Raw genomic sequence first — 243,124 nt, forward strand, 5'->3', positions numbered from 1 at the left:
TCAAATCAGATCACTTTTTGTTTTTCCCTGCAGTGCAAATATTTTGGGAGTAGGGGGGGATTGGGTTTCGCCTTTTTTTTTTTTTTTTTACTCGCTCCAAATTGTCATATTGGAAAAGTTCCTCGACGTGGAGCCAGGAAAGTTTTCCCCTGAGCGGCAGGGTCTGTTTTTATGGTGCAGAGAGGCTAATTGGCTTTGCAGACGGCCTTTGCTTACAGTGACCCACGACGCTAACGGCCTCCGCAGCTCCACTACGGCCTATAGGAAAATGTGCGGGGTCATAATACCCTAAAGCCTCATACAGTAGCCTACTGTGTGTGTGTGTGTGTGTGTGTGTGTGTGTGTGTGTGTGTGTGTGTGTGTGTGTGTGTGTGTGTGTGTGTGTGTGTGTGTGTGTGTGTGTGTGTGTGTGTGTGTGTGTGTGTGTGTGTGTGTGTGTGTGTGTGTGTGTGTGTGTGTGTGTGTGTGTGTGTGTGTGTGTGCAGGGTAACTTAAAAAATGAGATCAGTTACAATTACTAGTTGCCCGAGACGCCTCAATTGGACTCCTTTGTTTCCTTCCGGAACCTAATGGCATCACTTCGTAACACTCTCGCTTCTATTGGCTCGCTCCAACACATTGAAGGTGATATAGGCTAAGGGGCGGGACATCTCAAGCGGTCTTTAAGACATTTGGAGTAGTGCAATAGTTGGATAACATAATCTGGACATGCAGAAAAGCCTTTTTTATTCAACCCTCTCCAAGCTTGATAGGTGAGGAGTCTCCACAGTGACCTCAGCAGCTTCTGGAAAACTCACATATCCACCTGAGGCGTTCACAATCTAAAAAACTGTGTGGGATAAGAGTGATGTTTTGTTAAACCCTTAATGTATTCCACTTGTCACTTCTGCCTGTCTTTGGCTTTCCGCACTGATAGAAACGGATTATCGTGTTATAAGTCTCTGACGGATTTTAAAAAGCCGGTTCATTTCCAAACCTCCTACGTGAAACTGAATCACTCCTCAGGAGAGACATTTAGAGTCGGGGAAGGAGGAAGATTTGTTCCTATTTCATTTGTTTTACCCGCCAGACTCCCACTGAAATGGCAGAGAACTGACACGGTGGCATTGAGTAATCCTCTGTGGGAGGCAAACTTGGGACAAATAATATTGAGCAGCATTTTTAAACTAACCACTTATATGATGAAACCACCAACTTAACAGAAGGTGTCATGCTCCTGTGACTCAGAAAACACAGAGGCCGTTTCTCAATGTCGAGTAAACCTGCCGCAGAGCCACTATTTCAAGTATACCACGTCATCGAGTGGCGCCGAAGGACTGTTTGAATGCATGTTAAATGCCCAGCATTCAGCGCCACTCGATGACGTAGTATACTTGAAATAGTGGCTCTGCAGCATGTGTACTCGACATTGAGAAACGGTCAGGGAGGGAGTGGGAAACAAAGATGGCCGTCGCAAATTAGCTGTGACCTGAGTCCATGGAGAGCAAGAAGTCCTGTGAGGCGAAGTGGACCAAAAGAGGGCAGGGGAAGGGAATAAGAGACCATGTAGGGTCTTGTGTTTAGCTTTGATGGTGTAAAAGGTTTACTGCGTTTCCTTTAGTTTGTCTAAAGAGTTTGGGTTTCTGTGGGGGCTTTTATAGGGCTGAGTACATAAACAAAACATGCACGTGCACACACTGAAACACTGCAGAGTTTTAGTGTTTACTTCCTGTCTGTCTTCTTCTGTTGTTCCCTTTAGTGTTTACTTCCTGTCTGTCTTCTTCTGTTGTTCCCTTTAGTGTTTACTTCCTGTCTGTCTTCTTCTGCTGTTCCTTGCAGTGTGTTCTTCCCGTCTGTCGTCTTCTGCTCATTTCTCTGACGTACGTTTCCTTGTGTTTGAAAGTAAACAGATTTCCCGCATTATTACCTTCTTGCATTGCCTTCTAAGACAAACCAATCGCAAACATCACGATTGTTTATTCTACCAACAGATGTGTTCCCTCAACCTCGCCTCTTCCCTCTAATTGAGATGTCAAATGTCCTCTTGCTTACATGATTCAAGAGGAGAAACTGATTCCTTCCGTGCCTAATAAAAGCGTCACGTATCATCAAGGGCACGTCAAATTGAGCGTGTGCTAAACAACACCTTGCACCATCTTGATCTAGATTTAATTAGCTTGCTGGACATTCTGTTCAAATCGGCCTCAGCTGTGTCTGTATGTGAGACCGAGGAGAGAAATTATGATGCGGCGAGAGTGTGTTCGCCAAGGCCTCGTAGCTCCAGCATGTTTATGAGCTCTGACCACAGTATCCATATTTACACAACGACATGCACACACGCATTTGGATAAAAGTCTGCATGAAAATCCCCTGAATTTATCTCATTAATGTTGCCATACCAACAGCGAGCTACACAGTGTCCGATAACCAGGAGCAGACAGCAGAGCAGCGCTGACTCTGCAGATATGGTCATCGACACTGGTTTCAAAGCAGCCAAAATGACAAGCTCTGCTCTGAATTATCAAACGACATAAGTCATTTAAATCAGTGGTATTTTTATGCTTTTATATAATTGATGATTCTTGCCTTGTTGCAGAATTGACTGGAGCTTTGTGTCAGTGAAATCATCCAGTCTCTATTTTCTGGTCCATTACTAATAAGGATTTTTTGACTTTTTATATGGTATGACTGATTCTGGTGAAAATTTGTGGACGTTTTTAACCCAATTTCAATATAAATTATGAGTCATTCTGAACCAAATGCGTTAAATAACGGAATAATCTTGCTCCAAAACCTTAATTCTATTGTGTCCAATCAAACAAAGCACCTAATCGGATTGGTTTTCTATGTGTAAAACTCAAACAATGCTTATGTTATTAATTTCGACCCCTCATTGCAACTTGAGCTCAACAAATGAGGGCATGTTCACTTTACTGATTACTGAGCATTTTTCTAAAATGATCTTGCCAATGAGCACGCTTACTGTGTCATTTGAGCAGTTTAAGAAGCTCATAAGTCAATCATATTTAACTTTTAAACCCAAAACAATGAAAGCGCTTAGTGTGTCTTAATTAGTGTGTGTTCATACTATAGTTTGGCCTCACATGTGCATGATTTGGACGCTTGAGAGTATTGTTTGTGCAGACGTGGCTCTGACCACCTCTGTACAGCTGCTTCACACTGATGCACATCTGGGACGAGTCTGGTAGCGGTTAGCATGTGCACTCACACACACTCACACTGTAAATCCCGTTACACATCCATACATGCAGGAGACATTTCCACTACGAGGAAAAAGGCCTACCTCAGCGGTGTGCGATTGTTTTTCTACCGCAAACCCTTTTTCATTTCTGTGAACAGGTTTCGAGGAACAACAAACCGCCTTTCCTCCTCTCTCCTCTTCCCCTCCTTTTTAAAAAATCCATTCTGCTCCATCAGTGTTGATCTGCTACAGTCAGACTGACCCACTTGGAAGAGGATCAGACACACACACACACACACACACACACACACACACACACACACACACACACACACACACACACACACACACACACACACACACACACACACATACACACACACACACACACACACACACACACACAAATCCCCCGTATTCCTCCTGATTTATGAGAAATGTTCACATTTATCACTATCTTTCCGTGTTTTTCCACCTGGGCGCTCAAAGTCTGACATTCAGAAGTAAACAAAGTAATCCAATGGATGCATGAATACTTAAATAAAAGGTCTTAAATTGTAGATATTTGGAAATTGTCTCAGTTTTGTATGTTGCAATTGATTGATGCTGTGAAAAACCACAGTGCAGACAGGCTGACACAAACACACTCATTTACACCCCAACACACACACACACACACACACACACACACCCCAACAGACACACACCTTTTAGCCTCGTCTAGACCAGTCTAGCCTAGACACACAGAGAAATGCTTGGCTGCATGGTCCACTCATTCGTCAAATGCAAATTACATTACATTACATTGCATTTAGCTGACGCTTTTATCCAAAGCGACTTACAATAAGTGCGTTCATCCAATAAAATACAACTTGAAGAAAACAGAATCATATAAGTACATCAGGTTTCATAGAGCCAAACATTTCAAGTGCTACTCAACTGGCTTTAGAAAAGCCAGTCCTTTATTAGTATACAAGTGCTTTGTTAATAGTTCTATCGCTTGAAGTGGAGTCGAAAGAGATGAGTTTTCAGTTTGCGCCGGAAGATGTGCAAGCTATCTGCCGTCCTGATGTCAATGGGGAGCTCATTCCACCATCCTGGAGCCAGGACAGCAAACCCACGTGTTTTCGCCGTTGGGAACTTGGGTCCCCCTCGCAGCGAGGGCGCAGCGAGTCGTTTGGCTGATGCAGAGCGTAGTGCACGCGCTGGGGTGTACGGTTTAACCATGTCCTGGATGTACGAAGGGCCAGATCCATTCGCAGCATGGTAAGCAAGTACCAGTGTCTTGAAGTGGATTCTAGCAGTTACCGGAAGCCAGTGAAGCGAGCGTAGGAGCGGAGTGGTGTGGGAAAATTTAGGAAGGTTGAAGACCAGACGAGCCGCTGCATTCTGGGTGAGCTGCAGAGGTCGGATGGCACATGCAGGTAGACCAGCCAGGAGGGAGTTGCAGTAGTCTAGGCGTGAGATGACGAGAGCCTGGACCAGAACCTGAGTCGCTTTCTGTGTCAGCTGGGGACGTATCTTCCTGATGTTGTAAAGCGTGTATCTGCAGCAACGGGTTGTAGCAGCGATGTTTGCAGTGAAGGACAGGTTGTTATCTAGGGTCACACCCAGATTCCTTGCAGTCTGAGTCGGGGAAACAACTGAGGTGCCGATGTTGATTGTTAGGTCAAGAGTGGGACAATCTTTCCCGGAAGGAAGAGCAGCTCAGTCTTGTCAAGGTTGAGTTTGAGGTGATGAGCAGACATCCACTGAGAGATGTCAGCTAGACAAGCAGAGATGCGTGCGACGACCTGGGTCTCTGAGCGGGGAAAGGACAGAATTAATTGGGTGTCATCAGCGTAGCAGTGGTAAGAAAAACCATGCGGGCTAATGACTGATCCGAGCGAGTTTGTGTACAGGGAGAAGAGGAGGGGACCAAGAACAGAGCCCTGAGGGACCCCTGTAGTTAATTGACAAGGGTCGGACTCAGACCCTCTCCAAGTCACCCTGTAGGTACGGTCTTTCAGGTATGAGGTGAGGAGGGAAAGTGCAGAGCCTGAAACTCCAAGTTTTTGGAGAGTGCGAAGGAGGATCTGATGATTCACCGTGTCGAATGCAGCAGACAGGTCCAACAGGATGATGACAGAGGAGAGGGATGCAGTTTTGGCAGTGTGCAGTTCCTCCGTGACAGCAATGAGAGCAGTTTCTGTGGAGTGACCTGCCTTGAAACCAGACTGGTGCGGATCCAGAAGGTTGTTCTGATGGAGATAACAGGAGAGTTGTTTAAAGACAGCGCGTTCAAGTGATTTAGACAGGAACGGGAGGAGAGAGACAGGCCTGTAGTTTATAACATCTGACGGGTTGAGAGTGGGTTTCTTTAGGAGAGGGTTTACTCTTGCCTCCTTGAGACTGTTTGGAAAGTGACCAGAAGTTAGAGAAGTGTTGATGAAATGGGTGAGAAACGGTAGAATATCAGGAGCGATAGTCTGAAGGAGGTTTGAAGGGATAGGGTCCAGAGGACAGGTGGTAGGGCGTGTAGAGGAAACTTCTGTGTAGCATGCAGTGGAGTCACCGACTCAGGAAGGAGACACGGGAAGAGTCGGAGCTTTGATGTCAAACCACTGTGATTTATTTGGAGTTGGTACCAGAGTATTCACATCACAAATCCAAGAGTCAGAGGTTCTGACTCCACGGTAGAGTTGCCACGTCAATTCTGGAGAGCCTCTCTCTTGCCAGCCCATCTAACTGGTTTCGCAGAGAGTAAACAACATATTTGAGGAGATAGCCTAAACAGTGTGGGAACACAGAGCTACTTGCCTCGGACACTTATGACCTCGAAGATTTTACCTTGGAGTCCACAAATACAGAGAAGGAAGTGTCCCAGTGTACCCACAACACAGACCATCTGTATCCCAGTATTGACCGGTCACAGAATGGGAACAATAACATTATTGGCTAAGCCGCCTGTGTCCTTAAAGAAGGTAAACAGACATCGAGGTTTGTCCTGTATGTTACTAATTGGCGTCTTATGATAATTATTTCCATAACAGGGCGGGCAGAGGTAATGAGGGTAAGAACCTCACTTGGAGAGAGAGGGGAAAAGGAGGTAAGTGTGTTGGTGGAAGGAGGGTCTGGTGACCCAGCGGTGAGTAAAGGTGAGTCAGAAAAAGAAGAGCGAATATCATCAACCTTTTTTTCAAAGTGGGTAACAAAGTCGCTTGACAGAAGTGAGGAGGGGGGAGGAGCTTTTGGAGGGTCCAAGAGGGTGGAGAAGATGGAAAATAGTTTTTTAGGATTGGAATAGGAAATAATCCAGAACTCTGCTGCTGCCCGGATCATCACCCGCACCAACTCATCCGACCACATCACCCCCATTCTCACTCAGCTACACTGGCTTCCTGTACGCTACCGTATTGACTACAAAAACCTTCTACTCATATATAAAGCTCTCCATAACCTTGCCCCCATCTACATCACCGACCTCCTTCAGGAGTACACCCCCTCCCGCTCTTCGTCTGTAGGACTTCTCACCGTCCCAAGCTCTCGCCTCAAAACCATGGGTGCTCGAGCTTTCAGCTGCTCGGCTCCCAGACTCTGGAACTCCCTGCCACTACACATTCGACAGTCTGATTCCATAACAACATTCAAAACCCAACTCAAAAACCACCTGTTCAAACTGGCATTTTCTTTATAAACTGTACCCTGTGTCCTTTTGTGTCCTTCTATAGTCCATTTCCTGTTGTTTGTCCTGTCTTGTCTTACCCTGGCTGATACTTCACTAAATCCACTGTTTTAATTGTTCCCTATATTGCCCCTATGCCCTGTAAGGTGTCCTTGGGTGTTATGAAAGGCGCCCCCCAAATAAATGTATTATTATTATGGTCAGGCATTGACATGCGCTGCTAACTAGATACTTGAACTAATACATGAACGCAGTCGTGCACACACACACCATGTGTTGCCCTCTCATCTGAAGCACAGGGCAGCCTGTCAGTGTGTGAAATGAGCTGGAAAAGAGCAGAAACAAGGAGAGGAGAAGCGGTGGAGAGAAAATCATGGAGTTCTCCCAACAATCGCTGCCTGACAAAACTGTCTCTGCACCGCCGAGCCTCGCAGAAATGCAAATATGTCTGAAAAGCATCAATGTGGGCACTCTGGGCTGTCTTTTTGCAGGCTGCGCGAGCGGGATGCTGGCCTAATTGCGGTGACTTGCCATATGCTGGAGAGAGGAGAACTATACATCATCATTGGACATGTGCATACAAACAGTCATATTCACATGCATTTGCCGAGGCCTGAGCTGGGCCAGAGGAGGAGCTTCTAGGGAAAGTTGTTTGGCCTGTCACAGAAAAATAATATATATATTGTGCACAAAAATGTAAATCCTCAAGTAGTTTGTGTGCAAGAGGGGGGAACTATCAAAACACAATGGGAGCCAGATACGCTTCAACAAACACCTTCTTCACCTTAGGAAACTTTTGCTTGAAGCACCAAGAAAGTAAAGCATGCTGGAGGTGGGGTGTGTGCTGTGTGATTGTGTGTGTGTTGTGTGTGTGTTGTGTGTGTGTGTGTGTGTGTGTGTGTGTGTGTGTGTGTGTGTGTGTGTGTGTGTGTGTGTGTGTGTGTGTGTTGTGTGTGTGTGTGTGTGTGTGTGTGTGTGTGTGTGTGTGTGTGTGTGTGTGTGTGTGTGTGTGTGTGTGTGTGTGTGTGTGTGAATAACTGAATGAAGCCATTATGCTTATGATGCTCTATTCTGGGCACGGTGCGGCCACACAGCATCGTCCCTGCTTCAGTTACACTCACACAGCGGGCCTTGTTGACTTTGGTCCACTGACGTTGTCGCACAGCGGGAGCGTAGCGCCTAGCTAGCGCTCATTTCAGGGTGGAAAGTCACCAATGGCTTCCTCTCCAGAGAGGAGCCGGACAGAAATAGGTGATCCGGAAACCTTTGACTGAGGACACCGCTGTTCCTCTGGAAGTCAGGGAGAGCGTTTGAATCACTGTTGTCATATCGGAAACTTTTTAAAACAATCCTATATCACGAAGACAGAATACTGACTGCAGCTAACCAATCAGAGCAGACTGGGCTCTGGTTTCAGACAGAGGGTGAAAAGAGGTTCTGCAGCACAGATAGTATGAGAACAATAGAGCTTTTTGAACATTAAAGCATGTGAACATGTCACAGAAGATGAACAAAATACAAATATTAACCTGAAAATGAGTATGTCACCTCTAAACTTTTTCACACCTGTAATCTTCAATAGTACGTCCTTTATGAAAGTCACACATTTCCATCTCTTTCAATACATGTGTTACTTTCACACACATTTGTAGGTCAGTTATGTGCAGGAAAGAGCAAAGAAACACGAGGCGTCAGCTGCCAAACTTGTAGTCAAATCCTGACTGGAAATTCCCAACGTGAACTTTCCGTGGTGGGATTAAAGCTACTACTGCTGTGAATCATTCTTGTTGCTAACAATATTGGACACAACGTCAGCTAAAAGTGCAACATGAAGCATTATGTATCATTGTCAAATTCTCTGTAATCCTTTGTGAAGTTTCCATAAACAGAGTAGGTTTCTAGGCTTCTTTATGCCAGGGATATTGTGAGTATTAGAGTTTCTTCAAAGTTCGACAGGTTTTCCTATAAACCTTTAACTTGTGTGACACTTGGGTTTTGTGCTAGAATAGTCTTTTCTTAACACCAATTAAACTGCCAGAGCTGATCTGTAACTGTAGGCTGAGAGGGGTCAACTTCATCTCGTTACGCATCGTGAGTTCATTCAAGGGATGCAGAGAAATGAGCAGAACAAGTCGATCTGACCCGTTGTTAGATAACAGAACATCACATTCTGACTGTTTCTGACCTCAAAGCAAACATTTGTTGGACCTCTCCTCCCTAAAAACACCCCTCATGCAGACTAAGCGATCTTTGGACAAAAAAACAAATCTCCTTGCATGCTTCATCTTCTCATTATCTGACCGCGAAAACAAATAATAGAATTCAAAAACAAATGTAACCAGACATATGTTCAGATTGAGTTTACACATTAAAGCGTATCCCCACCCTGTCTTGTTAAGTTATATCTGTTCCTGTAAAAGTGGGAATGAGCATTGCATGAAATTAGCCACATACTCCAGCAATTAGACGCAGCCGAAACACGTAAAATGTACCTTTTATGGACGTTTAGTGTATTCCGCGGAGAAGATTCATCGGGAATGCAGCGGGGACCGAGGTGATAATAGGACCAAAGAGGTGAAGTGTGTTATTGTGTGTGTGTGTGTGTGTGTGTGTGTGTGTGTGTGTGTGTGTGTGTGTGTGTGTGTGTGTGTGTGTGTGTGTGTGTGTGTACACCACTGGGGCACTATGAGGAAGTAGCTATGGTTTTTATTGTTGCTGTGCTGAACTTAGGCCAAGTACCAGGGTTTATGAGACCCTGCCAACTCTCACACACACGGCATCATAACGACCCCTCGTCTCCCCCACTCTCTCCTCCCATGGCTCTGCTATAACACAAGGCTGACACTAACAACCTACAGCTGTGTGAAGCCCAAAACAGAGATGGGCTCACATGACCCTCCTTGATAGAACACACACACATTTACAAGTGTTACTGCACGGAAATGTACTGTCAAAACACACACAAGGCATTTTCATGAGCTTTATAGCCAGCAAAGAAGTAAGCAAGTCAGGTTATAATGGCAGCTGCATGAACATGAATATCAGAAAGTAGCCAAGCTGCCTTTTGAGTAACATTGAATAAGCAGGTGCTAATATGCTAATACAATTGTGAATTTGGTGCTTAAAGTGCACCTATCATGCTATTTTTAGGCAATAGCATAGGTCTCAGATCTATACAAATATATTAAAAACATGTAAAGATGGAAAATGGCTACAACGAGACTGAGAAGAAAACAACTAATAACAAGACAGAGAAGAAGAATGAGTGCTAAGGATGTATTCATATTCATATAGAAAGGCCCTGCTTCATCGTATAGGGGTCATCATGAGTAGCAGCTGCTGTGTCATTCAAAGACACTGAAAATGACCACAAGGAATCTTTACAAAAAATGAGTACAGATGCAAAACAGCTGCAAGGGGTGAAACATGGCTGCAAAGAGACGCCTAGTAACAACTGTAAAAGATGAAAAACCTCCACAAAGAGACACAAAACACTCATAACAAAGAGACACGTAGCAACGACAATGAAAGAAGGGCAAAACAACCACAAAAAGACACAGAATACATGCAAAATGACTGCAACAAAGGTCAACCACAGACAAATAAACAACTACAGAATGAGCAAAGGAAAAACACCACAACAAAAAGACGATAAAGTCTGTCTCTTCCAGCAGACGGAACAATGCTCCTCCCGTCATGCATGTTATGACGTTTTTGTCATTCAAATATATTTGATTGCGCATGGATTCTGAAATGTTTTTGGGTGTTGCCACGAAGGAAGTCTTGGAAAGTTATGATACTCAGTCAAATATGCAACCTCATTTAACAACAACTGTCTTAATGCGTTACAAAAACCCAACCCTCAGAATATTAACACAAACACGGAGAGTTTGACTTTCTCCCCCCGGCCCGTCGGGGAGCGACCACACGGCCCAGTGGTGGTGTCAGTCTGTGGGCAGTCAGAGTCCTGGGACAGTCCAATAAGCCTCCAATAAAAGCCTCCGCTCAAAAGCAAGCGACCGCAGCACTGCTGTAGGCCTCCGACCTCAACTCCACGGCTGCAACCCACAGTCATAAAGTCAAGCATCTCGTATAATGTGACAGACTCAATGTCAACAAAACAAAGAAGAGTTTTCTTCAAAAGTCTGCCTTTGTGGCGATGAGAAAAACTGCACACAATGAATGAGATTTGCAAGGTTATCCAAAACGTTCTTAGGCTGGTTCCGACATGGTTTACTTTTAAAGGGAAAATAACAAGTCACTAGTTTCACTTGTGTTCTCCTTTTTTAAGGATTGTTATTTAGGTATTTCATGTATTACAGCTTTAACTGTATATCCCTGTAACCATATCATAATAAAAAATCAAAGAAACCAAGATAGAAGTCAATACAACCTCCCAGTCCAGAACATCCCGTCTCTTGCAGAAACACTGCAGTGAAATGAAATGAACCGTACCAAGACACGGATTAGCTTTCTTTTCGCAGTGATAAAGATCCGCTGCTGACGTGCCAGTTGCTTTTTGTCCTGATAATAATCAGTCATAAAGTTGCCACTGTAAAATCTGATACAGGCAATTAAAGCAGGGGATGAGGAACTAAGCATCCCAGTACGTTCACTCTCCATTAGCATCATGAGAAAGTCTCAGCAGTGGAGCTTTTTGTAAAAACCCTCCTGGCTCGGGACCCTGTGTGCCTGGTGTGAATTAAAATCCCTCGGGTGCATCTTGTGGAAACAATTGGAAAATGCACTGACATTTAAACTGAGTGTGGCCCATAAAAACAGATTAGGACGGAGCATCTTCACTACTGCACCTGACTGGAGAGGAATCATAAGCAAAGTAATGGCAATGTGAGAGTGGTTTATTACAGTGTTTGTGTTTTTATCCTGGTTTCTATTTGGGGGGTATCTGCAGGGATTTTGTTCCAGAAAGTAGCCAATCATTATCAGTGTGTGTGTGTGTGTGTGTGGTGTGTGTGTGTGTGTGTGTGTGTGTGGTGTGTGTGTGTGTGTGTGTGTGTGTGTGTGTGTGTGAGCAGGAGCTTAATATGATTTAAAAAGGAGATATTCATGAAAGATTGACAGAAGTGGGATGCATGAGGTTTTAAAGATGTACACTGCCCTCCAGTGGCAGTGCATTAAAGTCCCTTTATCACAGAAATACATGATATATTTATACATAGTTATACTGGCTGAAAAGGGACTATTTATTCTGTAAGATACAGTACAGCAAAAAAGGTTCCAATGCAAACTATGAACAGTGAGACTTGTGAATTATACAGAGTCAAATTATTTTTTTTTCTTTTTGATTGTATTGGTAATTCACTTCAGAAATACTTTTTGTTATATTCCATGGAATGCTCTTAACATCCTGATAGCAATGAATACATTAAATGCTTTGACAATAAATATATACAAATATTTCATCTGTGGAAGCCGTGGTACTGTAAAAAGCACGACCAATCATCTGAGCCGGCTAAAGTAACTGGATGGCCTACCTGCCTGTCAGCTTTCCATCTATGCACAAACTTATCTCGTGCCCTCATTGGTCATGTGCGCGTTCGTGTGTGTTGGAGGAGGGGCTCTGTAAGGAAGTCTGAAGGAAGGGGCAGATTTTTGGTTGGTTACTTTCAAATTCTAGCGCACTCGAGCTGGTTTCTCCATTCTTACCTATCCTACCTTTAAGTAAACATTTTATTTAATACGTTTTATTACCTTATTTAATTGTATTCATTTATTTATCTTTGTATTAAACTGGCTAACGAGGTGGATGGAGGACAGCTGTGCAGGAGCGTGAACAGGTGAACCACATTAAAGTCATCTCATATGCAAATATTACATAACCTATACACAGTGATAAAAAACATATTTATTTTCTATACTGTGCTCTCCATTTTCTATATATAAAATAAAATCAATGTACTCTTTTGACCCTAGAGGGAGGCAGACCTTTTTAATATGCAACTGTATTCCCACCTCTAGTTTTAAATAACACATATTTGTCAGTCTATAAAACCTATATCCTATTCTTTTTTCAAGTATTAGCATTAATTATACTTCTTGGAGCTGTATTTAAAACAACATGTTTTATCTGCCTTTATTGTCTTTTATGAATTTATTTGTGTGTATAAATCCTTATGTAAAGCATTATAGTGTGCTATAAAAATAAACGAATAATTTTTTTATTTTCTTAGTTCTTTATTTATTCATTGCTTTTTTTATTTGATTTAAGTAGTGCCTTTTATTTGAATATCTGAACATGTATTTATTAATTGTTTGCTCATATTGTTTGCTTCCAGTCTCAGTGCTGCACAGCAACAGCCTTGGCATTACACCAACAGGCTGCTGTAATAACGCTCTCTCTCCACTAGGGGGCAGAAGAGAACAGAGGAAAAATCCCTGATCTCTATTGGGATTGGTTTGCAGTGTTTCCATGCACACACACTTTACATGCACACTCCTAATGCCACACCATCACATGCAACATGTGACAGCAAGGAACACGTTGAAAATAATCAATCAAATCTTCCTTCTCTTAAACCTGATTTATCGATCGATATCACAGGTGAAAATCTTATTTATGTAACCCTCCTTCAAAGCCTTTATCCTTCAGTGTTTCACTTGTATTGACTTGCTGTGTTTGTTCTGTTTGGCACTCACAGCTCTTCCTTTTCTGGTGTTTGTGTTGCTCTTCCCAGAGATCACTTGTCAATCAAACAGCGTGGGTGGCAGTGGAGGAAGAAGATATTCTACTGAAGTACAAGTAGTAATACAACAGAATAGAAATACTCTGTTATAGGTGGAAGTACTGCATTAAAAAAATATAGAAAAAAGTACAAAAATGTGAGTATATTCATCATGCAAGATGGCCAATGTTATATTGGATTATAGTTTTAAATGCATGAATGTGTTCAATGTTACTTCAATCTTGTAGCTTTAAAGGTGCATTATTCATTAGTATTATATTTAGTTATTTTATTTGTATCATTTCCTTTTGTTAATCCACTGAAAAGTATTTTATTTCTCTCTTTACATGTGTATATTTTACTTATATCTGCATTTACTTGGACATTGAATACTTGCAAAACTGTTATTTCTATTCCTGTGTCCTCTTGCACTATGTTTATTATTGTTTAATGTCTGATTTGTGTTGCATTGTTTGCAAAGCCTGGAGATTGTCATTGCTAAACTACACTGTAGCTATTGTGCATATGACAATACAGCCATTGATTCTTTGAGAAGCTAAACAGCAGAGTGTACATGAGTGAGGCAAAGTGTTGAAACAGTGAGCAGAGGATGATTACATGCAGTCGATGCAATCAGAGCCCATTGTGCGGCCCACCAGCAGGACTCAGCTGTTAGTCAGAGGCAACGCGGGGTTACTGACTAATGTTGCATTTAAAGTGACTGAAAACACACTTTCCCTAACAGACAGATTATTACATGTTTGACAGGTTTGAATAGAGGTGGGAAGAAAAACAAATCACTGCACCACCCACAAGTGGTGCAAAGTACTTTTACTTAAGTATTTTCGTATCATTTTCAGCTATTTTATACTTATATACCAAGACATCAACACATACATGGGCATATATTGTACTCTCTTTAATACATCTTTACTTACTTTGCCGATTAAGATTATTTATCCCACCACCACCACAATACCCAGAAGTATGTAGAGTTAGCAAACCTCCTTTACCAGCTGCAAGATTAAAGAAATAGTGAACACATTTATGCATCTTTAAAAAAGTTCATCATGCATACTTTTATTTTGGTTCTTTTACTTTGTGCTCCTTTTTCCTTCTCATCCTTTTTCTTATTTAAAAAGTATTTATTTGTTGTTTTTTCCCCCATAAATACTACTATGTGAGCTGTTTCACACAATTCCAATGTTTCGAGAGAGGTGATTTTTTATTTAGGACGACTGAGTGAGTTAAAGGGAGCTGACCTGGGGTCTGCATGGCTCTGCTGTTATCTTATGATAAGCTGTGTGTTTCCTCTCCTCAGCCTGAGTGGAGGTGTGGGGGGCGTTAAACCCCTCTATATTTGCTTTCCCCTCAAAGGGACTATGTGAGGAATGCTGGGAATTTGACTGATCCCCGAGTGTCCCGGTGCGGCTCCCGGCGCTCCCCACAGCTCACGTTCTGGGAAAAAGCGAGGCCACCTGAAAACGGACACCACGGGTCGACCACCTCGCAGAAACACAATATTGAGGCTGGAAAAGCACAATAAGTCTTCCTCAGTATTACACGCCACTTCTTTAATCCATCTGCGGACCATCAACAAGCAAAAAAACTAAACTAGCTTGGGGAGTGAAAAACAACAGAAAGAGGCTCGGTCCAAGAGAAACCCTAGGGCCGCACTGTTTAAAAGTGATGAATTCCTCTTTAACTCACTGCATAAAAAAGAGTTAAAAGACATCATTACATTGATCAATGCATCTATACAGGGATTTAGATGTTGGTTATAATAAGATCATTTCCATTGCCAAATGCCTGAAACGCCTCCATTGGGATCCTTTGTTAACTTCCTGAGGCGGGACATCTCTAAGCCGCTAACCAATCACAACATGAACAAATCAAATAAATGAAATGGAATTGAAGTACCCTAACATGGAAATACTCAAGTAAAACACCTCACTTAAAAACAACGAGTATACGTACTTAGTTACTTTCCATTACTTCTTATACATTGAAATGCAAAACTACAATATTTCCACCCAACAAAAATAAATCATCACACACACACACACCTCTTTGACCTCCTCATCGGGTCACATTCAGAGAGGGAGAAAGATAGAGAAGGGGGGGTGCAACAATGCAGCAAAGGATTGTGGGTAGCCGTGGAGAGGCCAATGAGAGCCCTCCAGACGGATCGCTGCCGGGCATCGCCACCCACCTATGACTGCTCTCTACATCCGTTGCCTTGGCAACAGCAGCGTTTGATTGGAGAAAGATCCCACTTTGCTACAAACGAGGAGTGTGTGTGTGAGTGTGTGTTTATTTAAATCTTGAAAGCACTCACTGTTGACCTTCACACCCGATGAGGGGGAGATGGCGTGACCCCTCATAGGGTGTGAAGGTTAGAATAAAGTTGGAGGTAGAAAAAAGGAAAATCGATACTGGCAGGAACAATGGATTGATTTATTTTGTAGCTTTGGCGTATATTTTTAAATAATGTTGGAAACAGGAATAAACTGTGTTTGCATGTAGGAAAAGTGTGTGTGTGTGTGTGTGTGTGTGTGTGTGTGTGTGTGTGTGTGTGTGTGTGTGTGTGTGTGTGTGTGTGTGTGTGTGTGTGTGTGTGTGTGTGTGTGTGTGTGTGTGTGTGTGTGTGTGAGAGCAGGATTGGAGAGTAACGGATTACATGTAACGGTAGGATCAATGATGACATGTATAGCCTCATGTCAGCGCTGGTTGTCTTGGTGGTGCCCAGCAAACAATGTGGGCTTCGTAAATAATTGGACAGCCTTCTGGGGAAAACCTGGTCTGATAAAGAGAGACGGCATTCATCCTACTTTGGAAGGTGCAGATCTCATTTCTGCAAACATTTCAGGGCTTTGTGGACTTAATCCATGACAAACTGGAGTTGAGACCAGGAGGCGGAGTCGCAGTCTTACACGCTTCTCTGCGCTCTCTCCTAGGCAGTCATCCATAGGAATCCCGAACCCAATAAAATACCCAATATTAGCGGTGTGTGTGTCCGCCCAAGGACAAGTTAAGGTAAAACCTAATAGAGGTGTCATACATAATAACCTAATAGAAGTAAATGTAACAACTACTACAGTGCAACAAAACAGGAAGATTAAATGTGGTCTCTTAAACATAAGATCTCTAGCATCTAAAGCAATATTGGTAAATGATTTAATATCAGATTATAATATGCTGTCTCACTGAAACTTGGTTGAGACATGAAGAATATGTCAGCGTAAATGAGGCCACTCCACCCAGCCATATCAATACTCATATTGCCCGAGGCACGGGCCGAGGAAGTGGAGTTGCAGCAATCTTTGACTCAAGTTTACTTATCAATACTAAACCAAAATTAAATTATACCTCCTTTGAAAGCCTCGTTTTTAGTCTTACGCATCCGACCTGGAAAACTTTACAGCCAATCTTATTTGTTACAGTGTACCGTGCACCAGGTCCTTATTCAGAATTCTCTGAGTTTTTATCAACTTTGGTACTTAAAACAGATAAAGTAATTATCGTAGGTGACTTTAATATTCATGTTGACAACGATAAAAATAGCCTTACTGTTGCATTTAACTCTATATTAGATTCTGTTGGTTTCTGTCAGAGTGTAAATAAACCAACCCACTGCTATAATCACACTCTCGACCTTGTTCTGACTTATGGTATTGAAATTGAGCAACTATTAGTCGAACCGCATAATCCTGCTTTATCCGACCATTTCTTAGTAACTTTTGAAGTACTGTTACGAGACTACAAAGCATTAGTCAAAAGCTCCTGCAGCAGAAACCTATCTGTTAGTGCTATAGCCAAATTGAAGGAAGAGATTCCACCAATACTTAACTCGATAGCATGTCTGCATGTAAGGGAGGAAACTTATACAAAATGTACACCACCCCAAATTGATCATGTTGTTGATAGTGCTACAGATGCCCTGCGAATAAAATTAGACTCTGTTGCTCCTTTTGAAAAAGAAGAAAATAAAACAACAGACTTGCCGAAATTAACTTGAAAGGATATGGCGTTCCATTAAACTTGAAGAATCTCGTTTAATTTGGCATATTACTCTAAATGAATATAAGAAAGCACTGCGTAAAGCGAGAGCAGCCTACTACTCTTCATTAATAGATGAGAATAAGAATAATGCAAGATTTAGAGTCTCTAAAAGTACAATGGGAGCCAGAGCCTTTTCTTATCAAGCTCCACTTTTGTGGAATCAGCTTCCAGTTTGTGTTCGGGCGGCAGACAGCCTATCCGTTTTTAAGAGTGCGCTTAAGACCTTCCTTTTTGATAAAGCTTATAGTTGATCAAATAATCTAATAAGAGTGCATTGACGTAGACACGTTGTGCCTCTTCACCTATACATCTTAGTTCTTACTCTTTTCCCTCACTGATGGTATAGATGTAATCTGGTTGTGTGTGTAGACGGTGGAAGCAGGGAGAGGCATATACAGTGGGGCAATTACTGATGGTAGCCTTTGTTACTTTGGTCCCAGCTCTCTGCAGGTCATTGACTCGGTCCCCCCGTGTGGTTCTGGGATTTTTGCTCACCGTTCTTGTGATCATTTTGACCCCACGGGGTGAGATCTTGCGTGGAGCCCCAGATCGAGGGAGATTATCAGTGGTCTTGTATGTCTTCCATTTTCTAATAATTGCTCCCACAGTTGATTTCTTCACACCAAGCTGCTTACCTATTGCAGATTCAGTCTTCCCAGCCTGGTGCAGGTCTACAATTTTGTTTCTGGTGTCCTTTGACAGCTCTTTGGTCTTGGCCATAGTGGAGTTTGGAGTGTGACTCTTTGAGGTTGTGGACAGTTGTCTTTTATACTGATAACGAGTTCAAACAGGTGCCATTAATACAGTTAACAAGTGGAGGACAGAGGAGGCTCTTAAAGAAGAAGTTACAGGTCTGTGAGAGCCAGAAATCTTGTTTGTTTGTAGGTGACCAAATACTTATTTTACCGAGGAATTTACCAATGAATTCATTAAAAATCCTACAATGTGATTTCCTGGATTCTTTCCCCCCATTCTGTCTCTCATAGTTGAGGTGTACCTAGGATGAAAATTACAGGCCTCTCTCATCTTTTTAAGTGGGAGAACTTGCACAATTTGTGGCTGACTAAATACTTTTTTGCCCCACTGTACGTGCCTTGATCCCTGCCGAGTCCACGCACAACTGGTGATTGGTGTCAGTGCCAGAAACACTTTTTAGGAGCAATGCGCTCATGGTATAGATGTGGCGCATACATCTTAGTTCCTACCCCTTTCCCTCAACCTATGGGAGTCCATGTACGTAGACACGTTAGTTTTGCTGCTATAGGCTTAGACTGTCGGGGGACACCTTACTTCTTCCTTCTGTCTGTCTGTACCTGTGTACTCTCATGTTCCGAATAACCCAGCTTCCCCCAAATGTCTTTTTGGTGTCTATCTACGCCGGGATCCTGAGTCGTGGCTGATCCTGTTCTGGGTCCTGTGTCCTGGATCCTGAGTCATGTGTCCTGGATCCTGCATCCTGAGTCCTGGATCCTGAGTCCTGGATCCTCTACCCTGAGTCCTGGATTTGAGTCCTGGACTTCGAGTCGTGGCTGAACCTGTCACTGTGGTCCTGCCTGACTCTCATCATACTACTTCCCACAGGATTGTTGACATCCTCGTGGATTCATCTTCTTATTACAGACACATGCATTTCCTAACATTTGGTCTACCTATGCTGTAAAGTGTATTATCTCTTCGATTTACACACGGCATCTATTGCACGTCAGTCCGTCCTGGGAGAGGGATCCCTCCTCTGTTGCTCTCCCTGAGGTTTCCCCTTTAAACTGTGGGTTTTCTCTGGAAGTTTTTCCTTGTACGATGTGAGGTTCTAAGGACAGAGGGTCTAAGGACAGAGGGTGTCGTATTGTCATACTGATATTCTGTACAAACTGTGAAGACCACTGAGATATTGGGCTATATAAATAAACATTGATTGATTGATTGAACGGTAATCAGGATACAGAAAGGTGACTGTATCCTTACGTGATAAATAAATCTTATTACTGTCACATTTCTAAAAACTGGGGTGGTTAAAGGATTTTATTTATTCTCAGTAAGATGTACTGTTCTGTACGCTAATACTTTAAGTGTGAATCTATACGCCTACTGCCGGAATCTGCTTTATGGTTTTCACTTTCTTTGCTTCATTTGTTCTTTTTTTAATTCAGTAGGTGAACCTAAAATAGTCAGTGTAAGATTAAGTATTTCTTTCTGCTTTTAAAACTGTAGTATGTGGTTCATTGTTGGTGTTTAGGCTACATCCTTTCCTCACTGTCTCCATCTTCATCACCTTCCTCATCCTCACATCCTTTTTATTTCTATAAGTCACAGTAAATTATCCTCCTCGTCTTTCTGAACACTGACTCTGCTGTTCTCACACACATACAGGTGTGGGACGCTAAATAGGAGGGGGGTTAACAGAGCACACACACACACACACACACACACACACACACACACACACACACACACACACACACACACACACACACACACACACACACACACACACACACACACACACACACACACACACACACACACACACACACACACACACACACACACACACACACACGAGTCGTGACTAGTGTTTGCAAGACATCCTTCATACGAAAAATACATTTTAATTAGAGGTGATTAGAGGTGACATAATAAGCATCCTCTCTAATAGTGATGTTCTGAACAAAAAAAAGGGCAGATTTGAAGGTTTTCAAGAGTTTTTCTTCTAGAAAAATAAAAGATCTTTAGTTTTTACATAATATTTTTTGTTGAAATGTTGCTAAACACAACATTAATACATTAATGCAGGAATGAATCCTAAAACCCGGAAATGACTTCCTGGAAGTCAATGTTTTTTTGGATGTGTTTTTTGTTGTTAGCCTGAAATAAGGTGTGTCACACAAGGTGAAGAGATTCTTATTCTATGACATCAAATCCGTCAGTAAATACCCCCAAAAAGTGTCTAAATGAGGCGACTAAACGTCATCAACATTAGCCACCTTTAGCTTAGCGGTGACTGTGCTGTTGTTCCTCTAAAGCCTAACGTAAGCTTTTTACTTCACAAATCATACGGTGGTGTTAATATGTGGAGATCATCCCGCTGAACAAAACCTGTAAGTATCATAAAAGTGTGTTTGCTGAGCTTATTTTCTGCAATATTCCAAAATCGAATGGAAATATCCTATTGCTTCTTGTCAAGGGAACCAGGGCCATGCTAACTTCCAGGTTGGCTTACCAATACACGCCATCACTGTACAACTCTAGTAAATAAACTAAAAGGTATATTTCTACCTACATGCATTTATACGAAGCACTTTACACAAGGGCATTTATTTTGGAATGTCCTCAGCTTTCCAACATTTTGCTAACTTTCAGAGCTATTCATCTGCGATCATTTACATGATAAAGTCAACCATTCATTCTGTGACTCTCTATTTGTTAGATAATGCGCCACAGACCATCAAGACCTGATCTGAAAACAGCCGAGCAGCCTTCATCACCTGCCTCCTCCGCCTCCTCCTACACTTCCACCCACGCTCAGCTTTTGTTGACACTTGGCCCTAAGTGAGTGTGTACTTGTGTGTGCCATTTTCACCATATTCCCCCCAGATTTTCACATCGTCTTTCACACGTTCTGCAGGATCTGGGTGCTGCCCAGGTACAGAGAGGGGTTTATGCTGCCAAGTTACATGCTTTTTGCGGGAAAGGAACCAATGAATATGTTAATTATCATCCTTAAAGACGCAGGAAATAGCTGCTTGGGTTCAGTAGCGTTCTAAATATATGTGATTTAAATGCAAATGTACACTAGGAGTGGGCGTATCTCTCCTCACAGTGTTAAAAACAAAGGAGATATGGGCAAATTGTGATCCATAACATGTTGCCGATTAAAACGGGATAGAAAATGTGATCTCTTGGTTACTTCTCAGCAGATTTCTCATCATATCACACTACAGATTTCGGCTCTCAACTAGAATTCTCCGTGCACGCAATTTAATTTCTCTTCCTTTATTGCTTTGGCAGCTTTTTCCTGAGCAATCGAAGCAGGAATTAATCAACCAATTTCCCGTAAAGCACAAACACACGCTCCTCTCATCAGCGGGATTCACACTTGACTGTTGCCATGGCTCTGCAAATCTGCCGATGTCTATCCGTCAAGGCCGGTGTTTGACAAAGATATTGTCTGGAACGATGATTCACTTTGCACTCAAAAGCTGGGATGTGTGTGTGGGAAGAGCAGACTCGAACACTTTGTCCACTCCGCCAAGGGAACCAGGCATATGAAAGTTCAACACAATGTCTTCCTCTGCAATAAAAGAGGATTATTCAAGGGTTTGGCCTCCGATCTCTGTGATTGCTACTGTTTCCACAAGGTTACAACTCAACGCACATAATCCGGGTGCAAACACAATACAGGTCTTCAGCTGTACCGTCACTCTGTGAAGTGTTTTAAAGTTAAAAGGTGACATTCTTGGTTGCCCGCTGAGAATCTCACTGGCAGATATGAAATGTCTTTGTTGTAAAAAAAAAAGGAGGCTGTTGTTTGCCAGAAGACGCCCACGCGCCCCATGTGTTCCTTTTTCGCTTCTGTTGCACACAAGATGCGCACAGAAAACGCTTCGACAGAAATCCACCCTCTGCATGGAGAGGAATCTGTCCTGATATTCTTGTCTTTTACACATTTGCCTGACCATATCATTCGTATTAGAACTTCTGTATCATGAAAAATATGTAAGAATTGACTTTTTATCCGTTTAAAAAAAAAGAAAATGCATGAAAAAGTCCCTACTAGACACACGTACATACAAATAATACGCTCTGCACATAAGTCATGATATTTTATCCAGTTTTCAAGTAAACTACTCACTTTCGCTGCTTTGACTAATATGTATTAATGTCCTATGCACTCTACGATATTTTATTTGACTTAAATCCAATTAAAAGCTGAATTATCCTACCTGCATCTCAGGATTATTTGCTGTAACTATGTAGAGGAGAAATCCAATATATTTGTGCAGTCTCAGGGAGCTACTCTATTTTTGGTTACTGATATATCTTTGCACTGGCACAAGGTCATATATTTAATCCTGCTTTATGAAACTGTGATTTGGTATTCTTCATCTGTCACTCAGCTGCATTTTCTCCAGGTTCTTTCTAGTGTCATGGGAAACGCCTTCATTAGACTCCTTTGTTTATTCCTGTAACATAGTGACATCACATCGGAACACCCGCGCTTCTATTGGCTAGCGCTCCAACACATTAATCTAAAAATAAATATTGTGGTTGAATAGGAAAATACCAACATTTGGAAACCTGTGATCTGGGATTGATTTTTAGTTTAATCTAGAATCGGTTGAAGACATTTCTAAAGCCATTTGGCAGAATTAAAAACACATTGTGCGCAGCGGATCAAAAACTATTGATTTATTTTTGTAATATTTATATACTCGAGCGCACATGTTTTAAAACCGCTTCCTCCGAGGTCAGCGATCATCTTTTCAGCGTGACTCATTTGCCTAGAGCACAAATTCCTTGAAAGTATGAAAGTCATGTTAAAATGAAAGCTCTCACACTTGCACCCCCACACACACACACCTGCTGCAAGTCGGTTTGCCCACACACACACACACCTACACACACACCTACACAAACATGGAAGCGAATGCTGTTCATGCATGTAAGGCAGAGTTGAGAATGTGGAGGGGACCTTTGATCTCTGAAGCAGCCGAGCAGCTTCTCCACTGTTTGCCTTCAGTCTCCGGGGTCTGCTGGCTCCTTGGCCCCTCACCAGCTTCAGACGCAGGTTACAGAGGTAGCCAGAGGGACATTCCCACACATTCCTCCTGTGAGAGTGTGTGTTTAAGGCTGTGTGTGCATGCAGGAGCCTGCGTCGATGTAGCCATGCTTTGGGTGTATGTATTCGGCTAGTATCAAAAGTGATGTCGCCTGATTACTCTCCGTTACTTCTGGATTACCTCGATATCAAATGCAATGCAAATGAATAAAGATGGAATATCAATACCTGGGCCAGAAGCACATCAAAGTGCAGCAGCCTGACAGAGAGGGGGAGAAAGAGAGAGAGAGGGAGGCCTCTGCAGGAGGTCACTGAGTTTCTGGATCTCCGCTCCTTTTGTCCCTCAGCACATTCCATGGCAACAATCTGACCAGTGAGCCAGGCAGCCGCGAAACATCCACAGAAATATAAAATAAACAATATAAAACACATGCAGGGGAGATATTCTGCTGTTGGTTCGAGCATCTATACCCAAAGGTCACAAAACGGATTATTCTGAATTTTGTTAGCCTCGCTTCATTGGATTTTAAATTTCCAATGCTTTGTTACTCTCAATGCCTTGAAATAATTAAAGATGATCTGATGTTTACTGCAAGATACCTACTCTTCAAGAGGCTTTTCCCTTTTCCCGTAGTGTGTTATATAGGTTCCTGTGCATGTCAATACGTGATAGGCTAAGGGGCGGGACATCTGGATACTTCCTCCACCACTTGTAAAAGTCATGCATATGCGGCTTAATGTTGATAAAAAGATGCACATGCTGTAAACCGCATCCTTAACGTAACCTCTTCAGCGATATGATCCTGTTCCCTGCGTAAAAGCACTCATTTAGTCCCGGCGTAGGAGAGGTGTCTGGTTCATTTACATATGTAATGGCAGGGGTGGTGCTCAAAAATGTGCGGGGGTGAAAAAAGATACAATCCTCCAGCAGCATACAAAAACAGCCAGAGATTGAGAGGCAGGTAGAGGGGGGGGGGTGTAGGTGTCAGGCTCCTGAAACACTCTAAAATTATGGGTAATTACATTTGAAATTACCAAAGGGAACAAGAGCGAACTCCCTGACTTTGGTCCACGAGGGAAATGCATTAAGAGCGCTGAAATCAGTGAGCAATCTGGGGTTTTACTAGGATTCTCGCGCTGTTTTGCACATCTGAAAATATCAGCTTAAAGACAAAGCACATTTGTTTAAAGCGGCATCCGGCAAAATGTAGCCAATAGAAGCATGAGTGTTCCACAGTGATGTCACTATGTTACAGAAGTAAGTCCAATCGAGGCGTTTCAGGCAATGGTGGGAGAGAAACAAAAGCCTATATAACACACTACAAAAAGCCTATGATGGCCATTTAAAGAGCCACTGGGCCCCCTCTTAGAACCACCCATTAACCAAATCATTTGTGTGCCTTTCTCTCATTTGCGGTGGTTGCGTTCATCACACAGACACCTGGCGACACACCAGCACAAGAGCGTGGCCGTTAGAAATTGTTTTGAGCTTGCGAAGCCACCCACGCGCCGCCAGAATACTTACAGGCTTTTCAAAAACGTCCTTGCTTTTATTTACACTTGTTTACATTCAAGCCGCCTGCAGCGCAGAGAGGAGCAGGTGATGAAACGCTCTCCGTCACTCTCTCTGTGTCTTTGTCTGTCTCATGGTCAAACACAAGCACCGCAGGACATACAGTATGTTCTCCTATGAAACTCATAGGGGGAGTAATGGATTACATGCAACGGGATAACACGATAAAAGAAAGGGGAGTGTATTCCCTTACAGTTACATAAAAGAAATCAGATTACTATCAGAATTACAATGCATTTTGAAATAAAGGTCAATATATTATAGGTAGATTTACTGCCTCCATTTTTTTTTTTTAATAAACCTTTATTTACCCAGGTGTATCCCATTGAGATCATTGATCTATTTTTCAAGGGAGACCTGCTCAAGTAGGTTCCACATGAAACATAAAAACATAAACAGAACAACAAAAAGGACATTTTACAGCATCATTACAGGGATTACAATTTACAATAACTATCCACATGAGCAGGTACCAACAGCTTCCGATTGAGTAGCATCCAACCGAGCTTTAAAAACATTTATTCAATGTATTCATTTATTTTAAAAGAGGCCCTAATATGATTTTTATTGTGTATCTAGAGGTCTTTGTGCATGTAAATGGTCTTCATAGACATGATCTATTACAGGTAACTAGTCATTGTCCAACATATGCTGATAACCTGCCATCCATTTCAATTAAGTAAGCTTCTGTTGCCGAGTAAAAATCAGTATTCAGCCGTCCTGATTACCCCACGAATGTGCAAGTATATAAACAACACCAGTACAGCTGAAAGCTAAAGTAGCATCCTCAAATATCATACTTTGTTTTTATCGTTTTCTTTTGAACTTGCCGTGTGTACATATGCAGCTTATCGAAGAGCAGCTTGCTGTGTTTACTTCATGATGGCTGCAGTCGTACATATAGAAGCACCAAGGGGAAAATGAATACAATGCCATAAAAGCACATTTATTTTATTTTGCATAACCGCAATTGTATTCAAAGCTGATTCTTTCAATGCTACCGCTGTATTTTTGGCCTTGCACATGTCACCTGTCATCCAGCCTGTTCAGCCATGCTGCCAATCACTGCTCACGCTGTTCCTCCAGACTTCTGTCCAATCACAACGCTCCAAAATGCTTTTTCTCTTAGCTTTCTGACACCCGCTGGACGTGTGGCACTCTGGGGCGTTAGAAGCGGTAATTTCTCTGCCGTTTTAGATCCCCCCCCTTGTGGTGCCACTTTTGAATCTCCTGCGTTTTTGTATTCCCATCTGATGGCTTCTCACGCCTCACACAGCGGGAGGATCAGTATTTATAACCCTGCTGCAGTGCAGGAGGCGCACACTCTCGTCGTTTAAAATTAGCTAGAGCTGAGCGACTCAAACCGTAACATAAATAGCTGTTTGTCATTACATTTGTCCAAAGCGACTTACAATCAGTGCAAAAAAACATGAAGATGCAGAACAACAAGCCAAACCATTAAGAGTTTGGTTGCGCTGGTTTCAAACAGGCTAAACTCTTTAAGAGGGGAATTTAGTGGCAAAAGGTACAAGCGAAAAGTTTTAGCAAACGCTGCGAAACGCTTGCAATTGTTCTGCGACGTTGTAGCCCGTTTGCACCGTAAAAAAGCAACTCGCGAGCCTGTGAAGTGTCTCCGTTTCATGCAACAACAAAAAAAGCCTAAAAAGGGAGTAATTCTACCGTGTTCTGCTACCCTGATGGCATCACAACAAGAAAGCATTTTCATGAAAGTTGCCGCATGGCCTCAAGCGAGCTATTCGAGCGCTAAGCCATCTGCATGTATCTATACAAGCTAGAGAGGCTACATGAGTCACAGGTGTTCATCGCTCTCAGCCGGGGATGCTTTCTGCTCTTCTTCAGAAATAAATAAATATTTTAAAAAATCAGGGGACAGTGAAATGTGAGCTTTAACCGAGAGTGTGTGTGGGTGTGCACACACATGTAGGGAATTGATGCGTAGGGGTGTGGAGTGGTCAACTGATGAGGCACTGTGGAGGCTGAGAGCTCTGGAGAGTGGTGTGTGGGTTGGAAGCCTCCTCTCCTCACTGCCAAACACACACACAGACACACACACACACACATATATATATATGAAGCTGGGGGAGGTGGAGGCAGCAGCGCTCGCTTCTCCGGCTGTCCATTGATCAGTGGAGAGGTTGGTATAGACTTAAAAGATCAGTGGAGAGACTGGTGGAGAGCAGAGAGAGAGGGATGGAGAGGATGGAGGAGGATACTGGGGATGCAGCAAGAAAAGAGTGTGTGGAGAGACAGAATCCGAGAGGCAGATCACGGCGTCTGTCCTGGGGTTTAACAGCCTGGATGAAGCCCGCTGGTAAGCACTTCATGTTTTATTTGTCTGTGTGTCTCGTATAGTGCCCATGTTTCGGTGTTGTGCCACTGCAGAGAGAGAGGGGGATGCCAGGTGTTTGTCTCCTCAGTGCAGCACGCAGCAGGAGTACAAATCTTCCAGGCGTCCTTTTTTTCCACTGCAGACAAACCCATTCAGTCTGTTATCTGTTCAATTAAAAGCAGCGGCAGAGGCGCTCCGGGCTGCTTCTGCCGCCGCCGCTGCTGCTGCAGGATCCATTCAGTCTGTGTGTTATAGGGTGTGTGTGTGTGTGTGTGTGTGTGTGTGTGTGTGTGTGTGTGTGTGTGTGTGTGTGTGTGTGTGTGTGTGTGTGTGTGTGTGTGTGTGTGTGTGTGTGTGTGTGTGTGTGTGTGTGTGTGTGTGTGTGTGTGTGTGTGTGTGTAAGGGTGGGGAACATCACACACACTTCGGTGCATTTTCAAGTTGAGGGAAAAGAGGAGTGATTTTCCCCAGGTGCATGGATTCAGTGATGTGACAGGCTTTACATTGCGTCCTCAATAAGTCACCATACAGGACAGTAAACATATTGCAGGTAATGTGGGAAATCTGCAGTGATTTCATCTCAAATTCATGCAAGAGAAATGCACTTTTGGGTCATTCTTGTCTCTCATGTGATAATATTTCTATTTTGTACACTAGGTAATTGAATTGTGGTTATAATAAAGAGATAGCTGCAGTGGAGCGTGATGCAGTGAGTCCTATAATGACCCGTATAACCACCATTCAGAACCAGATCGTGCTTTAATTTATATTTGAATTGATATCATTTAATATAGAATGTGTTTGATTGCGTAAGGTGTGTTAAAATAGCCAACAAATGCACATATGCAACTATTTTATTTACTACAATACAGATTTTTTTATTTTCAGAGAATATATCGCGTAGAAAACGTCAAATTTAAATATGTTTTATGTCAAAAACAACAACTTTACTATCCTAACTGATTACAAATCTTGCCAATTAACTCCCTTATTTGAACTTGTGGAATTGAATGGGATTCAGCCTCAACAGCCCATTAGATGCAGGGATTGGATCGTCTTTCTTTAATGAACTGATTTGATGCAACATTGCCTCTGAGCTCCTCTTCATCACACGTTGTGTATATTGAGGCCCATACCCTCCTCATCCGCCCCCTCGGAGGTCCCCGGACCCCAGCTTGTGCACCCCTGAGCCAGGCGGCAGCTGAAGAATCCCCCTTATGATATGGAGGCAACGCGCGTTGACGTGTCGCGCTGCGCTTCCGACCACTAGTGTCGGTATGCTCTCCTGCGCACACTCTCACAACACACTCTCACACGGGGACATGCGGCCAGCAGACGCAGCCACGGTAAGTGGATACACTTTTCATTCGGCGCTTTATCTCCCCGTGGGGGTGAATTCACTTTCCCCAGCCTCGGTGTGTGCTTGTTGTTGGAGAAACGGGAAGTTTAAACCACTTTTCTCTCGTTTCGTCGCCACCGTTCCGCCGAGCCTCTCCATGCAGATTGCGCAACGCGGCGTTTGATCGGAGTGAAAAACGTGAAAACAAATCGGGATTGTTGTTTTCATGCAACACTAGTGTCGACACTAACAACTCACTTTGACCGAAGTACACCTCATCATCTTGGGTATGCTTTGCTTTGCCATGCGGGGAGCACATTCCTCTCTCTGCACTTGGATCAAAACGCGTTTTAACGCACCAAACGTTCGTCGTCGTTATTTGTTTAATTTACATAAATCCACTCACTAGTGCTTTTCTTTCCCCCAACTTTATGTTTTTGAGGGCAAAGTGTTGCTGGGTCCCGTGTGTGTGTGTGTGTGTGGGAGTTGGGGGGGTCAATGCGCAAAGTGTGTGGTCTCCAAGCTCTCCACCCCCGCAGATACGCACGGTTTTGCGCGCATACACACACACAGCCACACACACGCGCGCGCACACACACAGGCTCAGTCTGTCACGGTGTCTCCGGGTCTCAGGAATGCGCCCGGCGTTTTTCTCTGTATTTTTCACATTAAGAGCAGTTTGGGAAGCCGCTCTGAAAGCCGCTCTCTGAACCGCTGCCAAGGTAGCTGCGTTAAATCATATACTTCCGGGTACGCATTTCAAAATAAGAGTCACTTACACTACAGATGTTAAAAAGGGAAATACATGTACCTTTTCAATGAGAATCTTGTGTGTTATAATGAAATACTTTGACATGTTTTTACTAATTATTTGCATAATATGTTACTACTTGCCAAGAAAAATCTTGTGTTTACCGAAAAATATCCAACAATCTAACAATTGTCTTACCAATATTTCACCTCCAACAGCCTTCATGCTATAAATAGTGGAACTAAAGCTATATAAACTGTTTTATTAACACATTTCCACAATATTCTTTTGATCTGTTAGCAATGAAAGGCTGTAATATTGCAGGTATGAGACTAGTTTTTAGTTTCTTAAAAATGCAATTTATTCAAGTATGACACAAAAATAGATGCTTTTAATTTGTTAAAAAGTGTTTGAAGTGTATAAATGAAATATGTTGGCACTAAATACTGTTCAAACGTATTCCTATAGGTAATTCTTTAAATACATGTTTTTCACAATATGTTACCATTTGTCTCGTTTTAAAATATGACTCTAGAAATAGATGCTTTTAATTTAAAGGAAAACTGTCCCCTGGTTTCCGGTTAGTTTTCTGCTAGCTTGAAAGCTGTACAGAGGAAGGGGGGTAGCCCCTCTCTGGGGAGGAGAGAGGGGGAAATTCTTGTGTTTTTGGTATGCGATTACCCAGCGGAGAACCCATGACTGAAGGGGGGGGGGGGGGGGGGAGGAGGAGGAGGAGGAGGAGGAGGAGGAGGAGGAGGAGGAGGAGGAGGAGGAGGAGGAGGAGGAGGAGGAGGGGACATGGATTGAGTTTAGGATACATTCCTCGCCTTCCTCTTTAAGTTAACAACATTATTGGAGCTGCTGACATGTTGCCTCCTCACAGGACACCCATAAGCTCCCAGCTGATGCACTACAAACTGGACAGTGGTCAGAAAAGTCCAAATGGGGATACCATAGAAGAAGAAAAACACTCATTATTGAGACTACATTACGCTTATAAATCAACCTGCGGTGAAATATAAATCTGGGGCTTGAAAAAAAACCCTGCTTTCCAAAAAATAGATGAATAATTCTGCCATTTTGTACCCTAACTTCCATAAAACATTTCCATTGATTTATATCAAATCATTAGTCCCTGCCACAGGTGGTCACACACACACACACACACACACACACACACACACACACACACACACACACACACACACACACACACACACACACACACACACACACACACACACACACACACACACACACACACGCTCGGCTTTGACTTCAGAAACACAGTGTTATTACATCTGACATATTAAATTGGGCTTAGCCACGTTTGCATAAAACCAGCGGCGCTCTGCCTGTTCTTCAGCATCTCTGTCGAAGCCTGTAATCGCCCACTCGCTAATGACAATTACTATAATGGACTGATTGTTGGATTATACCACCAAAGTGGTTTTAGCGCACATCTGCATAATTGTTCTTAGCATATACGTGTGCCTGTGGGCTGCTGGCTGCCATTAGCTGCTGCAGAGTGATGGAGGCTCTGACGGCTGGAGAACAGCGGCACATTGTGAGCCAACTGTGTGGGAGTTTGGAGTGTGGAAACGCACCGAGCATTGTCTAATGAAACAATGCTTATAGATTACATTTGTGCTTGATTGATGCACGGGGGCTGAGCAGCTGTACGAGAGGGAGGAAGTTTACTTTAGGGGCCCTTGAGCCAGGCAGCAAAAAAAATGCTACTTGTGAATAATGCAAAGGGCCAATCACTCCCAGGGTGCATCATGTCTAGCCATCTTTATCAAAAAAATCATATTAAATCAAATGAAATGCATTACAAAGTTGATAGATCAGCATTTGAAAGACTTTATATGTGGAAACAAACTCTTAAGTGTATTTTAAAGTCCCATCTCTCAAATGTAAAAAGCAAAGCACAGCCTTTGTGCAAAAGCTGGACCACAATGATATAAAAGTGACTTTTTTTACATTTACGCCTCATCAATCAATCAATACCCTTTAAAAGCTTTGATATCAGGAAAAGCAACTCTTAAGTGAATACTCATCGTGCAAAAGCTGAAACACAATGTTGGGATGCGTCCTGTGACAGCCTTTCAGAAGAGTGAAGCTAGCGTCACATGACCAACAGATGGACGGATACATCCGTAGTACATGGGGGGCTGTAGCAGCGTGGGCCAGATCAACAGCTGAACCCAGCTTTCCACTAACAGTCTCTGTTTAGACATGCAGCGAGGGGAGGGGGGAGGGGGGGGGGGGCAAATCTGTGCACCACTTTTCCTCCAGCAAAATGTCTTAATCAAATTCTAAACAAAAGACGAAGTTACTGCCAGTGGATACCTGCACGACTGTTGCTTCATCTGTTGAAAGCAGGCCACACACACACACACACACACACACACACACACACACACACACACACACACACACACACACACACACACACACACACACACACACACACACACACACACACACACACACACACACACACACACACACACACACACACACACACACACCTCTCCTCTTTTTTATCTGAACAACACTCTGTGCTAATTACTCTCCGTTTCCATCGCAACGGGTAGCACCTCTTTTTTTTGTTATCTTGGTTAGGCTAATCGCAAACATGCCTCACACATCTTCATCGAGGCGACAGCTTGTATTGTCGAGTGGATGGCTTTCGAGGAGAAAATGATAATTATCCTTCAAAATATATCAGGAGTTTCTGATTCTTAAAAAGGAGGAAAGATGTAGCTTTATTTGATATAATCAATATGAGGTTGCACATGCAGTACAAGAACTTTGTTTTGCATGTATATGTGCTTTAAGTCAGGTATTTTATTATACCAGATTTGCATTCCTAGCGCTGCCAGAACAGATGGAACAGCAATTATTACAATAAATTATTCATATTTTATCGAGCAGAGATAGAAATGGTTGATTCGGTGAGGACAAGTTATTATAAAAGGATGTATTCATCTGCCCCTCTCAGCCGCATGTGCTCCGGGTGTTACACATTAGACTCACTTTGACACAGTCACACGTTTCCTTATAGTAACTCGAGGGGTCTGAGAACCAGCAGTGGTAATTACATGGGGGGAAACGACACTGGATTGGATTCAAGGAGTTGCGTCTTTAAGTCAAAACTGAGGGACGGAGGTGCAGAAACGAGAGAGGGTTAGCCTGAGAAAACAAAAAAAGGGGAAATGATCGGGGCCTCAGGGGCCCTCGGCTCATTACTCATTAAACACACAGGAATGTTGTGCGTCTGCGGAGCGAAGTGAGGCTTTAAACATTCAATGCAAAGGATTGACTCTCTTTAAACTCCATTCATTATATAAAAAATGCACAAATAGGAATTTCCTTTTTTCAATACTACAGATTCAGCTCACATTACACCACAAATGTGCATTAACATCACAAAAAAAGGTGTTTTGTTCTCTTAAGTCCATATTACCGTGACATCAATCCACATTAAATATGACGTTTTTACAAAAAAAATTGTAAAAATTAGGATCCGATAAACCCTTCCTTTTTGCACATGCCTTAATGCTACATTACCCTCAATGACCCGGGGTTTTGTGAATGGGCAGCAGGATGCTCTGCCATTGGCTGAGAGTGACAGCCAATAAGGGAGGATCACTTGCAACAGAGTGCATGAATGAAAGACATTTTTAGAGGTCAGGGCCCGGTGTGTGTGCGTCTGCAGGTGTGTGAGTCTCACACACTGACCTACTTGGTTTATTGCAGGCATCTGTACATAGCTGTGGGGAACGCAGGCAGACAATCGTCCCGGTTTAAAATTAGCAGTCATGGCCACCTGTCTGTTTCTCACAAAGGCGGAAACAGCAGAGCAGGCAGGGCAGCGATGGAGGGAACAGGAAGGAAGGAGAGGCATTGATCACACTGCTAGTTGAACTCCTCCGTCGGTCTTTCTCTCCTGTTTTCCCCCACTGCGACACAGGGAGACATTGTTAGGAGGTCTGGATTTAAAGAGGAGGGGGGGGGTTGCTGGTGGTCTGGGCCAAGCAGAGTTCACATACCTCTCTGCTGGATCACTGCCAGACTTCACAGAGCATATAGGTGGAAGATATATGGGGAGACTTAAAGGACTAGAGAAATGTTTTGGGACTGAACCTCTTGAGTTTTGTATGCACTGAAACATCACGTTATCAAACTATAATTGTCAATGCACATTCTTTCTGCCACCTGCATCCCCTACCCCATTTCTCCCCCTCTATCACTGTATCATAAAACTCTAGTTTCCTGCCTTTGTCGCTTCAGGCAGCCAACAGGAAGTGGTCATCTTCTTAACTGATGAAGACTTCCTGCTCTGAAACTGGCATCTTGTTTCCTAGAATCACGAATTTCCAGCCCACACTTGGGTTTGATCATGTGTGTGCCTCCGCCAAAGTAAAAGAGTGTGTGTATAGAGAGTCATACAGTATTGCAAGAGCTTCATATCAGCTATGCTTTATGGCCACCAAAGATTTAAGCTTTTATTACTGCTGTTGGATTCTTAATTTCCCGACTGAGCCGTCTTGTGTGCAGTCAGATTTCTCTTATGATCATAAAGTGGTTCTGATCACCAACCTGTTTTTCTTCCAGGACTCCTGACAGACTTCAAACAGCAGATGGACACTCCAGGAAAGGCGTCGGAAAGTCCTCCATCGTCCATCTGTGACAGTCACAATGGTTGCGCAAAGGACGGCCATCTTGGTTTCAGCGCAGGAGCAGAGGGAGTGTACGAAGCTTAAAGGCAATAAGGAAGATTGGAAGAAAAAAGGCAGTTTAGCTTCTTTGCCACATGCACCTAAACCTTTAAATGCTCTTTTTTAATCTGTAAATATTAATTAATCCGATGCTTTAATACTACATCTTGCAAGCAATATGTTTAGCTCTGTGAGGCTGTACTTACATCCTGCAGTGCTATGAGCGAAATGCTAACCACAATACTGACATGCTTAGCAATAATTAAAGATAAGATAAAAATAAATTAGTCCCTGTGGGGAAATGTAGGTTTATCTTTTTAGTTCAACTCATCAGCAAGCTAACAATTGCTTATAAGCACCTAAACATAAACTGTAGCTGAGAACAACACAAGCTGTAGGTAAGATCAATGCATCAGCATGCTAATGTTTACTAATAGCACCAAATAGTATTTTTAGCAGTTTAACTGAAGCCATGAAGAGCTTATCGACTGCAAAATACTTTTAAATTGTTTTAACGACCATCATTTACAGCTGTGTTTTCCAACATATTTGGCTGGTGAGCACTTATAATAAAGTAATCTACTGGACAGTGTCACATATTTGGCAAAACATGTATGGGTCAAAGTGCAAGTGGGAAAGGGGCTTGTCAACTGGGTAGCTAGCAATCTTCCTCTTCTTATGTCAAAGACTGTTTATGGTTAAATAAACACCTATTTGACGTTTTTTGTATCTAAACTATATATTAAAATCCACATCCTCACCTGCATCAATAGCCAACACTGCTGACACCTGGGGGACCAGCTTGCTTGTCATATTCCAGGAAGAGGAACTGTTTAATTTCGGACCAATTGCTGTTATGATTTGACTTTCCCCCCACGATATCATCACTTTTAAACTCGGGTATGTGTGTTGGATGTAATGTTTAGCGGTCACTTAATAGTAACCACATGTGTGTCAAGTGTCGTTCTAAAACAACGAGGATGGAGGGAGAGCGAGGGGTAGCGGGTTATGAAGCCCGCCAACAGCGAGTCTCCATCGGTCCTGAATTCACCTGCTGCTGCCCTACCTGACCGGACTCAACGCTGTGTGTGTCCGTCAGGAAACACGCTGTTTACAAATAGTTCCGTGTAAACATTTACTGATAAACCGCACAACAAGATAGACATTTAATATCGACATTGTAGTGCCGAGAGACGGGAGTCGGAGTGAATTATGTCAATCAGTGATCACTTCAACATACAGATGTAATTTAAATAACTTCAATGTTACCTCGTATTTTTTAACTTCATATACCCGTGTTTTATCTAGATAACGATAAATGTGTGCAATTTATTATAACGTTTTGTATGGTTACAGGGACTGTTGCAAATCTAAGCAGCTAATTAACATCATATTATTATTATTTTTAAAGAAACGCCATTAAATATGTTTTTCACTCACGGAGGGGGAATGGGTAGGGTGTGGTTTGGAATTGGCCCGAAGTGTTTCTCTTCTAAACTTGCTGTCTTGAATGATATGTACCTGCCAGGTGGCCATTTTGGCTCCGTGTGGTCACAGGGTGCCCAGCAGTTGCTCAGTAGTCAGTGTAGATCCTGCGGGGCTGGCAGCAGCTACATCTGGCTACTGGGTCTCTGCTGGCATCCATCACATCCACTGTTTATTAATGCATTCTGTAAAGACATGAGTGTTTTTCATGTATTTCAGACACTTCGGCTTTTGATTTCCACAGAAATGTGTTGCATGTGAAGACTGCATATGAAGAAATGTTATTATGAATATATATTAAAATGACATTTTGAGACACTGGGTGAGGTTTGAACCTGGCATACAGTGTAGGATGCTGTGTGTGTCAGTCTACAGCTACATTGTCTGCTGGGTTTCATACCTTTACTCATAAACATCGATGTTTTACAAGTGTTTGTATTGCTTATGTACTGTAAATGATACCAAATGATCATGTTAAAGTATTGTGTTGTGTTTGAGGAACCAAAAAACACGGATAATTTGACAACTTTGTGTTTATTGACTCATCATAAAACATTCTTCAAACAATAAAACAATTTTAAATGTCCGTTTCTGTACAATGCTTGCTAAGCAATTTTATTTATATATAGAAAATGTACGAGGAGTTGTGTTAAAATGACAAAACTCCTTCAAATTTTAATGGCAGGTACTCTGGAAAAAATAACAGCATTCCATCAACAAATATTTTCAAGCAATAAATATGTATTTATAAATAGTGTAAATTTACATCAAGATTAGAAACATAACGAAACAAAAATCACAAATTATTCCATAACGCTATGTGCAACCCATTCTCTTTGTGACTTGGCTAGTACGTATTTTTTTTAACTCAATTTTTCCTTTTTTAACCTAAGAAACAAAACAAGACAAAGATAAAACATAAAAGCCGTAAAAAGAAAAAAAGAAAGAAAATCACCTTCACATTACACATTTTTTTGGGGGAGATTTTGCTGTCCAAAGAGTCTTAAAATGACTATCTACCATAGAAAAAGACCAAGTTAGGCTAGTGCTCCTTAGAAGGGGTAAAGATTTTGGGGGGAAATTCAGTAAATCAAACATTTTATCCAGAATAAAAGAACGAAAAAGAAGGAAGAGAGAGAAAGCTTGTCAAGTCAGTAGTCTTTTACGGGGTGGTGTTGCCAGTCGTGACAGTTAACAAGTATCTACAAAACATTTTCATTAAGAACCCCCCTGTTCCCAACCGTTTTTGATTAAGTCCTCCATTAAAACAGGGCTGAACCATTGTCAGTAGAGGGGGCTGGGAGGTGGGGGGGAGAAGAGAGTCCTGTGAGCTAGCTCGGTGGCGCCCCCCTCTGGAAGGGCCCCCAGCACTTTCAAACAGGTTGCATAGACAGACACACTCCGTCCGGCCGTCGCGATGGAGACCAGCCATTATGGCGGGGGTGGGGTTGGGGGGTGAGGGTGTGAGGATGGGGGAGACGGCCTTGGCTTTCCTGAATATCAGAAATGGTCCGTAGATGTTTTTGTTTGTTCGTTTTAAACAAAACAATATCTTATTACAAGTTCCTGTAAATGGGCTTCACATGGCTCCACAGCAGAAGAAGAAGGAGGCGTCACCTAATGTCAAGATGAAGATGAGTGAAGAGGAGGGGCCTGGGGAGGAAGAGGACAAGATCATTAGTCGTTGAAGTCATAAGGAATTAAATACCAGACAAGTATTTCACTTTTATAGCAAGTTGTTCTGCAGGGTTTTTTAAAATACACATTTGTCTCAGGGGGTGATACCCTCTGTCCTTAGAAGTTTGCAGGAAAACCCAAGAAACTCCACAATTAACGGGGAAAAATGTAATAAATGCAATAGATGTTGTGCGTATGGATTCTAAATGACATTACATATTAGAAGCTTTTATCCAAAGCGATCCCAACAGGATCCCCACAGGAGCAATTTGGGGTGAAGTGTCTTGCAGGGACACAACGACATGCTGACTGCAGTGGGGTTTGAACCTGCGCTCCCCTGACCCTAACACTAACGCACTAGTCCACTGCGCTACACGCCTCTAATAGTATACATTTGATTGAAAAAGATCATTTGAATATATATATAAACCAGATTCCTTCTTCATTAGCATTTTGTAGTGGCTTACAAACTGTATTATGACAATTAGTGGCAATAAACATCTAGCTTTCAGTTGTGATGTTGTTGGACTGCATCTTTAAAGAGGTAATAATAATCCTTAAGTGCAAACTAAAGTAAAATTCTGACATAGGCATGTCTACGGTTGTAGGAACGGTGAATGTCACTAAGTGGAGATTTTGGTAGTAGTCTTTGTTTATAATATTATTATTTCAAATGTTGTGATTAATTATGTATGGATAAATAGTGAATATAATCATCTGTGTTAAATAAAAGTGTCTGCTAAATACTATGTAATGTAATGATAAAATAACATTCCACAGAAACCATTATTTATGAAGTTTATTCATGATTCTACTTTATTTTGAGAGAGGTAGCAAGCGCCCCTCAGAGTTGAGACTTACTAATGTGAACTGGTCGTAGACCTGCATCATGTCGTCCATGCGGTGCTGCTCCAGCACCACGAAGTTATCCAGCGTGGCGCTGCCTTTCCGGGCGCAGTCCTGGCAGTGCACCACGTACTGCTTCTTGGACAGGAGCTCGCGGCGCACAAACAGCAGGTTGAACACCTCCACCTGCACAGTATACAAACACACAGGCATATTAGAAAGAGCTCCGATTGAATGGCTTTAATGCCGTTCTATTAAATGGCGGCGCTCAGCTTTGATTTGTGAGTTTGAATGGAGCAGAGGCTGCAGTGGTAATGTCATCCAGGGACAGATCCTGGAGCTATAGACGGTGCATAATACACTCCTTTCCAGGACACAATGGCAGCAGACGTTTAATTGAAAATGGACACATTTCTGCTAAATAGCTGAAAGCCATGCATTCAATAAAATCCATTTAGCATGCCCGTTAATTAGCGCTAACAAGGCAGCCTTTTAATACACTGTTCATGGACCAACTGAAAAGGTAAAGTGCAGCGTTGTGGCATTCATGTGTGAACTAAGTGAATTTTAATTCTATACACGCATCTACTGAAACAGTTCAGCTCTACTCCCACATAATGTTTTAGACATCTTGTATACAGTGGGGCAAAAAAGTATTTAGTCAGCCACCAATTGTGCAAGTTCTCCCACTTAAAAAGATGAGAGAGGCCTGTAATTTTCATCCTAGGTATACCTCAACTATGAGAGACAGAATGAGAAAAAAAAAAATCCAGAAAATCACATTGTCTGATCTTTAAAGAATTTATTTGCAAATGATGGTGGAAAATAAGTATTTGGTCAAAAACAAAAGTTCATCTCAATACTTTGTTATATACCCTTTGTTGGCAATGACAGAGGTCAAACGTTCTCTGTAAGTCTTCACAAGGTTTTCACACACTGTTGCTGGTATTTTGGCCCATTCCTCCATGCAGATCTCCTCTAGAGCAGTGGTGTTTTGGGGCTGTCGCTGGGCAACACAGACTTTCAACTCCCTCCAAAGATTTTCTATGGGGTTGAGATCTGGAGACTGGCTAGGCCACTCCAGGACCTTGAAATGCTTCTTACGAAGCCACTCCTCCGTAGCCCGGGCGGTGTGTTTGGGATCATTGTCATGCTGAAAGACCCAGCCACGTTTCATCTTCAATGCCCTTGCTGATGGAAGGAGGTTGTCACTCAAAATCTCACGATACATGGCCCCATTCATTCTTTCCTTTACACGGATCAGTCGTCCTGGTCCCTTTGCAGAAAAACAGCCCCAAAGCATGATGTTTCCACCCCCATGTTTCACAGTAGGTGTTCTTTGGATGCAACTCAGCATTCTTTCTCCTCCAAACACGTCTAGTTGAGTTTTTACCAAAAAGTTCTATTTTGGTTTCATCTGACCATATGACATTCTCCCAATCCTCTTCTGGATCATCTAAATGCTCTCTAGCAAACTTCAGACGGGCCTGGACATGTACTGGCTTAAGCAGGGGGACACGTCTGGCACTGCAGGATTTGAGTCCCTGGCGGCGTAGTGTGTTACTGATGGTAGCCTTTGTTACTTTGGTCCCAGCTCTCTGCAGGTCATTGACTCGGTCCCCCCGTGTGGTTCTGGGATTTTTGCTCACCGTTCTCGTGATCATTTTGACCCCGCGGGGTGAGATCTTGCGTGGAGCCCCAGATCGAGGGAGATTATCAGTGGTCTTGTATGTCTTCCATTTTCTAATAATTGCTCCCACAGTTGATTTCTTCACACCAAGCTGCTTACCTATTGCAGATTCAGTCTTCCCAGCCTGGTGCAGGTCTACCATTTTGTTTCTGGTGTCCTTTTGTCAAAGGACACCAGAAACAAAATCGCTTTGTTCTTGGCCATAGTGGAGTTTGGAGTGTGGCTGTTTGAGGTTGTGGACAGGTGTCTTTTATACTGATAACGAGTTCAAACAAGTGCCATTAATACAGTTAACGAGTGGAGGACAGAGGAGGCTCTTAAAGAAGAAGTTACAGGTCTGTGAGAGCCAGAAATCTTGTTTGTTTGTAGGTGACCAAATACTTATTTTACCGAGGAATTTAGCAATTAATTCATTAAAAATCCTACAATGTGATTTCCTGGATTCTTTCCTCCCATTCTGTCTCTCATAGTTGAAGTGTACCTAGGATGAAAATTACAGGCCTCTCATCTTTTTAAGTGGGAGAACTTGCACAATTGGTGGCTGACTAAATACTTTTTTGCCCCACTGTACATCTATGCTGAAAGGCGGCCGGTGCGTTCACTGACCTCACAGATGGTGCAGTAGTGGGCCGGCTCGTCCCGGGTCCTCGGCCTCAGCACCGTCTCCTTGCCTGCTGTCGCCAGAGCTTCCTTCACCCACTGGCACTGCTTCAACGTCCGCAACAAGCAGTACCTGAGACCAAAACACGTTTAAAATAAATCCAGCCTGTGCAAACTTTAAATATAAACCACCCAGCTGCTGATTCTGTGACTCACTTGATCATCTCGAACAGCTTGTGGTCGGACACTTTGATGTTGCGCGCCATGTTCCAGGAGAGGTGCACCATGGGAACCATTGACTTGACACTCTGGAGCTTGTTCCACTCGTAGCGCTCCACGGCAAGCTTGTACTGGTGGGCTGAAAGAGCATGAAGGAAACAGGATGTCATCGCGAAGGAAGACGCATTAAAAATATGTTAAGAGCATCCCCTTCACGATTTAGAACCATTATCCCATATCCCATAATTCCATGCGTACCGGTGAGAGGTCCAACGTTCCAGGCGATGTTGTTGCACCACCCGATGGCCTGAACCCAGTGCACGGTGCCGGTGTTCAGCCACACCAGGTCTCCGGGCCTCTGGATGAAGCGGTACACGGGCACGTCCGCCTCGTACAGGTCCTCCAGGTTGGGCCACCACGAGCCCATCAGGAAGTTGATGTTGTTCCTGCAGGGGGGGAGAAGTAGAGACAAAATAGATGTATGAACCTGAAAATGAGCACACTAGGGCCCCTTTAAGGACAGAGGGTGTTATGTGTGTTTAGAGCTCGTCTTACTTTTCACAGAAGTTGCTCATCACTCCCCAGTAGGGCTCCGGTACGGCAAACCATTCGCAGTCTCCTGGGCCGATGTTGATGTTGACCGCACAGAAGTTGTTGTGTTCCTGGTGACCTGGAGACAAACAGAAACATGTTTAAATGTAATAATCCACACAATAAAACGTAACCTTCAACTGCAGTAATCACAGAAAAGAGGTGTTTAGTGTGTATTGACCTGCTATCCTGCTCCCGGGGACCTTCATGTAGAGCTGCACTGTGTTCATGCCCAGTATGGTGTGGCCCACGTGGCTCAGCAGGTTGCCGGCGGAGACGACTCGAGCGAAGGCCGGGAGCTTACTGAGCTCCTGGAGCTGCTGTTTCCACCTGCAGGAGAGAGGAGAGGTCATTATAAAGAGTGTAATCAAGTTGAAATGCTTTGCTGATTGTTTTAAAGCTTCTTAACAATCCGAACAATCCAGATGAGTACTCACTTCCTCTCGTCCGACACGTCGATGTTGGTTCCAAACTTGATGTGCTTTAAGGGTCCCCTTCTTTTGCGTGCAACACTGAAAACACAAAAACTATTTACAATAGCAATATGGAGCTTTTAAATGTGGATAAATAATACTAATAAAAGGTTATTCAATATAAAAAACATGGTGTACCTCTCTGCTGACGCTGGCTCTGTGTCCGAGGGCTCCTTTAGTGCCTTCTTCTCATTCTCCTCCTGAAAACAAACGCATTAAAACAGCAGCACTTCAATTACTTTGTTTCATTCAATGTCCAATTTTCTTTTCCTAAGTGGGACACGTATAGCATCACTGACCCGCAGGGACTCCTGGAAGGACGCCGCCTGGTACTGGGCGTATTTGGCAATGGTGGTGTGGGCTCGGGCGCTCTCGCAGCGCCACATTTTCTTGGTGCCGGCTGGGTCCCAGTTCTCATCGGCGGGCTGCGAGAGCTGCGTCCAGACCTCCACCAGGTGCTCCGGGTTGGCCTCCACCAACGTCTTCGTGGAGAAAAGACCCAAGTCTGCAGAGAGACGGGAAAACATGATTAAAACGCTGATGTGTTTGTGATTCAAGGGAAGGGAATATGTAAACTAAGCATTTACCCAGTTTGAGTGCTCCAGCCAGTCCTCTGATGACGGTGACGGGGTTGGAGGGGTTTGTGCAGAACTGGTGCAGGGGGGGGAAGAAAGCGTCCCTCTTGTTCTCCAGCTGCTCATCAGACAGGAAACAGGAAGATAAAGGAAAAAGAAAATGACCCCCTGCTTTAATGAACAAGACTCATCAGGTAAAAAGAGTTTCTCGCACTTCCTCAGCCTGACATTTATCGTAAACTGTTAGGGTAATACTCACATAGATGCTCGGTGTGGGGGGGTTGAGCTTGTCTTTGGGCAGGGCTGGTGAGGGTGGAGGGGGCAGCCGGGGCGGGGGGCACTTATCGAGGAGGATACTGCTGTTGGAGAGACCATTCCTCCCCAGGTTCCTGCACAACATGTTATAAGTTAAACACCAGCAGACACACCCTTCCTCTGATCTCACTCTTCCAACATTTGTATATTAGCTACATGCAAGGGGCAGCCACATTTGACCAATTACATGTCAAATAGGGGATAATTCACTTCCATTTGATAGACTGACTGCAGCCAAATGGAGGAATCTGTTCACCCGAGTGATCTGCGCTGAGTAATATCTGCATGGCAACAAGACTGCCCAGTAGCCTTCAGTGTTAACAGTTACATAATGATCTGCCTTCGGTTGTGCAGTTACTCTGAAACGCCACCGGGAGGAGACATCTCCAAAACAATCCTGCTCTCATCATCAGATCAACAGCTAAACACACCCCCTTTCCCTCCCCCCCTCCCTCCTCCCCTCCTCCCCCCCTCCCTCCCCTCCCTCCCCCCCCCCCCCCCCATTTACCTTAATGAGGGCACAAATGTACAGTACGCAACATTTCATACATACCTTTCAGACGTTGCATGCATCTTATCGCATTCAGGCTAACCCATTTCCATTCATCTACACCATTTTTGTTTGTACCTTGCACAGTTCAAACCCAGCCCTGTCTGTGCTTAAAATGCATCAACGCAGCCTAGATTTTAAAACATTGCTTCTTAGGATGTTAGAAAAAGGAGAAATTGCCAAACGCTGTAACTCCAGTGCAGACTCCTTTAGTCAACACCATCCTTTCCCCTGCCCAGAGGCTGGAAGGATCTGATGCACCTGCAGGACACCATCATGTGAATAAAACAGTCTCACCTGCAGGCCTTCAGCACGTCTGTGGAGCTGGGGTAGATGGATATCGAAGATGAGGAAGAGGACGAGGAGGAGCTGTGTGCGTGAGGAGGCGTAGCTTTGAGACTGGTGACGGCGGGGGGCTCGGCCTTCAGCGGGCTCTGAGAGTCCTCGGAGATTCCTCCTTTACCGTTACCGTTCACGGCGGGCGCGGTGGACGTAGCGGGGGGGGGCGGCGTTGGCGGGGCTGTGTGCGCCCGCCTGTGTGTGTTCTGAAGATTTGGGGGAGGGCGTGGCGGTGGATATGGCAGAGATGGGCGAGGAGGCGGCCGAGCTGCCCTGCGCGTGGGGGGTGGAGGGCAGGGCGGCCGGGTGGATGTTGTTGACTTTCTTGTCTGAGGTGGTGGACGAAGTCCCTTGCGACGGCCCCTCCCCCCCCTCAGGGCCCTTCCCCCCCGCCAGCAGGGCAGATAGTCTAGGATTGTCTGCGCTAAGGCTCGGCTTCTCGCCGCCTTCCGCCCCCTTGCCGTCCTCCGAGTGAACGTGATTGGTTAGTCCGTCCTCCTGCGTCGTTTTGCCATCAGCTGACGGCGGCGTTTTGCCCTCGGGGCCCCCGTTGCCGAGGGAAGCTGCTGCCGTGGCGATGGCGGCTGCGGTGTTGCTATCTTTGGTAGCACCAGGTGCTGCTCCACCTGAGGTAGAGGAGAAGGGGAGGGAGGGGGGGGACGGGAGGTGGTTGTGAGGCTGCGGTCGTGGCGATGGGGCGTTAGTGGAATGTCCAACCTGATTGTTGGGGGTCTGGGAGTGAGACGGGAGCCCCTCACTACTGGAGCCCGATGCATGGGGAACACACCCCTTCTGAAGCCCCTGCAGGGAGGAGAGAGCAACTGTTACACATTGGTAGCGCTCCAATACATAGTACATGCTAGACTAAGGAGCGGGACATCTCTAAGCAGTGTATCAATCACAACAAGATGGCCAGCTAACCAATCAGAGCAGACTGGGCTCTGGTTTCAGACAGAGGGTGAAAAGAGGTGCTGCAGCACAGGCAGTATGAGAACAAAAAGAGCTTTTTGAACATTAAAGCATGGAGACATGTAAATAGAAGAATAAAATAATAGTTTTGACTCTTTCTATTATTACATGTGCTACTTACATACCGTAGCTCTGTAAAAGACATTGGGGTTGTGCATTAGAATAGCTTTACAGCCTTCATTACATCTCTTCTTAGTGTTGCTTTCAACAATAGGTCAGTAGGATACATTAGAATCATCTTATCCACTTGTTGGAGAACAGGCAGTGATTAGAGGGTGGAGTCTGACCTGAGAGGAGTTTAGGTGCAGGGCCGGGCGCAGCGTGGCGTCCTGTGTTTGCGCGCTTGTGCAGGTGTGAGGTAGCAGTGCTGCGTCGCCGCTGCCGGCAGGCTGCAGGTAAGGCACGTCTCCGTTGGGTCCTGTGGCCGCGGGCCCCGACTGATTATTACTTCTGTTACTACTGTCGACCGCGGGGAGGGGGTCTGAGTGTCCGTGTGGACCAAGGCCCACGGGCCCGTTGGCCAGAGGCGGGCACAGGGGCCGTTGGGGGCCCAGGTGGGGCCGGAGGCTGGGGTTGGGGGAGGGGAGGGAGTTGGTGGTGGGGCCGTTGGGGAGAGAGGGGCGCACCTGACTTCCTGAGGCATTCTGTCTCATCTGGAAATGAAAGGATCACATCAAATGAAGTTGATGCAGTGTGTGTGTGTGTGTGTGTGTGTGTGTGTGTGTGTGTGTGTGTGTGTGTGTGTGTGTGTGTGTGTGTGTGTGTGTGTGTGTGTGTGTGTGTGTGTGTGTGTGTGTGTGTGTGTGTGTGTGTGTGTGTGTGTGGTGTGTGTGTGTGTGTGTGTGTGTGTGTGTGTGTGTGTGTGTGTGTGTGTGGTGTGTGTGCGCGAGGCAGCAGTATATTTACCTGGTGCTGGTGCTGCTGCATCATGGTGAGCTGAGCCTCCAGCTGTCCCAACATCTGCAGCTGGGGGGGCTTCAGGGTCGCTCGGTTACTCCGCAACTGTTCCAGCACCTGCGGAAGCACAGCAACAATGATATTAAAATATTATAAATAGAGAGGTGCATGATGAAGTATTTTTGTAAGCTAAGTCGTAGAATTTAGCAGATTTTTACTTCTAACATGGTGCATAAAAACGCATTTTGATTTTGATTGGAAATCAAGTGAAAAGTGTGTTACTAACCTGTAATTTCTGCGGGGAGAGGTACCAGTTGGGGACTGGCTGCTGTGGGGGGTTACTGACCCATGAATCTCCCTGAAAAAAAAACACATGAGTAAAGAGTGAAGATCTGATACGGACACGGTACAGATGACCCCCCCGCCTGCTGTGAGAGGAAGCAGCTTCCTGTGGTTTACCTTGCCCGGGCTGGAGGCTCTCCTCCTCTTGGCGGGGCAGGACGGGTCCTCTGCTTGGCCCAGCGGACCCACGTGGGGGGGCAGAGAAGGGCCCCCGCCCTCTGCACTGTGATTGGGCTTACAAGCCTGGAGGGGAAAGGGGAAGGGGGGGTTGGCGGGAACGCAGGCAGCAAAAGAAAACGTAAGGAGGAAAGAAAAAAAACGTAAATGGGAGGACGTAACAAAAAGGTCATGGGGGACAAGAAGAGGTTGGAGAAAAAAGCAATCAAGCGTGTTTATTTAAGAAAAGAGAGGAGACAAAGCAAAGCGAGGGATGGAGAGTAGGAAAAAAGAGAGAGAAGGAAGAGCAATTCTGTGATTGGGTGTTGGCGCTTCAACAGACAAGCAGAGCAAAAACACTGGTGTGGATCGGAAGCTGTGACCTCATAGGGCAGCGCCAGCCCCGAGGAGATCTGTCACTAACGCTGGGTATCACACCTGCAGCCTCCTCAGGACTCCTGATGTTCTCCTTATTGCAATTAAAAGACAATATGAAGCAGCTTTCCAGAGTACACTTAGCACGTGTGACCTGACACTGGCCTTAGCTCTGAGGGAGATATATGAGCCATGAAAGCCCAAGAATTAAAAGAAACAAGAATAAAATGGCGTTGTAAACCACTGCTACTTATTGTTTTCCATTTGTTTTTGCGTATTTGTTTATATTTGTTCAGAATGTGTGCTTGCCTTTTTCATTTAATATATACAATTTATCTAAACATCAATATAATAAGAGCCATGAATCGTCTACTACACTTATAACTAGGGTTGGGAACCGAAACTCGGTTCCAGATGAGAACCGATAAGAAAATGCCGGGTACCGGGTACCCATACAAAATACACAATTTCGGTTCTGCTTAACGGTTCCTAAACGCGGTAGACCCTGTATTCCAGCGGGTCCGTCTGCACCGCGGTGCTGCGGTGACCCGGTGGAATACAGGGCGGACCTGGAGAATCACAGAACGGCCGGTCGTCAGCGGGCCGTTGCCCGCCGGCTCGGTACGCTGACGGCCGGCACCGCCCTTCATTTTTTTAAACGGCATCATATAAATTGCGCTGACAGGCGACAGAGGTCCACAGTTGCCCCGCAGCGATGCTCCCCCGCCCTCCCGTAGACATTTCACGAGCTCAGTCACTTCATAACACCAAAGATAGGTCGCGGTAAACACTCTGAAGTGAGGCTCCACTACACTAAAAAAGAAAAAGAAAAGGCAAAGTGTAATGCCTGTTAATAGCTTGCCACAGGCAAAGCTCAGTTAAAATAAAGCACAGCTATTGTGCAATACATTTGTATTGCATGTATATTTTTTAGTAACAATTTCAGTTAAAGCTTTTAAGAATAAATATATTTTTGTTATCTAAACGTTTGACCTCTTTATTTTACAATTTTGGAATCGAAACGGGGAATCGATAAGAACCGGAATCGATAAGCAGAACCGGAATCGAAATCGGAATCGATACATTTCAAACGATACCCATCCCTACTTATAACACTGCTAGGTTTGAGAGAGGAAAATCTAAACCAAAATAAATGTTTTTTTATCCATCATGTACGTCCTGGTTCCCGCTGGAAGAGGCCTCAGAGTGAATTGACTCTCACCAAAGTCAACACACACACACACACACACACACACACACACACACACACACACACACACACACACACACACACACACACACACACACACACACACACACACACACACACACACACACACACACACACACACACACACACACACACACACACACACACACACACACACACACACACACCACACACACACACACACACACACACACACACACACACACACACACACACACACACACACACACACACACACACACACAGTTAGACAACAGTGATCACACACACAAACATGGAGCTACTCGCTTCTACTGTGTGATGGCCGTGAAATGAGTGAAGTGCTGATGAGACACTAGGGGGCGTCGCTGAGCAGCTGCAGGACATCTAAGGTCAACTACTGAGAGGGAGGGGGAGGAGGGAGGGAGGAGGGGGTGGACAGAGCCAATGGGAAGCCGGGGTTCGGGCAGCACGACCTCACCGATCACACAGGGGCATCAAACGCCAATGAGTGTGAGAATGATCACAAACACAGCCTTCCAATTAGAGCACTATATATCAGATTAAGAGCAGTGTGGTGCAGGTAAGCAATTACAAACTGATTTTTTAATCAACTGCAGGGGCAAGGGAGGAGGAGGGGGGGTAATCCTGACATTGGATTACAACCAGGATTAATAGCAGGAGAAATTGAATGGGAAAGAATTAACAAAAGTGCTTTTTCTGTTTTTAGCGTGATGGGTGAAGCCGACGGCGCTGTGGAGAAGACAGGAAGTGCAGGGCTGGGTAACACTTGGCTGGACCCCTACTCACTTTAAAACAGATGCCATAAAGCAGCCATGACCTGGACTCTTTACATAGAGAGTGTTTAAAAAGGCGATTTCTGTCAATTAAATCCAAATCAAAGGGAAATAGAAAAAGGAAAAAAATCCTTTTGTTGTTGTTTGTTTTTATCATTGTGTTTGGGTTACATGAAATAAATAAAAATAAAGATTATAACTGGTAATTGGATGAATAGTAATGTATAGTAATCTGTACTTGTATAAATGTATGTTTGACCTTTTCTTGCTTTTAGCCGTGGAAATTGGTATATGTATATATATGCAATTTTGTTTATTTATGTGTGTATTTATATACATTCATAAATACATCTAGCTCCTAAGTTTCAGCTCAAATGCAGAAATATTTGGGTCCCTGACCAAAATTGTTGAAATTGGATGATAACGGGAGGGACCTTTATGCTTTCTACCCTCCCGCTGCGCTAATATTGAATTAGTAGCATTAAAAAAAAATGTATATTATATATTTGGCGGCTTCTTTAGACATCTGATTGTGGCGTGCAGCTCAACTGTTACCCATCAGTGTGGACGACAGTGCATGCGCGTGTGCTGACCTGCAGGTCTGTGTTCGCTCACTGTAAAGGGAGGGAGGAGGAGGAGGAGGAGGAGGAGGAGGAGGAGGAGGGGTGGGGGGTGTAAGTTGCTCTATCTGGTCTCTCACCTGCTGTGGTGCACTGCTCAGGCCTCCCTGCCTGGAGGTTAGCTCAGCGGGGATTGGTAGACTCCATGCCTCCTCAATAAGAGGGAGCATTTTACTTTTACCCTGTAGGCTACTGAGCTGGGGGTTACTCAACTGAGCCTAGGGGAATGGAAAACGACGTGAAAAATAAAATAAATAATAAAACACTTTTTGGTAGGAAATTTAAAAAAAAACGATGACCTCAAAACAATGATCAGCAATGGTAAAGAGGTTAGAGACACAAAGCTAGGTTGTGTCTCTGTTGGCTGGTCACCTGCGCCGTGTACAGCATCAACCACACATGAATGACATTCAGTAACAGTAATCGCACAGGCCCATTAACACAAGCCTCGTCAGGAGCTTGTCTTAATGCCATGGACGTATGCTAAATGTAACATTCCTTCATGCATATGTAGAGGGAAATGACATTGGCTTGGACAAAAATATAGATGAATAAATCAACACATGAGATATGGGGATTATCAGAGCCCCGGTTGTAGCATGTAGCATTAGCTTCCCCAATCAATCTGCTTGATACGGTTATGTTTTATTCAAAGTAAGAGACCTTCATATATTTTGGACGCTGGGTTTCCTATGCGTTCAAAAGCTTCCTATGATCTTATCCCATCTCAGTGGAATAGTATCTAAAATTATTCAACACAGTTGTTGCACTGGGAAACCTTTAGTAGGGTTAAGAAGAAAAAGAGGGGTCCTCTCCCAAAGATCTCCATTACATTCCCAGCATGCATAGGGAGTTCCACCATTAGAGAAAATGTCAGTTAGTGTTTAGTTGTCATTGTGTGGCACTACCTGCATGTCCATATTCCACGTGTGATGCTACACACAGCTGTGGATTCACCCCACAGCCAGCAGCATCAATAAGGGATGTCCCAAGCTCATAAATGGATCTGTATCTGCTGTATAAATCTTTGTTTGTCTGCCAGCTGGCGAAATAAATCACGCCCAATTGAGCTCTTTGGAAACACTGGAAGTCAACAGTGAGCGAGTGACCCCGCGGAGCGTGCAAATTAAATGAACCGCAGCCAGCCGTTTCAATTAAAGCCGTGACAGCGTGGCAGTAAGTGCTTCATGGGGACATCCCTACTTCTCAAACAATAGATTATCAAATCGAATCCGCTGTATGGGCACCTCCTGCTCTCCACCCACCTGCAGGCATTTGATGCGGTGTGTCAGCGCCGTGGTGTTGGTGCAGCCCTTGCTGCGCGTGGCGTTGATGTAGCACTTGATGGCGTCGTGCGGCTGGTTGCAGGACTCGTACAGCGTGCCCAGGTCCATCCAGGCGGCCGAGTGGCTGTGGTCCAGCTGCACGGCGCAGATGTAGGCCTGCAGGGCGTCCATGGGCTGGTTCTGCTGCTGGTACAACACCCTGAGGGGGAGGTGTTGATGATGGTGACAACAGTGTTCAATTTGACTACATAAACATTTCACTGCACAGTATTTATTTGATGTTCTTTGGATGTGTTTCCTCCACACACTTGATGATGTCTCAGCAGCTCTTACCCTATAGAGCACCAGGTATCTGCGCTGGCCTCTGATTTGTCGATGGATTGCCGATAGGAGATGAAGGCGTCCTGGACTTTCCCGATACTGGAGTAGCACCTGCAGGAGACACGGGCTTTGAGAGGTGTGCTACAAACACAGAGCTTCTTTATACACAGACCTACATTGAAACATTAACAATGTCTCTGTTCTTGTTTTTCATTTGTTTCGTCAACTGTGCTGCTGACTATCTTAGCCAGGACTCTCTTGGGTTGTCATTTCAAGTGATCAAGGTTGTTTTTCTTCTTCAACCCCTTAATCTCATCAACAACATTGAACATTAGATACTGACCTTATGTCCAGCTTAAATGTAATGTAATGAAAGAAGGCCAGAGAACTCCAAGAGAAATATAATCATTTACCACAAGCTCCCTGCAAATCTTACATGACATCCTCTTCTGATGTGTGTGTGTGTGTGTGTGTGTGTGTGTGTGTGTGTGTGTGTGTGTGTGTGTGTGTGTGTGTGTGTGTGCGTGTGCGTGTGACGTACCTGCCCAGGAAGTACCAGGACTGTCCGGAGTTGGGGTCGGCCTCTAGAGATTTCTGCAGACACTGGATGGCATAGCTGTCCCTGCTGGCTCTGTCCCCGAGCTGCTCCACTGTGTGATGCATCCAGCCTGGAGGACAAAACCAAATCCTTTCAGCTCTGATTTTATGGAGGTAAATGACACGTGGCGCCGATAATATGTTTGGGTTTCTCACCTAGCTGCTGCAGGGTAGTGGCCTTCACCTGTGCAGGAAGATCCTCCGCCTGCAGGAGGCTCTCGTAGGCCTCCTTGGCAGCCCGGTATCTCTTCTGGAGGAGAACAAAATAAACACAATTTACAAAAGTGTAAGGACTGGGTATATGCAGGAATCCTGAAGTCAAATGTAATACCTTTTAAGACCCTTTCCATACATTTTAAGACCTCATCGCCACTTGGAGTTTTAACCGGTTACATTGACGACACACTTTACCTCACATCGACTATATACAGTATTGATTGTCCTTCCTCCTTATCTTCCAACCATTTGGACGGAGACTTGCATTTCCTCATAACGATGTTGTTTAACAACCGGCGTAAACGGACCTTCGCGCGCCATCAAGCAGTGAGCGTGCGATGTCCTGTTCAGATGACGTCAAATCCAACGGGATGCCATAAATAAACTACACAGAATCACACTACACACCTACGCCATGATTACATTCAGGCACACTGTAGAATACAACCTCTTTGGACACTTTATATACTTATTGAAAACAAGCTGCAAAATGTAATACCTTGGAAAATGCCGTTTAATACTTTTTAATAGCCTTCATTTTCGCTAAATTGATCAACTTTTTAAGACCCCGCGGATACCCTGAAGGATAGCAGGGGAGGAAAGCACATGATGTAATCATTCCTCTGCAGCATTGTTTTCTGACACAGCACTATGAAATGAAGCGGCCCGCATTAGTGCTGCTACTGTACTCCTGCCACTAAAGGAGAGGGAGACCACCAGCATACAAAGGAGGGGGGCAGACTTTCTTGTTTCCGTAGCAACCCCGTCTCGATCGGCTGCGAGTAATGCCTTACACCCTCCCACCCACACTCTCGACTCAATTTTGTCAGCACCTGGTTGGAAATACATCATAAACCAGGGGTTTCCCTCACATTCACACACCCTGGGACTTGAGGCTCAGACACTCAATCTCAATTACACGTGTCAATAATGAAATAACAGAAAGAAAGCTCTTACCTGAATCTCATACAAATGAGCGATGTGGAACTGAACTGCAGAAAGGAAGAAAGAGGACACATGTTAGAGTGCAGTTACTAAAGGAAAGTCCCCCACCCTGTCCGTCCTCTTGGTAAGTCTTTGCAAAGTCAGGACATGAGGTGTGAGGAAGACGAGCTGTGGAGAGGAAGCTGTGCTCCTGGCGGCACCTTCCTTTGTCTGGAGCGCTGCAGTGTCTGATCTAAGCTGCCTGAGTGACTCTCAGCAGATGGAGGAGGGAGGGCGGGAGGGAGGGAGAGAGAGAGAAAGGGAGGAGGGAGAAAGGGAAGAAAGACGGGGGCTGCCCTCGCTACATCTGTGTGAGAGCAGGAATGAGCGGGGGGACACAATGAGGAGACGATGGGCAAAAAAAATGGATATTGCCATCCTGTCGTCAAGGTAACAGGTACCGAGGCGGGGGAGATGAGATGGCAGCGGCATATCAAATAATAGTGAACATAATCTAACACTCAGCACAGTGGGGGGGGGGGGGGGGGGGGGGGGGGGTGAGGCAGGCTGAGAGGAGGCACATACTGTAATGCATGTAAAGAAAATCAATCAAAATAACCTTTAAATACCACTTATAACATTTAAGAGCTATTGTTCTACTATCTGCACGTGATGAGGAACCATTTGGTAAGACATCATTCATTTTTATCACAATTAACTAACTGAACGCATTTAATATAAGATATGGGAACCCTGGTATCTACAATTTCTATCCTTTATAAAAAAATATAATAATAAGTAAATAAATACTTAAACATGTTATATGAGAAAGAGAGATGCTTACTTTCAGCTTTGGACAAAGTGCAGGGGTTGGAGTCAATCAAAGCCAGCTGAAAATGCTGTGAGAAAAAACATTGAATATGAGTTAAAGCACACAGAGAGTAAATGCATATTAAAGTGGTCCACCTCTAATATGAAGCCACATGGGGAAACTGCAATGCTAGCTAGGCTCCACATGTCCTATTTGTACGAGAAGTCTTCCATCTTAAGGGTGGGTCTTTGTGCAGGATCTCTAAATGACCCACCTTTAGGCTTGACTCGTAGTCTGTGTTGACCTTGAACATGAGACCCAGGCGCAGGTGGATCTCTTTGGCCCGGGAGAAGCCCGGGTCGATGTACAGCACCTCCTGGAATGCTTTGATCGCCCTGAGGGAGCGAGGGAGAACATGATGAAGAGACGGAGGAAGGTCAATATAGTATATATATATAAAGTGTGCAAGTTCGGTTTGGTGTAAAGTGACTTCCTGGATGCTCCTTAATGCATTATTATGGAAAAAGTAACACTTTTCTGCAATTTAAATACACCTTTTATGCAAATGAGATAAAGGAAGTTGGTACTCACCACTGAAAGGCATTATAGTGGAAGTAGACCATTCCCAGGCCGTACAGAAAGGCAGCATTCTAAAATAAAATAAAGAATAATACGATTTTAGACACTGCAATAAGTCTCTGAACGTGTGTACACAAAAGCCATACATGTTTACATGGCCTTGCAGCAGCTACGTGGTTCAGTAGGAAAAACAAACTAGCTGTCAATCTCACCACAATGTGTCAACGTACCAGAAAAGGCAGAGAAACATGACATGAAACCTGAAACCGCATTTTACACCTGCACGTAACCAAACCTACACCATACAAACTTCCTGTGAGTGAGCCAGGGAGCGTGTGGGTGAGTGAGCATCAGTGTGTGTCATTTCCAGGGTGTGAGCATCACAAAGTGAAAGAGAAAGTGAGCATGGCAGCACGTGGTGTATGTTTGTGTGTCTTACCTTCCAGTAGTCTGACTGTAAACTGTAGTACCTCTGGTATGCCGATAATGCTGTAATGAAAAGGAGAGAGAGGATTCATCAGTGTCACCACAACACCGCTGAGGAGAAGTGGCCAGTCAGCATTTATTCACGTGGAGCTGGAGCGGCGCCAACCTCTCGTCTTCAGATGAAGAACACGCGGAGAGGAGACGGCGACTCCACAAACGTGAGCGGAGGAGAAGAGGAGGGATCGCTCACCTTTTGGGTAATCCTCCAGGAGGAGGTTGAAGTGGCCGAGCTGGCAGAATAACTCCGGCTCCACTTTGCCCTCGGCCTTAAGGATGAGCGAGTCGTAGCAGCGAACAGCCTGGGGAGAACACAATGACATCATGGTGTGTAACAAATACATACTACAGAGGAGGGATGGGAACGATTCATCGAATATTGGAAATGATTCAGGTATTCCAATATGAGAATATGAGTTATGAATATTTTTATTGTAATTTTATTTTTTGGGAGGGGTGCCTAAGTTGATTACATATTATCAAATGGAATAATTCAATGTATACGACAGTGCCATAGCTAAGTGTGTTAGGTCTAAAGGTGTGTTTTGCTCCGGTCACAGCGGGCAGAGCTGCAGCTGATCGATATCGATCTCTCTCTCTCTCTCTCTCTGATCTAGCTAGTTCTAGCTAATGACATGGCTGCTGCCCCTCCCTACACGCAGATCACGCAAACCTCATCTTATGCCCAAATGCGGCCCAAATGCGCTCCGCAGTTACCCCGTTGCGAGGTTCCGGCGCTAACAGTTCACGAGCGGGCTCACGCCCCCGTCAACGCTCGCGACACATGAGTGGGCAGCCTAAACAACAATAAGTTATGCATGAAAGCAGGCCTATAGCCGTCCTCTGTTCAAACTGTGATCACCAGTTCAATACATTTGACAAATTCGACTTGGTTTTCCATACTTATTTGAACATGTATTTATTTATTTTGAAAAATTAAAATTGTAAACATTTTTCCCGACATTTTTTTTATAGGATATGTACATTTCGGTTAACCGTTTTTTTTGGGGGTCGAATATTCGAATATACATTTGCTTTCAAATTCCCACCCCTACTCGGAGGAGAACTCATTGAGAACTTCTGAAAGTCAAGGCGCAGCTGACGTCAGCTCCTTAGCTCACATTCTTCTCTGCAGATAGAATCAGCCCTGGACTAAGTGGAATGAGGTTTGCTGGAGATAAGGACGTGTGCTTAAGGCTTTCCATTATAGATCGTCCAGCCCTGATAAAGACGGATACAATAGCAGCGGCTGCCTGAGAGCTGCAGGATCCTCAAGGGCCATACCTATGATGTTTTAAGTGGAGTGTTGTCACAATATATAAAAAAAAAAGTGACATAAAAAAAATAAAAAAAGTGACATTTTGAAAAAAAAGGCAAATTCTGAGAAAATAAGCATATTTTGAAGGGAAATTGTGGGACATGTAGTTCATGGGCAGCGTGCTTCTGTAAAGCGGCACGTCACCGTATAATAAACATATTATATTCTTTGCAAGCTCTTGTGGGGCCGCAAAAGCTGAAGTCACGGGCCGGATTTGGCCCCCGGGCCTTGAGTTTGACACCCCTGACGTAAATAGAATATGATATACGAGAACAGAATGTACAATTAAATATTATACAGTAATATTACAGTGAAAACTATTTAGATAAATAAATTGTAAGATGACAACAGATGAATGCTTATGGAGGCACTTTACTGAGCTCAGGTAAAAAAGGGTCTGCAAAGGAGAAAATCCCGACCAATCACAATAGAGCCAGCTAACCAATCAGAGCAGACTGGGCTCTGGTTTCAGACAGAGGGTGAAAAGAGGTGCTGCAGCACAGACAGCATGAGAAAAATAAAGAGCTTTTTGAACATTAAAGCATGGAGACATGTCCCAGTAGAGACACTACATACTGATATACACCTGAACGTGAGCAGAGTATGTCCCCTTTGAATCCGTTAGCCTCTGTAAAGCAACAATTTTGTTATTCTTATGCAAAGAAATGAAATGCTCAAGTTCTTTTGGTCCCATACCCAACAGGACTCCTCTAAATATTCAGTATCTGTCGAAACAGCGTCAGAAACAACACGCATTTTTACAATAACCTTGATTCAATATCTATCTTTCACATTGAGATAACATCTTCCAAAGAAAGGTTGATCACTCTGTTGGAGTTGTGAGGACTACAGAAGTTGTTCCAGGATGTCAAAGAGGAATGCTTCTTTTACCTTTATATGTATTCTAATACCCAATCTATCAGAATCAGCAATAATTAGGACAGATGATGCGTGGGACGTCCACAAATCTGAACTTGAACAGCATCTGCCCTGATGAAGAGAGGAGCCAATGACAAATGGAGCCTAGTTGAGTGGCACTCATTGGCCAGGTGTCTCCCCACACTAATGGCGCGTTTCCACTGCAGGCCTCGCTCGGTTTGGTTAGGCCTTATTAGGCCCGGCTCACTTTAATGTTGCGCCTCCATTACAGTTTAGGAACTGGGGCAGTTACTATAGTAACGCAGTGTAGGCGGAGCCGTGACGTCATCTTCAATGAGAGCCCCAGAAAAACAACACAGCCGTTAGCTGTTAGCACTCAGAGCTCACAGCTCCTCATATCTGTTCAGAAACTAGACAAAAGTTAAAGTACAAACCACAGACTGTCTGTGTCATGGCGAATACAGTCGCTGGTTTATTTATGTCTGTATAGGCCGTTGCTGTGAGTGTGGACGGTCGGAGCACACATGGCGTTAGCTTAGCCAAGCTCCATTTAGAAAACACGCATTTTAAAAGGGTTTTTCGCCTGCCGTCTGTCTACAGACTTGTCAAAGCATTAATTCATGGTTTTTACTAACTGGTATCAGTATGTTGTTACTTCAGCATCATTTTGAAACGTGTATTACAATTAAATCACGGTCAAATATGTTCATCTTGTTGTAGTTGTGCCCCCTTGCCAGCGATTCTCTCTCTAGTTTAGCATACTCAGCCCGACTCAGCCTGGTTGTTCCTGGCCCTAGAACCACGATTTAGTCGGGCCAGAAAAAAGGTGAAAAAGTAGCCCCGGGCCAAAACTAGGCCAAGTGGAAACGCAACCAAAAACGGGCCCCGCACGGCTCGGCACGCTTAAGCGAGCTACCCGCTGCAGTGGAAACGCGCCATAAGATTCACAAACATGAGGACTACTCTGAAGAATCACTGAGGACGGGCTCAGCTGCTCCCCAATGCTGAGTGCTCTTCAAAGCCAACAAGAAGCAGCTGCACGAGCAAGAAACTGCATTTGGAAATACAATTATGAACCTGAAAATGATCTTAATATGGCCCCTTGAATAGGCTAGTTAGGCAGCATTACATAAAAACATCGTACCCATAGAGCTTCATTCCACCCTGCAAAGCTGGGTAATATGCAACACATACTGTGCGATAATACAGAGAAGTGTTTACATGTGTTGCACAAAGAGATTGCCAACAAGTGGCTGAAAGAGATTACAGATGTTTTCCAGGACATTAAACGTAGTGTTGCACTCTTGCAGGCTAATCCAACTCAAACTTTCCAGCTTTTAAATTGATCAAATGAATGGTATTTTCCAATTTTAATATAGTTTGATTGTCAGGAAATCAAATTACAAGTAGGATCTTAGTGGTGTTGGGAAGTCATGCAACCATGGTGTAGTTTGTTTATATCCTAATGTTCCCTTCACATGTCTCGTGGTTGCATTTACACTTCAAATATTTGAAAGATAGCATGCACAGGCCCTTAAATAAATTACTGTGTATCTTATTTTTGGTGATTGGTTGACTGTCACTAATTATTTATTGTTTATCAAACTCCTAAATCCTCAAGATCTACTTTCAACATAGACAAATAATGCAGGAAAACGCCAGCGCCACTTCTCATACGACAGTGTCTTTGCCATGGTTGAACTTTTGACCTGCAGACATCATTAAGACAACTGCCAGAAGATGCATGCATTCAATCCTGGACCTCCTTTCTGTAGGGTGAATAACACGGAGCCTCCATAAAACACAAGGTTTTCTGTTTCATGCTACATCTGCAGGATTATTACAGGAACAAAATATACTTCTTTTTTTTTGTAGCACTAGCTTGCTGTTAAATTTCCTAAGAGCACTAAAGCAGGGCTCGACATTATAAATGGCCCGCTGGCCCGGAAGCACTATTTAGACACCCCGGGCCAGCAGAACGTACTTTCCACTTGCCCGCTCAGGCCACTAAAAATATTGCTTTAAAAAAATTGTCCTGTGGTATCAGTATTTTGACTAGCAATTTAGTTAAATTGTTTCGTTTATTAACGCTACTACAACATAGCGTTTCGTGAGTCGGTTGTCGTTGTTGGGTGAAAAGCAAACAGCTGTTTGCTGCGGAGCGAAGCGGAGCAGGCTCCTAGTGGTGCAGTGACGCGTCCTAAAACCCTTTTATAATCTATCGATTAGATTTATGATTTACGGACCTTATTTCCAGCTATTTTCCAAAACCCTGTTAAGAAATCCCATTGCTTTTTGTGGAGGGAACCAACAGCTTACTTCCTGGTTTTAGGATGCGTCACTGCGCCTCTCAATATGATGCCAAAATAAACAAGGTCTTCTGTCGGCTCTGTACATCAATGCCGACCTATGCTGACAAGTAAGTGAAGAGTAGACAATATAAAGGTATTGGCTATAGGGAAATGTCCCAGCAGTTTAGGAGAATGAAGGATCTAATCTAATCTATTACATAGCCATTACATTTCTAACTCCTGATGACAGGAAGGCAGAAAGCGCATTATACAAATAATAATACTCATAATAATAGCAGACATTTTTTAACAATGACCACAATATCATTATTATAATAAACCAAATAGGAACAATTGAGGAAAATGAGAAAGAACTGATTATTCAAATGTTGTAGTACAAGTAGTAATGTTGTTAGTGCATACATTACTATTGCAACAAGTGTGTTAATTTTCTTCATTATTAGTCGATTTTTTTGGACGAATGCCCCGGAGGGCCAGTGGCATTTTACCCTTAATGTCTACCTCTGACTAAAGGCATCTTGTGACTATGGTTAAATTGCTTTTTAAATGAAGTAATATTTTAATAATCCCCCGTGGGAGGAATTGCCCCTATCCATCTTAACTATTAAACAGAGGTCAGCGACAGTGCTTCAGTCAAAGAATGAACAGCCCTAATACTTAAGAAAAACTAACCTGAAAGAAACGACGCAAACACAGGAATATATGCAAACTTCACACTTCTTTCTGCAAAAAGTAATGCAAAAAGCACCGATAGATAATCACCCATGTAGAAAATAAGCACTCAAAGCGTATCTCCTGTCTAGTTATTCCAAGCTTGCTTCATTGACACCTAGTTACTGGTGATACAGTGACCTAGATCTGTCAGAGATGTTGAACCACAGCTATCTGCATGTAGAGAGCAACAGTGCAGAGACGCAGCTAAGGCGACAGACAGGGTAGTCTCTCAAAACTAATACGCTTAGACCAGACATGTTAAAAGCAGACTCAAATACAAAATGTTTGTGAGTCCACATTCTGGTCCATTACCCATGTTGTTTTTATGAGCCTTTTATTCTCATTGGCGAGCCCAAGAATATTTTCAATTATTCAATGTGAGTATGGATGATGGTCAATTCTTAGACTAATAGACTAACAAATGGTCTCTTTGCCTTCACAAATGGATACGCTAATAGCAGACCTACGCTATCGAGCTAGCAATCAGCAGCTTGCCAAATGTGTTGTACTGTGCTCTGCATCATTGGTTGGTCTAATATCAGCATTATTGTTATGCTGTGGGCCACTTTAAAAATCCACTGGTTATTAGCATATTCATTACTAGCCCCCTCTGTGGACAGCCTTGAGCTGCAAAAAAAATTCCTTGCACCGTTACAATATCGTAAAACAAAATTACCCAACATAACAGTATTCAGTGCCATGTTAGCTACATGATATATCTGACTCGTGTCGCCATCAGACTGCAATAACCTGCACATGCAGACATCTGAGGCTGGACCGGCCCATGGCTGTGTGCATATTTAACCAGGAGTAGTACTCCTACAAGAGTAGGACAGTAACAGGAACATTTGGCAACAGACGCTCACTATGTAGCAAGATCGGGTTTTTGAGGGTGTCGACCGTTACTGCCACCATAACAACCGAAAAATAAATGAATTGCGTAATGCACAAAATAACTTGTGCCATGCAAATTATCCTTTTAGCATGGCCCATAATAAATCTCACTGGTTTTTTGACAAATAGGACTTTTTTTATGTAAAGACTGGGCTGTTTTAAGCTGGGGTTTTTTAAGGCCAGAATGCCAACCAAAGCACACAAAACACCTGGTAATTAAATTAACAAATTGTGTACAAAACCATTGCATTAGTTTAAAAATCTGTTAGGAAGAAACACACTAGTTCATGAGCTTGTTCTGCTTTGAAAATAGGAAGTGCACACTCACAGTTTAATGCAAGCCTCATACACTGTCCCTGTTCTCTAGCAAGTATGGCAGATAAGACCTTGCTGCTGTTCCTGTGCAGCTAATGCTAATTAAATATCCACACTTCCTAGGTATCCCACACCACCTAGCGAGCAGATCCACGGATGCCCCTTCACACCACGAGCTGTCAACAGCACCATCTCCTCCACATCACCCGTTTTTCAAGATAATATCACAAAAAAAGGACTAGCCTCAATGTTAGCCCTATCATGTGTTGTGCACAGGTATCATGAATGTGTTTAACATGTAGCTTTCCAATAACAGAGCACATGCAGAGCCAAACAGGGCCATTACAAACTGTAAACAAAGGACCTAGACACCGCCTATGTCAGCAAGAGGAACACATATATACAAAGTGCAAAGACCCGAGAGGATAATGAAGATGCACAAAAGCAACACAAAAGATTACGAGCAATACATTCATATCAGATGGGTTATAGCTATCGGTGTCACTCCGCCATGTCCCGCCATCTTGGACAGGCAGCCAGCCATTAACGTTACTTGTAACGTTATCAACTCCTTCACAAATGAGCAAAATAGGTGCTTTGGTGCATTCATTCAGCAGTGCAATGTCCCCCAAAACAACCTGACTGACTGTTAAGGAGACACCATATCAATGCAAATGCTACGGGTAGAAGCTAGCCCATAATAACGTAGAGGGGTACAGCTGTATTTGGTGCACACTGAACAGGGCTACAGCGTTACTTCCACAAACAGTCACATAACGACATGTATATGTTTAAAGTCAGATGTGAGAGTATAATGCTTGCAACGTTATAATAGCAATGCACTTTCCTATTTTTCCAGTCAAAAATGTGCTAGTACACCAAACCATGACGACGTTGTGTTGCTGGTTGCAAGTGCATAAGGATACACAGGATAAAGTTAGCTATGAAGCTAACAGGGAAGGGCGGCTGCCTAACAGACGTTAACATATGTTTATAGCAATGTAGTAGCATGAAAAGGGGGATAGCAACTCGGCTAGCCGCAGGTGCAGCAGGATCGCTGTTCATCGGATGCTAACTAGCATGCTAGCTGACAGGCTAATAGAGGGGCTGCGGCTATAGCTGGCCTTTCCTTAGCGAGTGGGCCTGGGCTTGCTACTATGAGAGCAAATACACTGCCGTGCATAATAGTTGAGAAGTGGGTCCCAGGGATTGGGGTGTTGCTTTATTGTGTAAAAATACATCCAGTTTAGATATGCTACCTTCATCAACAGGGCCTTCGTTCTGGCGCCATCTTCATGAAGCTTCTGAAATCCAAACAGTGAGCTGCAAGCGAGAAGACAACACACTCAGAGCGGATCAGAAACATGATCGGCATGCAAGGAAAGAAAACAATCAATTTAAATAAAGTGTGTGATTATGTGACTGCACGGGGTGTACTGTTCCGACCTGTCGATCCCGGCCAAACTGTCCCTCTCCTGGGCTGTCAGTGTCGGAAAGTCCTCCTCTGTTTCACTCGCTTTTCCCGCCGCCATTTTCTTTCCCTCATCACCACTAGAAGAAGAAGCCGAGCCGAGACTCCGAGCAGCAGCGCAGGCAGCGACGGCGACAGACACACCGCACGATTGCATGGAAAAAATCGCGACGCGGGGACAAACGCTTTGCTCCGCCGAATCAAAGAAGAAAAACTGAAAGAAAAAACAGACGATCAAAAACTTTTTCCCAGGATGAAAAGATGCGATTCGATATAGTAAATCCTTTCGGGGGGACACAAGCGCTCTCCGGGTAGCTCCTCAAACGTCACATTTTTCATCACAAAGTGATAATGTGCCGCTATTTGAATGCGCATAAACTGGTTATAGTATCCAATATGTGAGTATTTCACAATAAAATGCGTTTCGGCCGAGAACATAAAGTTGTTATAATTGTGTCACCCAAGCGAACCCACGCGCCGCTCTAGCCACGCCCTCTCCCCCCTCATCAGCCAATGGGAGTGCCCGAATCCCACCATATGACTTCCCTGCTTTATCGTTCTTTAATCTTAAATATTCATTTTTCTCCCTGCAAACCACTCATTTTTCATTCCACGATTATTTAAGAAGCATATTCCAAAGTATTTATTCTATGGGGGTGTCTGTCACTCATGTGCATAAAAGGGAAATATCTTAGTTAAAAAAAAACATGATAACATGTAATTTCCTATTCAGTAATATGAATGAACACTTGGGTGTCAGTGCAACATTTTCCCTTTCAGACTGGTTAATAAATGACTGCAATGCATAATTTGTTTCTGCCTTTCAAACCATGATGTGTATGCACTTTCAAAGTACCATTATAATTCATTTGACATCTTTCTCATCCATAGAAAAAGTTGCAGCATTTTAATAATAACGCTGCTAAATTGCTGAGCATAATCAAGCCAGATCAGAGCATTTGAACTGACGTGGCAGAGCGTCATCGTGTGGGCGTTGCTTAGCATTGTCAACATCCTGATGACGTAACCAGTCTCTCCAAAATGGCGACAGTGGACCAGAGAGAGGGTAGGTGATGTTGTTTGGGAGAAATAATGCGGTATTACCATAAAACATATTGAAATGTGAACTTGTTACAACAATAAGAATAACATAAGGATGAACTTTTCATTTGAAGAAATAAGAATGTGAAAATTAAATAAAAATTATAGCTTGTCTTTACGATATTGGGTTGGTAGCCATTTAGTGCTAGCTAGCTATTGTTAGCTTCCCAAGTCATTTACATAGAATAAACAGGAAGCATTCTCAGCCTGTGCTAGCCGAACTGCTATTAAAGTTGGTGTTATATATTTGAAGGGTCTTGTTTACTTGTTGGGGTTGAACATCCACTCTAAGGGTGCTGTCAGTGCTAAACCAGTACCATCATGTAAGAGCTCATCAGCAGTGCTGGACAGTAACTAAGTACATCTACTCAAGTATTGTACTTTACTTGAGTATTTCCATTTAGTGCTCCTACTATACTACATTGCAGATGCAAATGTTGCACTTTTTACTGCTAGTAACATTGTACATATAAAAACACATGATATTCTGATATGGTAACATACTACTAATCTACACAGTATTTCAAGCATCAATGAATGATAATACAATACCCATAAAATATAATACTGTGAAGTTAGTCTTGTGACACTATATCTAAATTACTACTTGGCTGCTCTTATTGTAGCAGGTCAGGAGGACCCAGAGAGTGAAGACGAGCTGTATGAGGTGGTGGACCTGACAGAATATGCCCGGCGGCACCAGTGGTGGTGCAGGGTGTTCGGCAGCAACTCCGGCCCGATTGCTGAGAAGTATTCTGTGGCCACCCAGATCGCGATGGGAGGGGTGACTGGATGGTAAGGGACAAGGATCTATCTGCTCATGGCTGACATCTTTAACAACAAAGACTAAAGTAATGCCCACAAACCTGATTCATTATTGCTTGAGGAACTAGAACATTACTATGTAAAGATCTTTCAGCCAAGGATGCATGATCTACATCTCTTCCTCTCACTCATCCAGGTGTGCTGGTTACCTCTTCCAGAGAGTCGGGAAGATAGCTGCCACTGCTGTTGGAGGAGGGTTCCTTCTCTTACAGGTTAGAGCCCGAGTAGTTACATCTCATAGAAAGTGCATCATTTTGCAACATTCACATGTCTCCATTGTAAACTGAAGATGCCAGCTCTACGGCATGACGCTCAGCTGGTCTCCTCTCGGCAGCAGAAAGACTAGCATTGTGTGTTAGCTGGCTGGAGATGCACGCAGGCCATCTGGGCGCCTATCGGGTGTGCAAATAAAACTGTCTTTTTACCGTTTTACAAATAGACTGAGCTTTTACTTTATTCTTAGAGCTCTTTTATTTTCAGTCTGATATGATCATTTATTTTAGTCAATTCTACAAATGAATTATTGTTCCCATAAAAATGCATTTATGTATTTAAAATATAAATACAGATCGCCAATCACAGTGGCTACGTGCAGGTGGACTGGAAGAAGGTGGAGAAGGATGTGAACAAAGCGAAGAAGCGCCTGAAGAAGAAGGCGAACAAAGCAGCGCCTGAAATAAACACTTTCATTGAGGAGGTAAAGGTACCTGTGACAAAGCTTGCTCTTTGTTTCCTGCTTTCTGCACATCTTTAAATGACTGACACTACTGTATGCCTCCATTTTAATAGAAAGAGCACCGAGCCACACACCAGAAATAACCTTATTTAGAGCTCAATGCATGTTTTGGTCCTGATTTTTGGTGGAGAGGCTCATTTCTTTATCTGCAAATCAGCACTGCCCTCTAGTGGTTTGTCAGCTATATTACACCCAGTAGCTGTGACACAGCAGACTGAAGAGAGATGGTCGATCAAACATTTTGTATGTCTCCATTCTCGGTTTGTATTAAGGCTGTTCCAAATGTAAGTTTTAAGCTTCACTTTACATTAATACTCTTATTCTAAATCCTGTTAACTCATGTTGTCTTTTCTCCTGCACAGGCCTCAGATTTTATAAAAAGGAACATCGTTTTGTCCAGCGGGTTCGTCGGGGGCTTCTTTCTGGGTTTGGCCTCCTAAAGCTAAACAGCCTCCACTTCCTGTGAATCATCTCTACATAGGTCAATATACTCTCCATTGTTTACCTCAGCTTTGTGTGCATTGATTCACCTTTTAACAAACTGAACAGGGGGGGTTAAGTTGAACATTAAAGCATGATCTGTTGTATTAATTGTGTTACATTGTTCTCCTCCCCCTGAATCAATCATAGCTAATTATTTCTGGACTGTGAGCACAGTTTGAGGTGCGTTAAGTTGGAATTGGAGTGGATTATACTGTGAACACTTTTTTCTTTAAGGAATATTTGCCCAACGATGCTTTTTCAACACTAATCTGGATTGTCCGTCCCCTCATGGACGCTGATTTCATATTGTTATAAATTAGCATGCATGGGCGCCACTGTAAATACATAACCAATGGTGAATATTATATAAACAACATGGGAAGACAGCAGAGTGGGAAGTTAACACCATCCCCCAGTCTGGTGCATTCTTATGTCGCTGCGAAATGTATGTGCCATATGGCTGTGGGAGTTTAAAAAAGAAATAAAAGTTTCCACTCAGAGAAAGAGTTATGAATATACAACACATATCATGAGGGTAAATCCAATGTCTGTGAATGTTCCTACACTGACAATCTTTTGTTCCCATAATCCTCTGCTCCACAATGCCCCATAATGACAGGATGAGCATCTGCTGCACCCTAATTACACACCAAACAGTCCTGTCATTAAGGAGTGGCGATTTCTGACTCCCGCGAACGGCCCCTCGCTTTTGTCAATGTGCATTTATTAGTGTCAGTGTCGCAGTTACAGAAAGAGACGGTGCAGTCGTGCGTGTTCACATTATCTAGATAGGACGTCCACATAGGAGTCCAATAGGTTGATCACGAGTTGCTTATTTTATATTTTTCAGCCTTTTACTTCCAGTGCAATATACAGATGTGTTTTTTTTTGTCTAACTGGCATTTTTATTGCTCATACTCCCTCATTGTTTCTATTTCATGTTTGTTATGAGCTGTATGCGTGTTTCTTTTAAATAAAGTTGCCTGATATTGTTTTGAATTTTTTTTAAAAGTGTGTTACTTACGGGAAACTGCCGCAAGCTATTTATATCTTTGCTACGTTACGTATTTATATCCCTATAAAGGAGGAGAGGGCTTTTGCAGCATCTGGCAATTAAACAGTGACTGAGTTCAATAACCACCGTGTCCAATTTGATGGTGTGTAAAGAGTACATTTAATAAATGTTAGTACATTGCTTTAATCAGTAGATGTAGATTGACTGAAAATTAACCTTAAGTTCACAGATCCTAAAAATAAATATTAAAAAAAGGTATTAATGAGTCTAATAACCAGGTATCAATTTGTACTAAAATGTCTTATCAAGATTTCACACAGATTATTGGAACCCTGAATATCAACTGTACAAGTAAAACACTGTTAGCCAGTAATAATACACAAATAAAAACATTCTCTACAGCCACATAGATGTAACAAATATCATGCACCAGTCAAACCTGCTTTTTAACTTTTATTTACACCTAGAAAATGACACATTTATATATACACAATGGGACAAGAATATATACGGTTTGGCATTTACAAAAAGGAGAAGAACCTACATGTTTGCAGCAGAGTAGACAACATGGTAAACAAGGAACACGTTACCTCAATACTCAAATCATAATTATGAAAACGAGATTTCCTCAATTGAAGAATTTCCTATTTGGAAAATAGTTGTTTTACTATGAAAAAAGATGGTTGGCGATCTGTATTTAAAAAAGGTGCACATTTAAGCAGTTTTCTGGGAGGAAGAATGTGTTCTGTGACATGCTGCTATTGCGTGTCCTAATGGGGTCACGTCTTTACCGTGTCACTCAGATGGGCATTTTGAGGAGAGCGCACTCTGTCAGAAGCATCAGCGTGGTGATCATGTATTTGCTGTTGGAGAACTGTAACAGAAAGGAACAAATATTAGTATGATTACATTTACTGTGTTACTGAAAAACAGCTGTTTCTGTCCGATGGTACCTTGATCCTTCCGCTGTGCTTGGCTGATCCCAGAGCTGTGGAGACCTCGTCCAGCCTGCCCGCAGACAGATCCAGTCTGAAGTGCCTGAAGAAGTGTCCCTTTAGCCCCTGCATGAAGCTCGTCACCTCCTCAATGTCGATACTGTTCTCCTCCCCCGCCGCCGCTGTATTCTCCTTCCTCACACTGCTCCACAGCTGCCAGGCGTCTTCAGCGTTCACCGTGTACGTGACCTGCAGCTGAGGCTCTACTGGAAGAGTCCAGATCATTTTGAGCTGCCGGATGCTGGACTCTGGGTGGCAGTTAGTCCATAAAGCCATCAGCCACTGGAGGCTCGTGTGGCTGATTTCCAGAGGGCCAAAGCAGCAGTCGAAGGATTGCTGGAACCAGGATTTGACCACAGAGGTGAGACCCCCGGCCTCGCTGCTGCAGAAGAGCGGCAGGCAGATGAAGTCCTTAGGGAGGGAGCGCAGGTACTCCAGGTTTCCGTTGATGCAGGTCAGCCAGCCGCTCCAGACTGGCCTCTGTGGCTCGTCCTGCCTGACAATCAAGGGCTTTGAGTGGATCTGTGGGGGGACAATGATCCGTTAGAAACAGCACAAAGCATCCTCAAGATACAACATAAATGTGGGTCCATTAAAAAATGAAATAGACCCTATTTTGCTCCTTTTCAGGTTCATATTAGTGTTTTGTGCCACTACTACATGTGATTATTAAATGAATGATGTGGAATATACTGCCCCATGTGTAATTTGTATGCGAAGGTGCATTTCTATACCTGAATGAAGACGGTCACAGCATCATCAACTGACTCTGTCATCTCCTGCACCAGAGAGAAGGAGACTCTGAAGCGGTTCTGTGTTCCCTCCACATCCACCGCCAAACCTTGCTGCTTCTCTGCAGCAATAAACGCAGACAGCTGCCTGGAGTAGCTCTTCAGCTGGGTGTGCCTGAACTGATAGAGAGGAGTAACGTAGGACAGCTTCCACTCAGTCTTGACCAGTAAGGCCAGCTGCTCCTTCGTCACCTTTTCCTTGACAGGGAAATGAAAAAGAAGGTGAGCATCCTGTGTCACATTGTAATTAATTGCATGTTTGATGGATTGAAAACATGGAGAACAATAGCCTGGTCTGACTCACAGTGATATTGTTAGACTTTGGAGCCTTTCTGCTGGTGTTGAGCCTCCGTGCTGTCAATCCTGGAGTGAAGCCGAGGCGAGAAGCGGCCCCTATGCCGCTGCGGTACGACAACCGGTAGCTCTTGGTTTTACTCCTCCTCTGAACTGCTACACTGTTGAGGGGAGTCCTCGTCTCACTGGAAATCACAGACAGATCATCACATCAGCTTCACCTGGTGTTATTGTGCCTGCTAGTTATACAGATAGTGTTTTTAAAAGAATCAAAGTTGTGCTACAAGAATCCCTTTCTATGTGTAAAGTTGTACTAGTGAGCATGCCATGTTCTCTTATGTTCTGTAAACCTATATCATGAAATAACACCCTTGTATAGCCACGTGTCAATCCCACAATGAGTATATGATAGTCAAAAGATTGTGGGTAGATATTACCACTAAAGTAGCAACAGACAACAAAGGTCATATAAATACCCCAGTGGCTTTAGTACTGGGTCTTTAAGCTGACGACCATAGTGAGTAAGAGATTTAGGACAGTATGTTTGGGCATATTATACATGCCGAATTGAAAAGTGGAAGCAAAGGAATTAGAAAATATCTTGTATATAGTTTGAACAAATTGGTATCTTATTTAAAAGGCAAGACAACATTAAATTGGTGGATGATTGTATGTAATTCGGTGTTACACGCTCTTCATACGGAAGTGGACGGCAGCTATCCGTGCTAAGAGTCGTTATTTGCGGCGGATTAAAGTACGATGTATTTGATGTTTCAAAAGAATACATAATAAAAAGAAAACGTGTTTCTAGCAAGAAATGCAATAGAGTTGTACCTGTTATGATGTTGCTCCATGTCTGGCGTTTCGACAGCAGCAGACAGAAACCGGAAACGAATTTAAATGTCGCGCTTTCCCAGCCGCGGTTAGAATCAGCCAATCAGAGCAACCCAAACAGGAAGTGGGTTTTTTGTTGTTTTCCAAACGAGCATTTTCAAAGTAAAACTAATATAAGACATGACATAAACGGGAAGGTTTGTGTTCAGAGCTGACTGCTGAAATTAAGTTGAAGAAAAAGCATGATTGGAACCCAAAGATGTGATCAGCTAAGCGCCTCCTGAATCCTCACATCCGTCCTACAGAGGGGAACACACATCTGACCCTGGCTGACAGTCACAGCATCAGTGCGATTTGTGGTCTCCTTTTCAGACACAATTGACATTTCGTGGGTTTTGTTCTCGCAGGGCTGTTTATACGATTACATATCACTCTGTGCTCTTACAGCTGCAATAGCTGAATTATGAGATATTAATATGAAACCAGTTTCCCCATCTCAGTGAGGTGTTAAGGAAATTGTGCAATGAAATGTGTTAACATTGCTAACCTTAGTTTTTCTGATTAGGTCATCTCTCTGGGAGTGAATTTTAAATGTATGTGTGGTCAACAGACGTGTTTAGGGGGTGCGGTTTTGCATACTGTGTCTGAGGGGTATCAGCTGGCCTCCCAGAATGTTGTTGTAATGTAAATCTGCTTTGATGTCCTCTTATAAAGATAGCCTGTTTTACTCAGAACAGGACGTTCTCCGTTGGAGGGGAGTATAAAAGTATAACGCTGATTTTAAAGCTGCTATGACAGAGGAATCACACTGGTTTCAAGTTGCTCTGTGTGGTTGCGCAAGTGATTTTATTGCAATATAAATGTATACTGTGACTTTTTGCCACTGAATCCAGATGTTTTGTATAGTATGTCTAAAAAAAAAACAGTTGACAGTTGGCAACAAAGCTGCCAGCAACATAGGTACATGAGAATCTCCACTCTTGTATATTTAACCCCTTCATTTGGGGCCTAAAAATCACTGCCCCTCACAAGAATCCACCTCTCAACCTCCTGCCTTCTAGATCATCACGTATTTCTCTAAACTATATAATCTGAGATGCTATGAGTTTGTTTTATCGAGCTTTTTAATTGTTTATTTGTTTGACTAAAAAAAACACTGCACCTTGTATAGAAGTGGGTCTGTTGGTTTCTTCCAATGTGGGCTGTCACCCCTTATCTAAAAAATTAGTACCGGACATAAGGGGGGACCCGCATCTAAAAAGTAAGTAGGCTAACAATAAAATAGTGCCAAGATGATGTTGATGTGAGAACATATTTGTATTCCAATTTCCATCAAATAATAACTACATTACTGTAAAGCTAAAATATGATGTAACATCTACACAAATACACATAGACACTGACAGTAATGCCTCTGAGATCATATTACAGCAAAACAAGCGCCTCATTAGCAGAAGGTTTATAATGTTTACCTGTATAAACTGTATCTTAACACCTCCAAACCACTAGACACAAGTCCAATCTGAGGTGTTCAAAAACAAACGGTAATGATGAAAACAGGTAAACAAGTCACAAAGAAACTTTGCGTACTTAAATAAGTTTTTTCATGCATTGTTGCTTTCTGCCTTAATGCCATAGAAGAAGAGTTTATGTATTGTTGCTTGAACATTAAGCTGCTAACAATAAGCTTACTGTAGATATGAGTATTTACAATATATATACAACTCCACGTCCAAACATCCAAACGTTCCCTTTAAAATAAGTCTTCGGCCTTTTTTAACAATCATTTGAGTAAATTGTCTTTACACATACATTACAGGGCGACCAATTTATTCTCTAACTATGCTGTGTTAGGCTGGCTACAAACGTATTGGCTTATAAGATGATACAAACATCGTTTTGAGAAATGGTCCTTGGTTCTGCAATTATTAATCAAAATCAATGGAGACATTGACAGATCCCAGATTTAAAAAATCCCCCTACTATTAAGCATACAGGAAATAATGAAATGAACATTCATCATATGAAAGTGAATTAGGATTTGGTAGTTCTCATCAAAAAGGGTACACGTTTTTCCTCTGATTCTAATGAGTAAGACACCCAAGACCCTTTATGAATAACCAGAGGTGGAAGAAGTACTTAGATATTGTATTTAAGTAAAAGTACCAGAGTGTAGGAATACTCTTTTACAAGTAAAATTCCAGCAATCAAAATGTTATTCAAATAAAGTACAGTCAAGTATTAGCATCAAAATACACTTAAAGTACGGGAAGTACTTATTATGCAGATTGGCTCATTTTCTAATGATTTATGATGTGTTTTCTAATGATTGATCATGAAAGTGTTCTCAAAGCTGGTATCGGTGCAGCTAGTTGGACTTTGTATACTGCAGGGTAGCTTGTGAGTTTACTCCAGGTGGAACTAAAGTCTGATTTAAGAGTTGATTATATTTCACATTATTAATCCAAATCTGCAAAGTATTAAATAAATGTAGTGGAGTAAAAGTTCTCTATTTACCTCTGAATTGTATCACAGTAGAATTACAAAGTACCAAAACATTGTACTTAAGTACAGTACTTGACTAAATGTACTGTAATGTACTGTGATGCATCGAAACCAATGTTAACACATCAGAAATATACCTAGAATTTAGCAAAAAGAAAATCATTCAATGTTCATTTATAATTTGACTGCAGTATTGGACATGGACCTTTGTCTTGTAAATCACATATGTCTTACTTAAAAGTGGGATGTATCTTTATTTCAAAGCTTCGTGGTGTAGTATATTGTTTTTTTTGTACTTATTTAACTTCACATTTGTCATTTTACCATGTATTAAATGAATGTACCTGTGTAAGATATTCTAGTTATGATTTTATGTATGTCCTCTTTCATTTTGGAATGGGTTGTATCTCCTTGGTGGTCTTCTGCCCTATTGTCTTTATCATTTTTTGGTTAAGGATGAGAAAATAAAAAAAGGGAGGGTGATAAAGATGAAGAATATTTTGAGGTTCAGAAGTTACATCATCTCTTAGCAAAATGGGAGGGTGAAGTTGAAGAAGGATAAATGAACTGTCCTGTAGAGAGTTTTACCATTTCCTCCCTCTCTCCTCCCTGATGGACAGCAGCGAGGTTTCTCCGCTCTGCTTCCCCAACCTCAACTCCTCCTGCAGGCGCCTGCCTCCCCCCCACTCTGAGTCCGCTCTGCTCTACACCCTGCTGGCCTTCGTCTCTCTGCTCACAGTGACCCTCAACCTGCTCGTCATCTTCTCCATCTCCCACTTCCGGCAGCTGCACACCCCCACCAACAGCCTGCTGCTGTCCCTGGCCGTGTCCGACTTGGTGGTGGGGGCGCTGGTGATGCCCATCGAAGGCCTGCGCTACATGGAGACGTGCTGGCTGCTGGGCCAGCTCATGTGCGCTCTGACTCCGTACGTGTCCTACTGCCTGCTCTCTGCCTCTGTGGGCAACATGGTGCTCATCTCCATCGACCGCTACCTGTCTATCTGTGAGCCGCTGCTCTACTCCTCTAAGATCACCCTGCCCAGAGCTAAAACCTCAGTGTGTCTGTGCTGGGCCTGCTCCGTCCTCTATAACGGCTGCATTCTGATGGGACACTTAGGGCAGCCGGACAGGTTCCGATCCTGCCACGGAGAGTGTGTGGTGGTCATCAGCCACATTGCAGGAATTGTTGACCTGTTTGTCTCGTTTGTTGGGCCCTGTACTGTCATGGTGGTTCTGTATATGAGGGTGTTTGTGGTTGCCATCTCTCAGGTGCGTGTGATCCGCTTGCAGACTGTCCCTGCAGCTCCCATCGCTAAGATATCAGAGATGAAGGCAGCTAGGACTCTGGGGATTGTGATAGCTGTGTTTCTGATGTGCTTCTGCCCGTATTACTACCCCTCTCTAGCAGGCGAGGCCACGTCCACCAGCTTGTCTTATTACGCCGTGTTGTCTTGGATCATGCTGACTAACTCCTGTGTGAACCCTCTCATTTACGCTCTGTTCTACCCCTGGTTTAGAAAAGCTATCAAACTCATCTTCACCCTCAGAATACTGCAGCCTGACTCCCAGGATGAAAAAGTATTGTAGAAAGCACTCAAATCATCTGTTTATTGTCGTTTTCCAGTGTTCTGCTAACTTGTTTAACTATATCTGCCGCAGAACCACAGATACCTTAAACAAGGCCCCAGACAGAGCCCCTCCTTTTGTCCCACGTTAACAGCTTTTCTCATGAATACAAACCTAATCACTGACTGAAAAGCCTTTATGGCGTATGTGACCTCTCTCTTTAGATACATGTCTATTGGCCTTGAATGAGACATTGTTTGTTTTTACATATTACAGCTGTATGGCCTCTGAAACACTTTGTCACTTATACCTTCACCCAATTGTTATAAGCATCAAGAAAGCATAAAAAGGTGAATTTAAAAACTAGCACTAACAAGATTGTACAAAATTACACTTATGAATAACCATGTTCTTATTTAGTAGACTAGTCAGTGGGCTTCTTTGATTTAGTTTATAGTGTTTAGTGTTGAGCTGCTTATATAAAAATAACCTGATAAAAGTGGTGATTTATGTCTGCCACGGTTCATTTTAATGCTGTCTATATTCCCCTTTTGTTATGCTGTATTCTGCTGGCTTATTCTTACACAAATATGTAACAAACTGCATGTTTTGTCCCAACAGAAAATGAAAGCGTCACACTTAATGTATAAACACTTCACGGCATCCGTGTGAATCAGGCCTGTGAGTCACAAAGGTTAGAGAACATTTGCTTCAGTCTAAAAGCACACAGAGACACTAAAAAGGCAATTCAAATGTTACTTCTTACATAGATCATTTTGAGAGTTTGAGCTGTTTTGCTTGAATAGGTCAAGTGTAGGATGTGTCTGTAGATTTCTCCTAAATTCACCCAAAGCTATCATGAGATAAAGCTTCAATTGGATGTTTTAAAATAAATATAAAGAAAACGTGTATCAAAGAATTGTCCTAGTGTAAGTAAAACACTTTTTCTCTTACCATATGCACCTGTGAAGTCTTGCAATATATATCATTGTATAATTTGAATAGGGACAATACACATTAGTGAAGTCTTGCAATATATATCATTGTATAATGCATGTATTTAAAGGACCTTTACTAAAATAATATGTTTTTTCTAATACTTTGCTCCAGAAATATTCTCTTTAGTAACACTTACATACACAACACTTATTTTAGTTGTATTGCTATCTATACACTAAAGCTGTTCGCAGAGGGCTTGACTCATGTATCATTCATAGACTCATTTTTAGATGTTTTAATCATAAAGCATGGCAGGGATTTATTTTTTTAAGACTGTTCGCAGTGTTTTCTGATTTATAAAAAGATATCAAGAGACGTGTAATGCTAAACCCTTTCCATCTGTCGCGTCTCCCTACCTCTTCTCCAGATAGAACCATTTGAAATGATTAAGTAGCACAATATAAATCCTTCTTTCTTTTGTATTCCTTTATGTCTTATTTCTGTATTTATTTAAAGATATTAATTCAAAATGGAAAACTCTGAATAAGAAAATAATAAAACAAACATGTACTCTCCCTTAGCGAGAAAATGAACTGAAATTGATACGAATAAAGGTCAGGCATATGTCAGCACCAAGCTTGTGCCTTTTCACTCATAGTGTATAATAAATTATATATTGTTTAAACTTATTAAATGATGTGTAATGCCTGACTACATTTTCTATTATCACTAGCTATGTGCTGAAACTACCCAACTCAATACCCACTTAAAGCCCAACACAAGTAAATATGAAGTCCATATAATAACTTAAAAGTAAATCATAATAAAAACATCTAATTGTAAGAAGGAGGAGGGAGAAATTGCATCATTCATCAGGTGTTTGTAAAAGCTGGGAGGGGGGGTTTGAGGAGGATAAATGGACCCTTTGATAGGGTGTAGCATCTCTTCTCTCCTCCCTGATGGACAGCAGCGAGGTTTCTCCGCTCTGCTTCCCCAACCTCAACTCCTCCTGCAGGCGCCTGCCTCCCCCCCACTCTGAGTCCGCTCTGCTCTACACCCTGCTGGCCTTCGTCTCTCTGCTCACAGTGACCCTCAACCTGCTCGTCATCATCTCCATCTCTCACTTCCGGCAGCTGCACACCCCCACCAACAGCCTGCTGCTGTCCCTGGCCGTGTCCGACCTGGTGGTGGGGGTGCTGGTGATGCCCATCGAAGGCCTGCGCTACATGGAGACGTGCTGGCTGCTGGGCTGGCTCATGTGCGCTCTGACTCCGTACGTGTCCTACTGCCTGCTCTCTGCCTCTGTGGGCAACATGGTGCTCATCTCCATCGACCGCTACCTGTCTATCTGTCAGCCGCTGCTCTACTCCTCTAAGATCACCCTGCCCAGAGCTAAAGCCTCAGTGTGTCTGTGCTGGGCCTGCTCCGTCCTCTATAACGGCTGCATTCTGATGGGACACTTAGGGCAGCCGGACAGGTTCCAATCCTGCCACGGAGAGTGTGTGGTGGTCATCAGCCACATTGCAGGAATTGTTGACCTGTTTGTCACATTTGTTGGGCCCTCTACTGTTATGGTGGTTCTGTATATGAGGGTGTTTGTGGTTGCCATCTCTCAGGTGCGTGTGATCCGCTTGCAGACTGTCCGTGCAGCTCCCATCGCTAAGATATCAGAGATGAAGGCAGCTAGGACTCTGGGGATTGTGATAGCTGTGTTTCTGATGTGCTTCTGCCCGTATTACTACCCCTCTATAGCAGGCGAGGCCACGTCAAACCTCCTGTCGTACTTTGCTGTGTTGTCTTGGATCATGTTGGTGAACTCCTGTCTGAACCCTCTCATTTACACTCTGTTCTACCCCTGGTTTAGAAAAGCTATCAAACTCATCTTCACCCTCAGAATACTGCAGCCTGACTCCCGGGACTTTAAAGTCTCTGTGTTTGGTCTTGTTACAGTTATGATTAGACATGCTGTTTGTATAACCCGTTTGTGTGTGTGAGTTCTCTAGCCATGCTCACTGTGTAGTCCTCCATGAAGGCGTCAGTCATTAGCACCCTGCAGAAAAAACACAATAACACTTGAAAATGAATGAAGAATATAAAACAGACATGTCATGATTTAATTATGTTTAATCTCTGTGGTTTGCATCGTATACATGTGTTGCTTGTGTCTTTACCAGCTCTCATTAACACTAAGAAACCAGAACAAATAATGCATATTGTGATGAAGCTAAACATTTTAATGCTTTGCCAAAACATATGTGTATGTGAGTGGTACATTATACGATAAATATATGTATTGACTATTAAATTACTATTTAAGTAGACTTATTACAAATGTATCTTAGTTCCTTAGTGGGTTTTATTTTGTCAAAATGTCTTCTTAAAGATGTAAAGTCAGTAAGTTATTGTCTTAAAAGACTATATAAAAATGCTATCACTGTGATTAAAATAGCTTTTATGTTTTGCTTTCTCTTAACTGTTGCTAAAAACATGATTGAGCTGTTTTAAATTCTGACATAATGTATTTTCTGCAGCTTTAATATGCTTTCAAATGAAAAACAAATATAATCATGTCATTTTCATTGTCTGTCTTGCTACAATTCGGTTCACTCCTGCGAAAAAACATAAAAATAAAAGACAAATGCATTATTATTATTATTATTATGCACTTTACTTTGGTGTATTATTCGTAAACTTACCTGTAAGGGAGGCTTTCTCATGTGTCTTTATGAAGCATGCCTGCAAAATATAATAGATGAGAATATAGTTGTTAAATTGCATTTGATTCTGCAACATATAAATAAAAGATCAACAATTATATATTTGACCTGTACCTGTTTACTAAGAAAGCAGTGCTTTAAGAGTTTATTGTAGTTATTCAGGTTTATCTGACCATTAGCAAATAATGGGAGCTAAAATAAAAGTAATCTTATAGCCTGTCCTTGAGGAGGCACATATTGATAGTACACCTACTATCTTTTTCTCCTTTATTATTGATTTGAAAAACATCTTGAATTTTCAAGGGCGTTTACAAGCAAAGTGTTTTTCTATTTCTTTCCAGGAGACAAAATAACACAATCTATTTAAAAGAAGACAAAACCCTCATTGATATTAATAAAAACACATAATGTTTGCCAGCATTTGTTTTACTTTAGTAAAAACTGTTATTATGTCATAATAATTCAAGTAGTTAGTTTATTTGGCTGCAGTGCTGTCATCCGAACCAACAGGGGGCGAGGCTGCCTTTTAACATCTGTTGAAAGCAATGGAGACGACCAGCATATTTTGGATATAACATGACTTTGAAGGCTACAATTTCTATCTAACTTTATACAGGACTTAATCGGTTTCATTTAAAACATGTTAGGGACATTATGTCGGACCGGCGGCGCTGTTTTTAAGGTAAACAAATTGTTTATAAAAGCCTTAAAGTCTCTCTGCGCAGACGAGTTGGCTAGATAGCTTAGCTAGCTGCTTGCTAACATTAGCCCTACTCTTACAATGTATTGGTTATGTCAACTGGTATCACCTGACATATAAGCTTCCTATATGTGCACTTGTATCATTAAACACAGTTCTTTATCCAGAACTAAACCAGAAAAAGTTTACCTGCGGAAATTTGGTAAAATTAGCTGTGTCTGCATGCTTTTGTCCAGCTTGTAATGAGCGCAGGTGTGAACAGGTGTTACGCAGATATTATTGTTTTGATATGAATAAATGGTGTATCTAAACCATAGACTGTATATATGATCTAAACGTATCTCTTTTGTTGTGGTACTGCACTACTATGTGATATGTCCGCTTAATGGATTAACTAAATACATGTTAAGCTCCAGTATGAAGCATGAATGCTTCAAGAGAAAATAGAGCCACGCTTTTACGTGCAATACGTAATGACGTAATTATGAATAGGTATAGATGGATAGATAGATACCCTGACCGTTTTCCCACAAACTAAGACACTGTTTGTCTGTGAAATAAGGACATATGAACTGATTTATACATCACTACGTGTCTCCTATCCCTGCAGAACTCCCAGCAGTCTCTCCCCAGGCTGTGGGTGACTCTTTCCCAGCAAAGATGTGCTTCCCGATTACCCATGAACACCGTGGTGCTGTTTGTGCCGCAGCAGGAGGCCTGGGTGGTGCAGAGGATGGGCCGCTTTCACCGGGTCTTAGAGCCGGTAATTATCGGCCTGTACACGAGGAGGCTATTATCACAAGGCACAATTTATCTATGTAAAGGTATACAAAAATATAAGACTTATCATTTCCTGTCCTCTCTTCATAGGGACTCAACTTCCTCATTCCCGTTCTTGACAAAGTTCGTTACGTGCAAAGCCTGAAAGAGATTGTCATTGACATCCCTGAACAGTCAGCTGTATCTCTAGGTTAGTTTTTCCTCCAAATTACAAAAACAATTGTGCTTATTAGTGGTTCAAATAAGCTATATACTGTGTGTTCTCTTTCTTTCGACAGATAATGTGACTCTACAAATTGACGGGGTCCTTTATCTGAGAATCTTGGATCCTTTGAAGGTATGCTTGTCATAATAAGCTATAAACAAAAGAGCCTGGCAAAGGTGGGTGCTACCTGTGGGTTTTAGCTATAAGGGGTAATTTAGGTTTAAATAATGGCATATAATAAGATAACAATTCTGAGAAAGAGTTAAAAAAATACATTTGCATTTCACAGTGTTCGACAATTCATTTGGGACTAAAGGTCTTTTCAAATGTGAACACTGGTGTCATAATGAAATAGCTCTGTTAAGCCAGCAGGTGGTGCCAGTAAATTGGATCATGTGTGAAAGTATCCACACTGAGGCCTTTTTCTCTCTGCAGGCTAGTTATGGTGTGGAGGATCCAGAGTACGCTGTGACTCAGCTCGCACAAACCACAATGCGCTCAGAACTGGGCAAACTCACGCTGGATAAAGTGTTCAGGGTAAGAAACATCTGCACATCTTACTGCGTAGCAACAAAATAATGATGCACGTATTTACCTTGAACCTGCTTCTTCTCCAGGAAAGGGAGTCCCTGAATTCCAACATTGTGCGCTCCATCAACCAGGCGTCAGACGATTGGGGAATCCGCTGCCTGCGATATGAAATCAAAGATATACAAGTCCCACCTCGTATTAAAGACTCTATGCAGATGCAGGTAACACACACACACACACACACACACACACACACACACACACACAACACACACACACACACACACACATACACACACACACACACTTAAAACAAGACTGACATCAGCCATACTTTGCAGGATCCTGCTTTCAGGCATCCCTTAAAAGTAATATATAAACTTCAATGTATAAATATTGAGACAATTGAAGACTGTTTCTCAAGAGAGGTCCTTCAGGTTATGAGAATTAAACCAATTTTGTTTCTCAAATATTTGACTTCCTTCTCTGCGCATTGTTTCCTGTCCAGGTGGAAGCTGAGCGTAAGAAGAGAGCCACAGTGCTGGAGTCTGAGGGGATGCGGGAGTCGGGAATAAACGTCGCTGAGGGCCGCAAGCAAGCTCAGATCCTGGCATCAGAGGGGGAGAAGGCGGAGCAGATCAACAAGGCAGCCGGTGGGTGCATTTTACATTTGACTGAACAACTGTTTAACTGGGATTTTCCATTGACCCGTGCACAAATCATGCCATCACAAATGTAATTGAAGGTCTTGTTAGCGTACGACTTAGAGGCCGTCATTACGGTAAATCCAGAAAGCATTTAATTGCATGCCTGTAGAATGTGTTGCACAAGGATATGGTGACTCAGACTTTAAACAAATCAAACATGCGAGCACGTTTGGGAAGAAATGAGCCAGAGGAATGTTGTAAAATTAGGTTTAAAGCGCACTTAAAAATACAAAATGTACTTTTCTGTGTCTCTAGGTGAAGCCCAGGCTGTGTTAGCCAAAGCAGAAGCTAAATCCAAGGCCATCCGTCTGCTGTCAGACGCTCTGGCTGAACAGGTACATTTTACGGCTCTATCCTGCATTATTTGGAGAATGATATTCCCGGTATGTTCCAGTAACTTCATTTTGGTTTCGCCTGCTAACAGAACGGGAATGCCGCGGCCTCTCTGAGTGTGGCCGAGCAGTACGTCGCTGCTTTCTCCAACCTCGCCAAAAAATCCAACACTTTGCTGCTGCCCTCCAACGCAGGGAACATCAGTGGCATGGTCACGCAGGTATGAGGAATCTTACCACAACGAATATACTAAATGTGTCATTTGTGCTACATAATTCATATTTGAATGATTAAATGATTGATTCCTGAGTCCTAACTATTGTGTTTTTGCTACCGTTAGGCCATGACCATTTACAGCAAGCTGGCCAAACAGAGTCCACCAGCTGAGAGCATGAAGACAGACGAGCCTCCAGTTCAGTCACCACCAGCCCAATAGCTATGGACACAAAAAAGACTTCCACAGTTCTGCACTGAAGCGTCCCTGCTGTGAGGACTCGCTCAGTGTCTGGTGCTCTATCTCCTGCAGGGCACAGAATGTCGCAGCGGAGAATAAACAACACATGTGGAGCAAGGACGACTGGGAGAAGAGAAACTGATCCACAAATTAAATGACATGTGTTGGCGTTAAAGGGACAGTTCACACATAATTCACCTCTTACCTGTATCATTAATCTAGATTATTATGGTGTACAATGAATGAGATTAGATTGATAAATAGCACCTAAGATAAGAGATATTTGTTTGTGGTGAACTGTTCCTTTAAATGGACATTTGCAGGCTGTTATATTATTTATAACTGAATAAATATTTCAGGGCATTTGGCACCTAGTCTTGTTTGTTGGAATATAATTGAATATGCTTTTGTTTTTGTGTTTTCTTTTTACTTTCTTTGATGTTTGCAACCCTTAAGAAATAAAGTACCTACACCTTAAGAACCTGTTGTTTTTTAATATACAGAATAAAATAATAAAATTACAAGTGAAATCATTATTTGGGTGTTTGACTGGATGAAGAGGAATGTGACTAAAACAAATACTGTATCTTATCTGTAGAAGTGAATAATGAAAATAGATTGCAACAGTATGGTTTCTCAAGTTTTCATATTATACGACATTTCAGATATAAATGGTTTTATTATGATAATTTGGGTATGTATTGTTAATGAGCACGTATCATATTAATAACTATGTAATTCTACTTAAATTCTGTTTAAACCATGCTTTACGTCACAGAAATCTGTTTTGTTCAATTGAATTTCCTTTATTTCCTTGCTATTAAGTATTTTTACAGTGTAGTGTTAGTACTCTGACTTTAGTAAAGGACCTGAGTACTTCTTCCACCTCTTTATCATGCTCTGTGCTCTCATGATGAAATGGAGACAGCAATGAGAGGAATGTGGAATTTGGTTGTGCGGATTTCAACCCATAAAGCAAGCAGACACTTGCCGCTGCCGTGCGTGTGTGTGTTTGTGTGTGTGAGTCTTTAATCCCTGAAAAGGCTGGCAGTGACTGGCCCAAAAATCGGATGTTTTCTCACCCGAGCGTTTCCCAGACATACCTCTTCCTCCTTCCGCCTGGTCGTCCTCCTGTCTGTCCGTCTGTCTGCCCCATCATTTATTTCACAGTTGTCGGTAACTGCTTCACCCTGAGAAAAGAAAAAAACTAGATATTATAATTTAAAAATAAAGCTTCCTCACCTTGTTCTCCTCTTCATCCTGTAGGACTAGAGGTGGAATAAGACTTGAGTTAAAGGAGCAATACAAAACCGTACAAAATATACTTAACTAGCTAAAGAAAAAGGACACGTAATGGCGTACTACTGTCCATGACACACATGCCAGCAGCCTGAGGGCGGTACAGTTAAGCAGGTATGTAAAGTTTGCCATTTTAAGCACCTTGAAACGGTAAAACCAGAAAAGAGGTGAAAAGGGGGAAGGAGGAAGATAACGATGCAGCTTGATGAAGTGTAAAGGAGGAAGAGGTGTTTGCAGCTGCAGGTGTGAGGGCAATTTCAAGGTTTTATGTCTGTCCTGCCGTTGAAAAAGAAAAGCAGCCGACATAAAGCAGTGAGGGAGAGAGAGAGAGACAGCAAAGGTATTATCAGCTCATAAAAAGGCACTTAGAGCAACACACACATTCATCACGGCTGCTACTGCGCACACACACACATACACACACACACACACACACACACACACACACACACACTTTTAGAGGCAGCTGCTCATGTTATGAGGAATAACTAAAATGGAAGGACAAAGAGATAACAGAGTGATTTCACAACTGAAACTCTCTCCAGTGAATTTAAAGAGGACATATGATGCTAATGTTCAGGTTCATATCAGTATTTAGTGTCTCTACTGTGACATGTCTCCATGATGTTCAAAAAGCTCTTTATTTTTCTCATACTGCCTGTGCTGCAGCACCTCTTTTCACCCTCTGTCTGAAACCAGAGCCCTATCACGTATGGGTTGGAGTGTTACATAGTGATGTCCTTATGTTCATAAAGTAATGAAAGGGGTCCAACGGAGGCGTTTCAGGCAGGTGGGGTGGACTTTTTTTATTTTTTCCTTTTGTGACTCTCCCTTTGCTGCAAAATAGCTAAATCCCCCCGCTGTGGGACGAATAAAGGACTTTTGATTATAATACAAAATGAGAATGATGGCATGCTTTGATAGGAAGTTTCTGCAGACACTAATAAAAATGTTTAGGGGGTGGGGGGAATAATGGGCAAATATAATAAGCTATTACGCACGAATCATCTCCATGAAATCCTTCACTCCTCCCACCAGATACAATCCTTCCAATCGTGCATTATTCCTCATTCACTCCACCAGGACGTCTGAGGGCAGGACGCACATTCCCTCTGTTTGATTAAACACCAGAAGCAGTTTTTCTTAAAACCTCCGTTTGGAAACAGGATTTGGAATAAGCTCTTCCCTCTTTGATGTTTCACAAAGGATCAGGAAAAGTTGATTTAGAAAGAAAAGAAGGAGACAGACAGAGCTTTGCCCCGGAGGTTCACGCGGAAGAAACAGGAGACAGATAAAGAGGGAAGGGATAATCTGCGAGAGGGAGGGAGGGAGGGAAGAGCACAGCTGTTGTGTGAGGAGAAAATAAAGATAAAGAAAGCCAGGAGGTGCACAAGTGTGAAGGGCGAAGGAGAAGAGATTGACGCAGAAGTTGAAGGTCAGAGAAACTGAGGAGATTAACGGACACCTGACATCACAGTAACAATGGAGACGCAGCAGGAAAAGAGGACTTACTTCCTTTGAAGTGGAAAAGAAAAGGAGCGGTGTTTGAGGGAAGAAGGGGACACCGTTTCCTCACCATGTTTCATTCAGCTGGCTTCCCAAATTCTAACAACCTGCGCCGGAAGAGCAACTTCGTCCCGGGATAAAATGACGAGAGGAGCCAAGAGATACCTGCCGACTCTGTGATACCCTCCTCCTTTTCCTCCTCTCCTCTCCTCCTTCCTTCCTCCCTTTCTTTCACTTTAAATACACTCACTTCCTCCTCCTCTGCCCTGATATCTCCTCTCCTCTCCATCTCCTCACTATGTGGATACCAGCTTTGCTCATATGGATTCTTAACAGCAGCTATCTGTGCGCAGCGCAAGACTACCCGGACTATTCTACAATAGGAGACATGGGCACCGAGGTGAGACATTTTATTAATCATCATCTTTAAAAAGTCCTTTTAGTAACTTCTACAGCCTGGAAATAAATGTAAACTGGTGGGGAAAGTAACTATCAAGCAACAAAACATCACAACAAGACCATTCAGACACACAGTGATCCACCTGGGGTTTATGGGTAGTGGCAAGCAGCAGCATGACCAACAGGATATCTCTCTAATCCACCACATTGTATTTGTTCTATTTTGTAAAGAACCAAAATACATTTGGGTTTCAGAGTTTCAAAGCAAACAAGTGTTTATAATGCTGTAATGTATCTATGAGATATACAAGAGTATAGAAGGGATATCAATAAGCTGTTGTGAAATGCAAATATTTAGTTTTTTGGAGCTTAGTGCTCGATCTTAATTGATAAAAGAGGTGGGGATGCGGTAAATAATATCAGACTGTGATTATGGTGTATAAGATGGTACATGGCAATGATGATTAAATAAGTATAAAAGAAAGGAAGTAATCATTGTGACATCACCTAACCAGTTAAACCCCACGGCCCCGCGGGCGGGGGCAAAACGCAACATCTTGCAAGAAACAGCGTCTGAGGGCATCTTAACATTTAACAAACTATGGATGTGTCATACCCACTTAACGGGAAGAAACTCTGCTTTCAGACAAAATTAACCATTTTTAGCAAAACGAAACATATGGGTAATAAGAAAGGCTCTGAATTAGCCCTGAGCGAAAATATGCTAACGCACTTAGCACAGAACTCACGGAAAAAATACCCTTATCACTTATCGGATCTGCACAAACAAGATATCGATTAGCAAGCTGAGATTCCACAGATATCATCACTGAGCGATCAGAACTCGCGACAGGGGAAGCAAACCCAGACATCACACCACGTAGCATTATGGAGCAAACACGGGAGAAATGTCTTACCTTTTGCTGTTTCTGATCAAAAGTTGTGTTCAATGGCATCAAAACGATCAAAACGCTGCAGAAGGTTAATCCAATGTGTCTGAAATGATTACTGATAATCCATCTTCATATTTATGTCAATAACGGAGTTTTCATATTAGCTGCTACGAGAGTGTATGACAGCTTCCGGTTTTGGGCATTCTGGCTACGCATCACTAATTCACCAATGGGTAATGTTTAGATGGATTTTAGGAACTTCCCTTCGATTCTATTGGCTCTAACGGATAACAAGAGGTGTCAATCATCAAAATCCAGAGGGGGGCCAGAGATATGGAAAATGCACCCAAATGACCCCAGAAGTGTTTTATTTTTATAAATCTCTCTAAAAAGGTCAAATGTCACTTGTTTTGCATCAATCTATAGTTTGGATTCCTAAAGCTTTTAGTCTACTATCCCATCATTCAAGGGTGGTTTTCACTATAAGTAATGTTTTCTTTCTGGACAGACACTATAATTTTAATTTTTTTTACTATGTTCAATCTCAATTTACTTTAAAATAAACAAATTCTATATTGATTCTGACTCTTCTACATCCAACTCACAGGTTTATAATTTCTTTGAGAAAAAAGATTATTAATTTTCCCCTTTTAGAAGTGAAGGTATAGTCATTTGTTCTGGGAATGTCATTTTCGATTTTCGACATTTTTTCGTCAGGCTCGGGGCTTAACTGATTTCAAGGACTATAGAAATATATGGAACTAGAAAAAAGACAATACAATAGAGCAAAGTACAGCTAAGACATTTTCAGGCGACCGAAATGCAAAAATGAAATCTCATGAAATGAAAACCCACTCTGAAGGTGTAAGCCAAAAACACAGAGCACTGTGGAAGCGACCTGTCAATCACAAAGTTCCCTCCAGAGGGAGTTTTTCTCCCACACACTCCCCCCTCCATTGGACTCCTTTGTTTACTCTCGGAACATAGTGACATCATGATGTAACTCTTGCACTTCTATTGGCTAGCCCTCCAACACATTGTACATGACAGGCTAAGGGGAGGGACATATCTAAGCAGTTGACCAATCAGAACAGAGCCGGCCAGCTAACCAATCAGAGCAGACTGGGCTCTGGTTTCAGACAGAGGGGGAAAAGAGCTGCTGCCGCACAGGCAGTATGAGAACAATAAAGAGCTTTTTGAACATTAGAGCATGGAGACATGTCCCAGTAGAGAAACTACATACTGATATGAACCTGAACATTTGCACAATAGGGCCCCTTTAAATATATTATACATCATTATTACAATTACCTCAATTAAATAGCAAAACACTCCTGGTAGTGGTAATCATCCAAAGGGTTTAATGCACTTATTTAAGAAATAAAAGGCAGCCAAGGTTCTCTTTCTACTCCTGTTTCTGCAGTGAATTTCTCAGTAATATACAGCGTAAGATTTGGTTTCAGATAACTACTTTACTGTAAATGCCGTGCATGAGCCAGCAGGAATATGTGTTGTTCTTCCCTGGAAGTCTCTCTGGGGATGAGGTAAAAGCTTTCCCTCTCTAAAAGCTATGCGTCATGATATCCTCTGACATTTATTAATATTAAAATACAAGGGATTGTGTTCAAATCCACTGGAAATCCAATCATCTTGGAACTGAATTAAAGGAATCCTAGTGACCTAATAAGATGGGAGTATAAACAGAAATTAAAATGGTGTTGTTGTTGCTTGTAAATGTTGGCAGAAAGAGTGTGTGACGATTGCATTGGGTGTGTGCATGTGCGTGTGTGAAGTATCTAATGCTGCAGAGCACTGGTAATTTATACATCATGACCTCATCGTCCAACAGCGATGACCTCATGTCATGTGATCACTTAACAAGACGAAGGAGAGGGAGAATAAATGATATAACTTTTTCAACTATAAAGCGTTGGACTCAACTTACTTTGATTTCATGCCATAATTCATTTCCACCCTTACATACAGAAGCCAGAATCTTACATGAAATCAGAATAGTTTTTTAAGGTTACACATTATGATGAGTCATATCGGATGGCTAGAAACAAACAGAAAGGGGGGAGGAGGAAAAGAGAGAAAGAGATATATCCACTGATAGCGTCAGAGATCTGGTTTCTGTTAAGGTGATGCCAGCTGTACCAGTCTGCTTCTCCTCCGCCTGGGAAACTAAACAACTACGCTCACTCCCCGGGGGAAGAATTAATACGTGACACACAAACATTCAACTGACAGCAGCCAGTCTGTTACACCATTAACCTTTTATCTTGTGTGTAGTGTGTCTCTACGGAGTGGAACAAAGTCAGAGAAACCATTACAGGATGACTCACAGGAGGAACGGAGCTACTGTAAACCGAGATCTTCCCTAATAGTACAATAAGTGCAGTTTCCAGACCTGGAAGTTACATGAAAAGTGAACTTGTGGTTTTTGAAATAAGACACTTGACTGTGTCTAATGCTGCATTTAAGGACTGCTCCGAAGCTCGCACATAGAAGACTTAAAGCTTATCTTGTAATGGAGGGCACATCGAGGAAGTGTGCCAGGAAATATATCAGAAGGGCCTAGAAACATTTCAGATCACAGCATCTTGCTCAGGGGCACTGCAGCAGCAGCAGCAGCAGGTATTTTCTGATTGTATCACACTGCCCGAGGTGACATGTTTTACAGTCGTCTGAATGCTATAAAAAGAAACCACCAAAAAAGCAATGCTAAGGCATAATGAAAGAAATGCAGACTTTGCAGATTCCTCATATGCAACAATGTGTGAGTGAGTGTGTGTGTGTGTGTGTGTGTGTGTGTGTGTGTGTGTGTGTGTGTGTGTGTGTGTGTGTGTGTGTGTGTGTGTGTGTGTGTGTGTGTGTGTGTTGTGTGTGTGTGTGTGTGTGTGTGTGTGTGTGTGTGTGTGTGTGTGTGTGTGTGCGCGCGGAGAGGACACATATCTATAATAACTGACAGTAGCCACCACGTTGTTAGCTATCAGAGGAGATACGAAAGAAAATCACATGCTTGTTTTTCCCCTTCTTGTCGATTTCATCCACCACGATTCCTGTCTACAGAAAAGGGTTTTTCCCAAAGAATTATTGGTTAATTCACATTTCTCTGCATATTTACTTCCTGTCTGCAGGCTCCAGAACTGTCAGATGTCCAGCCCAGTTTGGAGTCAGTGACGAGCGTGGATCAGCTGTTACAGCTTCTGTACCCAGAATTCAACCGGCTTCAGCACTGCCTGAGGAAGAAGTCATGGCCCTCCTCCTCCTCTCCCTCCTCCTCAGCGAGCCCTCTGGTCCACTCTGACCTGGAGGATCTGTGGGGTCAGCCCCGCGAGGAGGCGCTTTTTAAAGTAGACGGGACTTTGTCAAGTAAATGTTTTATAACTCCTATAAAGACCAAAAATCTTACTATAAATCCTCTTTAATGCTTTTTGAGCTCATTCTTGAAACACTACAGTGAGCTGCCAGAGAGTTTCCCCACACTTAATCACATGTGTTTTCATTTGCCAGTCATCTTAGAGGAGATCCAGCGGACCTCCTGCCAGCCCAGAGAAGTGTGTGTTGAGGTGGCTAAAGAATACCCAGAATCCACCAGTCAGTTCTTCTTGCCTCGCTGCGTGGCGCTGCACCGCTGCGGCGGCTGCTGCAACAACGAGGCGTTCTACTGCACCAACACCAGCCACACACTGGTCAGCAAGACGGTAAGAGGAGGGAGAGGAGGTACTCTGATTTCTATACTGAAGTACAAGTATCTGAAATTGTACTGTATTGAAATGATGTTCAATGGGCCCAGCTTTGTTCTACTTCTCAGATTAACTCAACACTCAGATGACAGCATGGTGTTGGTATGTGTGTGTATGCATCACAACCCGCCCTACTGCAGAGGGACCCTTTAAACTGCACATCACTACAACACACAGTCACGCACACTTACACAACCTCACAGTCATTACATCAACCTCCACATGGCTGAAATCACTTCAGTCATTACCAGTCTTTAATTATTCTAGAAGATCTTAAAAAACGGAATAACTTGGCCAACATGAAAGCAGAAAAGAAAAAGAAAAATCATGCACAATTTATAGCGTTGTGTACTCACACACCTTGGTCTCTTCCTCCTCCCAGTTGATGGAGCTGTCCCCGCCCAGGATGGAGCGCTCCATCGTCATGGTAACATTTGTCAACCACACTTCCTGCGATTGCATCACGAAGCGGCCTCTGCACTCCATCATCAGACGAGCCGCGACAGATCACCTGTGAGTCAGAGAGAGGAGTGACGCGTGTGTGAAAGAACATTTCTGACTCATTTTTACATGCAATACTAATAATGTGTGTGTGTGTGTGTGTGTGTGTGTGTGTGTGTGTGTGTGTGTGTGTGTGTGTGTGTGTGCAGGTGTTCCCCACCCGAAGTCCCCTGTGCCTCGGGGTCATTATGGGATCCAGTGAACTGTTTGTGTGTCTCTAGAGACGCCGTTAACTACTCTGAGAGAGAGACAGGTACATGATTTATTAGGATAAAGTATACAACTTTGATTTCATTTGTATGCTCCAAATCCATTACAGTTCATCAAAACCCAAAGATTTTCACTTTTTATGAACTAAATCTGGGAAAATCTCCATATTAAAGAGGCCCTATAATGCTTGTTGGGGTTTTCCAAGAGAAACTCTTGCAATTGAATTCCCTGGAGGGAGAGATAATTCAGCTGTAACAAAAGACTTGTACATTTCTTTGCTTGCAGGACCTAAATACCTTATGTTTGTCTCCACGTGGCTCTCAGAGGCGCTGGACTCGGGGCTGCTGGCTCTCTGCGGGCCGAACCGGGTTCTGCACGAATCGTCCTGCGAGTGTGTGTGTCGCAACGGACTCACAGAGGACAGCTGCGACCCGGGCTGGAAACTGGCCCACAACACCTGTAAGCAGGCTTTCAAGCTATCCACATATCTTGAATTATATATAGTAGATATTCAAGACTTTCTTTTAAAGGACACCCATATTAAATTACTTATACATACACTTATTATACATATTAGATAAAAGGCTCCTTTTTTGTGAGAAAATGGTTAAAGAAACACACATTTTTCTGTAGTTACCTCCTGGTTCAAGAGGTCGATTTACTGTAAATAAACCACATTGTTAAGAAAAGGGGGCCGGCATCCTGAAAGCAGCCGGGCCAGATCGAGCCAGGATGATAAACACAGGGAAGTTTTAGGAAGCAAAATATCTAACAAGTCAGAACCTGAGCTCCAAATATTTAGCAACAACAGCGACAGAGGAGCGCCACCAGCCGATATCTGATGAAGCTCTCTCCCCGCAGGTGAATGTCAGTGTGAAGGTCAAGGCGAGGGGAAGTTGTGCCCTGCCGGCCAGCGCTGGGAAGAGGAGCTGTGCGGGTGTGTGTGTGCTGCAGAGTGTCCCAGGAACCAGCCGTTGAACCCCGACACCTGCCTGTGTCAGTGCAGGGAGAGTTTGCCGTCCTGTCTGCAGCAGGGCAAGAAGTTCAACGCTAACTCCTGCAGGTAGGCTCACAACAGAACGAGCAATCTGTCCCGTGCTTTCTCAGCTCTGCAGACTTTCTCCTGTGGAAAAAGGAAAGGAAACACAGTCTCCTTTGGGGGATGAAATTATTCCAAGGATCCACACTTTCTGCCAACTGCAATTTGAACCCCTTCTGCCCTTAGCCTGAAAAGCCACTAAGCAAACATTTCTATCTTGCTTTAATATTCAACTAAAGGGACCATTACATTCTCTTTCTGTGAAGTGCAGGCAGAGCTTACATGAGCCAAATGTAACAAAAGTGTCATTCTAGAGAGAGAAAAGGGGACCTGTGGACTAAAAGCAAAGTTTCAATAACAAAATATGCTTTGTTTTTATAACTTTTTTAGGCAAATTAGATCAGAATAAGCAAATAGCTTAGAAATATGAGAAAAGTGAGCCATCTTACATGGTGACAGGGCGATTAAACTAGTACATTATTAACATAATAAAGGCGGCAAGTCGTTTTAGGGGCTTCCATGTGAAAATAAATACACTTATTTTGTTCTTTAATGCTCTACAGTAAGACAGTGTTTGGGGAATGCATAATGGCGAGAGAGTTCTTGGGTGGCAGAAACTTCAGTCGTAACTTCAGTCAGTTCATCATAAGTTACCTCAACCAGTGGTTTGTACTGGGGGAACTGGTCCAGTCTGTTGATCGGCCCTTAGGGTGCCATCACAAAGCTTTCTGTGGGAGAAAAAGGGGTGAGGAAAGAGTGAGAACCAGAGCTTGGAGAGGGGGAGAAAGCAAGCAAACTCTCAATGGACATGTCATACATTCCGAACTCGAGAAAATATTTCGCTCACATGTTTCCATACGACCTTTTATGGACACAGGTCCAAGTGGTGTTCATGTAATGCATGCGTGTCGCGGTTTCCCACAGCCAGCATGCAAGAGATCAACCTCCCCCTGACCCCAGAGGCCTGCAGAGAGACAGGCGGGCAGGCTGGAGCAGCGTGATGACAGTGAGCAGAGACCGAGAAAGGGACAAGGAAAAACATATATGAGTGATTTCCTATCATGTGGGAAAGTTCACCAACATACGAGCAAGTAATGGAAGGAACTCTCTGAGCTCGAGAGATCTTTACAATTGAGCAAATCACTGTTTTAACACTAGAATGTAAGAATAAAGCATGCACATTCATATCACATTGATTTCCTTTGATAATATAATTCAACATCTGGTAACAGGAGGTGGTGCACGGAAGACAATGCACCTACTGTGATTTTGAGGATGAGTTCCCAGAATTTAGCCATTTCTCCCTCTCCGGAGACATGCTCCGTCTTTTTCTCACGCACAGAACCGTTTGATGCAAAATAAAACTTGGATCAGGGGTTTTATCCGAACGAGATCTGAATGATTGAGCATGCCAAGAGAGAATCCCCTGTGTGTTATTTTTTATTGATTCTCCACGCCTCTCATCCGCCCGTTTGCATCATTTGGTCTACTTTTTCCGCCTCCAAATTCTTTGTACTCTCCTCTCTTTTTTTCTACCTCTTGATCGTGTTTTTTCTGGCTTTCTCCTCTGTCTAGTTGTAACAAGTTGCCGTGCAGAAAGCCCCAACCTGTGTGCCAGGCGGGTAACTACTACAGCTACAGCGTCTGCCAGTGCATCCCCAACTTCTTGAGGCCGTCCGATTGGAATTAACACACAGACAGAGGAGCAAAAACCGCATGTACTTCCCTTCAACATGAGGCTACATTTAGGGGGGGAAAGGCGGAAATGCCTCTTTACAGGAAGGTGGAAGGACACATTTACATACTACTGGATTATAACAGCAGCCTGGAGGAGTTTTATTAATGCTCACTGTTCTGAGGATACTTTCAAGTGGCACAGAAAAGGCAGGGAAACTCATAAAAGTGGAGAAAATGAGGATGTGTTTGACTCTTTGAGACCTCTGACTGGAAGCAGGTAATCACACCTGCTTAAAAGCTCCACAGCGAGGGGGGGAATCAGACTCCTTGGCAGCGCTTACCCCTGCTGCAACGTGTTCGAGCAAGACCTTCAACCACTCATGACTGTGTGAAATGGAAAGTGGAATAAAATAATGACAGACTAGACTCCATGCTCCTCTTTTTTTTTTAGATGAAATATGCTGCAGGCCCTTTGGCAGTGGTGGGATATTTGAGAGGTTGAAGGATTTATTTTGCATGTAATGTGATGTTGCCGGGCTCTCGACGTGGAACTGGTGACAGTATGTTTTGGTGATGGACCAGAGGCTGTTTCCAACACAAGAACAACAAAAGAGATGGAGTAAAGCTTTTTCTTTTTACCTACAGTAAACGTCTTAATTTTCCTTCAGCCTTTTTGCTAGAGAAAGAGGCAGAACTTGTTTAATCAAACGCTAATTTAAACACTCCCAACACTCCCAAACACCTCCTCCAGTTTCTACTTGCCTGTCGAGCTGCAAGTGTCTGATCACAATCAATGGGAACTCTTCAAGTAATTTAACTTTACACTCTTGAGTAATATTATTTGTAAATATTTAAACGTTGTCATATTTAATACTGATATTTTAAATATGGAATCATATGTATTTAAGTCTCTACCCTAACTAAATGTTGTTTTGCGATTTTTGTATTTTGCAGTTTTTAATAACTATGAAAAATTGTGTTTTTAATTGTCCGCACTGCAAGATTCATATGAAAGCTTTTAAAAAACAATGACATGTTGGGATGAAGATTTATGTAGAGATGATTGTAGCGTGTGCTATATGGATGTAAAGAAAAACGTCTTTTATCATGCTACTATTGAATATTTAAAGTATTAAAAGCCTTCTCTGACTGATATATACTGTGTCCCTGTTTGTAAAAGCATTCTGGCAGAGACAACAGGTGAGGAATATGCTCTGTTTTAATATTTTAGAAAACAATTGGCATTTAAAGTGCAACGTTTGGGTAGTTATGAGATAAAGCTAAATGCTAACCTTTTGCTACATCAACTAATCTCAGCATGTTACACTAGCTAACATTAGCCACCGTGTGCTACAGCCATACCATGCTAACTAAAAGGGCCTTTTATTTCCTGTCATATTTTCACTTTTGTTGTGAATACTTTTGACATATAATTCGAATATTATGCTGTTTAAAAGGTCATTTTATCCGGAACAAGGTCAATCTTTATGAGCTTGTGCGTCATGGATGATAAAGAACAGTAAAACATCTTAATTATTGAAATTAAGAAACAAGTGTTTTACTGCCCAGGAAGTCAACAATAATTCGTGAGAGCAAGAGTTTGCTACATTTCACCTCAAAAGTTGCTTTAACTGTTATTTCTATGGTCTTATATATAATGTTTAGCTTAGACAAAACACACACACACACTGCTGTGGGTGAGAACTTGACTCTACCTGCGGTTTCCTGTGTCTTCCTCTTCGCATTCTCTCTCTTCCTGTCTGCGTCTACCACAACAAACATTGAGTCACATGGTAAACTAAGAGATCTCCTTTCTGTCTGCTTCGTTACATAATTACTCGGCTAGTTGAAACACATTCAATCTGTGGAATCAAGATGTTATATCACTGACCGACCATGACAAAGGGGGATTTATTTCCTTTGAAATTACCATGAAGTGTCCATGATAGAGATGTTAAGATTCACCGATTCGCATCGGTGCACCGGCATAAACGTTCAAGATGCGAGTGCACCGGTTGAAAGAGTGCACATCGGCTACAGTTTGGGTTGAACCGGGTTGAACTCGCGATGCATCGATTGCGTAGCGTCTTTGCATCGGTAAAAAACCGATTCATTCATATAAAATCCCCTCATCTTGTCAACGCTCAGCAGAGACGATCTTTGATATCTTCGCCACTACGGAGGCCGAGAGTCTCAGTTATCAACACACACGGAAGTCGAGGAGAAAGAGAAACACAGCGCACCGAAAAATACCTACAAATCAAACGTTTGGTAACACTTCGGATTGTTCAAGAAAGACGGTGTAATAGTCCTTTATGCTAGGCTATATAGTTGACCGCAGGTCATGGAGAGTAATAAGGTATCCGTAGACCTTTATATGAGGTATCTTTATTACTTAACAGGTCTACAGCCATGATACATAGATCCGTCCTAGATGCGGGCTTGCATACACACAGTATCACTCCGCAGCCGAAACCCCATCAGTAACGTCCTGATGGTATATGTGCGCGGCACAGACGGTCAACTTGAAAAATCGCTCGCAAATTGTTAACGATGCCGAGCCGATTTAAAGTACACAAGTAGTACGAGGAACTTAGCGACGCACATAAAGAGTCGACATGGGGTCTGCGGCTGAAAAGAGAAACCTCAAAGTTAGACATATGAGTTAAATCACTCAGTGAGGTGTTCTGTCAGAGAGAGTGGTGTTTAGTTTACAGCAGCCTGTGACGGCCAATAATAATTTAAATGTATTCCTCACTGTAAGCAGTTATGAAATACCTGTTCGTGAAAGGTTATTTGTATTCTTTATTGTTCATATAGAACCCACCGCTTTCTGCTCACTGGTGAGTTAGCCTATGAATGAGTGTTAAGCACATCAGGCAGCAGCTGTATGGGCATTGCTCTATGGTAGCTGTTATTTGCACATTGTTAATCATGAGCAATGCATCCTTACATTGTTTAACTGTGAGGTGTTATAACATTGTACTCTGGAGAGCTTTTAAAGGTAAAAAATAAACGGCATGATGGGATGTGCAGTACCAAATATGTAAAGCACTTTTTTGTTAATGTATGATTTGCTGCATATAAGGAATAAAACAAAAATCCTCTGTCGTACCAAATTGAAGTATCATTATTTTTGCATCGTGTTGAATCGCATCGTATCGCACCGAATCGCATAATGTTGAATCAAATCGTATCGAACTGTATCGCAACAGGGGTGAATCGTATCGCATCGCCTGGTGTTTCAAATGTATCGTTAATGTATCGTATCGTGGCAACGTATCGAGATGCGCATCGCATCGGCCTCAGTGATGGAGATGCACATCCCTAGTCCATGAAGCTCCTCTGGTAGGGTCAGCTCCTTTTAAATAAGGAAAATGTAATTACAATTTAAATATTTGGTTATTAGTTATGTCCTCCAGCAAACCTTTTAGTGCGGAGTTGTGCACACTTTTTGAAGTAATTCATCAAAATATTAAAGCCAAAGGTTTTCAATGTTGAGGCATTGTCTTTTGAGTGACACTTAATATTTTCTTTCTCAACAGCACACTGTCAAATACCGCTGTCTTATCTGTCAACAGGGCATCGAAACCTTTTATTTCAAGATGTTGGCGCAAACTGCTCATTCCTCAGATGGAGACACACGGTGTGAAAGCCAGCCGAATAGTTGCAATTTGAAATCAGTTTTATTTTTTACCTGAAGAACAAAATATAAACCCAGATCCAATACCCCCTTATATAATAAGCCATTGAAACTCTTCAAATATTTACAAAAGATAGAAAATAAAACATAAATAAATATAACTTCCTGCTGCTGCTGATATTGAAAAACGGTAAACTGTGGTTTGCACAAACATTCCCCTTAAAAGAGAAAAAGTGTTTATAGACAGTAAAGATAACATCTATGGCTAGGTGAGGACATATAATATTTGTTAGCTGCTCCACTCACAGTGAATAAAACACAGAACATTTTCAGATGAGAGAGAGAGAGAGAGACACTGGCACATTGTTATTGCTAAAAAAATATAGCTTGATGACAGGAAGTCCGTCCAGTGAAATACCGTGGAGCAGCTTGGTATAAAATCCTATGGTAAAATCCTTCAATTGCAAATAATAATATGTTGCGTTTTGCAGAGATTGGTGCACACTCCCCCCTACTGGTGAAGACTAGCTTAGACTTAACCCCATAGGGATGTGTGAAGTATTTAAACAATAAGTATACATTTTCCATACAGCAATTTTACAAATGTTCAAAGATTAGGAAAAATATAGGGTGTTAAAATAAGATTTGTTGAGGGTTTAAGCAGAAAGAATATTATGAGAACAGTGCAAAAAGCAAACATTATATGGCTTGTGAAAAATATGAATGGTGATGATAGCAGGAGCAGTCTCAACATCAGTTTTTGTTTCACAGCTTTCAGAAGTCTTTTTAAGCCACATTAATCTCCAGGAAGCAGCTGGAACCAGCACGGCGGATCCAGAGCAGGCACTTCGCTGTACTGCTAACGGTCTGACTGGCTTTCAGTCCAGTTGTCTTTTATCGAGCGGTTTTCCCACGGCCGCTCCCGGGCCTTGTGTTACAGGCATATGCTGCAGGGAACGTCAGGACAACCCTTCAGGTCTTCCAGATGCACGAGTCCTTGCCAACATCGGGGAGTAGGTCATCCGGAGAGGTCCGTGCGGGTCTTTGTTATCCCTCCAAAAGTCACTCTGACTTCTTTAAAAAAAGACGTTAAAAAATGTGGCCTGAAACGGGAAAAAAAGAGAATTATGACACAGCTACCCAATAATGTGGTACTTTATTACCATGACACAAATATCATCTGTTAAGAGTCACTATACAGTCCTCATTAAGGGTGTCGTAATTCACGATATAATCATAATATCTATGGCAGACAAAAAGGGAGTAATGCCATTATTTAAACGTGTATTGTCTTCATCCATTTGCACGGCGAATATGTCTGCTGTAACGCCAGAGATGTTATTTCCGATTTATTTTTTAATATCTATTTCACGACTCACCCTCGTCGTCGGAGTCGAATCCAAAGAGGTTGGAGCACTTCTTCAGCTTGAGGTGACCCTGCAGATCCTCGGCGCTGTTGAAGGTCACGAAGCAGTTGGCGCAGCGTTGTCTCTGCGGAGACGCTGCAGCGCAGGTCTGCAGAGGGGGGGGGCTCTTCTGAGGCGACTGAGAGAACAGCTCCTTCCTCCGCTTCGGCATGGTGATGTACTTCTCATCCAGGTATGCAGTCGGTGGGGGACGCACATACGGCCTCCTACCGTACCCTGGAAGAACTTCCTGTTTCACTTCCTTTGCTGCTTGTCCGTTCTTCAGTAGAGTGTAACCAGGGCTGCTGGGTAGAGAGCTCTGTGTTTCCTCTTCCTTTAGAGCCCTCTCCTCTGCTTTCACCTCCTTCTCCTCAGTGTTCACAGGCTCCTCAGACGCTGATGCACCACTCTGATCTTGGCACGTTTTCTTGACAATCTCTGCGTCACCTTCCTCTTGTACATTCTTGCGCTTCTTATTTGCTGTGTTGGGGTGAATGGAGTTTTCCTCCGTTGTTCCCTTCTGTGTTTCTGTATCTCCCACACCAGTAGCGCTCTCTGCTAATGTGCTAGCCTGTTTCTCTGCAGGTTTGGACTTCTTTAGCAGAGATGCTTTGCTCACATCTTTGCATCCCTTGGGCATTTTCTTATCAACTTTTTTACGAATTTGGTCCTGCTTTTCCTCTTTTCTCTTTTGTGGTTTCCTTGACTTTCCTACCGTCTGTGTTTTCTCTCCTGAGGTGTTGGGTGGTGCGGTGATGAGATTCAAACCGTTAGCAGGCACAGAGTTAGAGGAGATCGACGTTGGTTCTTTGACAGGAGTCTTCTTCCTGACAATCTTTGCATTGGCTTTTTTTTCCGTAACCTTAAGCTTCTTTGAGTCCGAAGGAGCAGTTAGGCCACCGCTTCCTGTGGCAGCGCCGCGTTTCTTTACTTTATTCCGCACTTTGTCTGCAGAGGTGGTGCTGATTTCTTGATTCAAGCCGTTAACTGCCACAATAGCTGTAGAGATGTTGTTTTGTTTAACATGATTCTTCTTCATCTGCTTGTTTATCTTAGACTTTGATTCGTTGATTGACGTTTCTGTAATTTGTGCAACATCCTGGACGTGCAAACTCTTTTCTTCTTCTTTTGACTCGATCTTCTCTGCTTTAGTCGTTTCCACCACAGTTTGACTGTTTGGAGCATCAGTCGTGTTCTCATCATGCACAGCCACCTTTGCCTTCGGAGGACGCCCTCTTCTTTTCGGACCTTTTGTGTCGACTTTGACCTCCTTCTTCTTGAACTTGTGCCTCACTTTGATATTGTGTTTTAACGCAGATGAGATGACTCTGTGACTTCTGGTTGTGTTTTTTACTTTTCTCAACATGTGCCTTAATCTGAGATTAGGGCCAGCGGGCTGTGTGCAAGTGTCCTTGTTAGAGAGATTCTTTAATACGTGTGAGTCCTTGGTCTCCTTTTTCTCTTTCAACTCATCTTTCTGAACAGACTCAGCTGGTTTTTCTGTTGACGAATTATGTGTGGCGTCTCCTCTTAATTTACGAGCAGATCTGACACTCACAGATTTATTTGCAGCAGTTTTTGGCTTATGATTTGGCTGTTTCTTCCCGTGCAGAGTGTTATTGTGTTTGTCTCCCGTTTGCTCATTGGTGTTCTTGTCTGCTTTAGTGGATTTGGAAGCGTAGTGCTCTCTCTCATGAAGATTCAGTGCCCAGAGACAGATAAAGAGTTGCGAGCAGCCAGGGAGGCAGCACACTGCCTGCAGCGGACTGTGCTTCCTGGTGTGGCGTCGCATTTCTATCCCCGTTTTGAACCTGGCCGCGCATCCCTGATGGAGGCAAGGATGCCGAGGAGCGAGCCGGTGTCTTTCCACGTGGTGCTGAAAATGTTCAAAACTCCACATGACCCTCATGCAGCTGCTACATTTGCCGTCTCCTACACGGAAGGCCAGGTGTAAAACGTTCTCCTCGCCGTTGTGATCTTCGAGAGCGTGGTAAAGGAGCGCAACACGTTTTTTTGACTGGTCTGTAAACCAAGCGCACCCCTTCACCGGACAGCATAGTCTCTCTTTTTCCTCCACATTTTTCTCAACGATTTTCCTACTTTCTTTTGTGGAGTCTTGGTTTTCTTGTAACCTGGGACTCTCGGCTTTATCATTTGTTCTTCCTGGAGAAGTCTCCTGCTTTGTTGGCTTAGCTCCCGCGTCCTTCCTCGGTCTACCAAGCTCTTCCTTTTTGAATATAATATGCCCATTTACCTTCTGAACAGGGCTTTTACTGTTAAGGTGCTTTGAAGAGTTTTCTTTCTTTTCATGTAAAGATCCACCGTCCACTGACTTGGATCTCAACTCTCTGGATCTGGACGGGGGTGAATCTGGAAGGCTTATTGATTGAGAAGAGTCTGTGGATCTCCTTTGTCTCTCACTACTGCGGCGCCGTGAAGACATGCGCGGGGTCTTGGCTTTGGAAGAGGTCTTAATTGTGGAGACGTTTTTGGTTTTAGAGACGGAGTTTACTTGAGCGGCCGACTCTTTGCTCCTCTTCAGCTTCTCTATGTGGTCGGACAGGTGCATCATGGCCAGAAGGTCGTCTTTGAACATCGTCCCGCAGAACATGCACTCGTCCCTGCGATAGTGGAACATGGCGTGTGCTATGACAACACTCCCCTTAAAGGTCTTGTTGCAGAAGGTACAACAGAACTCCAGCTTTGATTCCTCGGTTTCTGGTAGTTCGCTTTCATCAAGTGTTTCCAGATCAATAAAGGGAAATCCCTCTTCCTTCACGTCAGAGAGCCCAGAGCTGCTGGAGGTCTTGAGGAACTTGCGAGGAACTCTAGATTTCCTTTTCACCACCAACTTCGTAGAGGAGCCGTCCTGTGGAGCTGGCTGTTTGTGATTCTCCAGGTCTCGAGCCAGGGCCTCGGGTGCAAGTTCACTCACCACTTCTGTTACTAACGTCAGAGCAGATATGTCCTTTAAACTGTCTTTATCAGCAGGTGTGACCATTGATCCTCCATGTGTATCATTTTCACCAGGCACCGGTGCTTTTGAGAGGGAAACATCTGCAATATCCACGACGCAAATGCTGTTGTCGACAGTGGGGAGCATCTCTGTGGTGTCAGCTTGGGCCACGGGAGTTTTGCTCGTTTCCGCCTGAGGAGAGAGTAACTTCAGCTCTGGTTTCACTTCCAGGGACTCTGAGGGCGTTCGATCAGCAGCTCCAATGATTGAAACCGTGGCTGTATTTGAGACTGGAGGGATTTTATCAGTAACTAGCGTCTGCGAGACCTCAGGTGGAGTTGTTTTGGAAGCGTCTTTTATCTTTTCAGCCTTACAGCCTTTTCCCAAACCTAAAGGTTGAGTCACTTCAGACGCCGTTGATGCTATCGTGACTTTCATCTCGACTGCAGACTCTTCACAGAGCTCTTTCTCTGAAGATATCGTGTGAGCTTGCAGGACCTTATCCAACATTGGGACTTCGGTAACTTCAGTTTTCGCTGGTGTAGAAACATTGTTAACTTTCATCTCAACAGCAGACTTTTTGGAGAGTTCTCTTCCCGAGAATATCTTTCGTGGGACTGCTTTTGAAGTTGGAGCTTGAGGGACTTTTTCCGAAACCGGGGATTTCGCAACTTTTGCCGGTGTCAGCGAGGTGTTTCCAGGTTTAACGTCAGCGGCAGGCTTCTCACTGAGCTCTCTCTGCGGGTCTTTCGGGGGACTTCCCTGCACAGAAGAGCGTGTGATGGTGGACACCGAGCCTTGAATATTCACAGCGCTGCCTCTACCTTTCCTCCGCCGAGCATAACAGTGCAGCTGCTGTAGAAACATGGCTGAATCCCGTGCTCTGAGAACCACCTCTTTGCCGTGTACAGGCTTCACAGGTTGCGACGAGGCAGGAACCTTCATTGTAGGTCTGTAAAAAAGCATTTGAGGGAAACCTCTTTGTCTGTTGAACGAGTCCTCAGTAAATGTTCCCATCAGCTCGTTGTCTGGTAGCGAAAGCTCAAGAACTACTTGTGGAGCAGCGGATGGTTTAACTGAGTCCAACGGAAACCCTTTCTTCTGCTTGCCGTTGTTTTTCTTGTCCTTTAAATGAGAGAGTTTGTGTTTGGAATTGTTCTTGAGGTCACCAGATTCAGACCTCCTAACGACGGAGTGCTTTTGATGTTTCAACCCATGCTTTTTAATCCTAGGAACATTATTTCCTCCGTGAGTTCCCGAGTCTTCCAGAAGCCACTTGGGTTTTCTAATCTTCCGTTTCGCTGGGTTTTTCTCTGAGAGCCGTGTAGCCCGTCTAAGTTCCCCATACTCTGCGGCTACATTGTCCTGCAGTCTGTCTAGCTGCCAAAATGACCGCCTCAAAGGCTCCGATGATGGCGACCCTTGGTTCCCCTTCTTCTTTACAGTGTGGTCATTTAGCCGTGTTTTGCCCGTGCCCTTTATTCTCTTAGATGCCGTGTCGGTATCCTCTTTGTGGTGCCGCTTTTTGGCTCCTGCCCCCTTACTTCCTTTCTGACACACTGATTTTCTCGATCGAGAAGCAGGATCTTTGGTGCGATAGCTCAGGATCCATTTGTCCTCCATGATCTCCTCGAGAGCACTGCTATCCACCTTGTCGCTCAGCAGCTTCAAACAGTTGGACCGCAGAGCAATGAGGTTCCAAAACTCTGGGTCAAAACACAGGTCCTTCTTCAAGACCTGCGGAGAGATGGAAAAGAAAATGTTAGACCGTCAGCTGAACAGAAACTCTGCCTTTTCTCTGAGGACTTGTTTTAAAAGTGTTCTACCTGCAGGGTTTCAAAGCGAATGTGGTTTCTGATGGGGCTGTGCTCCACGTGGTAGTCCTGATCAGGATGCATGTAAAGAAGGTACACCATCTTGTAGGTGTCAACGGTGCGTTCGAGGAAGAAGACAAGAAGAGCACAGGCCCGGGAAACCTCTAGGTCATTGGGTAGCAGGCCGGCGATGGTTTTGTAGATGAGGGACTTTGTTTTGACATCGCAGGGACGGCAAGAACCCAGCGCGTTAGCACAGAGCTCCACGCAGAACTGGAGACCATCTTCACCCAGCTAGTGACAGACAAACAGAGGTTTAACATCAATATGGAAATGGTATCTAATTAAAGAATATACACAGCGGATTAATGTCTGTCACCTCTTGCAGTACGGCTCTGATGAACGGGAAGATTGAGTTGACATTGCTGGCAGACGACAGCAGCTGATGACTCTCCTCAAGTAGAACTTGCTTGGATGTATTCAATCGATTATGAAGTTTACTCCACACGAAGACGAGATCACTGCGAGGATCAGAGATAGAAAGTGTTAACGCTGGTTTGAATAGGGGCCCTCAATTGGCGACACGCGATCAGATTTAGATTTGCTTACCACAAGTAGTACATGTATCCTCTGCGTAGCTGCTGGGAAAGAAAGACTCTGCTGAGAGCGAGGAGCACCTCATCCTTTTCCTCACACTCCAAACGGCAGATGATGTGAATTGCATCTTTACCGTTAAAGTCAGCCAGCTAAAAGAATTGATGAAAATGTGAGCATTAGTTAAAGCCTAAGACTCTCATACACATTTCAAACTTCAAAGAAACAAATGTCCGCATTACAGTCGCTCCACCCACCTCTTTATGTAGGCGGTCATGCTGCGAGGTTTTGAAAAGCCACGTGAGGTAGACCTGGAGGAAGAACAGGTGTTGTCCTGCGGTGGGATGCCGAGAACAACACTTAGCCAGCGCCAACGCTTCGCTGACGCGCTCACAGGACAAGAGGTAGCGCACCCGCAGCTCGAAGAACACCGGCAGCTCAGAGCTGACGCACACATCCACTGAGGAGCAGTCAAGAGACGGGTAAGGATTTAGTTTACTTTGATATGGCTTGAGAAAATAGCAAGACAAACACAAGGAACAACTATTGAGAACATCGGCAATGAACAAAAACCTATATAACAGGGGAGGGGGAACCTACCTTCACTCTGAGGTAAGCTGGACTCACTGAGGATTGCCTGTAAAGCTGGGCCGGCCCAAGGCCCGCCGCTCCGAACCGATCGCTCCACCTGAAGTAAGTGTACATTCTGATGCCTCGCAAGGGACAAGTGACATTCCTGAAAGAGCATGAGCACCATTTTTATTTTGGGAGCATTTTAACCATGGATATATAGTTCTGAACCGTTTTGAGACGCGAAGAATAAACAGAGATCTGCACTCCATGCTCACCTGGAACGTAACAGTGAAGTGTTTCAGTGGCTCCTGATGGAAGTCCTTCTGGTCAAAGAACAGCAGCAACTCAAAAACACTCCTGTGGGGAAATCAAAAATGATGTGGCTTCCTTTTACCAACCCTGATTTAAACAGACATTCTAATCTTTACGTTGCTGTAAAAACACTGGCTGATAGAAAGGCAGAGGAATGCAGTTAATTATGAAGCTTATAGAAACCCTGAAGGATAGAGTGAAGTCAACAGCTGGCAGCACGCCGGGTATTTTTCCTGGCTTGCAAATGAGTTGCTTGAGCCAATGAACACAATCAACATTCAATGTCTTTACTAAATGTTTTATATATGAACCGCTTTGTTTATTTACTGCTGTTGATGTTGCCAATACCTGTGCACAAATATATAAGGCTTTAAATGTGGTTGACAAATATATAAAAACAAAGGTTTTACTTGTTGTATCGTTAAAAAAGTTCTCATTGTTCTCTGTATGCAATTGATTTGAAATGTTTTCTCTCTGTCTGTGAATTTGAAAGGATTCTAAGGTGTTTATACAGAATCACAGAATGTTTGTGATTGAGGGAAATCCTCAACATGGCGATGGCTGAGCTGGCTGCACAAACTGTACAACCAACAGCAACAGGGCTCCACGCTAAGGAACAGCACCATCAATGATGAATGATAACAGTGCAGAGCAGAGGCCATTAGCTAGCCAGTATGACATACACACAAGCATGTACTACCATGTATGCCCAGCTGTACCGTCTACACGAACAAAGCGCAGATAGGCTTGGATAACAACACACACAGCGAGAATGACTTTGTTCTCTGATCAGGTGCACATTACCCCCTTTTATCTCAACATAACAAATAGATGTTTATAGGGTTGTTAACTTGTGTATGGTTAAGAGATAATGCCTTGTTTTCTTAATGTCTAGTGTTTTTTCAGGGTGCGTGATGTTTAATGTTTGCTTTTCCAAGGACACATTGTGCAAGGCTAACTCAGTGAGGGGTATTAAAGGGTTTCATTCATTCACAATTTGACATCAGTTAAATTGTGAGCCAAGCAAAACTGAACAAACCAGGAACCAGAACACAACACAAACAAACTCTTTCTTTTTAAAGGGAATCTCAAAGGGTCTTGGATATGTTGTTGTCCAGGCAGCAATGTAACAATGCCATTGTCAACACAGTGAATTTGCAAAGCTAACATTAGTGATGAGCAAGAAAGATAGATTTCAAATAAAAAATAACCTTTCAAAGCAGTATGTAAAATCTGTGTCAAGTCTTTAGAGCAGGGTCTGTGTACTTACAAAGCCAGACTGCTGAGTGTGTGAAGAACATGATCACAGTTTGACGTGAAGAAGGTGGAGGCTCGGGCGAAGTAGCGGAGAGCTTTCTCAAGGATCCTGAGCTGAGGCAGCGGCACCTGCCAGCCAGAGGCATGCTGCTCCACCAGCTGCACGGAGAAGAGACAAAACAGAGACAAGAACACAAGGACAGTTAACAGCATGTACAGTTTATCATGTATAGTCTGCGATGTTAGATGTTTAACAGCAGTTGGTGGTACATTGGTGATGCAACCAGATCAAGACCAGAGGCACGTATGTACTGTCAATGTCATCCAATGCTGTCAATGTCATCCAATGCTGTCTTCCTCCTTTAAATATTGAAACACCCTGATTTTCTCCATTCCATAACATGGTCAATCAATTCTGTTTGTGAATAACACTGTGGGTAAACCAAAATAAGATATTTTAAGGCTGTGCAGCCCTACAACCAATACCTTGGTTTGGTACATTACATAGAAACACAGGAGAAAATAGACCCCGACATCCACTAATGTATGGTAATGAATCTGTATGGATGAGCCACATATTTTAATATAAACCTCAAATGAAAACACATTTGGTACGGCATGTTGACTAACAGCTATTTCAGCAGCTTTCCTTTATAACACATTTATACTAAAGTGTGCAACCAAAAAGGAACATTTTAGTGCACCTTACATAATACTAACAATCAAACTGTCCAATCCTTATAATACAATGTGCTTATATTGCCCTCTAACGGTGGAGATCTAGGTCATCAGACTTGCGCACCACTTGAATGCTGTGAACTGTCACTATGCTGTCCTCAGGCCTTTCTCCAATCTATACAATATAAAACTGTAGCACAAGCTTTGGTTTGGCTTGATGGACTCAGTTCAAATCGCTGTTAGACCTTGAATGTAAAGTTTAAGTGGCATGCTAATGGCTAATAGCAAAATATTATCTCGGATTTGACCACATTATGAAAATGTCAAGGTATGAGGACATCTTGTGATTACAGGAATTATGTCATGTAATAATGCAAACTTTTACATGTGTTTTTGCTTATTAAGATAGCTAATAAAGCCATAATTAAAGTTGGTCTTGGAGGCAAATGCATCATAACTAAGGCTGCTAATTGCATAACAACATTAAGATAGAGGTTGGTTTACTCAGAGAAATTCCTCACTAGCTAACTGATAACCAAACGTGTTGTATACAGCTTCATAAGTTGTGTTTTCATACAGAGAATTTAAAGTTGAAATGGCATGCCAATAGCTCAGAAGCAACATCTTTTCTGGATTAGTCCTCAGGAAAACAAAACACCCCTTTTCACTCTTGGTGGTAATGCTAATACCCCGTTTAAGACTCTTTAGTGAATATTTACCAGCAATACCAGACATTTAAATGCACTAAATGTACTTACTGTATCTATGCATTTAGATTAATGCATAACAAACATGTCAACGTAAGAGGACATGTTGCGATTACAGGAATTATGTCATTTAAAACGGCAAAGGTACATTTACACCCCATGTTGGTTAAGACGGATAATTAAGCCTAGTCAAAGTTGGTCTTCCAGGCAAATGCATGACAACTAAGGGTTGCTAATTGCAAAACAACATTAAGTTATAGGAGTGTACGTCCACTAAATTACTCCCTGGCTAATTAATAACTAAACTTGTTGTAAACGTGCAAAAAAGTTGTCCACTCGGCAGTTTGGTAAACATTCAGCAGACTAACTAATCTAACTTTTGGCAAATTGTGGGCTAACTGGCTAAAGCGATTAGCCGTGTTAGCTAGCTAACTGTACTGTAAACACGCGTCAATATTTGATTGATTTGGTGACTCAGAAGATTCGATGATGTCTTTAAATCTGAGGCTGGGATGTCAGTGATAATGTTTACGATATGTTAATGTAATATATTTGTTTTTGAAGCCAATACGACTCGTTTGTTAGATGCTAACAACCCTAGCTGCTAATGGTAGCTGTGTAGCGGCCAGTTCTGGGGGAGGGGAGTCGGCTAACATATATGCCATTATCTCTGTCAACAAGCCTGTCAACAACTTCAGCCACGGCTCCTTACCTCGCAAAAGTCGGAGCAGAAAGGCTTACTGTCGGCCTGCAATTCTTCACTTGAGTAGCGGCCCAACAAACTCTCTAATTGTTTTTCTAGCCCCTCTAACTCGCACCCACTGCCCTCCTCCGCCATACTGCCTGTGTAGTCTTGCTCGTAGCAGCAGCTTCAACACAACACATACATCGCCACGGACAGCGCTGATTGGATACTGCCAACGTAAAGGGGTTCGCACCTTTACTAATCCAGCGTGCACCGGAGAAGAGCTTGTCAGGGCGGGGATTTACCTCTGCAATTAAACACAGGTAGCATCGAATGGAGCCCCGCCTGTACGGTAGTAAGTGTTCACTATAACATGCGCCACAAACCACATGGCAGACACAAACACAGCGCGTTAATGAGTGTTAATATTTGCGTTTACGTCTTGTTGTATAAATTAGGAACATTTCATTACGAAGATATTAGTCATTCCAGGTTGCGTTCAGGTACTTTTTGTAAACTTGTATATCACCTGAGTCACCTTAACTAGAGCATATTTTTTTAGTGACCTGTTAAAATAAAGCAACTTCAACATTCATTTTATTGTTTGATTTTGAGGATATTATTGGGTCTGAAGTTATGAAAAACGGGAAATTATTAAAAGAAACTCAAATTAAATAAGTTTAATGTTGATTTGTTTCTAAATAACATAGCAATTTTAGCGAAAACTCTAGAAATGATTTTCAAACAGTCAGATAATACCGTAAAAGCTTTATTTAATCATACACATTCATTAAGGAAAAATAAAATGAAATAAAAAACATTTCTCTCAGACATAGCAAAGATTAAATACTTTAACCTTACAGTTACATCACAGGCGCTGTGTTGAAAAAAGAAAGCACACCAAATCACCAATAGATTTAACTCTGCATGAACTTCTTTTTTGGGCACATAAAAAGAGCAGCACTGGGAAGATAATATGCTTATATACAGCAGCTATCTACTTCTTTATCTGATCAATTAGATTTGATACATGTCTATGTCTTGTATCTGATGTTTGATTGATGCAGACTACAGTGAAACATGTTGACAAATAAAAATAAAAGTGGAACGCAGATGTCTTTTTTTAAGACCCTGATACAAAACTAAAGATTCGCTTTGAGCACTAAAAGTAAATATAATAATCGAGCGTTTAAAATCATAAGTAACCCTATACATACATGCGCAACATGTTTTGTTTATTATTCCTTAAGACTCATTTTCAGAAATACAAAAAAAAACGGATTTTGTTTTGAGAACTAACCTCAATCAAATAATTTCACAAGATTATTATTATATCTTCTTTGTTGGTGTTAAAAAAGCTAGAGCATTTTGGTTCAGTTCAGCTCGTCGGTGGACTCCGACATGGATCTCTCCCTCCTTTCCCGCCCTGTCACGAAGGCTAGCAGGTCGACGGCGGTCACCACTCCGAAAACCATCTGCTTCAGGCTGGGAGAGCCGTCCGTCAAGTCTGAGGGAGAAAAGGATGGAAGAGAGAGCCGTGATGAGTAGGATAGAGATAACAAAATGATCAATTAACCATTCACTTACTCTTTTAAAAAGGGGTCCTATTATGCTCATTCTAAGGTTCATATTTGAATTGTGTGCCTCTACTGTGACTTGCTTACATGCTTTAATGTTCGAAAAGTTCTTTATTTTTCTCAAACATATGGAGGGATTTTTCAACTTGTGTTTTTGGATACTGCCACCAGAGGGAGCCAAAGTTACACAAACACATGTTATCGGCTTTTTTGATGAAGAAAAATGCACCTGCAGGTTCGGTTAATGAGAGTATACAGCAGGGGTGCCCAACCTTTTTTGAACCAAGAGCTACTTTTAAAGTTGCCAGTCTGCCGAGATCTACCAGTCCAAATAGAGAGGCATAGCCATTACTGACAGCCTCCTACCAGGTAAACACACACTTCTACTTGTATAAAACTGACCTTTGTACGATGAATACTTCATAAAATACTGCAGATCCTTTATCTTACCTCTTTCTAATCTACACAAGTATTTAACTGAAGTTACGCAACAGTGTTGTTGATACAGAGTTGGAGTTTATTCACACGTCACTACAGTGGGTAATGTTTTCAAGAAGCATTGAACAGTGCCACATATGACTCAGGGAAAAAGAAAAGACTCTGAACCCTTTCTTTGCCATTATATAAAAATAGTGTTGCTACAAAAGTATAAATGAGGCTTACTAATAAAACAACACAGATCTGAAGCTACACAGGAATCTGCTGCAAAAGTGCAATAAAAAAGAAACAATTAATAGAATCAAACCATTTTTTTGTTGCATTTTAGTAGATTATAAAAATAAATGCCTTTAAAATAGGATGCAAGCAACACTAGTTTCTTAACCTGAACTGATAATAGACTATAATCTATTTAAGTTTGCATTCTTATACCATTTTGTACAATAATTATAATGAATAAGTTCAAACAAACTAAAACTTACAGCTGATTAATAACGGTATCTAACTTGAGTTTTTATCAAAAACCTGTTGAAATGCTTCTGTTATTTTTACTGTCCCCAAAAGCGCGTGGGCAGCCTCCAGGAAAGCTTCTTTCACAACTTCGCCGTCTTTGAAAGACTTCATGTGTTTCGCAAGAACGTGACTGACACGATAAGATGCTATGGTAGCAGCCTTGCTCTTGTTGTTGGGCCTGGTGAAAATGGACTGCTGTGCATTTAGCTGTCCTTTCAGGCCCCTCCCCTTTTGGAGCGTAGGGCAGAATTAGGAGGGAATTCCGTCTCGTAGCGTTTGTGCACTGTTTTGAAATGCCGCTCCTAAATTACCCTTCTTCGATAAAGCCACGCTCGCATTGCAGATGAGACAGATGGACTTTGAATTGGAATAGATACTAAAATAATCATCCTCCCACTCGGAGTGAAAATTATATATTTTGGGCTTTTTTGCTTCTGCCATAATTGCGGTCTTGTGTGTGTGCGGACTGTCACTCCTGTTGACACGGACAAGTTGGACAACGTCAGCGAAATAGTGCCCTGCTCACTGCCGACCAGCCACGCCCCGACACATGGGGTCTAGCCGGCCAATCACAAAGCTTTGATGCGTTCAAGTGCATTATTCTGGCACGGGAAGATTATGTTATAGGACATTAACGATAAAACAGAATATTGTTGTTCTATTTTTAGACACATCTCGCGATCGACTGGGAATCTCCCGGTCGATCGCGATCGACTGGTTGGGCACCCCTGGTATACAGTATGAATGAAAGAAGTGTCTGTGTGTGTGTGTGTGTGTGTGTGTGTGTGTGTGTGTGTGTGTGTGTGTGTGTGTGTGTGTGTGTGTGTGTGTGTGTGTGTGTGTGTGTATTATACTTACATTGGATCTGTTCATGTACCACCAGGGCAAAGTGGTCAGTCTCCAGAATGCGGGATAACTTCCCCAAATTATCATGCAAACGGATCTAAAATAAAACAAATAATAAATAACATACATTTTAAGATAATCAATCAATTAAGCAAATTATGCACAATGGCGTACAATGTATTTGATCAGTGATACATTTGAGAAAATGACATTCAAATCTGGTTATTTCACTGATTTAAGTCCCAGTTAATATTTACTCACCCAAATATAAACTATAATCAGGGGTGCACATAACTTTTTTGCCCTGGTTCTCAAAGGAGCACCTGGAGATGTTGCTTGGTGCTCATCCATAAAATGAAATAAATCGTAACTTTTGAGGGGGTCTTGACTTTATTTGCCAGACACACGGCACTGAACACACATGCAGAGGTGAACACAAGACAACATTAGCACGACCAGTAATACAAGCTGTCATCACTGTTCTCCTCACTGTCTTCCTCTCTGTCAGACATGGTAGCTGATGATGTAGGCCTACTTCTTTCTCTCTGGTTGAGTCTGCGATTAGCTGCTTGCATCCACAAGTCAACAGCTGGTTTTGGGTCGAAAGTCTCTGTTGTCATTTTAGACAAGTGGATGTAATCAAATAAGTATGTGAACATAACCAATAACCTACCATAGCCAATAACAAATTAATGTAACTTATTTTATTTGTGTTGTTCATTCATATCTTATTTTACCTTAACATTTATTTATTTATGCATTTTTTTTTATCTTTCCAGTTTTAAAGGATATTTTTGGTTACTGTCCTATAGTATACATTGGAATGATTTAAAACCTGTTTATCCCAATAATTACAAAGGAGTGCCTTGGAAATATGTGTTTACATAAATTGTGACCAAACCGTTTGAACTTAGACTAAAGTGAACTATCTAAACACTCAGAGTCCTTTACCTCACTGAGCTGTAGTATCAGCCTCTCAGTCTGACTGGAGAGGACTCTCCCTCCACATTATTGTAGAAACATCTTCTTCTTATATCCGTTAGAGCAGCTAGCACGGCACCAGATTCTAATAACAACAGCGCCGGTACCGGTGCACCCTCCCTCTCTCCCTCTCTCCCTCTCTCCCTCGCTCACTCGCACTTTGGCTGTGAGCTGCGGGCGCCAGATAAGCAAACATCCCCCATTTTAATCATTTACAGCGCCCATCGTACAGGGCAAATGAAACGTGTAACCGGGGTGAAAAGGGTGTTACATTTACTTAATTATGAATATTGTTACATCAAGGCCGAAAATTAGGATGAGCCCCAACGGTCAAAAAAATGTTTTTCCCTCCCAGAACTGCAGCGCCTCCCCAGATCTGGCGCCCTAGGCGAACATCTATAACGCCAGTGCCACGGGCCGGCCCTGAGTTCATATGCAACTCGCAAATATCTTTCTCTCTTTCTCTCTTCTCTCTCCTCTCTTCTCTATTTCCCTTCTCTCTCTCCTCTCTCTCTCTCAATGTTGGTGCGCAAATGCGCCTTTTATCAAATGACCCGGTGCTCTTTTTTTGGCGGAGGTGCGCATGCGCACCAGTTATGTGCAGCCCTGACTATAATGATAGTTATACAGATTTTTGTTTCTATCTTTTTCTGTTTTTATTTTTTGTTGAAGAAATGTAAATTAAAAAGCTCACCTGTTTGAACTGCTTGTAGAGCACTTTGCTGACGGGGTCCGACACCTTGATCTTCCCCGCCAGGATACAGGCCAACATGTTCCCTAGTGTCACCATGCCCAGGATTAACCTACACACACACACACACACACACACACACACACACACACACACACACACACACACACACACACACACACACACACACACACACACGACACACACATCACACACACACACACACACACACACACACACACACAACACACCCACACACCACACACACACACACACACACACACACAGCACACACAGCACACACACACAACCACACACACACACAACAACACAACACACACAACCACCAACACACACACACACACACACCACACACACACACACACCACACACACACACACACACACACACACACACACACACACACACACACACACACACCACACACACACACACACCACACACACACCACACACACACACAACAAAAAGGCACACAAAAAAACGCCAGTATTCGGATTAAACACAATGTACCAAAAGGGGATGCAGGCATACGGTATGTCAGTGCGACCGGTATCTACTTTCTCTTTCAGGACACTCACCCAGCCTCGTCCACCACGGGCGCCTGGTCGAAGCCCTTCTCCTTCAGGATTTTGATGGTCCTCTGACAGGTGACGGTGGGCAGCACGGTGAGCGGGGCGGACAGATTCAAACCCTGCAGCCTCAGGTTCCACCACCTGAGGAGCACATATGTAGCCTAACTTTAGACTTTTACTTCAAAAATCATAGTGGTGTTACTACGTGGAGACTATCCTGCTGAACAAAACGTGTAAGTATCAGAAGTGTGTGTTACACATACCAGGGTTTTTTCACCATGAGGGCCTCCTCACTCAGGAAGCCCTTCTGCACCATCCACTTGTCACTCAGGAACTTGGACCTTGAAGGAGGAAAAACTCACTTTTATATGCGATAGCTAACCTAAAGAAAAAACCCAAAATGGTATGTATTGTGGGATCATCATCTAACATCAACATTATTATTATAATGTTTTTCTGAGAAGCTCTCTTATATAATTTATTATAAAAGCTGATCAAGTATTTGTTAGAGGAAAAAACTATCTGTAGCTGCTTTAACTACGTAAAAATGTTTTCCTTACATGTAGTTGCGGACGGAGTCTGGCAGGATGACCACACAGCGCTGGCCCTCCTTCAGATCTTTGGCCATATTCACAGCCGCAGCCATGGCCGTCCCAGAGCTGCCACCTGATACAGAAAACAGCTAAATGTGAGTCGACCTCTTCACCTCACCCACAAGCCTGGAATCTAAGTCAGCAGGAAACCTGAGCTCACCGCACAGCAGGCCCTCCTCTCTCATCAGCATGCGGGACATGTTGAAGGACTCCTCGTCGTCCGACTTGTACCACGTATCAATGACCTGAAGTCACAGAGATCATGTTAAGTGTTGGTGAAAGTCAGGCACACATTAGAAAAAAGGAGGTGATAATAAAGGGGAACTCACTGATCTGTCGAGCACGGTGGGGATGAAGTCGTACCCGATGCCCTCCACCTCGTACTGGGTCTTATCGGTTTTGTTGAGCTGCTCGGGCTCGGCCAGGATGGAGCCTTCTGGATCAACGCCAACAATCTGCAGAGACAAATATTGTTTTCTTTCAAGCCCAAAAAGAGACTTGTTCCTGCCACATTTATGTCTGTGGGGATATTGTTTATATGAGATTGATTAAAGAGGCCCTATTCTGCTTTATGCTGTTTCCCTTTCCTGTAGTGTGTTCTACAGGAATACAGTAAATGGTCTGCAAAGGTTCAAGTCCCTGTGTTCACTCCCACACAGAACTAGTGAGTGTAATGAGACTCACCTTGATGTTGGGGCATCTTTCTTTCAGTTTGCGGGCGATGCCAGTGATCGTCCCCCCCGTGCCGGCGCCTGCCACCAGCATGTCCAGTTTACCTGTGAGGAGCGGGGTTAGGTCAAAATCAGTTATGAAATACAAATAAAAGGCTTTTTTTGTCATTAATGACATTTGCAATAATTATTAAATTGATATTATGGTTTGTATATTGATAAGATATGGGTAAGATATGCTCGTACCGCCGCACTGCTCCAGGATCTCCTCGGCCGTGGTGTCGTAGTGAGCCAGAGGGTTGCTCGCGTTGCGGTACTGGTCCAGGATGTGAGAGTCGGGGATCTCGTTTTTAAGACGCCAGGCGACGCCCACGTGAGACTCCGGCGAGTCGAAGCGAGCGCTGGTGGGCGTGCGGACGATCTCCGCTCCGAGAGCTCTCAAGACATCAACCTATCAAAGAGGAGAAAAGTAAAAATGTGCAAAAAACATACAAATTCCCCTGAGGTTCGCAGCCTGGGCGTCACTCTGGACTCCAGCCTCACCTTCAACTCCCACATCAGATCTACTGTCAAAACTGCTTTCTTTCACCTACGAAACATCTCCAGACTCCGGCCCTCTCTCCCCGACCCCGTTGCAGAAACATTAATTCATACCTTCATCTCTTCTCGTCTGGACTACTGCAATGGAGTTCTGTTCGGGGTCACCAGCAAAGCCCTGGACAGGCTCCAGTACGTCCAGAACTCTGCAGCCAGGCTCCTCACCCACACTAAGCCCTGGCAACACATCACCCCTACCCTCATCCACCTTCACTGGCTCCCGGTCAAGTCACGCATCCAGTACAAACTCCTCCTGCTAACTTACAAATCTCTCCACTCCCTAGCCCCTCCATACATCTCTGACCTCCTTCAGCCCTACACCCCCTCTCGTCACCTGTGGTCCTCTGACAAAGGGCTGCTCTCCATCCAGCGCTCCAAGCTGAAAACATTTGGCAACAGAGCCTTCAGTGTCGCAGCCCCCACCCTCTGGAATTCTCTCCCCTCTGCAATCAGGAATGCAGACACTCTGGACACCTTCAAAAAACACCTCAAACACCATCTGTTCACTCAGGCCTTTGGCCTCAACTAATATACAGTACTCAGCAACCTGTTCCTGTTTTTGTTTTTCTTCAGCCTATGTATCTTTATTATTACTTTTTGTTTTGTTACTTCCCATTGTAAAGCGTCCTTGGGTTTCGTGAAAGGCGCTATATAAATTGAAATTATTATTATTATTAAATATTTATAAAAAACAGAAGGTAAAGTGAAAATGAAGCAAAACTGGGCAGTTTGAATCGACAGGGCTCACCTTCTCCATGCTCATTTTCTCCGGCATGACGATGATGCAGCGGTATCCTTTCACAGCTGCAGCCAGGGCCAACCCAATACCTTAAAGAAAGAGAAAAAACACCCATAAACCTAAAGTTTTACAACACTGCAACATTCCACAGAGTCCTGTGAACGTAACCCCCCATAGCAACACATGCAGTTAATCACCAGTGTTTCCAGAGGTGGGCTCGATGATGGTGTCTCCAGGTTTGAGGAGCCCCGCCCTCTCCGCGTCCTCCACCATCCGCAGGCTGATCCGGTCCTTCACACTCCCCCCCCGCATTGAAGTACTCACACTTGGCCACTGCAGAAAATACACAACAGAAAAATCATGTAATGTAGCATACTGCATTCTGTTAAATACAATACAAATGTATAGAAAAAATAGCCATTATTTTTATTATTATAATATCTCAAAATAAGAAGAAATGCTTTATGCAAGATGTTTGCTTATAGTTATTTTCCATCTGCTGTCCCCTCGCACTAGGAATTATAAAACAAACCAAATACAGTTGTTCAAAGTACAATACAAATATAATGTTAGTAATAATAAGGCGGTGCAGTTGATGCAGAAAAACCAGAAGAGATTCAACCGACCTTAACTGCCCGGACCCGTTATATTTAAAAATACTCCTGAACTACAGTAACCTGTCTCACGGCAGCACCCGCCTGTTTACAATGTGTCATAAAGTGCTAACAGTCACACCTTGTGTCTGAAGCTTGAACGTGACTTACATAATTCACATTTGAGTCCAAAGGCTTTGGGGATCTTGTTGATGCGCACCAGGGGGGTGTCGCCGATCCGGTGCAGGATGTTCGGGAGAATGGCAGGAGCCACGGATCTGAGGAAGAAACAGTGTTTTTACAATAATATGCACAGAGACACCGCTGAAATCTAACTCCACTTGTTGTTTTATTATTTACTGCTGCAGGAGAGAACAACACTTTGTGCGGTGTGTTATTTGCCAAGGGCACGCCTCATGAGTTTGGTAAAACTGGTCATAAAAGTAAAATCCATCGGTACGAAGACATATATTTAAAAATGTGTAAATCCCAATATATGCACTGGTGAATAAGAACATATAAAGATATAAGAACACAGTTAAGAGTGTTTTAGCTGCAGATGGGGAAGTCCAGTAAAGTGGTTACAGGAACATTTGAATTTGGAATTTGTTTCACCACACGTCACCGACCTGGGAACCTGTGCATGAGGGGACTCGTCTCTCGAGGCCCCCAGGGTCCACGTGCAGCGGCTGGGGAGATCAGGCCGGATCCACTTCCTCTCCACCACCGCATTCTTCGTGTTGATGTGCTCTGTGTTGATGTGCTCCGTGTCGACGCTCTTCAGCGGGATGGAGCCCTCCCGGAGTTTCCCTTCTCCGTTGGTGTGGCTGAGCAGCTTGGCGGCGTGGGGGCACACCACCGGGCCCTTCATGGGGGCCTCCTTGGTTGAAGGAACTGATGGCATGGCTTAGTCTGGGTAGAAGAGAGGAAATAAGGACGTGCGATGATAAATCTGTGGCGTTTTTAAATCCTCAGGGGCAGTGCGAGTGACTGTAGAGTGAGGAAGTACTCTGATCCTTTCCTTAAGTAAAATAACTACGGCTTCAAAGTACTCCTTCACAAGTCCTGAAAAATGTCATTTAAAGGGGCCCTATTATGCTAAATTGTATTCAAAGTTGTGTTTGCTGAAAGAGGGTGTGTACACAAAGCCTTGAGGAATATTTGAGTCACTTAGCGGATTCTTTAAACTAAATCCCGATTTACTTGTTTGTCGGCAAAAACTAGAATAAGAAGCTCCCATTAAGCCTACTTCTCATGGCTCATGAAAGCAAACACAGAACCACTCCTTTCTTTCTTCCTTCCCTTAAACGCTGAGTCATTCCAGCGTTGCCAAAAATAAAAGCTCCATCATGCTTAACTATCATACTTGTACTTGTGCCAGTCATCAAGGATAAAGCTGGGAAGATTAATGGCATTGATAATTACAGACCCATTGCTTTAGCTAGCATTCTCTCCAAAGTGTTGGAGAAAATTCTGTTGGATAGGCTGGAAAGGTATATTACCACAGCTGACAACCAGTTCGGTTTTAAAAGAAAACACGGCACAGATATGTGTATTACATTATAGCAAAAATATATAAGCCATAATTCCACCACGTTTCTGTGTTTTATTGATGCTTCCAAGGCATTTGATAGACTGAATCATTACAAATTATTTGACAAAATGTGCCAGAGAGGGGAACCCAAGTACATAATAAGGATCTTAGCCTTTTGGTATGCACATCAGACTATGCAGGTGAAGTGGGGCAATACTGTGTCTGAACATTTTTATGTTGGTAATGGGGTCAAGCAAGGTGGGATTTGATCTCCTTTGTTGTTTAATCTGTACATGGATGATCTGTCGAGGAAACTGAACTTGTGTAAAACTGGCTGTGTCATCGGTGCTACTGTTGTCAACCACTTTATGTACGCAGATGATTTAATCATCTTTTCCCCGTGCAGTGCTGGCTTACAACAGCTCCTGAGGACTTGTTCCCAGTATGGCATTGATTTTAATATTAAGTATAACGCCAAGAAGAGTAACATCATGTTTGTACGAAGTAAAGAGGATAAAAAGGCTGTATTTCCTCATTTTATTCTCAGTAGCAACATTCTACTTGTGTGCAGTGAGATCAAGTACCTTGGTCATTATATTTCTGATGATCTCACAGATGACAAAGACATCCATAGACAGCGCTGCAAACGGTATGCCCAGGCAAACATATGAATGCGTAAGTTTCACAAGTGCTCTGTAGATGTCAAGGTATCATTTTGTAAAGCTTTCTGTTGTACACGGCTCACCTGTGGAGTAACTACAAGACCAGAAGCATGCAAAAACTAAAAGTTGCATACAATGATGTTACGGTTGCTGCTGAGGGTACCACGATGGCACAGTGCCAGCCAGCTGTTTGTTAACTTGGGGGTACCTACCTGTCAAGCCCTTTTAAGAAAGTTAATGTACAAATTCATGTGTCACCTAGTAGACTCGGACAATTATGTTATTTCAATTTTAATTAACCCTGTGAAGAGTTCTACCCGGTTCTCTTCCATGATTTGAGACATTGGTGCAATAGCCTATACAGACAGTGAGCATGTGTGGCTCGCTGTGATTGGACTGATTTTATGTTTTTATCTGTTTGTTTTTATCTGTTTTGTGTTTAGCTTTTTATCTTATTTATTGATGTGTGTTTTGTCTTTTTGTGCGATATGGACCTTGAGTCTGGAATAAAGATTGGAATTATCATCCTCTTCCCTTTTTGTCCTCCTTTGCCTTTCGACACAACTTAAAATTTTTTTCGATAATAAACAAATGAGTCGGACCAGTTTAGCTTTCATTATAGCTTCGTCAGTAAAGGGAAGAAAAGGCTTCCGGCTACGGGCTGAACAAACTTTTGTTAATATTACATCAGTCATATGAACCCGGTGAATGAGCAGAATATGTCTTCTTTTGGTAATGTTGTATTTTAAGACCATAACATTTCTGCTTTTACTTAAGTAAACGAACCAAGTTCTTCTTCCACCTCTGTACGCCCCTATACAGTTTGACATATCTGTTATCTTAATGAATACATCCATCAGGTTTCTCCACGTCGGAAAGGCAACAGATGAACCTTCACTAACACACAGTGCAAACACCGAGGCCAGCTGTTAAATAGTTCAGATGACGTCCGCCACACAGTGAAACAACATCTGCTAAAGCAAACAACTCTGCATGCCAGAGAAAACAGCCCCGATATATATTGCTTTAGAGTTAGTGACGCTCTAGTAAAGCCCATGTTAAGTAAACTATGGAAAAAACTAATAGTGCACAAGGGAAGCAGTAACCCACCTAATTAATGATAGCAATACTAGATTGTAAAGCACCCTTTTCCCAAGCGAACTACAATGTAGTAACTACTAAATTATATTTGGTGACTTTCCAGCATTGCTATCTATCCACAAAAGGACAGAGAGAAATCTAAGGTCTTCCTTTCCTGTGTATGTGTTACTTCCATTCTTGATATCAGATCTCTGCAGCCACACTGCTGTGGTTCTACCATCCACAGTATCAGTGGTTAATGTTGGAAAGAGTAGGTGGTCTCTGGTGGTTTTGCGGGGTTCAACGGGGGCAACGTGATCCTCCGTTGCTGAGCCCAGGCTGCACAACGGAATAAAGATTTACCAAGAGGATTTACAGAGCAGCAACTTCATTTTTTGTTAATAAGCCACACTTAAGCCAATAATCAAATACCTACCAGGCTGAAGGAAAACCAGTGCAAAAATCACCTGATCTTAACCTGGCAGCTTTAAACCCGAAAAAAAAACATTGTATCAGACTTGGTTAATATGCTTTAATTGTGGCATTTCTAATCTCCCTCGGTATGTGCTGTGCTCTCAAAGCTGTACGGCAGCCCCTTTATGATGTAGGGCTATTTAAAAAGTCACATAACTGCCCTGCCAGCCACGTTGTATCAGCTGGTCAATAGAAGAGCACACTATAGATATTCATTCAGCCATAAAACATTGTGGGCCAGCAGGAATGCATGGGGTAAAGAAACAATGTAAAACAGCAGGCATGTAAACCTGAACTCACATGGTCAGTATAATGTCACTGTGATTCAATGAGTCAGGAAACGAGTGTAATGGCCATTGCAACTAATTGAGTCGAAAGCAATACAGTCACACCAATTCATCTTAACGAAATTGTGTATTTTAAATCAAAATGCACGGATTTGACTAGTTCCACTTGCTAAAATGTTAATAATTAGGCTCTTTGTCGGATAAAAAAAAAAGATATACTTGGTTTGTGAACTGTTAAGGACAAATAAAGGAATTTGAATTCGTTATTGTTGTAAACAAAGAAAATAATCGGTTAATCGATCAAATCAGGTGCAAATCAATTGCTGGTCGTAACTTAGGAGTTTTTAAATCAAAATGCCATAATTTTAGTAGTTTTACCTGCTCAAATGTGGGTATTTCCTGCTCTTTTTTTACTATATAAAACAAATATATTAAGGCAAAACAAGGAAATAGAATTAGTAGCTGCTTAGTCGATCAAATAAGGTACACATGAATGCATTTAACACTATTAGCCGCTGCATCTGATGGAAATGTGAATATAGTACATAATAAACTGCAGCTAATACAAAATATAAATGATTGAGGACATTAAAGAAGCTACAAGATTCAGAACTGCCTGGATGGATAGCAGAAAATGAAAAACGTAGACGTAACCGTAAAATATAATATCTAACAATATATATATCGAGTATAGTGTAGTGCAGGGAAACGTAATTATAAATCAGATTAGCTGTAAAACAGGGCCGAGGCTATATACAGGACGGTCCTGTACACAACGCCAAATGGCTATGTACAGGACCGTCCTGTACACAGCTCTCTGAAATGGCTATATACAGGACGGTCCTGCACAGAAGCCCTGAAATGGCTATATACAGGACGGTCCTGTATATAAGGTCTCTGAAATGGCTATATACAGGACGGTCCTGTATATAAGGTCTCTGAAATGGCTATATACAGGACGGTCCTGTATATAAGGTCTCTGAAATGGCTATATACAGGACGGTCCTGTATATAAGGTCTCTGAAATGGCTATATACAGGACCAGCCATTTCAGAGACCTTATATACAGGACGGTCCTGTATATAGCCATTTCAGAGGGTTGTGTACAGGACGGTCCTGTATATAGTCATTTCAGAGACCTTATATACAGGACCGTCCTGTATATAGCCATTTCAGAGGGTTGTGTACAGGACGGTCCTGTATATAGTCATTTGGCGTTGTGTACAGGACGGTCCTGTATATAGCCACTCCCGTAAAACAGTGCAATACCATGATACTGTTACGTAGTTCGCTGTTGCATCAGAACCGGCTTTCTCAGTCAATGACCATAAAGTCAGACAGCCATGTGTTTAAATACCTCGTTTTTTACACTTCTCTGATATTTGTATTACGCGTTAATTCCCACTCACCTTGTGCTTCAAATGTGCCCTAAAAGCTTGAAAAGAAACAAAAATTCACAAAGGGACCCCGGCGTAGACGAGCACCAAGGACAACAATGAGGAGTGAGCAACTTCCGATGGAGACAGCCGTATTGACGAACCACGTGGACCAAACGGGGAGGAGGTAGGCAAAGTTGAACTGTGCTCTCTGATTGGCTGCAGCGAGGGCGTCTGTTTAGCCTGCTCAGCCAATCAAAGCAGAGACTTCCAATGTGGGTTTGGGAAAACGCTGTGTTAAAGTTACCAGCACCATCTGTTTACCTTTCATTGACCAAACACACACTGCATGTACTCTGGACGCATGTGACATCTTGAGCTCTTCTCATGTAATGACTGTCACCCCAAAGCAATACACTATCTGTATTTATAAATATAACTATTGAGAAGATTTCCAATTTATATTAGGGTTGAAGTCATTACATTACATTAAGCTGACACTTTTATCCAAATTAACTTACAGTAAGTGCAAACAAAAAATAACAGGTGTTTTATTACCACAATACTTTCATTAAATGCATTTTTAATGGCCCAACTTCTTCTTTTATACTACTACTAAGCATGCATATGTTTAGTAAAAGAAAAAGGAAGGGAACTAGTAGTAGGTAAAAGACTCAAACGAGAGGCTGCTCAAGTTTTAGGTAATATTGCGTCATTCACAGTGTAATAAAAACAGTTAGCATAAAAGTAAGCAATGTTTAGAATATGGAAACACATTGAGATGACTTGAAAACCCTATTTTAACTCATATCTTGGCAACATTTCCTATACACTCTCTCAAAAAAAGGTAAGCCGATGTTCATATAAGCAAGTGGTGCAAGTGCAGAATTACAAATCTGTTTTATTGAGAAAGTGACATGAACTTGTCTTAAAAAAGGGAATAAAAGAAAACAGAGAAAGAAAACACTTCCAACAATTCACCAATAAAGAAAAAATAACTTTGTCATCACTGCTGCGGATGAGAGAGGGGGGATGGGGATTTGGGAGGACATGGGGTCGGTCTCGGCTTCTTTCAGAATCGTCCGGAGCGCTCTCGGTCCCTCGACCTTCTCGGCCTCTCGCGGTCCCGCCGCCGGTCCTTGGATCGGGAGCGCCGTTCCCTGGGGCGCGCGCCAGGGTCAGGCCTGGTGGCAGGAAAGACAAATTAATCCACAAATCCTTTTCTGACCCCTAAGTATGAATGTAAAAATGTCTTTACCCTTTCCTGCGGCGGCCGTACAACTCCCGCCGAAGTTCCCGCGATATGGGTTTCAGGTGCATGAAGTTGCAGAAGCCTCCTCTGGTACACTCCCTGCAGGAAACCCAGCACAGGAAGGGTTAAAGCTCACCCCACTGGTATTTAATGGAGCCGGGCCATGAAGGAAAAGTGTGTTACACAATCTGAGCAGCATGCGAGCCCACCAGAGGAAAATCTGATCCTTATCACCCCCCCCACACACACACGTTCGTGCTATCGCTGGCGGAGCAAACAACCCCCGCTCCAATGGAAAAACACTGACTCCTAAACAAGGAGAGGAGCGCTCGCTTCCTCGCACTGCAAATAACGTTTATCTTTGCATTTAAAATGATAAATCACACAGAGAATATATTTAAAAGGAGCAGGGCAGATGATATTGTTGTTTGTTTGTGTGCGGTTTTGATCTGAATCTGCAGGCACTCTTCAGTGTCTCACCCCATCTCGTACTGGCGGCAGCAGGCTTCCCTGAAGTCGGTGACGGGGGAGAGCTCTGAGTGGACGGCCTGGGCGTTGAACCAACGATTGTTCAGGTCCATGACAGCTTTCTCTGCGTCCTCCTCTCTGCGAAACTACACACAGGGAGTACAAATACTTAGGATATCTGAGGAAGCAGCAAGTTGCTGCAGCAAATGTGAAACAAATGAACACAATGACACTGTATTTACATAAAAAGCAAGTTTAATCTAACATGGCCTTCAGTTTTTCTCCTCCCATTGCACTTCTTTTATCATCTGGTACGCATATTTGATGAAAATGAACTATAGGAAAAGGTTTTCTGCCACAAGAAGGTTTCACGTTGGAGATGTTCCTTCTCTACAGACTTTAGAAGTGATTGTTTCCTGCTGAATGAAAGTAAGAAATCCTTAAAGGTGGGAGAGCTTCAGTCTGCCATCAGGGGTTATACAAATCATTTGAAATAAAGTTGTGTAACATATTCTGTTCTGCAAGGTCTCACTAAATTCAGCCACATCCTTATGGGATTTTTAATTCAGTGTTTTTGCATTCGCTCCCTCTCTCGTGAATACATTAAGATCCGTTACCAACCTTAACGTAGACATTTCCGACGAGGTGGTCGCCCAAGTTGTCGCACACGTTCATCTCCTCCACCTCTCCGTACTTCTCCTCCATCTCTGCGAACACCTCCTGTATTGGAAATGAGAGCAAAGAAATAACAATTAACATGTGAAACGGGATATTGATGAGGTTTTATTAATACTTATGTGATACCGTTATGTATTATGATACAGTTTACATTTGGATTTATATCCACAGATTACCTCGAATGACCTTATCCACATATCCAGGATTGATAAACAAGGTCACAATTAGGCAAATAAAACATTTGTAAATATGAACGACTCTTATGTTGACGCCACGTCAAATGGTCACTCACCTCGAAGAACTCGTCATAGTGCTCCTGCATTTCCACATCGCTGACAGCACCTGCAACATGTCAACAAGGGACGGTCAGGGCAACACCACAGTGTTCACATGGGCCGTGTGACTTTAAACAAACACGTCTAACTGACGCCTGATAAGTCTTGCTATCAGGGCTCGAGCTTAAGGACGTCCCGTCGTCGAAAAAAATAGTGTCGGGGAGGATAAAAAATCATTTTGGGACGAATTTGGGACGAGAGTTAAAATAAAAATACCCTGCTAACTCTACTACAAATGGCGATGAAAATGAAACCGACTGCACGTTTTGTGTAGCACACAGTTATTAAACCTCCTTGTCAACATAAACACACACGCACAAAACATTTAGAAACCCGCGAAATACACACACATGTAGCTACAGCTGGGCCCGCGAATTTGCGGGTCTAGCTATGTACTGAGTGTGTGTATTTCGCGGGTTGAGTGATGTACAATGGCATCCCGTGGAGGAATTCTGAAATGTTTTACCGTTACATCACAAAAACGCACAGCAGAACCAGACCCTGGAGCGCCGGCCTCTTTATTTACTTACTCCTCTTCATCCCCTATGGGTAATAAGGCTGAGGTGAGAACTCTCCATCGTATTTAGTCCTCTCCCCATGTAGGGATGGGTACCGAGCCCCGGGCCGGAATTATTAAAGACAGTGGTACCGTGAAGCTCCGACGTTATCTGACTTTTTGTCGGTACTGGGGACATTTAAAAAATATATGTCATATGTATTATTGCTACATACACATTATATCGCAGTTTTAGTTTCGCCAACTCCGTTTCTAATATGCAATAAGACTACAACATGCGTCTATGATGTATTTTCGAGCTTTCCAATCCAGACGAGATCTCTCTCTCCCGTCTGTGTGCGAGGGGGCGGGGCCGTTTGTAAAGGCCTCCTGACTGACAGACTGTCATCCTGGTTAGTGGTTACTCTGGGTTCTGTCTTCAGGACGGTGTTAGATTGTTTTTGTTAATCGGATGGGACTTGATTGGATTCAATATTAGAGTAACTTTCTCGTTTGTGTGTTTGTTTAAATATATTTGGCCTTTGTTTATGTGATTGAATGATTTACTCAAATAAAAGGTTGATGAATTATCATCTAATGATTTGTATGATGTTTTATTTATGTTAAAGGTCACTTTAAATGATTTTAACTAATGATAATGTAGAAAAACTAACATTTTAAATTCGGGACGGTCCACATTAATTTCGGGACGGCTTACCGATTGTATTTCGGGACGGTTCCGGGAGGATGGGGAAAAAAGTTAGTCGAGAGCCCTGCTTGCTATAATAGTTACACCCTGTACACATAGATCCAGAAAAGTGTGTGTGTTAGTTGTTGCCAGAAGCTACTCTATTTCACAGAAGCAAGGAAACTAGAGCTGATCCCTCTTCGTCTTCTCCACAGTAGCGTTTACTTTGAAATGAGTTGATTTTGAATGATCGTTTTGCACATTGCTGTACGACATGGACTCCGGTAAACATGCAGTACAGCATGTGTCCTGTTACTCTATCTCCTGGAAAAGATGTGATGCGTTCACTGGAGGACCAGTTTCTACGCTGAGCCAGATTGATGTGGGGAGGTGTGACACAGTAAGTTAAGTGCAGTCACTGCTGGAGGTTCCTGCGGGATGAAGGGAGAACTTACAGTGTGAACCATCAGCAGACTGGGCAGAGTTTTGAAGGTTATGAAGGTAAATGTTCAAGGGGGTAATGGTCTGAAATACAAAACGTAAACTTCTGTGACAGAAATCAACCAAAATAAAAGAGCTGAGGAGGAAAAAACGTGATTAGAAATGTTTCTGTCAGTAAATGACGGTCTTAAGATGTCGTAATTTACGCTTTACTAACTACTTGATGGATAAAGCTTCATTCAAAATTGCAGAAATGGCCACTCTGTTATTCTTTTTCGAGCCGAAGATAATTGTCTGTACTCCTTACGAGATATTCTCTCCTTGTCCACTACTTTAAGGGCTTGATTTCCTTCATTTATTTTGTATTATTATAGGATATTGGCTGAAAATGGGCTTAAATGTTAGGCTTTTTTATTAAATTCCCATTTAGTGTTGGATTAGTTAAGCATGAACAAGCTGTGATTTCAAAAAGAGTTTTAGTTTCACTTTGGAGTTAGAAAACAAGAAAAACACATGACATACAGTTTATGTAATACGCCCATTTTTGTCTGTCTCTTATCGTGTTTCTCAATGAATGCATTCTAAGGAACAGTAAACTTTATCACCCTCACTTTACTGCTCCGATGAAACCTTGCCAAACAACGTTGGCTGCTCATTCACAATAATGAACCATGTTTCCTGGCTGGTGAAGGAGTGTTCAGATTTGAGTTGTTTGTCTAGGTCATTAGCAAAATTCATGGAGGTGAATGACCTAAAGCGCTATCCAAAAACTTGGTAATTGTATACGACCGCATTGTGTTCCAAGTTTGAAAAAAACCTCTTATTGATCTTTAAATGTTCCCAGGTTCGCGTTTTATTTTAAAATCTATCCTTACAAAGAGATAATTTCCAATCTAGTCTCTTATCTGAATATAAGGGTGGTGATAAGGGACATTTGCCAAAGTATCTCTTGGCCCAGTGATTGCAATGCTTTTAAAGGCCCTATTGTGCTTTATTATGACCTTTCCTTACATTTACTTGAAGCACAATTTCAATACGGGGCTTCAAGGAAAAATACACACCTCAATTCTAATGCACTCCCCCCTTAACACACTTACCTGTGAGAGAGGCACTGCTTCAGCTCTAAGAGTCTGGGCTCAACATAGTTACAACACACACGCTAGTTAGTATTCTCTCATTAACAGCACACTGTAATAGTGCTTGTGTTTTGGCAGGAAGGCTTAACTGCACAAGGTTGAAAAGCAGATAGCGGAAGTATCAGAAGCGGGGGCTTTTATTGGTATTATTCACAGTGAAATGGCGAAATATTAGTTTTTTGGATACTTGGGCAACAATGGGAGCTGAAGCAGTGCCTCACATGTGGAGTGATATGTGAGCACCACTGTAAAGGTAACACAAAGGGAGGCTGCTGACAAATGTTTTACTTACAGCGAGAAGAGTCGGCCGTCTGTGCGCTGTTCTGAGGATTACGGTAGATGTTCTGGATCAAGATGGTCTGCGGGAAAAGTATTTGGTCAGACAGCAATATTGACATATAAATAATAATAATAATAACTTGAATTTATATAGCGCCTTTCATAACCTCAAGGTCACTTTACAAAGAAACATACAAGGACAAGACATAAAAAAAACATAAACATAAAACAGGGGGCAGAAATGGAAGTGTAACTGGGGGGGGGGGGGGGGGGGGGGAGTGAGTTATTGTTGGAAGGCGGTGTTGAACAAATGAGTTTTAAGGGTTGATTTGAAAATGTTGAGAGAAGGGGCGTTGCGGATTTCTGCAGGGAGGGAGTTCCAGAGGGTGGGGGCAGCGACACTGTAGGCACGGTCCCCGAAGGTGCGGAGGCGTGAATGGGGAATGGAGAGCAGGCCAGAGTCTGAGGATCGAAGGGTGCGGGACGGGATGTATGGGTGGAGGAGATCTGTGAGGTACTGAGGGGAGAGGGCATGGAGGGATTTGTAGGTGAGGAGGAGGAGTTTGTAGGTGATGCGGGACTTGACCGGGAGCCAGTGGAGGTTGAATAGAGTGGGGGTGATGTGCCTCCAGGGCTTGGTGCGTGTGAGAACCCTGGCAGCTGAGTTCTGTATGTACTGGAGCCTGTTCAGGGTTTTGCTGGGAACCCCGGACAGGAGTCCGTTACAATAAAGCCACTATATTGGGAGAACAACTTTACGGGCATCCTCACCTGGCTGAAGGTTGGTTTGTTGTGCAATCTCGAGCAGCGGTCTCCATGTCTGCAAGCGCCAATTTTAAAATAGAAGGAGCAGTTGACCCTGGCAAAGAAGAAAAAGTGGCATCATTTCGTACGTCAGTAAAACAGGAGTAAATAGTGTATGTAGTGTGAGCTACTGAGTATTTATGGTACAAGGGTAACGGTGTGATGTGTTTGTAACGACTTTTTGACCAGCATGGAGTTCAACAGAGATAATAAACTCCATCAGGTTTTAGATAAACATGCAACAGTGGTTTCCACATGGTTTACAATGTGAACAATCACCAGACTTATCCTTTAAATATTCTATTAAAGTAAAAGACCTATTACATTTCAACAAAATATTATTTGTGAGTAAGGCTAAGTGACATGAATATATAATTATCTTAAACATCACATAAGGGATACTTTTTGCTAATGCTATTTTATTTCTATTGAGATGTTTACATTTTGGAATGTTTATTTCTAGTCTTTTAATTTGTATTGGACAATGCCATGTCTGTTTATGCTGCTGCAAAGCAAACATTTCCCAAATTGGGATAAATAAAAGGACTTCTTATCTTATTTGATATATTTCTTTGCACCTCCACTAATGTGAATGAGTTAAATAATGCTTTTCGTTTAGAAATGTCAGACACACTACCCCTTGAACGAACGGCACCAATACTCACAACAATTGTCACATTATTGCTTTAAATGCATCGTAAACATATCATGATATTAACGTCTGTAAATTGCAATAGGTTAATTGTTTTTGCTGCACTCCACCGGTGAAACGAAACAGAACAATCCGCCTGAGCAAAGAGAGCAGCTACTCTGCTAGCAAGTTCAATAATTAACTAAGCGACACGTTACCTGGCTAATAAATAAAGCAACAAAAATGCTTCCATAATATTAAATCGTATATCAACAAACTCACTAACAAACTCACTAACAACACATTGCAAAATGACACATTTGATACAAAACGTAATCGAACAGCTGCAGGTTATCCGAGGTTCTTCCTGAGTTTCATTCAGCGTTAGCTTCCTGTTGCTAAAGTTAGCTTCACTGAGACATTCAGCAGCCGTGAGTTCACAAACTGAGCCCTGCTGACGACGAAGAAGAGCCACTGCAAAAATACTCTTGTAATAATCATAGTTTAGGGAATTCCTACAGTAAATATTGAATAAAACTTACTTGTCTTTCTCTGTGCCGAAAATGGATGCTAGATACTCCGCCATTTTCGGCTCGTCCAAGACGTAGTGACGTAATCTACGTCATTACGTAAAGGGAAGGCGTAGACGCAGCTACTCGAGAATCCGTGCTGACCCTGAACGCCACATGTCGCCGCTGTTGTACTAGAACAAATATATTTAATTCCCAACAACGATGATTTTCTTTTCATCTGAAATAAATATGTTTGTTCCTTTACTCCAATCAATTCACTTCATTATTATATTATTATATTATTACAATTATTCTGTTTTTGCTTACTTTACTTAAAGGGATAGTGGAAATGGAACCTCAAATAGTTTCGTTTTAACTTATATACAAGCATAATTACGTACCAAAACAATCACACCTGATTAAAAATATATAATAATTGCCTTACGCATGTTAGAAGCACTTTATTGCAGCTTCCCCGAAGTTTTTTAGAAACGAAATGTTCGACTCAGCCAAACCGGAAGTGACGAAAACTTAGGAAGACGATAAGATAACAAACCATGGCGTCTATGCAGAATTAACGTGGAAGGGCAAATATACCAGACAAAGAAGAAGGATTGTACGAGGTATCCAGTGATGATCGGCTTTCCTACGAAAATGTCGTTTTAGGAACTGAATCTGAATCCGGTTCAGTTAGCGACGATGGTGACAAAATTGAGCCAGACGATGGACCATTACGTCCTTATTTGTTCGAGCCCGAGCTGATGGTTCACGGCATGAGCAATGGCGAGGATGACCAGGAGCCAGATGATGCACCCCTACGCACAAATAATCTTGACTGGTAGGTCCCTAAGCATAGCTCACGCATCTTAAGATCACCTGTAGCCTTTACAAATATTAATCATTGTTAACCAGTTAAGGCCGAAGGTCCCCCCAGTGGACCCCTCCCACAGTTTTTTTTCTCTCACATGTCTCAGGGCTTCTTAACATTTATGAAACTATTAATGTTTCATACCCTTTTAAAGGTAAGAAACTCCGCTAACTGACAATAAGAACAATTGTTAGCTAGAAAAAACACAAGAGTAATACCAAGCCTTTGAATTAGCATTGAGCGAAACAATGCTAACTAATGCTAACGCTTTTTTACACACAACACACGGTAGAAATGCCCTTATATTACTATCTTAACTGCACACACAAGATATACGATTTAAAGCTGAGACTCCACAGATTCCACACATGTAATGTCATCACTGTAAGACCTCGAATTCCTGGAGCTATCAGCCAGAAAAGAGAAAGTAAACAACATCCGGTTCCAAAAATATTACAATAATTACGTCTTACCTTTTTTGATTTGTGATCAAAAGTTGTGTTCAACGGAATAAAAACGCATCTCAAGGTTAATCCAATGTCGTTGTGTCACGTAGAATTTTTTACTGATAATCAATCATCATATTTATGGCAATATACTCGGTACCATAATAAAGGTCGGCTATTCACATGCAAATGCTATTGAATGTCCGCCATTGTTTGTGCCCGTCTTCCTCTGCTCTCGTCATCACCCGAAGATTCCCGAAGTATTTCGTTTCATTGAGAGGGCGCAGTAAAATTGAAAATAAAATGAAACTAGGCTCATGAAATTAAAAAAAATTGTTTATTATGCTTATTTTTAATAAAAATACATAAGTTAAACCCAAAATTCGCGGATTTCCACTATCCCTTTAATACTTGTATCTTTTCCCATGAGGTGCAGGTTAAAACAACAGCAGGTGAGCTCCTAAGTATCTAAGCTTAGCTAAGTATCATACAAATCTGATGTACTTTTACTGTATTTGAGTATTTTCTTTTTTTTCTTCAGTTTAGAAAATATGACGCAGTATTATGTGAAGCTTTTCAGGGTGTAAACCGAATAATAATATTGTTTGGACATGAAGATATATGTTTAAATCATGTATAAGTGGTACCATTTTAATACTGGACATCTGTAAATATGCATTAATAATTCTTCTTTAAAAAGCAATATGAATAAAATAAACATTTTGTTCAATAGAAACGTATTATCTATCAAAGTGGGCTTTTAAAACATGAATGAGGCGGACTCATTGACAGGTAAGCCGTCCAGGCCGATGGGTTAGCCTGATAGTAACCACACACACACATCAACAGATTGGACATCAAAAAACAAGGCCACAGCGTCCCCACCTACCCAACACTGCACCGTGCATCCTCATGTAACCTCACCGCTGTGCACAAGGCCGCAGAAGTTTGCAAGAGAGGAAGATGAACGGAAAGGAGAGAGGGGAGGAAGTCAGCTTGAAGAGGCTGAACCACAGACACTGCAAAGAAGTGATGAAGACTGTCAATGTGCACAGATCGAAAAAGCCTTGGATATGAAAAAGAGGCATTACAACCTGTAAAGCTAAAGCTATACATCAGCACCTGAAAGTGTGGGAACCCCCTAACCTGAGATGTTTTTCTGCACTGGTAGGGAAACATTTAGAGAAGTGAGACCACCCACAGACGTTCGCTCCCCTCCAGTGCACCCACCGCCCTGGGAAAGAGCCAGAAGGTAGTGAGCTGCAGAGAGTAGAAAGAGGAAGCAGCATGTAGCTCCAACCTAAGCTTCAGCACTTCTCCGTTTTAAACTAATAATGAGGTGCTCCGAGGAACGTCTCCAGCTTAGAAGAACTGCGTCTGGAAGATGAGGCCGAACCTCTGCTGCACCATCCTTCATGTGTGCATCTGGGCAGAGCTGCTTCTCACCTTAAACGCTGATGGTAAGTCTTTTTTTCTGCATATTGTGCCGTCTCAGTGTCTGTGTAACTTCTCCTTCCTCCGTACGTCTGTTATGTGTTAAATCTGGCTTTTGGAGTGAAAGTCAGCATTGGGACCACTATTTTAATACTGTGGAGGCCAGAAAAGGTCAGGAACTCTTAAAATGCAACTACAGAAACAAGTTAGCCCATCTCCTACCTTCTTTTAACATGTCACATAATACTTGTCTTTGAAACTAAGTCTTGAATGTGAAAGATAATTGTAACTTCTCTGCTTAAAAGGCTTCTTTCAGGTAATTTCCATATCATGCGGTGTTTTCATGCGAGTGGGAGCTTAATGGAAACAATTAGAGATTTCATACAGACATAAAATGTATTTAAAAACATGGCACAAAAGCATATGTTCTAGCTTTATCAGTCTACCCACATCTCGTTTCTAGTTTCGAAAGTGTCCCATTTGCCGTACTGTATAAGAGTGGTGTCAAATGGCAGTGTGAAAGCTTATTTATTGATACGACCACAGTGTCATTTATTTATGTTAGTCAATGCTGTGGTTTGGTACTGTTTCCTCGTGGTTTGAGGCCAGATTATTATTCAATAGTGACTTGTGATGGTGGCAGTGAGCAACCAACAACTGAAAATTTACTTTTATTATCGCAACGCACATAAAGTATAGCATACGTGTGACAGAAGGAGGATTAACAAAATACAACATAAAAAAACATTGAAACGTCACTTTTATATAAAAAAAAAATCTGAGTTTTCTACCTCTACGATTATGAATGATGTTGTATCTGGCGTCAAGTTTTCAGAAATGTTACACACTTCACTGATTTAGTAATTTAAGGGTCATCTAGGTGAAATTCATACACGTGGGTATACATTTCCCAGAGACGGTGTCATTTAGGTGGGATTCAAAATGTTAATTTTCATAAAAAAATCTATAATCCGTTTTCTGTGTGTTTAATAATTTGCTCTCCAGACTAGACCAAGCTGACTGTTTGTGTTGTTGTTGTTGTTGTATATTGGATGTTCGTATTGCACTACTGTCATATGAATGTCAACCACAACTGCCATGTCATTGCCGCAATTTGGGGTTATGAATCAAGAAACAAAGTTTAATAGAAAAGAAACTGCTTCAACACTGCCCAAAAAGTCAATTGGACTTAAAAAGTCTTGAAAGCCATGATTTACCCGAACAAATCTAAAGTCTTAAACCTCAGTCTTTAATTAAAAAATATGTTTATGAGTTATGTTTGATTCCTAACATTTTCAACATCTACATCTGAAACATACAAAAGAGTATACATTAACAATAAGAACTTTTTAAACGCAAATTAATCCTTTCGGTGTTTTTTGTTATTTTGCAGACGAATGTTACATTGAAACTAGAGTACACGAGAATACATCTTATAAAGCTGTCGTTGGAGAACGATTGGAGATTAAATGTGGAGTTGCCATCTGTGGAGAAGCCCCACCAACGGTCGACTGGTTTAAACTTCTATGGTTTGAACGTGAGCAAACAGATGTCCCTGTCAACGTCAGCAGCAGCAGTCACATTAATACGCAGTGGGAACTTATAAACAAATCAGAAGGGATATCATTTCTGGTCTTTCCCAAAATACGTCTGAATGACTCTGGTGTGTATCAGTGTAAAAGTGGAGGCAGTAGCAGTCATTACATCTACGTCTTCGTCAATGGTGAGTGGGAATTAAAAAACTTTTCAAACATTGACACAGAACTGACTTACATCTTTACATTATGTAGCTCTTATTTCTAAATGATGGAATAATAAATGAATAAATGTTATCTATAAAGCCTGTCTTCACACCAGTAAGACTTAGGGTGCGCTCTGTATTGTGTCATAGTTGATGATGGACGTGGGCGTACCACTGTTCCACAGAAAAATGAGAGTAAGTCAGAAACATGCTCTTCACATCTTAATTTGAACCTGAACAATGCTTTCTTGTCTGTATTGCTTAGGTTTAAATTCATAAACTCTTTCACATTGAGTGACATTTCCTCTCTTTCTTGCAGGTAGCACACATTCTGAACCCAAAGTGGATTCATGGATGTACTTGTACTTTGCTGCTGGGATTGTGCCGTTCATCATCATAGTCATAATCATATCTGTAGTATCAATGCGTGGGTGTAAAGGTAGGAGGTGAATCAAAATCCAATCCAGGACATGTTGTGATTTTAAAAACAATGACTAATCCTTCCAAAATGTTTCTTGCAGGGAAATCAAAGAAAGAAACGTCAAGCGAAAACCAGGTAAGACACATTTCAAATGTAAGAGGCCAATGTGATGGTCGAACTCGAGGGACAAGATCAAGGCTAGTCAAAAGCATTGTCAAACATTTGAAAATGCTTATTTGCAGTACATGGCAATCCCCATGGTGGAGCAACCCCTCCATCACGGCCGCCTCCAGCCCTCGCCAAGAGGAAGCCCCTCCGCGTCGCCATGCCGGAGATCCCTATGGACAAAAACACCGCCCTTACAACCCAATGAGCTTCCTTTACCAAGAGACAATTACCCGGTGTACAGGATGATAACCAGGGACAGGGAGAGACAGAGAAATACGGCGGAGGAAGAGGGGAGTTCGATTGTGTACGCTGCTCTGAACCATCAACTTCCTGCCAGGGCTGCTCGGCCTCCGAGGCCCACAGAGGAGCAATCAGAGTACGCGGCTATCCATGTTAAAGAATAAACTAAAAGTATTTTCACAGAATCCTTAGTCTTCTTCTGACATGGATTTGCTCGGGGTCTTTGAATGTTTTGTGACGTTGCCCATCCAACACTTGAATGTACACTGCCGTCGAGTTACATCACATCTGATAACAGTTTCATGAGTTTTCAAACTGTACCATATGACTCATTTCATGACTATATGAATGACGATTGACCTCCTGTAATTTTGTGTTGTACAATCTTTCTTTAGGAACTTGAGAATGTAATTATTATCCTATTTTGTGCAATCAAATGTGTATCTATAACTGTCTGATTTGAATTAAGAACATATGTGATCACTGCTGACAAGCTTCTGAGTGTGTGTGCTCATTACATTTCCTCTGGGGTACTGTGGTGTGTATGTTGGGTAGGTGGGACGATCTAGGTGATTGAAAGCAGGAAGTCAATTAAACAAGGTCATTGACAGTTGCTGCTGTGATAGTACTCTTAAAGATGTGTACAGCAGCTTGTTGAAGCGTTTCCACCATGAGACCTCACTACTGCCTGACCGTCCTTGTGGCATCCTTACTAGTAGAGCCCCTCTTCACTCAGAATGGTAAGTTTTTGTTATTCAATCTACAGCTAAATACTCAAAAGGGCAGCGTTAAAAACCTACAGAAAAATAAACAGCATAGAATGTGAATGAGGTTATAATTCGAGAAGGAAGGGTAAAATACACGAGCGTCCATTTGAGTGGAGACCAATGAATGGCTGTCAAACTGTAATACAATATAGACATTGGATCTGTATTGCAGTAATTTAAGTTATATCCGTGCTGAATCATTATAGATTGTGTGAGTGGAGGTAGAGGTTGATGGAACATATTAGCCATTCTTCTAATACAAAGATATCAGGCACTAGAAATGACTTAAAATGTGTTTCGGCATTATATTCCTCCTCCTGAAAAAGGGCAGAGCAGCAATGTAATGATGTACTGTAATATCACTATCAAAGACGTTCGCTTTGAATTTCGGCCACATTGAATGGCACTTTCCAAAAAGAAAATGCCCCTCTTTTTGGGGATTTTCAGTCCCAATCCGAGCCATGGCTACAATCTCTGACAGTCAGTAATGTTAACTTAAACATATCTAACGTGGAAGGTTCAAAGTAGCACACATCTCAAGGTAAAAAAAAGGTGCGATGACCACAAAAACATCACGTCTGAGTCGCTGACCTGATTTTACAGTTAGAGGTCTGCAGCTGCAGCGGGAGAAAAAAACAAATAGGTTATCTGTGATCTAATTATTTAGTTATTGCCAATTCAGATCTAATGACTACATTAAGGGTCATTGTGTTTATAGCCTTTTAAAACACATGAACAGATAAAGACATCCACATATTGCATGCATCACCGACCCTGCAAACAACAAAACGCAGGGGAATGTATTTTATATTGCATTCTGGGGGTTTATTACAAAATGCAATAGATTATTATACAAAACGCAGGTCTATTTGGTATATAATGAAGCACAATTTATTTATTTTGTGTTAGATTATTAGAAAATGCCTTGCTGATACATAATGTGTTGTTGTAGGCCTTTACTATTTCCTATAATAATCATATTGAAGATATAAAGTCACCTTTGTTGTGGAAAGTAAACAATGTGAATGCTTTTCAGGTGACGTAATGGAGCCTGCAAAACCGGGTACGAAAACTTTATTCACTCTCTCCTATTCGGAAAAGGCTAATTTACATGCATTATATGGGCCAAAACAATCATTGTCTTTAACAACTATTCATTTGAAATCCTTTTTTATCTTGCAGAGAAGCAAGAATTGAGATCTTGGTATTCCACAATCCGTATTGTTGGAGCCGTGGTGTTTTTATCCATAATGCTAATGATTTTCTTCACGTCATGTTGGAGGTGTCATGGTAAGAATCATACAGTAAAAAATATATATTAAAAAATGCCACAAAACATGATTTCTTTTTTAATACAGTACATATCAATATAATGATGCGGCAAACAGTAACTCATTTCTTATGATGTAATCTGATTGTGCAGGAGCATCCGAGGACACAACACATCCGAGCCCTCAGAACTCCCATGATGCCTTGCATGCCACTCACATCTATGATAACGACCAGTAGTCCCAATGTGTGTGCATTTAAAACAATCAAATCTGTAACTTGTAATTGTGTTTTCATGGCCTTGACATTTTTATTTGTTTTACTGTTGACAATATATAATATCTTTCTTCATAGTGATGTGTTTACTGTCAAAAATAAAATATATATTATGATGCCTTTATTTTGTGCTTTTCGTATCATGTACATCCAGCTGTAATAACACAGAAGGGACATATTTGTGTGTGTGTGTGCGTGTGTGTGTGCGGCTGTGCTTTTTGAAGTGGAAAGACTGTCGAGTGACAAAAAGGAAACAGAATTAAAACCACAAAGTTTTTTACATTTAATATTAGCTTAAGCTAGTAACATGTTCCTGTAGATTTTGCAGTTTAAAAAAAATACATATGCAACAGGGAGGACAGATGCATTAAAGTCATCATTATAAAGCTATTTTCGTACACCGAAATATTAATATATGCTCTTTGCATTACCTAACCACTGTGCACTTGGCTGCAGAAGTTTGCAGGACAGGAAGATGGAAGGAAAGGAGAGGGGCGGGGAGGAAGTCAGCTTGAAGAGTGTGAACCACAGACACTGCAAAGAAGTGATGAAGACTCAGTCAATGTGCACAGATTGACACAAGGCTCAGCTATGAAGACAGGGGTATGAAGTCAAAGTAAAGGATTGTAAAGCTGTACTTCAGCAGCTGAAAGTGTTCCCATCATGAGAGCGAACATCTGCTGGATCATCCTGCATGTGTGCATCTGGGCAGGGCTGCTTCTCACCTTGAACGCTGACGGTAAGTCTTTTTTAGCATATTGACTTATCTCAATGTTTGTGTACCGTGTATAAAGGTACAACCTCTTCAATTTAAACTGAAAAAGTAGGTTAGTAGTGAGTAAATGTATACTGAACGAAAAGGTGGAAGCCGATGCCTCAGCATTTTACACCTGGATCTTCTACATGAATTATTTGTATTGTAATTGTTATTAAAAGTATACAGCTAAAACTTTAATATTGATATGTTTATTCAATATTCCCCAAAAGTCCAATAACATATATTCCTATAAAACTACTACTTCTTTTTTTAAAACATTCAGCAAATGCATTCTATGTGTGTTTTTTGTTATTTTGCAGAGGAATGTTACATTGAAACTAGAGTACTCGAGAATACATCTTATAAAGCTGTCGTTGGAGAACGATTGGAGATTAAATGTGGAGTTGCCATCTGTGGAGAAGCCCCACCAACGGTCGACTGGTTTAAACTTCTATGGTTTGAACGTGAGCAAACAGATGTCCCTGTCAACGTCAACAGCAGCAGTCACATTAATATGCAGTGGGAACTTATAAACGAATCAGAAGGGATATCATTTCTGGTCTTTCCCAAAATACGTCTGAATGACTCTGGTGTGTATCAGTGTACAAGTGGAGGCAGTAGCAGTCATTACATCTACGTCTTCGTCAATGGTGAGTGGGAATTTAAAAACTTTTCAAACATTGACACAGAACTGACTTACATCTTTACATTGTGTAGCTTTTATTTCTAAATGATGGAATAATAAATGAATAAATGTTATCTATAAAGCCTGTCTGCACACCAGTAAGACTTAGGGTGCGCTCTGTATTGTGTCATAGTTGATGATGGACGTGGGCGTACCACTGTTCCACAGAAAAATGAGAGTAAGTCAGAAACATGCTCTTCACATCTTAATTTGAACCTGAACAATGCTTTCTTGTCTGTATTGCTTAGGTTTACATTTATAAACTCTTTCACATTGAGTGACATTTCCTCTCTTTCTTGCAGGTAGCACACATTCTGAACCCAAAGTGGATTCATGGATGTATTTGGCTGCTGGGATCGTGCCATTCATCATCATAGTCATAATCATATCTGTAGTATTGATGCGTCGGTGTCAAGGTGAGATGTTGAATAAATATACCATACAGGAAATCATTGTGCTTTTATGAACAGTGACTAATTACCAAAACATTTCATCATGCAGGCGAATCAAAGAACGAGACGCAAACTGAAGTCCAGGTAAGACAAGGATACATTTCAACCCCTTTCATACGTGCAATGAAACTGTGGAATTATACATTGCCCGAAACGGATTTGCTTGGAGTAACGTCCAGTTTAGCCCAGATATGAATAAATAGACTTGCTCACCGTCTAAGTGGAAAGACAACAGCTACCCGTAAGGGCCGATGCTGAAATTGTCAGTAAAATTCAAGGCACAGAAAGAGTCTGTTATGATTTTGGGACCATGTTGGGCCTTATGCACGCATTACCTAGATGCTGCCCTTCACCTCAACTAAACAAAGTATTTCCAGTATACTGTACGAGAAACTGTCCAGACCAGGTTCTCCTGATATCTTCTGGAATTCATTTGAGAAAAAGGCTTTTTTTTAACAAAAGAAATGTTTTGTTTTTTTGAATGTTTACAGTACATTGCAATCCCAGCCGAGAAACCCATAGCACACGGCAGCCTCCGGCCCTCACCAAGAATAATTTAATCTGTGCCTCCATCTCAAAGACCCTTGTGGACAAAAATATCCTACAAAAAATGCAAATGACCTTCATTGTTGTTGTTTTTTATATATACTTAATTTGTTATGTCTTGTAAATTGCACTGTTGAGGAAAATGCCATCTAAGTTTTTCATATACTTTACATAATTACACCGTAGTTATGTCAATAAACCTTTGAATCTCTTGAAGTATGTGCTTTAAAACCACCTGAAAAACCAATTCACTTCAAGTATTTGTAACTTGTAACTTATATCTGATTTATTCATAGTTTTACGTTAACCATTGCTTGGCTTTATTATTATATTTTGTACTGTTATGGTAAATAATTTGGAAATTATTACTTTGCTTTTCGTTGACTTAAAATGTATACATTGACAACATAAATTACATTTCTTCATAATGATCTGTTTCCTTTCATAAATGAATATATATATATATATATATATATATAGCGTTGATGTTGCCTTTAAGCTGTACACATGAACAGTGAAATGTCCCATTTGTCTAGATAGTGTGTGCGTGCATGTGTGCGTGTGTGTGTACCTCTGTTCAAGTAGCCTTTCTTCTTGCCTACAGTATCAGTTGTGCTTTTGGTAGTAGAAAGTCTGTTGATGGACAAACTGGAAGCAGAATTGAAACCAAACGTCATAAACACATAAACATCGGTGAAGGCTATAGCTTTCTGTAAGCTACTTGTTTAGTTTAAAAACGACGGTGAAAGTTAGCTTAAACATTCCTATTAAAAGAAGATTAAGAAGAAAAAAAACATTAAATCATTAAATGCAAGTTTTTGCACACCAAACATAATTATTTGGCGTGTGGCGCATAAAGCCTTGGTGTTGGGATCAGGGGAGCACAGGTTCAAACCCCACTGCAGTCAGCATGTCGTTGTGTCCCTGAGACACTTCACCCCAAATTGCTCCTGCGGGGATTGTCCACAGTATTGAGTATGTATGTCGCTTTGGATAAAAGCGTCCAACAAGTATGTAATTTGTTGAATGTTGGTGCCAATTGTGTTAGCATTTTATTGAATGTATTCCAATGCCATTATTCAGTATTACTCACCGCTAACAAACAGGTGTTTAAGTACATGTATGTTTGGAGCACAAACCATTGTGTGGTTTTGATTTTACCTCAAGCAAAGATCCACTTGAATCCAGGAAATGGCACCTTTCACTTCAGACTGAAACCAGCTAGTGTCAATAAAAACTGAACCTGAAATTACCACAGGCCCCCTCGTGTGAAGAATAATTCTGAGAGTAATAAATCATTTCATTTCTACAACAATAAAAACCTTTTAAAGACAATAATATACATAAGATATGTGTGGTGACCACTGCCACTCAATATCACAGATTGCTCAACTTCTCCACAGGAGCAAAGCTAGCAATAACTAAAGACAATTAAAATAACAATTTTAAAAATGCCTCATTTAAGTTTATAAAATATACCTCCAATAAGCTCGACACCTAGACACAATATTTATATAATAACATAAACTACATATTGATTCCAGTGAACATTTTGTGGCAACAAAGCTGTAACCACACTGATTGTCTGATAATGTTTTTTAAGCTTTTATCATGAATACAATCTGTGTAAAGGGAAAATACCAGCTGGTTAAATAGCTAAAAACATGATAAAAACAGATTTATTGAAAGGCTGCGAATGAAGCACATGGAGGAGCGTGGCCTGTGGGACGTGCTACTCTGTGGTTTTGAAAGTGCTACAAATCTCACGTACTTTGCTGCATTACACACACACACACACACACACACACACACACACAACACACACACACACAACACCACACAACACACACACAACACACACACACACACACACACACACACACACACACACACACACACACACACACACACACACACACACACACACACACACACACACACACACACACACACACACACACACACACACACACACACACACACACACACACACACACACACACACACACACACACACACACACACACACACACACACACACACACACACACACACACACACACACACACGACTAACACCCCACCCAACAACTGCATCGCCCACCACGATGTCACATGCAGAGAGAGTCTTGTTGCCCGTTTAGTGTACAACAACTGTGTGCATGGGTCTGCTTCTAGCTTATATTAAATGCCAATATCTTTAACAGCTGTGCTTTTTTCTTTATTATGTTATTTTGGGGCAGTGTACTGCAAGTGGAGAATAGTGTATAACAATATTATGCATCACATTAATGCGGTGCAAGTAATAAAAACGATTCTGAAACACCTTTGAACAAGGGTGAAACTTAATTAAACATGGCCGCCATCTAGTGGTGTACCAGCAAAACTCTGGCTTATGTATTAAAAAGGCAGATATTTTCTAACTGTACTGAAACAAAGCCATACATAATTTTTATTATTTCCTGTCACTGTGCCTCCATTAACCCTGAAATTAATAATCCAACCTAGGAAACCTAGTTAGCACGGATTCCTCCACATAAGCCTCCATTTTTAAATGAATAGTCAATCTGTGGCTTCACTGACAGCAGTCAATATAAATATGTCGAATGCCACCCAGTGCCTCCAAGAAACAAAGGAAGGACTCACCCCTTCCTGGCATTGAGGACTGTGGAAACTGAAGGGAAAAACATGTCAATTTACATAAAAAATGTCACAATGGTTCAATTCAGACCGCAGAGCTCGTTTCATACAATTTGGGGAAATGTCAAGTAAGTGAAATCATTATTTCTTATCAGTGTAAAAGTCCTTAAAGAACAAAACACTAGTGCTTTTATTATGAAATCCGCTCAAGATAAGCTCACAGTTTCCTCCTCTGATAAGCCTTTTTTTTTTATCAATGAGCTTTTTCACCTATATATATATATATATATATATATATATATATATATATAGCAATTTCTACTCAAAGGGCTTCACAAAACTAAAATAAAAACAATACTAACTCATCTTCCCATTGAAAACATAGTAACATATAACTGTGATTAATAAGAATGCTTAATACCAACACAGGACTAAATGAAACAAGAATGAAATAGCAATAAGAATACAATGAGAATATTAAATAAATAAATATGAACTATTTAAGGAAATGCTACTCTAAGGAACAATGAAAGCAATTGCATCCTGTTGACTTGAGGTTGAACTCTTGTTTAACAATGTGTTTTCCAAATGATTAATTTGGGTGTGAAACTCAATTCCTCCATGACTCACAACTGACACACTCAAATAAAACCTGCAATAAGAATTATGACATTTGACGTGTTGGAGTGGGCTGTGGAGGGAATGAGTTTTGTATTGTGTAACGTTATTTACCCATAGTGTGTAAAGAATCACATTTCTGCAAATTCAATCAGAAATTCGAGGTATCATTTCTAACCATACATATTTTATTTGTACTCAATATCTCCAAAGCAGTGAAACAAAAGCTGAACAGTCTGATCCACTTCTAACTTCAATTTATCTCCACATGAAACTCAACTGTTATGGATACTAAACAGTTGAATACTGTTTAAAAAGAACACAATAACTCTAAATAAAACAGCAGGTAGACAATTTAGCGAAGGTTTCTGTTATACTCAACATCCTCTTTATATACATATAAGTTACTGTAAAACCATAAATCAGTTGTTAATAGAAAATATATATATTTTTCCTGATAAAGATATAAACGACTTTCTATAAAGTCAAAATTAATATTTTCCAAAATAAAAAGTTACATTCTTACAGTGATGCTCCCTACATGGAAGCTCTGTAAGTCATGAAATACTGTACAACAATGCAGCACACACACACACTCGCTGGCTCGCTCCTCTAACACACATACACACACACAGGTCTCTTTTGAGTGTTAGGGCCTGAAGGTGATAGGTGACCACCCTTCACCATCACGAGAAACACAGCAGCTTTAAATAAAAAACCTTTCATTTGTTTTTCCAGTTTTCAAAATATATTTTCTCATTTTGGCAACCACTAAATAAAGGGTTTCACGGTGACGTAGCCCCCTGTGGTGGCCATTTTGGTGGTCAACAATCAAGCAGTAGTTAACAAGCCACTTTCTCAGTGCTGGTTTACATACATTACGGTACTTGGAGCCATTTAAGCCAATAAGAGCAGGCTTTTTTGGGGGCGGGGACTTAAAGAGACAGGTACAAACGGAGTGTTTCAGACTGAGAGTGAATACAGGTAAATTCAAACAGACAGTATAAGAAAAATAAAGTCGTTTCTGAACATTTAAGCATGTAACATGTTCTAGGAGAAGCCCAATACATAGACATAAACCTGAATATCAGCATTAAATGTCCCCTTTAAAAGCCCTTTGTTACATATATAATCATTCATTACTTATGAAAGAATTTAAACCATGTTTAAAGGAGCTTAAAAGAATAATGAAAAAGCTGCCAACATTTCTGTTGTTAAAAAAAAAAAAGACTGAATATATTATCATCTGCCCAACAAAGTCAAAAACACTTTAAAAGAACCGAGTGACCTCAATTTGAGCCAGATAAATCCAAAATGTAAAAAATATACATCTCATCACAGAGCTCTACAGCTTAGAGTTGACCTCACACATTCGACCCCCCAGGATGCCCTGACACAAGGATTTCCTCAATGATCTGGGCCACATTTCTACAGTAAGTGTCAAATATATCATGAAATAGTGAAGTGTTAGTTATGTTTACTGTGTAGTGAATGACAAGAGGACTTGGTGGCTCGGCTCTGGTCAGGCTCAGAGCTCCACTGGACCTTCATCACAGCAGGAGAGACGACTGCCTTCACATCACTCTGCACAGAAAGAAAGAGACAGTCAGTTGGTCAGCTCTGTCTCAAGAAACACACATTCTTCCTCACAGGTCCATGGATGTATACAAATAACTGGATATAGCTTTGGAGGCGGGGCCCCCGTTAATTCCTTGCTCAGTGAAAGCCCAAATGTCCGGGAAAATAACACTGACATTTCTTCTATTTATTGCCTATTTCCCAATGTGTTTTCGTATGCTGACCTGGAAGTTAACATCGAGAAATCTGACTCATCCCCGCAACAATCTGTATGAAATAATAGGAAATCAGACAGTTTGCACCCAGTGAAGAATGGGAGTGTCTCAAGGCAAACATGTCCTCATGTCATGGGCTGGGGTTGCGTTTACTTGACATAAATCCCACACCGGAATGCAGAAATAAACACAACAAGTCTAAACCCAGAGAAAAACACCCACTCACAACCAAAAAGACCACATGCAGAAGAATAATGAAACATTGCAGGAATTCTTCAGACATGATTAAGTGCCTGCAACGTCTCAACGTACATGCGGCAGCAATGTGAGATATTTAGCGGGGCCCACTCGACACATGTGGCCCCCAAAAAGCCAATTAGAGCAGGAGTGAAGTGTGTGACGGAGAAACTGGGAAATGGATCAGAAAAAGTGTAGTGTGAGCGGCAGGCATACTTTCTTATTTTCATCTTGTCCTGCTGCTCAGTTTTCTTGTTTTTCCACGTCTAATCTCTAAGGAACAATCAGTGTTATCCTTATGTCTGCCCTCTTGGCCGGATATGGTCCCTCCCCTGTACTTCCTGTGGTGTTACAGATAAAAAAGTGCCACTGAAAACAGTCGTTTTTCATGAAGATATTGCCTTTATACGAGGTTGACTCCCTTCTCTCGTAGCTGTGCCACCGCCGTACGCTAAAGTCCTGGAAAACATGGAAACTCAGACACAAATAGACATTTTACTGGAACAGCAACCTCGGCCTTACTTCCCAGCCGTGATTGAAAGCTGGATGACAGCCACTGATCCAGAAGAGACCATAAACAAGCTCTTTGTGCCCGCAGACATCACAACTCTGCAGGCCCGCCATAGTGAGGGTTTACTGTAGGCCGAACATCTCTCTGAGTTTTTGCATCCAAGCCATGCAGACAGTATTAACTCCTATTTTAAAAAAAGGGACATATTCTGCTCATTTAATTTATTTTAAATCAGGGGAATGAAAAGCAAACTATGTGCATGATTAGAAGCCACTTGGTGTGTGGAACAAATATTTAAAAAATAATGAAGTCAGCTCCAAATAAGGACAGACACATCACAGCTTTCTTCCAGTAAACTGCAGTCTGAACCCAATCACAATAAAAGCCTGTGCTCCTGACATGACCTGGGACATGCAGAATGTGTGTGTGTGTACAGTCGAGGGTTGTTTTTAACTGGGCACGCTGCCAACTTTGGGCTCATGTCACTGCTTTCCCCTCCAACGTCTTCTCCACAGTCTCAAGGAGAAAGAGGGTCTTTTCTTCTACCACTTGTTATTCTGCTCAGGCATGCACAGAGTTAAACATGAGGAAAGACTTTCAAGTGACGTCTAAAATAAACGGGAGCCCTTTATTCCCTGAGAACAATCTATTTTTGCAGCCGCCATCCTTGCAAAACATCCCACAGATGACACTTCTGGTGCAACACAGAGCCATAAATCACAGTAAAAAACAATATTTAAGATAAATGATAGATGTGGGAAACACTCTTAAATCAGCAGCCTTTGTTGTGTGTGACCCATGTGGTCAGATGTTGGTTTTTGAGGCTTAAAACAATGAAGTGACAAATATAGTAGGAATTAAAACCATGTGTCATCCATCGTTGGGACCTCATAGTATTTAGTGCCACAAAAATGCATAATAGGGCTCCTTCAAAAAGGCTCCGAGTACTTCTTCCACCTCTGCCTAAATTGTGCTTTGCCAAATCTGAGAGTGTCCGTGGGACCGCCATGACCTCGACACATCGCCGCCGCCTACTTTTGTTTTCCTTCCCTTACGATTTATGCTTGGCGGGCAAAAGCACCGGCGTCAGCCAAAGTCTCTGTCAGTGCAGCGATAACTTTTCGTTTCCCTGCCTCTCCGCGGTGGGCACAGCTCTTCTGATAAAGGGGAAATGGGCAGCGGTCCACACGCAGCACACTGTCTGACTTAGGGGACTGTGGCAGAGGTGTTAACAGGACTCAAAGGAAGAGCTAGCACACCAGCTCTATGTGGAAAGGCTCTGCGAGGTGACCTTTACAGCGAGGTGTTTCATGGTTTCACAGTGCTGTTGTTCACGCACTTTACCAACACACACCTACAACAAAGTCTGAGATTATTCCCCCGTACTACTTACTTTTTAAACAGCTGAATTTCCCAAATATTCGCTCCTAAGGCTCTTAAAACTTGGCAAGCACAAACAAATCTATTTACTTAACGGCAAAGTGTTCCTTCCCATGGTAGAGATCCTGTATGACAGAAAATACTTCTATTTCGAAGGGCTCAGCCTATACAGTTAAACTCAGCCTTCTGCTTCTCAAACTACCCATCTTTCACTTTCTTCACCCACGTTTTCCTGAACTGCTGCAAAAACATCCACCTTCACAAACTCTCAGAACAGTATTTCTGATGTAACCACCCCTGCATTTCCCAGAATGCCTTTGGAAAATCAAAGGAACAACTCCTTTCTATTCAAGTAAATGTGCAGATACTCACCGTCATTGCACATGAAGCACTTGCAGACACACACACACAGACACAGGAGGACCACGGCCGCCACGCCGCACATCGACAGGAGGACGACGTTGGCCGATCCCACTGCAGCAAACACACACTTACAGTCAAATACAGTTTATGTGTAAAAGACATCTGGACTAAACGAGAGGTGATGTGGTCCCAGAATAACAACTCTGGACTCCATCAGAGCAGCCATAATTACACATGACTAAAATATCTAAGAATACACACATGAGAAAAACAAAAGGCTTGTTTCTGCTTCACCTCAGCACCCAGGAATGAGAAATATGACCACCATCTTTGGCAACATTTTCAGACAGTTCTGAAGCATAACTTGCACAGGTGTTTTCACTTGTGCTTTGTAAGATCTGCCTGCAAATAAGGGAAGCTGCTCAACTATTGTCACTTCAATAGTAGATACAAATATATATGTATACAGTTATTTATAGTGTGTATTTTCACCTGGGCTGCCTTTATTACTTTCTAGCTCTTCTTCAGGTTCATATTTGTATGTTGTGCCTCTACTGTGACGTGTTTACATGCTTTACATATTAGCGTCTCACCGTCTGTAGGCAGGGACACTCTTATAGGTTTCTCCAGGCCCGGGTGTTGCACCACGCATGTGACGGACAGGTCCTTGATCGCTGATTGGAGGAGCAGCGTGCTCGTCACCACCGTGGTGCCGTCGCCCTGATCGTAGGCAGAGGAAACGGGCGGTCCGAGTGTTCGATTCTCCCCGGGGATGTCCCAGGTGATCTCTGCTGGGGGACGGGAGCGGGCCGTGCAGTTGGCCTCAGAGACCCCCGAGGACGAGGTCACATGACTCACCTCTGGATTGGGTAGAACTGAAACACAGATCAGTGGCTGGTTATTATTCTTATATTGGATTGTCTGTCGCCTGTTAATCACTCTCCCTCCACATTGACACTAGTTGTTGTCCTCCGACCGGCCGCAGCAGCAGCTATTCACTAACTGGTGATTTGTGTCTGTCAGTGGAGACAAAGCCCGTTGAGCAGAGCGAGGAGAAACACACACTGAGGCCTTGTGTCTGGAAACAGCGCGCCACTCATCCCCTCCGCTTTCACCCAAATTAATCACGTCTTTCCCATCAGTCACACCCCTCCCTCTGTCAACATAAAACAAACTCACACATTGGGAGGGTAAACAGCAGCTCACTTTCCTGGAACCATCGCTAACCACTTCTAATTCTGCTTTTAACACCTCTCTGGAACAGTAGCGGGAAAAAAGAGGAGAGATGAGAGCGCCGTCTCCAGAGCAGTAGTTTAATGACCTCTCACCTCCAGGTTTATTTATAAAAGGCGCTTCCTTCCTTTTCCTTTTCCTGACACACACACAGCCTGTCATTGTGCATAACAAGTACTTTTGATACTTGAAGTATACTAAGCTGATTGTGTACTTTATATTATCCTGAAATGAGCCATTGTGTGAGTACTTTTACTTTTGGTACTTGAAGTATATGTTGATGCTAATACTTGTGTACTTACAGTACATTTGGAAATCAGGACATTTAATGGAGTATTTTAAGACCATAGTATTCATACTTTTAATTAAAGGGCCATTATTATGCTAATGTTCAGGTTTCATATTTGTACTTTGTGCCTCTACTGTGACATGTTTCCATGCTTTAAAGTTCAAAAGGGTCTTTATTTTTCTCATACTAAGCTTGAAAGGTCAAGGATCTTAAAGTAGGTCAAGACCCTTTACCTAGATTCTATAAAAAGGATCTCAACCTACTTACTCCAAACACTTACCTGGCATACACTTTCACATTTGAGGAACTCTGGCTCAGTGTCACTTACAATAAGAAAACACATAGTACACATGCGCTCACCGTAGATGGAGAGGCAGGCGGAGCCGCTCTTGGTGCCGTCCGGGTAGGCGTGGAACTCGCAGGTGTAGCAGGCCTCGTCCTGCATGCTCACCGCCTGGATGGTGAGCTGGGTGTCGTCCAGCGTCCGGCTCAGGCTGAACCGACGCCTGTAGTGCTCCTCGATGTTGTGGTGGCCGCGCTTGGTGTAGGACGCCACGGTGGAGGTGTCGCCCTGCTCCGCCGTCTTCCTCCACAACACCTGGTGCACCTTCTCAGGCAAGCTGTATGCGCAGGAGAGGGTGACCGGCCTGCCGTTCAGAGCCGTCCTGTTGCCCTGCAGGCTCACTTTACCTGACACAAGTCAATATGAAAGATAAAGAATTGAATTTGTTTTGTGTTTTCGGTTCCCTGTATACATTTAACTGTCAATTAAGCAAACTGTAATATAACTAATAATTGAACAAAAAATATATTATTGAAATGTTTGAGTGACTAATTATTCAGTCTGTGTTGTTGCTTACATGTTTATTTGTCTGTTGATTTATTTCTGCTGTACAGTAAAAACGTTACAGCACTGTGGCTTGTGTCTAATGACGGGAGCCTGGGTGTAATTAAACAGTGTGTGCACATTTAATAGCAACAACAGGAAGGGTACAGTATCTCGCTGGGTGGGCTTCTTCCCTGTGGATCTACAGGTTCATTAGCCCTCCACTTCCTGTCTCATAGGAGATATAGTTAGAAAAACAAACTCCCTTTGTAACCCTAATTTGTCTCTGTGGAAAGAGGAACAAGGTGGAATTGGTGAGGTTTAAGCAGGACTGACCGGTGACGCTGACGCACGTGGCCCCCTCCTGCGGGCCCCTGGGAAACACGTCGAAGATGCAGCTGTAGCAGCCCTCGTCCTCGGACCCCACCCTCTGGATGGTGATGTAGCTGCCGTTGCTGTGCGAGGCGTTGAGCTGCACGTTGGGCTCCTGATGGCTGACGCGCACCGGCTCGCTCTGCTCATACGCCAGCAGGACCTTCTTGTGCCGGTCGAGCCACCGCACCTGCCGCACGGTGTCGCCCGTCTCCGTGGTGACGGAGCAGCCGAGCAGCAGGGGGAGGCCTGCCTCTGCTGTTACACTGGCGGGAGCTACCACCTGACCTGAAATCAGACAGACATTTTTTATTAATTGGTGGCATCTTGATATATCGTTGACATCCACCAGGATCAATTTTTTATTTAATTTGTATATATATATATTCACATTTTCATTTTAACATTTGGATTGTCTTCGTTGTGAATGTATTATCTTTTTTAATGTATATACACACACAACACCTATTGCGCATCTTCTGCCATATTGTGTGAACATTTTTAAGCAGAACTTCTTTGTTTTTTAGTCGTTCATGTTTGAATTATGTTTCCACGTTGAACAAATGTCAAAGGTAAATCAGGGTGAGTAAGTGATAAAGAAATGGTGCTTCTGTGGGCATCATCAAGGCCAACATTTTTTCAAACAGAAGACACCTTATTTATAAGGAAACTGAGCTCACTAGAGTTAGATTTTCCTCCATAAAATGAAAACTATAAGGAATATGAAACATACCTTGCGTCCTGGACACAGCCAGTCCTGAGATCCAGAGCAGCACACACAGGAGGGCGGGTCCACACATCGCACACTGAGGCCGGGTTACCAACACACGAATCACATCCAGGCTGCTGCTGCAAACACAGACACTGTCAGAAAACCTGTACAGAAACTACGAGGATGAGGAGGCTGAGATGAAGACTTACCCCGCTCAGAGGTCCAGTGTTGTTGAGCTGCTGCTGGTCAGTACAGTCTCTGCATCTCACTCACACCGCCTGCTGCAACATGAGCCAGAGGATGACATTAGCCATGACATCATCATAACAGATTACACTCTTTACTTAGCGCTGGAAAAAAACGATACAAATGTCCTTTTTATTGCAGCTTTGGGACATTAGTTGCAGTGAAGTACATTTACTCTAGTACTGTACTTAAGTACTATTTTGACATACTTTAACTTGACTTGAGTAGCCATTTTATGCTACATATGATCATACTCCTCAAATTTGTAAGCAAATATATTACTTTAACTCCTCTTAATTTATTTCCCAGCTCTCTACAAATTCAGATTATTAGCCAATACAAAATATAAATCAACTAAGAGCCGGCCAGCTAACCAATGAGAGCAGACTGGGCTCTGGTTTCAGACAGAGGGTGAAAAGAGATGCTGCAGCACAGACAGTCTGAGAAAAATAAAGAGCTTCAATCAATCAATCAATTAATAGGATACGGCTGTAATAGGCCTGAGGCCTTTTAGTCGCTCATAAATAAATGAGTAGATCACGGATTCTTTATTTACTATGGATGCTGGCAACAGTCACATCGTCCAAAGTGAAGGTGATGTTTCACCAGTAATGGTCGAGGCGGGATTTGAGACAGTTAACCGTCTTGGATGTGACAACGCTTTCTGGCAGATCATCCCACAAGTCAACCACATGCAGGCTGAAGAAGTTGCGGCGGATAGCCAGTCTTGAGTACCGTTTCTTCAACTTGAGGCAGTGTCCACGAGTCCTGGTGTTATAATCCCGTTATAGTGGGCATGATGTTTTGTAGATGTTGTGGAGATATTTGAAAACTTCGATCATATCTCCCCTCGCCCTTCTATAATTCATACTCGGGATTTTAAGACGTTGCAGTCGTTCTTGATATGGTAGGTCCTTTAGTTCTGGAACCAGCTTCGTTGCCCTTCTCTGTATTTTCTCGATGAGCTCAGCATCCTTTTTGTACATGGGGGACCGAGCGACATTCCCATACTCGAGGAGTGGCCGTACAAGAGAGATGTATAAACTACGTACTACGTCAGAGTCCAAATAAGTGTATGATATGCGGATCATTGCTAGGATACCATTCGCTTTGTTACTTGCCCGACGGATATGGTCACTAAATGTCAGGGTATTGTCAACATTCACACCAAGGTCCTTTTCATTCTGAGTCTCGGATAGGTTTATAGTGTTTGAATTATCACCCATATTATACTCATATTTTTTATTCAGAAAACCTAAGTGCATTACTTTGCACTTTGCTGCATTGAATTTGAGCTGCCAACACTCGGACCATCTTTGTATTTCTCTGAGATCTGACTGGAGTTTTTCTGCATCCTCTTTACACTTAATTTCCTTGAAGACTTTAGTATCATCTGCAAACATATGGACCCTGGAGCTCACAGTATCGGGTAGGTCGTTGATATAGAGGACAAACAGTGCAGGACCCAGGACACTACCTTGTGGAATTCCACTGAGAACTGGGCACCATCCAGATGGTTTCCCGTTAACAAAGACTCTGTCGCCTGTTTTTGAGAAAGACTGAGATCCAGGTGAGTATGTCTCCATGGATACCATACCCATAGAGCTTATTCAGTAATCTTTTGTGAGGTACAGTATCAAATGCTTTCTGGAAATCCATATATATAGCTTGTTGAACATTAAAGCATGGAGACATGTTCCAGTAGAGACACTAAAGATAAACATGAACCTGAACATAATAATAATAATAATAGCTTAGATTTATATAGCGCCGTTCATGGGACCCAAGGTCGCTTTACAAGGAAGAACAGGGCAAAACAAACATAACAAAAGGCAGTCAGACAACCAGTCAGACAGACAAAACAAATAGATTAGGGGCCAAAGGCCTTGGTGAACAGATGGGTCTTGAGGGCCCTTTTGAAGGCGTCAAGCGTGGGGATGTTGCGGATCTCCGCGGGGAGAGCGTTCCAGAGGGTGGGGGCTGCCACGCTGAAGGCTCTGTCCCCGAAGGTTCGCAGTTTGGTGCGGGGGTGGTAAGCAGGCCAGAGTCTGAAGACCGCAGGTTCCGGGGTGGGGCATGTGGGTGAAGGATGTCCGATAGGCACTGGGGGGCATGGGCACGGAGGGACTTGTAGGTGAGGAGGAGGACTTTGTATGATATGCGGGACTTGAACATGAGCAGAATAGGGCCCCTTTAAGTGCAAAATCTACTAGTATTTCTTCTAGCACTGATTAGTTGCCATGGTTCTGCCATGTATAAGCGTCAACAACAAACAGATGCTGAGACAGGACACGTTCCCTGGGGTCTAATGCAGGTTTTACGTGATAACCTACGTGCAGTAAAGCCACGATCATCCGGCGGTAAAAACAAGCCGACACACTTTGATGTCTAGACTACCTGGAGATTTCTAAATCCAAACACAGAGAAATGACAGGATGGTGATGCAAGGTGTAATGATGAGTCACTACTGGATCACCACAGGAGCGCTGTTAGGGTGTGTGGAGGGTAAATATACCTCTCTCAGGTCATTCTTTCGACAAAAGGCTGGACACAGCAGGGATCAGACTCTAAAAACCACATCTCAGGGCTGTGTGTGTGTTTCTTTTACAGTGCCAAACATCTGGATTCAAACATGGAGCCTTCTGTTCAGCTCAAGTTAAATCACTTTGCCTCTACTGATGTCTCACATATGATCCCATCAATCAACTCTAAGGGCTTTTATTGTGCAAAACTAGCAGGTAGAGCTTAAAAAGGTAATGAGTTTCACTATAAGGAGAGCTGACACTTCAAGAGAGGGACTGAAATCATAAACTACACCCAGATGTGCACTGGACTGCAATGATTAGAAGAAATAATCCACGACTTTCTAAAACAAAATGCACTTTAGGTTAATTTTTCATGCACAAATGTCAGAAAATGCAGTTTGAGACTCTAAAAATGGAGATGTTCCAACTTTTCCCTATTAAATTCATATTTAAGTGAATAGATGTGTGTTTTGTACACAAATGAATGACCTTTTTCACTTTTCCCCCACATTTATTTCACAAAATGAAACGCTGAAACTGTATTTTTGTATAAAAAAAGAGTAATTGCAATAATGTAAAAATAATTTCACCCACAGAAAAATAGTATAACTGGACTTATACATCCAGAAACACTAAGAAAACAGCAAGATGTTTATAAATAAGGGTGTAAGCAAGTCAATTAAGCTTACAGGTAATTAACTTAACTAACGCGGATTTAAACTTATTTTTGAAATGTAGGTCAGTGACACAGTGTGCGAGTTAATGATGAGGGAAAACAACACCTATAGAAGACGTTAAATATCGTTTTCAAAGTGCTACAACATTCATATCTTCACAGACATATCCCAAAAAGTTTCACAATTACACAAATGTAGGTGTGTTTACATTGTTGGAGGAAGTAAACCAACTACAAACATTTTCAAGTTGCTCCATATCGGAAAAAAGCATCAAACTCACCCCCTGGCTGAAGAAGGTCCTCAAAAACACTGAGAGTTCCCGTATGTGAGGTGTTGTCTGAGCTGCAGGTAATGCGAGAGTGCAGCATGCTTCAGATTGAACTCAGAGCAGCGCCCAGAGTTTCCGGCTGCTGCGTTCACTGCCTGATCTCTTAGCATCAGATCAGCAGGAATGTGGAAAGTGCGACCTCCAGTGGCCATGCGACGCAACTGCAGCCAACAAAATGCACCTGACATACCAAATATATTTCTTTAGATTATTTATTTATCATGTCACTATGTTCTATCTAGAAGTACCTGATTTTCATTACTTTATATTCCTCCACTGTATTTTCTAAACTACCAATACAATTATATTTTATCTGGGGTTTGTTATCTCATAATACTCACCATTAATATAGAAAACCAAAATCTTACGACTCCTTTACCTTACTTGTAACATCATTACCCTTTAATAAAGTTATTATGATTTATTTTCAAAGCCCCAAAATTCCACCCTTACGCCGTAATGCTTATAAAATAATAAAAACACAAATTTAGTTTTGAGATTTTATTTTACAACATTTTTAAACATTCATTATATAATCGGTTTGAAAAAATACCCAATCATTTCAAGATTGTCATATTTGCACATTTTATAAAGCACATATTCTGTGTTTTTTAGTAGTCGTAGTAGCTGGTGAGTCTTCTATAGTGTTTTTTTATTTTAAATTGTGTACTCTCTACGTCAATTCATGTGCAATGCAATTACATGCAAAAATAAATCCCAATTTGAGATCAAAAAAGTATATCTAATCTAATATCAGATGTATTCATTTTATATTAAAACAAATACAAAAAGTATCAACAAATATAAAAGAAGACATATAAAACAAATATGTACAAAAAAAAGGTCTAAATTATTTCACAGATTAAATCAAATTATCTAAATGACTGTACATGAGTCTTTCTGATTGCTGGATATTTTCCTATGAACTGGAACAGACATGTTGAGTTATGGTTTCAGGACTATATTACTGTTGTGGCTCTACAGTCCTGAGAGATTTAGTTTGTGATCATGAAAAAAGATTATTTTTAACTTTCAGATGTGATGTTTCCGAATTGTTGTTCTTTTTCCCCCCAGGAGTCCGTTGCCGTAGCTCGTTCTCTTCCATCATTAACGGTGTTTGGGCCCTTCAGATAAAAACAAGAGGCAGTTTCAAATAAGTTATTGGGAAGTAGGAATCAAGATAAATATTTATAATAAAGGAATAAACTGACTTACTCAAGAGAGGCTTTGGTTGATTTCTGAGGTGTCTTGGTCCTCTCAGAGTCCTTCTCCGACACACTGAAGGATTTAAGAAGAAGATATTTAATGTATTATATATTCACGTTGAAGCATAGCAGACTAGGACTACATCTTAACCTATAACATATTATTAGTTGATTATATTTTGCATTATTAATTAGAACATTGAAAGTGACTAAAGGTATGAAATAAATGTAGTTTATGTAGATACAGTATACCTGGTTAAAGGTGAAAGTGTGTTTTGTCCTGTGGGAAAGGTGCTTTAATAGGAGTAGAGTTAATAGTATAAAATTACCTTTTCAGATGTTTTCTTAAACACAGGAAGGCAGTGATTGCAACAGCAACACACACACAGAAGAGTACCACAGACACAATGATCAGAGCCAAAGCTGTGAGAAAAGAGGAGACAACATGAATAAAGCAAAATACAGATAGAATTGTAATACTGACTTAAGGTTACCTAGAGCATTGCTTCTCAAACTTTTTTCAGTAATGTACCCCCTTTGAAACATTTTCTGCCAAGTACCCCCTGACCGATCTCGAACATTTTTGATCGAAAAAGCCTATATGAATAATTACAATATAGTGATGTTCCCTCAGCTCAGTGTGTGATGTATTAACTCCTTCGTGGTATGCATTACAACAAACTAAGGATATTTTCATTTCATGCATGAAAAAAAATAACATAACAGATTTTTCCAAGGAGTTTTTCAATTTAAGTAATATGTTATTGTGAAAAACTATAAAATACAATACACACATTTGACATGTTTATATGAGGACCCCCTTGGTGGTTCTAGGAATGTTTTATATAAAATTGTGTTTTCTATTTAACTTATTTTACTAAGATTATTTTTTTAATCAACCTTTTTTTTTTAAATTGTTTTTAAATCTCACGTACCCCCTGCAGTACCCCTGCAGTACCCCCAGGGGTCCGCGTACCCCCATTTGAGAATCACTGACCTAGAGGATAACTTACCAACACCACTGTTATCAGGCCGGGAGTCTTCTTCAGAGCCTGGAGAATAAAAACAATGAGCTACTGTACAGAGAAATCGTTAACTTTCTTGGATTTTTGTGGAAGTTTTTCTCACCTTTAATAGCCAACATTTTGACCTCTGGGATCGCCATGGACGCCTCTTTCTGAGGAGCAGTGAGAACTTGTGCGGCACATCCAACCTCTCTGCTGTTGTTGTGGAGACGAGCTGTCACGGTGACAGTGAATGTTCCGTTGCTATTGGCGACAGAGGTAGAGTTGTAGGGAGTGACATCCAGGGTTACCGTGGGAGCAGGTCGACCTGTGGCCGAGCAAGAAACCACCGAGTCTACGACGTGCAGAAAGGGTTCGTGCAGCTCTGCAAAGAGAAACAGATTTTAATACAGAGGAGGCAGATGAGGGAATGGGAACCGCGGTGCATTGTGGGACGTAGATATTTAGCATCCAAAATTCATAAATATATTTTCCCTTAACTGCGCCTGTCTGGTGATGGGAGTTAGCGCCTACACCTGTATGCTATTAAAATGATGTATCGTATCCTCAGAAGATCGCTGACCTGCTGTTGATGACGTCCCATTCACTAAAATAAATATGTTTTTTAACAAAGTCTCTTACCATAGATCTGGAGGCAGGTTCTCCCGATGAAAGCACCTTCAGGGATGGTGTTAAACAGACAGCGATAGCATCCTTCATCTCGCTCCGTGACGTTCATGATATTTATGGAGCAGTTCTGCAGTCCAGCAGTTTTAAACTCCACTCTTCCTCTAAAACCAGCATTCACTGTCTGACCAAACTTTCTGGTGTAAGTAGCAATATTGTCTTCGCCCACAGGGAGGATTTTCTGCCAGGTGACTTGCAGAACATTCTTGGATTGCATCAGTTGACACTGTAAGCATGACTCTTCTCCCACTGCTGCCATCACAGTGAGCTGGGTCTCTACCAGAGCGCTCAGACCTGCAGGGGGGGACAGTTTCAGGGAGAAACATTACTTCAGTCAAAAAACAGTGAGGACTTATATTCAATCACATTATAACAGGTTTTAACTTAACATTTCAGTCTTATCTTATTTAGAAAATCGAACTATTAATATATTACACTACACTGTAACTTTTATTCATGTATTTTATACCTGTTTTATTCTATAATAGCCCGTTTCATGTACATTTTATTCTCTTTGCTTTTTAATAACATTTTTAGTAGTAATTTTATAATCTCGCTGCACTATTTCTCAATGCTCTTAATGTCTTTAATTTTTGTAAAGCACTTTGAATTGCCTTGTGTTGAAGGACGGTGCTATATAAATACACTTGCCTTACCTGTGGTAATGTTTTATTCGTAAAGTAATTTGTATCTTTTGAAAATACGATATCAAATATACATGTTATCACACAAACAATATATATTTTTATTTAACCGCCAAAAACGTACTAACCTACCTTCCCAATAACGAAAGAACAACAACGCTACAAGGTTCACCCAGCGGTGTGTTTAAGAATAATAAATAAGGTTATATTACGTTAATGTGTCTTCTATTTCTTACCTTTCTGAAATAGTCCAAACGCACAGAGGAATATAACCGCACGTCGAGACATCTTCTCCTCTTTTACCGCCTAACGTTCAAATTCAAAGTTTCACTGACAGTTTCCGGGCAAATCGAAACTAAATCATAATCGTTAACGACAGAGACTGTGGGACTGGGAGTGGAGACCATACATGGAGACGCACTCAGATCAAAGTAGAAGTACTTTTTCGTTTTTTCTTTGCAAAACTAAATGCATTAGTTTGTAGATGGTGTTTTGTATTTGCTAACCACATTGTGTTTGTTAGTGAATCATGAGGCATTTGTGGAGTTATGGCAGGAAATTAGCTCCATATCAGAGTGTAGGAATACTCTGTGACAAGTAAAAGTCCTGCATTCAAAAGGTTCCATTTTAGAATAATATGATATGTTTTATAATGATTGATCACCGCGGTGAAGTTAGTTTGAATGACTTTTATATACAGGGTAGCTTGTGAATAGGCTACTATCACTTACTTTATTTCACATCATTAATCCAAATCTGTAAGTAATTTAAGGGACTAATACAAGTAGTTGAGTAGAAGTACAATATTTGCCTATGAATTGTAGAAGACAGTCGAGAAAAAATGAAATACTCTTACTTAAGTACAGTACTTGAGTAAATGTACTTAGTTACTTTACACCGGTTTTATTAACCCACAATCTAATAATATATGACACGAGTTGGAGAATACATTATTTATAACACACAGTATATCAACACGTTGAACATATTGCAGATAAGAGTTTAATAATCCAGTGTAAAACATTGATGCAACATTATATTAATACACACAATTAGCTCTTTAACACATATAGAGCCCTACAGTTACAGTTCATGAGGAAATATGTCTATGGTGCAATAAATAACATTTGGACAGAAACGTTAAAGTGCAAAAATAGCAGCAACATACATAATATGATCATGTTAAATATGATGTATAATTAATAAATATAGTTTCTTATTGTTGACTTAAACAATCACCTGGTTGCTCTATAATATCAACCTAATCACTTGATAGAGGTCAAATTTGCTGCAAAATTAACACAATAATACATATTTTTCTTCCTGTGATTTTCTTCCTTCTTTCTCTTTCTCCCCCACACAGCACACCAAAACAGTTTTTCATATCTTCCTGTTAATGAAAACCTTTTATATTGCACTATGCTGCCGTCACTCTCACCCTGAATAACAGCGAAGTGCTTTCTACATGTGATGGATTAAACTTGAAAGTAGACAGTGAAAAAATCATTTTGTAAACATTTGACCACTTGCTTTGCTGATGCATAAAGTGCTGAATAATTAAATTAACGTTTTAAAAACTATCTGTGACACTTGGTTTGCAGCTTTTATATTAAACACTATTAAAGGTTACATTAAAACTAAATTTAAATCATTATTGCCCATTTTCCTTTCGTCTGGTCTCCTGGACCTGCCAGGAAGAAAGACACGCTTGTTAACCCTACTTGCAATACTTCACTATAAGGAGAAGGATGTACAAATGTTAAATATCTCACCTTGTTCGCTTTATTACAACAACAACGATGATTATGATGATGATGATGATGAAAATGACTGAAACTACAGTAGAAGTCACAAGTGCAGTCCCTGAGGTGGACTGTGTTTTCCCTGCACACAGAACAAGATTAAGGTTAATGACCTTTAAAAGAGAAAGAGGAAGGTGGGAAATGTCAGGGTAACATGATCTGTCATGAGGTGACTCAGAGAGCAGATGATATCACAGAAAATCATTTTCCTGTTGGTCAAAATGAAAGCTAAGAAGAAGTGAAACTGAAACAACGTCTAAAAATAAGGGGGCTTTACTGCACTGCTGACTCTGTTGACACCGTCTCGAGCTCTGGGAGTTTTTTGACTTCTTGTAATGATTATGTGCAGCATGAGGAAACCTACTGTCAATGATGAGTCACAGCATTGCAGTTTAACAATAGAAGTGTGGCGTCGTACCGGCAGTAAGTAGACACTTAAAGGAGACACTTGTAGGAAATTACAACTTTGTGTTAAAAAGGTTCCACCCTGGTCAAAGTGACAGGGGGGGGGGGGGGGGGGGGCAAATCCGGCAGCCATAACACCAGCTTTGTCCGAGTTAAAAGCCCCCTTACATTGTTTTACCTGGAACCCAGAGTAAAGTCCTCCAGAGTATGACACCCTCCTGCGCCAATTTAAGCAGGCAAACACCCCAACAGCACACTGTGAGCAGGGTGTGGTGTCAGTAAACATCCTTCCAGTCAGTCAGCATAATACATCCGAACATTTCCAGGATGCTGATCATCATGAGTAACTTCCAGCTAAAGAGCATGTAATACAAAAGGATTGTCATGCATACCTTCCTCTTTCTGCTTCTCCCTGGCAGGCAAAGAAAAGGGAATCCTCTCGCTCCTCTGTCCCATGGCTCCACTGTTCAGCAGACAGTCCACATGTCCTTCCCACCCAGCAGGGAGTCGCAGAGTGATGTTGCTGCTGCTGGTAAACGTCTTGTCTCCATTTGATACTGTAGTGATTGGCTGCCGGTGTGTGTGGGTGGCTTGAGAAGGGATTTCCCACTTTATGGTTGGAGCTGGTTTTCCTGTAGCAGAGCAGCTGAACACAACCTCCTCCTCTTCCTCAGGGTCACTGCTGGGAGCATGCACTTCTGTTTTAAAACTGGATATTCCTTAGAATAGAAAATAAGAAAACACTGACCTAAATGCTTTGCAGGCTTGAGGAGTAACCGATTACAGTTACATGCAAAGAGACGTAATCAGATTATTGTTGCAAAAAACTAGAAGGAGAATAATGTGTTTGTTGCAAAAGGATCAGATTTGATTTGTTCCTTGTAAACTGTACTGTTCAGACAACAACAGAGCCCTTTCTGTCAACTGAGATTTGATTTCTGCTTTTTAATATATGTGCTCATGTTTTTCATTGTTGGTGTCTACTTTACTCTTTACTTTATTTGCATATGAAATTGAGGTAATCCAAGCAATTACATTATTTGGACTTTTTCCCTATGTTGTGGAATATTTTCCAAGGCCCATAACTTTGACCCCAGTTTATCAGTTCAAACTGTCCTGACTGAGCGCACGCACCTTGGCTGCTGTGCTCTCAGTGTTCTGTCTTCCTGTTCCTGCCTGTTGGCGTCAGCTGATAGAGGTGTTATGGTTCTATGTTCCTGCCTGTTGGCGTCAGCTGATAGAGGTGTTATGGTTTTATCTTGTTATGCAGCATGTTGATGATGCTCTCAGAACTAGCTAAATACATGGGTCTGAGGTAGAGTTCTTTAGTGCAGTCAGACCGTGACTGCTGTGACTTGTGATGTGAACTCTCCGGCCGAAACTCCAAATAAACCTCCAGTGTTTGACATCAAAGCTCCTGCTCTACCGTGTCTCCTTCCTGAGTCGGTGACTCCCACTGCATTGCTACACAGAAGTTTCCCTTACAAATTACATGTTCTTGCATTTACCTTGCACTGTGAAGCATATCTGCTTCCTCATGGACCCATCAGGATACCGGTTGAAGGCGCAGATATAACAGCTTTCATCCGCCCAGGTGACGTTGGCCAGAGTGATGGAAGATGAGCTGAGCGTCGCCTCTGTGAAGATCACCTTACCTCTGTAGGGATCATTCACATGCTCCCCAAACCGCTTACTGTACGTCGCTAAATTCTCTATGGGCCTGTCCGGGACAAGCCTTTGCCATGTCACCTGCTGCACATCTGTTGGGAAATGGAAAACATCCAATCAACCATTTTTTCCCAAGTACTAATTGGACTTGGTAAATATTACAATTGTACCAACCAAACAACCAGGAAGACAGACAGTCAGTCAACCAACCAATCAAATACATAAATACAGTTTTCCCTACCTTTCAGGTTGGCTACAGCACATCCATATTTTGAATCCTGTCCATAGTCCACTGTCGTATTTCCATAACCAGTAATCTGAGACATGGATGCTGATAGGAAATGAAACAGCTGTGTCAGTGTATGAGAATGAAAGTAAAACCTGTGCTGTAAACATTCAAAGAAATAACAAGGATTAACTGTGAATAAAATACTAAGCTTATCTGTAGATTTTCAAAAAAGAAAAAGTCCTAGTCTTTAACATATTATGATATCAAATCACAAAATCACTTTAACAATTCTACAAATTAAACATAAACAACATGATATTATACATTTGACAACAAAAGAGCTGGATATATATTCTCTAACAGTAGGCAGAGAATTCAGAAGGGTTACCCTCTTCTTACCTGTAAACAGTAAAGCAGTCAGGGTGAGGATCAGTAACATCTTGTTCTGTTGCGTTCAAGTCCACTTGCAGTTCTGCCCTGCACCTTTAAAGGGCAGGATGATGTGATGCTGTAAACGAAACTGAAATGAAACTGAAGGAGTAGACAGTCACACGTCAGCTGTTATTGATTTGTTTGAGATTACAGTAAGTGCTCTGATAGACAAAATGATGGCTTTTTTTGTGTCATTAAGAGTTTTATTAAACAAAATAAAAAGACTCTGCAGAGATGTCTGTCAGGGAAAGTAACTGAGTACATTTACTCATACTTTGCAGATTCATATAATTAATAAATCATTTAAATCATCTACTGGATGATGAAGTACTTTAATGGAATAAGACGACCAACAGTAAAAAAATAAAAAGTACATTAAAGACAGCTCCACCATATACCAGATGCAAACAATTACATTTTCATTATCATCCAGTTGTAGAAATAAATATATTATTTAAAAACTGGCCTGGCATTATGAGTAATGTTTGTTTTAGTGTTTTATGCATAATATGATAATACTTTTTGCCCTTTTACTTAATGAATGAATAAATAATACATTTTATTTATCAAACGCTTTTACAGGTGCTTTTCGACAAAAAATAAATCTTATCTTCTAAAAATAAATCTTATCTTATATTTGACTTGAAAATCATATAACTTGGCTCTTATTGTAAATGTGAATTCCAGTTAATGTGTCTTTACCTTCAGCAATTTGTAAAAGTAAAAATCCCAGAGCAGAAGTTCCCACAGAGGTGTCACGGTCTAGACACCATTTCCCCTCAGTGTGGTGGACGCTCTATCAAATCTAAAGAGTGATACCAATGTGAGGCTGGACATTATTAGTACACCACAGTTTACTCGAGCTGAACTGGAAAGCCCATGAGAAGGCAGTCCTATCTCTAAAACAGAGAAATGCTGTTCAAGTCCCGGTTTTGAGTTGTAATGATTCCTGGATTCACATTTTTGTAAAGCATGTTTCACCTCAATATTTAAAGGGTTCCTATTGGGCTCATGTTCAGGGAGTGTGTGGGAGAGAAACAGATTTTAGCCTTTGCAGACCATTAACATGCACAAAAACCTATATTCACTATAAGAAAGACCCCATGAGATCACCAAAAAGCATACAGTGCCCCTTTAACATCCTTTTAGTAATATGATTTCACGTTTAGTCATCCTTCATAACATTCCTGAATGTTTTGTCTTCATGAAACCTTTGAGTTTCAGGAAGCAGGATGAAGTATCACAGCCCCGCTAACAGGAAGGATTCAAAGAGGACACACACACTTGAAGAAGCCCAAAGCGGGGTTAAACCCAGGAAGTTTGATTGGCAACAAACCCTCATAATTAAATCTCTTGTGTAATCTTGTTTACAAAATGCAGGGAAGTCCCAGTTTATTTCCTCTAAATTATTTAATTTTATCTTCGGAAAGAACCTAGCTCTAATTCTGTGGAAGTGGCTAATACTATAATTTGCAGCCTTGGGGATAAAAATGAATAAAGATGATATCATTATCGCATTAATTCATGCTATAAAAACATCTAAAGTCATTAAGATAACACTCTAAGTAGGAAAGTCCCAGGTTTAAATGTAAAGTATGAAGGTGTTTCACAGGAAGACTATCTTATATCTACCATGTAATTTAAAACCACATGTACTTTGGAAATGTAAAACTATCAGCCTGGGAAGTACCTGTGCTACCTGGCAGCAGTTAAATAATGCCCCGGCCACACGAGGACGAAAACGGCTAAACGCATAGGATTAACGCAAACGCAATCGCAAAAAAGCTTCCGTCCACACGCAATAGTCATCCGGATAGTAGGCTTGTTTGAGACAAGCGAGACCTGCGCAGTTGCGATCAACGTCTTGCTAGTGCGTTGCATGATGGTTAGTCATTTTGTCCGACTTGCTCTGGAGGCTCGCCTACATAAGACGTTGAAATCTCGCGGGACAAAGACGCCCGCAGCCTTGAGAGCGAGGCGTGGCGAGGCGGCGCAGTTCCTCTCCACGAGCTGCGGAAGCGAAATGCTTGATGGGAAACGGCTCGCTGGTATCTTGAGCTGAGCGCTCATTGGTGGTTTTTACCCCGTGCTGCTGATGAAACTCTCCAATTGGCTCGGCAAAAGTTTGTTGTTGTTTTGTGTCAGTTTTACGTCGCCACATCCATTCCCATTTTTCATCATTGTTCCACAATGTTTATCATCATGACATTAATATCTATATATTTGATACTATACTTGCACTGCTTACCGTTTTCATACTTTATATATCTTAGCACATTCATACACACTGTTCATACTGCTCACAGGCTGATATCTAGTGTATTCATACCCCTCACTGTTTATTCATCATTCAATTCATTCTATATTTTATTCTGTCTATTGTGTACATTACTTTTCACTTCACTGCTTGTTGTACCTGGTTAGAAGCTAAACTGCATTTCGTTGTCTCAGTACCTGTAATATGTGCAATAACAATAAAGATGAATCTAATCTTGAGCAGGAACAAATGTATTTACTTAGTACCAGGGGCGGATCTACGGGGGGCAAGGGGGGGGGGCAGCTGCCCCCCCCACTGTAGAGCCTTGCCCCCCCAGCTGCCCCCCTAACTTTTGTTTCCCTAAAACTGTACTAAAACAATCCTACACTATTTCTACAAGCTTCTCATGCAACGAAACGAGCATTACATTAGTTAAAAGTGAATCATTTTAAATATAATTTTAGGCCCGTTAAAAACGCAGCTACGGCCCTGCATTAAACTGCGAAGCGGCGTTCACACAGACCGCGGCTCACAGAGCTGCAGAGAGGGAGCGAGCTGTCCCAGCGCCGATGGGTCAGCTTCCCCTGGGAGCATTTCCCTTTCCACTAGTTTTGATTTTACTAAGGACGAGAGCTTGAAACTAAATATTAATAAAACGCTGCCGTTTGAATCGATAGCGTTTAACAGATGGGCGCTGTTTGGGGCGTTACGTTACAAAATACTACGCAGACAGCGTTAGCTGGGAGATCGATCACTTTGCTAAACTATGCGGTAGCCCACTATTAAATCCACGTAAACTACACATCACAGCAATGAAGCCAGATCAATGAAACCAGGATACATCCTTTACCGTAAAAACTGGATCCAAACACAGCTGCCTGTGTGCGTTTGATAAATACTTTCTGATGATATGCTACTTATTAGCTAGGCTACATGGCCCTAACGTGTAAAGTTATACAAGCATTTGTACCAGTGCTTTTCACAAGTAGACTCTTGCAGGCCAGAGTATAGGAGTGATTCAACAACAACAAAAAGACATATGAGAAGTGATCAGGACGAACAGAAAGAGGAAAAGGAAAAGAGAGATGAAGAGACCAGGAGGGTCAGAGCAGGAGAAAGAGGAGGAGATGAAGACATTAGTGAAGAAGAAGAAATATATGTGAGGAATAAAGATGAAGTATCAGAAAGAGGGCCAGAAGTAGGGATCAGGAGGCAGATGATTCAAAGAGGACATATTTGACTTGAAAATCATATAACTTGGCTCTTATTGTAAATGTGAATTCCAGTTAATGTGTCTTTACCTTCAGTAATTTGTAAAAGTAAAAATCCCAGAGCAGAAGTTCCCACAGAGGTGTCACGGTCTAGACACCATTTTCCCTCAGTGTGGTGGACGCTCTATCAAATCTAAAGAGTGATACCAATGTGAGGCTGGACATTATTAGTACACCAGTTTACTCGAGCTGAACTGGAAAGCCCATGAGAAGGCAGTCCTATCTCTAAAACAGAGAAATGCTGTTTTCAGACAAGTCCCGGTTTTGAGTTGTAATGATTCCTGGATTCACATTTTTGTAAAGCATGTTTCACCTCAATATTTAAAGGGTTCCTATTGGGCTCATGTTCAGGGAGTGTGTGGGAGAGAAACAGATTTTAGCCTTTGCAGACCATTAACATGCACAAAAACCTATATTCACTATAAGAAAGACCCCATGAGATCACCAAAAAGCATACAGTGCCCCTTTAACATCCTTTTAGTAATATGATTTCACGTTTAGTCATCCTTCATAACATTCCTGAATGTTTTGTCTTCATGAAACCTTTGAGTTTCAGGAAGCAGGATGAAGTATCACAGCCCCGCTAACAGGAAGGATTCAAAGAGGACACACACACTTGAAGAAGCCCAAAGCGGGGTTAAACCCAGGAAGTTTGATTGGCAACAAACCCTCATAATTAAATCTCTTGTGTAATCTTGTTTACAAAATGCAGGGAAGTCCCAGTTTATTTCCTCTGAATTATTTAATTTTATCTTCGGAAAGAACCTAGCTCTAATTCTGTGGAAGTGGCTAATACTATAATTTGCAGCCTTGGGGATAAAAATGAATAAAGATGATATCATTATCGCATTAATTCATGCTATAAAAACATCTAAAGTCATTAAGATAACACTCTAAGTAGGAAAGTCCCAGGTTTAAATGTAAAGTATGAAGGTGTTTCACAGGAAGACTATCTTATATCTACCATGTAATTTAAAACCACATGTACTTTGGAAATGTAAAACTATCAGCCTGGGAAGTACCTGTGCTACCTGGCAGCAGTTAAATAATGCCCCGGCCACACGAGGACGAAAACGGCTAAACGCATAGGATTAACGCAAACGCAATCGCAAAAAAGCTTCCATCCACACGCAATAGTCACCCGGATAGTAGGCTTGTTTGAGACAAGCGAGACCTGCGCAGTTGCGATCAACGTCTTGCTAGTGCATTGCATGATGGTTAGTCATTTTGTCCGACTTGCTCTGGAGGCTCGCCTACATAAGACGTTGAAATCTCGCGGGACAAAGACGCCTGCAGCCTTGAGAGCGAGGCGTTGCGAGGCGGCGCAGTTCCTCTCCACGGGCTGCGGAAGCGAAATGCTTGATGGGAAACGACCATGGATGTATAATAAGAACTGGATACAGCGTGGGAGGCGGGGCCTCATTCATTCCTATGAGAGCTGCTCATTAGCGCATGATGATAAAATGGCCCAACTTTTAAGAGAGTGAAACGTCACAGATTACCCAGCATGCCTGAGAAGTACCCGTATGTGCACTCATAGAGCATGCGCAACTTTAACCAAAATGCTCGTTCACATCAAGCACGTCAATTTGCGTACACGTAACAGCACCGCGCGTTCATGACAGCATGGTAATGGATTGTTGTTATCATGGATTTGATATGAACGAGGCGGCAGTTAGCAGCTAGCGGCTAGCTAGTAATGATGCTAATGTACACATCAATCGTTATGTACTTATATTACGCTGTAACAGGATCTAGTGATATCCAACAGAGCTTCATTTAGCATGAAATAATTATCGCACTGTATATATATATATATTCTTTCACACACACATACGGGTTTTGGGCCGAGGGCGACACCGTACTTCCGGTATCAACCATTTCACGCGAGGTGCATACAGAATATCATAGTCGATTGCCTTAATCAATATAGTCAACTCTAAAATACCACATATATGCATTGGCATGATAATATTATTGTGACAAGTGGGGTATTCACCTGGTGTTTCCAGAAGATAGACGTAGATGCAGCCAAAATCGACCGAAGGCCACTTTTGAGGGTCGTAATTCCATACATTGTACATCCAACAACCCACACAGCTCTAGTTTACGCTGGTAACGACCTAGAGCACACCCCTCAAGTCCAGAGATGTAATCCGAAGACATGCAGCGATTTCTTCGGTCGTTAATTCAGAAAGAAAAAACCTAGTGCGCTCTGCCTGGCTACATAAGCTAGCTGTTTATATGAGCATTGCCAGGATTTTTGCACCTCCAGAAAAATGGCGTCTTTATAAAAATATATATGGCGCGCGTTGCATTGTGGGTAGCTGTGTGTGAAAGACTAAACTGCTTGTTGTACCTGGTTAGAAGCTAAACTGCATTTCGTTGTCTCAGTACCTGTAATATGTGCAAATGTATTACATATCTGACATTAACGATTAAACACATGTGTGCATTCTTTATAAATGCAATCCGCCAAAAAACCGAGAGAAGAAGAAGAAGAAGAAGAAGAAGAAGAAGAAGAAGAAGAAGAAGAAGAAGAAGAAGAAGAAGAAGAAGAAGAAGAAGAAGAAGAAGAAGAGCTGTCCGACTTCAGGCGAGCTTTTTGAGACCTCCCCCGGCTGCGATCGGCTATTCTCGTCTACTTTCGAGGCGAGCCGCAACGGGTCTCAAACAAGCCTACTGTCTGTCAGTGTCCACACGAGACAGCTCCGTTTAGCTCTGTCACTACCCGATCTGCAGCTCTGCCCGATCTGCAGTGCGCATGTGCGAGATGGTCCGCCATATTGGACAACTCCGGACGGCAACCCAAGTAGGACAATATTGACACAGTGGCTTTTGGCAAAGCTCAAAAATAAAACTCGAGAGAGATGAGTTATTGTTATTACAACGTGACTTCACTATTATTTAACAACTCTTTTTATTAGATTCTTTTATTTGGGGTTAAGTACATTGTCAGAATAAGTGAGAAATGAATTTAACTTCTGTTAGACAGCTATCATACTGAATACATATTTACTGTGAATGTATGCAAAAATGTATGGCATATAGCTGTCTAACAGAAGTTAAATCCATTTCTCACTTATTCTGACAATGTACTTAACCCCAAATAAAAGAACCCAATAAAAAGAGTTGTTAAATAATAGTGAAGTCACGTTGTAATAACAATAACTCATCTCTCTCGAGTTTTCCTTTTGAGCTTTGCCAAAAGCCACTGTGTCAATGTTGTCCTACTTGGGTTGCCGTCCGGAGTTGTCCAATATGGCGGACCATCTCGCACATGCGCACTGCAGATCGGGCAGAGCCGCAGATCGGGTAGTGACAAGTGTCAACCGCTGGAGAAGCTGCAGTACATATGCAGGAGCCTGTATGTGGCGCTGTAACTTCCTCCACAAAAGCAGTGAAGAAGCATGGTTGTCATGGTTGCCCTTCTGTTTATTCTACGCGGTGGGGGCCGAGGGAACCGGGCAGAGTTTTTCACCAGTCAACATGTATTAAAGTTGAAATCTTCCGACAAAATTATAAAAGTGCCGGTCAAAGGTCTTCTTTGTTATTTATTGAGCTTTAAAACAAATGAATAACGACTCTATATATTATAATAATAAAATACACGGAGCCTCTCTTTTTCCTCCCTCTCTTCGGACAGCGCCAGTGTCTGTTTCATGCAGCAGCTGATCCAGTAATGAGTGGGCCGACAGTAAAAATAAACATATTTATAACTAGTTTAGGTAGTTTGAGAGGTGTCTCCGTCCTGTCAGATTAGACTTCACTCGCATTTATGTCCATATCGAGAGAAAGATAAATAATCTGAATTCAGTGTGCAGTTTACTTTGTGAGCAGCAGGGGGCTATTGCCTCATCATTATCAGAAAATGATCGTATAGGGCGTACACACGGAGCCGTTTGACCCCCCAGAGCGTTGCGTATGCCGTTCTATCCCCCTTGGAGCCCGTTATCGTTTCCGCAGTCGTTTAGTGCCGTATTCGGTTGTCCTCGTGTGGCCGAACGGTCTATATGACACTAAGCAGTAACGCAAACGACCGTTTTCGTCCTCGTGTGGCCGGGGCATTTAAGACACGCTTGCAAAACAACTTTAGAACAACCAACACCAGTGTGATTATCTTGGATAGTTCACACCAACACCTGTGAACAACCGCTCACTGCTGGACACCAGCGCCCCTGCTCTGCATGACCCTATTATAACAGCAGGAAGTCACTTTATTTTGGTAACACCTTTTAATTTAAGAGCAGAACATCCCAAAGTGCATCACAAAGTGCTTTCTGAGCATGCTATCAAAATAGGATTGATTACAAGTTACTACACTGTTGAAGAAGTATGTTAGTGAAGGCATCAAAATGACCTTTTAAGTATCAAAATTGCAAATATTCATTATAGTAATTTACTCCAAAACATAAATCCCTGCCATCAAATTGAATTAGAATAAATGTTCCATGTCATTTTCGTGACTAAACAATTGCTATTGTTTATTCTAAATGAAATATGTATCTAATCTAATTAATTATAGTATAATATAATGTGTTCATATTCTGGATCTGATTTACGCCCAAAAAAAAACAACTTAGTTTGTACTGTTTATTTCTAAGACAGTTTATCTTTTTTACAGTGTGATATAATAACAGTGAATTCATTCTAACAATTGCAGTCATTCCACTCCCTTGGGATACAGGATTATTCACAAAGTAAAACAGTGTCCTCTTGTGGGAAACAGTTTGTTCACAAGCTTCCAGAAAGAGTTTCCTCTGTGGCAGAAACATGTGAACTATTGGGATTATTCATATTTATCCTGACGGTTGAGTAAAGCCCGCTCTCTCTCTGCATGAAGGTGCTGTACGGCTCTATGTCCTCTTCCTGCAGAAACACATGTGTATATTTATATAAAAACAGATTCAATAAAAACACATAATTGTTTTTGAAGATGTTAAATGTATAGGTACGTTACCGTGTTTTGGGGTTGTCGTTGTCGTCTGTTGGGTCAAAAAACAATGCATTAGTATTGATGCTGCTTCACTCTGTTTTATTTAAACAACAGGAAATGAAAGGCAGTGTCTTTTTTATACAGAACTGAAAGACAAGAACGTCACACCCAAGACTGCAGTGCATTTAAATATAGCTATTTAAAAGAGCCTAATGCTATGACATTATGAAGCATTTCTAAATAAAGTAATGAATATTGAATAAGCCTCCTACCTCTGACGTGCTTCTCTGTAGAGGAACCCGAGGGTAACTGCAGTTATGATCATGAATACAGCTGCACCAATCAAAATACCTGGGATCTGCATTTGTGTTGAACTGCTTTCCTCTCCATCTTCTCAAATATAAAGAAAAACATGATTGTTAGAAATGTGACACTGGTATTTGCTCTACTTGTAAGAATGTACACAGTTTGATGTAATATTGCATTTACCTTCCACAGTGATGTTCAGATGGTAGATATATGTTCCCTCAGTATAAGAACATTCACAGGTGTGGTTCCCACTGTCCTCTGCTGTTAAATTCATCAGGTGGAGAAACACAGTCTGATTCTCCGTCTTCAGAGAGAACCTGGAGTCACATGTTTGCTCGAAGATCTCTATCGGTTCATACAGCAGAAAACACTCTGCTCCGCTCCTTTCTGTTCTGATCTTACACACTATCATTATGATGGGACTCTGTGTAGTATTAACACATATTTCAGTGACGTCCGGTCCTCTCCCGATGGTTTTCACTATAGTCACTGAAAGAAATCAAAAGTTAAGAAGCTTATGAGAATTTATTTAGTTTAAAATATTGCAAAACTATCATGAACTAGCGCATCCCACTGCCTGAAACACCTCAGTTGGACTCCTTTGGCTACTTCCTGAACATAGTGACATCACTATTGAACACTCAAGCTTCTATTGGCTAGCGCTCCAACACATTGCACGTGAAGCATTAAGGGGCGGGACATCTCAAAACAGAGCCGACCAGCTAACCAATCAGAGCAGACTGGGCTCTGGTTTCAGACAGAGGGTGAAAAGAGGTGCTGCAGCACAGGCAGTATGAGAAAAGTAAAGAGCTTTTTGAACATTAAAGCATGGAGACATGTCCCAGTAGAGAAACTACATACTGATATGAACCTGAGAATTAGCAGGATTTGTTCTCTTTAAACTCTATTAAAGGTGAAAGGGCAGATATTAACCTTAAAAAAAGAATGCAGAAAGTTTGAGTTAGCAGTTGTTTTTGAAGATTTTTTTCACACTAAATCAAATCATTTTAATCCAACTAAAGAAAAACGACTGAAGCTGTTAAGATGTCCTCTTTAAACCAAAGACAGACGTGTTTTCTGTTCATTACCTTCGCACGCAGTCAGTGGCAGAAGCAGAACCAAGAACAGTCTCCATTTTGCGTCCATACCAGTCAAGAAGCGAGTGTATCCTGTTCTGAAGAGAAGAGGACGCACATCTCTGTACACCTAAACCTCACACTCTCACTGGTGGTGAGAAATGTCATTAAAGGAAGTGCTGACAGGAGCTTCTGCTTTCAAATGACGACACTCTTACTGAATCTTAACACTTCTTATGCCGGTGTCGATGCAGATCAGCAGGTCTACAAGCGTAGCCTCCATTGGTCTTGAGGTTAGTTTGAGTTGTTCGTCACAAAACTTGCTAGAAGTTAGATGTCTGCTCTGTGGTCATCCCATATTTAGAGGCCTGAGCTCAGGCTGTGAATAGAAAGCTGCAGATCGAAGCAATTTTGGTTCCTCACGTCTTTAACAAGTAAACCAGGGTGTCGAATGCATTTGGCAGAGTTTTAAGAAAAGCTACATTAACATATCTCACTTCAAGCACTTTGTTCACATCAACAAACACACTGTTCTCGAATATTAAGGTGTTTTAATCATTTAGTTAGCAATCATGCAGTTGCAATTTATTTTGAAATTACAATAATTAAACACCAATAGCTGAAGTCATGGCAAAAACAATACATTTTTGTCAATTAGTTCATCAACTAAGACTGAGAACAAGAAACATTTACAAAAAACATCAATCCCAAGGATTTAAAAACAAGTGATATGCTAATTTTGTAGCTCATTGTTCTTTTTGTCTTTTGTAAAAATCCATCTTTAAACCTGACAAGTTTTAATAAATGCTGATTTGTTTATGGTTAAAAAGGATATGATTGTAGGATCATCTCAAAAGTTGCCAGCATGTGATCCAGTGCTGTTCTCTTGATCTTTGGTTAAACGTTAGCATAGAGTTTGCAGCTTGCATCAGTCTCTCTGCCGTGTTTCTTCTGGTTCTCCAAAGCACCCGTCTCTCTGCCGGCTGAATTAGAGACACTCTGGTAGAGATCACTGTCTGGCTGTTGGAGGGCTGTGTAGGGGTCATCGGGGTCATCTCCATCCTGGAGAAAATACTAATCTCAATGCAATACTTGTTTTAAAGAGGCCTTACTGTGCTTTTTGGGGTTTACCTTTCCTGTAGTGATATATAGGTTTTGTGCATCATTTATATATTATTTTATACACATTTACCGACTGCTTTCTGAGTTTAAAGAAAGCATCACTCACCAAATTGCCAGGATTCTCACACGCAGATGATCTAGATGTGGCTGACCTTGAACAGACACTTTAAGAAAACAAGAGTTAGTTAAACACCAAATACACACAGAAAATAAAGCATATCTTTGAGAGATATCTGAATATTAAAGAAGTCTCTCACCCTTGATGTATTCTCCTGCAGACACACCAGATGGTAACTGCAGTTATGATGATGAATACAGCTGCACCAATCAAAATACCTGGGATCTGCATTTGTGTTGAACTGCTTTCCTCTCCATCTTCTAAAATGTAATAAAGAAAAACATGTTTGTTAGAAACGTGACACTGGTATTTGCTCTACTTGTAAGAATGTACACAGTTTGATGCAATATTGCATTACCTTCCACAGTGATGTTCAGATGGTAGATATATGTTCCCTCAGTATAAGAACATTCACAGGTGTGGTTCCCACTGTTCTCTGCTGTTAAATTAATCAGGTGGAGAAACACAGTCTGATTCTCCGTCTTCAGAGAGAACCTGGAGTCACATGTTTGCTCGAAGATCTCTATCGGTTCATACAGCAGAAAACACTCTGCTCCGCTCCTTTCTGTTCTGATCTTACACAGTATGAGTGTGATGTTACTCTGTGTAGTATTAACACATATTTCAGTGACGTCTGGTCCTCTCCCGATGGTTCTCACTATAGTCACTGCAATAAAAGTAAAGTTAAAAAGCTTATGAGAATTTCTTTAGTTTAACATATTGCAAAACTATCATAAACTAGCGCATCCCACTGCCTGAAACACCTCAGTTGGACTCCTTTGGCTACTTCCTGAACATAGTGACATCACTATTGAACACTCAAGCTTCTATTGGCTAGCGCTCCAACACATTGCACGTGAAGCATTAAGGGGCGGGACATCTCAAAACAGAGCCGACCAGCTAACCAATCAGAGCAGACTGGGCTCTGGTTTCAGACAGAGGGTGAAAAGAGGTGCTGCAGCACAGGCAGTATGAGAAAAGTAAAGAGCTTTTTGAACATTAAAGCATGGAGACATGTCCCAGTAGAGAAACTACATACTGATATGAACCTGAGAATTAGCATGATTTGTTCTCTTTAAACTCTATTAAAGCTGAAAGGGCAGATATTAACCTTAAAAAAAGAATGCAGAAAGTTTGAGTTAGCAGTTGTTTTTGAAGATTTTTTTCACACTAAATCATATCATTTTAATCCAACTAAAGAAAAACGACTGAAGCTGTTAAGATGTCCTCTTTAAACCAAAGACAGACGTGTTTTCTGTTCATTACCTTCGCACGCAGTCAGTGGCAGAAGCAGAACCAAGAACAGTCTCCATTTTGCGTCCATACCAGTTAAGAAGCGAGTGTATCCTGTTCTGAAGAGAAGAGGACGCACATCTCTGTACACCTAAACCTCACACTCTCACATAGGTGGTGAGAAATGTCATTAAAGGAAGTGCTGACAGGTGCTTCTGCTTTCAAATGACGACACTCTTACTGAATCTTAACACTTCTTATGCCGGTGTCGATGCAGATCAGCAGGTCTACAAGCGTAGCCTCCATTGGTCTTGAGGTTAGTTTGAGTTGTTCGTCACAAAACTTGCTAGAAGTTAGATGTCTGCTCTGTGGTCATCCCATATTTAGAGGCCTGAGCTCAGGCTGTGAATAGAAAGCTGCAGATCGAAGCAATTTTGGTTCCTCACGTCTTTAACAAGTAAACCAGGGTGTAGAATGCATTTGGCAGAGTTTTAAGAAAAGCTACATTAACATATCTCACTTCAAGCACTTTGTTCACATCAACAAACACACTGTTCTCGAATATTAAGGTGTTTTAATCATTTAGTTAGCAATCATGCAGTTGCAATTTATTTTGAAATTCCAATAATTAAACACCAATAGCTGAAGTCATGGCAAAAACAATACATTTTTGTCAATTAGTTCATCAACTAAGACTGAGAACAAGAAACATTTACAAAAAACATCAATCCCAAGGATTTAAAAACAAGTGATATGCTAATTTTGTAGCTCATTGTTCTTTTTGTCTTTTGTAAAAATACATCTTTAAACCTGACAAGTTTTAATAAATGCTGATTTGTTTATGGTTAAAAAGGATATGATTGTAGGATCATCTCAAAAGTTGCCAGCATGTGATCCAGTGCTGTTCTCTTGATCTTTGGTTAAACGTTAGCATAGAGTTTGCAGCTTGCATCAATCTCTCTGCCGTGTTTCTTCTGGTTCTCCAAAGCACCCGTCTCTCTGCCGGCTGAATTAGAGACACTCTGGTAGAGATCACTGTCTGGCTGTTGGAGGGCTGTGTAGGGGTCATCGGGGTCATCTCCATCCTGGAGAAAATACTAATCTCAATGCAATACTTGTTTTAAAGAGGCCTTACTGTGCTTTTTGGGGTTTACCTTTCCTGTAGTGATATATAGGTTTTGTGCATCATTTATATATTATTTTATACACATTTACCGACTGCTTTCTGAGTTTAAAGAAAGCATCACTCACCAAATTGCCAGGATTCTCACACGCAGATGATCTAGATGTGGCTGACCTTGAACAGACACTTTAAGAAAACAAGAGTTAGTTAAACACCAAATACACACAGAAAATAAAGCATATCTTTGAGAGATATCTGAATATTAAAGAAGTCTCTCACCCTTGATGTATTGTCCTGCAGACACATAAAATGGTAACTGCAGTTATGATGATGAATACAGCTGCACCAATCAAAATACCTGGGATCTGCATTTGTGTTGAACTGCTTTCCTCTCCATCTTCTAAAATGTAATAAAGAAAAACATGTTTGTTAGAAACGTGACACTGGTATTTGCTCTACTTGTAAGAATGTACACAGTTTGATGCAATATTGCATTACCTTCCACAGTGATGTTCAGATGGACGATTTCTGTTCCCTCTTTATAAGAACATTCACAGGTGTGGTTCCCACTGTCCTCTGGTGTTAAATTCATCAGGTGGAGAAACACAGCCTGATTCTCCGTCTTCAGAGAGAACCTGGAGTCACATGTTTGCTCGAAGATCTCTATCGGTTCATACAGCAGAAAACACTCTGCTCCGCTCCTTTCTGTTCTGATCTTACACAGTATGAGTGTGATGTTACTCTGTGTAGTATTAACACATATTTCAGTGACGTCTGGTCCTCTCCCGATGGTTTTCACTATAGTCACTGCAATAAAAGTAAAGTTAAAAAGCTTATGAGAATTTCTTTAGTTTAACATATTGCAAAACTATCATACACTAGCGCATCCCACTGCCTGAAACACCTCAGTTGGACTCCTTTGGCTACTTCCTGAACATAGTGACATCACTATTGAACACTCAAGCTTCTATTGGCTAGCGCTCCAACACATCGCACGTGAAGCATTAAGGGGCGGGACATCTCAAAACAGAGCCGACCAGCTAACCAATCAAAGCAGACTGGGCTCTGGTTTCAGACAGAGGGTGAAAAGAGGTGCTGCAGCACAGGCAGTATGAGAAAAGTAAAGAGCTTTTTGAACATTAAAGCATGGAGACATGTCCCAGTAGAGAAACTACATACTGATATGAACCTGAGAATTAGCATGATTTGTTCTCTTTAAACTCTATTAAAGGTGAAAGGGCAGATATTAACCTTAAAAAAAGAATGCAGAAAGTTTGAGTTAGCAGCTGTTTTTGAAGATTTTTTTCACACTAAATCATATCATTTTAATCCAACTAAAGAAAAACGACTGAAGTTGTTAAGATGTCCTCTTTAAACCAAAGACAGACGTGTTTTCTGTTCATTACCTTCGCACGCAGTCAGTGGCAGAAGCAGAACCAAGAACAGTCTCCATTTTGCGTCCATACCAGTCAAGAAGCGAGTGTATCCTGTTCTGAAGAGAAGAGGACGCACATCTCTGTACACCTAAACCTCACACTCTCACATAGGTGGTGAGAAATGTCATTAAAGGAAGTGCTGACAGGAGCTTCTGCTTCCAAATGACATTACATTACATTACATTGCATTTAGCTGACGCTTTTGTCCAAAGCGACTTACAATAAGTACATTAGACCAGGAAGACACAACCTTGAAGAAAACAGAATCATATAAGTATATCAGGTTTCATAGAGCCAAACATTTCAAGTGCTACTCAACTGGCTTTAGGTAATCCAGTCCTTTATTGGTATAAAAGTGCTTCGTTAATCGTTCTAACGCTCGAAGTGGAGTCGAAAGAGATGAGTTTTCAGTTTGCGCCGGAAGATGTGCAAGCTATCTGCCGTCCTGATGTCAATGGGGAGCTCATTCCACCATCTTGGAGCCAGGATAGCAAACCCACGTGTTTTCGCCGATGGGAACTTGGGTCCCCCTCGCAGCGAGGGCGCAACGAGTCGTTTGGCGACACTCTTACTGAATCTTAACACTTCTTATGCCGGTGTCGATGCAGATCAGCAGGTCTACAAGCGTAGCCTCCATTGGTCTTGAGGTTAGTTTGAGTTGTTCGTCACAAAACTTGCTAGAAGTTAGATGTCTGCTCTGTGGTCATCCCATATTTAGAGGCCTGAGCTCGGGCTGTGAATAGAAAGCTGCAGATCGAAGCAATTTTGGTTCCTCACGTCTTTAACAAGTAAACCAGGGTGTTGAATGCATTTGGCAGAGTTTTAAGAAAAGCTACATTAACATATCTCACTTCAAGCACTTTGTTCACATCAACAAACACACTGTTCTCGAATATTAAGGTGTTTTAGTCATTTAGTTGGCAATCATGCAGTTGCAATTTATTTTGAAATTCCAATAATTAAACACCAATAGCTGAAGTCATGGCAAAAACAATACATTTTTGTCAATTAGTTCATCAACTAAGACTGAGAACAAGAAACATTTACAAAAAACATCAATCCCAAGGATTTCAAAAGAAGTGATATGCTAATTTGGTAGCTCATTGTTATTTTTGTCTTTTGTAAAAATACATCTTTAAACCTGACAAGTTTTAATAAATGCTGATTTGTTTATGGTTAAAAAGGATATGATTGTAGGATCATCTCAAAAGTTGCCAGCATGTGATCCAGTGCTGTTCTCTTGATCTTTGGTTAAACGTTAGCATAGAGTTTGCAGCTTGCATCAGTCTCTCTGCCGTGTTTCTTCTGGTTCTCCAAAGCACCCATCTCTCTGCCGGCTGAATTAGAGACACTCTGGTAGAGATCACTGTCTGGCTGTTGGAGGGCTGTGTAGGGGTCATCGGGGTCATCTCCATCCTGGAGAAAATACTAATCTCAATGCAATACTTGTTTTAAAGAGGCCTTACTGTGCTTTTTGGGGTTTACCTTTCCTGTAGTGATATATAGGTTTTGTGCATCATTTATATATTATTTTATACACATTTACCGACTGCTTTGTGAGTTTAAAGAAAGCATCACTCACCAAATTGCCAGGATTCTCACACGCAGATGATCTAGATGTGGCTGACCTTGAATAGACACTTTAAAGAAAGGAAGAGTTAGTTAAACACCAAATACACACAGAAAATAAAGCATATCTTTGAGAGATATCTGAATATTAAAGAAGTCTCTCACCCTTGATGTATTGTCCTGCAGACACATAAAATGGTAACTGCAGTTATGATGATGAATACAGCTGCACCAATCAAAATACCTGGGATTGGTATTTGAGTGAAAATGCTGCCGTCTACATCTTCTAAAACATCTTGAAGAAAATAAAATGGTTAGAAAAAGAACACTTGTGAGAAATGCACCAAGTAGGCATGATGCAAACGTGTTTAAAATCTACATTTACCTTCCACAGTGATGTTCAGATGCAGGATATATGTTCCCCCATTATGAGAACATTCACAGGTGTGCTTCCCACTATCCTCTGGTGTTAAATTCATCAGGTGGAGAAACACAGTCTGATTCTCCGTCTTCAGAGAGAACCTGGAGTCACATTGATGCTTGAAGCCCTCTATCGGTTCATACAGCAGAAGACATTCTTCATTCCTTTCTGTTCCGATCTTACACATTAAGAGTGTGATGTTACTCAGTGGAGTATTCACACATATTTCAGTCACGTCTGGTGCTCTCCCGATGGTTTTCATTATAGTCACTGCAAAAAAAGTAAAGTTAAAAAGCGAGTTAAAAGGATATTTGACTCCTTATCTAACAAAGTACAAACTGACAAAGAAAAGCTCCTGTACTGTACCTTCAGAGCCAAAACAGAGGGGCAGAATCAGAGAATAAAACAGAGTCAGTCAGTCCATCCATCCATATTGACAGACGAGTAACAGTTCTGCAGGCGGTAGACAAACTAAAGGCGGAAGAGCAGATATTAACCTCAAACTACCTGAAAACCTTTCCGGAGAAGGAAGTGCTTCAACCGTCATGTCAAGGCCCCTTTTAGATCTCATTGAAGAGGACCCATTGTGCTTTCGGGGTTCTCCTTCTCTTTACAATAGGAAACTTACCCTGTAAGCCGAGGTGTTTGATGATTAGTTGCAGTGTTATGCGTTTTCCACAGGATTTAAAGCAAACAATCCCAGCAGAGTTTGATTTACTTGGAATAATACTTTTTATTTTTCAGAAGAAAGGAATTTTGGAATGGACTTTAACAAAACAAACATGCATCACTTTAGAGACAGGGAGTTTCAGATGTCATACCCAGGTAAAAGTAGTTATACCAAATAGTAGAAATACTCTGATACAAGTAAAATCCCTTTAGAATAATTTTAGAATAGATATGCATATATATAGTGATTATGTTTATTTGTATGCCAGTTTAAATGTGCAATCCCTTGTTAACATGCTATGACAAGAAAAAGAGCCACATTGAGAGCACCCTCCCCTCAGGTTTTAGCCGTGGTCCAGATAGAGTAGCCGTGTGAGAAGTGGACGTACAGAGCGACTGCCTAAAAACCTGTGAACACCGTCACCATGAGAATAAAGACCCTCTGCGTCCAGAGACAGCGCTCCAGCCTCTGCTCCAGACGAGAGCTGCACACCATCAGCTGCAGGAGCTGAGGAAGAGGAGGAGACGGGTTCATAGGCCTATACATTCATGTATCACACTGCTGGAGCACTCGACTGACGAGAATCCTTAGCTGATTTACATCCTGCAGGAGGTGCCAACTGAGTCTGAAAAGAGAACAAATAAGATCAAAAACGGGTTAACTTCATCTAATACATGTTACATTCCTACTTAACATGTTGTATATTTACCTTTGTGCTTCCGGGATCTCCTCCCAGAACCGGGCCTGGTCCAGATGTCCATGTGTGGCACTCTGATCACTTTCAGCTGCCATGCCGAGTAAATGGCTTTCCCTGTGCAGAAACATTTAAAATGAGCTTTAACTACAAAAAGGACAAGAAGTGAAAGACCTGTTGGGCATGGCTGTGTGACAGATCATGGTTCAGACCTACAAAGCCTAGTAACTAAGTACATGTACTTGAAAACAAGGTCGTTTTTAAAGAAACGTAGTGGATACAGAGACAAAGCTACAAATGATACTGTAGAAGAGGAATCATTGTGGTACATTGAACTGGCCACCATATATCAAATATTAAAACACACCATAAATGATTATATAACCCTAATTTGGAACATGTTGCATCTTCATATTTGGATGGATAAAGCGTTGTTTTAGTACCTCAGTAAAGTAAATACTTCCTGCAGACCTACCTTCACACAGGAACAGAAGGATTCCCAGGAGGTCGGAGCGGCACAGCCGTCTGTCCGAGGTCCATGAGGAGTCTGCAGAGATACAGGTAACACGCTCTGTAACTGGAGTACAGAGTCATCTGATTAGATTTCCTCCACTGTAGCATTGTGTTGGAATCAAATTGTACCCCACCCATTCCCCCCAGTGTGTGACTTTACTGGGAAAACCCCTCTCATAGTGAAAATCCTGAAGATATTGCAGTTTAATTGTTAAAGCAAGGTTAAACTGCATCGCTCAATCACAACAACACTGTATGAAAAGGGTTAAACTTGTCACATAGAGGCACAAAATACATGAGCCACGGTATTTAAATCTTTTTAAAAGAAGAACATAGCATTTATAACCCACTTATTTATACATTGACTGCTACTTACACAGCAATCTGATATTCAAGGAAGTCATAATTGATAATGTTGAGAAAACTTTTTTTTTTGCAATATAGAAAACACTTTATTTTGTGTTCACTCATCCAGTCAGACATCAGAAGAGGAAATGTGTTTTGAAAAGCCACATCTGTCTTTTTGCATCCCTCTGAAAGCTCTGAAGCCCCGAGCCAAAGCATGACCCAGATATACACTCAAACATGTCTCTCTCACACACACAGTGCAGAAATACTCAGTTTTACACACCCTTGTCCTGAAATAGAATTGTGTCCTTGCTCACATTAAGTTAAAAACATATATTTCTCTCATTTAGAAAAAGTAGGTTTCAACCTTCTGGATTTCAGACAATGAAAACAGCTTGAGTACACGTGAAGTCAAATTACGTAGGAAAATGAACATCATTTTGATGTATAGACTGTGATAGAGATTAGACTTCACCTTTGACCCTGATGAAATGTCATTCATGCCCATGTCCACAGCCTTATAGGTTGACCTTAAACAAAACAGAACAAACTGTAAGAGGCTGTAAACATGGATAAAAAGAGCATTATTAGACAAAAAGGCTTTCAAAACTGGTCGAAATAGAAGATACCTCACTATAACAGAAAATCACTCAATAGAGGTAAACATATGAGACAATAAAAAACATTCTTACGAGGATGAGAAAAACCAGGTAATAGTCAAAAATCCAAAAGGACAGAGCATCAAACAAAACTTGGCTCGGATACAAAAGGACAATATAAAAACATGGACCTGACGCTGTCTGATAGATGGAACGAGACGAACTAGCACAAGACAAAGGGAGACAGACAGGGCCGATAGATAGGGTAGGGGACACAGGTGAAAACAATCAGGGCGTGGTCCATCCGAAACGAGAGGGTGAGGTTCCTACAAAATAAAACAGGAAGTCACAAGACAACATAGGTACAAGACAAGACAGAACTAAATACATTAATTTAACAGATACAACGAGACAAAACACTATACTATATATCGTGTTTTACTCGGTTTTACTACAAGAGTATTACACCTAATACTATGTCAAATTCCATCCATACTATGTCTATATATTTCTGTTATTTGTTTAACTTAATTCTGCTGCAATAATTTAATTTATAGGATTAATATTAGCAATCTTATGTCCTGCAGGAGCGCGCAGTGTCCGCTAGATGGCGCCAATTAACACGATGTATTTGCCTTCGCCCAAAGGCTGCTGGGAAATCTACCAGTCCACCCGGAAGTATCCATCACAACACAACATGGAGGTAAATGTGCGCAAATGAGATGCTTACAGCAAGTAAATACATCTTAAACTTCACATGTATTAACTTTAGTTGCACGGTTTAGTTTTTGGCGTTCATTTGATGCTTTCAAAATGTCCTCAGCGTGTTTCTGCCATTCCTTTTAAACCCTGAACGTTAACTGTTTTAGAGTCGTATTATTACTATAGTAGTTTAACGTATTCATATTCAGCTGCTTCCTCTTAATACGCTAGGTTTATCTTTCAGAATTAGTAATAACGTGACATTTTGCCAGCTTTCTAATTTATCCTATCAATTCTTAAAACATAACGGGGTCAAATTCATTACTTCAAAAGTCTTTAGAATTATTCAGAGCAATCGACCGAGAGAGAAGTTGCCCAAACGTTTGCATGCAGTTCAAAACATACTTTTACTTGCTTACATCAGGAAGTACAATTTTTTTGGTTTGAATTTGGTCTTACAGTTTATTTTTAGTGGCATAACAAAGTCTTAAATGTAACTTGCCCTGAGCTGTAGGAACTCTGTTTCCATTCTCCTCTGATCTTTGGAAGTTGACAACACATTAAGTGTTTGATCTGATTCACTGCCAGTTGGAAACATTTCTGTGCAAAAGTGCCTGGAATAGCTTCTAAAGTTATCTAAAACTGGCTTGTTAAGAAAAGACTGAGAAAACAATGCAATAACCATCAATCTTTCTCACTACTAGGAGAACATAAGCAGTGTGATGTCCAGGTTCTCCAGCCCTGTGTACAGCCGCTACTGGCAGCACTACCAGCAAGCCATGGCCTGGCACCAGAGGCACCACCGGGCCTACAGGAAGGCCCTGGAGGCCGCCTACGGCCCGCCTCACAGCCAGGCTCACGGCCAGGCTCACAGCCAGGAGCCGTGTCCCAGCAGCCAGCGGTACACAGACTGGAACGCAGGACAGGAAGACGGAGAGGACGGGGACGAGGAGAGCAGCTCGGACAGCGAGATCGAGTGTGACGTCAGCAACATGGAGATCAGCGAGGAGCTGCGGGAGTACTTCGCCCACACAGAGAAACACAGAGTGGAGCTGAGTAAGAGAACAGGGCGCTGAGAGAAAGAGTGTGACATCATAGTTTAGTGCATTCCCTGAATCCATTGTTCTTGTCCTTGCAGAGAAGCAGCAGCAGATCGAGGCGGAGGAGCATGAGAGCTACGTGCCTGCAGACCAGGACCTGCGCAGCGGCTCCTGGAGAAACAGCATGGCCCCCCCCTCAGAGAGACCCGGAGAGAGACGCGGGGCCGAGATGAAGAAGCTCTACGGCGAGGACGCCGCCAAGATCCAGGCCATGGAGGCGGCCATGCAGCTCAACTTCGACAGACACTGTGACCTCAAACAGCCCAAATACTGGCCCGTCATCCCGCTGAAACTGTGACGCCTGTTCTGCAGGAACCCCTCCTCCGATCTGCCCGTGAGACGCCACTGCATCGAAGCTGCTGATGTGGAAGTAACAGTGTGGGTGAACTGAGGGGTTATTTTAAGCACACCAAAAAGTAGATCTTCCGCTCAGCCAGTCTCGAATGTCACCGACCCCTCAGCTGCTGCTCCAAATGAAAACGATTGTTATGCTCACATCATTTAGAATTGTTGTGGCTTTAACAGAAGTTATTATATAAGAGTCTTTTTGGGAGATTCCAGTAAAGTCTGGTCTGGTTAAGTAAAGCGCTCCTGTACGTGATGTAAATATATTCAAACGTGTTTCCTCTTGTGTTTCTGTTCACCCTCTTCCTCACTGATGCTACATTGCTCCTCTTTTGCATGTCAACTCAGTTTAACCCCCCCCTTCCCTCTCCTTAAATGTAGGAGCGTTCCCACGTGACCGCATCTGATATTCCCGTTTCCTCAAAGAGAGATTTGTTGATGTTGCCTCTCATTCTGACAGTTCATCGCGTTCAAAGACATTCGCGTTGTTTCTCCTCAGGAGCGTTCACTATTCTGTTTTATCTTGTGCTTCCACCCCCCTTTGCCTTTTTTTAAACTGAAGGATTTTAATTTCAAACTTGTTCATAATAAAGTGTTTTCTGATAAAAGCTGCTGTGTCAGTTGTGATTTCTCTATTTCACTTTTTTCTAATAGGACTCTAGTTCTGGATTTTCTTTACGACTATTAGTTTTCTCTGCTAAAAAGCATCAGGCATTACTGAAGCTACATTTTTTTTCAAACTCTGAGCCTAACAGATAATCTCAAAAAGCAGCTTTTGGGCAGTTCATTTCTACATCTAAAATATAGTATGTATAAAATAAATGTGCACTTAACCTGCATATTTGTTTACTTAAGTAAAAGCTCCAACATAACATTGAAAAATACTCCAAAATAAGTCCTCCATTAAAATCTATTTTTGGTAAAAGTACTGAAGCTTACTGCGGTTGTTAAATCTTTAACCATAGTTGAGAATAAAGTAGCAGAACACTCCAGTAAAGTAGTTGTGAACTACTTTCCACAACTTAATTGAAGGAATGTGTTCTGTTATTTTATTATAGATGTATTCTATAGTTGACTGTTTAAAAATAATACTTTCAATTAAGTTTTGGGATTGATTAAATGTATTGCTAGCATGCACACTTCGCATTTTTACCCAAAATAATTAGCTAAGAATATCACTAAAAAATGGGAGATATTTAATTTAGAATAGTATGCAGTTTGGTAAATAATGCCTCTAAATAATACAGTAGCTTTCATTTGTATTTAATAGCGCGTGGAGAACAAATCAGGACACTTGGGAGAGGATTAAGGAGTCTGATCCATTTCTAGATGCAGTGACGTCACGTTTCCACCCCTTAACCCCGCCCCCACCGATTCCTAACCGGGACGTCCAGTTGTTTGTGTATGCACCCCCCTCCAAACAACCTGTGGAAACCTCTTTGTCACTTACTTTAGTCAGAGCCAGCTGGAACATGGGTAAGTGAACTATTCTCTACATTTGTATTTGCTTTTGTCTCAACAGTAGAATAATTGGGGTTGTTTTTGTTGTTGTTTTTGATGCTGTCAGCTGACGCGCGCGTGTGTTGCGCATGAAGCAGCGTGTGTGATTTTCATTTGCATGTCTGCTAATTACTTATAAAAATGCTTAAACAAAGACAGTCTTTAAAGTTCTTGTAGCTTTTTGGAAGCTTTAGCAACATTATCCTCTGGAGGAAGTTAGTTTTGGACATCTTGGCGCACTCGTCAAAGTGTGCACGCTGCAGATAAATAGCTAATGCAATGCATGGGGAAGAAAATACATGCAAAAGTGTGCAGTGGGTTGCATGTCACAGGACATAACAGCAAAATAGGAGCAAGTTATACAAAATATTCCAATACTGCATGCATTTTCCAGGTTTATTCAAAGACATAACTTGTAATGCGAGTTTTACCTGAACATTCTCAAAAGTGTCTTTTAAAAGATATTTCTGGTGCAAACATCTCCTCTTGCAAGATACAAAGTGACTGTATCCTCCGCGTCAGCTCCTCATGTGAGAGTTTGATGCTGATTGGATTAAGAGCTCCATCACTGTGGATTAAAGAGCCGGACCAGGTGGGAAACAATGTATGTTGTGTGCTGTGGAAGTGCCACAGGAAGTGCAGATATTCTTCATTTCTATAAGATTCAAAGATATAAGACAAATGGCCCCTGGGGACATGTAAGGGGCCCCTCACCCAATCTAAAGACACTTAAAACCAAAGAGTCTCAAATAATCTACTTTTAGTCATTTTGCATCTATTTTTAGACGTCTCATTGTGTGTCTCCTATTGGTCGTGTGCTCTCTGTAGTAGTTTTGCATTTTTAGCCATTTTGTGTGTCTTTCTATGAATGCTGCATCTTTTTTAGTAGTAACACTTCTTTGAGTCATTTTTGAATGCTTTTGGTAGCTTGCTGTATATTTGAGGCCATTGATCATAGGAGGAGGTGAATGAATAAAACACATATTCAATTTGAGATGATAGAAAACAGATTTAAGAGGCTACTGGTTTCTGATGAGTGATTTGCAGACATTGAGGATTGAAAGGCAGCATTCAGACGGCCACCGATCCAACAACTTCTCCTAGCGTTTCTCTTTCATTCACAACATCTGTTTCCAATAAAGCAGCAGGCCTGTTTATCGCCTTCAGGCCGGTGAGAAGTTGAGAACAGACAGGAAGGAGTGGAGTAACATGATTTACTGCGACGAGGGGAACCGCAGCAATTTCTCTGCTGGAAGCCATCGTAAAACGTCTCTTCTTTTGCCTGTCCCGCCCAAAACTGCTACTTTAGTCTCATCATCGTCAGCATCCCGTCTTTCATCTGCTCCTCTCGTTGACTCCATCATTATTCCTCCTCCTCCTCCTCCTCCTCCTCCTCCTCCTCCTCCTCCTCCTCCTCCTCCTCCTCCTCCTCCTCCTCCTCCTCCTCCTCCTCCTCCTCCTCCTCCTCCTCCTCCTCCTCCTCCATGAATTCTCTCTTTGTGCTCGCTGCAGCCTTCGTCTCGTGGACATATCCTCTCGCATCCTCTCTGGAGAATTTGCTTCGCTGATCTGCAGCATTGATGCCGAATGTAACAGCCGACAAGCAGACACACTTCAAAGGCTGCACATTTCTTAAAGAAGGCTTTTATTCTGAAGGAATAAATGATCACTCGGCTGGGGGGGAAAGTGGAACAATCCACTGACCTGGTTATAGCAGTGTGCAGACAGTTCAACTGAGTCTTAATTATAGCTATATCAATAAATAGGGATTTCTAAATAAAACCATAAGTCCACATATCCACTCGTGCATAAACAACTGTTATATTTCCCTTCAGTCAGTCCTCCAAACCTCCAAGCTCAGAACTGCAGAGCACATCGTGCAACATTAACAAGTGTTGATTTTCAGTTGTGATTATCAGGAGTTGACAAGTGTTGATATGACTCCAGGGCAGCTTTTCAAAACTATCTTAAAAGTGTTCAAACTCTGATAGTTGTGTATTGAAATCCACACTGCATAAAAGTCTGACAATATGCAACTATTTTAACAAGATTAAAGGGCCCTCTATGCTTTGTGTGGTCTTCCCTCTCCTGCTGCAGCACAGGCACTCAGAGAAAATACCCGTTTGGACATTAAAGCATGGAAAGAAGTTAGGCACAAAATACAAATATGAACCCCAACATGAGCAGAATAGGGTCCCTTTAAGGTAAAGCATTGCCCTCCAATTGTTAAGGTTAGGATAAGTCATCAGGCAGCAAGTCTAGCAAGAGTTTTGGAACTCAAGGGTGATCATTCAGACATGAGGTAGGCAAGGTAGAGGACTTACATGTACGATGATCAAAAGCAGGCAGCAAAAGTAAAAATCTTAAAGAGTAGTCGGAGAACTACCTTTAGCCAGTGTGCTAAAGGTAGAAGCAAGCACAAAAGAGACTTTCCTTTAAATACATTTACTATTTCAAATGCTGGTGTGACCAGGCCTTTGAGCTAGGAAGTGAGGATATATATTAAGGAGGGGATTGGGTGCAGGTGTGCAGGGGGTGGGCTCAGGCAGGACAAGGAAGGGGTATCTCTTCTTTTACTAGCAATTTAGTTCTATCTTCCTGTTAGTTTTGAATTGATGTTGTGGATCCAGTTTCAAAATCTATCTCAGAAACCTAAAACCTCTTTGTTGCCTGTCCTCTTCATTATGGATTATGAATGTTTTGCATTATGGTGTACCAAAACCACACTGCACCCGCCTCTTAAATCTGTTTATTGTCCTGCATTATTTTTGTTGATCTCAGCCCATCGGCTACTACTGTGTCAGGAGTGGTCGTCGTCGAGAGAACCTGTTGCCATGGTGACGCTGCGATGCACTGAGCTCCCAGGCGTCATCTCAGATCCTGGCACATGTGAACAGTCATACATCTGATCGCACGAGCCCACTCGGGCGAAAAATAGGCCGAATCCGAATAAATATATAAATATATGCAGCACACCTCCCCCTGCCGCTCTGCCACCCCCGGAGTGATGATGATGATGATGATGAAGATGATGAACCCACCCACAGTGACTCACGGTGTGGAAGCAGCTCTCATCCCACACTGCTACACGTCAGTACAGTAGGTCACAGGTGCAGCAGCAAGTCACATGACCGCTGGAGATGTCACATGGTGGGGTGTGTGTGTGTGTGTGTGCAGTTGTTGGGATGACGAAGGCAACACAACATCATGTGGAGCAGACTTTGGACCAAATCTGGGCCAGCGGATTAGCGGCTCGTCGGATAAATTGCTGGACGGAGGGGTGGCGGGGGGATGGGTGTGTGTGTGTGTGTGTGTGTGTGTGTGTGTGTGTGTGTGTGTGTGTGTGTGTGGGTGTGTGTGTGTGTGTGTGTGTGTGTGTGTGTGTGTGTGTGTGTGGAGGTGAGCGGAGGTGAGTGTCAGTTAAGCCATCAGTGTTGACAGGAGTCAGATATGGTAAATAATGGAGATTTATCAGAGATGTTTTTACCGTTTTTGTAGAATAATAGCCTGAAACGCCTCCATTGGACATCTTTGCTTTCTTCCGGAACACAGTGACATCACTATGGAACAATCGACCTTCTATTGGCTAGCGCTCCAAAACACACATTATTGTTAGGCCTATATAATGTTTTGTTTTTTGTTTGTTTTTGCCTGTCCTTGTTTGTCTACCCTCCCTCACACTGTAAAGCGTCTTTGAGTCTGAGAAAAGCGCTATAAAAATATAATTTATTATTATTATTATTATAATACCATAAAACCCATTCACTCTAATATGATATGAAAAAGAGAAAAGCAAAACATATCTATATGTTGGAGGACAAATTGTCGTATTACTAATCAATTTCCCGTCTCATGGTTGCATCTCTAGTTCCAGTTGGTGTATGTTCATGTTAGTGTGTGATGATCACCAACACATCAAACTTTGCAATCTCATGCAAATACAGCGCACACTGAAGTGTTTCCGGCGGCACGTGATGACGAAGCATGGGATGGGTTTGCATGAATTTGCATCAAAGTTGCTCATGTGCCTCTTCAGCTGTGGCTCACCTCCTTTAAAACTCCAAATCACGATAACAATTAAGGTTTTTTGAGTGGGTGTTTGATGATATCCTGAGTGTGTTTGAGACGGCATAACTTTTGTCAGCATCCGACGGTGCTGTGTAGGGATGAAAGGGAAGCGTCTCCTTGGCGACCGACGGCTGAGGGTGGGGGAAACTGGGTCACCATCACCAGCGCAGATTAAAGGACCAGGATCTGAATATATACCATGAAACACACACACTGACTCAAAGCAGAGAAATGAAAGGGACTTCCCAGGTGAGAGATGAAACGGTGCCAGGTGCGACGCTCTGGCGGCTCGGTGCCAAAGGTTTCCCTTTTTGAATCGGCCTGAAGCCCATTCAAATGGCAAGGGTTCGCCTCAAGCGACAGCAAGAGGCTTATAAAGCTGAGACACTGTTTGTGTGTGTGTTGTCTTTGTATGATTGTGTTTTTGACTGATGGAGGCAGTTAAAGAAATAGCCAAACAGAGTATGAAGCTCAAACTGTTGCACGTAGGAGAATATTTGACACATTTCATGTCTCCAAAAGGAAAACATTTACAAAAGACACTTGGTTAAATTATTTCTGCTTTGTTATTTCAATGTTACATATTTTTAATGGCTGACAGAACATCTGTGGACATAAAAAGACGGATAATAGGCTGACATGATAGGAACTGCAGCTATTATTATATTGCTTTAGATAACGTGTGAAGAACACACAGCCTGGTTGTAACTAGTCCGACACAAACAGCTCCATGTACAGTCGTCAGCAGTGATTTCCCGAGGCTTGGGACTACTGACGCTGGGGTCACAGTGAGGTCACAGTGAGGTCAACCTCTGGGATCCCAGCTCAAAGCCTGACAGTCAGCATCTGCGCCGATTATACATCCATGGTCTGCGCCCGACACAAGACATGCTTAATGGCATCACACAGGTAGACAATAACCAGTATCTTAACAACACCAGGGATTTTTATCGAGGTAACAGATCAAGTGAGAACTCCAATGGACATCCAATAGGAAAACCCTGTTGTCTTTTTGTCGTGGGAGCCTTTGCAATGTTCACTCCATTATCCTCACGATGAGTGTCCCTCTTATGCTCTCAGCACAGAAAGCCTTACCAATACATCAGCTGCATGTCAACAGATCATCTCTCTGATAACTCTCAGGCATGGCTATCTTACATTTCATTTTCTGTTTCTGCCTCAAGCTGTTGCGAGGCCACATGAGGAGTCTTTTTTTCTGGGAACTGATAGCATCGCTAAAACTGAGCGAGCGCAGCCTACCACGGGTGTTAGACGTCTCCATGGCAACAGCAGAGCCGGTACCACTGTGCGATCAGAGCGCTCTGATGTCGAGGATGGGACCGTCACAAGGGCCTGTTGTGCAAAAAGTGAAGTTTGAAAATCAATTTGAAGCGTCCAGAGACTGCTGTGTCCTCCTTCTTCTTCTTCTTCTTCTTCTCTCCCATTAATCTGATGACATGAAGGAGCTGCGACGTCCTCATTACTTTGGGACGACCTAAATTGAGAATCCACTTTCTTTTTTTCCTTCTCTGTCTCGCTGTAATGAGGGAAGACAGGCCCTCGACAGGCTTTCCCTTTAATGAACGCCAGGAATTGTGGAGGAAGATAAGAAAGTGCGTGCAGCTGAGGGTTCAGATGCTCAGGAATCGGATAAAATGAAGATGATATGTGATTTAGCAAAGTCAGAGGGTACGTGGCTGAACATAAGGCTTCCAAAGTGGCATTTATACACACAAAGAAAACCTTTTTTAAGGTTGAAACTGCAGGTTGTATTCATGGATTTGTCTTTGGAGAACCTGGCTTTATTGTTTCTCATTTGTCATGTCATATGGCTGAAGGGGATTATACGTGACCCCTGACCCTTAACACGAGCACACAGCCACATATTAAATACAGCAATTGAGAAATGTTGCTTAGGGATTGTATTGTGTTGATATGTCGCTTTATTACAGTTTAAATGGATGGATTGCCAGCAAGTCTTGTACAGATATATTAGTGTTTCCAAAGGTCTTCAGTGACTCACTGAGGTCGACATAGACTATTGGATGAATGCAGTGAAAGGTGGCATAGTTGCCCTTTGTCATTGTGCGCTTTGTGAAGGCCGCTATTGTAGACTTTTTGTTGGATGAGTTCAAGATCCGGTCTGTTTGGCCTTCTTCTCTCTTAAAGGAGAAAAGCTAAGATAATACACAGTATGATGAGTGTTGCTAAGTCTTTTGGAACAACACAAATGTATCACCAGTGCTAGAACAACAACCAAATGACGAGCTATGTCTAACAAATGTAAAGCCCCGACCACTTTGCATCACGACTTCCACTAACATCTGCTCAGATCTGCGCTGAAGTAAACAGCACATGCATCAAAAACTGCGTCCAATCAGAAAGCTGCTGAGGTTAGGGCCTGACTCCAAACATTGAACAGTGTGTGTGTGTGTGTGTGTGTGTGTGTGTGTGTGTGTGTGTGTGTGTGTGTGTGTGTGTGTGTGTGTGTGTGTGTGTGTGTGTGTGTGTGTGTGTGTGTGTGTGTGTGTGTGTGTGTGTGTGTGTGTGTGTGTGTCAGAGTGATGGTAAAGAGTGCCAGGGCACACTGTATCCCATCTTCTGGACAAGGCCTTAATCTGTGTGACCCAGTGAGGGATTATGGGGGTTCTGTGAGGAAAATAGGACTTGAAACTCACTCCCTCAAAGATGACAGTTTGTTTGTGTTTTTGTTGAATGTTGAGTGTGTGTGTGTGTGTGTGTGTGTGTGTGTGTATGTATGTGTGTTATCTGCCTGTGAGTCATTCCCACTACAAATAAAAGCCTTTTTTCCTGAAGCTGAATTACGCCACTTACACCTGCTATTTCCTTGATTATCCACAAGGAAAGCTTGTTATTTGGGTTCAAATTAAATTATTTACAGAACTATTTCACCTATTTTGATCATTTATGACATTATTAAAGCTAAAAAATATATTTATTTTTGGTTGAATTGCTGTTTTGCTGGTTTATATTTTATTTGTAGTCCCCAGTGCTTTCGGATACCATGATTGTGGATGTTAGGAAAGTGTAATATCCATTTTTGACACATTTTATAACCATTCTAGACAATTAATCTGTTAAACCAGAACAAAAAGACAGATTAAACATCAATAAATATGTAATCCTTAGCCCTTGTGCTTAAAAACACATTTCTGATACGGTGGTAGTTATTTTCGAGGCTTTCTTCCAAACGCTGTCTTTAAAATATCTTAAATTCCCTTTTTACTGCACGTCCTGTCAGTGATTCTCCTTCATGTTCAGACCTGGCTCTTCTAATCTGCACAAGATGCTTCATAAAGACTTGAGACTTGAACTCATGCATGCAGCAGATCAGGTTTCCTCATGGCTCCGTATCAGAGAGCCATTGAAATGTGAAGAAGTGGTCGTGATGGGTGACCGGCATATGGTGCAGACTGGGTGTTCATTCCAGTCCTCGGGGTGAATGGAGACACTAAACGTCATGTTAGCTGATGAAAACATCAGGGGCTGGTGGGGTCACCTTTGTCTGCAGTGTGTGTGAGTGTGTGTGTGTGTGTGTGTGGGTGGGGGGTTTCTGAACTGGGGCTTTGTCTGGGCCACGTGGGTCAAAATGAAAGGGGACAGATGGTGTCCTTTTGTTTCAGGATATTATTACAAAATGGGGTGAACGATGCAAACAAGCACCCCCGCTTCTGCATATAAACACACCCCACCCTCTGTTAATCATTTCTCAGGGGTCCAGGGACTCACCTTGCCTGATTTCCGATTGGCCCGTGGCATTTTGCCCACAGCCAATCGGCATCCTGAGAGGCAAACAAAGGGTCCCCTCTTTAATGAAGCCAGACACATGGCTGTTTAGTAGTGAAGAAGATCTGATTGGTCCATTTAAGAGGAACGGTTTTCCACAAGAAAAACCATGGAGAGTATTTATATTTTTAAAGTATAGTTAGTGCTATTATATTATGTTTATTCTCATTGGGGGATGAGATGACTTTACATTTGTTGGTATTCTTAGGAAAATAAAGACCTTTTTGAACATTAAAGCAAGGAGACAAAGCCACAAAATACAAATATGAAAAAATTAGCAAGCTATGGCCCCTTTTACGCTCATGGCCATTTTTATTTCAGCGAAAATTAAAACACACACTTTCTGCTATGATGTTCTTCCTCTCTTTCCTTTCCCTCACTTCTCTCTCAACTCACCAGATGGAGAGTGGGCGGTGAGCTGTGTGTGTTTCTCTCTGTGTGTGTGTGCATGCGTGTGTGTGTGTGTGTGTGTGTGTGTGTGTGTGTGTGTGTGTTGTGTGTGTGTGTGTGTGTGTGTGTGTGTGTGTGTGTGTGTGTGTTTCTGTGTGTGTGTGTGTGTGTGTGTGTGTGTGTGTGTGTGTGTGTGTGTGTGTGTGTGTGTGTTTATGTGTGTGTTTCGGTTACCCATGAGTTTGCATATTTTAATCTCCTGTAAATGTTGTCTTTATATCCTCCTCTGCTTCACTGGTGCACAGACTATATAAAGACAATTCACCTGCAGACCAGACGACAGAAATGACACATTTATTGAGCTAATAAAATAAATAAAAGGACATGTTTTAGGGGCTAGCACAGTCTGACAGCTCTTGCATCCTGAGACTGGATTTGTAAAGGACACAGAGAGAAAGTGCTAAGCTTTAACAGGGAGGAAGAAGAAGAGGAGGAGGGAGGGTGTGTGCGCGAGGAGAGCGAGGCGAGAGAGAGAGAGAGAGAGAGAGAGAGAGAGAGAGAGAGAGAGAGAGAGAGAGAGAGAGAGAGAGAGAGAGAGAGAAGAGAGAGAGAGAGAGAGAGAGAGAGAGAGAGAGAGAGAGAGAGAGAGAGAGAGAGAGAGAGAGAGAGAGAGAGAGCGCGCAGCATCAAGCCACCCGGACAGGCTCCACCATCCACACACTGTAAGGTACCAGAGCCACAAGGAGACTATATTCCTCTACAATAATGGATGGGACAAAGCCGGCCATGGAGTCCAACGCAGAGGAGACTCAGGAGGAGACACAGGAGAGCAAAGGTAGGCGAGCACCCGCTGACATTTGCGCGTTTTTCTCCATTTCGCTTTGAAGACATTTGCGTCTGCGCCAGCCTTAGCGGTTTAACCTACTTGCAATGGCTTCTCGTTTGAGACAATAGCGATGTTTTTTTTCTCTTCCTTTTTTAGCATTTCTCCTATTTCTAGTCAAATCTGAACGCATACGATTGATTAGTCCCACAAAAGAAGCGTACATTTGACGTTATCTGCCTTATCTGGCCCCTTTACACAGAGGGGGATTTGGAGATGGTGGAGAATAAGAGGGGTGGGCGGGTTTGTGCACGGGCTGGTTTTATGGTGCATATATTAATGCCAATTTGCTTTAACACTCACGAGCTTATTTCTGCCTAATGAGCGGCTGATGGAGGGTTTGTGGAGGCGGCGCGCTGCGTGTGCACGGCTGCATTGTTTCAGGTGTGGAGCAGCAGAGCCTCGGTTATTATCTCCCCCCCCCACCCCCTTTATCCCTTCGACCCCCCCAACAGAGGCTCAGTGTCCGATCCGTCATCTGATTAGTCGACGTTGCTGCAATATATGAAGCCTGTGTGTGTTGTGTGAGCAGCGGTGTGTTGATGCATGGAGGCTGCAAGGTCCATCAATCACAACCCCTCATACATGTCAATGGGGGGTGCACACATTCAATCCTGGCATGCAACAAGCCCATTAGCATCATCTAATGGCACACGTGCATGCTCATTAAACCAATGTTAATGGGGGCAATCTAAATAAATTCAGCAATAAATGTGTTTTTTACCAAATCCAGTCATAAATTAGTCGACTGTGTCCAAACAAACTGTTGCTGCCTCTCTGCTGAAGGTGTGTGTTGGAGGAGTGTAGGTGTGTGTGTGCACTGGTGGACTCACGCCCATACAGAGTGGATTTGTCTTATAGTAAACAAAATCACACCCTTCTGTTTAGGGACAGCAGTGATGATAGTGGAGTCACTGTGACAGTTTTCAATGGGTATCTTGAATGTACAGAGTACAGTTGTATCTAAATCGCCAGGATAGCATCATTGTTGATGATTGGAGGTCAGTTTGCTTTTTATTTACACATCAGTGCAGAGGGTTGCAGCTGATCTGGCCTGATGCCCTGCTGGCTGTCAGAGAGCCGAAACCAAGTCAGAGTGCATGCATCGCATCGGCCTGAGGGCTGTACACACCTCTCAGTAACAGCCAGTGTTTCCCCAGCTTTACTCACTTATGTGTGCAGATGTGTTCAAGTGAAGGTAATGCATTGGAAAAGACATATTTGAAGTGACTTGGCTTCAGCAAATTTACGAAATGGCATGGAAATACTATACCATGTTAAGTTAGATATTCAGAATTGTAGCTTCCATGTTATAAATGGTTACAATATTGAAAACAAAAATATATTTTATTCAGCTCCAGCATCACAGCATTAAAATGTTTATCTCCAGCATTACCAAATGACACTGTTGGAAGAAAATCTTTCAAATTGAAGTTTTTTGGAAGCAAATATTAGGATTTTTGGCTCCGGCATGATAAAAAAGCAAGTATTTTAGTATAAAATTAAGAAAATGTGCTCCAGCATTATGTTACTAATAGGGAAGATATTGAAATGTTTTTAGCACTAGGAGTAAAAACTGACGTGGAAGTTTGCTAATTTGGATGCAAATATTCAGATTTCTACCTCGATGTTATTTTTTTGTGACTTTTAAATGTCAGCACTCACACCATTTTCTGTAAAAGGTCAGACATATTTTGTCGTTCCTGCAGCACTCATTGGACTCTAATATTGCTGGGTCACAGTTTGAGTAAGACGTAAGGCTCAGGAGAGCGGGGGTCCGGGATGCTTTTAAAAATACATTACATCATCGTCTCCTGAGGCATCGTCACAGCGAGGGCCTTCATCATGCTACTTTAATTGAGAGAGTGGGTGAGTTTGTTTAAAGACCCTGAAGACGGTTGAACAGGAGGACGGCCATATTTAAAATGAGCAATTAATCCTCTGAATCCCTTAATCACCATTTTGTATTGTTCTTCTTCTGTGGTGCTCCAGGTGTGGTGTTGCGCAACCGAGTGCACCCCCCCCCCCCCCACACCACCGGACAGAAATAGACCGGATTGGAGGATGGCCTATTTGTCGGTGTAATCGTTTGTGTGTGTCTTTGACATCTGGAATGTGACCATAAGCTTACAGCATCTGCTAAGAAGCTGAAGACTTACAGTGGAGGCAAGAAGGCGAGAGTCGTGTAAGGAGCTTGAGCTGCCTCCTCTTCCTCACTATGTTTGGGATTACAGAACTCCCAGATGCATGATGTGACAATGGAGCAATGTGTGTGAAAATATCCAACATGGAATCATCTTCGATTTTCTGTAGCATCTCAACGTTAAGTCAAACCTCAGATGTATTAGCTGAATATCTAACAAATATGATATCAAGTTTAATTCAGTTCAGTACATTTGGAAAACAGCTCCAACTTTTTAAAACATATTGGTGCCAACATTTCTGTATTAGTGTGTATGTGTGTATCCTCAAACAAGGGTTATTTACAACGCCCCCACAGGAAACCCTTTGTACAAGAAGTAGTTGGGTGTAATAAAAAAGCGTAATGATACTGTTATTTTGATAAAGGAGCTAGGGTTAGACTTCCAAACTTCGAAAGAATAACCTCACAACCTTGCCAAAATTCATGCCATTAAAAGAGCCAAAATGAATGAAAAATAAAACACGACAAATATCCTTAGTGAGGCTAAACAGTGATATTTGGGTCTCTTTTACCTGCATACGTATGACTTGATTCCACATTTGACTGACCTCTCTTCACCTCATGTGTTTGCATCAGGTGTTGCGTTCACAGTCTTGCTGTTGTTGATTAGCTGCCTTCATTACGGTAAACAGCTCATGTTCTTGATTGCAACCCTATTGTGTCTCGGTGCATGAGCTGAGAGTAATTACTAACAGGAAAGTGAACACAGGCAGGGTGTATGCTCTAATCCTGCTGCTGTTTGATCTTTTTTGCCTGATTGCGCCCGATAATAATAATCTGTAATCTGCATGTCTGCGCAGCGACACTGTGCTCAGGACTCGGATAACGAGACATCAGCGGTTCTCTGAGGAACCATTCAATCTGATTTCATTAGCATGAGACGCTTTGATTAGAGGACGCTCCTCCCATGTGAGGTTTCTTTATTTGAATCGCTTTAAAGACTGTTTTCAAGTCTGTCCCGTTTGTTGCAAATGATTGTCCTGTTCACACACACCTTTCTTCTTCCCTATGTGTGTGTGTGTGTGTGTGTGTGTGTGTGTGTGTGTGTGTGTGTGTGTGTGTGTGTGTGTGTGTGTGTGTGTGTGTGTGTGTGTGTGTGTGTGTGTGTGTGTGTGTGTGTGTGTGTGTGCGTGGCTCTTGCATAAGGCCCTGCTGGCTCGCCAGCCGTTGGTTATGATGTTCAGATGAGAACCGTAAGAGATTACATCATCGTCTGGATGGGTGCAGGTTTTGATGAATTCTCTGCGTGGAGGGGCAGAGCGGTGCTGCAGCCTCGAAGCACAAAGAGAGGCTTCCTGCTAATCAGCCTCTCATCGTTTATATGGTTTTTATGTAAAATCTGTGACGACCTGAGCAGAGGAGCATATTAAGAGCTAGAGAGATGGTTCCACACTGATTTCAAATCAAGTAAACCTTTAAAGGAATAGCGCATTTATGTAAAATACGAGTATTTGTTCAATGTATAACAACAAATGGCTGGTTTCCTTTAATATTTGGTTGGTTTTATTGCTATAACTCACATTCAAAGAGATGAAACTATACATTTTAATAGATTATTACTAAGGCAACCAAGCTCCAAATCTGAAAATGATTGCATCTACATATTTCACATTATTCCTACCTATCTTTTCTGTGATATTCTGCATTTATTTGACCTCTCTGGGACTCTACAAATCCTTCAAAAGAACCAATCCAAAAGAGAATAAGCCAGACCCAAAAGGCGGTAACCACTGAATAAGTAAATTGACACAAAGTAAATGCAAGATTCTCTGGTTCCACCTCCTAAAATGTGAATATGTGCTAGTTTTCCCAAAAATATAATCAAATATCTTTGGCATTGGACGGTTGTTTGACAAACTAAAGGTGTCAAGGCAGTCTCTGGGAAATTGTAATGGTTATTGTTCAATATTTTCTGACATTTTATCAAACCAAATCACCAGACTTTACTCCAATGAGTGAGCGAGACCTGGCCTATCCTCCAGGACGACACAAGGGTCATTTAAACTGTGATACAGTCCAGCTGAGTCCAGGAGGAGGGCTGAATCAAAATGCCATCCTCTGTTTGATCCTGACATTTAGTTTGTGTTGCTCATACATATTGGACAGGTCACCTTCCCTGCTGTTCTGACCTTACAACACAACTTGTTTAAGATGACACCAAACACGTTATCTTTCATGGATCATTGCTGTGGTAAATAGTCCTTTTCACCCCTGTATTTGCAAAATGTTCCAAGTGTACAGTAAATATTAGAAGGTGGCCAGACCTGAAGTGAAGCAAATCACTGCTGCCACACACACATCCTCAAATGCTTCTCACTGATGTATTTGTCTGTATATTAAACTTTTTAAAGCCTTATAAGGTTGGACGTACCAGAGTGTTTACCTGGAAGCTATTTGCCAAACTGCGTGTCGATCCAGGACAAACATGTGTAACGCTGACTGTAATAGAAGCTGATTTGGACAAACTCTCATAGTGCCTCTCTCTCACACACACCCACACACACTCTAATGTGTACTCTTGCTGTTTCGGGCATCCTACTTTGCTTTGTTACACATAACCACCTCTCACTTAGGCTCTCTATGTTTTTTTTTTAAATGCCAGTTTTTCAATGAGAATATCAAGAAGAAGAAATCTCCCACACACGATGCTTGTACAATCTCCCTTTTTCCTCCTTCTTGCTCTTCTCTTCCTGTCTTGTCCAGCTACTCCTGGTTATCTCCCACACACACACACACACACACACACACCATGCACACACACACACACACACCCATGCACACACACACACACACACACACACACACACACACACACACACACACACACACACACACACACACACACACACACACACACACACACACACACACACACACACACACACACACACACACACACACACTCACTCACACCCATTTTCCTCTGGCCCCGGAGGTGTGTGAGGTTGCAGGAGCATGTGAAAGCCGTCACACAGGGAGAAGCTCATGTGTTCCTCATTTGAAGCCATTTGCCCAAAGCCTGCTGTCAGCCTCCATCTGGATATGAATGTGTGTGTTGGTGTGTGTGTGTGTGATTGTTTACGTGTCAGCGACCCGGAGTGGTTTAGGGGAATGTCTGTGTGTCGGTGCTTTGCCTGCACTAAAGGAACAGCTCTATTTTAGTGCTCTGTGCACATATGTGGGCGAGACCTCGTAGTACGCCGTTTATATTCAGCCCACTGAGTCCCTACAGTGAGACCACATTTATATTTCAATGCACTTTTTCCACTTGAATATTCATAAACCAAGCTGTATTTAGAATGGCTGTGGTCTTCTGTCAGTTTCTTTCTGTACGAATCTTGACAGAGTTGGAGAAAATCCCTTAAAACTACCAATAAATCATAACATTTTGATTTCATTACATTGTTTTCTGGCAAATTCGGTGTGAATTATGGCAATTTTCTCATAGTCTCATGCAAGTCAACTTCCTTACGTGGTGACAGGAAGTGCTAAAATGTGTGCCTCAGGTTTTGGACTCTTTCCTGCGCCACATTTCTATCATCTGATGTTGAATGGACTAAATGATTAAAGGTAAAAGATACTAAAAATAACCCTAGAAGGAAGAAACAGATTACAGTTTGACACCCCCCATGTTTTCCTCCATGTGTGAACCTCTACAGTCTATGGTCTGAACCCAGTCTGCAGTGGGTGTATGAATAGCAGCAAGTGTCAGGATGGCGCAGCATGCCATGTTCCTGAGAGATGCCAACCTCCCCCCTCCATCACCCACTGACGCCCAATCTGCTCCTCTCCTCCACGGCCCATCATGAGCATGACGCCGATTAAGCACCAGTCATGGTTAGCCATTGATATGTGACAAGGCCTGTATGAAGTACACAGAAAGTGTATCTGTGTTGCTGTAAATGAGACTGAGAAATACTACAGTGTAAATACTTGGTTATGTAAGTCAAGTATTAGCATCATAAAATCATTTAAGTAGCCAAAGTAGAAGTTCTCGTCATGCAGAATGGCCCATTCAGTAGACGCTATTAGCTACATTTCACCTCTGCTCTTTAGTAACTCATATCGGAGAGTACATGCTTAGTTAGGCTCTGGTGCCACACACACTCAAACACACATTGTTCTTGTGTAGCCCCTGAGGCGGCTGGAAAGTAATTATCCACTATCACATCGGGGGGAGGGGAGGTGGAGAGGCCAGAGGAAGGCCACGGACTTCTTTGACATCTCAGGGAAAGTGACATTAGCCAAGTGTGTTGCGTAACCGCTGAGCCATTCAGTCCGACGGCACGGCACTCCTGGCCATTTCACATTTAGGTGGAACAAAACTCAAAGTAATGGCTCCGCTGAGTCGGCACGCTGCAGCTGAGGACAGGTGAACCTGCTCTAATGTTCACAAGATCAGATATGACAGTTTCACACTGTGAAGGCATTCAGTGGAGATCTGCCATCTCTGCTTTAGTCCACTGTCTCTGCAAACTACAGCCAGGCACTTCTAAATACACCTGGTTAATCATCTGCTGTTAATGTTCTTTCCTCAATCTATCCCCAAAGGAAATACGTACAGCTTTTTTGCATCATACGTAAAGGAAAGAAAAAACATACAGTTCAAATCAGGGCCTGCACACTCATTAAAGATACACAACGTGAGTGTTAAGGCACTTTAGTTGCAGCGTTAGTCAAACACCAAGAGACAACTTAACTCACGCAGCGTAGATAAATATTTAATGTAGCATAGCTCTATGTGAAGTTACCCTTCCTCTGCTGTGCTTTAATGTGATTTGTGTTGCATCCAGCTGTCAGAGCTGAGCCCATACTGGCCACAGAAATGGAGAACCCAACATCCAGAAGATCAGCAGGATAACAGTATTGATCACGCAGAAGCAGAGCGGGGATTGAGAGTCCATCATGCTCAATTACGCCCGGCCAGATGCTGACCTTGTGGCCTCGTAATGCTGGCATAAACAGCCAAGAGTTTCTCTCAAACAGAAGATTAGGGTCACTTGTGTACCGTGAGAACAAACTGAAACATTGGTGGCTGCTGCAATCATCCTGTTACCTGGAAAAGATTGTGTTCTCTTGATCAAAGCTGAAAACGTTTTCCTATGGTACTGTTTTGATTATCAGATGAGACAGGACAGGAAACAATTTGCATGTCCTGAATGCCAGCCAGCTTTTTGAACATGCTGTATCGAGGCTGCAAACGATGATGTCAGATATCCAGAAGAGCAATCGCTGCTTTTTCATCTATTCAACTCTAAATGACACCATCATTCCCTAACTTCCCATCATGGCTTATCGAATAAGACTTAAAACTAGAGATTGAGACCAATAACTCGACAGGAAACTCGTTTACTTTGGGAATAAATAAAGTGTGAAATACAGTAGGGTCATTTTCTCATCAATCTGGCAGTTCTTTGCAGCCAATCCCGGATTTTGAATCTTGGACAAAGCCAGCATAAACCTTTAAATTGACCAAGTCACTTCTAATGAAAGATCTTTACCATTCTGAGTCTTCAGATATTTGAGAAACTACTTTGCTGTCAAAAAAACAACAAAAATAAGACCCAAGGTAGGATTACTTTTTGAGGATGAATTTTTTATGGTCTCGCATTTCTAAAAGCGTTTCCTAAAGGCTGAGAGGAGCATTTTGTCTTTTAGCTGAAGTGGAAAGACAGAAATCTGCCAAGCTGAAGTTATGAGGTTTTAGGTTCCTGTGTGTGTGTGTGTGTGTGTGTGTGTGTGTGTGTGTGTGTGTGTGTGTGTGTGTGTGTGTGTGTGTGTGTGTGTGTGTGTGTGTGTGTGTGTGTGTGTGTGTGTGTGTGTGTGTGTGTGTGTGTGGTCTAGCATTACTATACTTGTGGGGACCCACATCTGTTTACATAGTCACGTGTGGGGACTGGCTTCCCTTATGGGGACAAATTGGAGGTCCCCATGAGGGGAATCATTCATTTTAGGGTGAAGACTTGGTTAGGTTTAGGATTAGGGTTAGGGTTAGGGTTAGGCATGTGTTGGTTATGGTTAAGGTTAGGATAAGTCTCCAGGAAATGCATGTAAGTCAATGTAATGTCCCCTGAAGTGATGTATACATGGTATGTGTGTGTGTGTGTGTGTGTGTGTGTGTGTGTGTGTGTGTGTGTGTGTGTGTGTGTGTGTGTGTGTGTGTGTGTGTGTGTGTGTGTGTGTGTGTGTTTGTGCTGCCATCAAACAGATGGGGCTTCTTTTTCATCTCAACCAGAGGAGACGCAGCCATCCATTTCCCTCCCTTCTCTTTCTTTACTTTCACACACCTTCCCCTTTTTCTTTTCTGCCCATCTCTCTTTGTCTCTGACATCCTCCTCAACTCTAGTGGGAATCTACCCATAATGCACCACGAGGAAATTGCCCCATAATGAATACAGCACTTTTAAATTGGAGTAGAGCTGCAGGCGGGGAGCAGACCGGCCACTGAAATATTCACAACGCTTTATTAACGCTGTTATTCCTGGCAGATGCACTGTGCGCACTAACAGTTGGCGATAATCATGCAGTGCCGCTGGGTTGTACAGTTAGTCATCTCCTCTCAGTTTGTATTTCAATCTGGTTTATAGTCGTCGCAGCAAGAAAATCAATGACAAATAAAGCACATCAATTCAGATCCTTTTTTTCAATGCAATCGCTTCAAATTCAGACAAATACGACCATATTAGTATAAGACGACATGCATTTTAGGGATTATGTCACTGTTAATGTCGTGGGTGTCATGTGATTGACAGGAAGCAGACTTAATTACAAAGGACGTCAGCAGCCGAGACGTCTCAAACAATGACTGCTCTGAACATGTCTCTTGTCTATTCAGAAGATATGAATGTAATGAAAGAAGACACAAAAAAAGAAAATGAAGGTTTTGTTCTGACTGAATTTTCTGCTGCTGTGGAAGATGGCTTTTTGGAAGAGCTATTTTGTGAGTTAAGCAAGGAATACTGAGGCGGGGAACATCTCAAACACAGAAATATAACCAGGCTCTGCAGATCCGCTTTTTAGCATCCGTTAGCACGTTGTTTGGGTCTAATTGCCTCATATCGTGTAGCTAGCTGCATACCGATGGCTTGTCGTCAGATGAGTTCGAATCATAAAATAAGGCAATATTCTTTCCTCCACCCCTCTCGTTCATGTCAAACAATACACTATGTTTGACCCACTTTTCCCAAAAAACCCGATCAGCCATCACCTCACCCTCACTTGCTTCCACACCCTGTGCTGTTTGTTTATGTCACCGTTTAGCACTAATCTTTTTCATCGAGGTTACATCACTCTTCATCGGTGTGTGTGTGTGTGTGTGTGTGTGTGTGTGTGTGTGTGTGTGTGTGTGTGTGTGTGTGTGTGTGTGTGTGTGTGTGTGTGTGTGTGTGAAGCGAAGGACGACGCTACCGCTGAACTGGGTCGTGGGTAACACGTTGCTATAGCAACTGCTATTTGCCTGCCCTGGGGCCAAGCACTGCTTTTCATCGCTTACACTTTCTCTCTCTGTTCATCCTCGATTCATCCTCTGCCGCTTTCTTCACCTCCTTCCCTTTGTTCATCCGCTCGCTCTTCATCGATCTCTTCCTTCCTCTCACCTCTGCTTTCCTTTCTCTCTCTCTCACTCTCCCCTCGCTAACACTACCACTCGTTGCTTCTCTTTTGTCTCAAACACAATCAAAGAGCCGGCCTCTATCTGTCCGACTCTGTTAATTGAAATCCTATTAAAGCACGGGGACACTTCCTAGTTTTGAGGTGACAACAACATTTTCGATATAGGCGATCCAGCCGCTGTGCTCCCAGGAACCTGTGTGTCGTCCTTGGTCTGGGATTGTTGAGATGATATATGATGCAGCAGGAGCGTTACATATTGTCTTGGCGATTAACTCCAGCTGGCTCACTGTAAGCACTGCGTGGGCATGCAGCCATAGTTCATAGAAGGAGCAGCGATACGAGAGGCACTGAGATGCAGCGAGGTATAAAACGGGAGCGATGGGCTGTGTGTCACCTAAATTCTCCTCTAATGAATAGCCCATTGATTTCCATTAGGGCCGGCTGGAGCTGACCACTCCGGCCTGTCTGCTTCCCATTAGCACACTTTAAAACTGAGGCTGACAAACAGTCACACAGCCCTCAGGCGGACCGGATGAGAGCCCCGCTCAGTGTTTAAAAGAAACCTGGGAGTTCAAACAGGAAGCTGCATGGGGGACAGCAGGAGCTTTAAATACCAGTCATGCTCTTTTAAACCCCAAAGTATTCTCTTAAAACAAATCCTCTCTTTTCCCCGCCTTGCAACGAGCTAAATATCAAGATAGCAGACAGGTCATTCATGATTTGCATTTGAAAGAGCAGGATTATATCTCACTTTCATGTCTTATTCTCTTCTCCAAATGAAAATACTTGTTTTTTTAGCGCTGCAGCTTCTCAACAGCCTCCCGGTCCTCATTGTACCAGTGAGTCCATTGCAATCCCCCCGAGACCTGGCCTCTTTCTGGGCCCAGCCTTATCAGCTTCACCTCTCCATCAGCCCGCTTTCTTCATTAACATTAATAGGATTTGGATATATTATGCAACTGTCTGGTTACGCAACGGTCTTCATCGGCAGCGCACAGAAGCATCTTAGATTTACAGCTTTTCATTCACTCAGACACGGAGCGAGGGGAGTTCTCAATATGTGTGGGCACGTTATCCCAAACAGAGGTCAGATACAAGCCTCGGCTCTTATCGGAAAACATTTAAGACTGATAAAGGTGGTAAATCTTAAAATCTGCTGGCTGTCATGGTTAATAATCCCATTTTTTAGAAACATATATATTAAAAAGTCCTTAATATAGTCACATATTACTGTAAATCTGTATCTGTACTGAAGGGTTAGTGCACATGAACGCCCCTTTAAGTCAGAACAACTACTACATTGTCACGTTAAAGTCGCCCTATTATGCTTTTTGGGGTTTTCCCTTTCCTCTAGTGTGTTCTATAGGTTTTTGTGCATGTAACTGTTCACGTTGAGAAACCTGATCCCAGTAGTGAAGCTATCGATGACTCCTCCTCAGCAGGGAATCAATCAGCTCTTTTAAACCTGTCAATATCAACGTGTAACACGACCTGACCTGAACGCAGCACAGCGGACCCGTCATGAAAACCTGTGGATTCGTGGATTCAACAAACTTCTTCTGAACATTCAAAAATAATGATGATGCCTCAGATGTGCCAAATGGAGCAGGTTGTCATGGAAACAGCTAAATGACACACACACACACACACACACACACAAGAGACAGTTCGTTTTGGCTTTGTTTTTTCACGGCAGAATAACTTCCTGCTTTGCTGAAGGAGCTATTTTTAACGGCTGTTATATAAGATGCGGCTCCAGCGCTCGATTAAATGTTTTCTCTTCCCTTTCATATTCCTCTTCTTCCCTCTGATGAGAGCAGAAAGACCCGTGTTTCCCGTACGCTTAATGTGAAAAATAAACAAATAATTCATCACCATCATTCTTTAGAAACTGCTCAAGCGATAACTGTCCATCGTTTATAATCATTTAAAAGATGTGAAAACGCATAAAAAGCTCTCAAATACATGCAAGACGTGCAGACCAATTTCCAAGTTTAAATTGCACCGAAAACCAAAAGTATATGAAGCAAAACACGAGTCTTATCCTCACTTTCATCTGTAGGAGAAACCTAGTAATCTTCAGTATTTGCCGCTCTAAAATCACCTCACTGCACTGATGCCCTAGAAAAGGAGTTCATGAGATATTCATGCACGTGAAATGTTTCTTTAAAGACAGAAGGCAGATGGGTCTTTTTTGTGAGCATTGCAGCTAACATGTAATATTCAGCGCTCCCAGCTGAACGCACACTAACGGAGGACCGTGCTATGATTAGCCGCTCGACGTGCTGACTGGGAGAAGTGTTGTTCACGCTCTCGCTGTACACGCATTCAGCCGAAGCAGTAAGATCACTCGTGTTTCTGCACATGCAAAAGAAAGCGTTGCAGTGAGTGTCATCACCGAGCCACCGTATGAGACACTGCAGTGTGCTCGGTTTGCTCCTGATGGTTCAAAGCATGTGTTTTCACTGTCACATCTGACCGATAACTTCAGGAAAGCATTGCATCAGTGGTTTACTCCTCTCTCTCTCTTTGTAGGATGCTTCGAGTGCTGCATCAAGTGTCTGGGGGGGGTGCCCTATGCCTCTCTGGTGGCCACCATCCTGTGCTTCATAGGCGTGGCTCTGTTCTGCGGGTGCGGCCACGTGGCGCTGAGCGGCACCCTGACCATGCTGGACAACCACTTCTCCACGGTGACCACGGACCACGCCACCCTCACCATGGTGTAAGTCTTTCTACCCCACCTCTTCATTGAGACTTAAGGAGCATTGATGAGCTCTTGGCACCCTTAAAGGATTCAGTGGCCTTGCAATTGAATATAGCCTACTGCTGAACTGTTAGCGAATATCTCAACCACATTTTTTTTTTCTGTGTGTGTTTTTAGAATCCAGATCTTTCAGTACATCATCTACGGCATCGCCTCCTTCTTCTTCGTGTACGCCATCCTCCTGCTGGCTGAGGGCTTTTACACCACCAGCGCCATCAAGAAGGAGCTGCAGAGCGACTTCAAGACCACCGCGTGTGGGCGCTGCATCACCGCCTTCGTATGTGCACGCACACACACACACACACACACACACACACACACACACACACACACACACACACGGGCAGCTGCTGCAAATCATCACACCCACTGACCCAGATGAAAGCCTCTAGATTAGATCACTTTTGATGGGTTTTTTATAAGGTCCTGGCTTATAAAAAAAGGAACACAAAGCAGACATTTACAAGCCTGATCATTGTAAGAGCTGCTGGGCACAATCACACACTTTATGGACACACTCGTAAGGACAGAGGCAAACACACACACACACACACACACACACACACACACACACACACACACACACACACACACACACACACACACACACACACACACACACACACACACACACACACACACACACACACACACACACACACACACACACACACACACACACACACACACACACACACACACACACACACACACACACACACACACACACACACACACACACACACACACACACACACACACACACACACACACACACACACACACACACACACACACACACACACACACACACACACACACACACACACACACACACACACACACACACACACACACACACACACACACACACACACACACACACACACACACACACACACACACACACACACACACACACACACACAGCCAGCCAGCCAGCCAGCCAGCCAGCCCTTGAGGGTAACTCTGGCACAGTTTGTCCTTCCTCGCCTTATTACACTAATTGCTGCAGATGTCCAGTAACATTAGCTTAGACACGGACTCTAAATGTCCTGATGGAATGATATTAACCTATTTCTCCTTTGAAAACTTTTGGGGAAACTCAAAAGGACATGATATTAATCTCTTTCTCCTCCTCAGTTCATGTTCCTGACCTACATCATGTTCCTGGCCTTCCTCGCCATTTTCGGCTTCACGGCTATTCCCGTTTTCCTCTTCTTCAACATGTGGACTACCTGCTCTGCCATGAGGTCTCCTGACGCCAACATCACCTCGCCTGAGTCCATCTGTGTGGACGTCAGGCAGTACGGTGAGCTGCCCCACATACACTCGTTTATCTTTTCATTTATCTTCTCTGTGTGCCACTCAATCTTCAGCTAGTGTTTCTCTGGGTACGGTTCGATTAAACATCATATTAAACATTTTCAGGTTCATATCAGTATGTCGTGTCTCTACTGTGACATGTGTCCATGCTTTAATGTTGAAAAAGCTCTTTTTGTCTCTCATACTGCCTGTGCTGAACCCTTTTCACCCTCTGTCTGAAACCAGGGAGAGGGCCTCTTTAAAGGGAATTTAAAGAGCTGTTTATCAGGATTCAAAGTTGGATTGTTCCCTCGTGGCCCTCCAATTATGTTTTTCTGTATTCTAATAAACCCCAGTCTCCTGCAGAGTGGTGGTGTTTCTCTGCTCATCCCTGAGTGTGTGGGTGTTTCTCAATGTCGAGGACGCTTGCTTGGTAGCACATGTCTTCCGAGTCACTTGCTTCAGAAGCGAGCCTCGGAAAATGAAGAATTGTGGAACAGGTTAACAGGTGTGCGTCATGTGCGAGGCCCCGCCTTAAATGGAGCGCGATTTCCGCCAAATATTTGGAAATTGGTCCGTGCGCAAAGCATTGTGGGGATTTTAAGACCGCAGAGTCTACACATGTGCAGCCTCGAAATTTCCCGCTACGAAGTACGCCGGCCTCGGTAGAGTTCCAAGTATGCTGGACATTGGAACAGTACTTCGGCGGCACTCGATGACGTAGTATGCTTGAAATAGTGGCTCTGGAGCAGCCTTCCTCGACATTGAGAAACACCCTGTGAGTGCGGCCTCTCCTTTATACCGCTCTGTGTCTGCACAGCTGAGCTCATCAAGGCTCCTCCTCTGATCACAGGTCATTGGGATCAGCTGTGCAATCACCATTTCAAACTTGGTTAATAAAACACCAATTTAACTGAAAGAAAATATGTTTTAAGGCTCAATATCATACTTAAGAAGTTACTTAACTTATTCAGCTTTCATTTTATATTGGCATCGTCTGTGAAAGTGAAGCACCTTTCTCCGAATGATAGTGTATTGGCACGTTTTCCCCTGTTGGCCACCGTAGTTTTGACATGTTTGTTCCATCTTGCAATCAGTAATATTTCATTAGTTCCTTCACATGACATCCACACACATTTAGCTCTATCTGCAAAATATAGAAAAGAATCCAAAAGGCTTTACCCTGCTCTCCGCCGCTTCACTTAACATATGTATCCCTCTGCTTGAAATGTCATCCACTATATAGGAAGAGGTCAACAAATACATTTAGATTATTGAGAGGCTGATTGGATCTCTATGAAAACCCACATTGCTGCAGTATTACGGCACAGTAGCGCTCTCCAATGATTGCGTATCTGTGTGAGGGTATCTGGGTGTGACCCACATTTGAAGGACAGCTGGCCCGCTCGCAAAGTAGGATGAGGATCACATATGCTGCTGGCAGCCCTGATACTACACTGTATAAAATATTAACCCCAATTACTGGCAAATTATTATCCAAGCTTTTATCTTATTTATAATGATGCTGAAAAGGCGAAAAAGGGACACACTAGCTGGTTTTGAAAAACTGTAAAAAAGCGACCCGTATTTTTCCTGTGGGAGCGGCTCAGCGCTTTTCTTTAATCTTTATCCGATTGTTAATGCAGTCTCGGGGGAGGAGAAAGCTTCTTGACGTTTTATCTCCCTCATCCTGCAGGTATTATTCCCTGGAACGCCACTCCGGGAAAAGCTTGTGGGGCCACACTGGGAGACATCTGTAACACCAGCGAGGTGAGAGGACTATCCTTCCCTTCTTTTATTTCCCTGTATCTCCCCTCTCTAACTCTCTGTCTCCCCCCCCCCCCCACAGTTCTACCTCTCCTACCACCTCTACATCGTCGCGTTCGCCGGCGCCGGAGCCACCGTCATCGCACTGGTAAGATCACTGATAATGTGCTGCGCCTCTCACACGTTCTGTCAGCATGTCCTCCTGAAGCGGTGAAATCTGAGCCTGCGTGAGCGAGAGGAGACGGGGTCAGCGTGTTTTCACTCCGCTGTGGAGGCGGACCGCTTTGTTTCACGTCCAGGGAAATGGAGATGCTAAACAAAGCAATAAGCAGATGTTGAGGTGGATCATCTGAACGCCCCCTCCGCACTGTGATGTGCTCCAGCTTACAGGATAGGAAGATAGGATTTTGGAAAAACAAAATGTCTGAAGTACAACTCTGAAATGTCCGAATTGCCCAATGAGAATCGAGTATTCAACTAAGCCTAATACAACTAATACAATGTTTTAACTCATCTAAGTCACCCTACATTGACGTCAACAAACCATCCCATGTTGCTAACAGAGTGGTGCTGTGATTTGTGTTGTGTGTTATTGGGACACTGCAATGCTACTTAAGCTTGTTTTAAGTACTTGTGTTTCCTCTCCAGATCCACTACCTGATGATTTTGGGCGCTAACTGGGCCTACCTGAAGAGCGCCGTGTCCACGCACGACTACCAGGACATCAAGACCAAGGACGACCAGGACCTGGAGGCGGAGGCGCGCTCCAAGGAGGGCCAGAACTCCTCCTCCTACTCATAAGGAGGACAGCTCCTCACCACATCCTCTCCACACCTCCACACCCCCACCCCGCGACACCCGACCCCTCCCTCTGTTAAAACAAACCACCTCGGCCATGTTTGATAGTCCCCCGAGCCCCTCCTGGCCCCCCACCCTCCTCCCTTCCCACCGAAGGGAGCAGGGTGGAGGGTGAGGAGTGGCGGCTGGAGGCAGATGCTTCAGAACGGGAGAGCTCGCCCGCCGGGTGCTCGCTCAGGTCCGGAGCGTCCGTTCAGAAGCGTCTCCCCCCCGAGCGTTAGGGCGGCGGCTCGTGAACGTGGCCCCGGCTGTGATGGCCTCGCGCTAGGAGCCAAAAAACAGCTCCTAAAAAAAAAAAAAAACATTGTTCACTGTCGTCAGGCAGCGACCAACTTCCTCCTTTTTTGGTGTTTTATATGCATATGAATATATTGTGCGAATGTGTACGAATGTTGTTTTTTTTAATACTCTGAGAAGTATGCCAGGTACTCTTTTCTTCTTCTTTATGTTTTCGCGGCCACTGTTTTTCTTTCTTCTCCATTTTAGACTTTTTATTGCTAATGCTCGATACGTTGTTGCACTATTATTACGAAACAAAAAAATGAGGGAGGACGATAACCCCTTAACTAACCCCCCTCTGTCTCATAGAAACATCTAATGTGGTATCTCAAGGATTACTGAGCATTTACAAAAGCTTATTTTTCTGCCATGGTTATTATCAGTTATTAAGACCAGAGGTGGAGCAGCTTCTTATTTGAGGGAACTTTTGCGTATTTTCTTGCCAAGGGTTAGATGGTATCGTCTTACTCTCTGCAAGAAAGTAAATGAAAGTCTTAAGCTACACTTATCACCAGCGGCAACAAATCAAAGATAAATGGTATTTGAACACAAAACAGACACACACCTCAGGTATCAAACCAAATCTGATTTTAGCCACTTTTGTTCTTTTGCCGCTAAACGGAATCTACCGGATTGGTACGCTGTGACAATTAAACATTTATTTTGCAAATTTCTCCTTTTGTGAATGAAATCCACCTGTAAATAGCTAAACCCTTAAAAAATGTACACTTTCCTTAAAATAAGAACAGTGTTTCGCCATGCTCTTCTATTCTTTTTTCCACAGATATATGTAAATGTACCCTTTGAGATATGTGTTTAGCACTCAAATAGTTCTGCATTTGATATAAATACTAATTGTTACGTGGTGAGAGGGATGCAGTGCAGTTAAGATATGACACGATGGATTGAGGTGCTTGTGACGTACACATTTTAAAATGTAAAGAAAAAATAAATATGGAAGGTTTTTAATGTTTTCTCAGTTTTTAGGCAGCTGGGTTATTAATCTTGTGATTCAGTAATTTTATGGATTTATTTGTGGGTTTTTTTTTCTCTCCAATGGGCAGCCAAACGACTTTTTTGAAAGTGTTTACACTCTGAAATAAATCAAGTCAGGAATTTTCATACATTGATTTTATAATCAGATATTGTTTAAATATCATGAACTATATTCTATACCGAACACTGGTTAGTCGACCCTCAAAGAGGCCCTATTATGCTTTCTGGGGTTTCCCTTCCCTCTAGTGTGTTATATAGGTGCATGTCAATGGTCTGCAAAGGCTAAAATCCCTGTGTTCCCTCCAGAGGAAGTTTCTCTCCCACACACTCCCCCCCACCCTGCCTGAAATGCCTCCATTGGACTCCTTTGTTTACTTCCATAACATAGTGACATCACTGTGTAACACTTGTGCTTCTATTGGCTAGCACTCAAACACATTGTATGTAATAGGTTAAGGGGCGGGACATCTCTAAGGGGTAACTAAGTTACCAGTTAACCAATCAGAGCAGACTGGGCTCTGGTTTCAGACAGAGGGTGAAAAGAGGTGCTGCAGCACAGGCAGTATGAGAAAAATAAAGAGCTTGTTGAACATGAAAGCATGGAGACATGTCCCAGTAGAGACACTACATACTGATATACACCTGAAGATGAGCATAACAGGGCCCCTTTAAAAAACACTGAAGAAGATTTGATGAGATGAAGCATGTCAGTATCGTCCATGTGTGCAGCTGTCTATTCTGTATAAAAAAGGACTATATTGCCATGTGTGTTTTGTTTGATAAATATACGTGCTTTGCCACCAGGTTGATGTAAAGGCAAACTTCAATTTCCTATAAGACGATGCGTGTCAGGGTGTTGTCGTTTCCTCGTTATTTGCATGAAGGAGACATGACTGTGTCTTTGCAGTTTTTCAGGTGATGTGTAGTCAAATGTTCTGACAACTATGGTAGGCGGTGTTTGCCCTCCCCTCCTCCTCCTCTTCCTCCTCCTACACCCCCTACCCTTTCCACCCACTCTTTTCTAAAGAAAACTCCATTGTATTTGATGGTATTGTAGTCCCTGTAGGTGTTTCATTATGGTTTGATTTTTTAAGTTCTATGACTCCTATATAGTGATGATTTTTGTAACCTTCTCTAGTAAAACCGATATTTTTTATTATCGTGACACCGTTTGTCTCCTGTCTCGTTCTTGTGTTCGGGTCTTTAAAATTATTTGATTTTTAACTTCATGTTTATGGTAACAAACTTATATTTAAGGCATTAAAAACATGTGACAAATAGTGGACTTTTAGAAACGTTAATACTTGACGTCTTCAAATGGCCTTTTTCTCATAAAGTTACTTTTTAGCTTCTCAAATATGTAGATTTCCTGCAATGGTTATATTTATACCATATAAATCACTGCATATCTGTTGGTTTTAGACAAAATAATACATTTTCTTGGACTATGAGAAATGTTCACAGCCTTTTATTTGACTATTTCCTGACATTTTATATACCAGACCATTAAAACAATTGTTAGTTGCAACCCAATTTATGTAGAAATAGAGCATTGTAATCTCATCAATTAATTTCTCAAACTTTTCGGATACATTTTCTGTTAAAAGTATCTAAAGCACATTTTTCTACAATATAAAATAATGACAAATAATTTTATAAAAAGAAAACTCCTACCTGTATTTTTAGGTTGGAAGCATTTCTTGGCTGTTATCGACATGATTGCCTCCTGTGTAGAGACACGGGTGTGCACACGTGATTTCACTTGATGCCTGATTAGACCTCTGTGCATGCAGACAGTACCTGCCTTATTTGCCTAGCAATTCTGTAGGAAACAAAATAATTAACTATATAACTTAATGAGCCCACATTATTCCCATAAAAAGCTCTACCTAACTCCAACCTGAACAATATATTAATATGTTATGGTTTAAAGCATTTGAGATGGAGTTTACCCATGTTACTGTGGAACCATTCATTTCTTGTACACGGACGCCCTCTTGTGGACAAAAGAGGGAACTACGCTCATAATTAAACGTGAATAACACACACACATTTTATCCAGTCGTACTGCTTTATCTCCAGTGTAGAAAATACTGGGAGTCATATACCATACAGAAAGTATTTTTAATAAGAAATGTTAAGGCCACAGAGGAATTAGAGTTTCATGTTGTGCTCCACTTTTATAGTTAGAGGGGTAGTGATTAATACAGGAACTAAACAACTCTTCCTTCGAGAAACACTAAATGAAATCACGGCATTACTGGGTTTTTATATCAACACACAATATCCTCCAATTATAACAGAAAGTAATCTTTTTATCTGGAACAAATTATGCTATAAAATGTAGTGCCAGAAAGAGTGGTTTCTACCTGTAATTTGATAGACCACATACCATTGAGGTACCTTTATATCAGCTGTATGTCAAGAGGAAAAGATAATAAGAATGCTATTTCTAGCCATGTTAATACTGTAAAAAACATTGATTTAAACATTATAAATGTTGTTTTTTCTAATGGTAATTTGCTTATAAAAAGGACGAGAAAATCATGTTTGAATTGTTATGGAATAATCAGTATTAAATCACTTTATTTTAAACGTTATCTGCATCTATAAATAGATAATAATCTGAGGACTGATGAGGTCAAAACTGTCTTTTACTTTTGGCAGTTTGTTTTGAGATGACAAAGCTTAGCTTTTCAACTAAAGTCACAATAACGCTCTAAAGGCCTTTAGACTATCAGGTTTGTCCACACACTGCATCTTTAAGGTTCATTGGTGACAAATAAATCAATACAACTCCGAAATATCAGTCTAATAACTCTCCATTCACGCTTTGTATAAATTAAAAAGCACATTCCCCACAGATCTGCCCCTACAGATCCCCAAAGATCTGGATCAGAGTTGGGAGTTTTGTGTCTCTTGTGTTAAAACGATGAATATTGGCAAAAAATGTTCAGTTATTGCTTCTAAAAACTGAGCAGACCCCAGTTCCTCTGACCTGCTGGGGGTCCGCTCAGCAGCAGGTGGACTCGGGGGGGCTCTTCCTCTGCAGGTCCACCGTGTTGCTGTGGATGAGGTGATCCGCTCTGTCGTCCATCGCCAGGACGCGACGCACCGCCTCCTCGAACACCGACGCCACATTGGTAGAATCCTTGGCGCTGGTCTCAAAGTACGGGTGTCCTCCGTTCTCCCGACACCACTGCCGGGCGTCCTCCCCCGACACCTGCCGCTCGGGCACGTCCAGCTTGTTGCCCAGCACCACAAAGGGGAAGTTGTCGGGGTCCTTGACGTCGGCGTAGTACGTGAACTCCTTCTTCCAGTTGCTCAGGTTGCTGAAGCTCTGGCCGTCGTCCACGCTGAAGGTGAGCAGGCAGCAGTCGGAGCCGCGGTAGAACGGCGTGCGGAGGCTGCGGAAACGCTCCTGACCCGCCGTGTCCCAGATCTGCAGCGTGACCAGGTGGCCGTCCACCTCCAGCTCCTTGTTCAGGAACTCCACGCCGATGGTGTGGAAGAGGTGCGAGTCGAACTTGTTGGTGACGTAGCGGTTCATGAGGGACGACTTCCCCACGCCACCGTCGCCCAGTAGGATGACCTTCAGGAGGGCCGACTTGGCCATCGTGGCTCGGAGAGTTTAGGAGTTGTGAGACACCAATGATAGAGGAAGCACCTGAGGAGCACAAAGAAATGAACAACAGACAGTAGCTGTGTTTGTACAGATGTAGAATACCAATGCTTAGTGCAGTATGTAGACCTGTAGGGCTGCAGTAAGCTGGGTGAAATATCAACAGATTTGATTGATTACATAGAGGTGAAAATATCAGTATTTCTGTGTGCTATCAAAAAAAAGGTGGTATAGTAAATCATGGCATGAAATGAATAGGCCTTGTCCGTACAGAATACGTACCCATGCAGTTTCAAACCACTGTTGGCTTTTATCAGACATTAGTCAAATCCTACCTGTCAGGTTTTCCTTCAGGAAGGCTTTACTGTGTTTTACCTTTGGCCTGAGATAAAGTTGAGATAGAAACAGCTTCCACTTGATCAGCCTGAGAGGAATTCTAACTCTCTGTGACCCCCCCACTCTGACTGTGATTCAAGTCAGTTAACTAATCCTATTAAAAGCAGCCGCAGCGCAGAGATTACACTACGCAACTAATGAACTTCCTACACCGTGTGTTTTGCATGAAATCATGCATGCTGTACATCACATGGACGCTGATCACAGGACCAGGAAGTGAGTGGTCCAAAAGTGATTCAACAACAGAAAGATTCAAACTCACCAGTTTATCAGATCTTCATTTCTTCAGCAATCTGTAAAACAGAGAGAGAGGAGTTAACAACACATATGAAATCCAACTCTGCAAATCACCACCAAGGAGTTCACCCATTTACAGGCTCAGTTTAGATGACTAATAATCCGGGGATTTAGCATCAATTTAATCTGACACCACACATGTATGCATGCTTAACGTACCAGTTTAAGCTAAATAGCAATCATTCCTCCCACATACCAAAACAAATCTGAGAATTAGTCTGAGCAGGAGGAACAACACCTCACTGTCTGTCACCGTATCAGCAAGTGTGTGTGGGTGAGTTTACCTTCCTGTTACATGTACTTTTGAAATAAATTGTACTTCTAAGAACGCTTTCTACTTGTCATTGGTCTAGATGTACACACTTCTAGCTACTTTAATAGATCTAGATATAGATTTTATAGATAGATAATTGATATAAGATGTATCTGGATAACAAATAACTTTCATAATAATGGTGTTTGCGTTGTGACTAACTGCCTTTAAAGGAATACTCCACCAAACATCTATTTATTTTATATAAAATACACCACATGTGTCTCTTATTAGATTATAGGGCCATTTTAATTTCTTAAAGCTCAAGTAGATTTATCGTAATGTATTGTTTTATTCGACTAACAGTCCACAATCGAAGGATATTCAGTTAGCTACCATAAAAGAGAAAGAAAAGTGTAAAACCCTCACATTTAAGAGGTTATAACAATATAACTACATTTGATGTAATTTATAAAGCCTATACAACAAAAGCAATCCCTTCTACAACTGTCACAACATATTAGAGTGTGCATGCAGTCTGCAGGTATTTAGGACGAACTGGCCAAATCCCCTGCTGGTTGGGCTGCAGAGATGAAAGACATGAATGAACTGTCACATGAGCTGCTAGTAAATAGTAAGCATGTTCAGCCCGAGGTGCAAAACTGGGTAAATGATGTCTTTGTTCTAAAATCTTTAAACACAGACTGCATTACTGTCTTTGTCATTCATTCTGGAGAAACACAAACATTTATTAAGAAGCAGAAATGCCATTAAAGCAGGAATGAATGGAAACAGTCACACACACACACACAGGAGTCATGTGCTGCATTCAAGGAAATGCTGGAAGGCCTATTTCCATTAGATTCATGAATACTTCCTTAAAACAACCACACACATGATTAGATATTGAATGTCCATTAATGTTAAGGAGACACTATTCTAAATTAGCATGGTAAAGCTTTGCCATATAAGAGTGAGCCTATAACATATTTACTATCAATTAACACGATTTATTAAACTCACAGGGGTTATAGCAGTGGGAACATAATGTTACAGTAGGATGTAACTTTGCAAACTTACTGTGACAAGTACATAGGATGTTTAGACTTTTAAAAATAATGTTAAACTGTTGTTTAATTACTTTACAGCGCCATAATTGCTGTTTTTAGCTATTTTACGCTCATAGCTTCATCAGGACTATGTAGTCTAAATGTAGTTAGCTTAACCGTGACTCAAGTTACTGACGCACATATTTGGTTCAAAGGAAGAGCTTGTATCTCTCCTAAACCTACATACACTTTTATGCTCATGGTTAGTTATTTCAAGCTGCTTTCTTGTGTTGGTTCCCCGCTAACATGTTGATACAATTGTTGAAAGAAGCAAAGCAAAAAAAAGGCATGTCCGATAATGGAAGCCTTACAATAACGTGTAGCTGTCCGATAATGGGTGAGCTAACAGTTGCTACTTTACTGACCGATAAAAACGACGGAAATAACAGATTTCTGACACTTAGATGTAAAGTTTTGTCATCTTAATAACGGTACCAGTCGGTGTCGCTGTCGCTGTCTAGTTAAATCCCATCCACCATCTCGCCAGGGTGCTGCTGTCCGCCGGTGACATGGCGCTCCGGTGTCCCCGCTGCTCTCTGGCCCCGCAGCCGCTGGTGACGCTCACATGACTGGGGAGAGTCACGCCTCCTCATCATGTGGATGTCCGTGAATGCACCATTTATTGTCCCCTTTACACTGAAACTAACAGCTGTTCTGGAAGTTTTTAATAATCAAACCTGTAAACTGTGGCAAAATATATGTGGAGATTTCACTTATAATATCTGTATTCTTATCTTTATTTTATTTATTTTTTAAAAGGTAACAATTAAGTCTATTTTTAATTAACCACATTATAATTTCTACATTCATAATTGTACATTTGCTTAAATTATACATCAAATTCGTGTTTAAAAAAATACATTGACCTATATATAAGGACAATTACTTAAAAAAGCTATCAAAAATGTTTATTTATTTGTATTCCATGTAATAATCATATTTGTTATGCTCTTATTTGTCTTTATATATGTTTACCTATGTATCTGTTTAATTTCCAATATTTTAATAAAATAAAAACAATGTTTTGTTGCACTTTTTTGTCTGTCCTATGTCCTTTTTGAGACCAGTTTACATTCAAATATTTGTTTTAGGTGAGCTGATACCTGGAAATATAACTGTGCATTGCAATATAATGAATGCAGTTGTTACGCCTCTTACTGATGGTTAAGATCAACCAAAGGAGCCCAACACTTCCTACCTCTGTCTGCAGTGTGTGTTGTCTGTCTGTATCTGTGTGCGAGAGACAGATCTGATGGGAGGGAATCTGTCACTTAACACTTAAAAGATAGTGAGCATCTGAGAAGCCACAGTGCTGAGATACCGAACAACAACTGGCAAGATAATACAGCCGCATGAGAACCGTGAGAATTAGGGGTTCATCTTCGGACATGCCTAATTTAGCTTTTAAAAGCCAACTTCAGATACAAAAAAAGTCTGTTTTTAGCCAGGATATGCAGATCTACCTTACTTTCAGCTAAGAAACTGATATTTTTACATTTTAAAAGTGATATTTATGAAAGTATTCAGACTGCTTTGTACGATGACGTGTAAATTAGTCATTGTGCCACATCATGAAGTGAAGGATCATGGGATATGGGGGAAGGGAGGGGGATTACTGACTCACATGCTCAAGTGTTTCTAAGATCACATGTCTCGTCCAGTGGAAGCGAGAGGCGTGAATGTAATTACTTACACTAGGAGCAGCCGAGTACCTTAACATCAGAAAATGACACATTAGTGAGGTCAGAGGTCTTACCAAAGTGGCTTTACGTCATTCCCCTGACAAGAAATTGTTCACGTGAGAAAGAGGATTCAGGAAAAGCATTTCAATGAGTTACTGTAAGTAGATTAAGTGCAGGAGGCAGGAAATGATTTAGCGGGAGGAAGATGATGAAGCAACTTATTTAAAAGCTGTGGTTTTGCTCAGGCAATGTTTGGGCTTTTCATAATGGAGTAACTGGTGAATGCACACGAAATAAAGAACGCATCTTTAAAAAAAGTCTTATTTAAATCTCAAGTGTGTGCTCAAACATGCAAAAATGCTCTGTCCTTTGTTTGTGTGTATTCAGAGGCAGACCCAGCCGCTGTGGTACCACTGCTGCCCACAGCCGCTGCAGGTCACAAAGGTCATGGAGTCGTCATCGGGGCTGCTCTGCCTCACCCACGCCGGCAGGAACAGGGCCCCCCGTGACACCTGGGTCACCCTACAGTCCGACCCCCCACAGTTTCTGCACCTTATCTTCTGTGTCTGTGTCCCTTCGACTCCCCGTGGAAGCTGCCTCTCGCTCACCCCCCTCCACGAGTACTCCTCCCTCAGCTGCCGGAGCTCCGCGCCCGCCATCTCCTCAGCAGACATCCGGGAAAACACCTCCGGGGACAGTGCGCCGCTCAGAAGGCCCTGACGCAGATGCTTGTGTTTGGGATTCCTCAGGTTGGCCACCCTGCTCCTCACACAGGCTTTGTATTTCACCTGGCTGGGTGTGTGGAGCTCATGGATGTGCTTTTCTATATCTGCAGCCAGATCTGCTGCCTTGTGTTGATCAGGAGGTTCAGGGCAGAGGGCGGAAAGAAGAAGCTGGACACACTTAGATCTCACAGATGAGAAACTACAGGAAGCTTCGACCTCAAAGTGGGAATCCTCTTGCTTTGAAACGCCTCCATCTCCAGCCTCATGTGGAGGAGAAACCCTACGAGAGGCCTCCTTGCTTTTCACTCCATGTGCTCCTTTGCTGTACTGTCTCTTCCACTTAGACAACAAGCCTTTAGCGGTCTGCTTCACGCTGTCATCAGAGCAGCTTCTCAGGAGCCTGTAGAGCACTTTCACAATGTCTGTGGTCTCCAGCTGCTCCGCTGTGACCTGAGACTTATCGAGGTCACCGAGCAGGGTCAGGATGGTCCCATAGCTCCTGTCTGCGAGGGATCTCTCTATCTGCACAGCACAGTGGATTATTTCTTTGGCATCCATGGTGGCTGCAAGGAAACAGACAAGAAGATTAGGGGGGCTACTTGTGCCTGGGGTCGTACAATTTTGACTTTTAGTGATGGATTTACTGGTGAATACACATGTGAAATAAAGGATACATCCCAAAAATGTCTAATTTAATATGTCAAGTATGCATTTAAACCTGCAGGAATGCTCTGTCCTTTCTCCTGTTTTAATGGTAAAGAACATACTTGGAAATAGATGTTGCTGTTTTCGTTTTTTGGTGTGGAAGAAAAATTCTTTAACTCTTATTTAGCAAATAAACAAAACATCGAGATCAAGTTCTGCAACTTTTAACACAAGCTCTTGCATTATGCATCAGTCAACAAAGTACAATGTTCCTTTTTGAGTTGGTTTACCTGAAATCCTTCATGGTTTGCAGCTCCTTCACATGAGCAGTTCCTCAGCTGGAAACGTCAACACGGGAGCCGCCATGTTGGATTTCTCTTCAAAACAGGAAGTGCACAATTTAACCACTAGATGGTCCTGCAGCCTCATTGATTGATTGAATTGATTGAAAAGTTTATTAACAGCTTGTATATTGGGTACAGTACAGTACAGCTCAAAACATACAATTGTTAAGGGGATGCAGACCAGAGAAAGACTTTCGTCTTGTTTACATCAGGGTCCCCCATTTCCAATTCATCATATACTTCACTCATTAAGGCTCAGTAAGTTTCTGATGTCTTAAGAAATTGAAGATAAGCATGAATAACACTTTATTTTCTTGTATTTGATTCCATCTAGATATGGGGGGTGTCATCTTGAATCCTATAATCCTCCCTTCAGTGTTGTGTTTAATCTGTTTTTGTGTCACAATAAAAGGCCTGTTGTGGTGAATTTCCGCAAACAAAGACCACATGTAATCCATTTAATTTCCTATCCTATAAAACAAAAGAAAAAAAGACCAAATGCATATATATAATGACACTTGAATTAAATAAATCTATCTTTATAGGAATTATCCCTCTGGCTGTATGTGTACATAAATCACATTTAAACCAGCGCCAAATCTGAGTTTTAATATCAAAGTAACCTATTAATTCACGTTTAAAAGTACTACCATTAATTATATATGTTTTTTTCACACAGAAATAGCTGCATGACATATAAATAGCTGAGCGGGGGGACATTATGTAACCTGTGTATGACATCAGCATTGTAATCCCATATTATAAATGTGCTTTAAAATTGATTCAGCCGGGGCCGATAGAGGTGGAGGCCCCGAGGGAACATTTCTCTCCCACTCCCCCCCCTGCCTGAACCTCCTCCATTGGACTCCTTTGTTTACTTCCAGACCATAGTGACATCACTATGAAACACCCACGCTTCTATTGGCTAGCGCTCCAACACATTGTACATGATAGGCTAAGGGGCGAGACATCTCTTAGCGGTTGATCAATCACAACAGAGCCGGCCAGCTAACCAATCAGAGCAGACTGAGCTCTGGTTTCAGACAGAGGGTGAAAAGAGGTGCTGCAGCAGTATGAGAAAAATAAAGAGCTTTTTGAACATTAAAGCATGTCACAGTAGAGGCAGTAAAGACAAATATGAACCTGCAAATTAGCAGAATATAGTAAAAGTAAGAAAGTATCAGCATCTTATCATGGTCATATTGGTGTTTACATTAATTACATCATATACTAACCCATAGTAACATGTATACGTTGATTTATATTGTGTATTCATCTGTAAAGTAACAAAATATGTAACGTAAATATGGTGGAGTAAGTAGCATAATGTGGAAAGTACCTTAATTTGATGTAGAGTACTTGAGTACTGGTTGCTTATATATCTTTGTGTGTGTGTGTGTGTGTGTGTGTGTGTGTGTGTGTGTGTGTGTGTGTGTGTGTGTGTGTGTGTGTGTGTGTGTGTGTGTGTGTGTGTGTGTGTGTGTGTGTGTGTGTGTGTGTGTGTGTGTGTGTGTGTGTGTGTGTGTGTGTGTGTGTGTGTGTGTGTCTGTTGAGATGGGTGGGGTCATCCTCCTCCAGGAGTCGACACCTTGCCCCATGCTTCTCGTCTCTCCTTACACACATGACTGGAATTCCTGAAAACACACACAGGGCTCCAGGGATCTTCTCAACAAAGTCATTTCACTGCAGCCTGTTGTACTCGTGTATGAGAGTGGAATTTTACCAGCATGCTGCTTACATTCACATCATTCATCGATAGGTGGCGCTCTCTCTCAGCATGTTGGTGAAGAAGAGGAGTCATCACATCCTGCTTCTGTTGTCTCCGCCTCTTGAGAAGACCACCCACACTTGATGGCTTGTATGCATGAGCACACACTCAAACACAGACATGTACACACACACACACACACACAGACTTGGCTGCTTGAGAAATTCTAAGGAGGGGCTTTTCTTGTTAAAGTGATCAGTTTCTTCATGGGTAGACATTCATGACAACATCGTAAGACCCCCCCACCACAACATGAAAACACACACTGCAAAAAGTGTGTGTTCTTTTGTCTCAAAGTGTGTGTGAGCATAAAAGAATATAAGGTGTTCAGGAAATCACGAATCAGCTGAGTTTTGTGCAATATTAAAAACACACATTATCAGCGAGGGTAGAAAAGGGGAAGCTTGTGTTTATTTCTTTCCTGAGATGCATGACGCCTGACTTGTTTTTGGGAAAGTAGAAACATTTCCCATCATACAAAATGTTATTTACCCCTTCTGTTTATGTGGTCAGGGAACAAAGACTTTTAAAAAACACCTATAATTACACATTTTATGACAACTGTTATCCCATAAATACAGTTAGATTGAAATAGACTGCATTACATTAAATGTTCGCCTTTTCTTGAACAATCACTATAGGTTGACTTTAGGGTCGCTAGTTGGTGGATCTCTGTTCTCATGAGGTAAAATCAACCTCTATTGTGTCTGTGCTTAATGCTCTTGACAGGGTGTGTGCGTGCGAGTGTGTGTGTGTGTGTGTGACAGGGGGTTGCCTTGCTGCCACCTTACCCATCACACCCCGCTACACACACACCCATCATGACCTTGAGGGTGATAACAGATGACTGGAGTGCTCTTTCTCTTTGTGTTTCCTCTCTGCCACAGGATTCATCCTGCTCTCACCGATCTGATCTGTGTTTCTATTTTGAAGCAGACAAAGTGTCACATTCTCAGCTCGTACTTATTATTAACAGTCGTGCAGCGCCGCAGGCAGGAAATGATTCTCCCCAAACATGCAACCACATACACTAGCGAGTGTTATGTCATCATAATATTGTCCTTTTGCAACAAGACTATAGAAACAATAAGAACTGATATCGGCGTGTGTGTGGTTTGCCCTGCAGGGGAGTCATAGCACAATCACAAGACACACAAACACACAAGTCGATGTCACTTCTTTGGAAGAAACTGGATCCTTGTGATGTGATGCAACCCATTTCCTGGTAATAGTTCAAACGAAGGTTGCAACAAACTGTAAGCGTTTTTCCACACTTAAAGCAGTGATCTGAATTAAAGTTGCTTTCAAGGACGTACATGCTAATCCTCTGTGGTCGCAGCCATATGTTCCCCAGAGGGAATAATCCACATTGATTCACCACATTTGTTTTCCCATGGAACCCCCCCTCTCCAACTCCAACACACACCAACATGCTCGGCCTTATGGGAAATTCGCCACCACCATCCCAGGGTTTCAAATGACCACATCCTCCTGGGATGCTCACAGTTGCGCAGCATCACTGGACTAGCATGTGTAATGTGATCACAGTGGAGGGGCGCGGCTCGGAATGTGCACAGGTGTGAGGGGCTTCCTCTGGTTCAGCTGTGGGGGAAATCCCTGTGTAAATAGTGTGAGTTATCATCATGTGTGTGAGGGTGGAATATAAGCTTCCTTATCATTAAATACTGTATGCAATTGTATTATATTGTGCAGTATGTTGTCTTCTAGCATTTCAAGCTAATTATTGTCTAATGCACATTATTACCAAATTAGTAGGTGAATAAAGTAGCCTAATGGGCATCTATTAAATATATTGTTGTGTAATGTTATGACCCTGTATGTTTGTCCTGTACGTGGTTTCCTAATGAGTTGTGATTAAATGAGAAGGCCGTAAAACTAGCTTTACAATACATGGCGAGTTTGATTTGTGCATACTTGTCCCTATATATCAAAAATATATATTTATTGTTGTCATATTCTGCAAAAATGTAGCATACAAAGTAATAAAAAAGATCGACTACGCTGCTAGAATCCCACATAACTCCACTCCTACCTCCTAAAGAGCCTTAAGCACACAGATTAATATCTACCTTCATTAAGACAAGAACTGAAGTGGCTTCTGTCTCGAAAGGCGGTGCCCTGTGTGTAAATCACCGCTGTCTAACGGGCTTCTGTGTAACGTGACTTCTTCACTACCACACCTCCTCTCTCTGAGATATGAAGCATCTGAGAGGGATTTATGAACAAATCCCTCTGCGGAAACTTTCAGAATATAAATGGGTATAAACCTGGAAAGATTGTAGAGTATGTAAGTGATACTGAAGTGAAGATTTCTACACATGCAACAAGACATATTGAACACCTAAATATGTTTTTTTAAGTGTTAACCCTAAGTCTGAAAGAAGATATGACCAGTGCAGGAAGAACACAATGTATGTGTTCCTATAAGAGAGAGGACATAGGGCAGCATGTACTGTCCTTTTGACATTTTTAGCCTGATACTCCCCCCCTCTCCCCCTCACTTTGCTGGTAATTTCCGTTGTGTGATTGAGTCTATCCTAGATGGGTCTGCAGCGAGTGTGTTCAGGACCCTTCTCTACCTCTGGTCCTCTTTCACCTTTGTCTTATACCTTTTTCCATGTATCTCCATCTTCTATTCCTCCTTCATTTCCTGCTCTTTCTCTCCCCTCTTCTTGCTTCCCCTGCAGATTTAACAAACACATTCCTCCCCCTCCCTCCGACATCCTCCATTTCTCCTCTCGGCGCCTATCCTCTACTTTCAGACGTCTGATGGATGCACGATTAGGAGCTCCAGAAACCACAGATAAACCGAATCAAACCAGGAATAGAAGGTGGAAGAAAAGCGTGGGATGAGCTGGAAATGCATCTACAGTATGAATGTTTGTTGTTGTGCACGCTCGAAAGCTCTCACAGATTCCTGTTTGCTCATGTGGCGAGGGTATTACCAGAAACAGGGGAGCAGGAGCCACCTCCTCTCTCTTTCTCACTCTTAAGTAATCAATAAACACACAAACACACACACACACACACACACACACACACGTACACAAACATGGCTAGTTGGAGGCATGAGATGAGGAAGCTGTGAACAGACTAGGTGATAAGAGGGTGCAATCACACTTACAGTCCAGACACAAATAAAAACACTGTGAAATCTGCATTCATCCGATTTGTACAGAAGCTAATGCTATAGCTAATAGGTGATTTACAACTGACTTAAAGACGCAATAAGTAGGATCTTTCCACAAAAATATAGGGTCTCGTACAAAAATAGTCCCTCTCTTTACTTAAGGTGTCTGTATCTGCAAATATCCTGCAGCCCAGGATTCTTCTGGGCTGGGCTCAAACATGATAAAAATGTAGCAACTAGGTGTTAGCATGCATCTTCTTTTACCGTCTGCAAGCACCATAACCTCTGATGAGCCAGAGAGGAAGGTTGTTCTGTGTTTAAGTCCCTGTGACTGATAATGTTCTTTCAGGACAGAAAATACTGTAGTGGAGAATAGCATCATTATCTTTAATTAAAGGAGTGAAGGCTGCAGTGCAGAGGTCAAGCAAACCTTTCCAAACACGCTCGGCATGAACACACACCCTCACATCACACATGTTTGATGTTTCTCCTCCAGGTCTGCAAATAGTTCACCTCTGAACTGCTGAACATGGGGAGTCTGTGACAGACAGAGGTGGAGGTCACTTGAATCTCTATTGACGGGATGAAAGCTGCTGTCACACAGATATCGGGGTGATGGTACACACTCTCTTTAAGAGGGGACATCTGAAGACAGGTCAGGCTCTTGCCATTAGCCTTGGCTTTGAAGTGCAGGCCTTTGTTTCTGGGTTGATGTGAGGTAAACCACATCGCTGCGTCTCACTTCCTCCCTTTGAGCTGCTGCGCTCAGACCAAAAGGGGAACTTTAAAGTAAAAAACACAATGTGCTTGTTCACAGCTTAGAGGAAGTATCACTAACAGGAAGAGTGTCTAGCATCGAGGCTTACTTAAAGTTAAACATTTACTTTTAGGTTAGAAAAGGTGCAACTTACTAAAAAAGAACAATTTGGTGCTTTTATTTTTGAAACTCACTTGAAATAAGATTTATTCAAATTGATTTGCCTTGAAAGAAAAAGTGATATCATTTCACCAAATGTGCAGAAATAGGATCAAATAAAACCGTCCTCAATTCTCTTGCACCAAAGCATCAAAGCAAGGACACGTTTATCCTATCACCTCTTTAAAAGCCAGCGGTTACATCAGGGGTTGATAAATAGTAAGTTGCCATTTTAGGCCATTTTGTTTTTGGTCTGAACACACCACAAGAGGTTTAACCTGATGCACTCTGATACTGACAGAAGGTGAAACACAGCAGCTGTGGCCAGGCGAGTAAAAGGGGAAATGTTTCTCCATGCTAGAGCAAAGGTTACATAACAGTGAACATATGAAAGAAAAAGGCAGGATAAAGAAAGAGGAATGAGGAAGGAGAGGGGGGGGGAGATGATGTCATGCATTTCATAGTAAAGTAGGGGATAAAAGTCAGCGGGACATCACACCTTTTTTATTTCTGTCTTTCTCTCATTCTTTCAGTCGATGATCACTGAGCGACAGCTATGACGCAGAGCTCACATTTGAGCAGATGTGACCTTATTTGGCAAGCCAGGGGAGAAAAAAGGAAGGAAGGAGACGAGGGCCAAAATTCCACATCAGGTTTGTATCAAACCAAGACTGATGTGGAGTCAGCAGCGTCAGCCTTTTATCCCCTCTCGTCCTCTACCAAAGCTCAATAGCAATCTCTGGCCTCTGATGGCTTGATGCAGGCAATGTGACTCAAGATCTGCAGAACTCACATCTCCTCGCAGCACATGAGGAGGTTCCTTTGTCCAGCCGTGTGGCGACCTCAGAGCACAAACTGTTCATTTTGACACATAAAGACACATTGAGCCGCTCGCATCTGACAAAACAACCAACAGGAAGCAGAACAGACACTTCCTTGTCTGCTCTGCGCTCACAAATAGCCGCCCCCGCTGCTATCAATCCCGGGTCACACTTCCTGTCTTTCTGCTGTTTGAATTCGCGCAAGGGATTCTGGGTAAGTTCCACTCTGCACACCTCTGTAGGCAGCAGGAAGTCAGAGGTCCCACTTCCTCCTTGGCGAGGGTGAATGCAGAAGTGGAGATGGTTTAGGTCGCTCTCAGTTCTCTATCTGAATGTCTGTTATCATTCAAAGAGAAATGGCTATTCTACTCGGTAATACATCCATTTGGATTTTTTAATCAAGGTTGATTACCATGAAACATTGGGATTGTAGCCTTTGCAGACCATTTACATGCACACAAAAACACACTACTGAAAAGGGATACCCCCCAAAAAGTATAATAGGGCCCCTTTAACATGAATAACCCAATTCTTTTGTGAGCCAAAGGAACACATTTTGTAATGTGGGCCACACAGAAAAAAATTATAAAACATCTGCAGCCGTTTTGGGGTTTTGGTGTCAACTGCCTGCAGAAGTGTCTTTCTACATTCAAAATGCAGAAATGTTGAGAAGTGCTGTGAAATAGGAAGTATTTCACCTGTTGTGAAAAGAGGGTGATATAATTCAGACATCTTCTGTAAGGTCCTGCTGTAGTATTTGCTTTGTTTTATTTCTTTATAACATAATATAATACAAGAATTATTATTATTATTTGGATCGAGTCACAGTGATGAGCCAAACGCCTAAAATAAATTAGTTCATTTAATCTGCCAAAAAATAGAATAAAAACGGACTCGTCGCTACAGTCAGTATTGATTATCTTTCAATAGAAGAATAGTGTCTGCAACCAACTGTGCAAAAAGGTACAATTAACAGATATTGCACAATATTATCTCATGTGTAGTATTGACAAAATGGCCCTATTTCATATTGAATATATCACGGTTATCATCAACACCGCCATGATCTTATAGAACTCAAATAAAAAATACAAGATGGACCCAAAGTATTGTTAAGTTACCATATACATGTGCATAAGGCAATATATTAAAATCAATTATAGATTTATATATTTTCCTTTTTAAAAAGCTGTTAGAGGTGACTGCTGTCCTCGCCTTAATACTCAAACCAAAACAATGGCTGCTCTCTGGACCAAAAACAACATATTTTCAGCTCAGGGACATGACTTTTTTTTTAGATCCTCTTGATGTGGTAACTTTGTGTCCTTGTGATGGCGGTTATGTGAGTGGTTTCAGTGTAACAGAGGAGAGGACTGCCCACATTCCTCAAGGCTGACCTCATGCTTGGAAACCATTATACCTGCCCTCCAAAAACCAAAAAGAGGGGGAAGAAATCCAAAAACCAGCTGACAATGAGATGGATGATGTGACGCAACACATACTTTCACTAATTATGGCTTTTTCTAACCCACTATTTCACGATGATGAATAAAGTTATTTTCCCTTTCCGCAAACACTGAGGAAGATAAATATTTAACAGCCCTCTGAGTTTCTGAGAGCTATGTGCAGAGGATCATTATTTATCCTCGCTTTCTTCCTCCTCTCTCTCCCCTGAAAGATGCTATTACTGTTGTCACAGCTTGGACTAACAGATAGAAAGGCGCCAGATCGGGAAATTCCTGCACAGAAAATGGGAGCGTGCTCTTTTGTGTCCAAATATGGCTGCATGTGGGCAATTGGCAGGAAGCTGAAAATGAGGTAAGAGCTACACGTGTTTGTGCTCCATGTGGAGAAGGGGAAACGCTCGTTTGTGGTTTGAAAACAAGAGAGAAGACCCCTGACCTCAGGTGAAGTCTCAAAGCTGCCTCGCTACAAACAGTGAATGCACTCGATGCACCTGCCGCGCACAAACAAGCAACACAAAGATGCCCTCACACACATTTACTTGAAGTCTCATACATATTCATTTCCTCCTTCCTTTTACTTTAACTGCCACAGTCAATTCATCACCCAAAATGTGTACCCCTAAACACATGCTTGTACATCGGCACACACACACACACACACACACACACACACACACACACACACACACACACACACACACACACACACACACACACACACACACACACACACACACACACACACACACACACACACACACACACACAGGACCAACAACAAAGGCTGCTAATGAGCAGGAGAGCCCACAGATCAGTGGAACAGCACGACAGCCCTCACAGCAGGGGGGCCTTCTTATTGGTCGCCAACAACGGTGCCCCCACCCCCCCCCCCCCCCCCCAATCAGACAATAGCTCGTCTGGCTTTTCCCACCGTGGATGTGTTAATACTGTACAGTGAAAGTAAAAAATGACAACTGCAGAAAGGAGCTGTGAAGAGGGAAAGGCTAACTTTCTCTTCAGTGGACCAATGTTACTGTTAAAGGGGCCATATTCTGCTTATTGGGTTTCCCCTTCCTGCAGTGTGTTATAAACAGTTGGGAAGCCTTATCAATCGAGGGCACAAAGCGGGAGTGACTCAAGTTAACATGTGGCACATTGGCTACTTCCTGATGTGGTTTCAAGGCTGTATCCAAATTGACTCCATCACCACAATAAACTGTTTTGCGACTACTTTTATGCACAGTTTTGAGATTTGAAAGGATGTATCTCTGGTGTGTATCTGATGCTGAATAATAAATAATAAATGCACAATAAATAAAGGTGTTACTTTCCAAATATATATTCTGGGCATCATACTGCACATGCTCAGTTTCTCACACAGCCAACAGAACACATTCATAACATCCCAGAGGTGTCTACGTCACTTTGAATGCAATGTGTGTGTGTGTGTGTGTGTGTGTGTGTGTGTGTGTGTGTGTGTGTGTGTGTGTGTGTGTGTGTGTGTGTGTGTGTGTGTGTGTGTGTGTGTGTGTGTGTGTGTGACGACATAAATGCAACAGAAGCAGTTACAGTGGTTCCCATCTGCGGCTTGGGCTAATGTCTGAGGAATGCACAGCAGGACACGTTGGCTCGGGGTGGAGGAATATTTGCAATTATGGCCGGTGTGTGTGTGTGTGTGTGTGTGTGTGTGTGTGTGTGTGTGTGTGTGTGTGTGTGTGTGGTGTGTGTGTGTGTGTGTGTGTGTGTGTGTGTGTGTGTGTGTGTGTGTGTGTGTGTAAAAGGGTAGAAAGATTGATGGACAAAGGGAGAGAGGAAAATGTCTTAAGGGACAATGGCAGTCTCGTTCAAGTTCACTGCATAAATAAAATGATGGGATGATGCGAGTGTGTGTGTGTGTGTGTGTGTGTGTGTGTGTGTGTGTGTGTGTGTGTGTGTGTGTGTGTGTGTGTGTGTGTGTGTGTGTGTGTGTGTGTGTGTGTTATCCCTCATGCAAACCACTCCTCCACAATTTGTCTGCCTCCACTGCTAGATGGATGCAGGGATTACATAACACCGGGTCTGATTGGCTGCTTCTAAGCATTACACAGTAGTCTGCAGTGCACAGATGTATCCCGGTGGATTGTGGGTAATATTGGAAAGTTGCATTAAGGCCAGACTGTCTGTAAATCCGTCAGTCAGCAGCACTATTGATATGAATTCAATAAGCAAAGAGAAAAACAATGGGATTAATGATAGATAGTGACAGTTAGAGATGGAGCTGAGAGGAGATTATAATCAGGGCTGCACATAACTGGTGCGCAGGTGCGCATGCGCACCTCCGCCAAAAAAAGAGCACCGGGTCATTTGAAAAAAGGCGCATTTGCGTACCAACATTAAGAGAGAGAGAGGAGAGAGGGAGATAGAGAGAGAGAGAAGAGAGAAGAGAAAAGAGAGGAGAGCGAGAGGAGATAGAGAGAATAGAGGAGAGAGAAGAGAGACGAGAAAAGAGAGAAGAGAGGAGAGAGAGAAAGATATTTGCGAGTTGCATATGAACTCAGGGCCGGCCCGTCGCACTGGCGTTATATATGTTCGCCTAGGGCGCCAGATCTGTGGAGGCGCTGCGCTGGCAGTTCTGGGAGGGAAAAAAACATTTTTGACCGTTGGTGCTCATCCTAATTTTCGGCCTTGATGTAACAATATTCATATATAGTAAATGTAACACCCTTTTCACCCCGGTTACACGTTTCATTCGCCCTGTACGATGGGCGCTGTAAGTGATGAAAATGGGGGATGTTGGCTTATCTGGCGCCCGCAGCTCACAGCCAAAATGCGAGTGAGCGAGGGAGAGAGGGAGAGAGGGAGAGAGGGAGAGAGGGAGAGAGGGAGAGAGGGAGAGAGAGGGAGAGAGGGAGAGAGGGAGGGTGCACCGGTACCAGCGCTGTTGTTATTAGAATCTGGTGCCGTGCTAGCTGCTCTAACGGATATAAGAAGAAGATGTTTCTACAATAATGTGGAGGGAGAGTCCTCTCCAGTCAGACTGAGGCTGATACTACAGCTCAGTGAGGTAAAGGACTCTTGAGTGTTTAGATAGTTCACTTTAGTCTAAGTTGTCTCAGTGGGTCTCAAACGTTTTGATCACAATTTATGTAAACACATATTTCCAAGGCACTCCTTTATAATTATTGGGATAAACAGGTTTGAAATCATTCCAATGTATATTATAGGACAGTAACCAAACATATCCTTTAAAACTGGAGATTAAAAAAAATGCATAAATAAATAAATGTTAAGGTAAAATAAGATATGAATGAACAACACAAATAAAATAAGTTACATTAATTTGTTATTGGCTATGGTAGGTTATTGGTTATGTTCACATACTTATTTGATTACATCCACTTGTCTAAAATGACAACAGAGACTTTCGACCCAAAACCAGCTGTTGACCCAAAAGCAGCTAATCGCAGACTCAACCCTAAGAGAAAGAAGTAGGCCTATATCATCAGCTACCATGTGTGACTGGTCGTGCTAATGTTGTCTTGTGTTCACCTCTGCATGTGTGTTCTGTGTTCACCTCTGCATGTGTGTTCTGTGTTCACCTCTGCATGTGTGTTCAGTGCCGTGTGTCTGGCAAATAAAGTCAAGACCCCCTCAAAAGTTACGGTTTATTTCATTTTAAGGATGAGCACCAAGCAACATCTCCAGGTGCTCCTTTGAGAACCAGGGCAAAAAAGTTACGTGCACCCCTGCTTATAATATTGCATAAGAGCAAGGATGTTAAAATGAATAGAGGAGACAGTGATAGGCTATTTTCATGGGCAGGCAACTCCAATTCCAGATTATTTGAATTGAAATACACTTAAAAACACCGGTGAAACACAAGCTGAGAGCGAGTCCAAACACACTCTCCCTGGGTTTGAAGCAAATCAGCGGATCAGCTCGTTTGAATCGCAGCCATCGATTTTCTCGCGCCATCTGCTCACTTTGGGCCCCGGCGAGCATTTCCATGGCAACGCAGTGTTGATAAATGGAGGAGTCTTATTTTAGTTTGCAATCTGTTCATGTTGTGGAGTTAATGCTCCGCTGCTTCCCTTATATGTTTATTAACATGACTGTGGCTGATATTATGACCTACAGATGAGCTGTAATCCTGGATCAGCATTTTCATAACGGAGGGGAATTTCCCTACCTACTCTGTTTTTTACCCAGCCAGCAGTGATTCTGTTTAAACACAAACCTGATCAGGGTGTTATTAAAGATTTAAAGGAAGTTTACACAGTGATTTTGACAGGACCCCAGGCCCAGCAAACTAAACCTGACGTCCCAACAGCTGCTCCAGTTCCCATGAAAACAGGTTGCTCTGCTTTTGTCTCTGCGAGGAGATCCTCTTTCTTCTGACATTTAAATTCTCGACTTGTAACCACGAGGTTTCAATTCCTCCGTGCTTCCTCCACTCCCACTCATGTATAGCTGCTTTATTTTACAGATTACAACATTCAGTCAAATGCATTAGTGCTTTTAAGGTGCCAAAATGAAGATATTTGCAAGGTGTTAAATCACCACCACTATACAGCACACACTGTACCATGCACACGTCATTTTAACCGATGACTATAACATAATAAATAGTGAGCTTTAGTGATGCTTGTTCACTTATTTCTTCAGTTTAACAGAAAGTCACATTATTTCCTAGCGCTTCTGTGTGTAATTCCTGGGACCTTTATGCTAATTTAGCATACAGTTAGAGGGCAATATTATGTCCACTTCAGCGCTGACAACAGCACACAAGTTGGATTGATGGTATAACCCGAGGTACCACAAATACCGTCTTTCTGAGTGTGTATCTCTCTGTCTGTCAAGAGTTACGTAAGATCCAGCCTGAGAACTCACACACACACGCTAAATGAGTTCGTCAGGACCTGCACATCTCTCTCATCTGGCAACACTCTCAGCATCTTGTCACAGTGGATTAGTGTGTCTGTGTGTTTTCTCTGACAGTCTGGTGGGTGCTGGGGATTTGTAGGTCAACAACATGCACAAGGTATGACCTGAGAAAATTCAGAATCCTGCTGATTCTGAGTTTATTTTGCTAAACAGTCACTTTACATGAAAACTTCCAACATCATGCTCTTAGGCTAACAGTTAAGGTCTTCTAACCACAGAAGCATCCTAAACTCTTGCTGCTGCCAGGAGCAAACATCAGCATGTCCGCTCTATTGAAAGTAATGAAAAGTAATCTGTGGCCCTGCAGAGCTTCCCGGCTGTAGCTTGGAGCACCAGTCGTCCTATTTATTGGCACAGAGTCCGGACTTGCAATCCGACTAAACCATATCACCCCTCTGGCAACCATCCTCTCCCGCTGCCGAGCCCTGATATGACAGAGATGTGCAGAAGACAGAATCCATTAAGCGGGCCTGTTCTCGTCACTGTGCAAATTGATTAGCTTCTGATAGATTTGTGTTGTCTACTGTCTGCAGGGCGCAGGAATGTGAGAGGCTGCCAGGCGCTAACATTAGCCTATTGTTTCCATATCAGATGCTGAGGAGCTGATAGAGACTGCACTGTGGGGTTCGACTCGACCGCTATCTAATCTCATCACTTAGCTTGGTGGAATCTGTTAAATGGCCGTATAGACATGTTACTGCCTAAACCTCTGTTTTAACTGTTGAGTTTAAAAATGTTTTCTGTTAATCTCCACTTTACGTCACAATGTCAACACACTTAGCAATCTGTTTATCATTGTTCCTTTAACAAGACCCACAAGCCTCCAAAGGCAGTGTATACTCCGTGGGTTCACTACGTCATCTTCCATGCTAAGCTACACTGATAAAATCCACTTTGTTACCACTATAAAAAGAATAGTGGTTATAAAACAAATCATTCCCTTGGGGCTATATTGGGTTGCTACATGTCTTATTTTATAAAGAATAACTCCCAATAAATCATGAGCTTTCTATCAGTCTCCTTAGTATCCTAATTATCGGGCACACATAGCCAAAGCAGAGGCTCAGTCACACCAGCATAGTGACATATTGCAGCAAAATCATGTAGTTTTTGGTGTTTCCAACTTACTAGAAATGAGCAATTTACATTCCCAGCTACTGTAGTTGGCTGTATGCAGATATTCTACAAATGCAGTACCAATCTTTTAGCAGCTTTATCTGCTTTTAGGAGGGATTGTTTGAGATGACAATCGGCCCACCAGACCTCACACAGCCATAATACAACACACATCACCCCTCACATACACTGTCAACAGTCTGTATGAGCTTCCAAGCTCCGAGGGCTACGAGTACTCTTGTGTTTTGGGAAGAGAGATCGAGGGTGGGCCTATTTCTGGGAAATAACCCCACTCTGACCTCCGAGAAGGAGACGGTGGGGGAGGGTGGATGAAGAGGAGAAGAGGAGGATTCTTGGGATCGTGGCAGCCCTCTCTTTTTCTACCCAACTTTCTCTCTCTGTTTCTCCCGGTAATCCTCTGCTGTTCTGTCTCAAATTTCTCATCGGAGCTGTGGGTCAGAAGAAGGTCATAACAAGCCACAGCGAGAAGCAATACTCCCTGTTAATCAAATAAAAACAAGAGGGGTTTGAGGAGCTTAGTTGGCTCAGGCTGGTGAATATTTGGCTGCAGGAGTTTTAATTTCACAGCATGTTAGACTTCATTGAGTTGCTTTTATTATAGCAAATAATCACAATTTAGAATGCCTATAAAATGAAAATGAAGGACTTATTATACAACCATCATCCAACTAGTTTAGTTTTTCCTGGATGCTTGGGGTGTTCAAGTTCACAGCTGACATTCCCGCCTCTCCCACACCAGTGACTCCCGCCTACATCCATCGCTGTCATCGGAATGCTAATCTGTTGTGCAACACACGGGACGAGACCTCAGTTGTTGTCGTACCAAACCAAACATTTACATACTTGTTTGAGCAATGTCAGACGATGAGGACTGTATCTAGGTTTTTCACGTTTTCTCTGATGCGGTGTACCAGTTTTTGATTATTGGACGTTGCCTTTATTGACACAAAATCAGCTGTTTCTGGATAGGCAAGACAAACTTCTGTCTTGGCGTTGCACCACTTGGTCTGAAAATACTCCCGATAGAATTTGTAACCCTGCTGACAAACAGACAAACAGGCAGACAAACCGATCCGAGAGCGTACCCTCGTTGACGGAGGTAATTAAGACGTATTTCAACTATCTTCCTGCTGTCAAAACATTACAATAATTTCCCTGGAAATGTGTCTTAATACCGCCACACTGAGACAATCCAGACGGTGCCAAAGCGTGCCCGCGGAGGCTCTCCAACAAAGCCGTTACTCTGCACTCATAACACATGACGCCATTATTGTTGTGTCCGCATTGGCGAGGTGCCTAAGATGGGGCGCAGGGAGTATTTTAGGGGCACAATAGGTCTATGGGTGGCGTTTGGAACGCTGCCCACGCTGCCAGTTGCCAGAGCAGGTCATGTGCCAGATCTGCAGACAAAGAGGGTGAGTCGGTGCTCATCTGGGCGGGAGTCCAGAACAAGTTGGATTGGGTCGGTGGAGGTGGGGGGCGCGAGGGAATGTAGGCACACGTCTGACTACAGCTTTTATGTTGGGAGGGGGCCTCAACGGACAAAAAGACACAGGGACCGGCTGTTTCCCCTGCAAAGACGGAGGGACACTCAGGCATCTGGTATTCTATTCACCCAGCAACGGCTCAAAGTGGCCATTTTAGGGGAATTACAGCAGTCCCATTTCCTGATTTACAGTGCAAGAATCACTAGCACGGTTCCTCATGGCTCATCTCTTATTGGTTGTTCTTCTGCAGTCGTGTGTAACCTCTTCACATTTTGTCCCTTCGGCTTGTTTTCATGGGAACTAAATACGACCATAAACAAACAATCTTCCCAGAGACCTCCATAATTCATTAATGGAGCCCTCAGCTTCACCTTTGATACTCCGATGGAGGAAACTTGGCAGAAAGGCGTGCAGCTGAGCCAAAGAGTAGCACCTAAAAACAGGAAGTGCAATTAGCTCCTTTGACTTCCTCGTGCAGCGACAACAGAATCACTCCAGCAGGTTTTATTTTAGAGGGGAAAACCTGCATTGAGAAGTAGATTATTTACACAAAACTCCTAAAACAACAACCAAAAGGCATCAATTCCTTCTTGTGCTGCAAAGACATTAATCTGCTGACTCATGTACACACATTATAATCTCCAGAGATTAAAAGCCTGATAATACTCACTGGCTGCACCCTGATAATTGAGATTACTATACACTCTGAATGAATCAGGTGTTATCGTTATTGATTAGGTGTGACTCACCGTATCAGTGAGTCACCGTCTGGGAAGTCTGTTAGCTTTTAATAGATTTAATAATAATAGATTTAATTTGTTAGCGCTTTTACAGATATAGTGAAGGGAAAAGAAAAGGAAGGAACAACAAATAAATATATAATTAAAGTTAAAGTCAAATAATACAAAAACAATCACACATTAAAAGCCAGATTGAAGAGGTGAGTTTTTTGAAGGTGGTGAGGTCAGTGCAGTCTCTGATGGGTTGGGGGAGTGAGTTCCAGAGGGAGGGGGCAGCGACGGAGAAGGCTCTGTCCCCCCAGGTCCGGTGATTGGTGCGGGTGGGGATGGATAGGAGGTTGGCTTCTGATGACAATCAAGCTTTTGATTGTCTCCAGAGACCGTTATTGAGTCATCTCTTTTGAGGTTTGACTAATCAACATCAATGGTTGATCAGAGGTTTTCAAATTGGCTCGTAGGATTGTGTGAGCTTTAATCCCCTCTGGTTGACACAAAATGCATTTATTTCTTAGTAGCAACCCATTATTTCAGTCACGTATCCATGGCGAACCTGCATCTGTTACGATGAAGACGGTATAAAGATTCCCAGTTTAGCCACATAATGACAATCAGTGCTTGTATCAAGTAACCACAATAAACACTACACTATTATTAAATAGCCGAGACATTTAAAGCGTAAACTCTTTTTGTAATCAGACAAACTAATTCTGCAACGAACCACTGAAAGCAGCCACAACAGTAAATACTGAGACAGTATGAGAGGAAGTGAAGTGCAGCCAGACTTCCCTTTTTGGACAGAGCTAGCACACAAAGGCCTTATTCAAAATGTGTTTTGAAAGGCATGCTGGGACACTCAGGAGGTCGAGGAAGCCGAGCAGAGTTTGGCGGCAATCCGGGCTCATTCCTCCGTGTGGGGTAAAAACCCAGAAGGATCCTGAAGTCGACTTGATGAAGAATTGCTTTGCAATGTTGCGGGTGTTGGGTTCAACTCGTGACCTTTGGCTGCAAATACAAATCTAACCATCATTCAGAAAGAAATGGACTCCAAGTCAATTTTGCAAACCACTGCGATGATAAGGAATCTCGTAGTCGGTTGATCCATGTTGGGAAATTAATTCGCCTCCAACCACAGCAGGGTTAAAAAGTCATGCTCAGCAATGCTGGAGATTTGAAGAGATTCAACAACTTTCTCAAGGCCTCTATGTGCAAGAGTCATTTCATAGTTCCTTCATTCATTGGAGGATGACAATGATTAATGCCAAACGTCCTTTTCATTGGGATAACATTTGTGTTTTGCGTTCTCAGAGAGAGTATTCACTTCCTTTAAACAAAACAACATGAGGTCCAGAATTCCTCGCATGCCTGAAGAGAATGGTAACTTGAGTTTTTGTGTCGACGTCCTTGACTTTGCTGGGTTGTTGATGGAAAAGGCAGCAGCATACCTCAATAAAATACACACCATGAGGTTTTTCTTCTAAAGAAATTCCTTTATGGACATCCAGTGATAAAATGAGCCAAGAGATCAATGACATCATTATATTTCTGTGCACACACACCCTGAGCGTCTTGATCTCAGATGTTTGAGCTTCAATAAATCTCAGGATGAAGCCAAACTTTCCGCTTACAAAGGGAAAATCAGCTCTCCGGGTTTTTAAATCTCATGGCATTCATGAGCTTGGGTCTGTGGGCGTGAGTGTAGGTGTGTGTTCATGTGTGTGTGCCGTATAATCACTCTGAGCAGACCACACATCAGCTTTTATTTCCCCTGCATGGGTGTTCATAATGGATTCAGCTTAGATCCACCACATTTAAATCGATCTTTGAACATAAATATGTTAATAAGATCTTGTGCTTGGTAAGTTGTGACAAGAAATGAATTAACATGTGAGGGGTAAGTACACTAATTTGTGCCGCATTTTTATAAAAAATTGTGGAAGGCTTAAGTATGGGCCATACAATAACCCATTATATTTCGAAGGGTATATGAGTTAAGGTGCAGACACACAAGTTATTTAGAACCTTCATTATCATTTCAAGTGATGGCAAAACAACTATCATCATGTTTAAATGCTCTGGGAAATAAACTACCACACGGGAGATGGGATCATCCGAGGAGCATGTGAATGCACCATTGGTAGAAGTCTGAGCTTTCCAAGAGCCATTCTATTTTTGTATGAATTCCAGATAGCCAAATAACCAATCATCTAGATTTTGGGGAGACTAATGCTCCGTGCATTGGTCCAAACCTCTTGCACGATGGCAGGGGTCCAGCTTCCTTGTTGTAAGTGTTTCTTTGCCGTTGTTGATACAGCGTTGGGCTGACCGTGGCCCACTGTGACTCACCGCCATGCCAGCAGGCGTTATCGCCACTGCACTGACCTTGTCAACAGGAAATAAAAAATAAACACCATGTCAAACATCTATGAGGTTAAGTAGATATTGGGTGTGGTGTCCAGAGAGCTGTGTTTCTGTTACTACATGTAACTGTATTCATTTGAGTTCACTCAACATGACTCATGAGAGCCTAAGAGGGATCGCATCCTGTGTGCATTTCAGATCCCAGGAAGATGTTGCACAATAAAGCCTTTGAGCAACATCGTTTGAGAAACTCTGCAAGTCTCATGTCTCCATATGATGTAACACCATGAGGAGGCTTTACTGAATGCCTGAAGAGAGAATGACATGAGGAGCAGCTTGAAAGCTATCTCGAGCTGCATGAGCCTGCCATTTAGCCCCGGGCCGATAAAACAAAGAAAAACAACAACCCCTCCTTTGGGCCATGTGGGGAGAAACACAGAGGTCGTGTCACCATCATGATACACACTAACCTCCACTCAGAGACACATTCATTATGGCTTCCTTTGTAAGCAGCAGCATGAGGCAAACAACCTCTCTTAATTACAGCACGACTGAAGTGAAACTATAAACTTCAAACTATCTTTTTGGGCTTTTGAGTAAAGTGTTATGACTTTAACTTCTCTACACTGCGATATTGCTCCTTCTACTGAAGTTTAAGACATGAGTACATTTTCCACCTCTGGAGCCAGGACAGTGTGAAGAGCCCGGGCGCCTTTTCACAATTCTGAATCATCAATCAGCATTTGTGAAACACTGCGATTTAAAAAGGTGTCCTTGGGCCTTTCCCATGACTGAAGCATCAAACAGATATCAAAATGATTCATAGAGACTGCAAGCTGAGGCACAAAGGATGAAGCTGACGTGGGTATCTATCTTCCATCTTTTAAATTAAATTATCTACTCTTGATCTGTGTTTCAGTCACAGGTGAGGGTCTTCGCTCTCATTAATAAAACTCCCATAAAACAAAACATGACTCGGCTTGTTATGAGCAAGAGGGCCATCGTTAAGCTGCTCTCTGCTGGGACTGCCAGGGTAATTAAAGCTCATCATCAGCACTCCTCCAGAGGGGAACCTGCCCCGGAGAGTCTCTGGGCGACACACAAAGATTTCTGGTGCTTTTAAAGCATCAACGTGTGATTTTCAGAGATGTAAAGAGGGGGAGGGTTGCCTTTGTAGTTATGCTGCACAGAGAGCAGGGCTACAAATATATCTCCTACAATATAATGAACTCTATTAGACATTTTCTACATGGTGTTTTTGTGAAAGAGAAACCAAAAGTGCCAGGTGTCTGCAGCAGTCCTCTCGGAGGAGATGCAGAGTGTGCCTGCGGCGGGGGAGCGTCTCATCTGAGGAAATGTCTAGCCTGTCGCTCTGTGTAACCCCTCAGGAGGGCAGCCGCTGAGAGCCCCTCTGCACCGAGGTGACTCACGCACATGCATCTGCTCATGTGTGGTCATGCATGCACGGCTGCAGGAGCAACACTCAGAGAGTTCAGCAGCACCTCATCAAGACCCAATGAGTCGACCTGACACACTCTGCTGTACTGCATCGATTCTGCTCTTTGACTAATGCATCAACAGTATGGACCAGCATTTAGACGGCATTGATCCGAACCCATCTGGAGCCGGCTAATCGAGCCCGCCTGTGATCATCAGCCCGGCTACAGACAGGCTGCTGCAGGGCCACGCCCGCTCTCTGCCCCTCTGAGTATTAATGCATCCGTTTGATGGTGCAATGAACTGTCAACTGACTTTTACCAATCCACAGGATCTGATGAAATTATGCAACATTTAAACCTGCTGTTTCTGTGCTTCCTGCAGAGGCTCCTGCTTTCTGACTCTTGTTTGTTTTGCTTTCTTTAGCTTCAGAGCACTTTGTGTCTTTGTTTCAGAAAAGTGCTCTTAAAAGTTGAGTTCCTGCTTCCCTGCTAACTCCGGACGCAGAGCAGCACTTATCAGTAAACACATTGCAAGAAGACACGACTGCTACAACCTTTTTGAGGCCTGTGGAGTTGCATAAAACTGAAAGCATACACAATAAAATAAAAGTCTGGAAAGCATTGCCTTGTATGCATGCATATATCTAGGTATGCTTTTTTTTGTTATGAGCCTGACAAGAAAATCCCCCTATAGATCTCTCCTCTGCCTAGGTTAAGATTTAGTTTCATGCATCAGACGGTGTCCCCGGGCGCTTTGATAGCTGTATACACTCTGAAGTCACATCTTGTGAGCTAACGCACACACACGCTGCCCTCGACCCTTAAAACACTGCTGCTCATTCCTCATGTGTGTGTCATTGCCATGTGTCAATAAAGAGGTGAGCTTTTGCACAGAGGGGGAACAAATGGTGCATATCTGCGGCTACTTTTAATCTGACAGCTGAGAGAGCCATCGCTCGACAATGACACCACAGATCATCTATAGAAAGCTGACAGGAAACCACAAGAATTACACAAACATGTATTTCCTGTTAAGGCCTGTGTAGGAGCACATTAAAGATAACGGTCAGGTGTTAGCGCGTGGCATGTCCCTGTTTGGTACCAATGCTATATGCGGCTCCTGGGTGGGTAGTTGCCATGGAAATGGACAGCAGTGTTTATCTCCAGCGAGAGAAAAGTAATTGACTCGATCGGCAAACCTGCAGATAATATATAGCACAGATAACAGAGGGACACTTGGTGAATGAGCTGCTTATGTACTTCCTGTCCAACAATGAAGCTGCAAAAAGAGTCTGTACACATGCTGGTGGTACTGTGAGGAGTGATGGCTTGATAAGTGTTATGATGCCGATGCAGGCTTCGAATAGCAACATTTTATTACACAAGGCCCCTATTTCTGATGGGCTTTAACAAAGAAAGGAATTTCCTTGACCAACCGTGTCTCGGTTAAACCAATTATTTTAACCAAAACCATCCCTGCCTGAAACGCCTCCATTGGACTCCTTTGTCAGACATTTCTACGGCCAATATCTTCCCTTACACCCTACACTTGACCAGTCAAGCTAAAACAATGTAGATTGATAAAAAGCACTACAATATTTTTGGTGTGAGCTGTCCCTTTAACCCAAACTGCAACAGCCTGCTCATGGAGCTTCAACGACGGCATCGGTAATTAATCAATCCCCTGGTTAATCAGTTAACCAGCTCCACAAACAGATGGGCGAATATGACTTCATACCAACATATGAACATAATGTGCTAATCTCCTAAATATCCCCCACCAGGAGGAACAGCCCCCTCGAGGATATCATGCATCCCAACGCCCATCCCCAGGAAGTGACTCAGCAGCAGCAGCTGTTGCTATGGGTAACCAGGCAGTGGACAGTGACTCCACCTTAAATCCTCCGTCACTTTCCCCTCTCCGCGGTGCAGCAGTGGAGCCATGCAACATGCAGAGGGGCGTGTTAATCCCATCTCCTTTGCCCACTGACCTCAACACGTTCCCCTCCTCCACGCAGATTAATGCCTTCTTAAGAGCCACTGACTTAACACCAATCCACTTACACCCACACGGAGCGGACTGTCACCCCACCTGAAATCGATCTGTCCATCGGCATGCAAAGAAACAGCTGAGCAACCTCGATAAACACAAACAATGCAGTAATCTGACATGCTAACAAAAATGACGACTCATGTCCCACGTGATACTTCTAGCAATAAATGCTACACCCATTCTGACTAATTCAAAGTGTGTAGGGAAGCAGAGAGGACGGGGGTTCCTCCTTTAAAGGTCACTAACTTTATTGAACACAAGCCAGTTCGCATTGAATAAATGCATGCTGTTTACAG

General features: G+C 42.4%; 20 protein-coding genes and 3 long non-coding RNA genes across 47 annotated transcripts; 9 read left to right on the forward strand and 14 right to left on the reverse strand.

Moving 5' to 3' along the window:
- The first annotated feature begins 27,043 nt into the window (after window positions 1–27,043).
- LOC117546697 lies at window positions 27,044–36,177 on the forward strand. Its single transcript, XR_004569063.1, has 2 exons — window positions 27,044–27,271; window positions 34,003–36,177. It is a non-coding gene; the product is annotated as an uncharacterized LOC117546697 (long non-coding RNA).
- Window positions 36,107–62,203, reverse strand: LOC117546690 (histone demethylase UTY-like). The gene is given in 31 exon segments (XM_034217013.1): window positions 36,107–37,244; window positions 38,130–38,300; window positions 40,411–40,537; window positions 40,621–40,762; window positions 40,882–41,069; window positions 41,179–41,293; window positions 41,396–41,544; window positions 41,652–41,726; window positions 41,826–41,887; window positions 41,987–42,192; window positions 42,275–42,380; window positions 42,522–42,651; window positions 43,425–43,606; window positions 43,608–44,267; window positions 44,723–45,088; window positions 45,342–45,449; window positions 45,619–45,690; window positions 45,792–45,917; window positions 48,913–49,050; window positions 50,098–50,317; window positions 50,452–50,550; window positions 50,981–51,107; window positions 51,193–51,286; window positions 52,210–52,244; window positions 53,021–53,075; window positions 53,262–53,382; window positions 53,579–53,637; window positions 54,006–54,055; window positions 54,243–54,351; window positions 61,741–61,804; window positions 61,928–62,203. Coding segments are annotated over 31 exon segments (4,368 nt in total). The 5' UTR covers window positions 62,110–62,203; the 3' UTR covers window positions 36,107–37,214.
- On the forward strand, window positions 62,103–66,096 carry LOC117546695 (FUN14 domain-containing protein 1). 2 transcript variants are annotated; one of them, XM_034217020.1, is made up of 6 exons: window positions 62,103–62,350; window positions 62,844–63,018; window positions 63,680–63,848; window positions 64,015–64,090; window positions 64,447–64,581; window positions 64,977–66,096. In XM_034217020.1, exons 2-6 carry the CDS (start codon window positions 62,994–62,996, stop codon window positions 65,052–65,054), a joined length of 483 nt encoding a protein of 160 aa, XP_034072911.1. In that variant the 5' UTR covers window positions 62,103–62,350; window positions 62,844–62,993; the 3' UTR covers window positions 65,055–66,096. The 2 variants fall into 2 exon arrangements, with proteins under 2 accessions (XP_034072911.1, XP_034072912.1); XM_034217021.1 differs by having other exon boundaries at window positions 64,447–64,575.
- A 456-nt stretch (window positions 66,097–66,552) lies between these two features.
- On the reverse strand, window positions 66,553–69,128 carry cenpl (centromere protein L). The gene is made up of 5 exons (XM_034217017.1): window positions 69,027–69,128; window positions 68,203–68,377; window positions 67,842–68,096; window positions 67,066–67,629; window positions 66,553–66,986 (listed from the first exon to the last, which is right to left on the reverse strand). The coding sequence occupies exons 1-5, from the start codon at window positions 69,044–69,046 to the stop codon at window positions 66,912–66,914; spliced, it is 1,089 nt and encodes a 362-aa protein (XP_034072908.1). The 5' UTR covers window positions 69,047–69,128; the 3' UTR covers window positions 66,553–66,911.
- A 3,015-nt stretch (window positions 69,129–72,143) lies between these two features.
- Window positions 72,144–73,132, forward strand: LOC117546694 (trace amine-associated receptor 13c-like). The gene has a single exon (XM_034217019.1). It carries the CDS (start codon window positions 72,144–72,146, stop codon window positions 73,116–73,118), a length of 975 nt encoding a protein of 324 aa, XP_034072910.1. The 3' UTR covers window positions 73,119–73,132.
- A 1,863-nt stretch (window positions 73,133–74,995) lies between these two features.
- On the forward strand, window positions 74,996–76,113 carry LOC117546560 (trace amine-associated receptor 13c-like). Its single transcript, XM_034216785.1, has 2 exons — window positions 74,996–75,961; window positions 76,057–76,113. Exons 1-2 carry the CDS (start codon window positions 74,996–74,998, stop codon window positions 76,111–76,113), a joined length of 1,023 nt encoding a protein of 340 aa, XP_034072676.1.
- Window positions 76,114–77,273: 1,160 nt separating this feature from the next.
- Window positions 77,274–80,984, forward strand: LOC117546693 (stomatin-like protein 2, mitochondrial). The gene is made up of 10 exons (XM_034217018.1): window positions 77,274–77,435; window positions 78,064–78,216; window positions 78,324–78,423; window positions 78,512–78,570; window positions 78,874–78,975; window positions 79,056–79,190; window positions 79,478–79,622; window positions 79,932–80,011; window positions 80,101–80,229; window positions 80,350–80,984. Exons 1-10 carry the CDS (start codon window positions 77,394–77,396, stop codon window positions 80,443–80,445), a joined length of 1,041 nt encoding a protein of 346 aa, XP_034072909.1. The 5' UTR covers window positions 77,274–77,393; the 3' UTR covers window positions 80,446–80,984.
- Window positions 80,985–82,825: 1,841 nt separating this feature from the next.
- LOC117546691 (vascular endothelial growth factor C-like) lies at window positions 82,826–92,891 on the forward strand. Of its 2 annotated transcripts, none has more exons than XM_034217014.1 (8): window positions 82,826–83,668; window positions 87,701–87,935; window positions 88,077–88,267; window positions 88,692–88,822; window positions 88,960–89,063; window positions 89,306–89,479; window positions 89,882–90,083; window positions 91,635–92,891. In XM_034217014.1, exons 1-8 carry the CDS (start codon window positions 83,567–83,569, stop codon window positions 91,747–91,749), a joined length of 1,254 nt encoding a protein of 417 aa, XP_034072905.1. In that variant the 5' UTR covers window positions 82,826–83,566; the 3' UTR covers window positions 91,750–92,891. The 2 variants fall into 2 exon arrangements, with proteins under 2 accessions (XP_034072905.1, XP_034072907.1); XM_034217016.1 differs by having other exon boundaries at window positions 89,345–89,479.
- LOC117546696 lies at window positions 88,609–93,707 on the reverse strand. Its single transcript, XR_004569062.1, has 6 exons — window positions 93,452–93,707; window positions 91,322–92,321; window positions 90,907–91,046; window positions 90,714–90,787; window positions 89,317–90,143; window positions 88,609–88,820 (listed from the first exon to the last, which is right to left on the reverse strand). It is a non-coding gene; the product is annotated as an uncharacterized LOC117546696 (long non-coding RNA).
- Window positions 93,708–95,403: 1,696 nt separating this feature from the next.
- LOC117546720 lies at window positions 95,404–106,543 on the reverse strand. The gene is made up of 10 exons (XM_034217067.1): window positions 106,389–106,543; window positions 104,305–104,450; window positions 102,998–103,079; window positions 102,750–102,885; window positions 102,407–102,609; window positions 102,165–102,301; window positions 101,935–102,076; window positions 101,568–101,849; window positions 96,759–101,478; window positions 95,404–96,482 (listed from the first exon to the last, which is right to left on the reverse strand). Exons 1-10 carry the CDS (start codon window positions 106,512–106,514, stop codon window positions 96,469–96,471), a joined length of 5,988 nt encoding a protein of 1,995 aa, XP_034072958.1. The 5' UTR covers window positions 106,515–106,543; the 3' UTR covers window positions 95,404–96,468.
- Window positions 106,544–107,116: 573 nt separating this feature from the next.
- cbsa (cystathionine beta-synthase a) lies at window positions 107,117–120,780 on the reverse strand. The gene is given in 16 exon segments (XM_034216982.1): window positions 107,117–107,868; window positions 109,748–109,832; window positions 111,411–111,519; window positions 112,009–112,143; window positions 112,266–112,343; window positions 112,563–112,668; window positions 112,756–112,840; window positions 112,925–113,050; window positions 113,280–113,371; window positions 113,513–113,717; window positions 114,612–114,691; window positions 114,800–114,908; window positions 114,910–114,935; window positions 115,367–115,473; window positions 115,825–116,107; window positions 120,642–120,780. Coding segments are annotated over 15 exon segments (1,752 nt in total). The 5' UTR covers window positions 116,100–116,107; window positions 120,642–120,780; the 3' UTR covers window positions 107,117–107,734.
- Window positions 120,781–121,483: 703 nt separating this feature from the next.
- LOC117546676 (splicing factor U2AF 35 kDa subunit-like) lies at window positions 121,484–128,507 on the reverse strand. The gene is made up of 8 exons (XM_034216989.1): window positions 128,359–128,507; window positions 127,153–127,240; window positions 126,395–126,461; window positions 123,299–123,348; window positions 122,950–123,048; window positions 122,341–122,474; window positions 121,867–121,959; window positions 121,484–121,792 (listed from the first exon to the last, which is right to left on the reverse strand). Exons 1-8 carry the CDS (start codon window positions 128,400–128,402, stop codon window positions 121,681–121,683), a joined length of 687 nt encoding a protein of 228 aa, XP_034072880.1. The 5' UTR covers window positions 128,403–128,507; the 3' UTR covers window positions 121,484–121,680.
- Window positions 128,508–129,105: 598 nt separating this feature from the next.
- LOC117546674 lies at window positions 129,106–136,082 on the forward strand. Of its 5 annotated transcripts, none has more exons than XM_034216983.1 (9): window positions 129,106–129,166; window positions 130,492–131,102; window positions 132,470–132,799; window positions 132,968–133,012; window positions 133,137–133,256; window positions 133,339–133,373; window positions 133,481–135,476; window positions 135,596–135,703; window positions 135,837–136,082. In XM_034216983.1, the coding sequence occupies exons 2-7, from the start codon at window positions 131,027–131,029 to the stop codon at window positions 133,808–133,810; spliced, it is 936 nt and encodes a 311-aa protein (XP_034072874.1). In that variant the 5' UTR covers window positions 129,106–129,166; window positions 130,492–131,026; the 3' UTR covers window positions 133,811–135,476; window positions 135,596–135,703; window positions 135,837–136,082. The 5 variants fall into 5 exon arrangements, with proteins under 5 accessions (XP_034072874.1, XP_034072875.1, XP_034072878.1 ...); XM_034216984.1 differs by having other exon boundaries at window positions 129,111–129,166; window positions 130,814–131,102; XM_034216985.1 differs by lacking the exon at window positions 129,106–129,166 and having other exon boundaries at window positions 129,934–131,102; window positions 133,481–134,386; window positions 135,450–135,476.
- Window positions 136,083–141,820: 5,738 nt separating this feature from the next.
- On the reverse strand, window positions 141,821–153,239 carry LOC117546559 (OX-2 membrane glycoprotein-like). 5 transcript variants are annotated; one of them, XM_034216784.1, is made up of 8 exons: window positions 153,100–153,239; window positions 149,581–149,652; window positions 149,393–149,502; window positions 148,624–148,947; window positions 147,822–148,151; window positions 146,533–146,814; window positions 145,949–146,050; window positions 141,821–143,239 (listed from the first exon to the last, which is right to left on the reverse strand). In XM_034216784.1, the coding sequence occupies exons 3-8, from the start codon at window positions 149,457–149,459 to the stop codon at window positions 143,235–143,237; spliced, it is 1,110 nt and encodes a 369-aa protein (XP_034072675.1). In that variant the 5' UTR covers window positions 149,460–149,502; window positions 149,581–149,652; window positions 153,100–153,239; the 3' UTR covers window positions 141,821–143,234. The 5 variants fall into 5 exon arrangements, with proteins under 5 accessions (XP_034072675.1, XP_034072672.1, XP_034072671.1 ...); XM_034216781.1 differs by having other exon boundaries at window positions 149,393–149,505; XM_034216780.1 differs by having other exon boundaries at window positions 149,393–149,508.
- A 394-nt stretch (window positions 153,240–153,633) lies between these two features.
- Window positions 153,634–157,237, reverse strand: LOC117546748 (OX-2 membrane glycoprotein-like). Its single transcript, XM_034217108.1, has 7 exons — window positions 156,924–157,237; window positions 155,999–156,337; window positions 155,481–155,741; window positions 155,366–155,404; window positions 154,682–154,775; window positions 154,363–154,425; window positions 153,634–154,271 (listed from the first exon to the last, which is right to left on the reverse strand). Exons 1-7 carry the CDS (start codon window positions 156,973–156,975, stop codon window positions 154,154–154,156), a joined length of 966 nt encoding a protein of 321 aa, XP_034072999.1. The 5' UTR covers window positions 156,976–157,237; the 3' UTR covers window positions 153,634–154,153.
- A 388-nt stretch (window positions 157,238–157,625) lies between these two features.
- On the reverse strand, window positions 157,626–166,768 carry LOC117546749 (OX-2 membrane glycoprotein-like). Of its 3 annotated transcripts, none has more exons than XM_034217111.1 (7): window positions 166,751–166,768; window positions 161,191–161,322; window positions 160,804–160,893; window positions 160,403–160,654; window positions 159,287–159,613; window positions 158,460–158,571; window positions 157,626–158,374 (listed from the first exon to the last, which is right to left on the reverse strand). In XM_034217111.1, the coding sequence occupies exons 2-7, from the start codon at window positions 161,228–161,230 to the stop codon at window positions 158,314–158,316; spliced, it is 882 nt and encodes a 293-aa protein (XP_034073002.1). In that variant the 5' UTR covers window positions 161,231–161,322; window positions 166,751–166,768; the 3' UTR covers window positions 157,626–158,313. The 3 variants fall into 3 exon arrangements, with proteins under 3 accessions (XP_034073002.1, XP_034073003.1, XP_034073000.1); XM_034217112.1 differs by lacking the exon at window positions 166,751–166,768 and adding an exon at window positions 161,926–161,943; XM_034217109.1 differs by lacking the exon at window positions 166,751–166,768 and having other exon boundaries at window positions 161,191–163,037.
- Window positions 166,769–169,330: 2,562 nt separating this feature from the next.
- Window positions 169,331–173,990, reverse strand: LOC117546553. 8 transcript variants are annotated; one of them, XR_004569033.1, is made up of 10 exons: window positions 173,787–173,990; window positions 173,579–173,664; window positions 172,671–172,979; window positions 172,452–172,572; window positions 172,301–172,358; window positions 171,085–172,134; window positions 170,177–170,485; window positions 169,960–170,077; window positions 169,712–169,736; window positions 169,331–169,620 (listed from the first exon to the last, which is right to left on the reverse strand). XR_004569033.1 is itself a non-coding variant. In XM_034216772.1 (10 exons), the coding sequence occupies exons 5-10, from the start codon at window positions 171,353–171,355 to the stop codon at window positions 169,486–169,488; spliced, it is 732 nt and encodes a 243-aa protein (XP_034072663.1). In that variant the 5' UTR covers window positions 171,356–172,134; window positions 172,301–172,358; window positions 172,452–172,572; window positions 172,671–172,979; window positions 173,579–173,990; the 3' UTR covers window positions 169,331–169,485. The 8 variants fall into 8 exon arrangements, 5 of the variants coding, with proteins under 5 accessions (XP_034072663.1, XP_034072661.1, XP_034072662.1 ...); XR_004569034.1 differs by having other exon boundaries at window positions 169,960–170,080; XM_034216772.1 differs by having other exon boundaries at window positions 169,712–169,730; window positions 171,085–171,170; window positions 171,291–172,134; window positions 173,579–173,990.
- Window positions 173,991–174,465: 475 nt separating this feature from the next.
- Window positions 174,466–177,998, reverse strand: LOC117546561. Its single transcript, XM_034216787.1, has 8 exons — window positions 177,839–177,998; window positions 177,687–177,744; window positions 176,677–177,520; window positions 176,075–176,160; window positions 175,167–175,475; window positions 174,948–175,065; window positions 174,797–174,842; window positions 174,466–174,630 (listed from the first exon to the last, which is right to left on the reverse strand). The coding sequence occupies exons 3-8, from the start codon at window positions 176,739–176,741 to the stop codon at window positions 174,466–174,468; spliced, it is 789 nt and encodes a 262-aa protein (XP_034072678.1). The 5' UTR covers window positions 176,742–177,520; window positions 177,687–177,744; window positions 177,839–177,998.
- Window positions 177,999–178,748: 750 nt separating this feature from the next.
- On the reverse strand, window positions 178,749–181,240 carry LOC117546555. Of its 2 annotated transcripts, XR_004569037.1 has the most exons (6): window positions 181,012–181,240; window positions 180,795–180,849; window positions 179,934–180,035; window positions 179,474–179,575; window positions 179,365–179,389; window positions 178,749–179,271 (listed from the first exon to the last, which is right to left on the reverse strand). It is a non-coding gene; the product is annotated as an uncharacterized LOC117546555 (long non-coding RNA). The 2 variants fall into 2 exon arrangements; XR_004569036.1 differs by having other exon boundaries at window positions 178,749–179,389.
- Window positions 181,241–181,516: 276 nt separating this feature from the next.
- Window positions 181,517–183,673, forward strand: gemin8 (gem (nuclear organelle) associated protein 8). 2 transcript variants are annotated; one of them, XM_034216773.1, is made up of 3 exons: window positions 181,517–181,621; window positions 182,325–182,676; window positions 182,759–183,673. In XM_034216773.1, exons 1-3 carry the CDS (start codon window positions 181,526–181,528, stop codon window positions 183,016–183,018), a joined length of 708 nt encoding a protein of 235 aa, XP_034072664.1. In that variant the 5' UTR covers window positions 181,517–181,525; the 3' UTR covers window positions 183,019–183,673. The 2 variants fall into 2 exon arrangements, with proteins under 2 accessions (XP_034072664.1, XP_034072665.1); XM_034216774.1 differs by having other exon boundaries at window positions 181,596–181,653.
- Window positions 183,674–184,444: 771 nt separating this feature from the next.
- LOC117546586 (neuronal membrane glycoprotein M6-b-like) lies at window positions 184,445–212,663 on the forward strand. 2 transcript variants are annotated; one of them, XM_034216829.1, is made up of 7 exons: window positions 184,445–184,541; window positions 206,063–206,249; window positions 206,409–206,568; window positions 207,435–207,603; window positions 209,293–209,366; window positions 209,446–209,511; window positions 210,012–212,663. In XM_034216829.1, the coding sequence occupies exons 1-7, from the start codon at window positions 184,538–184,540 to the stop codon at window positions 210,162–210,164; spliced, it is 813 nt and encodes a 270-aa protein (XP_034072720.1). In that variant the 5' UTR covers window positions 184,445–184,537; the 3' UTR covers window positions 210,165–212,663. The 2 variants fall into 2 exon arrangements, with proteins under 2 accessions (XP_034072720.1, XP_034072719.1); XM_034216828.1 differs by lacking the exon at window positions 184,445–184,541 and adding an exon at window positions 193,496–193,665.
- Window positions 212,664–213,553: 890 nt separating this feature from the next.
- On the reverse strand, window positions 213,554–217,899 carry LOC117546587 (ras-related protein Rab-9A-like). 3 transcript variants are annotated; one of them, XM_034216833.1, is made up of 3 exons: window positions 217,539–217,899; window positions 215,777–215,807; window positions 213,554–215,163 (listed from the first exon to the last, which is right to left on the reverse strand). In XM_034216833.1, exon 3 carries the CDS (start codon window positions 215,110–215,112, stop codon window positions 214,510–214,512), a length of 603 nt encoding a protein of 200 aa, XP_034072724.1. In that variant the 5' UTR covers window positions 215,113–215,163; window positions 215,777–215,807; window positions 217,539–217,899; the 3' UTR covers window positions 213,554–214,509. The 3 variants fall into 3 exon arrangements, with proteins under 3 accessions (XP_034072724.1, XP_034072723.1, XP_034072722.1); XM_034216832.1 differs by having other exon boundaries at window positions 217,485–217,891; XM_034216831.1 differs by having other exon boundaries at window positions 217,609–217,875.
- A 1,085-nt stretch (window positions 217,900–218,984) lies between these two features.
- On the reverse strand, window positions 218,985–221,416 carry LOC117546585 (transcription elongation factor A N-terminal and central domain-containing protein). The gene is made up of 2 exons (XM_034216827.1): window positions 220,516–221,416; window positions 218,985–220,143 (listed from the first exon to the last, which is right to left on the reverse strand). Exon 2 carries the CDS (start codon window positions 220,136–220,138, stop codon window positions 219,239–219,241), a length of 900 nt encoding a protein of 299 aa, XP_034072718.1. The 5' UTR covers window positions 220,139–220,143; window positions 220,516–221,416; the 3' UTR covers window positions 218,985–219,238.
- Window positions 221,417–243,124: the final 21,708 nt, after the last annotated feature.

This window comes from Gymnodraco acuticeps, unplaced genomic scaffold (assembly GCF_902827175.1).
Source record: "Gymnodraco acuticeps unplaced genomic scaffold, fGymAcu1.1, whole genome shotgun sequence".
Classification (NCBI taxonomy): Eukaryota; Metazoa; Chordata; class Actinopteri; order Perciformes; family Bathydraconidae; genus Gymnodraco; species Gymnodraco acuticeps.

Bases quoted from the DNA above. Each gene is read 5' to 3' on its own strand.
- LOC117546695 (XM_034217020.1), top strand. From the start codon at position 62,994: ATGGCGACAGTGGACCAGAGAGAGG. The intron at 64,091-64,446 runs GTTAGAGCCCGA...ATATAAATACAG, and splicing joins GAGGGTTCCTTCTCTTACAG to ATCGCCAATCACAGTGGCTA. The intron at 64,582-64,976 runs GTACCTGTGACA...TCTCCTGCACAG, and splicing joins CTTTCATTGAGGAGGTAAAG to GCCTCAGATTTTATAAAAAG.
- cenpl (XM_034217017.1), bottom strand. From the start codon at position 69,046: ATGGAGCAACATCATAACAG. The intron at 67,630-67,841 runs GTATAGAAATGC...GTCCCCCCACAG, and splicing joins CTGTGACCGTCTTCATTCAG to ATCCACTCAAAGCCCTTGAT. The intron at 66,987-67,065 runs GTACCATCGGAC...TTTCTGTTACAG, and splicing joins AGCACAGCGGAAGGATCAAG to TTCTCCAACAGCAAATACAT.
- LOC117546694 (XM_034217019.1), top strand. From the start codon at position 72,144: ATGGACAGCAGCGAGGTTTCTCCGCTCTGCTTCCCCAACCTCAACTCC.
- LOC117546560 (XM_034216785.1), top strand. From the start codon at position 74,996: ATGGACAGCAGCGAGGTTTCTCCGCTCTGCTTCCCCAACCTCAACTCC. The intron at 75,962-76,056 runs GTCTCTGTGTTT...CTCACTGTGTAG, and splicing joins CTGACTCCCGGGACTTTAAA to TCCTCCATGAAGGCGTCAGT.
- LOC117546693 (XM_034217018.1), top strand. From the start codon at position 77,394: ATGTTAGGGACATTATGTCGGACCGGCGGCGCTGTTTTTAAG. The intron at 79,623-79,931 runs GTGGGTGCATTT...CTGTGTCTCTAG, and splicing joins GCAGATCAACAAGGCAGCCG to GTGAAGCCCAGGCTGTGTTA. The intron at 80,230-80,349 runs GTATGAGGAATC...TGCTACCGTTAG, and splicing joins TCAGTGGCATGGTCACGCAG to GCCATGACCATTTACAGCAA.
- LOC117546691 (XM_034217014.1), top strand. From the start codon at position 83,567: ATGTGGATACCAGCTTTGCTCATATGGATTCTTAACAGCAGCTATCTG. The intron at 88,823-88,959 runs GTGAGTCAGAGA...GTGTGTGTGCAG, and splicing joins CGAGCCGCGACAGATCACCT to GTGTTCCCCACCCGAAGTCC. The intron at 89,064-89,305 runs GTACATGATTTA...CTTTGCTTGCAG, and splicing joins CTACTCTGAGAGAGAGACAG to GACCTAAATACCTTATGTTT.
- LOC117546720 (XM_034217067.1), bottom strand. From the start codon at position 106,514: ATGGCGGAGGAGGGCAGTGGGTGCGAGTTAGAGGGGCTAGAAAAACAA. The intron at 102,610-102,749 runs GTAGGTTCCCCC...ACTGCTCCTCAG, and splicing joins CAGCTTACCTCAGAGTGAAG to TGGATGTGTGCGTCAGCTCT. The intron at 102,077-102,164 runs GTAAGCAAATCT...TGATCCTCGCAG, and splicing joins GGATACATGTACTACTTGTG to TGATCTCGTCTTCGTGTGGA.
- LOC117546676 (XM_034216989.1), bottom strand. From the start codon at position 128,402: ATGGCGGAGTATCTAGCATCCATTTTCGGCACAGAGAAAGACAA. The intron at 122,475-122,949 runs GTTGGTAACGGA...CCCTGTGTGTAG, and splicing joins TCGGAAATGTCTACGTTAAG to TTTCGCAGAGAGGAGGACGC. The intron at 121,960-122,340 runs GTGAGACACTGA...GGTTTCCTGCAG, and splicing joins TGCCGCCAGTACGAGATGGG to GGAGTGTACCAGAGGAGGCT.
- LOC117546674 (XM_034216983.1), top strand. From the start codon at position 131,027: ATGAGGCCGAACCTCTGCTGCACCATCCTTCATGTGTGCATCTGGGCA. The intron at 133,013-133,136 runs GTAAGTCAGAAA...TCTTTCTTGCAG, and splicing joins TGTTCCACAGAAAAATGAGA to GTAGCACACATTCTGAACCC. The intron at 133,374-133,480 runs GTAAGACACATT...GCTTATTTGCAG, and splicing joins AAACGTCAAGCGAAAACCAG to TACATGGCAATCCCCATGGT.
- LOC117546559 (XM_034216784.1), bottom strand. From the start codon at position 149,459: ATGTGTGGACCCGCCCTCCTGTGTGTGCTGCTCTGGATCTCAGGACTG. The intron at 148,948-149,392 runs GTATGTTTCATA...GTCTGATTTCAG, and splicing joins GGCTGTGTCCAGGACGCAAG to GTCAGGTGGTAGCTCCCGCC. The intron at 148,152-148,623 runs GTCAGTCCTGCT...GACTTGTGTCAG, and splicing joins CACGTGCGTCAGCGTCACCG to GTAAAGTGAGCCTGCAGGGC.
- LOC117546748 (XM_034217108.1), bottom strand. From the start codon at position 156,975: ATGTCTCGACGTGCGGTTATATTCCTCTGTGCGTTTGGACTATTTCAG. The intron at 155,405-155,480 runs GTGAGAAAAACT...TTTATTCTCCAG, and splicing joins CAAAATGTTGGCTATTAAAG to GCTCTGAAGAAGACTCCCGG. The intron at 154,272-154,362 runs GTAAGTCAGTTT...TTTTATCTGAAG, and splicing joins TCAACCAAAGCCTCTCTTGA to GGCCCAAACACCGTTAATGA.
- LOC117546749 (XM_034217111.1), bottom strand. From the start codon at position 161,230: ATGTTACTGATCCTCACCCTGACTGCTTTACTGTTTACAG. The intron at 160,894-161,190 runs GTAAGAAGAGGG...ATTTCCTATCAG, and splicing joins GACTGCTTTACTGTTTACAG to CATCCATGTCTCAGATTACT. The intron at 158,572-159,286 runs GTATGCATGACA...TTCTGTGTGCAG, and splicing joins GGAGAAGCAGAAAGAGGAAG to GGAAAACACAGTCCACCTCA.
- LOC117546553 (XM_034216767.1), bottom strand. From the start codon at position 171,355: ATGGAGGCTACGCTTGTAGACCTGCTGATCTGCATCGACACCGGCATA. The intron at 170,081-170,176 runs GTAAATGCAATA...TTTATATTTGAG, and splicing joins TCTGAACATCACTGTGGAAG to AAGATGGAGAGGAAAGCAGT. The intron at 169,621-169,711 runs GTAACGTACCTA...GTGTTTCTGCAG, and splicing joins AACGACAACCCCAAAACACG to GAAGAGGACATAGAGCCGTA.
- LOC117546561 (XM_034216787.1), bottom strand. From the start codon at position 176,741: ATGGAGGCTACGCTTGTAGACCTGCTGATCTGCATCGACACCGGCATA. The intron at 176,161-176,676 runs GTAAGAGTGTCG...TCTTCTCTTCAG, and splicing joins ATAAGAAGTGTTAAGATTCA to AACAGGATACACTCGCTTCT. The intron at 174,631-174,796 runs GTGAGTGATGCT...TATTTTCTCCAG, and splicing joins GTGAGAATCCTGGCAATTTG to GATGGAGATGACCCCGATGA.
- gemin8 (XM_034216773.1), top strand. From the start codon at position 181,526: ATGGCGCCAATTAACACGATGTATTTGCCTTCGCCCAAAGGCTGCTGG. The intron at 181,622-182,324 runs GTAAATGTGCGC...TCTCACTACTAG, and splicing joins CATCACAACACAACATGGAG to GAGAACATAAGCAGTGTGAT. The intron at 182,677-182,758 runs GTAAGAGAACAG...TTGTCCTTGCAG, and splicing joins GAAACACAGAGTGGAGCTGA to AGAAGCAGCAGCAGATCGAG.
- LOC117546586 (XM_034216828.1), top strand. From the start codon at position 193,596: ATGGATGGGACAAAGCCGGCCATGGAGTCCAACGCAGAGGAGACTCAG. The intron at 193,666-206,062 runs GTAGGCGAGCAC...CTCTCTTTGTAG, and splicing joins GGAGACACAGGAGAGCAAAG to GATGCTTCGAGTGCTGCATC. The intron at 209,512-210,011 runs GTAAGATCACTG...TTTCCTCTCCAG, and splicing joins GAGCCACCGTCATCGCACTG to ATCCACTACCTGATGATTTT.
- LOC117546587 (XM_034216833.1), bottom strand. From the start codon at position 215,112: ATGGCCAAGTCGGCCCTCCTGAAGGTCATCCTACTGGGCGACGGTGGC.
- LOC117546585 (XM_034216827.1), bottom strand. From the start codon at position 220,138: ATGGATGCCAAAGAAATAATCCACTGTGCTGTGCAGATAGAGAGATCC.